Source organism: Poeciliopsis prolifica, unplaced genomic scaffold (assembly GCF_027474105.1).
Source record: "Poeciliopsis prolifica strain line A6 unplaced genomic scaffold, Auburn_PproV2 SCAFFOLD005, whole genome shotgun sequence".
NCBI lineage: Eukaryota > Metazoa > Chordata > Actinopteri > Cyprinodontiformes > Poeciliidae > Poeciliopsis > Poeciliopsis prolifica.
The window spans coordinates 14135066-14411968 of NW_026562380.1; the positions used below are offsets into that span (position 1 = coordinate 14135066).

Genomic DNA, 276903 nt, shown 5'->3' on the forward strand with positions numbered 1-276903 from the left:
GACAGATGTCGGTTCTAGATCTTGGAAGGTCCTACATGAGACAATGTTTAGGACATGGAGCAACTTCAATTTCTATGAACCACAAATCTGGAACAAACTTCCAGAAAACTGCAAAACTGCTGAAACACTTAGTGCCTTTAAATCTAGACTAAAAATTCACCTGTTTAGAGCTGCCTTTGAAGCATAATCGATTAAGAATTTAACCATCGCATTTGGCTAAATGTAATGTTTTGATTGTTGATTCTGTGTTGCATGAATGTTTTTTTGTGTGTGTTTATATGATGTCAAGCACTTTGAAATGCCTTGTTACTGAAATGTGCTATACAAATAAAATTTGACTGATTGATTGATTCTCCAAGCCTAGTGGAAATACTCACTACTCAGGAAATCTATCTGATGTTTATTTCTTCTGCACCATTTTGATATATTTCATTCAATATTAATGAATTGATAAAAACCTCATGCCATCTACAGCTGAACCAAACTAAGAAGGAAGTTAACTCAAAATAAATCAAAAGGTATATATATTCTCATCTTCATTAATTTTCAATGAATAAACATTTCTACTATCAAGCTGCTATTTTCAATGGCTTGAAATGGACTTAACAGAGGAAGAAACACTATTGTCTTCATTTGATGTTATGAATTATGAATTGTATTTGTCCTTTGAAATACTTGTGAATCTTGATGTGAATTTTGAAGACTTTTAGGTTTAAACAGTGTTGGTGGCAGAGTAAATAAGTGTTTGTCTTATTTGTCTTCAGAGCAGAGAAAAGGGTAAATATGGACTATCCTGATATACATAAGGGGTTGTGGGTGGTACAGCTCAGGAAAAAAAGTCAAGTGTTTCAACTATTTTGAGATGCCAGGGCCCAATAGATCAAGAGAGAATAACTAAAAAAAATATTTCAGAAAATTACAGATGAAGGCAGATAAAAGTATGATCAAACAAATTGGTCAAATTCAATTATCCAGCAAAAATTATTGGTTTCTCCATGTGGTAAAAACACTTAAAGCATGAAGTTTGGGAAACTGTCTTGATATTGTTTTAATGCCAAATACCCATCAATTTCCAATTTACTGATTAGGTGAAGTAAAAAAATCAATATGTCTTTTCAAATGTGGCATTTAAACTTATTACATTTTTTTTTTTGCTAATCAGAATAGTTATGAATTCGATAAACATACAAAGGGCAAAATGTGTTTTTCATTTGTGCTGGTAGGTAATAAAATAAACCTCAAAGTACGGCTTGTTCTGGTAAATGAAAGCAGAATAAAACTGATAAAGAAAACTGCTTTGTCACTCCTGTCACTTCAAACACATTTCCTGGATTAATTAAAGCATAAATGCCATCAAACTGCGGGTAAGTATTGACTGAAAGATTTCAATGCTGAAAATGTTTAACCTAAGATTAATACATGAATGTTACAAGCCTCCTCAAGAATTTTTATTTTTTTTACTGATTTTACTATCAGCATGCTGCATCTAAGTGCTTTAACTGCTGCATAAACCAGTTAGCAGACTTTCCATGTTTTCATTTTTAATGAATGGAACTTAAATTAAATATTGTGAGTAACTAACCATGACACAAAACAAGGGTGCATACCATCTGTATAGTCCCTGCTGTTACACTGCACATAAAATTGCCTTGGGAAGAAATAAACCCTGTCATGCATAGTGCAACCCCATTTAAGGCAAAGTCTGACTTTGCTGTTAGAGTAATTTGATGCTACCTAAAATTCATGTCCAATCGTCCTTTTATAGATTTGTACAAACTCCTTTACGTAAGCATGTAATAGAGTGTAATTTTCTTTATGTTGCACTCTAATTTCTATGTACTTTTATTATCTGGCTCGTACATTAGCAGAAAACACACAAAAAAACAGACTGTCCTGCATGAAAAAGTGAAGCATTTGGGCCTTTGAGTTTGCTTTGCATATCCCGGTGAACATAAAAATTGAGCGTGCACCATACAATACAAGATAACGCTCTTGACGCGCCTCTCTGAAAATATAGCAGTAGATATAAATAGGCCCACCATGTGGGACGCCTTGGCATTATTCAACTGCAGAAAGAAAATACAAGAGCAGGAAGGAGATAGAAGAGGACGTCTGGCAGGAAGCAAAGGACATCCATCTTGTCCACAGTATCGTTTGATCCACCAAATGTGGCAATTAGGTTTTGAACCCTCTGTATATTATATTTGGGTTTGTTTCGGGAGACATGAGGTCCCCTGCTTCAAAAGCAGATGTCTGAGAAAATCGACTTGGTGGTAGGCTACTTCCAAAACTGTGTCTTGTTTCACCAGGGGAACTGGAAAAAGGGGTCTGATTTCTGTGGGTTCGATGTTATGACGGCATGATTGATTTTTATGTTCATAAGAACAGGCTACATTTCAGTGTACAGTATGCTTGTGATTAGAGGTTGCCTACTTTTCCTCACCCTCCAGTCTAAAGGTTGATTAGGCTGTAAATCAATTCTGTAGACTGTGTAGAATGCCCTGTTAGCTTTTGTCTTCACAAGTGTATGAACACTAGTGTTTGTTTGTTTGTTTTTTTTTTAGTTTGAGTTCATTGGTTTGTTTGGAACATAAGTAACAAAAAACAAAACAAACAAACAAAAAAAAAAACAGGAGCAAAACTTGTCAGACATGTAAAACAAATTGAAAAGGAGACCTTTTCACTTCTATCATACTTTAGATTGGATCACTTCCATAAAATATTTACATGCCAAATAAAAGGAAAACATGACCAAACTGTATTTACAATTTAAAGATGTAAGTAAAGACGTTCAATAATAACTCATGTTTGAATCAAATGTGACAAAAACCTCCAAAAATTATCAGCTTATCGGGGATTTCCCCAGGAGGCCGATGGGTTCATTTATATTTTATTAACATTTTGGATTTGTTTCTAGAAACAGATGAAGATTTTAAACGAAATATGTATTTCTAATTTGAGTCTCAATGTCATTGTCTTCAAAAAGGTTTCCAATGTTAACGTTTGTAAATCAGTTCTCTAAGCAATCAGTGTTTTCTGATCAATTCCTCCCAGAGACAATGTTTCTGACCACATGGATCTTTCACATCTTTGAGATCTTTGTACATTGATGAACAGTTTCACTCTTTATATCATCAAATCTGCCAAGGACACTGAAAGGTAACATGTCCAGTCACATTATCTGTCTTAGCTGCCAGGATAGTGCACAAAAAACACAAGCAAAACCAATACAAGCTTTTAACCAAAAATAAATTTTTACCAAAAGCTATTTTGAGTTTAGTTTGCAAACAGGGACTTATGGTCATGAATGTTAAAGTCCAATCCTCGGTTTCTCTCCACTGACTCCTACAAACTGTGCAACATCCCACATCATTTGCACCATTTATTTGTATCTTACTTTTTTTTATATCATTATATTTATTGCTCTATTTTAGATGCTTGCACTGAAACTGGAGATTTGAATCTCGTTGTATATGTATATAGTGACAATAAAAACATTGTATTCTACCCCCCAAAAAAAACTATTCTACAGAATGTCTTCATAAAACACTGTAAATAAAAACAGGTAAATTACAAGTTGGTCTTACATCTCCTATTTTAAAATTTATTCTGAAAAATCTCAGATGGGTCTTTTTTGATTTTTAGATGTGAAGGTGAAAACTCATTTGTGTTATTAATCCGGTCGCAAGTTAGTTACAAAGGGTTCTGGTTGTAAATTATGTAGCTGAAAATAAGAAAAAAAAAACGTTCTTTTGTTTTTTCTCAGCTCATTTCCTGGTCAGTCTTTGAATGATTGTCGCAGGTATACATTTACAAGCATCAGATATCAGTATGCGTAGTGTTGCAGGCTCAGTGTTTGACACTTGCATAATGAGGACAGAGTTTGCGGGTGGCCCTCCTGCGGCTGTCATCCTGCTGTTGAACTCAATGTGTTTCAACTATTTAAGAAAACCTGTAAGACAATTTTAGTCAATAGGTTACACCCATGAAATCCACACATCTTGTTTTTTTGGGGGGAGGGGGGGGTTTCTGGTCATTAGAGAAATCCATCCATCTCATCAGTAAGGCTGGTAATCTATTTCCACGACAGAGCTTTGACCTGAGCCATGAGACATCTGACAGCAACCGACAATGTAGCTGGTAATAAGATGGGAAAATAGGTGAATCTGAAGGATGAAGAGAGCGCAGGAGGGAAAAGGCAGGAAGGATTAGAAGTGATCACAGGAGGAGTGGACCGACCCTGAAGAGACAGGAGAGGGACTTTCACAACAGCTTAGATTAAAAACAGTAAAAGCCAGGAGGGAAATTGTTTATCTGTGGATGCCCCACAGAGGGAGTGGTTACCAAACCGTGAGACAAAACAATTTATTCAGAAAACAAGCCAGAAATTATTGACCAGGCCATGAATTTGGAATGCTAGTCTCGCCTGTGTGAAATAACGAGTCCAGAAACATCACTCTGAACACATCTGGAGACATAAACATCTGAAATGAGTAGGTTCTGACCCACAAGACTCGCCAAACCAAAATCACATTATTTTAGAACAGAACATCAACAAGCAGTTGTCATTCTTTTGATTCAGAGTCATTTATTCAATGTCAGATCAGACTACCGTTTGTTTGGGGAAAAATAAATCACTGCAAAAACTAATATCAGATGAACATAAACACGCAAATTTAAGGTAATTTACTGAGTCAAAAGGCAACAAGCAATGTGGCTCCCGTGCAATAATACTATGTTGGGAGGCTTTTGACCTCTTGGATGTTCTGTCAGCCGAGTTGATCCTCATACTGCTTACGGAAACAGTCTCCCACAGGAAAGAATTCCCAGCAACGCTCCTGGTACATTTTCCAAACGTAGGATTCCTGAAAAAGTCAACAGAGTCGTCACTTATCACAGAGCTCCATCTTGGTGATATAAGTTCACTGGATCAAGAACACATTCAGATCAAGAAGAGTTTACACTGAAAAAAACAAATGGAACTGAGATTTCCCTTCTTTATGTTGAGTGAAGAAACATTTATAAGAACACAACATATTTTGAAACGACCGAGGTGACTGGAGCTGCAGTTTGTGAGCATGATGTTTGGATGCTAGAAGAGGCTTACGTTGCATTGGTTTTTATTGCTTCTGTCTAAAAGTTAAATCTACAACCTCTCTCTGAAAACGATGCTGATACATGTTTAGCTACGATAATCATCTTCAGTGGCAGCTCTTTTTTTTTTCCTCATTGCCTGAAGCAAATGAAAGGGAAACTGTTTGACTATGGCTGCCATCTAATTCTTTATTAGTATTTCTTTTCATCTATCATTCGTAGCATCAGTTCAAAGTCAGCTTTTAGGGTCAAACATAATCTTGTGCAGAAACTATTTTACTGATGTTTAGGTAGCGTGACAGAATAAATTATTGCTAATTTCATAGCTGCAATTCAGTTAAACATGAGCTGAATTTGCAGAAAAAAAAGTGATGTACACAACCACTTAATGAGACACAGAAAGAAAGAAGGTTTTTTCTGGCAACAAAGTTGTTGGGAGGACCATGCTGATATACTCAAATCAGAGTAACAACGCAGGTCAAAAATAGAACAGAAATTACATTCAATCTCAATGCTGAAAGGATTTTGTAGATCACAGTTAAAAGTGACAGTTCATAAGCAGACATTTGCCACTAGAGTGCTTTTAAATCCCTCTCTAGGGTGTCGGTATGCTATGTTTTCAAGCTGCTGCTTAGACATTTCTCCTGATTTCCTTCTTTGGACTGGATAAATAATCATATATGTCTTCAGTTTATGAACTCAAGTTTAAACTGAAGACTTTGCTATCACTAGTTGTGATGAGAGTGAAAATTTTTTATACAATGAGGCCTATAATAAGCATTTCAAATGCAATATCAACACCATCATAAATTTATGCTTATTTAAGATATTTCCTTTTTTTTTATTGATTTACAATGCACTAGACACCTGAACACAACTAGAAAGCAAAAGTACAAGAGGCTGCAAGACTGTAAAGGAATGTTACAATATTTTTGCTCTGTTTTTTTCACACAATTGATGTCACACAAATCACATACAGATGCATTATCACAGAAAAGATAATGCATGCCCTTTAAATATACCACCAGAGAAGATTAGACCCCTGAATAAGTGTCAACCCTCATTTCAATTTGGAAATATCACCCAAATGTAAAACTGCTTTACTATATATATATATATATATATATATATATATATATATATATATATATATATATATATATAGTTTTTGATAGATTGCACACCAGCATATAGTAGGTGCTCTACGGCAAAATTAGAATTATAAAGTGAGAAAAAAAAAGAGGAATGATTTAATACTCGTTCCCTGAGAAGACGAGGAAGTTCTTATCTCTTCTGATGCACAATCTTTTCATAGATAAAGACCCAACCAGTGACAGAAATATTGAAGCTCTATTAAAGGAAGTGGAAGAAAAATGAAGCATGTTCTGTTGCTCTGTGCAACAGGCCATTTACTGTATATGCTACAAAAACATAGCGTTACCGAAATTACATCTTCAGTAAAATAATAACAGGCTTAAAATGCAATGTTCCACCTTTAGAGTAGAAATTTAATGCAAAATGATATTAGTCAGAAAAAAAAGCTGTAAATTATGGGGAACTTGCCTGGCATGGAATGAATTATCACTATGAACTGTGCACACCTAGGATGATACAGTGGCTTTAGAGAGATTGCATGAATGCAAATTCATCCTTACTCAAAAAGGTTACACTACAGATTGTCATTATTGTAGCAAATGCTGGAATTAATAGGTTACTGAGACCTGGGGGCTGAGTGTTGGCGATGAATAAATTAAAAGAGACATGCTCTTTCAATGACAGTTAAACTGCCTGGATGCCTATAAAGTGGCCACCTAATTCCATCTTCAGTAGCACTATAAAACAGGAAATAATGATCATACCTGTCCCGTATGTTCAGTTTCATCCTTGTTAATAAGATACATCAGGAAAAATCTGCAAGGGCACAAATGATGGGAAAAGTGTTACAGTTTTCTAAAATTTTATGCAAAGAAGGTATTTCTGTAGAAATATATTTTGTTGGGCCGTGCTGATTATGAATATAATTTGAATCCATTTTCAAGAACAAAATACAAATGGAAGGGTAAATATTTATATTAATGCTTGCAAATATTAAATTAGTGAATTTGTTAGTGCATCTCACAATGCTGAAAACAACGGATCACTCAGTTTATCCAAGTCATTTTGTTGTTTTTTTCAAGTGTGACAAAATGTCACAGGAAGAACTGCCACATATGAATAATGATGAGTAGGAAACGTCAGTCAGTCAACGGCTGCAACAGCATTTCAGGAATTTCATCATAATTGAACTCAGTTGGCTCTGGGCAGTCGCAATTAGTGAAGAAGGAACATGCAAAATACCCCTAGCCTCTCCCCAATCTGGGGCAGAGACACGTTTTCCCTCCGTTTTTTTTGTTTGTAGAATGCCAACATGTTTTAACCGGGACGATCCTGCATTTACCAGAAGAAATCTATTTAACTGTGAAAACATTTTTTTTAATAAATTTGGTGACTAAGTCCCCAACTAAACTCTTCTAAACATCTAGTTTTTGTATAGTGCGTGCGTGTGTGTGGCTATATCATGTGACAATAAATTTAAGAGAGAGAATAAAATTGCTGCTGCAGCTCCTACTGTCTGTCATGTAGGGCTACCTGAAACGCTAATGATGCATGAGAGCAACGTTTTATGTAGGTTGTGTTCCCACATGCCTGGGACCACATTGAAATATTGCTTATATAAACTGCTCAGCATGGAAACATCAGGCGCAGAAGTAAGACAAAGTTTTCTCGTGTCGAGGCTGTCCTGCAGAAGTTCTTGTCGGGACAAAATACAATTTGCTTTTACAGAAAATGTAGTGCCTTGAGGGCTATTGGAAAATAAGTTGGAAACAATCACAATACCAATCTATATTTTCCCCTCTGCAATTTAGGTTTAATGGGCAACTTTCAATTTGACAGTAGATTTGAGACTTTCAGCTAGTGTGTCATTTTTGTTTGCATTGAAGAGATGACTTGTAATGCAGCTGTGAGCTATGTCAGAAAATAAAAAGTAGAATTTGTTTTATTGAAGAAGCTCGATGTCAGAGCTTGTCTCAGAGACACAGTGCATTAAAAAATTTAAACCTAATGTCTTATAAACCGAGTAGAAGTCAATAATATATTTCTTCTACATGCAGCACCTCTGCACATTACTGAAACTACTATCCTTGTAATCATTCATGTTCTTAATCAGCAGGTCCAGATCGATCCATTAGAAAATTTAAATACAGAAAAGCGCTAAAAAAATTAAGACAAGATTCAATTACAACCTTTAAAATGACATGAGAAATAAATATAACAATGTCAATTTAAATTTTTTGTTTTGTTCAACTAGCTGTTTTGAAAGTACTCACAATTTAGACAGCTGAACCGTGTGATTTTTGATCAGAAACTTAAATGCTTCTAAAATGATTTATCCATTTTAGGATTTAGAAGTAGCCAGCGGAAAACTCACAGATAGTTGGCCAAGTTGTGCTCCTGCAGAGTGTGAGTCTCAAAGCCGTGAGGAATCTTGTCAAAGTACTCGCTTCCTATTCCACATATGAAACATTTGGTCTGCGGAGGGAAGAAGTAAGAACTCATGACTCATTCAACACATAAAAAAAGAGAATAAAATAAAGAACATCAAAAAGAATTCTTACATCGAAGCCCTAAGACCAGAGGCATTGTGCTCTGTGACAAAAAAATCCTGGATTTAGTTTTCTAGCAATAAACATTTAATGTTGTAATTTATTCTTCCTGTCCCCACACAGGAATTTTTTTGGCTGAAACATGGTGACAGAAAAACAACAATGGTAAAATGTTTGTTTTGGGGCTTAATGCAATATGTGTGTTGGGTCACTCATACTAACAACAAATAATTATGCGAGGCTGAAAGTAGCAGCTGAACCACATTTATTATTACTGAGTGCTGCAAAAATGTAGCAACTGGGGAAAAGGTGTAAAATCATAATAACTGCCAAAGAGACTGAGAACTGGAACTACATGACAAAACAAATTCATTATTTATCCCATAAAAACATTGACAACACTGAGCCATATGTTAACATAATTTAGTCATGCTTGTAACATTTCAAGGCCTCTGCTTGGTTTTGTTCGCTTCAGTCAGCAGTCTAGAAAAGATTTTTCTGCTGCTTGAATTCCTCTTGAATTTTTTTTTTTTTTTTTTTTTTGGTGCTTTCTCCAATTTTGTTTACTTTGTGAACGCTGCGATCCATATGATGACTGCAGTGAGACCAATGAACATCAGTGGCCAGAACCGTCCAATGACAAAACAATTCTTTATGCTTGGTGGTTTTTCAGTACAGATCTTCAATTTGCTTCCTAGGTGTAGTAATGAAAGCTGTGCTCAGTGACTTGCTTCTCGTTTTTGTTGGACCGTTTCCATCATAAACCGTAGCTGATGTTGAGAGTCAGCCTGCCTCTCCCTTTCAACTATGCTGTTCTTCTTTGCTGCGTCTGGCTGGGGATGGCTGTCTAGTCCACAGACTCCATTGGAATACTTTTTGCATACAAATGTTGGCTCAACAACTGCAAGTAATGAGATTTTGTAGACTGAACTTGACAATAGTTGAAAACATATCGCTTCCAGAATGCTCAGGCCTTTTTATGTTTAAATAAAAATGTTCACAGGGGACTTAAGGGGACAAGTACGAGTGCAGTGGAACCTGGAAGAACCACAGGATGATAGAAATGAAGGACAGGCAAACAGACAAATTGTCAAATGAGTGGATGTGTACGCTATCGGATGGATGGAATAACCAATGGACTTTTTAGATAACGAGCTACTTTATTTTTCTTTTTACATTTATTCCAAAACCTATATTTCAAACTTCAAGTTTCACACTTTCCAGACTGCACAGCAGCTACCCTGATATATTTAGAACAACTGTCAGTGCAACTTGTGATTTTGCTTATGAACATTTGTGCACAGTGTCAGCTCCAACTTCAACAGAACTTATCAAATGAAGCTGATGTCAAAGGTCATGTCAGGAGATAAGATGGATCGGCCGAATGTTGATGTCATATTGTAAGACGACCACAGTCTGTGTGGTTCAAGGAACATCTCTCTTTAATAATTCATAACCTCGACAAGATTGACTTAGGTTTTTGTTTTGTGTAGATATTGAAATCATATCTTGATCTTCTTATCGACCCGTACCTCCATGTCCTCCTTCACCTGCTCCTGCTGATCTCGAAGCTCACCAAAGGCATCAATTATTAAGCCTAAGAGAGGGACAAAACTGTGTAAATGTGCACTGAAAACTGTCATTTCATGAGAATAGCACCTGCCACTGAGAGATGAAGAGATACATGGCCGACTTTTCACTCCCACATGAAAAATTCATGACATGATTCACTCAGTTCGAATAAAAGCTATCTCTATGAGTTGCAGGCATGCCGCGGCTAACAACCTGCAAACTGCAGCGGTTTGTTTGCACACATGCGAGAACAATATTTCCAACGTTGGACTTACCCTGGATAATGGCGAGCAGGATGACAATGACAAAAAAGAAAAACGTAATATCAAAGACCATCCGTTCGATTTCGAACTCGTCTCCAGCAGGATCCTCGATCTCGTCACCAATCCCGCCACCCGCTCGCACTCCCACATACATGTGGAACATGTAACACTAAGGAGAAAATTAAAGAAAAGCATATTGTTGGTTGTGGTATGGTTTGCCTACTATTCAAGGAAAGTACACTTTTTTTTGCCAGACATTACCAATGAATGTGTTTTTTAATTGGGATTTTTACTCCATTTGTTTCTTGAAAGTGGTGTGATGTAACAAGAGGTTATTTTCAGCAAAGATCACACTGCATGGTGAAAATTCATGCTGGTAAGAACAATAACACATCGAAGGCACTTTCATATTTGTTTGCTGCTTTTTGAAAGCAGGCAGGATTCTTGCAAAAATTCAAAATGTGAACTCAAGGAAGAGTTCACATTTTGTAATCAATATTCTTCACCTCTGACAGTAGAATGGGGATAATTAACCTTTTACATAGTCCGGAAAGGTCTCTAAAGTGTTGAAGTCCAGATCATCAAAAAAAAAAAAACTTGTACAAAATCCCCAGTCTTAAAAATGTTGTGGCATTTATCTGTGTTAGTTGCAAAAGGATTTCAGATTACTGTTATTAAAGCGCAAGACAAACAGAGACACAGTGGATGTGGCTGATGATTCAGTGTAATATCCCCTGCCTGCCTGACATAATAGCAGGGTTTATTCAAATGCTATGGCTAGCCATTTGTCTGCATATGTGACTGACAGTGGAGTCCACATTAGAATAGATCAGGCGTTTGGGTGTTAACGTCGTCTGCGGGCAAACAAAGAGGGAATCTAAGGCCTCCTGACTGCTTTTTTCCCAACGTCTCTATCATATTTTGGAGGCATGAGCACAAAAGGTTTGTTTTTTGCTTCAGAAATGGAGATCACTGTCAGTCGATGCCTTTGGTTTCCTCAAACTAGGACTTAAGTCAGTGCCCATTGCTGGAAAGAAACAGAGGTTTTGATAATACATGTGCATCTCAATACAGTAGAATCTATTCATCCATCCATCCATAATCTAACACACTTATCCTTGGCAGGCTGCTGGTGCCCTACTCCAGCTGTCAACATGCAGAGGATCTATTAAAAAAATTAATTATTTAATTGATTCAATACAGAGTGCCAAACGTAAAGTGTCTTTTTTATTGTTAATTTTGATGACAAATTCTGAAAGCTAATAAAAAACACAATTCAAGTTTGTATAAAATGATTTTGCAAGACTAATAAAAAAGGATTCTTAATTTAAAAAAATGTCACCTTACCGGCTGAAATAATAAGAAGTTAAATTGGATGATTTAACTTCTTATTACTTGTATAAATATGTAATGATCAACAAAATTGAGCTTTTTTTTAGATATAAATGTGAACTTATGAAACCCTTTTCAAGTCACACTGATCACTCAAAGCACTTTTGCACCAGAGCCACATTCACAAATGCATACACATTTATGCACCAACATTCAGATAGACTGATATCTGAAAGGAATCAGAAATTAAAACTACAATCTTCCGATTCCAATATGACTGCTCTACCCACTGAGCCACAGTCAACCCCTTTAAGCGACAGTTACCAAAATTTGCAGAAATAATGACTTAATATGTGTAGAAACTCACAGTAAGCATATCATTGCATTTCATATCTTCAGCTTCCTTGCTGCGGCTGTGGTTGTAAAACTTTCTGAAGAAATTGAAGGCTATGACGGTGTAGAGATACACCACGACTGCCAACAAACCCACAGTCAGCACCAGCTGAAGAGGCAATCATATTTGCAAGGGGAGAAAGAGATAGGGACAGATTATGTCATCTTGAAAATGCTCCAATTTAAGTGCTACACTTTGAAGGAATGCACTATAGAGCATCACATCCTTGAAACACAGCCACACACCTGTTTTCCATTGTGTGTCACGGAGGAAAGGATGGTACGGAGAGTCTTAAAGCCCATGGCGATGTCCAAAAGGTGGGCAGCAAAGAAGAAGTTGTTATAATGACCCAAAACTGACATGGTCATGTACCACGCCAAGTACAAGAAGGACTAAAGCACACAAACACACACAGACAGACGCACATAAGTTGACATAAAAACATCAACTATTAGATTACAAGAACAGAAAGACAAATGTGTTTTAGATAAGCGGGATGACAGGATATTGCCATCACATTTGAAACATGTATCAGACTAAATCTTGATTTAATCATCAAGTATTAAACACTTTTACACATAACATTGAGCCCTTTCTTATTATTAGGTTGCAAAAATACCACAAAGTGACACATTTATCATTGTTGAGAATGCAAAAACAAATCCATTGACAGCCACAAGTCACCTCATGCAACCGAGCTTACGTTGTCAGTGAACACCACTCCTAGCTTCCAGACCTGGTACTTTGCATCAAAGGAGTTAAATCTGGAACAAACAGCAGTACTGCAACAACACATGAAAAACACAAGTAACAAGGAAAAGAAGTCAAAATGTCCAGGGGTAAAATCATCCCCTTTGAGCTACATTGTGTCCTTTATGAGTGTTTGTCATGCGACGACTCCTCAGAATGTCCTGTTCTTCCTCAAGTACAAGATAATGCTTTGGGATCTCCTGTTGTTGGACTACGCATTATGCAATGTGCAGATATGTTTTTTTTTCTTTGCAAACGGTTATTGATAAAAACATGAATACACAAGTAAGTGGTTTAGAAGTGGAACTGTCGCCCCATACAGAATCATCAGAGCTCCACGCAGCCATCCAGGGTTTGATTCCCGACTCTGGGACTTTGGTGAATGTCTTATCACCTTCTCTTTCTACCTGTTTCCTACCTGATATGCTGCAAGTAAAAACCACTAGTGGAAAAAAAATGTAAAGGGTAAAACAAATGACCCAAAAATATACAGTGGTCTGAAATGGTAATTGATATTACTAAAACGCACACAAAGGAGCTGAATAAAAGCATAAAGAAGACCAAAGTGCTCATGCATAATAACATAAGGCAATTTGGTGCTACAGAGGAATGCACAACAGAAAGGGTAGTATTGATTTAATTATTTGGATAATGTTATATATATATATTATATATATATATATATATATATATATATATATATATATATATATATATATCAATACCAAGGGTCTGGATGCTAGCTCATTGTGCAAACAATAGTGCAAGCTAGCAAACCACTTTTGTTTCCATTTTTCATTTAGGACAAATGTGAATATGCTATCCTGACGTATGATTCCTGATTAGATGGAAAAGTCTGTGCTTTGTTCTTCAGTATGTGAAAACCTCCATCGTTTCGCCTGCAACCATAAAGGCTACTGAACGAATGCAAGGCCAGATGACTGTAGTTTGATCTGTATCTTTCTTAGAGGACAGAACTGCAAAGACCTGGACATTTTAAATATTTTCTCTTTACTCACAGGCCACTCCAGGCACTGTCTCTTCTGAGCCTCTTCTGTTCTTTTCTCTTGGTGCTGAAGTCTAAAGCAGCTTGGTCCAGACCTAACAGTTCACTGATCTTCTTGCGGCCATAAAAGTCTCCATACTTATCCATCACCTGACAAGAAAGGGGAAAAAGAGACAGGTTGAAACAATAGCTTCTTTACTGTGTCTTGGTTTGAGTACGGCATGACAAGAGATAGTGGAGGATAATTAGCCACATTGTCTCCACTGTCTGAATCATAATGAGATGGCAGCTTAGTTCTGCTGACAAGTTGATGGTGCCGCTTCTGCAGAAGTGATGAGCGAACATAAAAGGTTTTTGACATCCGCCCTGAAAATGGTACAGCTTGTGGTATTACAGTACAGAGCTTGTAAAATTATGTATATACCCCTTAAGCTTATTTTTGTTTGGATTTTGTCAGCATGCAACTACAAAATCTTGTCTTTCAGTCAAGTTAAAGAGAGTATATTGTGAAGTGGAAGTAACATGATGCATTTTTTTATTAGTTGCACTAGTAAAAAGATGATCCTATTCAGATCCATTTACTCTGATACCATTAAATACAACAGAGTCCCACACATTGTCATCAGAAGTACCCTAATTAGTGAATAGAGCTGTTCAATGAAGGCCTCAGGGTTTGTCAAGGAACATTAGCAAGCAAACAGCATCAGAAAGACTTGCTGCTGTAATTACAGCAAAAGCTGCTGCAAAAAAGCACTGACTTATGATGGCTGAATACAAATATCTTCCATAATTTTAAGATTTTTATTCATAAATAATTTTGAAAGCCAATTGTCACTTTTTTTTTTTTTCCCATATCACAATTACGTTCCATTTAGTTTTGGTTTATTACATAAAATCAATATAAAATACATTACAACATTTAAGAAATAACAGGAAGATCTTTAATAAGTGCAAAAGCCTTTACAAAGCAATTTTCTTTTTCTGTTATCCAACAAGACTATATCATGCATATATCTAGAAACAATTTTCTTACTTTTACTTGCAGTCAGATGCATAGAATTTTATTGAGCGGTCCCAACTCTATTAAACTGGAAATGTCTTAAATAAAAAATGCAAAGTGAAGCCAGCCAAAGTTCAACTTTGATGTGCTACTTCACACCAAATGCAAAATGTAGGAGAATATAAATGAAAAGCAGAGATCAATCATTAAAAAAAGAGATAAAATATTAAGATATTTAATTTATACAGGGCTTTTACAGTGATGCAGCAGAAGGTATAAATGTGGAAATGGGATAACCATATTTTATGTACTAACTGTGAAAGAAAGAGGCACAAGTCCAAATAGCTTTAACATCAACTTAATTAAAAATTAACGCCCAGGTACTACTTTCAGAGATGATTTGCCAACTATATGCCTCAACTCCATGGAATACTGGCTGTTTCTATAATGAAAAGAAAAAGTTCCATTAAAACAAATTACGCCTTACAGGATTACAGCTCCAGGCCTTGTTAACCAGCTCCAGAGTCCCTCCACAGTCAGCTGCCTTTTGTCTAAATTTACTTCATAAAGAAATTCAATAGCATATTTCTGAGCAATAAATGACTATATTGGTCCATAAGCTGTGAAATACAGCATTTAGATCGATTTTAGAAAATATCTTGTATGTAATTTAATCAAAACCCTGTTTAACAGCGGCACAGAACAACATTCAGGAATTATAACTCAGTGTGAAGTAGATGTCAAAGGCCATATTTTTGTAACTCAGAAAAAAAACAAGTTTTTTTTTTCTGGCAGTATTGTATTGATATCCTGCAAACCATGTTTTACACATGCATAAACACCAATTTAGTGCAAGAAGTACAGTTGAAATAAAAACAAGCTTTTTCTCACTGACATAAAATCAGGCCAAACATTTCTTATTTTATGTCACTTAGGCTAATTAAAATTATTTCCATTTTCTAAACCAAATTCTTCAAATTCATAAGTTTCACACATTTCTTTAATGTAAAAGCTTCTTTGTCCCACTCCTGCTTGCAGGACTGCAGTACGGATTGGGTAAGGAGTCAGGTTAATGCCAATATTTGGTTTCAATTGAACTGGTCTGACTTACAGTTGCAGATATAATTTTAAATCTTTATTCGGCTTTTAAAAAGTTTGATCCATGATCTTCAAAGAAAGACTAGGATTGCTAACCATCCATTAGCGAAAATAACAAAGCTTTATTTATTTTTTTGTTTTCTTATTTTTTTTATATTTTGCATGGTGAACTTTTAAAATAATTTAGGTATGGCCACAGATGGCTGCCACTTTGGGATATTGAAAACATATTTGGGATTTTACAAGTTATAGAAAATTGCTTTCTGATTTATTTCAAGAGATCCAATTGTCTGTTTTTCTACATTAAATTACAAAGGATTAAAAATATATTTATGAAGTCAGTTAACGAGACAAAAGAGCAAAAAATACTTTTATAGAAAAATCTGAAAACAGTTGAACAATTCTCTCTACAGCACAAGCAGTAATCTAAAATGAGAGGTTCAAAGTATTTAACTGTCTCTGAAGATGACAAAATTATATGTATTTGACAGTGGAATAATTACAGCTGCCATTAAATCTTTCATCACAGATAAGTTGATGCCTTAATGCACCATCACTGCATGAAATCTACATATAATTACACACATGCTTGGACACTTTTAGATTAAAAATCTAATTTGATTGTCAGTACCGAAAGAATCCACTTGGAAGATCTTACCTTCCTTTTCACAAATTTATCCCAATAATTACTGGGAAACGATCTGAAAAGAAACAGAAATAGTTTTGACATATTAAGATGTTGTATGATGAATTCTTGATTGATTAATCAAATATATTTTTTATCAGACAATATCAGACGTTAATCTGCCATTATTAAATGAAGACATGAACTTGCAGTGTATTGATGAGCAGGCGGTCCCATTGCCCTTTAATGTCTTCCTCAGGAGGCTGCTGTGTCACATACAGTCCATCAAACTCCAGTCTTCTGGCAACCTCCTTTTCACGTTTGAAGATCACCAGCGGCACCTTTCAATGAAATCAACTGGTTTGAGTTTGTCAGAAATATTCACATTTTAGCCTGTATGAAACAGATTTTCTGCAAATAATTAATCAAAACTGCAAACGATATAAAGACTAAACAAACTAATGTGGGTTTCTTTGTACAACACAGAAGAACAAAGAAAGAATAAATGATATTCTTGGAGGACAGATTGACAAATAGCTACAGGCCTTACATTCTCTAATAAATAAATATTAATTTGCTATACTGATGCTTGGATATTGGGTCATACCACTTCGAGCTATTTTTTCATGCTATCTTTTTTATATGCTGCCATAAGCAAATAAAATATTTTTTTTAGTATATTTGCACTTCCCAGTTTTACAAGTATTGGATCACCCATCTCATTGGCGGAATGTAGGTGTGTTTTACTTTATAAAATTCAGCACCTAGGCATGCAGGCTGGTTCTAGAAAAGCTTATTAAAAAATGAATCTCACTCAGAACACTCACACGATATCAGGATTTACAGCCTGATATCGTGAGACGAGGTGACCTGTGCAGCAAGTTGTGAAATAACTTGCTAAAAATAAAGTCAACAAAGTTTGATTTACTGATTCTAAATCCAACAGTGAGATCTATTTTTATAGAGTAGAGCTTTTTTCCAAGAGTTTGGCTTAACCAAGGTAATAACTCAAACTTTACAGAGCCCTTTTGAGATGAATTATAACAGAGAAAATGAGCCAAGCTGTCGCATCACAACAACATATTCAAGTATTTTCTTTGAAAAGGAACAGACATCATTAAAGGTTGTGTGTGCAAAAGCAAGTGGCCAAATATGTTTTGCAGAATAGCTGTGTGGTGTTGAATTTATTGTTATTGTAAGACATGTAGATAAAACCTCAGCAACTTTGCCATCAGTTCTCAAATGAAATCAATTTTCAGAAGTAAAATAATACTTCTGATTTTATATCTTTATTTGTGAACAGAAAGAAAGTCGTGCTGGTTTATGTCTCACACAAGATCTGGCATGTTTCTTTCTCACAAGCCGAGATCCACTTCCTGCTCTCTTGCATTGAAACAAATTCCTTCAATCTCTAGTCAGTCTACAATTTTAAAATGCGCCTAATGTCCACTTGTACATGCCAAAAGGAAGATGTCTTTAAAAAGTGAAAACAGTTCATTAAGCAGAAGTGGGAGAACATTACTGAACAGGTATACCTTGAGGCAGTAGTAACCAATAATGCAGCAGAATGAGATGACTGTGTGTGCGATGGAAAGGAAATGGAGGCACAGCTCCATGTACCCACTGCTTTCTCCAAGAACAAAATAAACTCTGCCATTGCTGGTGTTTGTCACAGCAGAGATCAGTTCTTTTCCATATGACGATGTAGTGGCCTGTTCTTCTTTGGAGGAAGGTAAAAATGCTACCTGGAAAGTTTAATTATAGAAATAAATGAAAATCATCCCCAGTTTGTCATATACTGTAAAATTATCTCTAACGTGCAATATCTGAGAAAGAAATAGCCTCCATAGGGTCGCCCTCACCTTATAGAACAGAAGGATGAAGTTGATTGCAAAAGCAACAAACAATGCCAGCAGACGCATGTTGTAAAAATTTCTTGCAAAGTAGTTCTAGAGGAAAAGGACAGGGAAAAAGACTGACATATTTTGCCTTAATATGTTTGCTTTTCTTGAGAAACTGGACTGGATGCTGATAGCAAAATTTGTAAGCATGCGTTGCTGTACTTGCACATTACCAGAAGACTCTTGCTATGTGAGCTTATCGTCTCCCAGAGAGCAGAATGTTGTCTCTGTGGTTCCTTTGACCTATTAGAGCCTCCCTTGGCTCCGTGTTTTGACTCTTCTTTTGCATTCCTATGTACCTTTTCAGTTTTCTTCCATCTGAAAATATTCCAAACATAAAGAACACAACCAAAAGTATATTATTTTATTAGTTTTCTTTTATTCATTATGAAATTATGATTGTGTGTGCGATGGAAAGGAAATGGTTAAAAAGGTTAAATGCATAAGTTAAAATCCCAATATTTCTGTATTGGGATTTTACAGAAATAGTAGAATTACATCAATAACAATTTGCAAGTTTTTTTGTTTTGTTTTGGTTTTTATGGAAAGTCTTGCCACGGATTCGTAATTGGATTCAGGATTGGACATTTATTGGGGCGTCCAAGCTCATGAAGAGATCCAAACTGTTATTTATAGTTTGTTAGGTGTGAACAGACTACGAGAGTCTCCTTAATTATTTTGACATTTCACTTCTTTTAGTTCTTTTTAAATAGAAATAGGTGCTACTCGAAAAAAATAGAGACAGTGTCTGCCTTTGTGAAAATGATTAGAAAGAATAACATGAAGCTTTTCACCTCATAAAAATGTGTAATAAGCTTCTGAAATAACTATGTATAAAAGACAATTTTTTTCACAGAGAGGAGAGATACTCACTCGTCTTCCTGTAAGTTCTCCTTTTTCTCATCTTCTGTTTTCTCTTTGTCCAAGTGGTCTGTTAACTGCTGTCAGGGAAATTTATATTTGAATAAAACATTTATTCTAATTCTCCAAATTCCAAAGCAGTGAGAGTAATTAGGCTAAAAACATTTTTTAGAAAACCAAAGTGATCATGCAAAAGCTCAATAAGCATGACAAAGAGCAAATCATTCCTACCAAAGTGTGGTGCTCCTCAGAAACATCCGTGTCGATTATTGTTCCAGAAGTTGAACTGAACAGATCAGTCAGGCTGTCAGAGAGATCTTGCGTTACAAGTCTGTACTGATCTCCCTCCTTCTTCAGTTTGAGACCAAATATGTCTGACAATAAGTCCACCTCCTTGGGAAAGGTCAATGAAGCCATCTGCCTGATCTCCCTCAATTCTTTCTGGGAAGAGAAACTAACAGAGTACTTTCTCAGTTGATCCGCACTGCTAGACACCTCCATGACCTCATCAAGGGTTGGCTCAAGAATACCCCCAAGCAAGTCTGACACTGTCATTCTTTTTGCTGCCTCTATGAATCCACTGTTGACAAATGTGATGTACAGCAAATACATGAAGCGACGGATGACTGCAGATATGCAGTGGATCTGAAGCCCGCAAATGAATCTAATGAATCGAACTGCTGCTAAGAGGAACTCCTTTGGCGTCATCTTCATCAGTGTTCTGAGGTTTTTCACAGAAAGGGCACAAGTCAACATCACCCACCAATAGTAGATGAAAGTCCACCTCTTGTAATCTGGGGATGTATATTCTTCAAGCTCACTCTTTTCCAACTCTGTTTTCCCGTTGCACTTCTCTCCAGAATTAGTTCCGGATATCTGAGCTGCAAGTTGCATCTCAAAAATGGTGTCCTCACAGAAGTTGACAAACATCTCCATTTTCTCTTTGTCTCCTCCCTTATTGACCACATCAAAAATGAACTGCCTCTTGGACTCCTTCACCTGTGGCTTCTCCCACTGCGTGCGACTGTATTCACTGATCTCAAAGTAAACCCGTTCAAAGCGCTTCCCGCTGCCAAGAATTTCAATGCGTCCAAGACTGGGCTGAAAGTAAGTCAGGACGCATTCTGCAAGCTCCATGAACGCCTTCAGCCTGGACTCTTTGGGCATGTGCTCTGACAAATTGGTGAGGAGAACTGCAATACTGAAGCCGATGTCTTTCGCCGGCTCATGGAAGCGATCCACAAACGTTTTGTATTCCAAGATTTCTCCATCATTTGTTTCAATGCAAGAGAGCAGGAAGTGGATCTCGGCTTGTGAGAAGTATTTGCAGTTTTCCATGGCTTTCAGGAAGTCCTTCCTGCATATGCTGCCCTTACAGTCAGAATCATACTCTCTGAAGCCCTCAGATGAAGTCAGGTCTTTTAGTTTGAGGAACATGTCGAAAAACTTAAGAACCATTTCCACATTGCCTGATGATTCCACCAACATATCCACCATCTGCTTCCCAATTGTTCCATTGATAACATTGCCTGCAACAAAGAAAAATACAAGTAGATTATCTGATGAAGGTTGCAGAGTGTAAGACCTTCTGCAAATGTTTCTTTTTTTTCCAACTTCCTTTTTTCCAGCAATCTTCCTTGCAGAACTATTTCATTGTTTTGATATGAAAGGCTGCAGACACTTGAGCTACATCAACACAAGTTAATACCACTGTAGTATAACTGTGAACTGCAAGGACAAATACAAACAGCTTATTTTTAAACTGTGACATGTGGTCATCTGTCTTTACTCTGATCCTATCAAATACCAATACCTATTAAAAGTGTATTATATATTTTTTCACTATAAATAGTTGTTTTATAAAGGCCTCAGAGAACATTATTGAACAAAAAAGAAAAGAAAGAAGCACTCCTTCAAGCTTATTCTCACTTGACTGTCCACCTAAATGGACAGACCAAAGAGACTGTTAGTCAGAGGAGTAACTAAGTATTCAATTGGTAACTCTGAAGCAGCTGCAGACATCCCTATCTCAAGTGGGAGAATGTATCAATATGATAGCCATTAGTCATGCATTCCACAAATCTGGCCTTTATGGAAGAGGAGCAACAAGAAATCCAGAAGGATTTATCTTTGCCACAAGCCATATAGGTGACACACAAAGTATTTGGACGAAGAAGACCAAAATTGGACGTTTTCAATAGCATACATAATGTGACCTATGGAGAAAAAAACACTACACATCGTCCAGTATCCACACTGTGAAATTAAAAGTTGCGGCAGCTTTATGCCATGGGAATTATTTTCTTCAATAGGAACAAGAAAGCTAATCAGAGTTAAAGAGAAGATAAAGTTAAACGCAGGGTAAAATTGGAAAAAAAAAAGAGAATTTAAAAAACTCTGGAAAGAGTTCAATTATAGTTCTCTCTACATCCAACTTGACTAATGCAAACCAATCAAACATATTCATGTGTCGATGTACAACGTTGGAGACACAAATGCAAATGCGTCGGTCTATCACACAAAATTAAATAATGTTAAACTTGGAGTTGCAATGTGACAATATGTTAAAAAGAAAGTTTAATAAATACAAAAGTTTTTTTTGTGAATGAGTTCTTTTCATTCATAAAAAAAATATAAAAGCCTCATTATACAAAGGCTCTTACATTGGTATGACAAAAAACAAAACTTAATTATTCAAAGAATCACTTTTTTACTCAAATTCTGTCTATTCATTTGTTGCAAATAACTGCAAAGCCTTGCCAATTATTTACCTTCCAACATGGAAAGGAGGAACACAACCATGTCCTTCAGTAAGTCCATGAGTTCTTTTAGGAGTCTTATCTGCCTTGAATCCTGCACAAAAACATATTATGTTTGCAAGAAGTTTGCATAATATCTTCTAAAAGTTGGTAGACGTGTTTTCCCGACATATAGCTGAGTAAGGCCACAGAATCCAAGAAGTATTTAATCTTGTATGTTTTTCTCAAGATACAGTAACTACTGAAATGAAACTGTAACGCTGCCATACCTGAGATAGTTTCATCTGCATGTGAGCAAAGACATGGAGGAATCCCACGACAGCATCCCACAGACGACTGTGAGCCAGACTCTGCTGATTCCCAATACATGGACCCTGGATGAACATAATAGTGTGCAGACAGTACAAATATTGCAGAAGGCAGAAATAAAGGCATAAAGTTGCAAAACTAGAAATAACATCTCCCAAATTTAAAATGTTTCATTTTATTTCCATGTGCATTCTTATTTATAGCTGATCCCAAACTGATTTAATAAATCACAACTATATCAACTCAAGATTTACATGAGGCAAAGAGCGTAGATAGTGAAAAACATTAGGTACCCCTTAATAACTAATTCCTCACATTACAGAGTCCATCTGGCATTAAGGATTTCCAGTTGTTTCTTTCACACTCACTTGTTCAAATATAAATGAGAAATAAATAAATGGCATCTCTAAATAATTCATCAGCTACCTGGTGAAACATGTTGTGCAGTTGTTTTGCCACAAAGCTGAAGAAACTGTTTTGGCTAATTAATTTAATACATTCACAATCGAAAGCAGGCTGAGAGGACCAACCTGTATATATTCGGTGAGTGTGTTGAAGACCTGTTTGGCAACTTCAATGGCCTTGGAGAAGTTGTGTTGACCCAGGGGATCAATAACGTCTTTCACTGAGTAGTACCAGTAGAAATCACTGATCGATTCCTGTAAAAATATGTTTTTTCTAAGATAAGAATCAGCTGAAATTAAAGAGGGGTCAAACGACACATAGTTTGTTAATATGTAGGCCTACTTTGGGTTTAAGACCATAACCGATTCATGCTGCAGTTGATTAGTAAAGAGGCAAACAGATTACCAATACAAAATTGCGACACCTGGATTTGATGATTTGAACTGACACACTTCTTTTGACAATACTGGACATCAATTTCTATATATTCCTGAAGTGGTTTGATTTAATTAATCAAAATTACATGAGAGAAGTCATGACAGTGGACTCACTTGTACCCTTAGTAGATAGTCGACCGTTGATATGACAATGTTGACGGTGGTGTTGTTCCCAGCTTGTGTTCTTAAATAGTTCTGGAAATCTAAGGCATACAAAAATTTGCATAATAATTAGTATGGGGAAAAAGGTATTTTCATTTTCTCTTCCTTTATCTATGCTTCATGTTCCTCGGTTTGCATTATTGACAAGCATACATGAGAGTTTGACAATGTTTTATCGGATAATGATTAAGAAGATGTTACCAGAATTGTGTCCTTCGCAGAGCAGCTGCAGGAAACGAAATAGGTCACAAGTCAAGTCCTTGTCAGGCATCACCTTCTCTCCTTTGAATGAAAAGATAGCAGCAGAAAAATCTGAAATACTGAACACTTGGAAGATGAATGTAAAAAATAGTAAATCAGAAAAGCATGGCCTTTTCGAACAATAGATGTTGATAACACTGAAAGGTGAAAAATATTTTGTAAAGTGGACACTTTAACAGATATTTCAGCTGACCCCTCCACCATGACGGGGATTAACAGTAATGGATTATTTTTTGTATTCCCGTTTAAATACAGTACCTGAGTTATCATCTGTGGTCGTGCCTAATCCCTCTGCTTTGTTCTGCCTCTCAAATGCATTCAAATCCAGAACACTGGGTGACAGAAAATCACACATGCAAAAAGGGGGTTAGGTAAAGCCTTTCAACTTTAACCTTTATATCAAACTGTTGATATATCACCATTTTCTGATTTTAAACACTTTTCTCTTCTGTTACTCACCTGCATGACCGCATGAGTCCAGCCATGCTCTGAAAAAAGCCAACATTGCGCTTCTCTCTTAGATAATCCAGCATTTTCTGTTAAAGCATAGCCAACAAAAACGGGATCTAATTAAGCAGAAGTAATTAGAGTAATATTAGGCTCATCAGTGGTCAAGTGATGGATCATGCTCTCTCAGGAAAATGAGATTTGTCTCAAGCCATGATATAAAGTTGAAGTCAGCGTGTAAACGACAGGTGCATTAAATGAAGCTTCTATTATGAACTCTGGATGTGAAAGTGAAGGCTTTAAAAATATATAATCATCCAAGTATCCAAAGTAGTAAGGAAACATATTCTGAGTTCCCAAAAAAGCATTTAATTTACCTGCTGAACTGTTGCGTTCCCTCCATTAAGAAGAGCAATACCTAGTTTCAGAGTTGGACCAATCATGAATCCCATGGTGCCTGAAGCGACCCAGAAACAGAGTATTCATTCATTCAGTAGCTTTGCATCTTTTCTACCATCTAATCAACTTATCTCAAAGAGGAAGTATTAATAAGCTAAATATTTACAGTCGATTGTATTTTGTTGTTCATAATGCCCTACCATTACTGGCGCTAATAGCTTGCAGGACCATTTCAGGGGCTCCACGACAATGCAGCCTGGTCTGTTGGTACAACAGCTTCTGCTTTTCCATCTCCTTCTCCTGTTCACATTATTATTAAGAAAAAAAAATCATACTTCCAAGCTTTGATATATCAAAGTATTGCAAGGATATTTTAAAAAAAGTAAGAGCCAGTTTACTCACTTCAAAGCTTTCTACTTCCTGCTCTGCATCATCTTGGCTCTCTCTGCAGCAGCTCTGGGAAAAACCAAACCGATAAAGTGGACGATGATGTAAAACCAGATCGAAAAGACAATACGTCAACAATAAATTATTTACCAATGCACTGGACCTCTTCTCTGACAGGTGCTTTAGCTACATACTTTATGGGACATGCACAAAGACATCAAAGTAAAACTTAAAGCCCATTAAAAATATGATGCAACAGTTGGATGCATCTGTGCCTGTGCTGAGAAAACCCTCCAGTCTGAATGAATTAAAGCAGCAATACAATATGATTTGTGTCCTTATTAGGCAACCTAGCATACTAATTACAGGAAAGAAACTAGCCTTTAGAGAAATGCATACACATCTTTATTTTATTTTTGTCATGTTTAATATCATCCTGTTTAATTTACACTGCATATTAAATTGCATGTTTTTAAATATAAGACTTTTGTAAAATTTTAAGAGTTAAGTGATATAATTCATTCACATGTGTCAAACACTTTGATAATAAAACATGATTTGCTGTTACCTTGGCCATAATAGCAGTATAATCTTTGTATAGGTTGTCATTATCAAGTTTGCTGAAAAACAGGGGAAAAAAACTGTTTATGTCAGAGTGAGGCAAAATGTAGGAGTTTTGAAGGTCAAGTCATATTATATGTCACAATCAGAAACATTATTTTTAAAAGCCAAAATTATTACAAGATGTTAAGAAAATGTGTGTGCAGAGCTATGGAAGCATTAGCACTAGGCAGTTCATACCGCATCTGATCTTTTATAACGAACAGACACACCTGCTTTCCGTCAGCACACTTCGACTGAAGAGCATAATGAGCTGAAGGAGAGGATCGATTGCCTTGGCGCCTTCTTCCACCTCGTTTACTTCCCCTTTCTCACCTTCCCACGGTTTTGTCACTCGCCCCTTCTACAGTCCAAGGAGGGAGGGCAAAGTAATTAGGGTGTGCTCTTAAATTATATCACACTGCTCATTGCAGCAAACTAGAAAATAAACATACCAGATTTCTTCCTTTTCAGATATGCACAGTAATGAATAGTATTGTTCGCTTGTACAATAATAAAGGCAAATTATAAATGTAGGACATCGGCTTATTTCAAACCTGCTGCCTGTGCTTAAATCACATGGCTCCCACGATTCAAAGCAAAGTCCCAAGTTAATGAAGCACGAGAGCAATAGTAACAACTGAATTTTCAATTCAATTCAAAGCGGAGAGGAAAACTGATAGAATAAACTGGAAACAGTGCTATAAATGAAAACATTTCAACAGGAACAAGACAGGAGATGAAATAAGACCTACTTTGGACGAATGTGTTAAATCCGACTTGTACTTGTTTAAAAGTCAAAACCATTCCTAACTGGATGAAGTTAAATGAGACTAAACTTTTCAGATTTTATGTCATTTAACTTCATCCAGTTAGGAAATCAATCATACAAAATAATTTCTATTTGCCAAAAACTTCCTTCAAATTAAGAACGTTTTTTTTTTTTCCTTTTAAACTGCTGGCTGAATCTGGTAAGAAAGAGAAGTCAATCATTACTGCCAAAGCAACATTCAAAGCCAGATAAGATTTTTGCAATCTCATCTCTTTCTCTTGTTAAATTGAGTGAATAAACTCAATGAAACTGAAAGTGCACTCAGAGCGCAGAGTGAAATATCTTAACTATTATATTGTTGCGTGATAATTTACTGCATATGGCCAGTGTTCTGAATGAAATATCAGGTCAGGGATCACCATCAGCAAATGTCTTTTCTGAGGTTGCTCCGGCCAGTATCATGGACCAGAAAAATCCAGCTGAAGATATTCCTGGTGCTCATCTTGTTTAAAAACACAATTGTTTAATTATTACAATTTTAAAAAGTTTGCACAGCTTCTCTTGCACTCACAGCTAAATCCTCCACCAGCATTTCCACCAAGTCGTTTCCCTCTGTTGATATCCAAAATCTGTCGTAACCTTGCAGGAAAAGGTTGACAGCTCGGTGCCTGAAGGAACAAAAAAACAGAGTGAAAAACTGTTGGTAGAAAGAGAAAAAAGCATTGGTTGTCAAGTTTTTGTTTTTATCTGCACTTGTTTATTATCTTGTCTGTATTTGTACACAAAACAAAATATATGAAACAACGGTAAAGCTTTATCAAACAACTTATTTGGCCTGGGTCTTACAGTGGCAAATTGTAGAGGGGAGTCATCCTCAGGCAAGCCACCACCGCACGTTTCCTTTGTTTGGATAAAATTTTGTTCCAAGCAGGTTTTTTGCTTTTCTGTGGATGCTCTACCTAGAAAAAGAAAATAAAACAACAACAACAACAAAATGCATTTTAATATAAAATAAAATAAAAAGAAAAATAAAAAAAATGTCCCTTTGGCTCCCTTACAGACTTTTTATGCATTTGCTTTCTTGTCCTACTGTCAGCACTTGTTACCATTTAAAATCATTAAACACATTTTTGTAATCAGAAGAAGTCAAACACAAAATGTCGTTTTTATGCAGGGTTGGTTTTGTCTTTATGTGAAATTCTTCTCAATAGTTAAAACTGTTTGTGCCTCCCTTGACAGCAACAGCTGACATTAAGCATTTGTTAGAATTGAAAATAAGGTATTTTAAATCACTATGAAGGAAATTTTGCACAACTTTCATTTATAGAACTGTTTACATTTTTTCCTGTTGTAGGATTGGAAGCCAAGTGTGCAGAATCTTCTGCCAGAGAGAAAGAATCACAGCCACAAACACAACACCTGCCATATATGACATTTTTATGGTCTTGTATTGTTCTACTGTTTTCAGTAATATTTTTCCAATAGTGTTGGAGTTTGTGCCACATCCTACAGGATCCACTCCTTTCAAAAACACTTTGTTCCTTTGTTGGCCATTATCAAAATTCATTTTACTAACTGGTAGAGGGGTCTTTCTGTTCTCTTTGGTCAGCAGTGGTCCAGGCCATGGCATTCTCAGAAGGCTGCCATTTTTTTTTTTTTTTTGCTTTTTCACTATTGTTGAATCATAGTGACTTAGAATAATAATGCCCACAATGTTCATTTATAACCTGTTGGATGCTGGGTAATTCTGTTAGGTCATTTTTTTAGATAATGGCATTAACTGTGGTTCACCAGAGACTCAAAACCTTGAGAATGGCTTTGTAAGCATATGTATCTTAATTACTTTGCTCTTGAACTTTTTTTTTTGTTGATGTGTTGCTTTTTAAAATCTACATGTATCTCAGTACTTAATTTTTTGCCAAAAAATGTTGCTGACTACAGTGAATTTCTAATACGCGTTACAACTAGATTTAAGAAGGTCAAGCTGGTTTTTGCATAACATTTCTTCTAAAGGAAATCATTTGAAAACTGCTTTTTTTCTGGCAAAAGTATAAATGTTTACAAGGACAAAGATAAATGAAGACTTGACTGATAGAAGAACAACTAAAGTTACACAATCTTAAAGCAACAACGTAAGCTGGTAAGAAGAAGAAAAAACAAAAACTACTGGAATCTACATGTTGGCAACTTACAGAAATGCAGCCAATTAAAACGTGTAAACTTACAAAATTTCAAGCATTTAATGCATGAGTAAATAAAATGAGGAGGAAGACAGGCCCAGAGGGAAAAAAGCAACATAGTTTTTTTCTTTTTTTTTTTTGCTCCAACTCACTGCAAAACTCTGTTCAAGTCAGAGCAATTTTGCTGTGAATTAGTAGCTAGAAAAGAGATCCGTTAACTTTAAAATCTGTGTCGTCTGAAAAACTATTTCAAGCTAATATCTTAAAGATTACACAAAGTAAAATCTGGTAATTATCCCTGTGCTTTGTCAAGTGTAATCATCTTGTCTGAGTCGAATGATGAGGTAAACAGCTCAAAAATATTTTCACCTCCCTTCATCTCACCTTACTCCACTTCACTGAACAAACACAATTGTATGTGCAGAGTTTAATAATGGAGAAGAGTGGATGTGTTCAATGTCACTGTATTTACAGAGGCCAAGGAGGCAAAGGAAGAATGCTCTGCTCAGAGTGATGAATCATTTTTTTTTTTTTAGAATCTAAAAGCTCACCTGATCCAGGTAATAAAGCACCCGGGCTATTTCTAGAACCCTGTCCACAGTCCTTTGTGTGTCAGCTGGGGCCTCAAGCTGTGCTGGGAGATCAGCAGACAGAATCCCATGGCTGACTCTGTTTGATGTCTGCGAAGCGAAACAAGCTCGATTCATTTAAGTCTTTTGTTCCACATAGAAAGCTTCTGTTTATGGATTTATTCAAATTTAATATTGAATTAGCATGCACTTTTTCCTAAGAAACAACCACAAAAAAAAACAAAAAAAAAACAAATGAGATGTTTGGTGGACTAAAAACAAAAGACGAAACACGATTCAAAACAACAGCCTGATTTATGGAGTGAAAATGTGCAATTCTCAATATTCCCGGCAGAAAAGATGTGTTCACTCAACCAACAAACTATATAAACCAAGAAAAACACAAAATATATTCACTATGTTTCAGCTCAAAAGAGTTTGGAAATCAAAATCAGAATGCATATTTTTCATTGCTGGTTTATGAATAAACATGTTTATTACTGACTTGTAGATGCGGAAACAATGTCTTTGTATATTGAACAGACTCATGAGCTCATTATGTTCATGTCTCTGCCACGCAATGATTCACTGGTAGAGATTATTAAAAAGATGCCTTTGGATATTAAAATTATGAGAGAGTTTTTCTGTTTCATATGACACAAACCTGTTACAAAAATTAAGTTGAAAATTTTGTAACATACTGATTTATTAATGCTGTCTAAACATTGCACATTGTGCTAAGGGACATACAGAGTCATATTGTAATGCACACAAATGCATTAATTATTCTGAAACTGGAAATAGAAATTGGATCTACAGGAAAAATTGACATTGGAATTTCAACTATTTATAACTTTGCCAGGATAAAAGTTTAACTGATTTTGCTCATTTATTTAATTCCTTATTTGGAAAAATAAGACTATTTGGATTGTATTGTCCCTTGAGATTGAAATCTGTTTTTAAGAGAGCTATGGTCAAGAAAGCACATTGTTAGTCATGCAGGATATTTAGTATACACAAATAGTTACAATAAATAGTCATTACCTGACCAAAATAATGCTTGAGGTAACTCAAAATATGCTCCTGAATCTCATTTTCAAGGTTATTCTGTAAAGAAAAATGTTAAACATTTTATGCTTAGCCACATGCTAAAGAATTACGTCTGAAGAAAAACCATTTCTAACACACAAAAATTTGCAGAAACTCTGTACTTATAATTTACCTGAGAATAGCAGTTCTTCACCAACATGATAAGGTTCTGGTCACATGGGAAACAAACTCTGAGTCCCACAGGAACCAGCTTCTTTATGGTAGCCACTATGAGAGAAGTGTGTGCAGAGTAACGCTCCCCCTTCCTCTTCATGCCTTTGTTTTTATGGTCAAACTTAACGTCATGCAAAGAGAACAGAAATGCCCACAGTTTTGCACTAAAGTCACTCAACTGGTATAAGACAGGTGGACAAATTCTGGTTTTGCATAAAAGTGCATGCGTAATCAAACAGTCTTTTTGTGAACACAGCTGACCTCCAGTATATTGTCACCGGAGAGCAAAAAAGCCAAATTGTTGATTTGGTTGTGGACCACATAACTCTGCTCTTCCCATTTGAAATGCTGTTGCAGAAAAAACATAGATGACGACGAATAAGCACTATTTATGAGGTACAGTATTTACACGTAAATTTCTGACATGGCAGAATAAAAAACTAAAAAATTTAAATTAAAAAAAACATGCTGTGTGTCTTTCCTACATGAGATTTGGCCCAGAATACAAAGACCTCTGCCACCATGCTGAACAGCTGCTCAGCCTCGGGGATCGTCTCTTTCAGCCATCTGGCTCTAGAACGAGACCGGCAAAACGTATTAACATCACAGAAGTTATTCCTGCAAAGCTGAACATGGCCTGAGATAACAATTTGTACAGTGGCCTAAGGCATTATGTCTCTTTATATATTCAACATAAGCAATTCAAGTAAAAATTCAGCCTTTTATTAAAAATAAAAAGTATATAACCTAATGGGAAATAATTTGGAAGAGTTTTTTTGCCAAATGCATGACACCATAACACCACATAAATAATTTTTATTTTTAAACTGTAATTTATTTTTAAACACACAAACAAATGTGTAAATACATCAGGTTTTTAAGATAATATTTGACTCCAAAAACGTCTGTAGTTTATCCCTTACCGATTAAAATCAACAAACTGGATGAGAAGAGGAAAAAAGGCATAGAGATCTTGGACCAGAACTCTGTACTTCTCCTGTATCTGCAGCTCTGCTTCAGAACTACAGCAGTCTTCCGCTTTCATCACTTCCTCTTCTAACTGAACACACTCTGCCCGCTTCCTCAGCTTCTCCATCAGGGGGAGAAAGTGACTTCTCAACAGTCCGCTGTCAGCTTTGCATATGATCGGCTGCGAAAAAACTAAAACACCAGACAGCTGTCAACAGCAGGAGCCGGTGATTTGGCCACAGTTATCACACGGCATCAATATACCTGCAAGCTGTTTCATCCAGTCACCCTGGCAAGCACCCACATGGTTGTGGATGATATGAAGGATGTGGCCAATCAGGTTGCTCGCATGCTGAGGAACAACAGAGCTGAGGACTGGGCCCTCTGGGTGGCCCTCTGGGCCCCAGCCACACCAATGTGAAATATAGCTGCACAACATGGGCAAAGTGACCTCTGCCACATGGATGTACTGCATCTGATGAGCTACAGAACCAGCACCAGCCAGCTCCTCCACTTTCTGCAGTGCCTCTCCGAGGGAAGGAAGAGGGCGACACATGTCCTCCATCCGGTCCGGCAGTCCCTGATCTGATGGGAGGAATGGGATTCTTAATGGAGCTGAAGATTAAGCAAAGAGCTCTGAAGAAAAAGGATCACAGTTTACCTTCAATCTCAGTGGGACTCATGACATTGTAGATAGAATGTGGATTGTTGTGGTCTAGAGTTGGCTCCAGGAAGCATACAGGAAAAGCTCCAGTCAGAGCTGCTACACATGCGCCTGTTGCTGACCGCTGCCTACACAGCAAAGGCAACATACAGGAAATATTAATTATATTCCCACAAACGACAAAAGTTTTTTTATAGCCCCTTTTTCTTTCATTTAGTCACAACAAACATATAAACTTCAATTTTTGCACTGCAATTGTTGCCATTCTTCTTTGCACAATAGCTGACAGATTGAATGAAGAGCATCTGTGAATGGCAATTTTAACATTTGCCACCTTGGTAGGCAGCTGGTTGCACACGATTATTTTTTTCAGAATAAATGCATTCCACACTTTTCCATTTTATTCCTAAAATTTTGAAACACGTAAACTTCACAAAATGCAAAAGCTTTGTGTTTCACGATCACATTAAATCCCCCAAGCAATACATTAGAATTTGTGGGTGCAAAATGTTCAAGGTATGCAGAAGTATTTGCAAGATACTTTATGTGAAAAATAATATTCAGGGAATAACACAAAATATATAAACAAAAATAAATATTACCCCTCCATGTAGATGCTTTTACTGGTCCCCAGAGAGTAGAGGCTGCTTAAAATCTTGTAACATGACACCTGGATACCACCGACTGGGAAGACAACATGATGCTTACAACTGAGAAGCTTCTTCTCAAAAACAACCAGGAACAGTAAACTAATGTAGTGTCATGTTTCAGATGATGAACGATTTGTGAGTGTTTAGTGTTTTAGAGAAGAGAAAATATGTCCCCAATGCCCTGTGAATGTAACTAAAAACATAAAAAGATACATAGACTGTAGATGTTATTTAGCTGAGAAACAGAACAGGGTTAAGGCGTAACGACTACTAATGTGTGTTTAAACTAGATTTGGCAGAGAGTGTTTTTGACTAAACATTTTATTTACTAAATGTATATGCAAAAGAAACACTTTATCATCAAGACCAATTCTTACCCAGAACATCCACTCCATAGTTTTGATTGGCAAGATGATGGAAGAGGGAGGTAAGTGTTGGCATTAGGATGGACGTAGTGTAGTTTAAAGTGTTGACAACTCCTTTAGACAGTTGACCTCTGCTGTGAGGCAAGGTCTCCGCTATTTTCCCCACAGTCATCTCCAAATCTGCTGCAGCTGCTTCAAAAAATGAATGCAAAGGCATCTGTATGGACTCTGAAGATGCTGTCGTCAATATTCTAGAGAAAAAAAAAATATGACAGGCAGACATATCAAAATGGTACATTTTGTGTGTTGGGTTTTTTAAATCTTTAGACAAATACTGCTGCAGATCACTTCGTTGAAATTCCTTTGGAAAGGCACTTTATTCAAGTAAAAGAGCAAACTTTTAATATATTGACTCATTTCATGCAGAAAAGTGTTTTAGGCTTTTACATTTAAAAGTTTTATTATTATTATTATTATTATTATTATTATTATTGCGGCTCAGAGCTAACAACAAACCAAAATGTGTGGGCTTTTACTTGACGTTACATTTCAGCAGACCATGATTTCTGTGCTAAAGAAGTTTTTCATTGGTCTAACAAAATATTGTGATTTTCTAAAATGGAAATACACACCTAAAATGCATCATGCTGTGTGCAATGACTCTATATAATGTGAGTTTCACCTTTGAAAGTTACAGTGATTAGCATTTTAATCTGAGATTCCACATGCTTGTAAAATGAAAATACTAAAAGAGCTGCAAAATCTATTCATCAGCATTAATGACATCAATCTGAGACGAGCAGAAATTGTTCCATCATGCTACTGACTCTTTTTCTGCAGACAATAACAGTGATATATACCACAATTAGATAGCATCAGTGTATCTGCGGCTCAATTACACCAGACATCCTATCCTCAGACATGGTGGTGCAACACTAATAAAGACTGAAGGCGAAACGAGAAGATCAATTTGAGGCAGTGTGACAGTAGTGCCATCTACCTTGCATCAAGCGCCTGAGCCAGAATGCGGAGGCAGCTTGAAACAGCAGACGCTTCGTCTCCTGGTGGGACACACAGGTAGGACAATACTGTTGCATTCAAATTGTGTCACAATATGGCAGTTTATGGACATAAAAGCAGAAACAAAAACATCTGTAGCTACAGAATCCATACAAAAGTCCAATTGCTCTACCCGATCCAAGCTTCAGGAAGGAAGAACATATAAAGCACACAAAAACAGACAACATATAACAAGCGAATGTCTCAACAACTATCGCTTCTTACCAATTAGTGAGATTCTGTGTCTTACCAAAGCAGCAAGCTTGCAGAAGAGACTGGATGTGAGAAAAAAAAAAAATGACAAGCTACAAGAGATAAAATATGTTGGGCAAATTGTAGGTATAAATAGTGTTTTATAAAAGATGTTCACAGAATAATGAACACATGATTTTGTTTTTAGAGCTCCATACCACAGAACCATCTCCTTTTCCCTTTTGGAGGCATGACTTCTGTTTTCACTTGAGTTCAGAGAAGAGGACAAAAAATACAGACGATGGCTTTTTACATACTGCTCCAATAGTGGAAGAACGACCTGTGGAAATACAGAGCAACAAAAAAATACTTACTTCATCATTCACTATATGTCATGCAAACAAAATAAATAAATAACAAAATTTGGTTTGTTGTGCACTGGAAAACAATTTGGCAAGCCATACAACATTGGCACATTTTCAACAATTTTTTTAATTCATTGTAGAATTTTTATAATTAAAACAGAGTCTAAAATACAAACAGGCCCCAAGCAAGCTGAAAAAGCCCCCACATGCATTTAGTTGCAATAAAAAATCTCAATCACAGTTCTGGCTGGATATTTGACCACTTGTCTTAGCAAACCTTGAGATTTTCTGACATAAACCCAACCCTGAGATATAAATCACAGATATAAATCAGATAAAATTCAAAATACTTACAATTAAACTATAAAACCAGCAAGGAAATACATAAAGTAGTGATTTATTTAATCCATGTGGATTCATAAAGTAACTCTCACTTCATTGACTCACAGGTTGTCCCCTTTTTTGCAGTAATGTGCTTGAAGTGCTGAAAATTTCTCCACAGACAGCCTGCTCGCATTAGACTTTCCTGTCGATCGCCCTGCATGCTTGTGACAGATTGGTATGGTTGGAGGATCGGCGTACAGATGAGAAGCGTGACCGTTCACAGTCTTGGCTGACTTGATCTGACTCATGGGGTCTCAACAATGAAAAATAAACCCATTTTACTGATGCCTCCTTGGAGGCAGAGCAGTGTGGGAGGCTTTAGTCTATGTCCTGATGGCAATCAAAACGCCCACATGGATTTCCAAAATGGTTAAATAAATTACACAGCCACAAAGGGTTTGACTCACAGGGGTTGCCCATGGCGACCATCTAACAAAACTAATTAGATGTCATACGTGAAATGAGAAAAAAAAAGGCTAATAAGGACAAACAAAAGGCCGGTGGAAAAATGTAATTGGAAGTGGGCTAATTCAACATCAGAGGTTTCCTATGGGCAAAAATCAGTAGTGTTAAGATATGTAATTGAGATAAGGCAAACCTTCTGAAAAAAAATAATTGGCTGCTGATTTTGAGCCCTTTCTCCTTTAGGCATCTGTCCTCTGGCTTGAATCACCTCTGGAAATAAACATTAGGATAAATTAGTCCACAAACAAACTAAAATATATTGATTATGGAAGTAAATACAGCATAGTGCAGAACGTTTGAGTCATTCCTAACTTATGTACACTTCAATTTGCTTTCCAGGATTCCAGACGTTTTTATAATCATTTCAAATGGTTTGGATCAATACTTCTCCAGATCAGGCAGCATCACACCTCTGCTATTGGATTGGTTTATTTAATAAATTAATAACCGCTCTTTTCAAACATTCCTCCTACAAGTTTTCCTATAATTGCTAGCAGGACCCACTTGAGTCAGAGTTCCATGAATAAAAGAGTGCTTCACTGTCGCTGTGTATGTTTGTGTAGCAGTATTTTAAATTTCTTCCAATTCACCATGCTTAAACACGATAGTACTTTTTAATTATGTGTTTGTATGAAAACTAAATGTGATTGTGACACTGTATTGATATCTACACTTACTGTAATTTATATACTCGCAAGTTTAACATGCAAATAATAGTGAGACTTTTAACTACCTCTCTTCACCATTGCTGTGTTTTATATAACCAAAACATGGCTTCCCAGTGGATTCTCCTTTCAAAATTTTTTGGTGAAATATAAAAACAAAATTGATAATATTTAACATATTTTGGATAACTTTTTTTTTTCTTCTAATTGGTTGTTAACCAGTGTGTAGAAGTTTTTAATTCCCCAGATAGAGTGCAGGAATACAAATATATGATGTAACAAACACAATCTGACTTGCACAAATCAAGAATAGCCTGAAGCAAATTTGCCTAGAATGTTGTTAGGGGTCTATACCCTGAGTGTTCATAAATGATTTAGGGTTCACTTAAAAGATGCAGCGATACAGCTTACTCAAAATTACATGGAACCAAACAGGATGGCCACAAGATGCAACATTTTTAACATTTTATGTTTTAAAATAAATTTTTAGTCAGTATAATAATATGAAATGTCACATTACCGAGCTTTAGCATGTTCTCCTGAGTCTCCTCGGTATAATACACCATCCGTTGGAGAAAAATATGTCCAAAGCAGTTTGCAGAAGCAGTAAAGTCAATTTCCATGGATTTTCGATCCCTGTAGGGGATTTGCCACACAACAATATTATAATTAATACAATTTCCTTTCATACTTAGATATTTTGATTCTTTGTTCATTGCTTAATTTTTATACAGAAGGTTTTACTGGGAGAAGAAAGAGTTGAGACATTTGTGAACTATGCAAGCTAGGTCACATAAATCACACTCTTCCCCATCATTAAATGACAAGCTGGTACCTACCTCCACACAGTGTAGCCGTGGAGCAAAAGAAACTTCAGAATCTCCTGAGCTTTTTCTCTGAGCTTTGTCTTCTCCTTGGCAGTCAGAGTATCATATGGAACCAGCATCGAATGACCTCCCCCTTTTGACAATGGAAATGTATTCAAAGAATTGAAACTTTGAAAAAGATATAGACAATTTACACCTGTGGTTACTTACCTCTGCTCTCAAGTTCTGACTTCTTAGTCTTGGCCCAGGTATTATGATAGTTTTCAGCCAACTGTTCGGCCATTGCCTGAAGGCAACAAGATTTTTGTAGTTTATCAGAAAGGCTGTTTCTTGCAAAGTCATTCAAATCTGTTGTACTATTTGAAATTGTGTCTAATTACGTCTAGAAACCTCAAAGTGTTTTAGGGAGGACTTTATACAACACACCAACACAAAATAGTGAAAAGCTGTAAAGTGGAAGAAAAATGAGACAATAGTTTCTGAAAACTTTTACAAAGAATGAAAAAAAAATATCTGAAAAGTATGACACACTCAACCATTAAGCCCCTTTTAACATGATAAACTTAAACAATTACCAGGGCACCGAGAAGCTTTATGTGTCGATAGAGCTCACCGGTTTGTAATTTAATCTCACTATATATAAAGCCGTTTTGTGCAGATATAGGGCTTTTGATGGAGGACCTTGGTGGAGGAAAAGCAAGGAAACACAACAAAAAGGTTTAGGATAAACTTGTTAATAGGTGTGCAGGACTGTCTGGTTGTGCAACAAAATCTCAAGTTTTGCTATGACAAACTGGTCAGTGCTCTAGGTATACAGGAAAACCCAAGATGCAGATGCACCTTTCAGTGGGACAGTGACTCTACACTTGAAACACACATTTCATTTGTAAAAAGCACTTTGTCTATCACAAAGTCCTCCAAAAACACACTAGAGTTTGTAGTTGTCCTAGACAGGAAATGAAAATACTCAAATACTTCACAAGTACAAAGCGTTTTAAGTATTTCTCACATTTTAAACATTTTAAGTGAACTTGTTGTTCATGCAAACTTCTAATTTTGGTGGTCCAACAGGGCAAATAATATAATTAGGACTTACACACTGTTCCCAAGATAAGGTGATGCTGCTCATGTCCAAAGGTTTAGGGCTAAAGGTGGATGCTCCTTCAAATGAGAGCTAATAAAGACAGGAAATGATTGGCTGATGTTCACTGAGGGACTTTAAAAGCTAATATATCAATATCAGCGGTGAGGAGACACACCTGACCGGCCTGAGAAATCCTGTGAGCACAGGCGTGAATGCCAAATGCATCTCCTTCTTTGGTACGTTCTATGGTCCATCCAAAGGCCAACATGCTCTTTATTGTCTCTTTGATGGCCCAGCGATATGACTCCTTCTCCTGTTTATGAAATGACAAATGAACATTTTGGAAACCCTTTTGTTAGTGTTCACAATCCTACTGCTACAGAGCAAAACACTACTATTGTAACTACTATTGTAACATTTAAGTCAATAAACTGAAACAACCTTTGATGCTCAAATGGCATGTTTTGAGGTAAATGCAGGGGTAATTTGAATACAGTGAAGCAGATCAGTTTAATATTTTATATTACACAACACACATTCTGTGCAGGTCCCTTTCGAATGGTTCATTTAACTGCTTTCAATGTAGAAGTACAACTGCTTATAATGTAGAAGTAGAATCTACCTTCTCAGCCAGAGCCCTGTATGGCTTCAGGAGAGGGTGGACCTTGGTGTTTTCACACAGCTGATCACCATGTACCCAACCACTGGCAAACTATTGGGAATAAAACACATGTAATAATCATCCCAAACATCAGGTTTGTTGCCTCATCAGCACCCTAACTCTTATTATTATTTTTTTTTCATCAAGTTATGCAGATCTAAGCATCAGTCATTGGGATATTACCTTTTCTAGAGACCACTTCTCGTGAGTGTGCTCTGCATACTTGTTAACTACAAAGTCCAGTTGCTCAGGCACAGAGACACTAATGCAAGGAGAGAAATAGCACACAATCTAATCAGTTTGGCTTATCCTCAAAGCAAATGAAAATCGGCTGGATGATTTTTGTCACTGAAGGATGACTATGTCTGTGAAGTTTCATACTTTGATGTATCTACAGGTTGCGGGTCAAAATATCCATCCGTGTCCACCGAGGTTATTCTGTCCACTTGAGACAAACAGCCAGGCTCCACATAATCAGGAGGCAAGGCTTTGGCAACTGCAACAAGACACTCCACACACAAACTAAGCAGCTGAGGAATGAAGGACTTCGGAGTTGGAAAAGAGAGGGAGGAGAGGGAAGTAAGACACAGCATATGTCATAAATTAGATTGGTCAACTGAAAAACATTTTATTTGCAATTATTACAAATATATTTTCTTCACAAGTCTTGTTCCAAAACGAGACTGGACTACTTTAAAAGTAAGTTATCAGTGAGGAGATCAGGTTAATTTATCATGGCTGCAGTTGCCCAGTGACAAAACAGTACACGACACAAGTCAGTTATCAGATTTCTTTCAACAATTAAAAGCTCTGTTCAAAGTTTAGTGTTTTGTTGCAATATCAAGCCCAATTAAATGGAAAGCACTTCTGCAATTATACATCTTTTTTTGTTTCTACTGTGGTGCCATTTATCAGTCTACATTTTGTGGCTTTTCAAGGAAACCTGTTTATTTGACTCATATTAAGTGACCAACTAATTTTAGAAACTTCCATAGATTTTTTTTTTCTATTTTCTACAATCCAACCTCTCAAAATGAATAAATGGACCTACATTATATGTGGTCAGAATCCATTTTTAGAACCTACAACCGAGTAAATGAGGAATGACTTTACAAAGGCTCATCATCCTTTAATAAACTTATTATTACCTGAGGGAAAGATGTCTAAAACCCTTAAACACATTTTTCTTCTATTGGAGCAGCAGGATTTTAGGCCTTTAGTTTTAATACATTTATTCAATGAGGGCATAAAACTACAAAAGAAAATATCATATTTCACTATTTTCAACATTCCTAAAAGTTTCAATAAAATAAATGATGCAAAAGCAGTTATTACTTTATACTTTTTGACTGATCAGTATCTAAGAATGTTTAATTGATAATACAAAACATCTTGTTTCCATGAGAAAAAAATACAATAGGACATAGGTAGGTCTGTTTCTCTTAAAGCAAGTATAATTGGCATTGAAATTTAATTTAAATATATATACACCCATATATGCACATTTGGGTAAAGTTAGACTCAGCATTACCCAGATGTCTAACATGCAATACAAAAACCCAGGGCAGCTAAAATGCATAGTACCTAACCTACAATAGATAGTTTCACAGGAAAATGCTTTCTTCATTTAATTATTCCTCTGATATTTTTCGGGCTCAGAATGACTAAGAAAAATAGTTCAGCATGAGCTTGCAGCAGATTGAGAGATTATCTGTTTGTTTCATTTACGGGTTGCGTCTCTTTCAAGTCTCCAGAAAGTCTGCACAAGTTTTGGGAGGTTTCATACAAGGATATGAATAATTAACGATTAAACTCCAGCGTGCTCCTTCTACTTTCTCTAAAATTCTCTGACTATGCACCAAAGGAAGACATCCGAAATGCATTTCGCCTTTTCTCCTAAAATAGACAGAGGATTGGTAAAGGATAGGTCTGGAAAGATAAAAAATTGAAAGATGACACCATGCCCTTCCTGCAGCTGAACAGTGATTTGTGAAAAACATTTTTTTTTAATTTGTCGTTAGGTTAAGGGAAATTTACTGCTCACTGCTTACCTTTTTTGTCAAAGCCTTAAAGACACCCCAGAATAACTTCTTAGACAGTTGAAGTTCCCCTTCAGAGGCCAACTTTTGTTTATCCTGACTTCCTGTGTAAGAGTAATACTTCCACATCTGCTCATAATGACTGGTCAACATCTATGAATGATAAATTTAAAAAAATAATATTATATGTCTTTTCACATTATGTGTGATTACGATTAACTTATGTACTTACTTTCAGGGGCAATTTGCTGTGATCTGAGAGATGCAGAACATCAAACACAAGCCTTTGAAGGAGAGGCTGCATCATAGATGGCCGTAGTTTCCTGAGAAGAGCAATGTGGGAACAACTAATTCATATGCATATACACAAACTGTCCCACTGCACCTTGATCTTTTGTCTCAGAGGAGTGACTAATGTAATTTAAATGGCTAAGAAGTTAATTAATTTTTACAAGTCGCTTTAATTTGTTAAATTGAGAAAGAAGTGGGAAAAACAGACTTCATAGTCGCTAATTAAAAATAATGGGTAATTTTATGGTCGAGTGAGCGGATATGGGAAATCTTTAGAAGGATTAATCTAATGACACAAATCCAGTAAGATTCCTTGAAATGTCTAATATCTAATGAACTTAAGTATATTGACATGAAATATATATTTTTAATGTTGTGTCTGATTTTGTAAATGTAATGCCGCATCACGATGACAGGGGAGGCCATGCCGAATTATGAAGGGCTCCACCCATCTTCCACACAGACTGTTGCAGCCCCTCCCTTCAGGAGGCTGAGGAGCATCCAGAGCAAGAATTTTGTTCCACAAACAAGCAAATGCAATAAAAGAAATCCTTCAATCCTGGCATGTCATGTTTCAGACATACTTTGGAATTCATTTAGTGATAATATGTTGGTTTCAAAAGCACTCATACATTTATGTTTGATAAAAGAAAATGAAAAAATTGGGGGGGTTTGGCAGTAATGACTCAATTGTAGGAATAGCTTCTTGTTCCATTGATTTAACATAACATTGATTTTCTCGGATTGGGATTTTTTTTTTTTCTTTTCAAAAAGAAAAAGAAATGTTGAAAGAATTATAATGAGAACAAAATTTACAATTGCATAAACATCCTGAAGAGGATTAAAACCTTCTTTTTCATCCATTTACTTTCAAAAACAACTATATTTTATTCTCTTGTGGCACTCAACTATAACACTGTTTTCATCTGCCAGCAAGCTTTAGACCTTACTTGCACAAAGCCAGCAAACAATCCTCTGTGGTGTCTCTCTGAGCCCTGGTCAAGCTTAGAGCCTTTGAGAGGCGGTAGATTGCCTGGATGAGAGAATCCACCAGCAGGGCATGATCCTCTAAATCGTGAAAGAGGGCTGAACATTTGGTGAGCAGGGGAAGGACAGCTGTGCACAAATATCTATTGAGGGCAAGAGCCATGTCAGTAGATCCCAGGTCAGTCTGCAATGAAAAAGAGGGGCTGTTTTCTGATGGAGTCCAATGAAGAAAAACCAGAATTAACTTAATAATAACTGAATATAAATTCATATGCATTTTAATTACACAAAAACGTCAGAAACTAGCTGTAACTGTATAGTTACTATACAATTAAAAATTTGAACGCTTACCGAATTAGTTTGTAATTCACCAGTCACTTCCAATATGTCTTAAATTCAATATGTCAACTGGGTCAAAACAGCAAGAAAAAACTCACGGTGTCAAGAGAAACAGCTGCGTGAAGATCAGGCAGAAAGCCAACTTCCAGAAGGTGCAGAAGAAAACTTTGACTCTCCACACCATAAACGCGATCCAGAAATAAAACCATAGCTGCCTTGTGGTCAGGACAGAAAACTGTGGACAGGTCAGGCTCCACCAACACACCATCTAGACCATGAGAACCATGACTCAATTCAGCTCAGTATTCAATTCAAAATGATCATTAAATCCAAAAGGAAAATTTTATTCAACAAAATAAATGAAGTACAAGTGAAAAGGGTAACTCAAAAAAACAAAAACAAAAAGGCAGCACTATCAAATGTAATATTTCCAGCTTAAAAATCAGTAAAACAAATGTTAAAAAGATCAAGTCAGTAGTTAAGATTTTTTCAATAAGTCTTTGTAGTGTATTGTTGCACACTTGGCTAATAGTAATGTAATTTATGTTTGACCCATCAGCCCAAGATGAAAATTGTACTATTTTATACTCAAGCTTTAATCTCCTAAAACAGTAAAGCAAGGCAACTCTGCCAAAAGTGATGGTCTAATTCAGCGTGTTTAACCTTCTGACACGGATGGGAGTTGAAAGCAGATGCTGATGACTCCTTCAAGATCCTGAAGTGGGATGAGAGATCTCAGGATGGCCCTGATACGAATGGCTTCTCCTTTGCCGCCATGAATTAACTGATCAACAGTTCAAAAAGGAGAACATCTGGTAAGTCGCAGTCAGGATATTCACCAACATAAAATCAACCTATAGCAGTTTTGAGCGCATATACTTCTGTACATGTAGTATACATGAATTAAATTATTAAAGTGCACGTTTAGTTGTTTTTTTATTTATGTCAAATAACAATAATTGTGATCACTGTTTTGCAAGATTTCAAATTAATTAAATCTCACAAAAGTCTAAAAGCAATTCATGATCATCCTTAAATTACTGTTATTTTTTTTTATTCTAATTTTTTGTAGTGTTCTGTACTACAAGCAATTATTAAGAAGAAATATACGTTTAATATACACAACAATTTTATTATTTTTTTTCAAGCACTACCCATTATCTAAAAAAGCACACTAGACAGGATGTAGCCAGACAAAAGCAAATGAAGCCTCATTTAGTTTTACAAAACCTTTCACAATTTATTGGCAAATCGGATAAAAGCACATTGTCACATTCCTACAATAATGTCCCAACTCATTTTTTGCCAAAAATAATTTTCTTTAAAAAAAAAAAGTCAACAAAAAAAACTCTTTCCAAAAAATGTTTAGGCACAAAAAAAAACAACAAAAAACACTTCAGGCAAAAATACTAATTAAGCCATTAGAATTATTTTTTGAGTTTATCTGTTAGCCATCAGCAAATAATCATATTAGGAGTTTTTTTGCAGCATGCCTTTAAGTGTATTTCCTGTGCTTTGTGGTATAAGAATTGGCATTTCCCAAATAAAACAAAAAAAAATAATTTTACAGCTTTTTGTGTTTTTTTCTTCTTTTCTATGGCAGAAAAACTAAAACTACTTACATGCATCTCTGGAGCACAGCGTCCCAGTAAGTCAATAAGTGCCGAGTAGAAGGTCATGATGGCGTGCCCCATGTGAATAAGGTCATCCTCATTGCTGTGGACTGCATCCCTATAGCAGGAATCGATCACAAAAGCCAGAACATTTCTCAATGTCACTCAGACATCATAAAAAAACCCAAAAGATTTTGGTTTTATAGACAGACTTTTTTTCTGTGGTGCTGTTGAATGCATGACACATTATTTGAATTTTAGATTATCGGTTACGTGTCTGCATATATGTGACACAGACGTTGTTGTGCTGGAGTGCTGACTGGGAAAAGGTCCATCCATAGATGGGTCCTGAGAGATGCTGATGGCGTCCTTCATGGCGGCTAGCAGCCCGTCTCCCCCGTCTCCTCTCAGCGCAGGGCCAAAGCACTCGGGTCGACGGATCAGCAACCTCAAAACCACATATGCATTCTCCTCTACACTCTCGCCTGGGGGGAAGGAGAGCACACAAGGTGAAAGGAAAATGTAAACAATGATATTTTGAATTGTGGTAAAACACTTCAGCCTGTCTATATGGTTAATGTTTATTCTCTGACGTCTAGTTCTACTATCAGAATGTGTTCATTATATTCATTTGACAAAAAAACTGGTAAACAGAAGCAGAAAGACAATCACAGCATAATCATATTCTATTAATAGAGCACAAACTGAAGACTTTAGATAAGAGGTGAAACCATAAATTACAGAGAGACAAGCCAAACAGAAAGCCATTTGGCTGAATGGTAAACAACCTCAAGGACAATTTGTAGAGATGACTTTTAGGCACTGGTTCAGAAAAAGATAATCAATAGCAGAATGAATTACCTCTGTTCCAAATGTCGAAGATAATGGGGAACATGAAATGAAGCAGCTATTTGTGGCTTTCAGGCTTTGTGTTTTGCTCTTTGCACAGAAGCAAAATTCTTTAGGTTCTATGAGCAATTATTATGCCACGCATTGTATGCATTAAAAGCATTAATAAATGCTCCAAAAACACAAGTAAATGTACTTGATAATTAAAGTTGTTGTTCGGAGTAGAAGCAGTATGCATTACTTTTGTTTTCCATTTTCAGGTTTTATTTTCTTCATTCAAATTCTGATGGCTGATGTTTATTTTGTTGGCTGGGTTTATGCTGTTGGGAGGGAAGTGTGTAGTTTTACTATTCAAAAAGTAGTTTTACTGCCTCCTGAGTAGTATTACTTTTTGTATATTACAATATTCACACTCTGACCAAAGAACTGTTCACCAAGTGAACATAGATTTGTATTTATTTTCATGTTTTTGCAGTTGTACATATTGAGGAGGAGCACAAGGAAGTCTTAAGCCACAAGATCTCAGGATATCAAAATGGTGAAACTGTTCTTCTCAAAGGTATACCCCTCATAAAATATTCACTAGTTCCTGTTTCAGTTCATTCTATTATTTTGAGCCTTAGACGTGAAGGTGATTCATGAATTAAGATAATTCCTTGTGCCGATTATTGTGACTCTTATTTTTAAGTGAGACAGTGACCCGAGTAGTTTTAAAATGTAGGAACATAAGTTGCTCATCTTTGGGAAAAAAATGAAAAGATTGTGTTGAAGCATGGCAATTGCATGTAATTACTGGTCACTAATTGCTGGAGGAAGATACCAGTTCTACAAGGATTCAGTTGGTATAAAAGATGGATGAATTTGTCGTTTATTTTATCCAACCCAAATATTAGATATGGTTCTCTTAGAACCATGTTTTGGAATGAAAATTATTACCAGTCTTCTTGATTTACACAAGCAATTCTTTGTGTACTGTGACTGTGTCCTCAAAATTTTTTGATTAACATCCTTGACGATTAACAAATATTAGATTACAACTGAGAGAAGTTTTTTTTAACGCTCTAATCACGCAAATGTACCATTGCAGAACACAGCAAACCGTAGAAAATCCACATAGCGTTCTCCCTCCACAGGGTTCCATCCAATATCAGTGTAGCCTTTAGCCAGTAGCAGCGAACAGCTCTGGAGACCACAACCAGCAAGGTACTGAACAATCTGGACAGCAGATTATATTAGAGTATTAAAAGTTGTTTGTGAATTGTTTATTCAATCTCATCTACTCATCTTTAAGATTCCTACTAAATTGTAGTTTCAGACCTTCTCTAGGTCAGCTTCCTTCAGTGATAAAGCCAGCTCGTTATTATCCATAACAGAGGCTGCTGCCACATCGAGAGGAGTGGAGCCACGCATGGACGGTGAAGCTGAGGAGACAAAATGTTTTAACAATTTAAACTCAAACTAAAATCGTAACCCAGCCACGTGGATAAGTCTGTCTTGAAACACACCTAGCCCAACTCTGCTGTTTTCCAGTAAGTATGTGAGGCGGTCGAACAGCGCTCCCTGATTGTGACGACTGATCCGACAAAAGTAACAGAGGAATCGACAGCAACTGGCTACCATCTTGGGAAAGGTAATCTCCTGAAACAGAGAAATTTAGGCAGCGTAAGGAGGATCAATTGACCTTTTACTTCAGAATACGTAAAAAGAGAAACAGTATTAACAGCTACTTTTCACTGTCGATCTCACCTTAAACTCCCCTTCTCCCAGAACATTGACCATCACCTCCATCACTGTCTCATGCATGCCCAAAGCTCTCATTAAATTGGGATGTTGGTAGAAAACTTTATTATTCATAATATCTCTGCAACATATACAAAAAAAAAGAGTTATTACAGAGTACACGATAAGAATTATGGCTCACTAGAGACAACAATACTATACCCTAGTTTTCTGATCATCAGCTTCTCTTCTTCTTTCCCCATGCGGACACTCAGAAGAGAACGAATTTGGCCCAGAGAGGCCAGGAGTCCCATGGTGTCCTCCATGGAAGACTGGCTGATAGCGTATGCCTTTGAGAGTGACCCTTCCATTTGGCCCTCCAGGCCCTGATACTGGCGGTATAGCAAGGTGAAGATAGCCCTGACCAGCGCAGGGTCTTCTATCTCTCTCTCCTGAGCCCAGCACACCATCGTCTCAGAAATCAGCCTTCTGAGGGACTCTGCAGACATGTCAGGAAATGAGGAGTGTTGATAAAAGCTGGGGATGAGGAACCCTAAGGCACTTAAAAAGAAAATGCTTAATAACTAGTACTTTAGAATCATTCAGTTTCCCAAAACAATAGTTTTTTTTTTTCTTTTTTTTTTGCCTGATAAACATGATGGATAACTGGGACACAGAAGATCAAATCTTTGATTCAGTTAAAAAAATAATAATAAAAAAAATAAAACAAGGAAAGTCTTTTATATTTCAAAATGTTTCAAAATAAGGAACACTTACTGAGACTGGGTGATTTATATTTTTCCACTTCAGTAGGTTTCTTTTTAAGTCCAACTGCTTTTGCTGCTCGGCTGAATAGCCGATCTTTCAAAGACATCTTGGTATCATCTTCCTCCTCAGAGTCTGGGACCGTTTCGGTGCCTGGATAAGACAGCAAATAAAAGGAAATTGGTGTGATTTGTGAGGCAATCACAGTAAGTGTCCTCTATGAGGTTTTCATTGTCCCATGACTTAATATGTGAAAGACGAGCACTGTGAGTACCACAGTGTGTGTTGAGGAGGTGATGAAAGTCACGCAGGAGCTGCTGGAGTTCGACCGGACACGGACAGTTCTCCTGTTGCTCATCTTCTCTGAAGCTCAGCAGCAAATTGATCTTTTCACAATGAGAAATTTTGTGAAAAATATGAACAACAATACTATGAACTACAAGGATTCAGCATGTCTTGTTTAAAGGGATAGTTCAGAAATATGGAATGCGACAGTACATATCTTTCTTCACCTTTTCATTTAGTATAAATCCAACTTGAAGCTGATGGCTTTTCTAGTAGACAGAGCGAGTAAAAGCATTTTACAATAGTCAGAATCAGTCAGGCAGATAAGAATGATGACGACTGCAATCACAAATCTCAGAAATCTTAGGACTTTGTGCGTGTGTTTTTTATCAACTTTTAATCTACATTATGATTTTGAATGGATGGTAATTTAATGAAATAGAGGCAGTAAGTGCCTTTCATCTTAGAAACTGAAAATAGAAAGCATTCCTGGTCAGAATCAACAGAAAAATAAGGAGAAAAGTCAATAAAATATTGCTAGAATATTGATAGCTTGGATCACCGCAATACGTTTTCTTTGTACACTACCTTTACATTTACCTGACAGTTTGCAACAACTAGAAATGCTCCAAGTGTTGTTCTTGGCACACCTTTCACACAGACTGATCAGTTCTTGTGTAAATAAGCACCTAATGCAAATGTCGCAATGATTCAAAAGTTCACATAAACAACCATGATGATTTTGAGGTTTGAGTTGTTTTAAGGTGATTGAAGTTCATACTGGTCCCTGTCAGATTAGCTGTCACCTCCATAACTAGCCAGTTTGGATTTATGCTAATTGAAGACCCCAAAATTATTAGTCCTTTTATCTTATTATCTCCTAACAAGACCTCATTTTAAAAATTCTGAAAAAAGAAAAACAGGAAGAATTTTTATTAATTCTTTGCAGTCCAGTAATTCATCCAGAACTGTTTAGGTCTATTTAACCTGCTCTTGCGGAGGAAGTCGGAACTCCTTGGTTTTGCGAGCGGTCAGTGCTGCAGACATGTTGAGGGCCTGCATGACCTCAGTGTAGCGAAATCGCTGGTTCTCCTGCAGCTGATGCACAAAGTTACCAGAGAATGCAGTCACTGCTTCGACCCTGTGTCGCACCTGGCAGTCACACAGGTAGGACAGCAGATGACAGAGCTAAAAAGAGAAAATGTGAGAATGTTTCTTCAGAGTTATAGTACTTTCAGAACTTATTGTACCTGTTTAACTTTTTACATGGTGTAATGCACAAACTTTAATATGTTGTCTTGGTATTTTATGTTATAGACCAACACAGTTTACATAACGGTGAATTTTGTGGATAATACAATTCTAAAAATATGGCCTTATAATCACCTTCATTTACTCTAATACTCCTAAATCAAATTCAAAGCAGTAAGTGTCTTCAGAAGTCACTTAATTAGTTAATAGAGAGCATCTGGACATAATTTAATGTACAATTTTTGTAACTGTCAAAGTATTATTGCTATGGGAAGTTTGAAAACCGCTGGTTCAATTCCATGTCTTAAAATGGTTCAAAGTTCAGACCTAAGTCCAGTTGAGAATCTCAAGCTAAACTTGAAGTGAAATGATGTTATTTTCTTTAAACTTTATTTATTTTCTGGTTTGATCTGAAACTTAAAATTATAATAAAATGTGTTATAATTTTTAGCTGTAATGTCACAAAATGTTAAAGTTTTTAAGTGGCATGACTACATGTGCATGCCACTTGTCGTGCATGCCACTACCTTTGAGTAGGTCTACCTGCTCAAAGCAACTTAGTATCACAATGTTACAACAAAATTATATTTATGAGAAAGAAAAATGGTAATATTTAACCACCTCTAATTGGACAGGTTCTGGAAGCTCCATTTGAAGAAGTCCTTGTTTAATGGCATCATCTTCTTTTATGTTGATGCTTTTTCCTCTTTGTTTTCCATCCTTGGCTTCCTCGACAGTTTTGACATTCTTGGAGAAGACATTTGGTTCAATTAGCCTGAGCACCTTCACCAGGTCTTCATCCTCAAACACCCCCATGACCAGAAGGTTGTTCAGCAATCTTAAAAGGGGTACGAGCAACAGTTCAACACTGCTTCCCGCAGGATCCCTCATTGCTTGACCGACAGCCACAACCCCGGCAGTCAGCATGTCCACTGTCAAATTCCTCAGTGTGTCCAGAGGGATTTCTGGGCTGTCTGGGCAGGCTATTTCAACCTCACCTTCTGCTTCCCTCCCATCACCCCTGACAAAACAAGGAGATGAAAAACGCATCTGTGGTTTAAGGCATGTGCTTCTACAAGTGCCCTCTGGTGTTTGACCATTCCCTCCATCTGTTACGCCATTGAGAGGGCTAAGATAAAATGAGGCTTCTCCGGTCTGGTTCGTCATTGGGATGATGTATTCATGGTTCATCATGAGGCATGCTCTGGTGTGACTGCTTAGATAAACCTAGAGGAAATAAATTTAAAAGCTAATGAATACATTGTTGTAGGTCTACCATTTGTTTTTAATCCACACGGCTGGCACCTGAATAAACAGCTGATAATATGCCATACGGAGCGGTCCCGGGAGGTGAGGATTCTGAATAGCATAAAGGATCTGTGACTGGTCAACGTGACTGCAGAGAGCGTGGCAAACTCTGGTGTTACCCAGGGCACAGAGCGAGCAGTAGAGCAGGAGGATATTTTGATGAAAAGCGAGGAGGTCGTTGAGCTCAGACAGCTCCAAAATGTCAACACATCTGCGAGAATGCCATGAAAAAGTAAAAGACAATTTCAGAAGGGGGGTGTCTAAAGGACGAGTGATTTGAAAATATTTTATGCAATAATGCAACACTAATAAAGTAGAAAAAGTATACATAAAATATCACAGAAATGTTTATCTGTTAACACAAGTATAAAGTGTTTTTTTGTTGTTTTTGTTTATTTTTTTTACCTGTTTTCATCAGGAATCTGAAGGGTCATCACTTGTTGGGGTTCAAAGCATTGGATTCTCCAGCCATGATGTTCGTCAGGCCAATCAACAAACACCTTTAATGTACTGTCTGGGACTCTTGTCCAAGTGACTGGTTTCAGATACTGAACCTGAAACCTTGGAGGGCACTGAGGACTCGAATTCCTTCTCTGACTGCGAAGCAAAGCTGATGACAAAGGCATGGCATTCTAGAGAAAGACAAAAAGTATATCACCAAATTTAATTTTAACATTACACGTTTTACATGAACAACCATCCAAAACTTTACATTTATGATTGATAAAGCTGTGTCACCTTGATGCTTTCCAGTTCGAACTGGAACATGTTGCTGGTGGTGGGCTTGACAAATACAGCAGGAAACAGCTTGGTTCCAGCCTCCAGCTGATCAGAGGGAAATGGCGTGTTCTTTGTGTTAAATAATGTAAACCTTGAACATTTGGGAAAACTGTTTGAATTTTCTGATTTCCAATGCATATGTTTGCCCACTAAAATATAGAGTATGTTACAAACAAAAAATATATAGTTTCCTGGAAAAATACCCATTGCCTTTTCATGATTTTTTTATGCTATGACCACAAACTTAGTACTGTTCTTATCATCTGTACAAAATAGAGCTTAATTATGAGTGAAGTAAAAGTGCATATGCTTTTCAATTGCTTTTTTACAGAATGATGTGTAAACATATTTATATCAACAAATATCTTGTGCAATTATATTTTACACAATAATACTGAGATTATTAGTTAATACTCTGATAATTTCAACATTGGCAGAGCTGTTCAACAAAAATATAAAACGTTTCTGGCTGAGCTTGAACTATTTTGTGAAAAAGACTGAGCAAACAATGTATTCTGCATCTGCAAAGCCAATAGAAACATAAAAATGATCTGTTGAGGAAGGAACTATAATAGGAGATAAAATCATGACCTCACACTGAAGAGCCTTTCTTTATTGGAAGGCTCTTTAGAGTGATTTCTTGATGTGTGCTTAGATCAGATTACTGCAATTATCAAGTTATGCATTGTTAGATAAGATGTCTGTGACACATTATGCCCAAAAGTCTTGTAAAACTTGACTCAACTTGAAATGTGACATAGAAATGATCTGTGACTTCACCAAGTTGCTTGTTTTTAGGCCTCATATTCATAAGTATGTGTTATGTAACCAGAGAGAAAAAACACAAAAAATATAGTTGAATTTTCTATAATTCATTGTGTTTGAAGACACATGCTTTCAAGATTGGTGTGTCTCTTCAACATGCTGACTGGTTTTAGCAGAGCAGGAAGATACCCCACTCCCACCAATCCCAGAATGCAATGCGGTGTGACCTCCCTTTTGCTCCAAAAGGTGGCTTTGCAAAGTATTGCCACTAAGGCTGAATACATACAGTAGGTTCACCACAATTTAACTCAACTTTATTTGACATACTTGGAAGAAAGTCGACATCTCAATGCCATTAGAAGTGAAAGTGAGCAGTCCGGACGCTGTGTCGATCAAGCAGCCAATTTCCAACCCTGCACTCCGACGACTCTGAGACAAGCCCGTAGCTTCTCCAGCACAAACCATGAAACAGTTGCTTCGCTTCACACTGCAAGGATTCAACAACATTCAACTAGCAGCCTGGCTGCAACATGTCTAATTCAGATAGAACATTAAAACTAAGCAGCCAAGCGAATGTTAACCTGAGAAGAACAAGTAGACAAAAAAATATGTAACTGTCTTTGTGCATATTAACCTTTCTTGAACTTTGCCACTGTCGTCGCCAAGGGTGACAGTTACTGTGCCAACGTTGTCCGTGTCAAACGTTGAGCCATGCTGATGAAAGTCAGAGGTCACCCAGCCTATCCACACATTGAACGGCTCCTGGCCAGGAAGAATCCTCACTGCAAAATAATACTGAAACAAAGAGGTCATTGAGTGTCTCAGTTTGACATTCAAATCATGTTTTGTTATTATGTGGCTGGTAATTAGAGAAGAACCACGGCACACTGCAAGTGCACAAGCTTTGTGTAACAATCTGTTTGATTTTTTTCCCACTCTAGAATAGAAGATTGACAATGCAATCTTGTCAGAAATTGCAGAAATAAATAATTTAAAAAAAAACATTTAATTAGCACCAGCAATGAAGTGGTTGTGATGAAATGAGATAATGAGAAAGTCTTACTCTGAAGCTCTGGATGAGGTGATCGTAGTTATCCTTTTCAACAATAACGTCTTCTAGAAGCCGTGCAGAGGAGTTGCTGCTGACTAAGCCTGGTTTACTCCTTTTCATCATGAACCTTTCAGATAACAGAACGTGAACAGGGTTATGCAGGGTCTGTTTTCTACCATTGTTTCTTCCAATGCATTCAAGTTTTCTCATTTTTCCCTCCTATTCAATCTGAAAATCTATTATATCAGGTTACTATTATTGTAATCACACAAGAGACACAGTAATAGTTTAAAAGCATAACAACATTATTATTCAGCCTAAATCAATATTTATGCCATGCGTATTGTGCATACATTTATAGCTTACAAGTAGAGTGATTTTGGTTTTCCTGAACTCTTAGTTATAAGATTAAGCTACAGAACCTTCTAATGACTTTTTCTTTTCTACTGTTGCTCTCCAATTATACATCATTATCTGCTTTTAACTTTGTTCTCTGTATTATTTCTACAGAGCAGACACCTTTTCATGTTTAATTATGTAGATTTCCTGTATGGAATATTTGACAGAGCTACTGCTAGATTTAGATAGTTGTTCTGTGTAGAACTAAGCCCTGAACCCATGCTTCTTACCTAGGTTTGCTCCTACTTTCTCATGGTTCCTTGCTGAATAGAGTTATTGCTGCCATTGAGTGTATGCACCATTTTATAGAAAGTTGTTCTGGCCAAGTTTTTTTTTCTTTCTTAAGATACTCACTGGGGTATTGCTCTTAATATCTCTGCATACTCTTAGTTTTTCTTTCCCACCAAAGGTTTTTTTTTAAGCGTTTCCTTTCTGTCCTCATAACCTCCTGCCAGTCACAGAAAATGGTGATGCATACTCAGTTGAGTGCTTGAGGAAGTTGTTGTCCTATTAAAAGTAAATTGTTCTTTTCTTTGCTCATCACACATTTGCTCTGGATAAGCACAGCTGCAAAAGCAATGACCTGATCCAAACAGGTGAAGTTCCTTCAAGCAGTGTTTACCAATAAAGTGCAATCAGCTCAACTTCATTCTATTAGAACTTGGGTTTAATTGGGCTGCTTGCACAAATTTAACTAACTACAATAAGAACTTAATGAATTGGAGCGATATGTCCTGTGAGAGAAAATTTGCAATAAATTGTTGTAATATAAATTAACTGAATTGAAATTGAGAGTATTTTTCCAAATTTCACAATGAGTTTCCTGTTTTTTTTTTTTTTTTTTTTTTTTTTTTTTTTTTTTTTTTTTTTTTTTTTTTTTTTATACTCTCAATCACCTACCTCTGTTTCAGTTTTGATGTTTTGTCATGACTGTGATCCTTGTAGTCGAGCTCATCTCTTGAGCTGGCAAAGCTGCGTGCTGACTTCATCAGAACTTCAAAGTCAGAGTCTGTGTCCTCCAGCTCCTTCCTCACTGAAAGACAACAGGCGTTAATTACAGCGTGGCCCTGGGGAGCTTAACCAGAACAATCCATGAAGGTCATGAAAGAATATCACCGATCTGGACAGGGGGGGATAAATCTGGATAATTGCAGCTGAATCCCATACACAGGTTGCAATATTTCACTCAATGGGTCACTGGTTTTCATTTGTTGCAGTAGACACATTGTTATCTGTGGGAGTCCTCTCTGCAAGCAATGCCTCCAAACCTGAACTTGGAGTTAGAGAGCTGGAGGGGACTTGAAGCCCCCCCTCTGCAGGGCTTCTGAGTGTGGCAGCACATTGGATGGGCATGCTGAGCCGGTAAAAGCCCATCTCACTTCCTCCACCATGTTGCACCAACGGCCGCTGAGAGACCCTCAGGCTAGATAAGGAATCCATTGAGCCCCTATGTCGAGTAACCTTGAATGAGATTTGCACATTGTTTTTGAGATCAAGGTTGTGCATCAAAACATCAACAGAACAACATGTAATGCTAGGCCCCAGAGATGGCGATGTATTAACAATCACACAATTACTCTATGATGTTGGGTGCTTCAAAAGATGTGGTAAAAAATGCCCTGACTATTGCACTGACCTGTAAGCTGTCATCATCAGGCAGAACTGAAGTAAACTGGGGCAGTTTCCAACTCATCCACAGAGGTGGGTCTCTGGTCATATTAAAAGCAAAGGGTTTATATCCCTCTTGCTGCCCACACACGTCAAAGTACTGCAGAGACTCCACCAGGCGGCCCAGGTTCATCCTCCCCACCTGGTTAACCCCAACACTGACCACAGGCAACAGGCCTAACAGAATAAAATGAAAGAGAAAACTAAAAAAAAAAACTCTCACAAGGTTATTTTAAAGTCAAAGCAAAAAAAAACATTTAAAATTCTGTGAGAGTGTTTACCCTCTTACTGATTTATTTTATTCTTCGTCACAAGTGATTTCAGTTTTATGAAGTCTTTATCTACCAGTGGAAAAGGTGATCCAAAGCAACTTATCCCTTTAAAAAAATTACTCTCCTGTGCTAAATTCTAAGTTATCTGGGAGAAACAACTTTGAGTTCAGCTTAACTGGCTACACCCAAGTCTCAACACTGCCAGAAAAAACATCCACAAGAGAAGACGAAAACCACAAAAAAGCACAAAGTCTAAGCCTCACATTAGAAAAATCTCAACAGTCTATGACGATTTTCTGTGGAGCAATTTTAATACCAGTGCTCCATAAGACTTAGTTCCTAATGTCACCAGCTGTAGTCTCTACTATCTCTGTGCCTTCAGCCTGTCTTCTCTCCAATATATCACCCGGATTCCCATAAATGATGGAAGCCTGAGTTCTGCTCTCTACCACAAAAACTTGAAGGAGAATTACAGGTGGCCTTATGTGGTTATGCAGCTTGACAATGGTTAAAAACAAACCCACCAACAATTTGACTCCAAAGCCCTCTTAAGTAAGATGATGGTGTGGTTTTCTCATAGTATTGAATTTAAATCTAATCAAGCTATGACCTAAAAGTATTAGTACTTGAAATCCTTCCACTGTAGATCAAACATTTCTACAACGGCAAAAAGTTAATGATGTAAATGATTAATTTCCAGTACCTGTAGACACTTAATTCACCAGTTGCGAAAAATGGGGGCACAACCAGTTATTAGGCTCAGGAGACAATTAATCTTTTACATGGGTCATCGTGACAAAATAAGATGCTTTTTCTCCCCTTAAAAATTCTGAAAGTGCATTTGCACAGGTTATGTTGAAATTTACTTGATGGTGAGAAATACTAAACGGTATCAAAAAAGCAAAAACAGAAGAAATATGTAAAGGGTCAAATACTTTTTACCAGCAATGTATAGCGGTATGTTTTCTTCCCCTCAAAGTTTCATGCATAAGATCAATGTATGTAGATGTCAGCGTATGTAGATCGGGATGCAAATTTCAGCAAAAGGATTTTCCCACACCGTCTCTGATATCCAAATCCTTGGCAGCCAGCTCTGATCCTCTGTCATTAAACAGCAGCTCTCCATTGAGCGTGACCATCATGGTGCCTTCGAACATGTCCACCAAGCAACCCACCACATCGCCTCTGAGCCAGCGCCGTCCCAGCGGCTCACCACCCTGATGGCACCACTGAGCCTGAAACCAACAGCATCTTTTTACTTGACATTCAGAAAAACAACATCAAGGTACCAGAAATGGCTTATGAGAATCTACATACACAGACTCAGTATTGAGTTCATGAAAACCTTAAATGGCATAAACACTTGAAAATCTGTTATTTTGTTTGTTTCTAAAATGCTGTTATGGAAAGAGGTTGTTTTTGACCCATATTCAGGGGTAAGGACAGGAGGAGAACGATAAGATACTAATGATAAGGAACAGAAGATTCATAGTAATTGAATCAATATATTCAATTACTGTTCAATTACCTGTGTATCACTTTAGTTACTGATACACAGTAACTAAAATGCAAATATTTAGCAAGGATCAGGTAAATTGCTTGCTGATGTCTTACAAGTTATTTAAAAAGTGAGAAAAATATAAACCTAGAGCATTTTATAAAATTTATTTTGAATTCAAAAAAGAAAATGTCTGAGATTGTTTCATTTTATTTTTCTGAATGATATGGCCTACTTTTTGTCTCAAAATGAAAACTTTCTAACATCACAGTCAGAGTATCTTAAAAAAAAAAAAAAAGAAAGAAATTTGAACTGACTGAGATTTTGATTCCCACAGCAGCAAGAATCTTTGGAAATATCAGAAGTTGTAAAATTGGAATGCCTCACCTCAAACCCATCAAAGACATAAGCCTGGTCATCTGAGCCAAGCTCTTTATCTGGAGTACAGCCCGGTCGGGCCCAGCCCACTCTCATATTCCCGGCTGTCAGTACTTCAAATTCAAAATACCACTTCCCCATGGTCACCGCATAGGATTTATCTGGTCTGAACACTCTGCTCTTCTCCACAGAAAAGAGGCATGGCTTTGATAAAGGAGCTGTCAGTCAAAGAAATAGTGCAAATATGGTTATCTCGGAAAATAAAAATTTCATTTGCAGCCAAAACATGTTAAAAAGTTCATCATTGCAATACAGACAGATGTCACAGCAATAAACCATAATTTAAAAATAATAACTTGGGAGTTTTCATTTAGTTTTACATTCTAGCCATTCCTTGACGTTACCTACAGTGTGTATGAGATCTGTAATAGGTAGCAGTGTGATACATTTAATTTGGGCTTTGGTTCATACTCTGTTCCTGGCTTAGGGACTCCAGGCTGTAGCCAAATGCCAGCAGGAGACGGACGGCCTCTCTCACGCTCTCCATGCCTGCTTTCCTAATCCTTTCATCAACAAGGCTGTATGGCACGAGATGAGGACTCCGCTTCCCCTTTATATTCTAAAAAAATAAAATACACGATTGGTAAAGAGCAAAACAGGAAACAAATTATGCCTGAAAAACATTCAACGATGTTAGCCTTGATACAACGGATCACTTTCTTTGCACAGACTTGGTGGAATTATTTTTAATTGTACTGTTCTGAATTTACCGTAATTAAAACATGTTAAACTTTGAATTGTACATGTATTGCTGCAGGACAGTTGGGTGTAAAATTGAAAATACATTTATCTTAGTAATTTAATTCAAAAAATAATATCAACTCACAAGATCATGTGTTCCAAGGATTCATTTCAATGGTTAAAGATGATGAAAACCCAGACTTGTCTCAGAAAAAGTACTAAAGACTAAAGGAGTTCTGTTTAGTTACATTTATGCTTTGATTGACTTCAGGTTAGCTTCATTGTTATGCCTGTAGATATTTATTGGTACCATTTATTGTTAAGCACTGTTTATTTATTGTTGTTTTTCAAATATTTATTTATTAACCCTTCTCTTGGTATGTCCAGTGAAACTGTTCAGTGTATAAAAGCCAGCTGTTTTCTTTTACTGTATAATGGTATTTGGTGCAAATCTGACCATCTGTTCTTCGATAAATCCACCTCAGCTTCAGTTTGTTGTCATGCCTCCTTCTAAACATTAAACCTCAGCCAGTCAAAGTGACAAGATTTTGAGGTTGTGTAGGATGACAATAGTCCAAGTTCAATGAGGTTCAGTGTGACATTTCTACAGGCAGTGAATGATATGAAATGTCTCATTGTTTACTAATCTTGGTACCATCTACAAGTTTTATAAAATATAATGATTACATTTTTCAACAGGTCTTGGTACCTGAACAAACTGGGTAAATGATCAATTCCTGATTTAATATCAGTGCTTGACCGACAAACAAACTGGCCTGATCTAAACCAACTCAATATCCTCTGACAAATGTGACTCCAACTTGTGTGTGGTTTGAAGCATCTGAGTGGTGTCCAAAGTACACAACTCCTTTGGATGTTATACAAATCATCTAATTGGTTCAAAAGCATTACAATGTTAGCCAGATGAGTCATTTAACATAAATGAATGAGTGTCAGAGTGGAAAATCCCTTTGTCTACTCGTGCTTGTAACATTTCTCTGTTAATATTCTTTTCATTGACGTAATGTGATTTATTAGAAAAATAAATTCTGGTTTTTGTTAGCTCTTAGTGTTAATTATTGAAATCAGCTGAAATGAATACCCAACAATTTCACTCTTTGTGTAATGATTACACTTGCTTTGAATTTGACTATTTGAGTAAAATTAGTGAAATAAATCAACTTTAATGGCATTCTAATGTGCTGAGTTGCACCTGTGTACAACCACTACAAAAAGATAACAAAAAATAGCACCTGCTCAGGTCCATAGGTCCATCCCTGTTTGATGCACTCTTTGGCCCAGATATTATGACGGTTTTCTGCCAACAGGGTAACCACATCCTTGTCAGCTGGACTGAGAGTAATTTGTCTTAAATCTATTGGTGCAGGCCTGTAGCCGCAGGGCAACTCATACCTGAAACAGATGACAGAGGACAAACCTTAGCATCAAGCATTTAGCTCTCTCAAAAATCAAACTTGACTGTTATGACACCAGGATATAGCATTCTGAATGCAAAATTAAAATAATGACTTTTTGTGTATTCTCTTGTATTTGATGCGTTCCTCAGGGTGGTCATCTGCCAAACCAATGTGGAAACCCAGGGCAAGCACCGTCCTCCAATGGAAGAAGAGAAGAAGTAACAGAGAAGGCAGTTCTTAAGATTTAAACTGTTTAAAGTACAGCGAGATTTTGATTTGAATTAGTTTTTAATTTTATGTTTTGAAGTATTGGAGCTCACTTAAGAATGTCCTCAGCCATTTGAAGGTTCTGGTTTCTCTCCTGCTCTGGAAGCTTGGAGAACTCTATGAGACAAGGGTCGTGTTGTTTACCTTCGTCTTTCACCTGTTTGACAAAAAATGTTAGCTATTTCATACCAAAAGCAGAACTGAAGCACAGGAGTTAGTTCAACTTTTTTTTAAAAAAAACATATTTTCTTACTGGTCCATTTGTCCATCCGAGGTCAATTCTGTCCTTCACCCAGAGTTCATGAAAGTTTTCTGCCATTTTTTCTCGAATGTCTTCAAGTTGTGGAGGTAACATAACCTAAAACAGGTCAATCTCTGTTAATGCACTACTACAACTTAATTCAGGCCAGAGGTTATCAAGCTGGCAGATGCTGGGAGACCAAAGTCACTCCGCAGTGAATTGCCAGTTTAACTTCAAATCAGATTAAGACGCACATCCTACAGACATAGCCCGCATGATTTGTGGAGAAGAATGTTCGAGTCAAAGTATTGTGCCCAGTGAACAGCATACCAACTTCAAATTGGGTGAGAATATTTGTTTAGTGTGACATTTTTACTAAATCTGGCTTTCTTTAGATGGAAAATATGCTTGTGTGTGCTGGATGTTACCTTGCTGATGTCTACTGGTGTAGGGGTGAAGGTAACTGGAGTGACTGGCACCGAGGGGCCAATGAGCTCTTTTTTTCCCTCTTCACAGTCCGAGATGTATTTCTGACATGGCTCTACCCTCAGTTTGACTTTGGGGAGCAAAGCCTCAGAGCATGAAGCGTAGCCTGGTGGGGGCAGGAAGCGAAACTCTCCATGTCCCCCGCCAAACAGAAAACGAACCCTGATGTTCAGGAAAAGGACAAAAAAAAAGGCAGTAATGGTTTTCGACAAGCAAAAAACTAATTCTTATTACAGTACATTTACATTTATTTGTTATTAATATAAAATAATTGAAAAAACAGAACATTAACTCGAACTGAATGGAAGAGAGAGAGATCAGTTTAAAGATTTTAACACTGCTGACCTGACTCCAGCTGAGAAGCTGACCACAGGATACAGAAGTCCATTAGCACTGAAGTTCTCCAGCATGCCCTGCACCGGCAGACCGTTAACCCGGAAGGAGATGCATGGAACCGTGAGGTCGAGACAGCAGCTAACCACATCATTATCTTTCAGCAGATGCGAGAAGGCGGAACTGACTTTACGCCCCACACAACCTGCAATTCAGGTCAGGCAGGAACAGGTCACTGGAAAAGTGATTACTGTACAAAACGTTTAATCTGTATTAATATGTAGCACTGCTCTCAGCCTGACTAAATAAGCAATAAAGTTTAATGCAGCAATGTGTATTAAAAATGTTTTGTCCTCAATGTGCCATTTTCTTTCATAGAAATTTCACTTCTTAATAAACTTTACACTTCCACTGAGAATCCTAATTTACTCCAAACACTTCTGATTTCTCACAGTGATACATTCACGTTTTAAAATTTATATTACATACCTTACATCTGCACAGTGATTTGTTTCATCTTTTTATTTAGGTGATATTGGCTTCCAAGAAAATATACATCTTAAAATTTGAACATTGCATAGGATGAATAAAAATGGATTTTCATCAGATATTTTTTGTCACAAGTCTGTTTTGGGAACAAACAGACTTGCAGTAGATTTGCACAACTTTCAAAAGTTGTGCAAATCTACTGTGATGTGAATGTAATAAATTGATATGAATATATATTCTGACAATATTACTAACGACAATAAACGTGGAATACAAAACCACACTGAAGTTATGCAGTTTCCCAAAACGTACACCATAAGCACTTCCTCTTATTCACCTGACCATAGGTGTTGCCCATCAAAGCCAAATGAATAGAGGTCATCTCCAACTCCATTGCCCCCCCAGCCCTCTCCTCCTGTTGGCCTGGGCAGGTAGCCTTTGGTGAAGGCCCAGCCAACACGCAGGTGTGTCGGTTCAGCTGTGAGAAATGGGTCAGCATGATCAACGACCAACTCATAGTACCATCTCCGATGCTGAGTTGAGGCCTCTCCCATGGCCAGGAAGATGTTTGCTCTCATGCTGCAGTGAGGGTGTTGAAGAAGGAAAGAAAAGGCAAAGAAAACAAAAAAATAGGGAATAGTATTATTGTGAAATTTAGCAGTATAGAGGTATTTGTCCAAATGTGACAGAAGTCTATAGTTAGACTTTGTTCAGTGAATGCATGTTGAAAGAATAGAGGAAACTAATAGTGACACAGAGCATTTGGGAAACAAATTTCTGATCACTGTATCAAACCAAGGCGGTGCTTGCTTTTTAGGAGTAAGTCAACTTCATAAAATAAGTAGCACCATATCAAAAAAAATTGTTCAGGCTCAAAATTTCATCAATGTCTGTTCTTGAATAAATTCAATCACGTTTGTGGAAAATATTAATGTAATTACTATGTAAATACATGTTCTGTAGATTGCTACACTCTAGTTTCTGTTTGTTCCTTTTCTTGTCTAAATAAATGACCTAAAACCATGTTCTGAGAAGTTACTTCCACTCTGCAAACTGGGGGTAAACTAGCACATCCATTTTGTAAAACAGAGCATCTTTTCACTTAAAAAATTATGAGAATTTAGTAAAAAAAATAAAAATTAAAAGATAACACATCTGCAGAAAATTAAGCAGTTTAAATTAATTTAACTGAGAGTCCCAGAGGAAAACAAAATTAGAATTTCAGAAAACATGATTTAATGTTTTTTTCTCTGTTGACGTCTTTTTATAACATGATTGGTGAGAAGTCAACGTTATCTTCTTCACAAAATTATCAGCACAAACACAAAGCCATCCTTCATACAAAGTTAATGTGTTTTTGCCATATGTGTGCTCTCACTTGATTGCTTAAGAAATGTAGACTATTTTAACCAGTTAAAATGTTTCTATTTATACTCCATTAATCAAGCAGAATATTAAGTTTGACTTGGAAGAATTGTATAAGATGAGTCCAAATATTCTTTTACCTGAGTGAAAAGGTATAAGAACACCTTCTTCATGCTACAATAGCTTGAAGAAGAAAGGAAGGAAAATGCACTTCTGCGGTGCATGCATGATTAAACAGAGATAGATGTACACTCGGAGAGAGAAAAAAAAAAGAACAAAAAAAAGAAGCAATTTTGATAGTTTTGAAGGAAGTACAGTACAAGAAAGATTCTTTCTTGAAAGCTTGTCTTTCAAAAAAGAAAAGCTAAAACATCATAAAATCCCAAAGGAAAACAGGCAAAAAGGAAACTGCCTTTTAAGATCAGATTGGCACAGTGGGGCAAAAATTCAAAGGAAGAAGAAGAAGAACATGAAAGATGATGAAACTGATTAAAAAGTGTCCACGGATTAACTGAGATGGCTCATATCCCCTCAGGCAACAAATATCTACACCAATGTCCAACTGGAAAGGTTAGCATTTACACCTGCAACTCGAACGATATGGAGCTACTTGATTATAAAGCAAAAATCACCACAGTCACAACAGTTAAACGCAATTATTCAATTAACTTGGATTGATTTATACATCCTACAATAAGAACAAAATAATAGCACACTTTCAGAATGGGACGTTTTTGGATCTAGTTTTTGTAAAGAGTTGGAGCCAAAATTAAAACTAAAGTCATATTTTAATAAGTGCCTGAGTGTGATCTGTTTAGAAAAAGAAATGGAAAATAAACTCAATAAAATGAAAACAATTAACTGAAATGAAAAGACATTTTCGGCAAAGGCCAAGAGATACAAAGGATAAGACAATAAATTTACATGTCACAGAGAAAAACAAGGAAAGATTGAAGATTACAACGTATTATTAACAAGTTTCTTAAACTCTATTTTTATCTGAGAAATTACAGCAAACTACCTTTGTTTTGTGATTTTTACAAGTTGTGAACGACACAAACTGACAAAACTTTGGATGCAGTAAAATTCAGAGTAAATGAAAAAGGACACACTGACAGAAGGAGGACTCAGAGACAAATAACACTCTTAAATAAATTAATAAATCAAGTCTCATTTGAAGGAAAACCTTATGGAGTACCTGGTGACCTGATTAGTCAGTCGCGTCTGAAGTAGCAAATCTCTGTCTGGCAGCAAGCTGTCGCAGATGAGGTTCTGATTGGAGCGCACCGCCACACCATGGCACACACACAGAGAGCACAGAACCTCCAGCACCTGCAACACAACCAGTCAGCACTTCACACCTCAATAAGTTCAAGTGATTCAAGCTAAAGATCGCCAGTTTCTCTTAAAGCTGCTTTCAACTTTCTCTTATGTCATCTGGTATACTTTTAGAAATATGTTCAACAGCTAAAAACCAACCATTCTTTTTTTTTTATACCTCATGTTTACCTGTTCTGCTCCAGGTAATACATATAGTACTGTCTACAATTATTGGCCTGGTAAATCGTCTCAAAATAAATAAAAATAAATAAAATATTTTAAGCCAGCAGTACTATGCCATAGAAGCATTTTAGAAAGCTTTAATTTCAGAAAATGTACTTACGGCAAAAAAATAAATAAATAAAAACATTTGACATTAGTACATAATTTTTTTTTACTAATATCAGAATTTTTGTTGGCCATGCTTTTGTAAAACTCCACCCCTCCACCCCCCCAGATGAACAGCTTTCCAATTGTTGGACCTGAAAGAGAGAAGTTTTTATGTAGAAGTCAGCATTATTTCAAATCTCCAAGTTCATAATTAGACCAAGTTCTCATGGCTTTTTCAAGAGAAACAAGGAACCAGGACACCATTACTACAACACTTTCCAGATGCATGAGATGCTTTTTACATGTCCTTTATTTTTACACCAAACCCACCCTGATATGTTGGCTTACAAAAAGCTCAATTTTAGCTCTTAGCTGAGTAAAGCACACCTTTTATGGCAAAAAGTTTTAGAGGAGTTTCATAAACTCCCCTAAAGTTTTTTATTTTTTTTCTGTGCTCTGTGTGGTAAGAGAACAGAAGAGGATTTTTTTTTCTGGTATCACTTCCACACTGTGGAATGACCACTCTTTGTTATTGATTTCTTTAAGTCTGACTTAAGTAAAGTGTCATTTTAAAAATGTCTCAAAGTATTTCATTTTCAGCACTTTATTTTTCAAAGACTATTAGAAAACATTCATGGTTGCTCAAGATTTAAATCCAAAGCAATGAAAAAAGTTTTCTACCTTGTTGTTGTGTCCATGCTTTTCCAGAAATGAGATAATAGATTCAATGTGTTCATCTTTTATGACATTAATTGCCTCAGGACTCTCTACAAGAACACAGTGCAGAACTTCCAAGACTCCTGGGAATGGTAAGAAACATTACAATATAACAGAAACACTGTTTTAACATCTATAACTTTAAGAAAAAAATTCATAGATTGCAAGTGTAGCAACTGGGTTGAAAAAAAATGTCCAAATCAAGCCAACCAGAAGATGCTTCTAGATGGTCCAGTCTGCCTATGAGCCAGTCCACAGAGCTTGAGAAATGAGCACAGTTTACACGGTTCCCACGGATCAAAGCAGCTAAAAAAGAAAAAGACAGTCAGGTAACCTGAATTAATTATTCACATACAAGTACACAGGAAGCAAAAAAATGAGAGCCAGGTGGTTGACTTTAATAAGTTAACGTTGGACCAGGATGAGTATTATTATTAATATTATTATTAACATTCTTACCAAGTAACTCATAGAACAAGTAGACGACGGCCTCCCACTGAGTAGCATCGGTTATACAAGAATCACTGCTGTAGTGGTGCAGATGATCAATGCAATCTACCACCAGATCTATCACACCCTAAGAAGAACAAAGGCAGTGTGTTTGGTTACTCTGAGAAAAATAAAACAAAAAATTATATCTGTATGCTATTTCTACCTCTTCTTTAAACATATTCTGGCGCCTCCTTAGAGCAGCCATCTTTTTCTGTTTATCTTCATGGCTTTGCCCATCAAGTGGAGACTGGAAGTACTTGATGAGATCCTGGAGGCTGCAGGTTACCGTTTTCATTGGCAGACAGAGTGAGGACAGGCTTCCTTCATGACTAAATCCGTCGAGTTTCCTAATGGAGATGCAGATTGTCTTACAATTGTCTAGCAAAAAATTGTTTTTAAATATTTAACAGAAATGAGAAAGGACAATACAGTTTGGGCCACGAGTGTTTCACTGTACTAAAGACAGTTTTGAGGGCATTAAATTTTTTGCATTGTTGTCGCATATTTAAATGTTTCAGATCATCAAACAAACAAATCTGAGGCCTATGTGAAAAACTAATGCGCCAATTTTCTTGTCCAAACAAACACTTTCAGTACTGAAACTGTAAATCACAATGTAAACTCTGACTCTACGGACAGGTCTGTCTTTCCTCTATTCTCAAACTACAGAATGACCGTGAATCAAGAACCTGATAAAGTGAGTAAACAAAGAGACAGTGCTCCGGATGAGTCCTGCAGTGTGAGATTCTTCTCTCTGAGAGCGAGATAATGTCAGTCCATCATCCATGTGACCCTCACTGTGTAAAATGGCCTGAGAAAAGAAAAAATCCAGATCCATTCAAATCCTGCTGTAGTCAAAAAGCAGACTTATGTTTTGGGTTCATGAAGAGCCACCGTCTACACCAAAAATAAAAGAAAAAAAATAATAAAGTTGTACCTTGCGCAGATTTCCACCCAGCCGGCATTTGGCGTCTGTAGCTTGATAGGTTAGCCACAGTCCTGAGTACAGATGCTGGAGGTAACACATCGAGTCTCCATATTTGATTTCTGGGATTCCCATGCAATCAGTATCTGTGTTTTTGCCAGCATCGCATTTCTCCTGCCAGAAAATATTTTAATGAAAAAAAAAATTCAAACATGTAAATTCTTCTTCCTCAATATAATTTTTAATCATACACTGCATTGCATCATTTTGTAAGACACTTTGCATCTAATTTAAAAGTTTTAAAAATATCCAGTGTGTTTCTAATTATTGAATTGACCTTTGATGATCGGAAGCAGAAGGAAGTTGTCTTGATGTCAGCCTTGTCCCGATCCACTAGGTGCAATCCTTTTTCCTCCATCAGACCCAGGTACCTCCCCGTTGTTACGTGGCACAGGCGAAAAGGCTCGCCCCAACATGTGTGCCTCCCACTCCACCTAGGAAATGTCAGTACAGAAATAACAATTTCCTCATGGCATATCCAAAAAAGCAAAATGTATATTTCAAGAGTGACAGAATTATTCTAAAATCTTTAATTTACATACGCAACACGCAGAATTTCCAGCCTCCAAAGGGACCGCCCATGACCAGACACTGACCCAATCTCATAATGCATCACCCTAGAATAGGAAAGCAGCTGCAGTCAGAGAGGCGAGCAATGTTTTTATTTATTTATTTATTCTCAAACTAATATGAAAAGAAGTGTGTTTTGAAGGACCTTTGAAGCTCCTCTCCCTGCTCTGAACAAGGAACAGTCAGACAAGCATCACTATAGCTGTGGAGCAGACGCAATGTTTCTCCCCCCTTTAGATAGCCTGGAAAAAAGCAAAACAATATTTTACATCATCAGGTTATTGGGAATGGCTGTCTATGCCAAAAGAAATTGTAAATACAGTCCTGACTGAGCACAAGTCATTCTTTCATCATTTTCAGTTTAGACTTTGAGTTTATAAGAACATCCCATGGTAGAAATAAGGCAGATGACATACATCTGGAAAGTTTTTTTGTGCTTTACAAGTTTGAGAATGTCATCATATTTTTATTTTATCTTATTGAGAAAAATAGGACACTAATTCTTGAGCAAGTGAGATAAGAAAAAAAAGTTCAAATTGAAGGATTTTGCAGAGGCTTTGTTTAGTTTGTAAAAGTAACTTTTATAGAAAAAAAATGTTTTTGCATTTTTATTAAAGCTGCCATGTCCTAAAACTGTAACATGAGTTGTCAGCTTTTATAAAAAAAAAATCTCATCTCAATGCCAATGTATGCAACACTGTCATCAAAAAAGACAGCTTAGATGCAATATTTGGTAAGTTATTATTTTAAATGATTATGCATTAGTGATTTGCATATAAATTATTTATTTGACCGGTTTGACTCACTCAAACACAAAACAAGAAAATGTGTTAGCTGGAAATCCTGTTATCACAATATTGAACAAGATTATTCACAGATTAACAGATTTTCCTGATATGGTGCAGCCCTAACTAAGATTTAATAAACACTGCATTCCTAAATTAGCCAACTCCTCTGTTAAAAAGATTGACAGAATAAATCATTTCAGATCACATAAAATTGACAAGTGGTTTTTATTTCAAATAGATCACATTAATAAAATGTTTTCTTTATTGTTGCAGTAAAAAAAAGACCAAAAAAAAAAACAACCAGACAGCTGCAACTCATTTAAAATCTGGATACCAGATGTCTGACCAATACCAGAAATTGAATCATGTTACACCAGTCGTTAAATTACTTCACTGGCTTCCCTGTGAGTAACGGGAGAGATTTGCAAATCCTGCTAACGGTGTGGAAAAAAAACTCAATTGTCTTTGGCCTGAACACGATTGCAGCATCTATGCCATTAAGTCATAAGAGAAGCATTCCCTCGATGTTTTCAGAACCCGGTAAAAACAAGGAGAGAGATTTAGTCTCCCTGTTCCTCAGCTCTGGAGGAAATGCCCTAAAAACAGGGTATTCTGGGTATGTTGGCTGGTTTAAATGCAGTGAAGAAAATACTGTTTCCTACTAGAAGAAAATGAAAAAATAAAATGTATTTTTATTTTGTCCTAACTATGTTGTGGTTTTTATTGAGTATAATAATGTGTGTTTAATTAAAGATTAGTTAATTAAATTTGTATAATTATTTCTTCCGTTTCAATTGTGGTTCTTTTATTTTCTATGTGGGTGAATGCTGTACAGAGACTTGCCTCGCAAAAAGGCAAAGCACTTGAGCTCGTTGAAAAAAAAAACAACTGCATTCCTTAAACACAACACACTCAGCTGGACTTTTTTTCACATACAAAAAAGAATAAATGTTTTGTTTATCAACATGCTTAGAGAGCAAAAAGAAAAGAAACTTGCCTTGAGCAATGGCACCTCCGGAGCAGATGGGAGCAACACTCCAAAGAGTCTGCTGGAAGGAGGCACTGACAATCAGACTGTCGCTCAGGCTTTTGTTGTCAGATACAGTGCCAAAGGACAGATGCTGGGGAATAAAAAAAAAGAAAAAAGAAAATATGAGAAATGGGCTCATCAGAAATAAACACAACTTCTGATTTTTCTGCCACAATAACTGTTATCATAAGCAATTATGCAAAACACCTCATTCGCAAAACAGTGAGGCATCATCTTCTGATTGAAATAAATGGAAATTTTGTAGATTGTCGTTTCTGATAGTGAAAGACTATAAGTGAGAAAAAAATCTAGTAATAAAAGCACAAGAAGAAAAAGAAAAATCATTACATTTTAAATTGTATTATTCCCTTAACTGGATTACACTTCTGTAACAAATATTTTTATTTTTTTTTCCATTTCCATCAGTGTGACTTTGGTCTACTTTAAGATAAAAACAATTTTTCTTCCTTTACTCACCAGATATCTCTCAGAGGAGACACTGACCAGTATGAGGTCATCTCCGACACGCACCTTCTCGCCCTCTGACCTCTGCCTGGAAGCCGGATGGACAGTCCACCAGCATGCCTCTCCTGAGCCAGGGGCAGAATTTAGATGAGTGGAAGCTTGCAGGCTAAAACTTAAAGTGTGGAGCCACAAAAAGGATCACGATACATTAAAGGAAAATGTTATGAGAACAGGTACATTTTAAATTATACCTGCTTTATCCTCTTGTAGACCCACATCAAACGCCAGCTTGTCAGGCGAAGTCTGAGACGAAGACAAGCAACTAAGATACTTGAAGGGAAATTAAAATAAATAAATAAATCAGTATATTTAAGATGTATAAAAAATCCTTATTTTAAAGTGGGAGGTATTTTTGAAAATAGAAAAAACTTGGCAATCCTTACTGATCTAAAGTAAGAAAACTTCAGTCTAGAGTCAGACTGTATATTAATGGTGGTGTCTCTTTCTACAGCATGTAAATATCTGAATATCTCAAACTCACCATGCCACTGAAGGAGTGTGTGAACATCACTGCCTGGCCGTACAGCAGAGTGCGATGGGCAACTCCAGTTTTTGCCTGTAAATCACCATCAGTCGGTTTATAATTGTTAAAATATATGTATTTGTTTAATTTCAAGACACTAAGAAGTAGAGAAAATATCAAGTAAAAAAATAAAAATAACAATCAGCCCACAATGTCTTTCAAAATGCATCTTGTTATTTTAATGTTACTAAAATAAAACCAAGGACAGTGTCACTATAAAATCAGCCTCCGTCTACAGTTTTGAAGCCTTGGATCTTTTTGTTTTCTATATTTTGAAGCTGCTGTGTCTTAAAAAAAAAAGAAAAGTTTTAGACACTTTTGCAAGAAATCTAGACATCCAGATGTGTAAAACGGCCTATGTATGTATTTTCCATTGAATAGCACAATTAAGTAGATATGTCATCTTCAGTTGTTAGAAAAATGCTGTATATATCAAACATTTCTAAATAATTTCAAAATAATTTATAATCTCTACTACGCCTTTCAGGGTTTCTCCCAGTGTATTATAAGCCTGGCAGGCCACCAGGCTAAGCATTACTTATTTACTTACATATTTTTAAAATGTTTGCTTTTTTAAGACTTTATGGTGGGTGCCCAGGTATAAGTCTTTCAATAACACATAATTATTAAGTGATATTTTCAAATTTCCTGTCAACTTTAAACATATTTTAACTGAAAAACACAAAGGGCGGCTGGTTGAATGGTAGCACCCAACCACCGGGCTTTGCAAGTTTTCTGGGGGAAACCTTGACTTGATAAATTATGTTGTTTCCAAACATTCTTAGGAGTGTTTGACTTAGAAGTAGTTTGTTTAACCTCAGCAGTTCCATCAGGTGCAACTTCAATATTTTAACAAGTAATCTTTGACTTCCTGTTCTGGCAGAGTGTAGATATGCTGTGACACAAAAGTCGGTTTCCACTAACAGATCTCCAAGATGGGAAAGACAAGACAATAAGGAAGCTACACACTTATCTTCAGAAAAAGATAAATGTGTTTACATGTCAAAACCTGCCCAAAATTACAAGAAACAACAAATAAACAGTCCAAAACAATAAGAAATGTGACAAATTATTTCTAAGGAAAACATTGACTTAACTCTATTTTACAATAAACATTGACCGGATAATCTTAAATTAAGGTAAATCATGCCCCAAAATTACGCTGCCAGAACATGAGCCAGCAAATTCGTTCATTAAGGTTCACTGAGAGCAACAAGAAGGGAACAGATTCTCACCTCTGCTGCCAGTTGTTCGCTGTGGGCCAGCATCTCCTGCAGGGCTCGAACAGAGAGACACTGAACCAGGACGAAGCCACAGACAGACAAGTCTGGAGGAACATTCTGGCAGGAAATAAAAGAACACAAAAACTTTCTAAACTACTTTCATGTGAGCCTGTTTCCTTTCCAGACCAATGATATAATAAGCAACAACAAATCAAATACAAATTGACATATGCAAGCCAAAAGATTGATTAATCTATAATTTAAAGAGTGCATATGCTTGATTTACCTGCCAATGATCACATAGAAAAACCTTTCCACATCTTTCCATGTTAAAAACCTACATTTTGAAAGCATTTTTATTAGATTTTATGCAATTGAACAGCACTAAATATTTTAAATATACAGATTCTCCATCGGTTTAATTTTGGCCATTTTAGCAAATGAAAATGTTTCGATCAAAATTATTGTACACTGTGCTTTTTTTTTTTTTTTTTTAAACATACTACATGTAATTAATTAGCAAAAATGAAAGTACAAGAAACAGTTGTAAAATAAAATAATTTTTCAAAATTATAAATAAATGACAAATAATTTTATATTATTTCATAGAAAATTCAACAGCTCAAAAAAAGAAAAATGACACTATTTGAGGCATCGCTCCCATTGGTGTCAAAAAGGAGGACAAAGAGCAGTGAGGAGGAACAGCGAAATCACCATGGTGGAGCTTTGTACCTTGCAGTTTGAAGTGGGTTCAAGCCTGCAAAGCCTGCTCCCAAATCCTTCAGCAGCAAGACAGAGTTTCAAATGTTCGCTATTAGAGGTGAAGGTGCTCTGCAAAACCACCTCATCTCCCTAAGGAAGGGAAAGAAAAACCACAAACACACACAGAGATGACAACAAGATAGTGTGTGCAAAACAACTTTAGATTCTGAAAGAAAATATTTCAGAAATGAGCACTGATATGGATGATGCATTTTATTTCTATTGAAACTGTATGTACAGTAGATCTGGACATACACATCTACTTATCTTATCCCCATTCAAAAACCACATGCATCACGCCAACCCAATTAGACATCTCTATCTATTTAAAGAAGTGCAAGAAAAGAATCACAGATGACCAGGAATGCCAACACCTCTCGGTGCTCTCGGTACACTGCCATATCTGGAAGGCACTTCTCTGTCTGACCCCCTGATTCGACCGTCTTTCCACTCCTCATATCAGCAGGAGCATTGCAATCAGTCGAACACACTGCCCAGAGCTCAGGTTGCCCATTCTGATGGGCTTGAGGACAGCTGTGCATCCAACATGTGAAAATTCACCATGGAACAATGGAATGGCGAATGGAAAAAGTTTTTGAAAGTGGACAATTATTTTTCTCAAATTTTGGCACAGGGAAGAAATTACAAAGTCTGGTCTACACATCTTAGAAAAGGTTATTATACAGGCACCTTGTATGTAAAGCAATTCAATTCTGATAAAAAAAAAAATAAGGCAGGAAAAAAACAAAATACATTTCTTCTGAACAGCAAAATTTCAAAAATAACTTGATCAAGTAATCTATTTCATAGATTGGAGTGCTAGCATAGATTTCTATTGCCATCTACCAACTAACCATGAGATTTGTCAAGAATAAAAAACACCATGTATGGCAGCAAAAGTATGGATCAATTAAACACAATTATCCGCATGTGCGTTTGTCTTGCCTCCACTGTGACATGCTACTATCAGAAGGTAAAGATTACAAAGTTTAAGAGGACAACCAAGAAGAAAAACATCTTGTAGTGAGAACAAGAAAAAAAACAGTTTTTATTGTTTCTTTTTTGCCACAATAACTACAAAAAATAAAGGTTAGAGAACCAGTAGGAGGTGTAAGGCAGCAGGTATTTAAATTCATTTGGGATTTTTCTTTTTCTTTTTTTTTTTTTTTTGCTAATTTAATACAAAAAAGAAAATGAAGATTTTCAACTGATATCCTTAGAAATAAAATACAACACTATATCTTGACCTTAAATAAATTTTGTGTTACCTGGAGGTTAATATCTCAAAACACAGAAATACTAGTTCTGTTTTGTTTTTCTATTAGAAGGTCTTTTGGAAATAATTAGACTTTTAACAGTTAACATCTAGTTTGACTTTGTGACTCACCGTCCGTAAAAACTGTCCCTCGTCTTCACCCTCTCCTGTGGCCCTCATTTCCTAAACTAAAATAGGTCACATCTGAGGAGACCTCAAGAGGCTCAGGAAGTTTGGAGTTGACAGAAAGAATAAAAACAGAAAACAGGGAGCAGGGCCTTCAGCTTGTGGGCGGTGTCACTGTAATCGACCAATTACCTCACAACGCCATTTTTACCAGCTGCTGCGTTCAGGGAAAGTGAAGAAACAATCAACTTTGTCTCTGGTGAGCCATTGTGGTGAATGTGTGCCAAATTATGACTTATGGCAGTAAATATCTCATTATCTCCATCACTGTCTTGCATCTTTGGAAGGGAGGCATGGCCACTGTCAGGTAGAGAGTAGTACTGGCGTTAAAGCTGTAACTTTTTTGGAAAGAATATTTTTTTACACATTTGTAAAACCGGCACCATGTCTTCACAACATGTTATGAGACAGATAATCTGTGAAAAGATCAATTTCCTCTGCCTCCTCAATGATATTATTGCCACCTGAAGAAATGCAACGCTCTAATCAGAGCCAGGAGGAAGTTTTTAATGCTGTAACCAACTTGCAATTACAGGAAAAAAACAAAAAAACATTTTGTCCATCGTCATCGGTGGCTATGCTAACAAATCCCATACCCCCTTCCATGGAGAGACGTGTAGGAGTGGAGATCATGATTGACAGCTCTAAGACCCGCCTCCAGGCTCTGATTGGATGTTTTTAGTTAACACTGGGAGAACGGAGAAGAGCTCGTTTTTTTCCCCAGATTGTGTCACCTACCATATTGGCACGACCAGTAATGTAACGTTAATATAAAAAAATACAGAAAGTATTAGTTTAATGTTTATATGCCATTTAATTTAGTCAATGATTAACTTAAATCCAAAAGACAGCAAGGTTATTGGCAAAGCTTTTTTTTTTCTCATTAGAAGGGAAGCTTTACATTTAGAGACCTATGCAATTACTTTCTTAATTCAAGCAGAAAACTCAGTGACGGTGTAAAAGAATGGGAATATGTTTAATCTTTTTCTTTCTGTTCACACAAATAATGACACTAGAAACCTAGAAATGCATGTTTTCCCCCAGAAAACATGCATTTTTCATGTGGAGTCCAGCAAGAGCATAATGAGGTTGAACAGCTCAACAGTCTTCAGTTTTATGCCCTTCAGGTGCTGAAAAGCAAACATAATCAACTGATTTACTGATTTTTTTTTCAGAAATATATTAATTCAAGCCTGACTGTGACTTTATAAGTGATATTGCAATTTCAGAAATATAAGTATCATCAGGTGCTTCAAACCATGTTATTTGAAAGAAATATTAATTGCCAAAGATGTTTACCCACTTGTAACAAACTGAGTTGATTCATGTGCATCCTTGGAAAAAAAAAAAGAAAACCTTCAACTATACATTTCATATTTTAATTTGACACAGGAGCTTTCATTCGTTGACATATTTACATCTCATATAAACATTAACAAGTCAAATTATAAATACAGTTCAAGCAATAATCCACCAGACTCAAAGAAAGAATTAATTTGGCAACAATACTTTATTGAAGTTATTTATTAATTGATGTACAACTGGAAAAAGGTTCATGGTCACAGGGCCAAATGATTTTTATTTCATGTGAATTGACAATTTTCAACATGAAGGTGGAATTTAATACAATTTTGATTACATTTACTTAATTACATTATTAAAATAGTAATAAAGCCAAATGAAAAACAGACAAACTTTAATGCTGCAGACCTACATATGCTTATTCCGTAAATGCAATCCAATATGAAAACTACAAGAGGATACATATTTTGTGTTGCCGTTCAGGGTGTAGGGAGTTCCACTAATATATGCTTCAAAACAAAGGAAAAGACAAAATTCTCATTATGTATCTTTTCTAAATGTGCAAAAGTGTACTTTCATTTGCTTTATGCTTTGCTGCTCAGCAGTTATTTTGTATTTCTATGTGGAGGAATCAGCATGTTGCTGCCAAATACTATTTCACCTTACGTCACTTCCAAAATGAATATTACATATTTAATATTTTGTGTTTTTCCACTTAAGGAGCATTAAAATCACTGTAAATATTTACTTTTGCATTCATGTGGTTCCCCCTTTTTTCTGTTTAGTGATGTATATTTCTGGCCTGTTGGGAACTTACTGTTTATTGATGGATGGCAGTGGGTCTGAAATAGCATTTTCCAAACCATAATTCATTCTAAACACTTAAAAGTGGCATATCGGAAAGGGGTATTGTCAAAACAAAGCCACTGTGAGGAAAAATGAAAACATTACACTGCGTTTCAAACAAATCGGGGCCAAACCATGTCATGGATTTTCTGCTAAACACCATGAACTTGAACTTCTAAGGAACTTGGGTTTGTAATTTTGATGTCCTCTAAAGTATTCTCACAATATATTTTAAAATACCACAAATTTTCTGGACTGAAATTCCCAGGTTTATCTGTTAATTTGTGGGTTAATCTGATATCTCAGAACAAGCTTTTTTTTTTTTGATCGTCTAATACAGACAGATGATAAGAAGCTGCCACGTTTTAATTTAATTATTGCTCCTGATCTCAAGTTTCAGGTCTTTAATTCGGCTTGGTGTTTATTTTATGAAACTCCCAAAAATTCAACTGATCTATAAAAATGTAAGCTTCAGAGCAGAGCTATCTTGTGTTTTTCATTTTACCAGGATAAAACAAAAATCCATTGAGATTTAAAACCTCTTTTACAAGGGATTAAAGGGATGCATACAGAACGTGCAAACAATGTGAACCTATAGCATGGTCTTAAACATCGCAAGGATGAGAAGGTGTTTAGCAACATGCGCTAAATCTATGTCTATCTGCACATTACATTTCATAAATATAGAAGGCATTCTGAGGAATTTAGTTTTCTTCCAGCACTAAAACTAAACTCAGGAACAATGCTGAATCCTTTTTTTCTCAATTATTTGGATTTTTCATAGTAATGTCTAATGCATTTATGGTTTTTCACGAAAAAAAAAAAAAAGGCTAAGGTTTTTTTTTGGTGCTTTGAAGAAAGCATTGTATTCATTCAACACGTGTGGAGTCACTATGCAGTATGCCTTTTAGTTATTTTAATTAAAAGATACGGAGTGGGAAGAAAATGGCCCGACGAAAGGTCTTCACAAACTAAAGGTCACTCTCTCCGTAGAGGGCGGTGGAGAAGGCGGTGTAGTCCAGCGCTCCCGGTGGAGCTCCAGGCCCTTTGTAAGGAGGCATCCTCATGATGCAATACTCCGCCTGTTCAGGAGGAAGCTCCCGCCTGAGTTCATCCACAAGGATGTAAGGCTACGGGGGAGAAAACAAAATTGAGTTTAGGAGAGATGCTGCTGGCCACATTTGTCTCCATTCCTGCTAAAGGTATGTGAAAGTTATTTGAAATAAATTCACCCTTCATTGTGGTTTCAAGTTTTTGTTTGAGTATATTTATTCGATGGAGGGTGTGAATTGTTGAAACACGGCAGATATATATATTTTTTTCAACAAACTCACCAGGGGGGCAGTGAGAGACTGTCGGCATCAATTTGAAAAATTGGCTATATATATTTTTTCCATTAAAACTGGCTCTGTCTGCACACACTTTCATTCTTCATGTTGAGGTGAACAGGCAAAGGCAGAAAAGATATATACAAATTGGCAACAATATGTGGAAGGAAATTAAGTCCGTTTGTAAAATCTGACTCCTGAAAAGAACTATGAAAGGATAGTTTTTAAAATAAAAATAGAATACATCATGGTGAATGAAATAAAGTTTCAGGATTTCTGCAAACTAAATCCTAGAAGAATACTGGTTTTGTACCACTGGACTGTTTCTGTACAGATTTGGCGACATTTACTCAAGATTATCTTGGTGGTAGACCCAGTAACAACCCACTGTAATTTCCCCAAGAGGTCACCAGATTGTTATTTAAATCTTATAGTATTCAAAAGCTTTATGATTTCATGAACACTAATGAGGTTCTCAGAGCTTTTGGCATAAAATCAGGCCCCTAGCATCAAAAATTCAGTTTCCAAGCAGAGCCTTTGAAAATATTCATACTTTGTTCTCACTAAATCCACATGAAGTGCTTGTTGTGGAAAAACTCAAGTTGGGGTTGAAGGTGTGGTAGAATTTAACAAGCTTTACATTTTTACATTTGTGATTTTAGGAGAGATAAACCTTCAGACCAAAACAACCAGTTGTCATAGAGATATAGATGGCAACCAGTGACCTCAAGTTGCCGCTTTTTGCTGTTTGGAGATATATTTTACTTCCCTTAGTATTTTGTCATTCTCAGAAGAGAAAGATAAATATGGGTTCTTGCCGCTCTGAAAGGACTGGGCCTCTGTATCATTTGTATCTCAGAAAACAAAGTCAGAATTAGAGATGTTTAAAAAAAAACTCCAATAAAGTTAAAAAGAAAAATACAGATGAAAATGCTTCAGTTACATTTAATTTAAATGGATTAAGCCACATGTAATTTTATTTAAAACAAATATTTTTTAACTTGAAATCTCTGAAAAAATTAAAAATAAGGGGAAAAAAGTTAAAGCTTGAATTTCTCTGAATTGCTTCGCATGATATGCAGATGCAAGAAAAGACAAATTCACATTAAAACTTTTCACATATTGTTAACGGGCGTATGAGAAATTTGTGAGGGTGGACAAAAGTGACTCTGGTACTGGATGTTGAGATCATGAGCACAATATTAGATGCTAAGCAGGGCGACGGCATGGAAACGATGACTGGAAAAGAAAAGCTTAAAATATCTGTTCCGGTGCCAGCCAGCCACCGCAGCTCAAACCCACACACCTTATCAGCTGCCAAGATCCGGAAGGATGCCACGACCTGCTCGGCAGTGTCCGTATCAGCCGTCTCTCTGGTCATGAAGTCGATAAAAGACTGGAAAGAGACGATCCCTGTTGCATTTGGATCCACCAGCATCATGATGCGTGCAAACTCCACCTCTCCCTGAAGCAGATATTATTTCAGAGTGAGCATGCGAGCTTTCGCGTACAGTGGACAAGAATGGAAACAGCTGATAATGGAAGATGTGCAATACCAAGTCATAACCCATTGAGATGAGGCAAGCTCGGAAGTCATCCGTTTCCATCGCTCCGTTCTTCTTCTGCAGTCAGACGAGCCAAATGTAAAGGGAGCAGAGAAGTCAGATAATATTAAAGAACTTCATGTGCTACATTGAATGGATCATCCAGTGTCTGGCAGCAACACAATGAAGCAGAGCCTGTGTGTCAAAAAATCTTGCAGCATCAACTGTTGTAATGTCAGTGAATTTGGCTTTAAAGCGCTGAACGGTTGTAGCTACCATGCTAAAATCAGTTATCTGAAACAGAATGTCATGCCAATGTGAAAAATACTGAAACCTTATTGATTACTAATATCAGAAATTAATAGTAAGATGGTGCAGAATATCACTAAAGGCTAGAAATAAATGGAAAATTCAAGTCACAGCAGCATGCTATGCTAAGATAAGCATACTCCCTGAAGCTGTTTAAGATTAAAAAAGAAAAAAAACTCAAGAGGAATATCTTGGGTGGTGTTGCCCTCAGGTACAAGGATTCCTCTGGAAACTGGAGTAAGTCGCTACCTCCTCCTGTATTGTTGCCGCTGCTTTTTATAATCAACTCAAGACAGCTAGAAAATGACCCATGGAGTATGAATGGTATAAGGTTGTACCCTGTCAAAGTGATTGAAAGAAGATCTGAACTCATTCATCTGCTGCTGGCTGATGCCCTTGGCATCCCGGGTGAGGATCTGGGTCTCAATCTCATTAATGGTTCGGGCGATGGTGGTGAGAAGCAGCTCCCATCCCACACGGATGTGCTGTAAATATGGTGGCAGAGCAGATATGTTAATAGGAGGAGAGCATATCTGAAAATACTGGATGGTTGTGTTTTTTTCAAACACTGCAGTGCCTAAGAAAATGTTACATAGCTTACGCTTCTTAAGATCTGTCTAATGTTACAACCACAAACATCAACATATTTTAATGTAATGTTACGTTACCAACACAACCCAGAAGTTTTTCAAAAAGCTGTTCATATAGTATTACAGATAACCATCTACAAAATATGACTATCATTAATATGCAAGTAATTCCAGTGGTCGCAGGGTTTTAGGCAGGTTGCCAAGCCATCCCAGGCCAAAACAGAGATAAATGGGATGCATAAACATGCACACAAATAATCATACCAAAGGGCACTTTGGAGTAATCAATTAACCTAACACTTATGTTAATAGGATGTGCTAGGAAGCCAGAGCACTTGGAAAGAACCCAAAAATAAATAGGAAAACTCAATGCAGAAAGACCCCATGGCAGGAGTCAATAACTAGAGGCCAAACAAGAGTCCCAGAGTAATTATGATGGAGCTGCAGCTCACATGAGAGAGTATGTTGTCAGTACATTTATAAGTCCTGTACTCCTTATATTGTGGCAAGTAGAAAGTCATTGTGACAGGAAATCTAGTTTGCCACCATCTAGGGGTCACGGCAAACATGTGGAAGCAGTTGATTAAAGTTGGTCAAGAGAAACTGAAATTGACCGTCTGAGAAACATCACAACCAATGACAGCACCATGTATGTCTTCTGCGGACATAGAAACTGGTCAGAGCTTATAGAAAAAGCCAAAAGGGTTGGAAAAAATACTCAGCAATAGCAGTAGGCCAGAAATGCAACTTCCTGTAGAACAACAAACCTAAACATAGAACCAGGTCAGCAACACATTGGTTTGAATTAAAGCATATCCAAGTGTTGGAACATGCACAGCCTTGAAAGCTCGTGTTCAGATACGTTTAATTAAAGCAATATAATCTTTAGCAAAGAATAAAGAGGGAAAAAAAAGTCTGTCTTGATTTGCAAAACTGGTTAAACATATCCCAAATCAGAACTGATGAATAGCAATGCATGCCACACTTTTCAGATTTCAAATTAATTTAGAAAATCTTGTAAAATGTTCTTACTTCACAATTACTATAAGTACTAATTTGAATTGGCCAACCCTCAAAAAAGCTTTATAAAAATAGTGAGGTTTGTGGTTGTAGTGTGAAAAATTATGAAACTTTCAGCAGTAATGACACTTTGGCAAATAACCTAGACACACACATACTGGTAAATATGTTAAAAAATTTACTTTAACACATGCAATTAAAGCATTCTATTCATGATTTTATTTATATATTCAGAACTAATCCACCCAATCCTGTACCTCCATGGTGTAATTGGTGTGTTTGTTATCAAAAACCAGTGACTCTTGGATTAGCTGGTGGTCTCCTTCCAACTTGTCAATGTTGGGCTTGTATGCAATGATCACATGCTCCATTTGCTTCAGCTGGGTCATCTGGTCCTCCAGTGTGCCACCAATCTCCAGAGAGCAACGCCCAATTTCCTGTCCAGAAAAAAAAAATAAATAAATAAATCACAGTGTGCAACAGGGGCAATTTAATTTTAAATTCACAGTTTTCTCAAAGATACCACAAGCCACTAAAAAAAATCTGAGTATGAAAGAATTGATAAAGTTTTGTAGGCACGATGTTAAAAAAAAAAGAAAGAGAAAAAAAAGAGTGCTTAATTAAGCTATTTAATTATCAGCTAAAATCCAAGAAGAACCTTGCATCTGAATGGTATAGCATTTAAAATATATATTTTTTTCATATTAAAGTTTTGGAAACCTCCATCCTGGCCTGAATCCAGGGTCCAATCAGATTGGCCTGGGCAGCAAATTGACGTCTCAGCCTTTCGTGGGCATGCTGGCGTGCCATCTCTTCCTGGAGGGAACCATCTCTCTGAGGAACCAGCTTCTTTACCTATGAAACACATATGAAACACTTTTTACTAATGATGAAAGCTGAGAAATTTCTCCCTAAGAAGAGATTAATTTTAAGTACAAGATATTACACATTATACAATTACAAATGGATTTCATCTCCTAATTACTGCGTTTAAACACCAACATCTATGCACCTCTTCTCATAATTAATCCTTTCAAACAAGGAAATAACCAGCAGCTGAATGCCAACAACTGAAGATAATGCATGCATGCATGCATGTGCAGGTTTTAAAACTGAACTTACCTTCTCCCACTTATTAAGAAGCTCCTCCGTCATTATGGTGCTGTAAGGGTTGATAATGTTGGCCTTAATCCCGTAGCTTTGTGAAATTCTTTGCACCTCATTGTGGATTCCTAAAATGGCTTGTCTCTCTGTGTCTGCCTCAGGCATAGTGGCTTTGAACTGCTCATGAGCAGCAATTAGACTCTGGAGAAGATATACTGATGTTGGTCTTGCTTGGGTCGTTATCAATGAGAGGGCCATACAAATGTGGGGAGTGCCGAAGTCCTACCTGGACCTCCTCAATGGTGTGAACTATGAACATGTCCTGCAGATCCTCCATGGCTCCTTCCATCCAGTTGTTGAAGGGAGCTGACCTCTTTGCAAACTCTAGGAACAACTGGTCAATAGTTTCCAGCAACTTCTCTGCGCGCTGAGAGGATTACAAGATATATATTTTCAGAATCAAAACATGGCTTATGGAATGCTACACAGGTCAAAAATGTATACACACCACTTGAATTTCTTGCTGTGTTTTTCACATTAAATCTACGACACATTTGTAGGGGATTTTATGTTGTAGATACAAGGATCTCTATGGTTTTAAAGTACAAGAATTTTGCTATGTGATTTAGACACTTAAAATAAAAATCTAGCAGGTATTTTTATTCAGCCCTCGGTACTCATATCTAAATAAGATGACTCCAGTTAAATTAATTACAATGAAGCAGCTAGAGATCTAACGCCAAGTGAGAATCTGTCGCAGGACTTTAAACTGATCTCTATCTGAAATGATCTAAACTATTTTACATTTTGTAAATAATTTTCAAAATCATTTCAGCAGTAGCAAAAGACTCCAAGACATATTGTAGCAAATTAAAAAGATGCTAAATTCTCAAACTCAGCACTATTTTATAGTTGATTTGCCATGTAGAGCCCAAGTTTGTATTTGTAATGTGGCAATTTGAACAACCTCACAGAGGAAGGCACATCTAAAATCCAAACATCCTCTCACCGGTTTTGCTCAAAGCAAAAGGTGGGAGGAGAGGGTGAGGGAGTCTTATGCCATTTTGGCCACGCTAATCCCCACCACCCACTAAACTCTGGCTCAGTCGTTAGTGACGAAGCCTCTTCCCCACAGGCATGAATATGATGTGGAGCAGGGGCTTGGACAGAAAAATGACCCCTGTCACTGTCATTCAGATCTAATCCTTGGCACTTCTCCCAGGTCTTCACACATTTGCAGGTCTGGAATGACCAGCTTGGATCAGAGGAAGTGACTAGTGAGACATGAGCCAAATTTTCAGTAGAAATACATTTGTACTCTACAACTAAAATTTTGAAGGTATTTACACTCTTCAGGTTATCAGAACCCTGGGTGGGTTCTACATAGACGTGCAAATGTGTTTCTTAAACATCAGCACCCTCTGGTGGAGATTTGGCATGTTTTCAGGAATGGAAAGCCTTAAATTACACCTCATCACAAGTAAGTAAAGGTTTTGTCTCACCTCTAGTGCTTCTCTCCTCTTCTGAGTCAGAGTTCCCAATTTATCCCACAAGTCACAGATGCTTTGGCAACGCTGGTTTACAGAGGCAATGTCATGGTAATCCAGCTCACTAAAATGCATGGTTAAAAAAATAAAATAAATGAATGTTTTTGGCCAGAGTCACCTACAAAATAGTTTACATTAAATAACCAAAGCCACTTACAAATATTGGATCCAAATTTACAGTTCTTAAATGGACAAACACTTTTAGACAACATTGAAGCACTTTCAAGAACCACACAAACATTCAAAGTTGCTTTTTCCCCTCTTTATTGTAAGTTTTAAACCACTTCAAGTCAAGACCATGGGTGTAAACTGCAGAAATTACTATAGCTGCCTTTAACCCTCAATTGTCTAATTCTGGACTTGATAATCAGCTTTTCAGTAAGCCAACACCTGCTAGCTAGAAACCTTAGCTTGGCTGTCAATACCAGGGCCTTCAGTTGCAGGGAAAGGCTATTCTTCATAGCCAACTTGAGTTGTATAGTCTCCGCCAGCCTCGTAGTTTGCCTGCATGTCTGACACAGTACCATGAGGAAGCCACCCAGTCAAGTAGTAACACATGTTCGGCACAACCTGGTTCAGGTATGGCAGTGGCATAACTCCAATTGGCATCCCTCCTGCACTGTAAAGGTACATTGGGACGACATAATCTTCCATTTCATGCTCCAAGTCACCCTGCTCGTAGAGGGAGTTGTAGGGGCTTAACTCACCACCATGATAAGAGGATTCTTGATATGCAAGGGGCTCAGTTTCACCCTCTGATACTTCTTGCTCTGGGCCTCCTTTCAAAGGAGAAGGGTCTTCTGGCACAACAGGTGGAAGGCTGGGGTCAGGTGTGAGTGGAAGATAAGAGGCAAAGCTTTCTAGAGGCATTTCACCGAGTTGTGCAACAGCAGCTCTGAATGGGTCGCTTTCATGCTCGTTAGTGGTCAACCCCAAAGGATCCGTACTTTCTGGACTTTGAAGAGGCGACTTCCTTTTGGGAGGCTGAGCCATCCATCTTACAGGATCATCCTCTGAGGTTAGTGGATGAGCAACCATTTCCTTTGTTGGGGTATCAGTGTGGGTTTGAGCCTTTATCAAATGATCAGCCAACCAGTTACCTGTAGATCCTCCTAGAACTGGAGGAGGAGGGGGGAACATTTTAAAATGGCCAACTTTCCAGGGCACCAGAGGCATTTCAGGATTGGAAGGAAAAGGAAGTTTCTTTGCAGGGTCAACCAGCCACGAGACTTCAGGACTTTCTGGATTTGAAGGTGATAAAGGAAGACTTTCAGGAGGGTCAACAATTGAAACTGGAGACTCTTTGAGATTTTGAGGAGGAGGAGTAATTTCTTGAATCTCAAAAGGATTTTGTAGTTTTGGATGGGGTGAAAGCTCTGTCAGAGATGCAACTGGCAGCGACACCACAGAGCCTTCAGGATCAGAAGCAGGGAGGGGAAGCTTCTTTGACACATCTGTTGACCACATACTAGCAAGTCCTTCTGGCTTCAGAGCAGGAAGGAGTTTGGAAGGTTCAGGCACGAGAGAGACCACAGGTCGTGTTTGATTGGAGGGTTGCAAAAATAAACTTTGGTGTTGGGGTCTAACAACCATCCATGATACAGAAGTACCAGCTGGATGAGAAGACATTGGATGGAAGTCTTCAGTCTTAGCATTTTGGGGTCCAGGATTCACCTTCCCAGTTGTCTTGAGAGACTGTCCCCAGTCTGTTGAGAGAAAATAAGTTAGAATACAAAAAAAAAAAAAAAAAAAAAAAAAAAACAAAAGGGGCAAAGAAATTGTGGAAAGAAATAAAAGTAGCAAAACCCACCATTTTGAACAGGAACAGTGTGGACACTCCAGCTGAATAGAACAACCAGGAACAACTGGCTAGAAAAAGTAAAATGCACTGTCAAAATTTTAAAACATAGAAAGTTTGACTTGAAGAAAAAAAATTGCCATCAAACCAGTCCACATACCTTGCACAAACCCAGGAGGCCATTTAGCTTGTCAGTTGAACCTTCTCTTGCCTTTGTCTCAACGCTGCTTAAATAATCACCAGAAACACTCGGGAGCCAACTTCAGACTGAAAGCTTAACAACACACAGGTGCCTGCCATGCACTGCTGATTGAAATCCCAACAGGCTCTAAGAAAAGCCTTTTGTTCCTACTGCTTGGATAAAATTCAGTGACAAAATATGTTCTAAGAACAGCATCAATAACAATTAGTTTATATTTTGAAAGATAAGATTTTTAATTATTTTTTTTAATTGTTGTTTATGCTGAAACAAAAGCAAGCCTGCAGCAAACAATTTTAGAGTTTCACCACTACCTTTGTATTTTAGAATCTGCAGCATGTTTATTGTCTGAGAAATTAGAGTTAAAGCTGAAGCACAAAATACAACTCTCACTTTCACTGCAGCTTTCATGAAGACCTGTGGGTGGCTCAAAATGAAGATTTTTCAAAAAGCAAATATATTTTTATCTTACTCCCATTTTTACTTAAAAGTAACTAATTATGTCTCATTTTGTTGTACATACCTGTTTAAGTATTTGTGCATTTGAACTGATACTTAAATTTTGTTTTGCATGTGCTTTACTTGATTAAACGTTTTATTATTGTGCTTACTGATGATTGTTTTCATGCTTTTTATATCCTGAGGACACATTAAAATCATTTTGAATTTGATAGATTTTTTTTTCTTTTAAACTGGTCATTTGATTTTTCTTTTTTAATAATATTGCCGAGCTTAAAAAAATGAACATGGCTCGAGATTTAAAGATGATTAGCCCAGAAACATTTTAAATGTAGAGTTACAGAAACACTTTACAATTACCGGTTAATTGTTATTCATCGTCTGAACCTTGTAGGCTAAGTGTAGACTGTTGCCAAATTGCAATTTATATAATATTTATAAGACAGAACCTTAGTATTGTCCTCTCTCTGATTCAGAGTGACAGATGAGTGCACACATCTGGTACAAGGACCACATACTTTAGTTCCTGTGCAATGGCAGCAATCTGCTCCACTCTGTCCTGGTGGGCTGCCAGATCACTCTCGAAGGCCTCATGTTTTCGAAGAAAAGCTCGAACTTCTGTCAAAGTGGCCGACTCATAGTCCTTCTGGATGAGGATCAGCTCTTTCCCTGAAGAAACCAATAAGTGAAGGTGTCTGACATAAACAGAAGCCAAAAACATCTAAAATGAGAGCGTGATCTGAACTTTGTTCAGGAGTTAATGATTTACTTTTTTTTTGTACAAAAATCCAGTTTCCTTCAGTTCTCTTACAAACATTTATGTGTTCACTGATCTTTTTTTTCAGTGCATGAGTTTTTGTTCACTTTTTTGCCTGCATGTTTCTTCTTTGCAATTTCCCAGGTTTGCATTTTTCTGCTCCAAATTCAATTGGGTAGATTGTAAAGTTCTGCAGGGGGATCTTTCAAATGTAGACCGATTTCCATAATTAATTTTTATGGTTTTAAAGAGACAAAATCTTCAGTTGGTAAATGGAATAGTTTTGTGCCGCATTTGTAAAAATGACTCTTAAACCAAAATAACTTTGACTCAATATTTCATACTTTTTTCAAGTGTTGCATCAACGTTTCAAAAAAATATCAAATATCAAACTGAAACCCAGTTTGGGAAAAACTAAGTAGATACTAACCGCTGGCCCAGTTCTCGTGATTGGTGGCTTTTTGACGAAATTTTTCAGCCAGGTGATCCAGCCTCTCAAGTCTGCGGATTTCAGTCAGAAGCCACTCCTCGAAGCCTTTCTCTGCCTGCTCCAGGCCCTGCCAGGCACTGGTTATATCCTGAGAACACATTAAAAGTGCATCATAGATTTCTGTTTTTTAATTGTTATAGGCAAGAGTTCAAATCAATCTTGTTTGGTGCTCTGCATGCTCCATTTCCCAAATACAAAGTAACTTAAGCTAAAAAAAAAAAATACAAAAATAAAAAATAACTTATTTTCTAATAATAATGAGGAGAAAAGAAGCTTACGACTTACAGAAACCATCTTCCCTTCTGAGGGCATAAAAGCAGGACGGTTGCTGATGCGTAGCTTGGTCTGTAGGGTGTTAAAGTTAATCTCCAGCTGGCATTTCTCCTGAACTTTCGGGGGTTTGTGTTGGCGTCTGTAGTCCCTGAAGTCCTCCAGCTTCCGCTGCATCTCCGCCATGGTTTTTTCCGCAGTCCGGTTCTCCAGCCAGGGAGTGGTGCGACGGATCCACTCCAGCAGCTGGAGACAAAATGTAGCTAACTTGGAGGCCGGGAAAGCTTCTTAAGAAAATCTATGATGAATAATTAATTTCTCCTCCAGGGGCCCTCAGTATTATGGAATATAATGTAGAAAGAACTGAGATGTCTTTTTTTTTTTTTTTTCTTTGAGCTACGTTTATGGATCCAAAAAAGAAAGACAAGAAACTTTACCTCACTGGCCAGTCTCTCATACTCCTCCATCAGTTTCTCATTCTCTTGATTAACACCAAGCACCTTGCAGATCCTGTTGGCCGCCGTCTCTGCCTAAGGGAACAGAGCATGACAATAATGTATTTAAATCTGCAGAATGAAGCAGCAAGGCTTGTCCAACGATATGTCATTATAAATACATAAAATAAACCATTTTGCTCACAGCCTTTTGGCTGATCAGCAACCCACGTCCAAATCTAACTGACAGCTTATTTCTGCACCCTGCCATGTTCTTGGAAAGCCTTTGCGAGAATAAAATAAAAAAAAGTGTGGTAACAGGACGGATTCCCAACCGATACCTGCTCGGCTCCAGCAAAAGCATGGTAAAAGCAGGAGACGTAGGTCATGATGGCTCTCTCATCTGGCTTGGGAGTGTTGATGATATCTGAGCCATACAAGCGGAGCAGAAAGAGAGAAACAAACAGAAGAACAGCAATAAAAAGAAGACTTATGTAGAAATTGCATAAATAAAACAATAAGAGAGCAAAGGAAAGACTCAAAACTTTAGAATTTCCCATGTTAGTGGGGTGTTTCTTGGGGAAGTATTTAAAATTAACATTTGTTAAAGCCAAGACACGCTGGTTGCTACTCTGAAACCCTTTATCAGATGATAACATAATCTAATAAATGCATGAGAGAAACATTCTTAAGTTTTACTCCTGTAATTATTCAACCTCCATCTGTAATGGAATATGTTTGATCTGGAAATACTGATGCCTTAGAGGAAATATCAGTTTTAATAACCTCTTTAGATATTGAAAGCTTAAAGCATTCTAGAAAAAATGGGCAAAAGTAGATTATCACAGGATGTTTTGAATTGTTTCTATACGTAAAATAAGCAAAAATGTCCTGGGGACTGAGGTTTGGGTCAAAGGGAGTGTTTCTCAAGCTTTAAATCACTAGTAATACCTCAGCATGTGCTACTCTGCCTACGGACATTTCAGTGATGCTACAATCAGTTGTGGCTGTTGGTTTATGATGAACAAACCATTGTTTGGCTAACTCTCTATCACAGTTAATTAATCCAAATTCACTTTTATAAAAAAGCTGAATATCCCAATTTTCTCTGAATGCCACTAACGGCAGCTTAAGTACACTAGTGACGCTTGTGTCACAGTTTGACAACCAAGAATATTTAAAGTTGTAGCTATTTTTTACCACAACCATTTTGTCTTTGCTTCTGCTCTCTGACACTGTGTAATATTGCTTCTGAAACCAAATGCATGTAAATAATTAATTGCCGTTCACAGCAATTCACACTGTAGTTCTCAGAGATAAAATCTGAACGGGGGAAAATTTAAATTAGCAGGTCAAAATGTTATGAATACAGATGGTCAGAAATGAGCCACAAAACCTTGATCATTCCATCTCTAGTAAAAAATGGATGGCAGGATTTTATTTTTGGGACTTCCAGAGAACAATACCTTCTGCGTCCAGCATTTTAGGAATGTCCAGGTGTTTTTCAGCTATGTCGAAAGCCAGGTTCAGGTTCCCCAGAGGATCATCCTAAAAATAGTAAACAAATTTCTGCATAGTTACACTCAAGGATAAGGGTTAAGGACACACAGGGAGCAATGTTGGCTCATCTAATGCCTCCCATGCAGCTTTAAAGATTATCTCAAGCTTTTTAACGAAGAAAACTGTGAAATGTCAGTGTGTCGAGATGTGAGATGTAGAAGTTGTCTGACTTCTAATTTCTATAGGTTTATTTCTGCTGAAAAAGGCACACTTGGTACTGTTAATGGTTTTAGTTTGTGATGTCACAAGAGATTATAATGGACAAGTTCGGAGAACCTTAAGACTCTGAACTCTTTAAAGTATTAATAGAAATACTGCTACTTTGAATGCAAATATGTATAGAAGCTAAAGCTGGTTTAAAGTTAATTCAGTCAACTGCATGTGACTGAATTAACTCTTTACAGCATGTAACTTTACCGTATTAAAAGCCGACCTCTTTTTCTCACTGTTTCTATTTTAAGTCAGTGAGGATTACCAAAATTATTTCTGCTAATTAAATGCAAGAATCATCAGAAAGATTTATTTCTCAAATTCAAAAGTTAGCCATTATTTAACGAATACTCTGTGGAATTGCTTACTTAAACCGTATGACTTGGGTTAAACATGTAAGGTCTCCTTCCACAAGTTTCTCACAATATTTAATCATTTTTGGCCCATTCTTCATGATAGAACTGCCATAATAGGGTCAAGTTTGTAGACCTCATTACTGATTTATTTAAGGTCTGAAAGCACTGCATCTATTTTTTAATCATTTTGACCACTTCTCATTTTCTGCAAATAAATACTAAATTTTACTTGGAATTTCAGAGACATGTTGTCAATACTTTATTTTACTGAAATATGTACTCAAAAAAGCCAAATCAGATAAACTGATCATTTAGTGTTGATATATAAATAGATTTTTTTTTCCCAGAGCTGTAAATTTTACTCCGAATCAGCGTTAGGACTGAACAGTTTTCAGGTAAATCATCCAATTGTAAAACTAAGCTTGTAGTGACATCACACCCTTTTGCTGGTAAGTGGGCCATCAGGGAGAGAGGAGTGCGGTAAAGAGATCATGCCATCATCCTGCTGCTATTGTCCCTGTGAGAGTGTTTTAAAAAGGTAACAGGTGGCCTGCGCTACATTACATGACAGGGCCAGCTGCTCACACATCCAAGTGTAGACCAGATAGATGCATGGAAGGATGAGTGGCAGACTGGTGGGATGGACAGACAGATGAACGGACAAAAGGCTATACCCTGAGCTTGTTGTTTGTGTGCGAGAGTCTGACAAGGGTTGTATCAGTAAGCTGAAGTGAGCTTAATGAACATGTTTCCACAGAGCCAGATTCAACAGCTGAACGGCTCACAATGTAACTGTCTCCTGGCAGCATGAGCGCAACTGACAGGCGGAAATGTGACAGAGTGTATTAAAATGTACAATAAATGGCAGAAACAAAGTGGCAAAATGGCAGAAACAAACACTGTTTTGCGGAATTGCCAGCGATTTCACTAACAATTACCAAGACAATAATTCTGCAAACGTCTTACTGACATTTGTGGACTGGCACCCTGGAACAAGAGAGCGTGGCATGACGACATGGGCAATACCAAAGGTAAGTCTCGGTTTGATCTCTCCAAATACCGAGGCTCATGTTTCTGGGAACGCTGAGGGTCGACTCCGTGTCAGCGCCAATGAGCCCTGTGCTGAAAACCAAGTGCATCCGTTTCCAAAACAAACGAAAATGTCACTCTTCGTTTCCAGGGCTGGTGTTCCCCTGCTCTGCATTTACACCATGAGGATACTCTCGGTCTGGGTAAAGTGAATGTTGCTATTTGTGATTGGGTATGCAAGCTTTCCTTAGCCACAAGATCTAATGCGTTTTCAGACCTTGAGAATTTAATCTGGACTTTTGTACTTGTGGAAGCTGTTTCACCTGTCATCCAAAAAGCTTGTCCAGTGTTCAAAATTGTATAAAACATCTTAAAAAAAAAAGAAAAAGAAAAATAGGAATTCCATTTTTGTGCTCTCATATGACACACATAAATTAAAAGACTGAGCATTTACTCTGGTTTAATCAATCTAACATTCAATAATCTTTTACAAGCTGCAGTGGCATTTGTAGCCTTTGGACTTTTCGCATTTTCGCTTAATAATTACAAACATAATAATGTTGTTTCCATTTCATAATTTGTGTTACTATGCATTGCTCATATAATCCCAATAAAATGTTGAAACATTTTGGTTAAAACATACAAAATTGAGAATAGTTCAAGGGGCATGAATACTTTCGCCAGGTAGTGTAAGTTTATATGAGCTTTAAAGAAAGCCATTGTATTATGAGACTTGAAGTAGAATACTACCATCCAACATAATGCTAATGCAAGCATCTCCTCTTAGCCTGGTGAAAATGTTAAAGCTTCTTCTAAGCGTAAATATAATTTCTCGATGGACTGGTCAAGACCCTTTCCAGTAAATGCTCAACCGCTCACGGTTATGGCCATTAAATCTCATCTCAAGGTGAATACAATTGGCTGCACAGAGACAAACAGTTTTTCTTTATGCTACTCAGAGAGGAAGTGTGCGGCAACAAATCAGCTATGGCTGAGGCTAATGAAGCATGAGGTGAGACTAAACGAATGCACTTAGGATAAAAATGTGCTATGTTAGGCTGAAAATTAGGATATCAATAAAACCATTAGCCAAACAACATGCATAATGTGAAAATTACTTAAATAGTAGCAAATAAACTTGTTTTAGGTTTAGGCCACAGGTGAATACCTGGAATTACCTCTGAAACTAAACTTTAAATAGCACAGGAAAAACACAATCCAGCAGGCAGGAAGGTGTATTTAAGAAAGAAGGATTGTACAACTCAAATCCTAATCATTAAAAGAAAATAAATAAATATCATTGTTATTTTTCGTCAGCTCACACAATGTTAAACGTGTTAATATTACTTAAATCTGCGCGTTAGTTGGAATGAACCAAACACGCAGAACCTTGTTGAGCTTAGAGAAGTCGAGGAGGTCGGGTCTGTGTCTGTGTATCAGGGCGCAGAAAGCTAGGCCATCCTTCCAGCTTCAGCAGCCAACAGGCAGAGAAAAACCAACAAGTCAGGTGAGACGTGAGATTTTTGCAGCTGAATTTCAGCAGTAAGCAGGGACAATGGAAGCTCCACTTGGCTACTTCTCATCGATGCTACACTCAAGTTTTTAAGTTCTTGAGAGAATATTTTTTGCTCTCTCTCTGTTGAAGAGATGCTATACTGCTTGAGTACGAGGACATACACAAGCTATGAATAACATGAACTAACACTGCAACAAAAGAATAAAAAAGATTCACCCGGGAGGTTTTATTGCTGAAACTCACCTGACATGAAAGTTTTGGACATTAACATTCCTGTAGGGAGCTGTCTTTCTTTGACACCATAGGAGAAGTCCTTCCTTAGCAGATGTTTCTAACAAAGCAAGCAATTTAAAAATTGAAAAGGAAGTTTTTTATCTTAACATGCAAAACTAATCAATTATTTAAATAAGGGCATTGAGGTACAAAAGTCTTAGAAATATTGATCTGATGCTGTCTTTATTTAAACAAACTATTTTTCACATTTGTAAAAATTAAATCTGAATCAGTAATATTCAGATATGGCTCCAATTTAATGCACAAAATTATATACTCATTTTCTATAAACAAAATGTTGTCTTTACACTGATAGCAAGACTCAACTGGGCCATTTGGTCCCAAATTATATGTTCCGATTCACATAATAACAGGGACAGAGACTACAAACAAATATCACTGTTAAGACATTTATGGAAAAATATATTGTACAATTGTGGGGAAATTCACCAATAGTTGTTTTATAATTGTTTCTGAAACCCATCCCTGAACCAATTATCGGACTCTCAAATAACAAAAGCATGGCATTCTAGTCCCAGGTAATTCTTAGCTGTGAGTTCTGATGTGCATCTGATCAGAAAATTGGGGAAAGATCTTGTTCTATAAATTAACTTTTTTTTTCTTGTCAGTTTTCACTCTGTTAAGATCAGTTTTGCTTCAAATGTCCTCAATGTCCAACTACCCATAATCGTACCTTCCACAGATATGTCCTGAATGGCAAACCGGAGGATGATGGTCCAAATCATTCCAAGAGTCATCTTAACATTCCCATCAACAATCTCTGTAATCCAATAGCAAAACAGTTACAATTCTTTTGCAGGAGAGAGACAGATACACAAGACTTCATAAACAATAGTTTGGTGCACATATGCTTTGTCTTTGTTTGACTTTTAAGTAAATAATGCTCCAGCAATGCTCCACTGTCTTACATATGACGTAGTTTTATCTCCATCGGTCAAGCTGCTCACTTTTTGTATGTGATCGGCATGATGAGCTCCACAATTTAAAAATATAATATGTAGGGTATAGAGGCGGCACTGCTACCTTCATTCTATGCTTTGCAGACACTGATTGAATGCACTCACTTCGGTATGCTAAGTGCTTGATGTTTCTCCAATAGGAAGCCAGTTGAACCAATTTTTATTGTTATTATTATTATTTCATTTAATAGCTGTTTAACCACTTGGAGGCACTCATGGGATTGGTTTAAACATCAAACTTACAACACAACAGGATCAGGAGATCATTGAAAAAAACTGAAAATGAGATGACGATCTAAAAAGTATTCAAAAAGTGTTATGCATGATGTACTTTTTATACTATACACTATACAAAACAGGGTCCATCATAGTCTACACACACACCTTATAGTAAAGATAGAACCTAAAACAAATTGAACTTCATTTCTTCACATTTGGACCTGCAATAAAATCATGCATATGGTAACATTGCTCAAGCTACATGACAGTAGCTTTAGCAATAGAGAGATGTACGATGATTTGTGTGACTGTACCTTCTGCTCCGATGGAGACCAGTTTGACCCCTTTACTTGTGATGAAGTCCAGCGCTTTGTTGACATTAGCGATCTTATGAAACCGCATCTTCCCTCTGTCGGGTTTAGGTAACCTCTCTCCTACAGGCAAAATGTGATGAAGCAAAAATGTCAGATTGGGAAGAATCACTTGCACTTACAGGAAAAGGATGTTTCCTGAGGGACTCAAACCTGAGATGACTTCCAGGAGCAGCATGAGCTTTAATCCATTTCTGAAGTCTTCCTCAATGTTTTCAATCTGGGTCCCAGCCTTCCTCAGGTGAGAATTGCACCATGCTGTGAAGGTCTAATAAGAAAGGGTCACACAAGTCAGCTAAAACAAGTTTTTGAATGAATTTCATTTAATAGAAAGCTTTTTCTCACCTCTGTTAGACTTAGTTTGTAAGATGAACTTCCCAAAGTTTGAAATAAATGAAGTTCAAGAAGTCCAATCGTAAGTTTTATGCTTTAGACATATTGAACACAAACAGACAGTGAGAGCACCTTAAGTCAAAGCAACACTATAAACAGGCCATCCTTCAGTGACACTCTAATTTCCAGTCTGAACTTTCCCTGCAATAGTTCCTCTGCAAAGACCTTTTAAACTACATGTGCTGTATGCAGAGGCCTAAAATGCTGTAAACCATTCTAAAACAAGATCATTGTCTTCCTCGTATTTTTATAAAGTCTCTCCATGAACAGGCAGCAAGTTCTCAGCACTGAGCAGATGAAAGCCAGGGAACCGGCCAGAGCGCATTCCAGTTGATATAAGGCCTTAAATTTAGACCTCTCTGCTATAGCTCACGATAAGAAATGGAAAAGGGAAAAAATAAACTCTAAATATCTCTATCAACATCAAGGAAAATATTCCTCTTTGACTTTTTGTTGCCATTTTACCACTAATCATACAACATGTGATCATATCTGAAGATAGCACCTATTTCAGAATTCAGGTCAAATTTCAGGAGGTAGAAGAAGAAGGAGGAAACTTTAAAACTATAACAAATATTACTTAAAATCAATTCTTAAACTTTATTCTACATCGTGAAAAAATGTAGAATAAATGAAAATGTTGGTGTCTTGCAAATAACAACAATGCTATCGCTTTTGGACAGCAAAATAATAAAATTGCATTAAATGTTTTAGATCAATAAACACATTTTAATGTCACATGATAATTTACAATAATTGACAAAGAAAAAAAATCAAACACACTTGACCCTATGCAAAAATTTTGTGGCCACATTAAATCACAAATTACCAGGATTCACCATATTTGTAGTTAATTTGTATTAGTGACACTGAGACCTGATTACTGCCAGTCCTGCAGAAACAGTGTGTCTGCAAAAAGTATGAAAAAAATCATCTTAAAATCATCTTATGCACCACCATAAAGAAATTCAGTAACAAGTGAAAAATAAGGTCACATCCATTATATGTGAAAGAGTTTAAACTGCATTTCTGAAGTTCTGGAAGTCCACAAAGCCACAGTCAGAACCATGATACCCAAAGAAAGAAACATGTAACAGCAGTGAACTTTACCAAAAGTAGCAGGACAACTAAAATTACTGAAAGAGTGCATGAATGACTGATTCTAGAAAGCCCTGTAAGGCCTCACTGCCAGAGTAAAGTTCCTAATAAAACAAGCAAAAAAACAACAACAACAATAAGAAGAAGAAGAAAAACAGCAAATGTTCACAATCATTTCTAGCCAGTCTGATGAAAAAGAGCAAAATGTCATCAGACAGTATCCAACAAACATCTCAAAGAGATCTACAAATTTTGGAAAAATACTCAGCAGATTGATAAGACAAAAGAGAAACATGGTGGCACAACCAGTTAATAGCACAACATTTGGTTTGGAGAGCTTATTTTCCTGATAAATTTAAAAATTTGAAACTTTTCACATTCTCTGAAAACTGAGAATGCAAAAATTTCCAATTTTCACATTCTCAGATAAATTATTTAATCAGATACTTTATCTGTGAGGGAGCATATACTTTCCACAGCGTTTAGTGTGTGGTTTTTAAGTCATTTTGGTTTAACAGCTGGTGTGATTCTTGTATATAATGCCTTTGGATTATACCTCCAGGGAGATTGCTTTTATTGCAGCCTATCTGTGGACCTGGAATCAAGACCCAGATTGAGTTAAACTTTCTGAATCTTAATGAAAACAGATAAAAGGTTCTTTAGTTTGCAGAGTGAAAATCCCTTATAAGCCCAGTTCATGTGTCTGGTATCTTATCTCTTTACAGTTACTTTGTTGTGAAGAAATTGAGTGGACTTAGAAGCTTTTCTAGCAGAGGATGAAAATATTCCTACTGTTATGAAAACCAGCGTTTAAATAACTAAGCAATAACTTAGAGTTATTGCCTTAGTGGAGCTTTACCTTCCTTTCAAAGAGACAATTCTTCTTCCTTGTAGATGAAACATTCTTACATTTCCTACCTGTCAAGAATGTCTTTAAAAGGGCAATGAAAATAATTAGCACATAATTTTTATTAGAAATGGATCAATAAATGATTTGCAGTTTGTTCTTAAGCTGTTCTAATAGATGACAGCTATTACTTTATTTATTTTACATAAATAAGATAAATAGAAAAACAACAACCACATTTTATATTTGCTTTACTCATTTACAAACTAAATGTATTACAAATAAAACTACATCCATTTTGAGCCTAATGATTAAGGGCATATGCATAAATGTGGGTGGTTTTGTAGTCTGTTGGATTAAATCTACTTGTTTTGTTAAATAACCTGTGACAGTTTAGTTTATGCATTTTGATTTATTGAAAATAGATCTGAATCAGTAGGTCTAACCTAAAAATAATACAAACATTAGCATGTGAAGTGTTAGCTGTGGTGAGCAGTAAAACGTCCTTCAGGAAAGACTTGAACTCATTTAGTTTGAATTTACCAATCTTTTTTTTTCTACATGCACTGAATGAGACGTTTTACATTCCTGGTCCCAGTAGGACCGCATTTGCATGTCCATCCAGTCACTCAAGCTTCTCCCTTGGGTGCCGGTGCAAAAACAGAATATTACAGGCTTACAGAGTGAAGGGCATCACATTCCACACTGAGTGAACCCTCCCCGGGGTGTATGTGACATTGGGCGGCTGTCCTACTTGTTTAGAAAAAAAAAAAAAAAAAAAAAACGTTGCCTGCTTCTCCTCTAAATTGAACGCAGTCGCAGCTGCAGAACTTTCCTAGCCGCCCTCCTCATCCTCTCCCAAACCATTGCCTAGTGACGATTGGAGCTAAAAATATTGGTGAGATACATCCAATGAGTGACTAGTGTCTCTGTGTACTCATGGGGTCAGAGAGGCTAGAAAAAAAATCCTCACTCATATTTTTCCTGATTTATCACATCATTACTTAAATCCACAAGTCAATGTTCTTCTTCTCTGTTTGACCATGGTGATGGGACTGACACTTTACAAAAGGTTCCACTTTTGTCTGGTCAGTCCACAGAATATTTTGCTAAAAGTCTTGGGGATCCTAGCTGGACTGGCCTTTGTGTTCTGTTTTAGTCAGTTCTGGAAGGAAAATTAGGCTTACAGTGTTTTAAAAGCTGTTCTGAGCTCTTTTGTGACCTCCAGGATGCCTAGTGATTACTCTCTTGGAGTAATTCAGGCAGCCTGCCCAATCGTGGGAAGATTCGCCGCTGTCACTGTCATCTTAATTTATGTTGTCAGATAATTCATGTTGTCCTGTTTACATTATTTCTTGATTCTGCAGGCCTGGCAGAAATCAGACCTGGTTGTGCCAAGAAAAAAAATAATCTCGACTGTCCTAGAAATGTGGTTAATTACTGCTTACCCCTGTGTGACAGCGACTCAATCACTTTTGCATATTGTCAAGTTCTCATATTGTTCAAAGATCACAAATAAATATGTCACAAAAAGACCCAAGTACAAAAGTGTGGAACAAGGTGAATCGCTTTACAGAGCCATGTATGATATTAGATGTTTTTATTGTAGCTTAAATGCAGTGATGCTGCTGTGTAGTCACAGTTGTCACACAATGAGAATTTCATGCTTACTCTGAGCTGAGCACAAGACAACTTTATGGTTGCTGAAAAATAGGAAAAAGAATAAGAAACGAAACTATCGTTTAGCTTATTCCTAAAAATACACATTTTGTCAGTGAGGGGGTTATAAAGGACACTGCGGTGTTGGAGGTGCAGTTTTGAGGCCCAAGCCAACTCTTAAAGCTCAGAAAAACCAGGATTGGCGGCGTGGGAGGCCGAGGCTATATCGGGTTGAGCTGGTGCTGGTAAACTCCAACACATTTCTGTCTCTGTCTCTATAAACAAAAGAATTCCCCAACCCAAGGACGCTGGATTAACCCCACTATAATGCCTTTTGGTCCCCGGTTTAAAATTAGACGCAGCGTCCATTCTGATCCGGAGAGCGTCACCATGTGCTGGAAGCATCTGTTGACAGCTCCGCATTCCGGGCGTATCAGTGGAGAGGCGGCGGTCCGCGGAGCCGCTGGAGCGGCTATTGTTAGACAGTTTGGTACCCGCCGCATCCGTCCGTCAAAGCCGCCCTCGCTGGACTCCGGCAAGCTGACGTCACTCAAGGAGAACGGCGCCCGGAAATTGTGAGGGCCGCCCTTCAAAATAAACCCTTTGACGAACGCGTTCTGCTTCAATAAATGACATTCACGCGTCACTTCTGCGTTTTGTGTGAAATATTGTTTTAGTTGACTAATGCATATTATATCTAATTAGTCGTGTTCATTTTTGCATCACTTATAATTGTTTAAGTTGATCATAGGTCCTTTGTGAATACTATGGTATTTTGTTTTTTTTATTTATTTATTTTTATTTGCAAAACACATTTGCATTTATTATTTGATCGCTAATTTCAGTCACCTTTCTACCTCAAATTGATTATTAGCTCTTCACCTCGCTGGCCTTGATTGTCCCTGTTACATTGGTATAATTTCATTGCAATGAATAACTGGCATTTTATTAATACATCAAACTTCCTATGTTGCCTAAATAAAGCACTGCAGTCTAAGATTTTTTTCTATATTCCCTTTCAGGGTCTACATGATTTTGGACAATTAGAAGTCTTCTTACAACTTCTAATCGGGGGAAAGAGTGAATATTTCAGTAATCAGAAGTGTTTTAGACATTTAGGGACAAAGAAGAAAGCATCACTAGATTTGTGTTCCTGTTGCTGTTTTAAATTATATTTTTTTACTGGTATTTTTCAGTAATTTGGATGAATTTCAGTGTTTATGGGTTATTTTAACACATTCTACATCTGTTTAAAACTGGTTGCTCTTGAGAATAAGAGCTCATGTCTCAGTGACATTGACCTGTGTAAATAAAGGTGAAATCCTTCGCAGCAGGAAATACTTCAAACTGTCACTGTATCTTATCAAATAGACTGACTGGCTAACATCCCAGTAAGTCCACTTAAGGAAATGTATCTGGAGGAGAGTAGTGACTTTGGAGGTTCAGGCTGTTAGTCAGCCTCAACTTCAAACAATATGAAACCATGAAACAATGCAATGTAGAGTGGAACGGTTTTTGTAGGGCATATATTTATCAACATATTATTTGAATCAGTCAATTGTTAATGTGTATTTTTCCCAATTTAAATGAATATTAATAAATTCTTATAATTGTTGACACTTATGGAGCACCTTAGGATGGATTATTCCATCGGGTGTTTTATTTTGAAAATATGTTAACCGGAAAATTTATCGTTTTTTCCAAAGTTGTACAGTTAAGGCGACTGCTTGATGTTTGGCAATGGCTTATTTATTTAATTTTTAAGGAAAACTAAAATTGATTCAGATTTTTAAAAAAATTAAAATTATAATATATAGTCACTATTCTCCTCCAGATACATTTCCTTAATAAATGTTATTATGACAAAACCTCTGTTCGCTGTTTATTTATTTATTTTTCTTAAAAGTAAGCAACGTAAGCGAAACCAGTTTCACAATTAAGGAAACAGACATACTTTCCTCTGCTGTTGCTCCCAGGCGGGGTCCAGCAGCATGTCCCTGTCCCATTCTTCTTCCTGCAGCATGTATTCATCCTCGTACCCGTTATCATAGTGCACCGTTGTCTCTATTTGGGTCATCATCGTGCACCGGTGTTTTTCTTCTCTCGAAGATTTTAGGTGAATTAATCCTGTCGATGCTGATTTAAGGTAAATCTCTCTCTGTTGCCTCTCTCCTCTCTGTGCCTTCCTCTCGGCCTTGTCCTTCCGACCTCACAGAAGGCTGGATGAGCCAATGACTGTGATTAGTCCTGAACCAGTGGCGTTCTTCAATGAATGACACCGCGGGCGAGCCCCTCCTCGTGAGGCCCCATGCACGCTCTGATAAGCCTGCTGGGAATAATAAAAAGTATTTATTGTTTGATAATGCTGCTTATCAGAAGAGGTTGACCTAATAATTGAAGTAGTTCTTTTTTTCTTCCCAAAATAAATTCTCAATTTTGAAAAGAAAAAAAAAATGGAATAAAGTAAATAAATCTAAATATACAAGCAATCAATTTTTTTAGCTGAGATGTATTTGTGATTTTCCTTTTAAATTGAAATATTGATTTATATATTTATGCAGAATATGGATATGCATAAAAAAATACCTTGTTCACATTTCAACTGACATTTATTTTTTGTTTTTTTTTTGTTCATTGTTCCCTCAATGTCCTAGGAAAAATATGAAAATCAGAAACTGCATTTATACTGAATGTTATGTCATGCTGCTCTACCATCCCTTAAACATAAGGGAAAGTAGATCCAACCCTCAGTTCCAGAAAGAAGAGACAGATAAACAATTTATTTTTTTGTCAGTAAAAGGTCTTTATTATAGAAAAGATATTTAAAAGTTGACTTGGGACATATAAATAAAAAGCATCTCTGGAAAATCCAAATATTTTCATTCTTACAGACATACCACAATCAATAAAAAAAAACAGAGATTTTAAGGCTGTGATGGCTAGTGTTTGTTCCCTTGCTCTTATTTAATTAAAAACAGCTGACAATTATTAATTTTGCATCAAACATTATGCAGGATAACTAGACACCTACTTGAACTCATGAAACAGTACAGCAGACTACATTGGAATGTATGCAGATGGGATTTTGCATGACTTTATAAACACGCCTTGTTTATGCACCACCTCATCCATAACTTTTAGTGTGAAGTCACAGTGTAAACACTGGGGGAAAAGTCAGGCAAATAGCATAATGTGTGACATGCAAAAAAGTGCTGCATAGATTTAGCAAAAGATGAAAACTTTGCTCTGAATGCTCCTTGTACCAGTGATACATGTTGATTTTTGTTTGTTCATGCACCATCTAAGGTTTTTTTAATTAAATACCGTCTGAAGTTTAAAAATGTTTGAGATTTAAAAGTGAAAATTCAGTGAACCTACTACAGTTTTACACTTTACAACTGTTGCGTTTTTTTTTTTTTTTTACTGTTTAAAACATCACAGTTTCCAAAAACTCTATGGGTTCAGGGTCACATCAGTCAAACAAGATAATTCAAATAGGCCACATTCAAATGCAAAAAAGAAGAACAAAAAAATAAATCCTATGCCATTCAATTTAAAGAGAGGGAAACTGGCCCCTGCAGTCACAAACTGAAGGATAACCTCACCACAGAGAGCTGGAGTTCATTCAGAGTGCAAAGGACTCATGGGAATGAACAAAGCTCGAGCGTTTCACAAAACCAATCTGACGACTCTAAGAACATACTATCTGTCACGGCGACGCGGACGCTGTCCAGGGGGCTCGATGTTATCAAAACAATCTCCGGCCTCACAGACAGAAAACGGGTGAGGACCAGAACCGACTGTTTGTTGACAGTAAGACAGGGAGGGAGGAAAGGATCCATTTGGACCCCATGGATCACCTGTGATGTGTTGTAGTGTTCTCTCTTTGGAAGAATGAGGCGAGGGGTAAGGGATTCATTAGGAAGGGTTGTGTTTTTCTTTAAAAAAAAACGTTATTCAGTTTCATTCAGGCCGCAGGGTCGCCGCCACTCCTGACCTCGTTCGTGGATCCACTTGTTCGATACTGGAAGACAGATAAACATCATCTTGAGAATATTCCAGTTAGTTAGTTGCTTTAGTCTTGCAAATGTTTACATACTCTTTGATGTTTTTCTCATTAGCTTATGTACTACACAAAAGTTTCAACCCATTGTGTTAGGATTTTACATGAAAGAAGGTGCAAAAAAAGAGGGTGAAGTGAAAAGCTAGCACTGAAATTTAATATGAACACATCATTCCCACTGTGAAACATAGTGGTAACAGCATGATGCTATGGGGAAACAAGACCCTATTGGTAGAAAACCACTTCTAGAAGGACAGCAATCTTAAATATAATGCCAGAACTTCAGTGGAATAGTTTATAAAAAAAATATATTCATATGGTCGAATGGCCTAGTCAAAGCTCAGACCTAAATCCAACTGGCAGTTTCTTGCAAAAGTAAAACTGATATTTACAGGTTCTAATAAACCAACTGGACTGAAGTATTTAACAAAAACAAAGAGGCACTCCCCCAAATGATTGCATTTTTTACTGTAGTACACCTGGTAAGATTTTAATTTTTAACACAAATTCTTTCAGGTTTATTATAATCCACTACCTTTTTTCAATTGCTCTCATAAAATCCCAACAAAACACATTAAAACTAAAAGCAATGAAGTGATAAAATGTGGAAAAGTTAAAGCGGTGCAACTACTTCAGCAAAGCACCAACCCATATGTTCATTTACAATTCATACATATGCAATTAATACAATGCTAAGGACCCAAATGAAGAAGCAGAAAATCCTAGCATGAAGTCTGAAGTTATCCACTGAGACTAATCCTGTGTGTCATAACGCAGAGCCAAGGTTGAACTCCGAAAGAGGAACTCACCCCATTTGTTGCCCACTAACACCGGACAGGCTGCATGCCGGGTGCTATAGTCTCCTTCCCCGCTGGGAAAAAGATTGTACCAGAACACAGCAGTACCCTGCAATCAATGGTAGATGTTAGCGGCAACTCTCCATCTGCATAAATCTGACTTAGCATAGTTTCATTTCACACATCAACTCCCAATAAAAAAAAAAAACACTATTATCTACATAATTTAGAAAGAACCATCTTATAGATCAATGCATGTTACCAAACTCAAAGCCATTTAGTGTTTATTACATCTGAATGTCTAAAATTGAATTATGTGGTATTTTATAATGCAGCTAAATTGATCATGTTACAAGTAAATAAAGTGGTAGTGTGCTGTTACCTTTTTAGGCCAAACAGCTGCACCTACATCTGGGAATACTGTGGCGCCCCCTGCAGTCACATCGCTCATCTGCAACAGATACAGCAAAGAAAAAGTAAGCTGCCGACAGGTTTGTTGGTCCAACATCATTCTCTGCTCCCACTGGGTGATCCGGAGGTGCTCCTGCATCAGAGCAGTCAAAGCTATTTTTATTTATGAATTACACATGTGGACTTAAGGACAGTACTATTATTATTTTATCTATTTAATATTTGAGAAATTATTTATAAACTACAGTTAACTACTAATGCTAGTGACTAAATTTAGCAATCAAGATTGTTGCCAGATATTTGCTATTGAAAAATGAAAAAATGAAATAACATAAGTCACATAGTCACTTACCAGATGTTTTTCAGATTTGCTCGACATAAATATATTTTCTTACTGTCAGGCTCATTAGACTTTTTACATTTTGAGAGACAAATGGTGTGTTCCAATTAAAAATGTATCTAAGTCCTATAGAAAATCCATTAAATTTAAGTTCATTGAAAAAGAAAAACAGCCAATATTCCAACAGTGACCTACCAATTTAATATTTAGAAATGCTTCTCTAATACATATCTGAATTGCACCACTAAATATTCTCATGTAAATTATTGTATTGTCCATTAATTAATTATTTCAGTCACCTAAAAAATATTAGGTGACTGTCAACATATCATCTGTGCAAGCATGCATTTTCAGGGTGTGCAACTCTCATTTTAGTGAGAACAAATAATTTATTTCACATCACATTTTAGCACTATAAGGCTTCTAAACAAGCATCATAATAATAAAAAAATAAACGTACATCACATTGCTGGCACATTATTCATAGAAGTGAAAAAAAAACCACGTCAACATGGCAACAGGAGTTTTTAACAAAAGCCACCAATTAACTTAAAGCCAGCTCTGATCTTTGTATGTGTTTACTTACATAAAAAAGCCATGTTGCAATGCGATTTCCAGTTCCAAGTTCTTTGAACGCATCTGGCTCATCTTTCTGTGGAATTGTCGCACACCAGATTTAATGTCATGTTATGTCAAAGCTCAAAAACAGAACGTAAACTTGCAACAATTAAAAAGCTTACCCTTCCGAAGTCAAAGTGAGGTTCATACTGCCCTCCAACACCGTAATTTGCAACCTATAAAGTCAAAGAAAAATAAAAAGTGATTTGAATTGTACGAATGCAGAAATAAGCCAATAATTATGTGGAAAGAAAATCAAGAAGCCTTTTTAAACGTCCACTTATTATTTTCTTTTTTTATTCGTAAATGTCAATGCTTGTTTTTATTTAGGGTTTTACCTGGAGTTCTTCTGCCGTGTCCATTTCCAGACCTGTGATGTCCTCAATTCTCTCATTGATCCTTTCAATCACAGGATCCTCGTAGCCTGTGAGCCAAGCACTGCAATAATGGAGGCAAAGCAAGTTAGATTGTGGACGTTTTTTTGTTTATTTTTTGGCGTATGGTACACATTTGCCCACTAGATGGCAGTAGAAAATTCTTCAGTAAACCAACAAATTCATGCCATGCTTAAAAACATGCAGGGGGGAAGGGAGACACGTGTGAATAAACTGGGAACATGGAAAAAGCCCAAGGATCTCCAGTCAGCTCAGGGTGCAGGTTTGTGCACTTTGGTGGTTGACCACCACCGAGAACATTTTTTTTTTTAGGATTACACTATTTAAAAAAGAAAAAAGCGTACTAAGATTATGTTCACCATCTTAAGTGAAAATTTTAAATTGTTCTTTTTTTTTGTATGGAATAAGCAATAAAATCCCATAATATCCACATCAAACCAGCCAGGCTTGTGACAATGGAGTTTCCACAGCAATAAATTCCAACTCCTAAAATAAAGATTTACTTTCATACATAAGGCATTCCTGTTTGGAAAGGAATTAATTTAAACAAGTCACGTCTGGAAAAAAAAAAAAAAAGCCTTCCATCCGTTCCTCCAGTTCATCGCTCACCGAATCTACGACGACGTGCTGACTCACACGTAACGCGCAGAAAAACCATCAAAGTGACACCACACCCTCACATCCATGTGTTCTGACATTAACTACCAGGAGCAGTAAAACCAAAGTGATGTGGGGGTTTGAGTTGGCTGCTGGGCCTGCTATATTTAGTTATGAATACAAATTTCAGAAAACATCGCTAAAATAGTTTAGACGCGATAACTAGCACTTAGATTTGGAATTGGGAATTTCATGTCATCCAATCCATGGCCTTGAAAAACTACTTCACCTCTGCTGACATCATTTAATAATGAAAAAAAAACAACACAAAACTGCACAGCTGCACCACAGCAGCCTTGATGGCACGCTATGACCTCCTTTCCTGTGCGGGAAAAGGCTATAAGGCAGGGAATAAGAGTTCATTGAATCATCCACAGGTTTTAATTATCTTGGCTTCAACAAATTGTTTGCACCAATAACAACTAAAACCCTTTTATTGTTAGTTTTCCATCCAAATATTTTCATTTTCCCTGCGCAAGGTCAAACAAAGCCAGCCATTAGACAATGACAAAGCGGGAGCTGCTGACCTGTGACCCCTTACCTCTTGGAGACTCTGTATTGGGCTGTGGTAAGTTTCCCCGTTTCAGGGTCATGCACCGTGGCTCGCCTTAGCTATGGCAGTTCCAGAGGACACAAAAGGAGTAGAGGAAATAAAAACGGGAGGAAGAAGAAAAAAAAGAGGACAGAGCAAGATGGATGAAATGGAAAAGAGAGAGAGAGAAGAAAAGCAGATGGAGTCACTGGTTGTTGACGTTATTAAAAAGAAAAAGCAGCAGAGCAATACTGGACTTCTAGATGTTATTTATAATAATCAAGTTGCTCATTTATTCATCGACTGTCTGTGATGAACCTCATGTGGGACAAAGCAACTATGTTAATACAAACTAGCAGAAACGGTAACACATTTTCCTCTCCTTTCAGCATGTTGTGTTACCTTTCTGAAGCAGACCTCCAAACTGGAAAGCCCCCATAGTTTAAAATAAACTATGGGGGCTTTCTTTGGTTTTTTTGGTTTTTCACAAACCAAAGTAAGCTAGCAACATTGATACAACTTGATACAATTTCTTTGTCAATCAGTAATAGTCCACTGATACGTTTGAGGTGCCTTGCAAAAAGTATTGAAACCTCTTGAACTTTCCCAGTTTTGTGACACGTTGCAATTGTAAACCTTTGTGTGTTTCATTGGGATTTTATGTAGCAAACCAACACAAACTATAGCATATTTGAGAGGTGAAAGGAAAAGGATTCAAGGTTTAAAACTTTAACACAAGCAAAATTCTGAGAACTGATGTATGCCTCATATTTCTCCCCTTCAACTGAACCCCTAAATTAAATTGTGTAAAGGCAGTGCAAACACATGCCTTCTAGGGTCATCGAAGTGGTAAACTGCAGTTTAATCTAAATTCAATTAAGAACTTGTGACCTTTCAGACTCTCTCAATTCAACTCGATTCTTAATATATATATAAAAAAAGGACAAAACAGATAACTACAGCTGGTGAAGACACATCCCATAAGGCTGGTTTTTTTTAAAAAGAATCGAAAGTCCTGAATTATTTTTGTTCCATTCAGCAATTTTATGCTCCTTTATGTTGGTCTAGCACTTAATAACCCAATAAAATACTCTGAAGTTCAGGGTTATGATGACAAATAAAAAGGGACAAGAAATCCTTTTACAAGGCACTGCATAAACCGTATAAATGTTGTCTCACTCCGCATTCAGCTCAAGAGTCTTTGACCTTTGATGAGGCAGCAAAGTGGAGCTCTGAATAGACCAAAGAAGAAATCGGATGTGTTTTTGAGGGAAAGAAAAGCTCCCCCAAAGCTCTCTCTTACGACCTTCCGTCTTACCTTTTGCTGATCCTGTAATGAGCTGTCTCCAGAACTCCAGTGACGGGGTTGGAGATGGTTGCCCTGCGCAGCTGTGAAGCCAGGGACATGATTTAACCCCCAACACAGAGGCCCGGATGCTTGTCTAACCCATCAAACCGGCCTCGTGAGTTTAACCTGCCATCTCTCAACATCTAAAATCACAACACGCCGCTGAACAAAACACTCCTCTGCTCAGAGAGTTACTTACTCGTGGTTTTGCCAGTTGCTTGACTTTCTCAATTTCTGCATCGGAGATGATGTCGAGGTAGCGAACGATGTAGGGGCGGTCCCACTCATCTTGCTGTTTGACTGGCGCGAGCACATACCTGGGGTGGCGATTGTTGTCGTAGTATCGACAGAACAGCCGGCTCTGTCTGCGTGGGGTCTAGTGGTGAGATTGAAAATTAAACCAGAGTGGCAGATAAAAGTGAGACTCCGTCTCGTTATTTCTGCTGCTTTTCTTCCTCACCATCTTGAGACCCTCCCCTCGACAAAGCATCTCATACTTCTTCCTCTCTGGAATCAGAGAGAAAGAATTCTTTTGCTTCTTTTTCTTGTTCTTTTCGCTCGTGTCTCTCTTTCCACGCTCCTCTTGCGTCCGAGCCGTTTCCTCTGCAGCTTTTCTCTGCTTTTCCAGTTGGAACTCGAAGTACTTCACGTTCCCCTTGGCACGCTGGTGCTCTGGGTCTGAAATTGTGGCAGAAAATTGGAGCAATGATGACGCTGTCACTGTAAACAGCTGACTGGATTTAATTCAATTCCCCAATACCATTGATGGCAGCTCACCCAGTTTGAGCAGCCTCAAGGTGTACTCCAGCGCTCGCTCTATCTCCCCCTGCTGGTAGATGGCATAACTCAGGTAGTCCAGAACTGTCACCTTGTCTATGGTGGATTCCTCTCCCTCGTCGAGCTGTTTCAGGGCCTGTGCCATCCACAGCTCCGTGTGGTAATAATCGGCGTCCGAGTAGGCTATTTTACCCAGCTCATAACAGTCCTCCACTGTCATCTGACTCTTGTGCTTCACACCTGGTGGGCAAATAAAAGGACAACAATGACAATGGAGGGTGAAAAAAAAAAAAACATTGGGTGCTGTTAAGACAACAAATAAACTAGAAAGAAAAAGAAAAACTTTGAGCCCGGTGCTAAGTGTGACTATTTACTGAGGTAACAATTTTTACCAGGAAGGTCTCCTGTGGAAATGGTGTTGGCGTCGAGCTTGTAGGTGTCTTGTAACCGAAGAAGAGCTTTAGCCGCTCCAGTCTGGTCCTCCTCTGTGGGGAAGTACTGCCTCTGGATGGTCAGGTTGGAGATAAATCCTGCAAGAATTGCACACATCAAGTATTTTAGAGGCGTATGAATCCATTAACGACAGCACTAAATCCTGCTAGGGGCAGCTTTTTATATTTAAGAAGAGAATTGTAGTTGCTGAATGCCAGATACATGATGAATGGAATTGGGGGAAAAAAAACACACACGCACGTATACACAACAAAAAAGGTGTTACACAGAATCAGCTTTATATATGACTTTGCCACAGTGTTATGTATGGGATATCAAGAAGCCAGGGTACAAACGTGAACCACAATGTATTTACCAATTCTACATTTATTGGCACCGGTTTTAAAGATGTGTAAAAACCCTTGGTTGTTATGGAGTTTGCTGAGCTTTCCTCATTGAGCAAACAGTGCAACCTCTAAAACCTCTGATTTAGTCTTTCCCATTTTGAAGAAAAGTCAAATGTCTTAAAACCTGATAAATCTGGAATCAACTGAAACAAGTAAGATACAAATGACCACAAATGTTCATCTTTAAGAGTTTCTAGAGATTATAAATGTGTCAATAATTGTGGAATTTGTTCTAATGTGTCATTTTAATAATGACTGAATCTAAAAGGTGGATTTTTCTTATTTTTCCGCAGTAAGAACATGCAACGGAAACAACAAGTACATTTTGTTTGACAGATCTTTCAAGTAAATTTCAATAAATTTGAACTTTTCACACTAGAATTTGTCAATTCTAATGTTAATGTGAGAGCTAACTGTGAATGCCAAAACTTCTCAGTTGTCCATACCATCAGTGGTGTCACTAAGTACAAGACTCTCCAGGTCCCCCCACTCTGTGTTCAGCCTCTTCATCAGTTTGAAGGCATTGACGGGATGACCCAAAAACCCTTCTGGATCTTGTGTGGCTGTTGCTGTCAAGGAGTCCAACTTGTCGGCCCACCTGCCATGAAAACGACAACACAGATCAAGAGTACTGATCGGAAATGATGGGATTTTGCACCGGAGCTGCTCAAAAAATGCAAAACTGTTTCTGAAATTAGCAATAAAAGCAACATAGAGTTCAATGCAACACATGACAGAGCAAATATTCCTCAAAATTAGTGTTAGGCTTTAGTTTATAAAACTGATCTTTTCGTAGTGACTTTTGTTTTCAAGAGATTCATTGGAATCTTCTTATTCAGTCAGAAAAGTTTAATTTTTGGATGCAAAGTAAAGCTCTTGCTCATCTCATAGCATCTAATCCTCTTTGATTTTAGAAAATGTGTCTTTGTCGTTGAAATTTTGCACCTAAGAGTCCTGGTTTGATATGCAACAAAACAAACCATACGAAGCAAACTGGCATTGAAAGTAATTTCTCAAAGGATGATTTAAAGCTATCTGTAAATATCTGGTGACAATGGAGACTTTGTGCCTGTCATTTGAATCTTTTTCTGTTTTTAAAAGTTACGGAATGCCATCATTCGTATGACGCGATGGTGACCCACAAAAAGCAGTACTGTACAGATTGAACTTTTCGATTCGATTCTCACCGCTTAACCCGCTCCAGTTTGTTCTCCTCCGCTCTGATGTAATCCTTCAGAGACGTGACGAGGTCTTTTTCAGTGTACAGCAGATCTGTCATCTGGCCTGAGTGGCAACAAATCAGAAGAAACATGTATGGGTTACACAATGCATCACTGATATGTTACTGATATTGTCTGTGCACAATTTGAAAGGTTTAGCAATGCTTCACTATTTGCTTCTGGACTCGGTTAAATTGAATGATCACTGGGATTACAGGAAGGTGTGTGCTACCTATGGAGGTGAAGAAATCATTGTGGGCTGAGAGTGACTGCAGGCAGCTCAGCAGCAAGAAACACCAACATGGCAGCTCCATTCTGAAAGAGAACAGGATAAGTCCTTTTGATGAATTCATCTGAATGTGCTCGTTCATCTGATGTCATAGGATGTGTGTCTTTTACATCAGAAAAACAACATATCAATTTCCTTGAAAATTTTATGTCATAGATTTTATTACTTTATTTATTATTCTATTTATTTATCTGATTAATATTTATTTATTCGATTTTGCATTTGCACTTTTATTTGCACTTTTTATTGTTTTTCTTTCTGTGTTTTAGAGTAAACACAGTTTAAGTTCCTACTTGTTGTTTTTTTTGTTTTTCAGTGGGAATGAGCTGAATATTAAAATGAGAATGACAAAATATTAAACTCAAATTTTGATACACAAAACAGTTAAACAGTTAAACCAGAAATGCTTCTGTTTCATCCTAAAACAGAAACATTTGGTCAACCCCACAACCATGTCAGAGACACAAAAATAAGTCTGTGGTTGGTGTCAACACGTCTGGTTTGGGACAAGGTTTCAATCCAAGAAGTCACTGTGCCTGTAAAGGATGCAGCTGTATTTTCTCTTTAAAAATGCACATTTAACAGAAAAGGAACACATAAAAGATTGGAGGGAAGAATTACAATTTTACCCAATAAAATCAACACATGTGACGAATGGTTAGATACTGTGCTCATTGCAGATCTAAACTTAAACCCAGATAGAGACTGCATTCTGTTTTACATGTGCATAGTCCTTTAGATAGATAGTCCTTTAGTTTCAGTCAAGTAAAAAGTAAGGTTACCCGTCTAATGAGAGGGCAAAATGTAACACACAACACACACACTCACACCTATGGGCTATTTGTGAGGGCAAATGAGTGAAGGAGAAGGCACAGAGGCATGTGAAATGCTTAGAACAACACAGACAGTCTGCACAGTTGAAGTTTGCATTGGTGTCCTCCTAACTCAGGTCCAATGACACTGACAACTGTTGTGCCAGCTACCTTGAAGATATAGCGAGATCATTTCTGAGTAAGCTCTGTTGAGAATCGAAGTAGACTGCAGGTTCAGGCAGGCTCCGACTTTGCCCTCATTTGAAAAAAAACAAATGAATTGTGGGATTTTAATTTCAGTCAGCAGAATGCTACAACGACAAACTAAAAATCTAATCAAACAACTCCCACGTAATCAAAACATGGAAACATGCATGGAAAAAAGTGTTACTGAAAATTAATGTGTGTTACTAACCCCAAAACACAAAAAATGAAGTGTCTGATAAAAGTATTGGATTAAAAGTAAATTAAACATGTACATTTGGGTGAATCTTTTTGTAACTTTGGGAAGTTACGTAAAGACTCTCTGACACAGCACATTTATTTTCCGGCCACTTTTTCTCTTCTTTCTAGCACATTCTCTGCTTCTGCTTTTGAAAGAAAAACACAGCAACATCAGGTTGCAACCAACAGTTCTTTGTTTGCATTATTTTGTCATTTTGTGAAATGCAACATCAGATTAATTCAAAGAAACTATCACTCATTTTATGGTGTGACTAATAAAAAATTAACACTGATGAGCACAAGACGAGCACTTCAAGTTACTTTCTGTATTTTTTGCCAACAATATGCATAACAAATCTACTAGAGTGAAAAACATATATCATACAGTTCACTATCAGCCTTAGATTTTGACCTATAATACTGTATTTTATTAGTCATAAAATTATTGCAGAGTACTTGAAAATATAGGAAACTGGCATTTATTTAAAGATTGTTTAAATAAAAAAAAAACATTTTGTTTTCAGTTCTGCTCCAATAATCTGGAACTAACCAACTAACCAAATTATTCATTCAGAAAAATATTTTTTTAAATTCTAACAATGGATGTCTCTCCAAATATAACTGACCATGCCTAAATTTAAAAAAATCTGTATATTTCAACACATAAACAAGCAAATCTAATCTAAAGTTGGAAAAAAAATCATATTAATCATTCCATTCATTGAATCTTTCACCCAGCTGTTATATAAAATCACAATATTCCACATTAGAAACTGCATAGTATACAATAAATAATATATAGTATTTATTGTAAATGTATTGTAAATACTACATTAATTTATTGTAAATACAATACCATTCTTATTTGTATTTAAATAAATAAATATTATTTACCATACATTATACATTATTATTTAATTGGCATACTTTTAAATTGCCAATTGTTGATTGGCAATTTAATTTTCAATCAATAAAATTCAACAAACACTTTTTTTCGTACCTCACTGCAGTTTACAAACTAAATACTGATCAGAGTAGTCTTTTAGCTGTGTGCATATGTTTCGTTTTAATCCAAGTTGTTTTTAGTCGTGGAAGAGAAACTTATTTTCAAATGTCTGGTTTTACTTCTAAAAGTCATTGCTGTAAAAAAAAAAAAGAAAGAAAGAAAAGGATGTGGATGGAAAAGGATAGGACTGCCACGTCTTCGCCCCTCCCCTCCGTGGAAACTCGTGTGCGGACTGAAATCCCTCCGATGGAGTCTAACCTGCTCAAAGCCAAAGTGAAACCTACACACTAACAAGAATCGTTGGTTGACGGTCAATTTGTGCTGTACAGATTAATTGATGTATTAAAGCAAGATGCTTCACTTCTTATATTTTTGTTGTTGTTAAATATTTTACATTCTGACAGCAGCAATAATACTTCCACTCTCATTTGCCGGGTTGTAGAAAATGTGTTTAGACTATTTTTTTGTTGTTGTTTTAATTCAAATGAAACAATGCACAGTGAAGGCAGCAGTAGCATCCCACGCTACATTGCATAGGAATGCCACAACTACGCCAGCGACGTGTGGGCACAGATACGCGTGCTTTTCTTTTGTCTCCTGTTTGCCAGGTTGTTATTTTGTATCTATTTTAGGCTATTGTTGCAAATCTCTAGCGGACTTAGCTTTCAGTTAAACATTTAATGCCCCGTGCTAACACTAGTCTGGGTACAACACGCAGCCTTTAACTCAGCCAGAGAATAACCGTGTAATGTGCGCACAGGCCTTTTTTTTAATGGTCCGTCTCTTATCTGATTCAGGAGGCTGTATTTACCTCGTCCAGAGCATCCCGTAGCAAGCAGGAGAACCGTGTCCGTAGCCGCCGTGTCCTCTGAAGTAAATCTCACTTCCTCGGGAAGGACTCGCTGAATTAACTGGGGGGGATAGGTCCTCCTCTTTGTGATGTTTCGGTGAACTGTTGGCTCTCTGGACGCCGGGGCTGGATCTCTGGGAGTCTCGGCCTGAATGCTACGTGCAGGCTCACATGCGTACAGTTTTTGGGGGTGTGGGGGGTGAAACAGGAGGTGTCCTGTGTGAATGATGGGGGAAGTTGTAGGATTTTTTAGCTTAAACCCACAGTGACACGACCGTAAAGGGTTTTGTTGAGCGCAGTCTCCTAAGTAACGGCACGCTTCTGCCACGTATTGAAAACGTCCAGGGAGGCAGGAAGGAACATGGAAGTGCAGTTTCCACACCTAAAACCGGATTTAAGATGAAGCATTCTACTCATTACATTTTTATGGAGGTTTTGTTAAGTTTGGAATATGAAACTTTGGCAAACTTTCACCCTATTTCCACCTGCAGTCTCTGCTTCTCACATACTAGAACATTCCTTCCTTCCAGTGTCTGGAATGCTGCTTGAATTCTGCAGGGTGGAGCCAAGAGCAGCTGTGTGTGATGAACTGATTACTCTCATTTCTTAGTGCACTGTGTATTAGTCATAGGCCTAATACACTCCACCGGCATGCAAGTGTTTACTAACCATAATTTATAGTCACCGTTTTTGCTTGAATGGGGACCTGGGGAAGATTCTCGTTTTAAAGTCGGTCACAGAAGAGTAGACCTTATCTTAAAACGGTGTGTTATGCTTTATTCAAACAGAATCTCAGCTTAGGGTCGTTCTTCGTGGAGCTGTGCATGTTACGCCAGTCCAGAAATAAAACTTTGCTGCCCTGTGATGGACTGGAGACCTGTCCAGGCTGAACCCTTCGTCTTACCCAGTGACACCAGCCCCAAGAAGCAACTCTGCAAGGATCAGCAGCTACAGACAAAGATGAATGGACAGTTGGACTGTGGTGATTGTTGAGATGAAAAATTAACAAAAAACAGTGGTCTTAAAATGCACTTAAACTCACCTTAGCTTATCTTTAACCATCAGCCTGGAATCTGTCTGCTTGGAACTAGTAGTGGGTTAGGCTGATTTGTATGGCTGCAACAAAAAAATCAGCCCTGATTTCCTTAAGTTTGGGGGATCGGTGATCAGTCGATACTTACATAAGAAAGCAATGTTAACCACCAATCTGATTTACCTCAGAAAAGGCGGTAAATAAGGATATGCACCCTAAAAACCTGTTAGTTAGAACGTCTCCCTGTGTTTTGTTTTGGGGTAGTCAGTTTAGTTCAGAAAGATTTTAATTTTGCATTCCCTGAGTCAAGCTCTTAAGAAAGAGTGGAGAGAACCAGAATCCACGTTAAAGTCAGTGATAGGTTCCCCCTTTACGCAAACCACCTTGTTGACTGCACTGGTGGACAGAGAGTCATATTGCATCAATGAAAAAATTATACATTTTAGGCACTATGAAAACAGAAATCTATACAATAATATTTGGTGTTGAAGTCCAGAACCAAAAGGGACTCATGTGTAATTCTTTTCATTCTCTCTTTCAAAATTATTCAGTGTCAATTTGAATATTTAATTTTATAGAAAGATTGCACAGCTGATTAAAAATAAATAAATAAATACAACTAAAAACCTTTCAGTGTTTTTCCTACGGCTGCCACTAGATGTCATCCACAAAGAGCTGCTGGCAGGTTAGACTTCTGTGTTTCTGTAGCAAGGATCCACCAGGATCTCCTATTGCTGAGGTACACCCTTTAAAAGAAACATCAAGGTTTCATGATGCACTCAATAATCAGTTAACATAGATTATTAACTTTATAGATTATTAACTGCATTTTAAAGGCTTTGGATCAGAGCTTTGTTGTGTGTGTGTTTCCCAGAGTGTTTTCTTTTGTGTGGAGTTTATTGATAAATGACTTCATGTATGAATTGTGCTAATCAAACAAACTTAACATAGAGATTCTTCCAGGATTTATGTCAATGAGGGTGTGCCACTCGGGGCTTTTTTTAACCACTCGGGTTTAAGTGGAAAGGTTTTGAGAGTTCACCCACCATGATGTCAAGTCTGTGGACTGAAATGTGCTCACCACATCAAGGCAGAACAGAGAGAGTGAGAAGAGTACATGCAACATAATTAATGCTAGTTAAGTTGCTGGTTCAGTTTTAAATGTTTAAGTTGGCAGTCCTATAAGCAGGTAAAGCAAGCCATGTTTGCTCTGCACCTGCTTTGTTAGAATGTAGGTTATGTTGACATATGTTTGGTTTGGTTTCATGCCAAGTTGAACATGATTACATTTTCATTCCCGAGACTTGTCTGCACTGTATCTGTTACAAATGCTGTTCATTGTTGAAGGGAGCCACTACATGAAGTGAGATTGACAAAAAAAAAAAATAAAAAATCATAAAGGCTTTGAGGTGGAGGTCCCATTCTACTGTCCTTTATTATTACTCTCTTTTCCCCGCCTCTGATCTGCCAAACTGCTTGCGCCTTACATCTAAGATTTACTGGAAGACCCCCACAAGATTCATTTGTTGTCTGAAGCTCGGTTTTTGATCTTTTTTCAAGCCTGTGCATTACTATGTCTGCTAGATGGATTGAATTGAACTTGTTCCAGGTGGTAATCTTCCTTTTACTGACATTGCCTTGTGGCACAAAGACTGTACATCAAACGCCTTATGTTTGTTCTGTTAATAAATAACTATATTGCTTGTGGTGCTTATGTTTCTAATTATTTCTCAATCACTAATTAATGTTGCTTTGAATTTTATGACTGAAATGGTCAAAGTCACTCACTGCAGCCACTGTTTGCCCAAACAATGATAATGTGGAGTTTAAATTGGATATTATGTGTGTAAACAGATAAAATCACTTCTATTAATCCAGTACTGACAATATACACTTCCATCCAAGTGTTGATAAAGAAAAAAAAAATGTTGGTCAACAAAAAAAGAAAGAGTTTGTTGCTATGCACGATTATAAAACTGGACATAAACAACATGCATAATGACTGAAAGGGTCCATTTTAGAGCTGCTAAACATTACCGAAACTAATTCAGAGTTAGTTATATGTTTATTTAGTTCTGCTTTTATTAACATGTTATTGCTCTTATCAATTAATGGCTTAACAAGACAAAGGGCATAAAGAAAGGGAAAGGGCAGTAAATGGCCTGGGGTTGGATATTTGACTTGGGACTCCTTTGTCAAGGACTGGCCCCCATTTATAGTGTGACTATTCAATCACTGAGCCATTTAACTTCTGTGTACTCTGTGTTTAACAGTTTAAAGTCGTTTTCTATTTTCTGCTCTGATTGTCTTGTGCTTGCTATTACTTTATATTTCACAACGGATGCTTTATTTTTTTTTTCCCGTGTTTACTATTTAAGGTTTATTTTTTGTGTGTCTGGTGTTTTTCTCATTAAGTGACTTTGCCGCTTTTATTCTTTTCATTTTGTCATGTGTCCGTTCCCCACAGTCCCTTTAAGAAAAACTGCACAAAAATCGACTGATTAATATCACGTTGCTTTTTTTTTCAACAGTATTTCTACAAGGTTTATTTCTTTCTAGTTATTTATATTATCTTAATAATTTATCACCATTCTAGACCTTTTGTTTTTGGTTTACCTCCTTTTTGCATGTTCTGTCCCCATTCATTTTTTAAAGTCTTTTCAAGACTTAAAACCAGATGTAAAAATACTAATAAAAGCACTTGTACATTTAAAAAAATATACAATATCAATCTATTGAAAAAAGAAAAGAAAAGAAAACAAAAAATAAGAATAACTTAAATGAGGCTAAAGAACAGAACTGCAAAAATGAAAACAAATTCAATTTTGATCAAAAATAGCCAGTGGGTTTTATTACTTAGCTGTTATAGTCAGAGGGTCAACATTCAGTCTTTAATTTAGCAGTTTTCTTCAGAAAACATGAGATCAGGCTTCATTATCAAGGTGGTATAATTGCTGTATGGGTAGGCTGGTCATTTTAAGAAATTAATATGATTAATTGCAACCTGTTACTTGTTTAAACCTCAAACAACCAAGCATAATGGATTCCCTTTTTTACTTCTGTGGATGCTTTCTCAGTGCTTTTTGCGTTTTGGTGGCTGTTCAAATCAAGTACGACTGCCCCCTGCTGAGAAAACTAAATATATAATAATACATGTCCCCATATTAATTTAAATAGAGACCCATGACCAGCCTCATTTATTTACTAAATCAATGCGCATGATTGATGCCTCTCCGCATCCGGTTGATATGGCAATTTGGATGAATGCGGGAGCCCCTCACCGACTGATGTGTTTGCCTGAGCTTTAGGGTGCTGTCCTTCCCATGTAATTACTGCGTGTTTACCTAAGCAGACCTGACCTATCTAGACAGACACATTTGACTCTTTTTTTTTTTTTTTCAAACTGGTTCTAAGCCTTAGAAATAAAGCATTTTTGATTAATTGGCCTATTCTAGTAGGGTACTTGGTGCTAAATATGTTTATAAAACATTAGATATAGATCTATAATCGCTGATAACACCATAAATCTCACAACTATCCCCCAGAGCGAAACACTGCAGGTCAGCATTATAATAGCAAGGAAGTCTTAATAAATGCTTGACAGTTTATGTGGGTGTGCCAGGATACAAATATTTCTGCTGGATCCCAAAACGGTTATCTGTTCCGACGACAGCCAACTTTTGACTCCTGCCCAGCGAAATGGCCCCTTTAATTACACTGACACAAACAGAGCGGGGGCAAAGTTCAGCTGAGCTCACCGTAAAAACGGACGAGGTGAACAGCCGGAGCTCGGAAAGCAGCCTGACGTATCACTAGAGGACACTGAGCCAGGAGGATGCGGAAGGCTGGAAACATTTGCGGAGATTAAATTATTACAGTCCTCACCTCCCCGTTATATCGCTCGGAACATTTGGCGCAACTCGTTTGCTTCACAATGAGTTTATGAGGAGTTACAAATGGTGAGTAAGACGCGTTTCTCTTGCCTATGTTTGTTTTGCTGTTTTAAAATATGTTTTGAAGTTGGTACTATTTAGCTCAGTCTGAATTTAGTGGTATTTTGCGACGTGAAACGATGTCGTTACACAAATTAAACATGTAAGATGATTTTTTTTTTTTTTAGTTGCTTTGGTTTGAACTTCATGTATGCTCTAATGTATGATCGATGGACCAACATTGATTAGCTGCAGTACACTCAGAAACACCCAGCTTGACCTCATGATTACCTGAGAGTTGTTTTTTGTTGTTGGCTGTTCTTTGGAGACTGTATTGCTTTCTGATGCAAATTCCTCATTGATCCACTATACCTTTACACAACAGATACTTGCAAGAAACCTCTGCACAGAATGACAAGATGTCTGTTAGGTAAAAGGTAAAGACCCCGTTTTCTTCTACAACCACATATCAAACCAGCTCTTTGCAAAAGGCACATAACTTTTTCCTCAGTCTGACATTAATCAAGACTAAACTGCGGCTGTTTTAGGTGAGTCAGGATTACCAAAAGCATTTCTTACATTCCCTAAGGATGAGATAAGTAGGATGATTTTATCACTTTGTACATCCCTAGTTGGGTAATTCGTAGCATTTGAGTTAAATAAATGCCCCTCTCATTATATTTTAAGGCAACACGTCACACACTGCTTATTTGTAAGGCATGATGAGCAAAATCAGAATAAATCAGGCGAGATATAAATGTCTTGTTGACTAATAAAATTCAATGTCAATGTCTGGCTGACTTTGTACATTTAGCGAACAAAGAGGGCAGATTAAAAACACCTTCCCAAATGTAAAACGCAAAGGTGTTGGTGCTTTGATGAGAAAAGTACTACAAGAAAATTAGTAACTGAAAGATGTATCAAAATGGTCTACAAACCTGAACCGTCCTGTCAGGAGGAATTGGCTAATATTCCACTGAAATGTTTACAGAATCTTAAGGAAGAATATCCAAAATATCTGAAACAAGACATAGAGTTTGAAGTGCAAAAGAAGCAAAAATGTAAGCAAAATCCTGGGTTTGAAGAAAGTTGTTTAAAACAAAAACAAAAAACAACAACGTCTGCATTCAAAATGTTGGCTTTTAGTCATTTTTGGTAAAACAAAACCTGACAATAAAACAGGTAATGTTTAGCCTGATTGAATGTTGAAAATGAAAGGTTATGTGCCTTTTAGGCACATAACCTTAGGATAATTGTATGCAAGGATAACAACTGTGTGCTTGCACATAAAAGACTGTCTGTAAAACTTCCTGCTTGCAGCTTAGGGAGATGGAGGACTGGATGGTATGTCTCAGCACTGAAGAATCTTTCATCAGTTCATGCTCTGAAGCCGCTCATTCCCACCTTCTGCTTTGTGGTAGTGATCGCATATGGCCAGGCCGACAAACTCCGGAACTTTGTCGCTGGCATCTTTATCCCACAGTACCATTACCCATTCCCTGTTGCTCTCTGCTTCACCCAGGTTAGTAAATGTAGCGTTGCTTTCAAATCAGTCATCCCTTCATGACCAGGAGAATGTGCCTGCGAGGAGTGGTGCACAAAATGCAGGATCATTTGCATACTGGTCTATTTCTGAAGAGTAATTTCTGTTCTGACATCACTATATTTGCATGTGTTGAACTAACATTTATTGGATTTCCATTTTCAAACATATCAGCAAGCAGTACATTAAATAATTAGTTCTACCTCTTAATTGATGGATTTGTTTTAGCCATGCTACCATCACAAATATTTTATTGGGATTTTATGTGATGAAACAAAGAAGAATATTAGATAGATTGGACCCGTGGGCATATTTTTTTAAGTTCTGACACTAAATTTCATTTGCATTTAGATCTGGACTTTGACTGGACCTTTCTAACACATAAATATGCATCCAGCAAAACTATTTAATTTTATTGCTATTTGTATGTTTTGGACTGTTGTCCTGCTGAATATCTCTTGCAGCATTTAACAAACTTTTTGTTGTGTCACATTCTTTCCATTTTTAAACAACATATTAAACTGTCATTATGTTTGCCTTCTGATGTTCTCAAAACACACTGCTTCGCACTGAGATTAAATTACAGCATAATTTATTTTTTGGTAGGCAACATATTAAGAGAACATTGGACTTTAATTGAAGAGTTTCAAGTAGTGCACTACTTTGTTGGTCTTTTGTATAAAATTTTAACAAAATCTTAAAGCTAGCACACTAAACACACTATTGCCTCTGTGTGCCGGTTTGAAGGACAGAGCAGAAGTAATGATAAGGCAAAAGTGCTTAGTGTTGATTAACGCATGCATGTGATGTTTAACCAATTTATCATGCAACGGACTGACATGACCTTGTTCAAAGGTTAGCCATGAAAGACCGCCTGGAACGACAGTCCAGAAAAGTCCACGGATAGGCCTCAAGAGTGTTTTTGCAGCAAGATTTGGAATTAAATAGGATTGCCAACAACAAAAGTAGACTTGCTGATATAACACTTTCCACCTGTCATTAAAAAATAAAAATATGTCAACCTGCAGTCGAGTAAGCCCTTTCAATGTGGAGTTAGTTCTTAGTAATTCAGCTCTTAGTATTTTCCATTTCCACCTTGCCAAGCCCACAGTATCTTTGTTTATGACTGGTTATCAAATATTACCATGGTGCCTCCAAGTAATTGTGAGGTCAAAATATTAGAAGTGTGTTAAAAAAAAGGGAGCTATGCTCAAACTCAAGCACGTCACATTCTATAACAAAACAAAACTTGAAGAAATAAAGATGATAAAAATCTGGGGCAATCTGCAGAAAGAGAAGCAAAAAAAGAAGGGTAATATTTGGTTAGTTAAAAAGGGAAGTTTTTGTAATTTACTATACAAGCTCAAACATTTACTGTGTAAACTTATAAACTTTGAGCTTTCCTGTGAATCGATAGACCAATATTAAATTGGATGACCAATGTTCCTTAGAATTATTACGCGACTGTGTTCCAAGGAATTTACTAACCTGTCAGCCTTAGGCGGTTAGATTACACTTCAAAGTCCATCTGGGTTCCGTCGTCTTGGCTCAGAAATAGCATGATCAATGTCACTCTTGTAGTTTTCTATTAGATTAAAGACCAGAAATTGGGCAGACCACCACAAAATGTTAATCTTGTTATTCTGAAACCAAGATACTGCTTTCTGTTTTAGTGTCCCTGTGGCTGTTTCCTTATTATTTGAACTGTTTTCCTTTCCAACATAAGGCAAAGCTATCTCTATAAGTATTTTGATAAGTTAGAAGAGATCTGTGAGCCATAATCTCTGGTATGTGCAGGATGGGTCAATAATCATAAGTAATGTTCCCATCCCATAATGTCTGAGTCACGAATGTCTCACAGTTTAAAATTAATTATTTGTTTACACTTAGTCAGCCTCATGCATGCCATGACTGGTGGCTCCCATGACTTCATTATACCTACTTTATAAATTATTTGCTTTATTAATGTTTCTATTTTTTAACCTGACAGGTATTGTTGGACTGCTGTGTTTTGAACTCAACTTTATATTAAAAAATGTCACAAAAATACGACTTAAGATCACGATTATGATTTAACACAAAAATAGCAATTCTATTTTCGTCTCATAACTATATTTTCATTGATGATAGTTCTCCTGGTTTGCTTTCTTTTGTTCCCGAAATAATTAACTATTAATTGAAATGGAAAGTTTGTGACTATGTGTGTTGACCTCACATTTTTGAAACATAAGGCCAAAAATAATTTAAAGAAAGGATTTGTCAAAGAGAATTTACTGGTTGTGAAGTTCGCTGTAATTTATTCGTGGACTGTAAGTCACCGGCTACTTCTATTTCTGCTTTTCTTTGAATTGGCTTTCCCCTTACAATGTTTGCATTTCCTCCCCAGGTTCTGGTTTCTCTTGTCTTCATAAATCTCCTCCATGCCTTGAGATTGGTACATCTCAGACCGTACTCCAGATCATTGGGAGAGAGGCTGCTGCTGCCCGCCATCTGTAACAGCGTTCACGCCGTGCTCATGACTTGGGCCAAAGCAAGCAGCCCATACGCAAATCTCTTCCTCTTCACTGTTCCTCTGCTGCCTCTGCTCACCCTCGGATTCAGTTTTGCGCTGAAGGTGGCGTCTCTGCCATCTCACCACTTGTCAGTGTTGATTTCTATCCTGAGTGGGATGTTTGTTGTCATCACAGGTAAATATTAACACACGAAAAAAAGCGATCACAACCTTTGAACCTTTTTTGTTATATTACAACCACCTCAATGTGTTTATTGGGTGTTTGCAATTTTGTCAAGAGCAATAAAGAGGTTCGTCAGACCAAACAAACAAACCAAAAATATTCTATTGACGTATTGTGAAAACATGTATATGTAAAAAATATGTAATTGTTAATTCCCTCTCTCCACTGGGATTTGTCACATGCAATCCCTATAAAACACATTGAATTTGGAGGATAATGAGAAAGTGAGAAGGTTCAGTTGGTACGAATATTTTTCGTAAGCAATTGTGCAAGATTTAGAGAGGTTATATAATTAGAGGCTATATAATTTTTTTATCAATGTGTTTTCCCCTGCACAGCATCCAATGGCATTCCTGTTGTTGAGTCTCTGGAGTATCTCTACGCGCCTCTCGCTTTGATTCTCCACAGCCTTTCCCTGATCAGCTTAGCAAAGGTGTCCGAGTCTGTGCGCCAGCAGCCCTATGACGTCCAACCCTCTGTTTTTGACATCTACTACGCTCAACTGGTCAACCAGAGTGGAGTGTTGGCCCTCCTGTGGCTTCTACACCCAGACAAACCCTGGCTGGTGTTGAAAATGAGCAGCTGGCGCAATCTGCTCTTCCACGGATACCTGCTCGCCATTGTCCTGCTTGGAATGGTACTCAACTTCCTGGTCTGCACTTCTGCTCTCTGCATCTCACCAGTCGCGGCTGCCTTGCTATACTCGGCAAGGTCCATGGTGCAGCCATTTTTTCATCTTCTGTAGTTCCTCTGTATGGTACAGAATTCTTGTCTGTCTATAAGCTATTACCAATATCAAAGATTGAAGTAGCACTTCTAAAAAATAAAAATAAAAAAAATCACACAAAAATGTGAAAAGATTTCAGTCAGGTCAAACGTTTAACATTAATCCGGTTAGAATTGGTTTGATGTATATTTGATAAGCGTTGAAAGTAAGAGACATGTTTCCTGTCATGACATTATTTGTTCTAATTTTGAAATTAGACAAACTTAACATGTTAAATGTCTCTTTTCTATTAGATGTAACTAGCTGCACTAATTTTTCTTTTAAATCCCTGCGTCATAATCAGATTAATTTTGCTGGTTGTCGCTAGTGAAAATGTGTTCACATATAACGTGTTCTTCAAGAACCTCAAGAAAATAGGAAGTAAAATATTTCCGATATTGTGGTAATAAGTAAAGTAACATAGGGTATAACAGCATATCTAAACCATTCGGAAACTGCTTGAAATTTCTCTTCTTCATTTAGTTATGCACGTTGTGCGCCTTTTCTACATCTATTGATGAATGCTACCTGTACAGATTATCGTAAATCTTTGGTAAAAAAGCAACACACTTTCTTTTTTGTGCAAAGCTGGATATGGATTTTTCTTAATTAGAACAAATTATTTTAATATTATCGTTTGTAATTGCAACTCTTAAGCAAATATTTTCTTTTTCTTTTTTTTTTGTGCACCTGTGACATATTTGAGCAGTATTTAAGGGATTAAAGTCCCACAAATCTAACCGGATTTCTGCTGAGGTTTTCTGTGAATGAATCTGAGAAGCACTTTTTTTTTTCAGAGGAAACAGGATAAAGATGATCAGGGTTGTTTTTTATTTCGTTTTTTTCACATTTTTACATGACACATAAAAACACATTTTCAATCAGTGTTAAAAAAATATTTAACTTCAGACCTTTCGCTGAATGAATCTCAAACCAGACTTTGGTTTATCTTGTCCCTGAATGATTCTGTGAGCTCGGATGAAAGGGCACGGCACCTGATAGGCAGTTATGATGCCTCTTATTAAAGTCTGACGTAATTTAATATATTGTGTTTTTACTAATGTAAATTTAAATATGTATTTTTATATAATTTTATCAATTTGCAAGCTTTTTTTTAAGTAGCTATTTCTGTTCTGTAAAAATGTGCTGTGCATGTTTAATAAAACTGAAAGAAGTGAATTGACTGTGAAAACGTTGTGTCAATGCTGAAAGCTGATGAGTTTAAATCAGCTGAAAAAGTTGAAGTTCCAATACGTGAATCCTATGGGGTTGCATGGTAGCTCAGTTGGTAGCATTGTTTCCATGCAGTGAGAATAGCAAAAATTGTAATATGAACTATTTTTAGATGCCTTTAAGCAGGCATTTGTTTAGAAATAGAACTGTCTATAAGTTAATAATTCTTAAATCCTGTTACCAAAAAGCCACAAATTTGTTCAGCATCATCAAAAAGTTTTTACATCCTTTAATTAATTTTTAATTTTTTTTTTTGAAAGTTAGCATACAAGTTTATTCTAAAGAAAATTTGAGGGTTTCTTTTCCTCAAGTGTTCTCTGACAACATGGATATTAAAATTGAGCTTCATGGGAGAAATGCTATATCTGCTATTTATAGAAGTGTGTGCAAAAAAAGAGAAAAGAGTGCGACTCACTTGGAAGTAGCCGTTCTTTTCTAGACTTTCCAAATGATAATGTGGAAAACACCTTTTTGGATTGCAGAAGTTTACCCGTGGATTGATATTAGTCAAGTGTATTTTATAGCAAATGTCAACTGAAAAGCAGTTCAAAGTACTTTACATCATAAAAACATTCCACAGTCACCAACTGTGACACAAGCAATAAACATTTAACATTTGGTTGAAGCACCTTTAGCAGCAGTCACAATCCAAGGTCCTCTTGGTTAAGGTCCAAAACATTTGGAATATCTATTTAAAGGTAGTTTCTTCCATTATCTGACACATCCCTATCAGGTCTTTGAGTAAAGAATTTGGTAACACCTACATCAACATGGAACTGGAACTGTTGTCATGAAATGTCATTCAGTAAATAATGACACTAACAAGGCAAAGTTGACTCTTTTACTTCATTGTTATTGTAAGTTTTCATAAAACTTTGAATGAAAATGCTAAATAGGGCATTTTTTTATTACAGCCAATGCAGATTTGCTTTAAAAGTGTCATTGCACCAAAAGACACTTCACAACAGTCGTAAACATTGTCCATGACGATGTAATGTCAGTCTTCCAATAAAGTGTTACCAAGATTTTTATGTTTTTTTAAAGATCTTCAATTGAACTTGAGACCCACGTTCTCTACTGTGTGGCCAGGTAAGGAGTAGTGCCTGTTTTGCTTCCCCATACGTGCTGCTTGGATTTCAGGTCAAAATGTTTGGTTTTGGATAGTCTGGGAATCTCTAAGGCACAGGTGTCAAACTCTAGTCCTGGACGGACTCTGCTGCACTACAACTGAATAAAATAATTAGGTCATTAGCATGCATCTGCACAAGAGGAAGTAATTAAGCAATTTCAGTCCAGTGTGTTGCATCTGTGGCACATCTAAAAACTGCAGGACAGTGGCCCTTGAGGACTGGAGTTTGACACCCTGCTTCAAGATGTACATTTACAAAATGAAAGTGGGCTTCCCAGTCCTTTATCATGATGAGTGGCAACTTATGGCCTTAATGGTAGAGTCCTTTAGTAGTGATTGACTTCCTTGACCATGCCTCTATCTCCATAAAGAGATAAAGATATCTCCTGACTTTACTGATAAGGCCCCTGTTTTGATATGCGCTTTCAACTGCGAGACTGGTGTTTGATTTCTGGTCATGTACGATCAACTTAATTTACCCCAGGTGGACTCCTGTGGCATTGCAGAAACATCACAAGGAAGCATTCACACAATGAAAGAAGGAGTAAATAAAAAACAACTTGAAAACATGTTTATTATGTATGACATGTAAAAAAATTACAAAACTTGCATCCAATCACAGTACTATACAAAGATATGTGTATTAACAGTTCATGATATAATAGGCTATTTCCCATTTTCAATGATTTAAAATAAACTTGAGTTTTGCATCTTCTAGACTCTATTGAAAATCCAACTTGTGTTAATCCTTAAATGAGAGGTTTTTCTGTCACAACACATGACGGGAAAATCATCACAATTTGCACAGTCTATCTATATTTTGTGGTGGAAAAATAGACATATATATCTGAGGTCATCAGTGAAATGTAAAAAAAAAAAAGAAACAAAGAAAATTATTTGACATAAAGACGCCAAACTTTGTCCTGTGTTCGTTCATCACCTCTATGTCAATAAGTTCCAGACTCATAATTTCAGTCCTCTTCCTTCTCTATGAAGGATCCGAGTTTGGTGGTAGTTGAATTCCCAGACTCTGCAGCAGGTTAGAAGCAGGTCCTGCCAGACCAGCCTGGCTGCTCAGAGACTCCAGGAGATTTGCGACCAAATTGACATCGATGTCTAAAGGCTGGATCTCCTCCTCAGCCTCGTCGACTCCTCCCTCCTCCGTCGAAAGCCCGTCTCCCGTTGGGGAACGAGACGGGTCATTGTTCACGCAGGTCTTGTAGTTCTGTAGAAATCACACATTCACAATGGCCTGGGTGCATTTTAAACCTGTTACACTTTGTATAAAAACTAGCATTTACCGTTTGACTGAAGCTTTTCCCAACATTAGTGCTCTGCAGCTCCTGATCCATTTGGTCCATGTAACTTTTGAGGCTGTCCAGAGTTTCGGCTGCGCTCATCCCTGCAGGACCAGATGAGCCTTCCTCTGTCTCGTTCACCACCTCTTCCTCTTCTTCCTCCTCCTCCTCATCATCATTGTAATCATCGTCCAGATCATCTGAGTCTAGCTCTTCTTCTTTGCCTCCTGAAATATTTAAAATAATTAAATACAACAGAGAACAGAGAATGAATAAACCATTGCTTTTATGTACCTAATAGCCTATCTAGTGCATTGGCCATCAAGCCTGGGTCAAAACTGAAAGGCTGCGTCTGAAGACTCCTGGAAAACATTTAAACAAAATGGAAACTTATCAAACCAGCGGTAGAAAAATATATTTAAAAAAAAAGAATGACTCCAAGTAACTTATCTCACCAGGGTGCTTCAGCCCCCTCATGAGACGACATGGCATTGAGGAAGTCCTTCATCCCTTGACTAACAGCTACAAGACTGTAACCTGCTTCTTGCTCTTTGGTATCCTCCTCATCCTCCTTCCCTGCAGCCTCCTCGACAGGCCGCTTCTGCTTGGCAGAGCTCAAGCCTTCACTGTCGACATCAGCGACCCTGCCGCTTCTCTCCTGCAGCAACTGCTCTAAATCCTGAGCTGTGATTTCCAACCAGCTGTCGTCTTTAGATTAGCAAAAAGGAAGAAAAAAAAAACAAAGATATCATTGGAAATTGCAAATGAGCAGTGGAAGGAAGATATAGGCAATAAGCACACATTTGTTTTGAGCTCTTTTACTGAGATGTAGCAGAACGTGCCAAAGTGACAAAATGTGAGAAATGAAGTGTCGTCCCACCCCCACGTGTTGCTGCTCAGTGGTTGTCAGTTGCGTGAAAGAGTGGTAGGTTTTTTGCTGAAATCTTCAAAATGTGTGACACATTTTTCTTTCCTATCAAGTCTTCAATCTGATTATTTTATAGATACTTTCATAGCAAGAAAAGGATCTATTCTGTTGCTGTTAAGCTGTTCACTCACTGTCCTCCGGGGGGAGCTGTGACTCCAGTTTCTTGAACTCTTCCAGGTTGAGCGGACTGCTGTGAAGCAGCTGGAGAATCTCCTCGCCCGCAGAAATGGAGCTGAAAAAACATTCACAGCAGGAATATTGAGGGGGAAAAAAGACAAGTGTGTTTCTTTTTGTCAGTTTAATTAACATGACATTTATCAGTCCCAACTTAAACCACCAATTCAAAATTAAATTTGTAGGACGTAATACAGCGATCTTCGTGGAAATCATGAATCCTGGTGTCTACATTCATCATTTGCCAGGCTGATCTCTCCACTTGAAAGCACATGTTTGAATCCTCACCTTGACTTTGAGGCAACCGACTGTTTGAAGAAGATCTGTGCAGATTTTAAGAGTTCTTTGTAAAACGCCGAACCTTCCAGCTGGCCCTGCTTTTGACAACATGGACATTAAAATCGAGCATCCTAGGAGAAATGCTACATCTGCTGTTTATAGAAAAGTATGGACAAAAAAAGAAAAGAGTGCGACTCACTCTGAAGTAGCCGTTCTTTTCTAGACTTTCCAAGAAGTTTTTCCACTGAGGATTGCAGCTCACAGGAGCGTTGGCGTCTGATGATGGCAGCCTGCTCTTAGAGCACAGGATCTCAAAGCCATGAGCCTGAGAATAAGGTGAAAACAGATTCATATTTCCACCTTCATCTGCACCTTCTTCCTCGTGATAAAAGAAACCCCCAAACCATGCCTCACCAGTTTCATCCCAAGTTCATGAGCCTTGTACTGTGGATGAGAGCGAGGCGGCAGGTCGAAGCCGCTCCTCCTATCTGGGGTGAACTGCTGCTGCTGCAGCTGGGCGTACAAGCAGCGGGTGAATGTTACCTGGAAATTCACGCAGGAGAAGGACGCCGTTTCATGAAAGCTGAACAACCAGCACAAACAAATCCTGCACATTTTGCATGCGTCTACCGAGGCGAGGACTCTCGTGTCAGGAGGAAATGTCCTGAAGCTACGACAGGCCTGCAAGTCCACTGGATCCCGCAGATAGAAGGCCGAGACCGCAGGAGCAACCAAGTCTGGACGCTGTGCCAGAACAGAGGCAACGCTGGCAGGGATGAAGCAGTGGGCCTGGTGGAGATTAGCTTTAATCTTCTCTGGGTACCTACATAAATGTGAAATGACATCTTTTTTTTTTTTTTTATTCTAACCATTTACAGAGACGTCCTCAGCAGGTTGTTCCATTTGCATTTTCCATGTAATTTACAATAGAAAAATCAAAGAAAATTGGGATTGTGTGAAAGCTCACCCTTGCAGCCTTTTGTTTAGAGTTGAACGGATTTTGGGGCTGGCCAGACAAGCTTCTGGGTGAGCAGAAAGCAGCGTTAGAGCTTGTGCCAAACTGGGGACCACATCAAGAGAAAAGCCAATTGAACTGGACTTGGATGGGCAGGGGAGGATGTGCAACTCTCCCCTGTAGATGAAGACCTGCAAAAGAAAGAAAAAAAAAAACAGCTGCTTTGTTTCACTCTCCACTAAAAAAAAAAAAAAAAATCACACATCCTTACAACCAGTCACTGATTTATTCCTTTTAAACATGTACATTAAGATGTGTTTTTGGTTAATCACTGACTATTTTGGTGCAGACAGGCAATGTTTTTCTTTACTATAAATATTGATATAGTGTTTGCTCCAAAATATAACTAACAGGGATTTTTATGTTGCTATTGCGCAAGATTGTCAAATTAAAAATGAGCAATGTGAATGTCTGGAAGACTCACTCTGTTTTCACTTGTGTCTGGGTTCAGCCACTTGGGAAGATGATCCGCTGCTTCAATAAGAAGAAAATCCCCGTCATTGTCCTCAACTCTGCACACACAAACAGTACTTTCAGCTTATACAAAGCAAGTAAATATTAGTTATATATATCAGTATCTCGTCTTACCTGACTGCAAGTTCTGGGAATAACTCTGTGAGATGCAGCAGGAGGTAAACAATAAACCACTCATCCTCAATGTTATCTCCATACTGAGTGCTGCCTCCGATGTGAGCAGGAACATCTCCTGTCAGCGAACAGGAAAGTTACATTATTCAGATCCGCAGCCATGCTTTATTACAGTGAGCATCCGTTAATGCATGAGGTAATGTTAATGATTTTTAAGGCGTCTTCGCCAGGAATTTCGTCAAACGTGTCTACAGCTGCATATTTAGAATAAACTCATCTGCGTTGTAAAGCAAAACCAGAACATATTACCTTCCTCGGGATGGAATTTGAGGTTGAATGGTTGATCGTGCCAGATGTACTGGACCAGAAGCTGAGCAACCTTAGCCAACATTTCCTCCGTTAGGTGTTTGAGCCGTTCTCCGGTCTGCTGGGAGGTCATGTCTGTCTGGACCAGAAAGAGTTTGTACTGGACCGTATCTTCTGGAATCGACCTTCTCTGCAGGGGATCCATTGTGATTTTCTTGAGAGAAACGACTGATAAAACAACGATAAACCAGACTCCAGAAGTCTTTGTTAAACCCAAAAGAAGAAACTGTTGATGAGAGTCAACCTGTCTAGTTATCTTCAAAATGTGACAGTTGATGTCAGTCCAGGGCACAAGCGTGTTTAGATTTGGAAAAAACACACTCTAGTTTGGGTTATGTTGTAATCACGCCATCTGTCAGTGTTTAGGTCCTTCCCTAATTTCTAGCCGTCTTCACCCTAAGACGTTTGTCAGAGAGTTCCGGTTTGATAAATGTGCTAATTAAAAAGTGTCTAGTGACAAAATGATCAATTTATAAATTTAATAAACAGCTTTTAAATATATATATATATTGAGATTTGTTACGGATAAAAGCAAATTTATTTAAAAAAAAGTGACGTTGTAGACGGGTCGGAATCGGAACATTTGACAAACGTAATCACGTCACTGCGATGAACTATGGGAACTGTAGGAAAATACAGTTTTCGAAAAGCTTTATTTGTATTTGCAATTTACAAAAGCATTTTAAGTATCATCGTACCATACGAAAAAAACGAAAATACACAATAATTAACAACAACAAAACTATTTATTTGTGGAAAATAAATATAAAATCAATTAAAACGGAAGACTAATAAAATAGAAGTATACAGAATAAACATGCTATTAATCGACGAGGACATTATGCGACTTAATTATAAAGTTAAAAAAAAAAATCTAAAATGAAGCTTCAGTGTCTGGATACAAATGATTTGTGCATTGCACGTGTATGGGAAAATAACAATATACAACGCAATACAAAAATACAAATAATTAAAAGCAGTACATGTTTTTTTCTACTTTTCACAGCGTGATACAATTTTTTTTTACTAAACATACGTTGCAATATTGTTACTGTTTTTTTTATATAACTGTATGCGATTTTTCCTCTTTTTGCCACTTTTTCTCCATGAGTCTATATTTTTCCCAAAACAAGTCAAGCAAAATACTTATTTTATTATGCACATGACCCGTATTATTTTCAGACAGCAGAAATACATTTCCCAGGTAACCGTGCAGCTGTGAAGTCGCGTCTCCATGACAGCCGCGCTATTGTTGTCGTCGTTGGTGCTAGTTAGCATCGCAAATTCTCAAATAGTTTAGACTCTAAGAAAGACAGACAGGTGAATATTTGACCACATTCGACAGCTGTTTGGTGTAGCCAGACTAAACCGACGATGAGTCAAATTATACAAGTGCTCCGGCACCACCTTCCTCTCATAGTGCGTCTGTGTCACCGTTCATGCAACGCTAGTTAGCTCATTTTCAAGCGTAGCCTCCCCCTCCAGCGTTAGCCGCAGCCCCGTCCGATATTCCAGATCCAGGCTTTTACCTGGTGGGTACCTACAGGGCGACTGGAGGAGATGTTGGAGCTCCCTCTATGCTGTTTGCAGAGAGTCGAGCGAGAGGAGGCGGGGATGAGAGACGTGGTCTCGAGCCCTTGAACCGGAGAGAAAAGAGGATGATTTCACGGTACAACAGGAGACCAGTATCGCATAAACTTGAGATGTGAGTACCAAACAGTTTTTGTTTTCCCCACTGTGCTCTCTAAAGTAGTTGGAGATCTTAATATGAATTGCTCCAGTTTAATCATTCTCTATTTGTTATGAGTTTAATTATCGTCATGTAGCCATTTGCTATGTCATCAGTGTCAATATTAGTGGTAGACGAGAAGATTATGTTTTAATTGCCTGCTATAGGTACAGGCCAGTATGAGATTCTAATGGTATGATAACCTTGAGTGAAGTATCACCGTTTCAATGTATCTGTTAAAGAAGAAAGTATTTAACATGATCCAAGTGGTTTCTTTAAAACAGAGAAGTGACAGTTGTAAAAATAATCCACTGTATGGATTATCAGTAAAAATAATGAGATAAAATTGATGTTTTTACACAACCATAGCAAGGAGATATTAACTGCTAAATGCAAATAGCTGAGGGTCCATTCATTTTTTATTTTTCACACTGGAAATATTTCCAAATAGTCACACTTCTTTCATTCAGCTGACATAATGTGCAGCAGCAGGATAAGGAGATGAAATGCTGTTCTCTCTGCTCTATAGTTTAGCGAACTGGTTAGTCTGGCTGTTTTTTTATGGATCTTATTATAAAGGTCTGTAAACTACAGAGAAGGTATGAAGAAATATTTTTTTGTTAACCTTTTGAAACTTTGATGTACTTCAGTAATGGTAATCAGGTTATTCGCCATATTTTTGTTACAAGTGGTTTGTGGTACTATCTAAAGTGGTGCGAAAGCTTAGGTTAAGTACAATTATACAATAGATTTTGAGCTTTTGCTTTCATAGTGGAAGTGTTTAATGTCATTTACACGTTTTAGTAGTTCCCAGAGAGATGGTATTGTTTCAGTCCACCCAGTCCCACCTTTTTTCATGATTTTATGTTGTTTCAGTAGAAGAGAAACACAGCATCTCTCTTATGTCATCATGAAGACAAGCTGTGAGGTTTCATCCTCAAGTGCTACGTTGCCGATCATTTCTCAATGTTCCTTCTGCGCAGTCGTGGTTTGTCTCGAAGCAGCCTCGATCACCACCCTCTCCCTGAAGAAGCAGACGATATCAAAACCTCTCCGCATTACCTCCATGACCTGCAGGAAGCCGTCTCTGCACACAACAGGTGACCAAGTGCCTGCAGCCTTGAGTTTCCCCCCTTTAATGTTTAAACCTTTGCACGTCCAGAGCAAGACCGAGGTGTAGAACAAGTGTTTGCACAAAGTACGCAAATACAGACACTCTGGATATTTTGTAACTGTACACCGTCTTGAGCAGACAGCCAATTCTCTGAGCTCTCGCCATGTGACACCCAGAAGCAGCGGATTAATTAATATCACATTGCCTCCTTCAGATGTGCAGTCAAAAGGATGAATAATTAGGCAGGCTGTTAGAATATTCTATTAAGTTGACATTTGCTCCTTATTTCCACTTTGATTATATCTCCGTAGCCCCATTAAAGAGATTTATTTGGCATTTAAATTTATATTATTAGACTAGTTTTGTTTATTCATGTGAAACATAGAACCAAATAGGTTTGGCTTAAAAAGTCTTTGAGCATTATCATAGATTTTGAACCCTATGCACATTTCTTACAGGAGATTCAGTGCCTTGCTTAATATTTCTGCTTCTTGAATGTTAGTGTTACACTATTTCACATTTTATCCTCAAACTTCAATGCGTTTCACTAGGATTGTGTTTGATAGACTTACAAAGAGGAGAAGTGGAACGTTAATGGTACTTTTTACAACTAAACATAGAAGTCTTATGGGCATGGTTTCCATATGTCCAAGCCATCAGCTTCGCACATTTAGAGACTCAAAAAGTCAAAGTAGTTCGACCTCCATCAGATTAGTTAGACAACATCCGTAAAAAATAAATTTTGATAGCTGTTAAATTTAAGTCTCGACTTTGGCTGATTGAAATAAAAGATTAGTGTGTTTTCCATTCAGCTCGCAGACATCTGCTGCCTCGGACCACTCTGACTGCCCAACCGTCATCTCTGTTTCACCCAGCCAGTCCTGGTCCGGTATTCACAGCTCCACAGGAACCGGCATCTCCACAGAGAGGAGCTCCGTTTTCTCTTGGGGCTATGATGTAAGTCTGCTCTTCTTCAGAAAGAAATCTTGGCATGAAATTAAACCCGCCCCCAACCTCCGTCCGACCCTGTGAGTTGTAAAAGACGTTCCTTTTTTTGTGTTGAATGCCTTCTCTACAGTTTGTTCTGCTTCTACACAAGCATGCTGCCACATTTTAATTAAGTCTAACCAGCATTTATCACCTTTTGGAAAAATGTGTGGGAAACAGAAACAGTATCCATGTAATATACCAGATGGCTAATTTGTATGCGAGACCTCATTCTTGTTGCTTTGCTTTCCTGTTCTTTCTACATTAAACCTATTTTCAACTCTTACTGCTTTTAAGACAAATAATAACTCATAGTTCTACTCTTTTTCTTCCTCTGGCCTTCCAATTTTTCTATTTGAAATGATGGCTTCATCTGCGACAATCCATAGGAGGTTATTTTCTTAATAAACTCTGCAGAATCCTTGCAGATGGGACCAGAATGCAAAGCAGCTTTCAACAGTAGATTTAGCATACCAGAACAGAGGGATAAATATCTTCCCCGACTGTGTTTTTGTTTCTGCGTCCCGCAGGAGTTTGACAAGGCGGCATCGCGGCAGGTGCAGCAGATGTTTGATGAGATCGACAAGGAGCTGTATGAAGGGAGAGGCTGTGGGGGGGGGATACTCCAGGGACTACAGGACGAATGCCAGCAGTGGACCACATGCTTTCCACATCTTCGGTAACTTATCTGTTGTTTATCCTTCAGCTCGTAGCTTTTGTTTTGTTTTTAAAGTTTACTTTTTCATTTTCTCTGTGTTTGCATGTGTTTGTGTGTCCCTCAGGATCCTGGGGACTCAGCTTTTGTGTCCCACCGACGAGGGCTTCCAGTGGTACGCCACTCCAGGGACAGTCAGTGGTGCCAGCAGCCCATCAACAGACAGAAAAACTACTGTAAAGAGCCAAGGCAAAGAGAAGGGGGCTGCAGAGTAAGTTTTGAAAACACAGACCCACTGGTTTACTGACTGATTGAAGAATTTCAGGCACTTCATCATCTCAGAGGTAGTTTTCTTTTGCTGGTGGTCACATCGAGTTCTTTTTAGCAAATCGAAAATGTTTCGTCTTCTTCATCAGTTCATTCAATCTTCATTCACTACGGCTAAATAGATTTGCTGAGACAAGGTTGACAAGGTTTCTCTGCAAATTTGTTATTTTAAAGCTGTTATAAATAAGTCCTGACTGACTCTAGCTCTGTGACCTAAATACTCTGCCTGGTTTATTAAATATTTGGGCCAATGTCATGTTGGATATTTAAAATATACAGATGAGACTCCAGAGTAGTCTGCACAAGGCTGCAACACTATCTGACTAGAACGCTTATTGACTGGGTTGGTGTGATCAGATCAAGTTGGATGTGCATATGCATGATGTACTGCAAAAAGCCCACTTCTTGTCAAGTATTTTTGTCTAGTTTTTAGCGCAAGCATGTTTAAAATAGGAAAAAATAACTTTCAAGTAACTTTTTAGCAAGAAGTACGAGTTAATTTTAAGTCAGTAATTCAAGTGTACTAAAATAGTTGCTATGGAAACTAGACCAAAAACACTTGGTAAGTTTAGATGTGTTTGCATTGTGTCTTTTCTGCATCTCAAGATGTGTATTAAGACTTATTTGCTTTCTTCAATGTTTTTATGACCGTATTGAGAATCCTGCAAAAATAATTAGAATAATGTTTTCCTTTTTTGGAAAAAAAATAGATTGAATATTCAAGGCAGGAAAGCTGCGCTGATCAAAGAGTTTGATGGGCCTCCTAACAGCGAGCCCAGCATCTACGACCAGCCGAGAGTGATTGAGGTGGAGGGTGTAATGGAGGAATATCTGGCTTTTGATAGCCAGGACTTGTGAGTTGTCCACATTCATAAATTACATAAATCCCAAAAGGTGAGCAAGTGCTTTTCTCTTTGCAGAACGAGTAAAACGAGTATTTTCTTTCTCCAAAAGGAATGAGGAGTGTCATGAGGAATGCCCGGAGTCTGTTCGAAGGAATCACTGCCTGCCCCCGGTCTCACCGTACCGCTGCCGCCGGCAGGCTGTTCTCGACCTGCTGTTTGATGATGTCTGGCGGGAGCTGGTTGGTTGGATGAAAGAGCTGGTTCAACGTCACTGGGAGTGCTGCACCTCCCGTAATGCTAAACGTTTCTACTTTTATAATAAAGTTGAACTTTTACGCACACAGAGTTCTTTCATAGTGTAGAAAAATAATGGAATTTGATTGCAGTCATATCAGGATGTGTGTAGAAGAAGAACCTGAGTGTATGGGAGAATATTTCTGTTTCCAGAACTATTCTTCCTTTCTTCTAACCTTCCTTGTGTCATTCCTCTCTTTAGTTCCTTTATTGTGTTATCCCTCTTTCCTTCTTTCCAGTTTTTTTTAAATATATTTTTCAAAAATATTTGCCATGAATTTGAGGAATATGGGAAACTTTTGTATTTACTATTTTCATACGACAAAGTTGCAAAGTTAAGTGTGAAAAACAAGGACATTTTTAAAAGTAGAATGTGTTGAAGCTCCATACATTAATAGCATTAATATATGTTATTGAGTATTAATGTTGATATGTTATTGGCAGATGACGAAACTCTATCCGGGAGCCTGAGCCCTGTGCAGCCAGATGCTCTGAATCCTGTCATGCTGCTCTCCTCGCTGCCCTCCGCGCTTCCAAAACTCGGTCAGAGCCGAGTGCCACCGCTCATGTCTGGACAGCAGCTCCAGGTCAGTGGCTTAAGAAGGTTTAGACATGAGAGGCTGCTTATTTCATAAATGTCGGTCTAACTTTTTCTCAGTCTACTTCATTGAAAACAATTTGACATCGACAACCTGGTAAAAACCCCTATTTGAGCCCTGATAAAGGAGACGAAAGGCTTTGTTTTCTTTAAGCAGCACATAATCACAGACATTTTTATTCATTTATTTATGATTTGATTTTGATTGTTTATTATTTGGAGGGGAAAAATATCTTCTGTTAGAAGAAAGTTGTTTTCAACAAAACAATCTTTACTACTGAATAAAATGTAGCTACATTGCAGGTTAGATTTTTTTGAAACTATTCTGCATCAGCTTATGATCCTACCACAAAATATGGATTTATTTTAAGACTATCTGAACGTCTTTACGGCAGGCGGTGCCAATCAGTTCGGAGAGGTCTGTGACTGAGGCAGTAAGTAAAGCGTTTTCAATCGGGACGTCTTGTATTCCCCAGAGTTTTAATTCCTGCCAGTTATTCTTTTCTTTCTCAGTCAGTCTGTTTCAGTCCCTTTATTCTAAAGTATTTTTGGACTTGCTGTTTTTGTATATTTTGCCTTCTTAACTTTGTATCACTCTACTTTCCCCATATCTGCTGTCTTTCTTCAAACATTGCAATCCTCCCTCCCCCATCCCTCTTTTCTAAAGAACACAAAGTCAAGGGGCTCAAAGCACAAGTCCAGATGGAAATCCAAAAATCAGAAAAGGCCTTCAGCTGTATGTAACTCTCCTGCTTCAAGCCAGAGCAGTAGTGGGATGTGTGCACGCCATCTGTAGAAGCTCATTATCCTGAATATCTGTGCTTGTGCCTGTTGATTAACACCAAAGCATCCCCACTGTTCATCTCTTTAATCATCTTCAACGCATTTGTGAGATGCCCAACTTTTTTTTATTCTGATGTTTTTCCATTTGAATCTTTTTGAATGTTTACTGAAATTATCCGTTTGGTGATTTCGCTGCATGACGGCTGTATTTGGAAGTAGCTAGCTGGGATTCTCCAGGGATTCCTCCCTTTGTTTTTGTATCCCGCTTCATCGTCTCTGTCCTTAAACCACGCTTCTCAAAATTTTGCATGTTCCTTCTATCTTGTTATTGCCGCTCAGTCCTGTTTTTCCTATGCTCAGGCTGGCAGGACGCCTACAGGGGCAGCGGCAACGCAGCACAACCTGAACGACCTCATCGTGATTCACAGCATCCCCCTGCAGCAGAGAAACCTGGCTGTGCTGGAGAGAAGCCAGTAAGAAGACATTTCACCCTTAGCAGAATCCCATTTTGCAGTAGAAGAGTTGCGAACGCGTCTCGTTTCTGTTTTAGAGCAGTCAGTCAACCATGCGTCTCTGTTCAAACACAGGGATATGGAGGAGCGCCCGTCTCACAGGCCAGTCTCTAGCGCCATCCCATCCAGCAGACCTCGTCCTCGCAGAGCCCTGGAGCAGAGCTCTTCCTCTTTGTCCCGCCAACTGCCGTCAGCTCGCCGCAGAAACGCTCCTCCTCGAAATTTGCTGCCGCTTGTTCCGAGTTTGAGTCAGGCCGGGTCAGGAGGATACCTGGATGAGGTTATCCGTGGGACACGACTGTGAGTTGAAGCTTCGCAGTAACCCTGCTGCACACCCGGTCACTTTTTTGTTGGTTTAATGTAAACAAATGTCATTCAGAGTCATGCCTCTGAGTTATCTTAACCCGTAAATATGAGGCGAATTTTGGATAAAACAAATTTTGATCTAATTTTCCATCCGTAGCAGTTAAAATCTTAATGAGAGAATTAGGATACGTTTGATCTTTAAAGTCGACTCTAACTGTTCATAAAATGTCAGCGTCACAGAACCACAGCTGTCATTCTTTCAGCGGGAAACAATTGAACTTTTCAAAAAAATTGAAAGTGGTCCACCTCTCTCCACCAGAACCACACCCAGTGACCGATTAACATCTCCGCTGGTGGCCCTGAGCCGCAACACTCCCCTGCCCCCCATCGGAACCGGAGACACTGAGTCGTCGCATCCAGGGCTGCTTTCAAAGCTCACACAGGTACAGATGTCAGCACCACAAATATGGCTGGTGTTATTCATCCCCGACATGTCATACACTGTGTGGAGCTGTGCAAAAATAGTCATGCCTCCTACACGTTTTCACTTCTTGTCACTTCATAACATCGAACTTTAATGGATTAAGCATTGCTCTGTGAAATGCTTAAAGCTTAAGATATTACTACATAGCTGTTAATTTTGCACCAGGATAGTATGCGTTTGATATTTTAATCCCTGCAGCGTCAGAAAGGCCCTTCCAGCCGCGCCCACAGCGCTATAATCGATGAAGCTCAAAGTTCCATACCAAGGGATCGTCACCACATACTAGACGCCTTCTCTCGTCCCAACACAACACACACATACAGGGTGAGAGATTTATTTTTTTTTGTTTTTTTTGGATTCCCCAAAGACTGAAACATTGCTTCTATGTTTTACTGCAGCCTTTAATGTGTTATTTGCATGTTCCAATTGAAGGCTGTTGTGATGAACCTCTGATTTTGTCTTTCAGTCAGACACTCCATACCGGAGTTCCTTCACTGTGCTGGACAACATTGGGCAGGGTCGGCCAGGAAGAGCCTCTGTAGCCACAGGTCAGAAACACAGTTGTTCATAACCTGGAAGATTAAACACATCATCTACTTTAGTTGCTCATAACCTCTTACGCTCCATTATACTGAGCAGTTCAGCTCATTTTAAATCACGCATCTTATGGTTGAACTGCAGCTGCAGTCAGGGCTAGTTTATGCTGCATGAATGCAGCGTCAACTTTTCTTCTCGCATTTACACACTTTTTCCTTCCACTCAACCTTCAGTTGTAAGCTTCTTTATAACCGTGTGAGCAGCTTGCTTCTTTAGCAAATTACTTTTGAGATTTACTGTTCTATTAAGTGACCACTCTTCCAAAAGCTACAATTTCTGTATCAAATTGTAATTGTCTTTGTTAAATTTCTGAGTCTGAAATTTAGGTTTGGGTTGGCTATGAGCCAATCACCAAAATTAACAAAAACACAAATATTTCACTCTTTAACATTTACTTTTGAATTGTATTGTTGAAAGAAATGTGTAATTATTGGCATTTCTCAGTTAGTTAGAAACTCACTTCACACTGGAGTGTTTTTAATAGCTTTACTTTCTATTAGGACTGTGTTTAATGACTTCCATATTAATTTTAATGTTTTTCTTCAGACTCTCTGGGAATCGGTGTGACCGGTGTCAGTCTTGGCATCAGCAGCTCGTCTTTCTTGGACTCGTATCCTCACCCCCTGCTGGGGCCCTCGCCCATCAAAGACGAAGAAGAGCCCGAGGCACAGAGTCCTGTCGCAGGTCAGTACAGTAACTCGACTGAACTCAAGTCGGGTCATCTTCTGTCTGAATCATTACATTTATAAACAGCTCAAGTTTATCGTCGGATGTTCCTCCGTTTTCCAGCAGCTGCTCCCGTTCCATCTCGCTCCTACACTTGCGGTGGCGTCTCATCCAGATCCAGCAGGCCTGGCTTGTAGTTTCCCCCCCCCCTTGATCTCAACGACCTCCCTGCTATCCATCTTTACCTGCACCATCTCTGCCCTCTGTCTTGTTTCAAAGTGGTTTGTTTTTGTTGATTAAATTCAAGGCCTATTTTTCTTTTTTGTATTTCAGAAATCACCTTGTGGGCCTGCCAAACATAAAAAACGACCAGTCTTTGTACAGTATGGGTCATACGTGTCAGTGAATGTTTGATGAGAATGACTATTTACGGAAATATGCTGTATAAAATGGCCTCCTATGTGTTGCTGTAAATGTTAATGACTATGCAGGGAAACCTATAAATCGTATCTGCTCATAGGACATAAAAAAGCACCTTTTCCTTCCCGCTCTGATGTCAGGGAGCTTCATACTGTATCAAAATCCAACCGTCCCTCATAAAAACAGCGCCGTCTCAATGGCTCTCCATAATCAAGGTGCTTTTGCTGGAATTATTCTACAATGTAGGAATCTTATAATATACAGATTTGTAAATAACAAAAGGAATTTATTCATGGTGTCTGAACAAAGTGGTGTATTTAATATTATTTACTTGCTCTTTGTTTGAGCAAAGCCAACTGGTTGTACTTTGACGAGTAACATCAGGGGTTAGTGAATAGTTTCTTTACTATCTTTACAAAGGGATAACCTTTTTTTTCTCCTCCTCAGTCCTATAATTTGTTTTGTAATGAAAATAAAGTGTATAAATTATGTAAACACATGCATTTATTAATAGAACTTTTACAACACATTACAAGAAATAAGAGGATTTACATGTTTGTGTAGGCTGAAACAGTTGCAATCAGTTATTCTTAAAACATTTCTATTTTTGTCTGAACTAGAATAACAACATAAAAAACTTTTTTTTTTTCCCCTCCTCAGATTTATTTTTTGGCTTTTTTTCCTTTTTGTGTTTTTTTGCCTTTTTGTGAGTATTTTGCTTCCAGATCTGACAACAAACTGTTGAAGTTCCTCTCTCTGGACTGCTGGTTTTTCTGCAAAATTGTGGAAGAGATTAAAGTCAGGCCAACTGAGCAGAATCCATCGCATTTCTTGTAGATTGATGCACGTAGGGATGCGATACCTTTAGCATCATGACAAGGCTCTCCTCATCCTCACCAAGTCCCATTTCTTTCTGCATTTCCTCTGCTTCTTCTCGCTCCCGGTCAGCCTGAAAGATCAGTTACAACCAACGCTGTTAGCAAAGTGAAAAGATAACAGAAGTTCACCTCTGAAACGATTCAGTTCTCACCCTCTTTCTCCGGGCTCTCTTCTTTGCCTGACTCTCCTTCGTAAAAGCTCGGAAGGCTTCTACTTCTCCGCTCTCGATGGCAGCCTGGATGATGCAGCACAGCCTGGGCTCGTCCTCCTGAGAGCTGCAGAGAGCCGACGCCGTGATGGCATCCATATCCCCCTGGTGCTGCACGTACAGCCTGATCACGTCCTCCCGCTCTTCATCGGACCCCTTGTACTTCTTCTCAAATTCGAGGATGTCCTGCACTGTGATCTAGGAGAAGAACAGAAAGCCGGATCATCATGACAGGTAGCATAGTGGTACAAGTCTTGGAGGAGGATTGAGTAGACGTTAGCATAATATATGCAACCTCTCTCTTTTTTTGACAGAATTTACAGGTCTATTTTAGACTGAGTTGTTTCTTATTTTGAGAGAGGTTCACAAGTTTTCCATGGGTTTAGGACCAGAGCCTTTATACAAGCCTGCTTTATCAATTCTATTTGGTCCTTGCTGATTAAAACTAGGACACATTTTAATGGTCAGAACAAAAACATCCAAAGTGTCACTCTTCTTTTGGAATGGATAAAGTGGGTTAACACCAAGCTTCTAGGATAACGCCAACCAATGTCAATAGAACTCTATTCCATTTCTGATAAGAATAGTTGCAGATCCAAAAAGAATCACACCACAAAACGTGTTGATGCAATTATGTGCTTGTGCTTGTCCTGCAAATTGTTTACTGAGATGTATCCAAATATTAGTGGGCAAGTATGAATATTTTGGATAGAAAAAAAATTGAGTGACAACTACTTCTAGCCTTTCCTTTCAGTATCATTCAAAATATTTTTTGTTATGGTTACTGCAACAATAAAGAAACACTTTAATCCACATAATAACTGAAATTATGTTATCGGTGTATATGATTGATAAAAGTAAGCTGATAAGGTTTGGGATTAATAAATACACATATCTGTATTAAAACAGCTTTGAGACATGTCCATCGGTTGTTTCTGTGAATGCGCTGCTTTTGACCACTGTTGTACTTTAGTACCTTGGGGAAAAGCAGTCTCCAGTATTCTTCCCAGCAGCGGTCCTGACTGAGCACGTCCGACTCTTCGTCCACCAGCCCCTGCTCATCATACACGGCCCTCTGCTCCTTGTCGCTCAGCACCGCATAAAGCTTCCCGAGGACCTACGGGTACATTTTTACACTTAATCTGTACCCGTGAATTTAGAAACATTTCTTGTCAGCATTGGAACTCGATTATTAAACGTGTCGGTGCCGCCGCACTGACGGAAAACCCGCAATACAGATGATACTGTAGAGCTACAGTTGGGTTTTTACATTAGTTGTGGCAAATATACAAGTTAGCTTCAGTTTGCTAAGCTAGTTCCTAGCTTGCCAGTTTTGAAAGCTGACCTGAAACTTCTCTGTGGCTTGCGGGTCGTCTGGAGCCCTGTCTGGATGGACCTTCAGCGACACTTTGTAGTAATTCTTTCGGATGTCTGCCTCACTCGCCTCTTTGTTTATACCCAGAACCTCGTACAGGTTGGAGGTGTTGAACAGCTCCCGACACCGCTCGAGCAAACCCATCGTAAAAGAAAGAGTTCTGGTTTAACCGGGTAAGTTGGCACAGAGTCTAGTCGGTCACACGATCTAAATAGATTATTTGACGCCAATACTTAGATAATTGCTCAAGTATTCTGCGGGTCCTGAGCTGTTAATGTCAGTTTGGCGCGCTGGCCTATCCTTTACATCGGTACGTGCAGAGACGTGCTTACGTAACACTGTACGCGTTCTTTCATTGGTTGTACTCAGAGAGTGCCCTTTTTTACGTAGCATTTTTTTCCTGTTTCACCCATCTGCCCTCCATTATTACACTTTATGGATTAATTAAACTGCTAGGTAAAGACATTATTAATTAGTAAAATATGGAAAAAAAGTATGAAATGAATCTAACAATCTCTGAGGTTCAAACAATGTAAAGAAGAAAAAAGAAAAAAAAAAATCTAGACTTACCCCTCATGTCTTTATCCTGACCCAAATATGACCCATTTCAGATTTTCTCAGAGTCCAGCAAAATTTTAAGTAACATATTTTGCTATTAAAAAGTTTTATGATGCCATCAGACCATCCAAGGTTTTTTAGAAGAGAAACTTGTCCCACAGCATCCACATGTGAATTCCTATCATGTTGCTGCAACATGGTTAAAGACCTTTGTTTCTTTTTGACACCACAAATAGAAAATATGAAAAAAGAAAAGTAATAAGTTTGCATATAGGGAGAAAGGTATTAAGAAATCCAGAAAACAATAAATAAAAAAATAAAATGAACATATAAATGAATAAACTCAGATTTCCCTAAGTTACATATTGAAGTACTGAAGCAAAGAGTGGAATGTCTTGATGCAATTTGCCACCCAGGAATACACAGATACCTTAGTATTTATTGATGACTTTGAAGCAGCACAAGAATACATCAAAGACAATGAGGCAAGCCACTAGAAATTTCACACTGCTTCATGTGAATTTCAGGATGCATGCCATACTAAAAAGGCCTTTTCTGTCCTAACATCACAAACATAACCATTTAAAATTTTGCTGGGCAACATATGGTGTAGATGAATTTTGCATGGAACAAGGGATAAATACTGAGTGTGGTAAAGCAGTAATGCCCACTTTTAAGTACGGTGGAGGATCTGTGATGATGTAGCTCTGTTTCTATTCCAAAAGGCATGAAACATAATCATCATGGCATTTAGTCTTTCAACCACATAATACTGTGTTGCTAAATCGACACAGAATTAATTTATAAGACACACATTTAGTTTTCTTCCAGCAATTAGTGGTCACCATTCTCCCCAAGCCTATATACAAATAGAAAAAATAGAGACATGGTGTAAAGGTGAATATTTCTCTCTATTTGTGTTCCAACTTATCCTGTTGGGATAATGGAGGGGGGGCTGTTCAAGTTATTAACAGCAGGGTTATAAATAATTGTGCCAGCAGTTATTTTGTTCAAATTTTGTATTTTAATACATGGTCTTTTCTCCTTTGATCAATTATGTTTCAGTCAAAAGGGAAGATTTGTCTGAAACTTTCAGTGTGAGACTGCAACTGCAATAAAACCTCAATTTATTTTAAGGCTTTTGATACGTCTTTATTGGGGCTGATCAAAAATGCATCCGGTACTGCACACTTATCATACATTGTCAGAAAATTTACACTGTAAAATACACTCTTTCAGTGCATTTGTTATCACCAGTTCCAGTCAATGCAAATTTCTCTGGCCAGAACAGACAAGCTAAAAGTTAAAAGCTTACTTGAACTGTTTGATGGAATATTTTATACTTTAGGCTTCATACAATATAATCCATCACCCAGGAATACACAGAAACCTTAGTATTTATTGATGACTTTGAAGCAGCACAAGAATACATCAAAGACAATGAGGCAAGCCACTAGAAATTTCACACTGCTTCATGCGAAAGCAGAACACAAAGACAAACACAGACTTTGAATTTAGCATCTTCAGATTATTTCCACCTGTGTTTATTAGTTTGTACAATATGCAGCTCTGCAGATGCATGCTGCGAATCCCTACGTCTCAGATCTTCTCTCATTATTGCCCCATCTGCTTCTGTTGCATCTTTGGCACAGTCTCCTTTGTTGTTTCTATAATGACTTTCTGTCATCTCAAACTTTGCCCATCCATTGTAACTGGGCACAGGCAAAAAAAAAAAAAAAAAAAAAAACATCTGCATGACTGGCATGTTGTTGTGATGATCTGCAACGAGGAACAAAATGACAAGAGCACAAAAGTTGTTTTATAAATGTCATGAACTTTTGCTGGTGTGTACATCCTTTCCTAATTCTTGCCATACAAAGTGGAGTTTGCATGTGACCACTTTTTTTCTTCAAGAGAACATTTCCTCTTTTTTTTTTTTTTTGTTGCAAAATGCCTCCTGACAACAATCAAATGGCTTGAGCTCTTGGTCTCTTTACAGCATGTCTGGGGCTGATGCACGTTCCCATAAACAGGGACAACTTGTGAGGCTCCTCTAGGGGGCAGCAGCTCAGCATTCCTTTCTGGTCTTCACCATCTTGCTGGCATACTTGATAGGGATCCCCCAGCGTCTCATTAGATACACATCAAACACATAGGCCACTCCTGGCTCCAGACCCCCGATCACAGCTGTAGTCACGGCCCGTCGAGGATTCAACTCTTGGAAATACTTGCAGAGAACCCTTTCGGTGTCAGAGCGAGACTCTGGACCCAGACAGGGTGCGGTCAGAGCTGATGTTCCCCCAGTTTCTGCATCAAAGCTACTGAGCTTTCTGCGGTATACACAGTACAGACTTCTTTCCTCTGTTCCCATCCAGGCCAGGGTGACGCTGTTGCAACCTCGCAGCCGGTTGAAAGATTTTATCTGCAAGGTGGACGGTAGAGATGGGACCCCTCTGCGATGGTAGGCGGATGAAACTTGCATTTTAACCGAAGCTTTCAGAGCTGAGTCTTCAACAGAAGTTACTTTGCTAGTTGCAGTTCCTTCTTGTTGCAAGTGGATAAGATAGGAAGGACTTCCTTGGAGCCAAATGTGAATTAACTCTGCTTCCACACCCTGAGTGGCCAAAACCCGTCCCTTACTGGAGACAGTTACCTTCATCTTTTCACCCCCACCACAGCTCTGCAAGGTGAGGAGGCCACTCTGCTGCCATCCCCGTGGACGGAAACTGAACAACTGCTGCGAGTCGGAGCCTCCGTCCTGAAAGGTTACCCACCTTAGCTCTCCTTCCCTCAGCGGCACGACTGCAGCTCGAGCTTCCTCATGTGTCCGCGCAAAAGCCCCCTTGTACGCTGCGCTGGTCCCATTCACCTTATCTAACACAAAAACGTCAAAGTAGTATGAGGTGTCAGGCAGGAGCTCAGAGACCGTGCAAACGTTCTCCGTCCCCTGACACACGCACTGAAGATTATCAAAATCATCAGCAAGTGAAGATGGCGAACTCTGGGACTCGGGATAGCTCTCCCACTGCTCCCACCACCACTCTTTTAAGATTGGCCATGGTGTTGCTTGTCTCTTTTTCTCCTTCTTGCCTTGACTCTGATCTTTCTCCCCTCTCTCCCTCTTTTGAGCAGCACAGAGGCTGTGGTAGTTTTGCAGAGAGTTAACAAGGACGCAATAATCGTAACTGTTTTTCGCCTTTGGGAGGCTTGTTATGGAGGAACTGGGCTGCCAGCTGAGGGTAACACTGGTCATACCAACTCCTAACGTGTGAACTCGTGGGTCAGCTGGTAGTCGAGGGAATATGCCTGAAGGCCCTTGGCCTTCGTGGAGGAAAACTGTAGCTCTAGTGCTTTGCTGTTTCGAACGCAGCCTCACGACATAGACAGAAGCACTGAGATGTGAAGTGCCGTTGTAAGTGTCCACTGTATCACCGGTGAAGCTGTGGATTTTCTCTTCTGTGCCAGGCCCTCGCCACCACACCTCAGGCGTGCTTTTCTTGGTGCTCCCTGGAAGGAAAGAACATGAGTATTTGATTCTACATTGAAGTCAAACTCATCTCGAAAACAGATTTGCTTGTTTTGAACCAAATTATCGCTTTAACTTTCTTAACTATGCACATCAACACTAAATAATTAAGATTGGTGAGAACTTCAAGGAAAGAAAATTACATTGAGCTGAACTTGCGCTACCCATCCTTGACAATTTCTGGAAATATTAACGAGCCTTTAACTTTTCAACACATACTTTTTGCAACATTACCTCCACAAATCTTAAAAATACAAACCAGCTCTCCCTACAGTGGTTTGTAAAAGTATGTATACTGTACTCTTTAATATAATTATATTTTACTATATTACAACCACATATATGTCTTATTATGATTTTATGGGAGAGGTTGTAACAAGGGCATAACTGTGAAGCAGAAAGCAAGGAAAATGTGGGTTTAATCATTTTTTTATGAAGGTAATACTGTATAAACAAAAGTTTATTTTTCTACTAGGTTTGCCCATCAAGGGTCTGACATCTTTGCCAATTCTATGCAAAATATCTTTTTACACATCAGTTTTCAAGTGTTGCCATAGATTGGAATTGACTGGGACGTTCCAACATGTGATTAAACTTTCATTGAAGTTGTTCCATTGTAGCTCCAGCTGTATGTTTTAGATTGTTGTCTTTGCTAGAGTTAAATCTCTAGCCAAGTCACTGTAAAGATTTTACAGTGTTTCTGCCCAGCTTTGGCCTCTTTACCTTGTTCCCATTAATTCTAAGTAACTTCCCTATCACTGCACAAGCAAAGCGCACAGAACAGTGTTGTTGTCCATATTTAGAAGTGAGAGACTTTTGATTCTTCCACTTTAGCTGTAGATATTAGGCTGCTTGTCCAGTGTAACCATGATCCACTTGGCTGCTTGTAGTGGTTATTGAAGTGAGGTTGGCTGAGTACAAATACATTCTCATCCTTTTCACTTAAACAGCAAGTGTTTAGTCATAAGAATTTGCATTTAGCTGATGATACTCATATTTTTATCGACAAAATGACTTGTTGCATTAGCATTAGCAACTGCCTACGGGAGTAAATCTGACATATTCCTAATGAATTGTGCGGAAAGCAACCCTGGTCGATGATTTTTTATTTTTATTTATTTATTTTAGCTAGCATGTGTATTAGCATCCTATTGTGTGAACATTTATACTTTGTTTCTCTCCAGTCTAAAGATTTTGGCAAACTTATGTTTTATAGATGATTGTAACCTGAAATCTCCCTAAAAATATCTGTCTGTCTGTCTGTCTGTCTATCTCTCTCTCTCTCATTATAGGCTGGAGAAGCTTGTTTACCATGACAACAATCAATTTTCTGTTGTTGCTGAATTGCCTTTTATAAAAACCCTTTTATCTATTATGTTTGTTGTGTTTGTATCCAAAGGTAGATAAAGGAAATACAATAGCTGAATACTAAAAATAGCTTGGAATTCAGTCAAACAATCAAACACTGCACATATCCAAATAATACCTACTTATGTTATGAAACCAAAGGCCAAACCCTCTTCAAATTGCACACAACTCATGACCGAGATGCATGAAACTCCTCTGCACCTAATTAATGAACAGCCGCATAAAATGTCGAATGCCACTTCAGACATTACTGCCTTTCATTCAAACAAATTTGATTTTGTTGTGAACTATGCAAGCTCCTCATCTGAAAGATGCAATGGACGAACGCACACACAACAAAAGAAAAACACCAACACTTGTTTTCTCAGTTCATGTCTCCTGGAGCTGAAAAATCCCTCCTCAGTCGAGACTAAATGTTACAGAATCAAAGTGAATAATTCACACTAGCGATGGAGACTCACAAGCTCAGAGTCTGAATGATTTATGTGTCATTTTAGAACTTCATAATGTAATCTTTTTATGTGGGGAAGCTGGCTCATGTAACCTTTGCAGGTTACCAGACACACTCGCACAAAACAAAATCAAACATGTTTTTTGCCTGTTCATTACCAAAGGGCGATTTATTCTTGGTTTATTTTGAATTCATTCCTTGATTGCGGATCGAATCCAATGTGGAATTCTGTTGCGAGTTTATTCAACATGTTTGTTTCCAGGATCTTGCAGGACTGGAGATCCTAGTGGTATGTCCTTGCTCTAGAAGGATTTAAATTAAACAGAGTGCAGTGTATGTTTTATGATACTTCAAACTCGGAGTCAAGAATATACAACAGATATGACTGGCCCTGTCTGATTTTGAAAGAATGCATAGCACTTTAATATATGTGTATCTTTACTCCTGTTTTCAACTTGAACACCTGGGTGAAGTTTACTAATAGGAGCCTAAGATGTTTTTTTACATATCAAAACCACATAAAGTAGTTGTGACATGTAGTGGTAAACATAAGTAGATGTGAAATGGGTGGCATTATGTAGGTTGCAGGGTCATACTTCCTTTTTATAGTGTAATCAAGTAACTATGTAACCTCTTTGTGACAAAAATGAGGGTATCTCAAACACAAATTAAAAGAAATTTGAATGTAATGCCTTGACATGGGGCTTCTGTGTCTTTAAGAAGCTCCTACTCTTGCTGACTGTCCGCCTTCAGCACGTCATTGCAACAAGCTTCTCATGACGGCATTTACAACCCATCTACTCCGCAGCGATGGGTTGAGGAGTAGATCCTATAGTAAGCTAACCAGATGCGCAATTCCATCAGGTGTTTGCTAATTGCTGCTGCCACTAGTCTGGTGGAGCTGAATGGGGGAAGGTGCTCAGAAAAGCTGATTTTACACAATATCCACTACCCCTTTAAACAGTTCAAAAACAGTAATGCTGCTTATGAATTCTCTTTCCCAAAGTCACCTCTCTTTTACAATCACAGCCAAAGGTAAGATTAGCCATGCTGTTCCCCCCAATTAACCCAGAGAGGGTCATGATAATATCTAATTGATCATCTGAGCTTAGCAAGATTTGGTGATTAACTTCAGGATTTAGGAAGGCGAAGTTTGTTTACTCACATTGCAGGTTTTTGAGCGGTTTGTCCTTCAGAGTGCGAGCGGCCAGGCTCCATTCAATGGGGAGGCTGCAGGGACTCACAGTCACCGACATCGCAGAGGTCTTCTTCTTCAGCGTGAAATATAACCTGCGAACAGGGAGGGAGAGATAGCCACAGGACCTGGGTTCATTCTTCATGGGACACGTCAAAAGAGATAACATCTTATTTCAATTCAGCTGCAGAGGCGAGATATTACCCAGTGGCGTTTGTGTTCTTTCATTTTGGTGGATGTCGGTTTTAGAGAAGTTAGGCTGGTTTCTTCTAAATTAATTGACCAAAGCTTGATTTGATGCTGGAAACTTTTCAAGATTTTCTACTTGCATTGTTTCCCCTTTCTTACATCCAAATTAGTCATTATTTTTGCAGGAGGTCTAGACTGAGAATCAGATGTAGCCATAGCAGCAAGTAATTAAATTCACAATCAACCAGAATGCTGTGTATGTTGATGCCACGTTAAAACAGAGCAATGCTTCATTATAATTTATGTTCAGTTAGTTTTACTTAATGAGAATTCATAACTGCGTCAGTGCGTCCTAATAAATATTTGTTATCCTTAAGCAGAAACACAATCATTTATGATCTTGGCCAGATGCCGGCTATTTGCAAACAGATGTGCGACAATGTCATTTTCAAGGGCACTTAGTTGCTTGTTTAACAGTGATTAATTTCCTGAATCAGTGTTTCTCTCCATTATTTGCCATGCGGTTCAGCATGACTGCACCGGTGGACAGACTGGAGCACACGGGGAGACGTATTTTTCAGCTCCCGCCTTTCAGAAAGCAAAGCGGGAGATCTGTGATGAGATGTTCGGGCCAAACGAGCTGCGAGCTGTGTTTTCTCTTTCACAAAGATGGATGGTTGTCGACATGTGACTGAAGGACGGAATTTGTGAGCCCTTTTCTTTAATAAAACAACAACCAAAGGCATATCTAAGTGTGAGAAAGCTAGAAGAGATCTCGTTAAGCTTGTTTTGTTGTTGAGAAATAAGAAGTACTATTTTTTATTTTTTTTTGTACTACGAATTAAGTAGTTTGGGGCTTGAGGATGATGTTCTAGCAAAACAAATTCAAAGACCCAAACTTTTTTCCTACATTATATAATCTGGAAAGCCTCGTTGCAAGTGTTAAAAAGTTAATTTTATTTAGAAATTTAGAAATAGGTTAATTATACACAGATTGATGTTTTTATAGCTTTATAAAAACATTAATTATTATGATTTTCTACCTACAGTTAAGACATTTTATTAGATCTGACAAACAACCAAACAAAAACACATTTTTAATACAGAAATGTGCTTTTAATGAAAAGTATATCTGCTTGAAACTTTTTGTATTCAACGGGTACTTCTACTCTGACAAACATGACACATGGAAAATCACACTCAGGTTTATGAAATTTGACTTTACGTGTACATATTTTTAAATTATCACAGCAGTTTTCTGGCTTTTACTGATCTGCCATGTTTCAAATAAATAAGGATTTACAAGATTCTATTTTTATAGAGAAAGCTGCACAATCTATTCTGGCAGTGTGGTATTGCGTCTCTAGAGGCTGAGTGTTATGTTCCTCTCTCATAATTTGTGTAAAACAGTGAGTGACTTTATGTAAATGAGAAGCTTTCTGTGAGAGCGTCCCAGTGCTCTAAACTGAAAACAAAACCAGGCAGTTGTTGGTTTTATTTTAAAGACCGACTCCACTGCCACGTAGCTTATTTCCAGCACCAAGAGATTCCTGACTTGCATTTTGTTTAACAATTTTCATGGTGCAAAAAAACAAAAACAAAAAACAAAAAAAACTGGAGATGTCTTGAAATGTTTTATTTATCCAATAGTTGTGTTTATCTGCTGCCTCGTGAAAGACCGCCACATTTTTATTATTCTTTGGCACTTTCACTTCTGATAATGAAACCTCCAGTCAGAAGACACTGCTGTGAACACAAACTGCATGTTGAAAGAGGTTTCTGACTTTAGGGGGCAAATTTTGTGATTCCACATCGAATCTATAAGTCATTGTTTGATGTTTAGGGAGTTTGCATGTTCTTCCATTATTATAAATTAGGAGTTTATGTAACATTTGAGTTCTGCCTTGTTTCATTTATTTTGGTTTTCAAAGTAGAGGTCACTGACCTGTTGACTTATCACATATCACATATTTCCTAAATAAGTTTCAGGCTTCTAGTTATTTTTGGCCATATTTAGTTATGTGTATAGGCTTGGATTTTTTGTTCTTTTAAACTTTCTTCTAAAGCAGCAATTTTGGTTTGATTGCAACTGGAGGGAGTAAACAAGCTCTCAAATTAACGCACAAAACTTTTCAACGTTTACCAGACGAAACTTAAAATAACCCAACAATGACATCTCACTTTCTGTTTGTTACATGTTAGCTTTTGTTACCACTGGTGGCTGTTTATCGACATAGGCAATATTGGCTGTTTCCCAGGGCTGCATTGGAAGGGCGGCACATAAGCACCTATCTAAGTCTCATTTAACAATCCAGAATGAGTTTTCTATTGCATTTGTTGCATGTGCAGGATTTGGTGCCTCCTTGTGTTGAATAGTTTCTGGCAGAGCAATTCTTAACTTTCTTATTGTTCTTTGTTAGTTGTTAGTTAATTTGTTATTTCATTTTGTTTTGATATTTGACTCCATGTTTTTTGTCTATGAGTAGTTTGGTTGTCATTGTGTGTTAAAAGTTAAAGCTGCAGTCTATATTTAAATATGTTGCCAATTATTTTAAAGAAAGATTCAACAGGAAGGCATCAGCTATTTTTTTCCCCCCTGTAATTTGCTGTTCTCATTGGATGTTGTTTTTCCAAACTCAATAATAGTGGTTTGAATAATTGTGATTCCCATGATTAAGCAGCCCTAGACGCAACTTCTCAGTCTCCTACAAGGCTGCCAAGAGTGTGGTAAATAGCATCAATTTTACAACAGGTTGTACTAAATGGCCACTTTGATAAAAGTGTTTCACATGGCCAAACCAAAACCCCCCTCTTAGTTTTGAACGCTGAACAAATATTTACCGACAAGTTTAAATCAAGTCCGGATTCCATTGTCCTTGTCAATTTTGTTACCTTCGAGTTCGTCCTTTTGGAAGAGTTACTGTCATGATCTTTCCCTCTGGTAACCATGTGGTTGAGCGAAGAGGAACCTCGTTCTCCGGTGCGAGTGCCGGGTGAACCTGGGGCGTCAAAGATCCCCAAACCAGCATCAAAGTTGCAAAGGGACACCAGGATAACGCCATCACTGATTCTGCTTCTCCTTCTCCTCTTTTGACCCTTCTTTATTTTCTCGCTGCCTGCACCGCGGCTGTATCTCCCAGGCTCTGAAAATGTGCAATGGAAAGGTCAGGAGCATCAATCAGAGCCCATCACTAACAAACACACACACACACACACACACACACACACACACACACACACACACACAGCAATGCACTTATTTAAACTTCACCCGTAGACCCTAAAAGAGCTGCACTGGCTGATACTTCGCTGATATGAAGAAACATCCCATCCTGTTCACACAGAATTATTTATGTTGGGGATCAGAATTGCTCTGCTTTATTACTCTGGGATATGTGTGTAGCACAGCTTGACACTCGGTGTAAAAAAAAAAAAGAAGAGATCATCGCACCACTTTTCAAAGTGTGAAGTGTGTAGCTAATACGGCTCAGAAGTTGATGCCTTTATAGCTCTATTTCTATTTTTAGTCGGTGGTTTTAAATCAGGTCTACTCTCAAAACATCTTTGATTGCAGGCATTGCGAGGGATACGCAAACACCACCAGGGGGTGCTTTAATGACTTTAACTGTGTTTTCTTTGCTATACCAACATTCTATTAGCTTCTTTTTTTATCTGTACTGACATGTGGATGTGTGGTTCAGTGACAGTATGTAATTGCAGTCCTCTGTGCGTTTCTTTTTTTTCTCTGGAAAAGCGCATTTGTTCAAAGTCACGCAGTTTTCACAAAAACACCATCCCTGACTTCACCTAACAAGGTATATTATGTCACACACACACTCACACACACACACACCCATAGATCAGAAGACAATCGCTGTGGAATCACGAAGGCAGCTACAGACGGCACATCAGAGGCTCCTGGGCCCCGGGACGCTACGACATTCAAACTCACAAAACAGTCGCTCAGCTACAAAGTCGCTCAGAAGCGCCTCGCTCATTATTTCACAGAGAAGAAGGCAGTGAACGACCCATAAAGCTTTAACGGAAAGAGATGCAGAGGGGGGACAGATTGAGAGGACGAGGAGGCAGAGAGAGGGAGGGATTGTGGAAATGGAGAACAAGTAGAGGATGCTGGATGTTATTACAGGGGAAGAAAGACAGAGATGGTCACAGTAGAGAAAAGTGACACTGAAAAATCATAGAGTCCTGATAGCCAACCAGTGTAGTAGACATATAAAGGCCACTGGTGTATTCTTCTTCTTTAGCCCTCGTGCCAAATGTCCAGAGCGCCACACATCACCAGACGGCTTCACAACCTCACAGCCCCCCTCTGTCCCTCTCTCTCTCTCACACACACTCCCCCTCATTCAATCTTGATAAAGATGAAGATGCAGAGAAGGCTCTGCCGAGGCCCGTTTCTTCAAAACGCGCCCGCTGATAAAATATGCATATGGCTTCTCGGCAAATTATGGCCAGCTGAATTTTCATAAGGCTGGGGGGGAGAGAAAAAAAAAAGTCTGGGTCTTTTTGCTTTAAGAGAAGGAGCTTCGTGAACTTAACTACCGCCCTCTATAAATAAATACATACTCCACTTTAAACACAGGCGCTCCTGATGGTGCTTTGATGGTCCTGTTCACTCACAGCTCAGCTCTTTTTTCTTCTTTATTTTTTTTCACTTCCCTTCTCTCCATTATGTTTATAACAGACTCTCAAATGACTGCTTTTATTCTGGATACTGTTTGGGTTTTAATTAACTCTCACGCTGCTTTGTTTAACCCACAACTCCCAAGAACCAGTGGCTTTTTCTCTCCTCTTGTTTATTTGGAAGTTGATGCAGTCTCTGTTTCAGAAGGAAAAGGTTTATCTGTCTGCACTGTGTATTAGTGATCTTCTGTCTTCCTGGACTCCAGCGGGACCATCTGCCTTCTGTTATCTGTGAGCAGGGACAGATTAAATGGCATGGGGTGGTCCCTTCAGTATCCGTTGTCCCCTCTACACACACGCACACACATCCACGCCCACACCACCTCAGCAAAACTACAACAGGCAAAAAGAGCTGGTCTTTGATTCACTATGGGGGTTGATGCGATGATGGCTAGGAAACGAGCAATGACAATGGAACTTGATTGGATTTCACGGCTAATTTTCTGCCTCACTGCAAGCATGTTTGAATAAATGAATCCTGTTTCTTGTTGTCCACACTTTTTTTTCCACATATATATACTTGCACATCTTATCCTCCCTGTTACTTTTCCAAAACTTTTTGCTCACCATAGACACCGTTTCTTGATGATATCTGCAGAAAGACAGACTAAAGCAACACCTAAACGTCTCCACACTGTGAATAGATCCGGATGACCAGAATCTTGGCAGATAGTTAAAGAACTGTGTGCATCTTTTTAGTGCTTTTCAGCATCATAAAAAAAATCACAGACACTCCTTTTTCTCTCTTTTTTTCTTTCCCCTTTCCAACGCAACAACAAATGGCTGAAAGAGACAAGTTCCTGAACAACTTGCCCGGTGGAAATCTGAGAAGCTGAGGCACGTAAACACACACATTCTGCAAGGACAATGTACACGCATGCATCCCCCTTACCTTGCTCTCAGCTACAGCTCTCCCTCTGTGGTGCAGGGAATGAGGGATGGGATCAAATGAGAGACGGAGAGAGGATGGAGGAGGAGGAAGGAGAGGTGGAGAAGGGTGGGGATGAGAGCTGGTTGCGAGGAGAGGAGGAGCAACAAGCAGGTTGTTGTCGGGGGAGTTCCACTGACTCCTTCTCCCATGAGGAAACCCGGTCCTGTAGTTCAGAAGGTGTCTCTTCCCAGCTCTTTTCGTGGGACAGCTCGGGTGTCCCTTCAGGGCTGTCCCACGCATCCTCCTCTGTCCCTCCTCACTCTTTCTCTCCTTCACACACGGAGGCTCGTCCCACTAAACGCCGTGTGAATGTCACCCGGTCGGCAAGGCCTCCATCCTCCTCCCTCCCCTCCTGTTGTTTTCCCACTTGTTCCCCACCTCCTCCCTGTTTGCGAGCACGGCGGCGGCTCACTTGCAATTCAAATGGGGCTCCATGTGCGACCGTGTGTGCGTTTTTGTGGATCTGAAAACGTGCAACGGGGATGAGTTTGTGGGGGCTGTGAGGATTATGGTTGGGAGAGAGGAGAGGAAATATTATCAGGAGAGGCATTAAGGAAGAGACAGCTGATGTGAACGTGAGGCGGTCACTCAATGGCCCGCCACTGATGGTTGGGTTAGGGTTAGGGAAAGCTTGTGAAAGATTCTCGTTGAGCCAAACAGGCGACAGGTGTGTCGAAATAAAAGAGAGACAGAGAGAGAAAACAGAAACAGCCCAGACTCAAACTTAAGGGAAATTTAGAGAGGGGAGTTACCTGGACATCTGCAGTGGATGAAGGAAACCAGAGTACATGGGAACTCCAGAGTACATGGGAACTCCTCACAGAAACGTCCTGGATGAGATCTGAGTCCAAGTCCTTCTGCAACATCTTCTTCACCAGGCAGTCAGGACTTGAGTTCAATGGTAAAAAACAAAAACAAACAAACAAAAAGTGGTATTAACATGTATGTATATGGAGGATTTGCAGATATATTTCACTCACCCTATTCAACCTAAAATGTATTCATCATTTTATTGAAAACCCTGACAGTTTAAATTTATTCAATTAAATAAATTTAATTTGTTTTTAAGCAAGAAGTAATAATAATAATAAATAATAATGTAAAGCAATCCGAAAGTTTTCATTTAAATTTTACTAAATAGAACGTTCGAAATTATTGCCGTCCTGCACAATAATCTTTATTTACTGACAAACTTTTTGAATGTTTCCATTGGTATTTTTGGAAAGCCCTCTCCACCTTTGCCCAAACAAAGGTGGAGAGTTTTAGCTCAGTTCCCAGGTTCTCTAGAGTTAAGTCTGATTGAGCCACTTCAAAAAGTTAATATTAACTCCGGTCAGAAGAAACAGGTTAGTGAAATGAAAAGAAAAGATTGCTTTCAACCTAAATCTGCAAAAGACATGAAAACGTTTGGATTTAAAAGCAGCAGCTCTTTATCCTCTGAAGTCTTCTTTGCAAACATTTTATGAGACATAAAGACCTTCAGGGACCATTGTTCTTTAAATACAACAGGGCGCCCACTCGCACCTGACTACCGTCCAAGTAATTAAAACCCATAACTATAATTAAACGAGGTGTTTATTTCATCAGCTTCCAGCGTTTTTGTTTGCAGCAGATCTCCTCTCTGGTTGTGTTTAAGATGCTGAAAATGTTGGAAATCACAAAAGCACATCTTTGAAAATAACTTAGGTTTGATATTGTTCCAAGCACATTTTATACAATTTTCTAATATATTTAAGCTAAAACCCCCCCCCCAAAAAAAAATCCCCAGTGATTTCTGTGTTTTGGGGTTTTTTCCACTATGAAATTGTCATGGATAAAGGTCCATATATATTAAGATTTCAGATTGCAATAATAATAATGCACAGGTCCGCAAAAACATTTCTGTGAAATCTGTATCAGGAATAGTTCACGTTTTGAGTGATTTCAGTGAGGTTGTGATAAAAGGCAGAACCAACATAATGTGTCGATCAGAAGTACTGAGTTTGAATCTTAGTTATTAATCCAGATTAGTTGTTTTCAGAGGTTGAAAGTAATGGCTGAGAGAATTTCAAAGACCAAAGCAGTGCGTCTTAAAACAACTTAAATTGCACACATATTATGTAGAGGTCAGGATTTTCACTCACTATTTTATGAATCTTTCAATTCAGTCATTTTTATGTTTGTACAAGGTGGGTATCAGAGACAACAATATTTATTTACATGAGAAATAAAGGCAGTAAGTGATATGCCACCAATGTGTACCATAAATAAATCTTTTGGGGGGGGGAAGACTTATCCCATTATTTTAGGAAGATGAAGACTTGCAAATAAGCTGTGAAAACAACTGTTCTTGTGGAAAGAACTATGTTCTTATTCTCCCCACTTCCAATAAACTCATTTCCCCATCCTTGTGATGTCTTTGTTTGCCTTAAGACTCCAAACACCAGATCATTCCATGATGTGGCATTTTATTTAGTAGCCTTTTTTGTCCTGTCTCTACTTCTCTCTTGTCAAAATGCCACAAAAACTATTAAGGTGAGAAATGTATCTCAGTCGCATTCTGACACCTGAAGTATGTCTGAGACTTTATGTGGCTCTGGATCCAGTATGCCCTGTTTTTCTTTATCTGTGCTGATTTTTGTTTTATCTAGATTTCTCCTCCTGTCACACCTGGTCTGGGTTACTAATTACCACACCTGCTCTTCTGTTGGTCATTTTTTCTCTCAGTTCACACATTCCCCTGCCTTCCCTCATTATGCCAGTGGGAAATTTAAAGTCAGAGTAGCATAAGTGCTTAGACAGTCCGGCTTTCTGTTTTCGGATATCCTTCTTCAGCAGAGCATTTAGATTCTTAAAATAAAAGTTTATTTTGGTCAACAGTCTGTCACCTGCTTCCACCTTCTTCACTGCTGTCATTCTATGTGCTTTAACTGCAGACAGTTAAGAAAAAAAATAATATATATATACTGTAGAAAAGTAATAATTGCTTAGCAGTACTTTTAAATCAATGGAAAAGTAAGACTCCAAAATGCAATATTTGGTTTTAGTAATGTTGCAAAGTGTTTTGTCTCTTTTTAAAAAAGAATACATTTATCTTGGCGACAAAGGGTTTTATTCAGAAAAGATAAGGACAAATTAGTTTTGTCTGCAATGAAAGTAAGAGCCATCTTGTTAGCTTGATGTTCACATGAAGTAGAAAATCCAAAAGATAAAGGGCTGAAAAAATGCAACGCTTTTCTAATTGGTGATGAAAACATAATAATTTTAAGTTAAAGTTTCAATTAGCTATTGCTGAAAGTTCAGGACCTGTTTTGCTGACGTAGTTAGCTATCTCCTGGTGCTAGCGTCACACTAACTAAAATAACCATATTAAAACCACATTAATACCAGTTATTTTAAATGCATGTATTATTTATTTTCCCAAATAATAATAATAATACCAACATCTAGTTTGGTTTGTACTTGGAGCACACGGTTTTCTTTTGTTTTTTTTTCTGAATATTATTCTAATCAGATAGTTTTTCCTCCAATAGCTGGATTTCAAAATACATTCTCAAATTCTGTGTAGCTGAAATTAACACCATGCTTTCTTCAATCTAATTTGTGCATAATGTAATAGTAACCTTCACAGCTGAGACATTTAAAGTCTGTAAACAGAGTAGCCACATGGAAAGCTTCTGGTCCTCAACCTGCAGGTCAAGTGGAAACCTTGGAGGACTTGAAACATTCCTAACAGTGGCTCTCCAACCCTGCCCAGCCCTCTCATCTTCACACAATGGCGGGCCTCATGTGTTCAGATCTTTCTCCTAAGCTCTTTAATCAATATCATCAAGAAGAGAGAAAAAAAACTGTGAGCTAACTCCCCCTTTTCCATTTTCCGATGGGGCCTTTTCTCACTCTTTCACTTTGCACTTCACTGTAGGGCTATTGAGGTCACTGTGAATGGGACCCACTCCACCCAGAGGGAATATTGTCTGACCGCAGAATCTGAGAGACCTCCTCTCTCTCCCACTTTCTCTCTTCCTCTCTCTCTCACTCTCTCTGTTTTACTTATTCTGTCTCTCCCTCTGCCCGCTCCACCACTTCAAAGGGGAAAAAAAAAAGTGGCACATGAGCACTATTAATAAATGTATCGCTTCAGCTGCCTTTTTTCGGGTGAGGACCCATTGCTGCTGCAAAGCCACTGGTCTTTCTCGGTTTTTGTGCCCTACTTTTTCAGTCTAAGAAGTTTTGAAAGTTGGTTCCGTCTGGCTGTGCACGATATGACAGCTGCTTTTGAAGGCTTGTTGGTGATTGGTGTTGGCGGGGTTTATAACGCAGCGTGCTGGTCATTTTCCCCTTTCATCATTTTTTTTCTTTATTTTTTTTGCTTTTGCGGTTTTGGTTGTTCTGTAATTTTAGGGACCTGTTTTTCACTGGAGATTTTGTAGCAGCTATCCATCAATTTCTACTCACACTGGTCACATTTAATGTCTGGTTTGACAACCAGTGATTAGATGTACTTTCCTGGGCTTTTTTATAATCTACTCGTGCTCTATGAGGAAATGCTATGCTACTCGCGATTTAAAACAATAAGCTGAAATGGGGTGTCATAAAGTTTTCTGAAAAATATTCTCACTATGCGCTTTACCAGGTAGACCTGCTCAAGCGAGTTTAAATGTGACACAACTTCTCTGTAGCAGTTGTGTGGACCAAAAAATACTTCAACCCAACAGTAGCTCAAAGAAGCTACTATCGTCTGCATATAATCAATGTATGCAGAGGACCGCCTTGGAATGTCCAATCTTGAAGCAGATTGACTTTAGGAACATAGCAGTGAACCTACAATTCACACTGGCTCATCAAAACTGGACAAACTGTTGACTGGTTTGATGAGTCTTGATTTTAACTTTGACGTTCATATCAAAGGATCCAAATTTGACAATAACATCTGTTTTAGACGGGTGGGCCCTTTCGTGCTAAATAGCAGCCTATGCGACATTTTGCATGTATTCATTTATGACAGCAGTTCTTCCAGCAGGATAAACCACCGTGTCCCAACTCAAACAGTTTTTTTTAAGGATGACAATGATGTTATCTACTGGCCTCCACAGCCACTTGATCTCAATTCAAGTGCGCTCCTTTGGGATGTGGTGGGATGGCTGTTTTCTTTTCTCCTTTTTATGGAGGGGCACACGACAGATTTGTGGAAACTGTGCTTTCTTGCAGACAATGCAAATTTGTTGAATTTGTACTTTGAAAAATTAAGGCAGTTCCAACGGTAAGAAAGGGTAATTGCAGTGTGTATTGTACAAAGTGACAACTTTGTGTATCAACACAATTAAATGTGATCTTCTGGTATTTTCCAACCAAGAGAAAAAAAATGGTATGCACAGTTAAGAAGTGGTTTGTATTTTTGAGAGCAAAATGGAAAAAAGGAATGGACAAAATGGCACTGCGTGGGGACAGTGAGGGTACGAATTGAGGAAGGGAGGAACTTATCTGGAGCTCATTACACTAACCACTAAAATCTACACCTTGCATTCAGGCAAAGTTGTGAATCACATCAGTTTTTCCTTTGCAGCCTGCAGACATTTGCAGGCTCCATCTCTCAGACCGAGATCGGCATCCCTTCCGTTTCATCATGGCGGGCCAGAATATTTCCTTTGATCCAGCCGCCTCCGCTGTGTTGTCTGTAAATAATTTAGCAATCAACACTGAATGAAACAATTTTGAAAAATGACAGAGAGAGAATGTAAAAATTTAATTTGGCGTAATTTACAAGAAATTAAAGAACCCAGCTAAACCGACTTCTTTATCTATTATTGATTCATTCTTACCAGCCAGGCATAATACAGAGCTCTGTAGGTCGGAAAAGACTTGTATTAAATAACATGTAGGGGGTGGAGGGTTGGGGTTCTTGGGCTGCAAGCTTTAAGTGGTATGGTTAGTTGATTTGGTAGTGTCTGAGTGAGAGCCTCCACGGGTAGAGTTGCAGACTAAATGCACTGGTGGTGTGAGAAGATGATGGGAAGAGATTGACAGGAAGAGATGAGATGAGGTGAGGGGACACGAGGGAAAGGAGTGGGGGTGGGGGGAACGCTAGCTGACAACGGGTTAACAGGAATCTTTATTTTTAACAACATGTCATCACTAGCCGCCCATCTGCTCCTGTGCTGTCACAGTCCCTTGGGAGCATGAATATGTGTGTGTGTGTGTGTAATAATGTGTTGGTGTGTGCGTGTGCATGTGTGTGAAAGGAAGAGATGTGTGCAATCCCATCATAGATCGCAACAGTGATGAGCACCCAAACGAGGAGCAAGGGAGAGGACAAGGTTAGAGAGGTGGGTGGCACACGGGATATCGGGCTCATCTAATATCCAAGGTGAGCTGCTGTGTGTCTGTGACTTATTGAGATTAGTTGGGTCGATCTGCTACTGCCCTTTCCGTGTTTGTATGGGGGATGGAAGGAGGTGGAGAAGGTGGATGAGAGGTAATGAGAGAGAATCTGTTAGCACTGAGAAGGGCGTGTGGAGGGGGTTATGAGGAGACACAAAGAGAGAAATTTGATGGTGGAGCTCCAGGAGTGGCCCCAATAACTCATTTTATTTATTTCTGTCTGGGTTAAAATGAGTCCCTGCAGAAGGTGGGAGTGATGGCGGAGAGACATTCACTAGTGGGAATAATCTGGGGAGGAACAAACAGCTTTTTTACTTACAGAGGTTTTTACATAGGCTTTAAAAGTCTGGAGAGGTCTGGACTAATTTTACCATATCTGGTCGGATAAGTACAAGGGCAGAAATTATGTGGCCCTTTAAGGAGAAAAATAATTAGTTTCGAAATCTGTCATAATTCTGTCTGAAGGAGGAATTCTTCATTTATCCCCAGAAATCTAAAGAAGCAGAGGCTCTAGATATTTACCAAAACTGTGATTTATTTAGTCAGTTAAAATGAACAATAATTATTTTATTATTAATCCCACTAAGGACTATTTCTGATTGATATGCTGAAGTAAAATTAGCACAAGCAAAGAAACACAAATATACTAACACTAATTCTACTCACTACTAAAAGTAAGAGGAAAAAGGGTTTCGAATAGCAAAATAAAAATTGAAAATATGTTCTATGCTGTAAAAAGGAAAGAAAGGACTTTTGGCCTACTTTTGTGTGCCAATGTTTGACATTAATTTGAATTTGCGAGAAGACATAAAACAAGACGGGATTCAGTATTTCTGAGACCTTGAGACTATTTCTCAGCTCAGAATTACCTGAAGAGGAATCTAACAAGAAATACTCTAAAAAGTTGCTTAGTGATGCTTAGCACATTCAGATTTAAAGGAGAACAAAACACCTTGAAGTAACTTCCCAAGAAATCTTGACAAAGGTAACAAAAAGTGCTGCAGTGCAATGCACAAAGACAGTTACTGCATCCAAAATCTGACAAGTCAAGCTGAACCTGCAGCTGCATTTCCATTAACCAGAGCACTACTTTTCAGTACCTCCTGCTGATGTCAAAAAATGTAGGTGTATTCATATTTCAGGCATTAGCACTCATTATCAGTCACCAGAGGAGACATCAGTGTGTTGGAGTGATGAACCCCGCATATTTAGGAGAGGCCACGTTTGGCGTTTTGGGAAAATTGTAGTCCATAATTTTACAGAAGTCATATGATTCAACACATTGGAATGACACAGAACTTTTCATGAATTGTGCAAAGCTGTGAGACGTCTGGTGAGCCAGGCGCACACTGTCCAAACAATAAAATGTAAAAACAAACCGTCACCCTCCTGTTGTCTTCGTTCTTTGTCTTTTTCTCCTGTAGTAAAATCCAGCTGTTGATCAAGTGGTGCAAAAAAAAAAAAAAAAAAAAAAAAAAAAAAAAACATGTTTCCCTTGCAGTTTTGCAAAATACATAAATTTCAATATGGCTGAAAGAAAAAAAACTAGTTCATCTTAGCACAAAAACTTTTTACCTAATAACCTGAGTGTTTTCAATATTTGCGTGTTTCCATTGAACAAACTTATTTTTGTATTTTCAATTTGTGCAATTCTAGGTTCTATGGAAAAACTTTTAAAGGGAAGTTGAGTTTAGTAAGTTACATTGTGGCACTGTGATAGAGTGCCACCTGTGCAATGAGTAAATGTACATGTTTAAATGTGTTAACAGCCTGAAATCATTGGTTATTATCCCTGTTCTTCTCATTAAGCTACCACCTCATGATTATCCTGCCTGTGTTTTGCTCCTACGGCCCTTTAACCCAGGAAACTTTTTAATTTGTGTTCTAAAACAAATTTGATCTCTCCAGTGGTTCACACTACATTTGAGGGAAAAAAAAATCTTAAAACAATCTGACTAAAAAGAAAACATCTAGAGTTTGATCTTAAACAGTTTGAAAAAAAAACCCCACACATTTCTAGTGAGCAGTTCTTAATCATCATTAGCCTTAAGTCTGGGCAGAAGCTGCATCTCATACTGAGTCCAGAAACCGCTCCTCTTTCCGATTTCTCTTTTTATTCCCCTCTTCCTGCAGGCTGGGCATATTTGAAGGCTAATTAGTCCAGGGAAGTCAGTCACACTGAGGAGTCCACTGCAGGCCAGACATTTCCTCCAACAGTTCTGCCTCACAGAAATGTACCCTTGAAGCTTTAACAAAGTTGCAACAAGAGTTTTTAGAGCACCGTGTTTTATATTTCATGGGATATTTCTTCTTCTTTTCTCTCTCGCATTTTGTCTCCCTCTCTCTGAGTTACCGCCACCTCTCTCTCTTTCTCTCTGTTCTCCCGTCTTTCCTTCATTTCTGATCCATTTTTTATGCATTACTCCATTACTAGCACTCCCATTTACAGTGCATTACCTCTTCCCATCTTTCACAAACACATTTTCTCTTTTCCTTATCTTCACATCTTTCCTCCCTCGGCTTCTGCGGATGCCCCATGACACTTTTCAGTACTGCTTTGGTTAACCTCCTTTTATTATCTCTTTGCCTTCTCTCTGGTCACGTCACTTTGTACGTAGGATTTCTCCTACACATATCTTTGTCTTCGATCTTGCTTCTTGTGTCTTTCTGTGAAGTCTGCTGCAGCTGCCTTTCCCTCTAATTGGTTATTCAAAGCATGCCGTGTTCATTTGGTTTCAGTATTGCCCATTGTCCTGGATGCTTTACAACACAATTGTAGAAATGTCACCAAAAGTAATTAGCAGTAAACGTAATTGGCAGAGGAGGTCTAGTTCGGGCATTTAGGGCGTCCGCACAATGTAGACAGCAAATGATGTGAGTATGATGAATCGCCATGATACAAGCAGTGAAACAGAAAAGTTCACAGTGTTTGCGGAGAAACTGTTATTTTTTATTATTTATTTCATCAGGTTGCTGTACTGATGCAAGTTCAAAAGAGATGCAGGAGTTCTTGTTTGACAGAAGGACACAGCTGGTGAGAGCCCATTTTCATTGCTGCGGACAAATACAAGAAAAAAATCATCAGTGTGGATAGTGAAAAACAAAGAAAACAAATCATCCTTCATTTTTCAGCTAAAAGCTCGTAGAGAAAAATGGTTAAAAGTGATCTTATTAAAGACTACTAAAGGAAGGCACAATATGTGATGAAGCCACTCACAGATATTTGAACAAACTCATACTGCCCCCTTTCAATGGTGGTTCTTGCAAGAATATTAAAGAAATTGCTTCCCTCCCTTCTTCTTACTAAGTACAACAAAAATAAACACAAAATGTTTGCTAATTTTTTTTAATAGCACAAGTCCTGAAATGTTTTTGCTTTAATTACAACGTTCATAGTTTTGTACTTGAACTGTTAAAGCCACTGTATTCTTTAGGCCATCAGTGACGACTACCTACAGTACAAAAGAGGCATCTGATACAACCGATACAACCGGAGTTATGGCTTTCACTCTCTTGAAAAGCGATGTTTTTAAGGGCTGAACTTTATCAAATAAAGGAAGGTACGTTAACCAGTAAAGTCTAGGAATATCTACTCTTCATTTAGTTTTCACATCTGTTCCTAAGAAAACTTGACCAATTCCTTTTTAGGGTTTGCTGGCTCAAATATATGTGCTGAATCAGACGTTCAGTGAATGTTCATTTGGAAAGAATTAACTGATGAATCATTTACTGAATCAAGGCAGCCTTCACTTTTCAGATCATCTTTCAATTTAACCCACTTCCAACAAGACTTTACTGAAATGAAATACAAACAGACAACAAATAAGGTAATGGAAATTTATAAGGATCCTTGTAAGAAAATAATTAAAGAGCGGAAAAGGCAAAATAATCTAGTCATCAGCACAAATTCTTGTTAAAATATGTTATATCTATGTCTCTCTTGATTTATTTAATTATTTATTTTATTTTATTTTTTTGTAATAATTATCATAAACTTGGAAAACAAAAGTTGGAACTGACACATGAAATGATAAAACCAGGCCTCGGAACGATCCACCAGACAAGCTGTCCACTCTTTCACAGTGACTTTCTTGTTCTTGTCGCGATCACAAGACCTGCAAGCACAGCACAATATGGCGACTTCATAACGTGGCACATCCGACGAATTCTGGCAATGCATATACAGATGCTTTAGATTTCAAACACAGGGCTAGAGATTTGCTACGTGGAGACAGGAAGGGAATGCTTTAAGGAAGCATCATGGCAAAGCAGACTGAGATTGGGAAAACACAGCTGTCATTGTCTTTGAGTTCGCCGTGCGGCGTTATCTCTGAAGGGTGCTCCTTCAATTTGTGTTAATCCATGAGCGGCAGGGGACACAATGGGCAATAAACATTATCATTGCTGGGAATGGCTTGACATTGACACAGACAGCCCCACTGCCACAAAACCTGTCACTGAAGACTGGCAGAGAGAGCTGGCGGGTTGTGTGTGTGTGTATGTGTGTGTGTGGGGCGGCGGGTGGGTGAATGGACAAGTGGATTGTAGAGAAAAATAGCACTCGGAATGATGGCAGGAGAGATAAAACGAAGGACAGGCTGACATAGGAAGGGTATAAACGTGTGAGCTAAAAGTGAAACAGACGGTATGTAAAGAGGAGGGAGAGGGGAGAGAAAATGGTAAAGAAAGAGAAAGTTAATGGAGAAATTGTGTGGTCATATGAGATCAGCAGGAAGGATGAGGAAGGAAGCACTGCCCAGCATGGAGGATGGATGGATGGCGTGCAGAGAGAACAGCATGGTGGGAGGCGCAACTTGATCAGAGTGGGGGGAGAAAAAAAAAACTGCCCTGTGATACAGTTCAACCTCGTCGCAATGGCGATTAGCTGCAAGCTAACATATTGCAAGAGACAGAAGGTTTCCACCATGAACCTCTGTGTGACACGAGGTCACGTCAACATGAACATATGAGCAAAGTTAAACGACGACATGTTGCTTAATAACAAAACAGAACTAAACTGGAGATATGTTACAATCATCTTAAAAAATAAGTAAAATAGTTATATGTAGAAAAGGAATGTGTTTATCTTTTGTGTTTGTAAAAGGGTGCAGATGGGACTAACAGGAAGAATGGTGAAGCACAGCTCTCCAAAGGCATCTTCTTGTAATATAGCTTCTTCAGATCTCTCCTGCTCAACTTTCCATCTTTGTTCTTGTCCAGTAAAGTAAAGCTTTCCTAAAAACAAGAGAGAGATATGTGGAAATAAGAAGATTATTGCGCTTTACTGCATTTTAATAATGCATTAATAATGCACTATTAAAGGTCAAGCTCAGTTTATTAAAAGTAATAATTTATAAAGAGTGAGATTAAATTGTGGTGCACCTCAAGGCGCCATTCTCAGCCTAGTGTTGTTTTTAATTTACATAATGTTTCCTTTTTATGATGATCATATTTAAAAAGAAAATCATTGAAATACTGGTGCCAGGAGACGAAGTAACGCCGATCTTTCAATCAGATTTTTGATTAAGCCTAACTAAAGAATAACAGTTGGTAGTACTGCTGCCTTGCTGCAAGAAGGTTGTGGATTCGATTTCCGCCCCGGCGTCTTTCTGCATGGACTTTGCATGTTCTCTGTGTGGATGTATGGATTCTCTCTGGGTACTCTGACTTCCTCCCACAGTCCAAAAACAAGACTGTCAGGTAAATTGGTTTCTCTAAATTCTCCCTGGGTGTGAATGTGTGGTCAGTCTGTCTCTGTGTTGCCCTGTGACAGACTAACGACATGTACCCTGCCTCTTGGCCAAAATGTTTGCTAGCGATAAGCATCAGCACTGTTGATGTGTTTGGATTTCCTACGATTAAAACCTGAAAAGTGTAGCACAAAGACATCCATTCCCCTTTCAAGTGCTATCAATAAAAACAGTGCGAAATGCATAATTTCCTACCTTGTAAATAGAGTTACTATATCAACCCTAAACCCTAACCCTACCAAGAGATTAAGTTGGGTTAATATTATAACCCAACTTCTTAAAACAGAGTTTCAAGAATCTCTGAAAACTCTATCTCACGTTTCACTCTCTTCTCAAGTACGTGCTATTTTATGTGGGTCTAGCACATAAAATGCACTTTGGGTGACGTAACAAAATTTGGAAAAGAGGCACAAATGCTATCACACTATATAATTTAAAAATAATTATTCGATGTTACCTCTAAGTAAGTTAAACTGCAACCTTTATAATTTTTGAAAAGCTTCTACTCTTTTACATCATTTATCACTTCCCGTATACTGAAAATAATGCACAGGTTTTCATTTAATTTATGTGAGACTGTGGGGATCAAGGGTTGCTGGAGAGAGGTTGTTAAGTTACCCCTCTTTCATCTTATTGAATAATTCAGTGGATATTGACCAAACCCCTGTTTATGCATTGTGTTCCTGAGAGCCCCTATCTCAGTTTGTGGGCAACCAGGCCACAAGCAACAGAAGAACTCGCCACTTCCAGTTGGTTGTTAGCATCGATCAGACAAGACAAGTGCACAAAGGGCAACAGCATAGCGGTGATGTCTGTTGTAAATAATAATAAAAAAAGAAAAGTGTTTGGAGTAATGTTACACTGGGAGCAAAAACGATCTCTTAGCATGTCGTTTTTCCAGTGTTAGTTTCTTAAGTAATTCAATTCGCGGCTGATATTGATTCGCATTGTGTCATCGCTGGCTGATGTTATCGTAGACGATAAATCAACTTTATTGCGTTAGAAAGGTCTCCTGGTCTTCTGTGAGTCTACTGCTTTTTGGTCACTTTCAACCACAAAGTTTGACCTTTGCCAGCTGCGCCCTCTCGGCGTGGCTGAGGCAGGTTTGTGGCAGAGCTGCAGGTGTGTACGATTCCTTCATTCGCCTCAGGAGAAGAAACCAGTCCAGAAGACGATATGGAAACTGGCCCAGCTCTTCCTTGGTGCATTCGCTCTTGACGACTGATAAAAGGGAATAAGAGAGCTGATTTAGAGAGCTGGAGAGAACTGCAGAAATTCATATTGAATGTGGTGCGTGTTTACCCAAACAGGGTCCTGAGTGAGCCACTCCAATGCGGCGCCTCTTCCTGCAGGCTTCTTTGTGAAGCAAACACTCGTTCCCATAGGTCTTTCCCAGAACACTGCACACTGGCGCCCTCTGCCTGGTGGAACAAGTCAGCGCCCACACAGATCACAAAGTGTGCACTTCAAACTTGGTTTACAGAGAGCAGTGAATAATCTCAGGTGAGCAAAAAAGAATGTATGTTCTTTTTTTTTTATTTCAAGGTAAAATCTGGAAGTTGTGACATACATTTGTATTTATCAACCCTTTAATTTAAAATTTCTAATTTTTTATTCAGTCTATAGACTTGCCTTCTGACTATATATGAGCAAAATAACAAAAGATACAGCCAAAATTAAGCTTGAACACAAACATCACTTTAAATACACGATCCACACAGTGAAACATGGCGGTGGCAGAATAATGCTGTGGGGATGCTTTTTTTTAGTGAGAACAAGAAAAGAGGTCAGAGTTTATTGCACGATTCATGGAGCTAAATACTGTTCAGTCTTGGGAGAAAGTCTACAATAACCTGACAAATCAGTGGAGATTCATCTTCCAGCAGTGTTGTGACCCTAAATATACAACCCTAGCAGCAGAAGAATGGCATAGATCTAAAAGTGTTCAAGAGCTATAAAATCATAGTCAATGACTAGACCAAACAAAAAAGTCAGTGTTTGTGAACACTATTGCACGTATCTCTTCATGAGGGAGCTTGACAAATGTAAAGTCATTGAAATGATTTGCTTGCAAACGACACCAAATATTAAAGAAGTGCACTGCAGGGTGTTTTACCGTGGGCATGACTGTGGACACACACACTTGGGTGTGAGAATTTCCTTTTCCTGAACTACTTGGCACCAAGATCCAATAGGACTGTGGCATCTGAGCAGCTCACAAAGCTTTTCTGAAATAGTAAACAAGGTATATATTATTATTTACACACATTGTTTTCATTTTAAATATGTCAAACATATATATTTTTTGTAAAATACAAAACAGCTTAGGTTTAAAAGCTGGGATCTTGAGGTGATCCCCTCTTGATCGAAGATTTGTGTAAACTCTGTTGAGATTGTGTTTTTTCTAAACAACAAAACACACCAAAAATTACCAACACTTTTCTAAACAGTAGTTTGTGCTGATAACCAGGCTGAAAATGATCCAATTGTAAGTAAGCATGAGCTTAAGTACAAAACTTGGAGATATCCTTTAAACTTTTATCATTACATGCACTAAGAAAGGGTATTTGTGTAACCCTAACCCCACTTATTTCTTTTCTTTATGTTTTGTTGCACACACGGTAAATGTTTCAGAACACCAGAAAAAATGAACACTTCTTGAGTAGATACAAAAAGCAAAAATGATAATTGTCTTTCTTAAAGGAAAACGTTATCCACACAATGCCTTGTTTGGCTCAATAACCTTTTTATCATTTTAGCAAGACAATAACTTTGACTATAGGTATTTTTTATGTCTGCTTGTCATTTTTTTTTTCTTTTTCAGTATTTCACTTTTTTTGCTGTCCTCTTTATGGGATAAGTGAAGTGGTTATCTTTTTCTGATTCTACATGTTTATTACATAAATAGCGGGAAAAAATATACTTTGCTTATTCTTAGCCTTAGATGACCCTTTTATCATCTTTTTCAGACACACATGGCTTTGTTTTGCTGTTGGATCTTACCGGGGTCCACTCTACCAATGTATGGTGTCAACCTCTCTTCAGCTTCTCTCTGTTTGCGCAGAGCTCTGCCTCCCTGCACCAAAATGACACGCGTATTCTGATAGTCATCTGCCATGCTCAACAGAGAAAGCTAAACCACCGTGGGTGTTCATTTTATTTTCAGAGGCGAATTACCGTTTTGATCCAAAATTAGAATCTAAGTCACTTACAAGTTTGCGAACATCTAAAAAATATATATTCAAAACAACAGTGAAAATAATATTCTATCTCCATGAGATGAATTTCAAGACTCTTTGTAGTCGACGCCAGCTCCACATCTGCCCCCCAAAAGTTTCCCAGATCACATGCAGGTGGCCAAGTGCTTGAGCCAGGCTCCCATAACTCGTATTTTTATTTTAAAACTTATAACCAGACAATCTGATAGCTACAGCAACAAATAGATGACCTGAAGAATATTCTACCTGTAACTGGGTATGGAATCAGAGGTGACAAAAGCAACATACCATTTATTTTTAACTATGATGTGTAGCAAAGTGAATGTTTCCAAATTGTATGAGAAAATCAGTCTTTTGGTAGATAATCATTTTTAGAAAAACTTACCAGGGCTGCATATGGGTAAAGAAGGAGAAAGAAGGCAAGTATCGAGTTCAGCTTCATGACTGAGACATCCACTGCAATAAAAAGTGACAAATAAAAAAGTTTGGTGAGGTTAATGGGAGATGTTTTCTCTTTTCTTCTGCTGTGGTTTATTTACTATTAATTCAATCTGATAACACAGTAGAGAACAAAGACACACTCAGGATCCAGAAGACCACCAAAAGTGATTTTAAGGAGGGCATTGCTACACATTTAGAGAACTCTTGACTTTTAGTTGTGGAAGATTATTTTAATAATAAAATAGTTGAATTTCTTTCTTATTACACTACTTTGATAATAGAGAAATAGAAAAACTTACCAGGACCCCCTATTTCACCTTTCCTTTGCTATTCTTCTTCACCTTGTCTCCAGATATTTCTCTTCTGTCTGTGTCTCACCTCCTCCTTTCAGGCTGTGTTGAAACTTTTTGTCTTTCTTCTGTTTGATCCATCAACATATAGACATTTTCACATCTTTGCTCTATATAATTTTTTTTCTGCTTTGACGTGTGTTTGCTCTCTTTCCAGAGAGTGAGGAGAAGTGTTTTGTGAGAGGTAGATGGTATTTATTGCAATTGGGACTGGTCCACATTGTGATTTATGAACACACTTCTTTTTGCTATATTTTCTTTCTTTCTCTCTCTCTCTTTTTTTCTCTCTTTTTTTTTTTTACATTTAAACCTTTAATGTATCCCAGACTGTCAGAAGCATGAAACATGGTACTAAAAGGAAGGAATGTGAGCAGGATACTGAGAATCTGAGCTATGGCTGGCAAAATAACTACAATACTGCCCTCTAGTGGTTCTATTTATGAACGACAGCTAAGCAGGAGAAATCTAAAGTCAACATTTGTCTGTAGTTTTACTTTCATTCTGTTCTCTGAGTTATTTTGGCGGCTGGCTTTTAGACCCATATTGCTTTTAGAATATTTTATAAAATATTTTGGAGACATAGTAAACTTGGTTTGTGCACAGAAAGCTCTGAATATTAAATTAGAGACACAACACAAGCCGTTTTTCACATCAACATTCTTATGATTTCTGATAATGAAATAGAAATAACAAGAAATTGACACATTTAGTGTCATATCCCCAAAATATTTTTCTTTTCCTTTGTTTTTTAATAAAGTTAGTCAGTTCTGTTACTTTAAACTGGAACTAAATAAAAATAAATTTGATGAAATAAATACAGAAATAAATATTAATTCGAAGACAGAATTCTTTTAGTTTTTTGTTGGCTGCAAAACAAAATGAAAGAGAATCTGACAAAAACAAATCACAACTTTGCTGTTTACTTTGGAGTAAAAATAAAAATCGGAACAAATATTATCTATGCATGAATAAGTACAGAAGTTCAATGAAATACTTGATTAATAATAAACAATAATAATAATAATAATACATTTATTACAAATTGGAACGAACTCATTCGTGAGGTTGATTTTGCAGCAACAATGTAAAAAAAAATGTAATAAAACAAAACAAATCAAGATTAAAAAGTAGGCTATGTCCAAAACATGATGCGTTTACTTTTGGTCCAAATAAATGTGATATTTATTTGGACCTAAAAAGCCTTTCAAGAAAAAAAAAAAAAAAAAAAAAAAAAAACTAAAAACAAACAATCAAAAATAAATAAATAAATAACATAAAACTGTGGCGTCACAGTCCCATTAGTCCCGTCAGCTGTCAGATTAGCGCGCCCGGGCAGACAGCTCCAAGCTCCGCCCAGCAGAGCGAAGAGGAGGGCGGATGTCGGAATGAGAAACTGCCGCTGCTGCTTGGGGGAGCCCCGGCGCTGCTGTACAGCGTTTGCTGGGATAACACAGCGCTGTTATTTCGTCTGAGTTTACAACTCTTGCTTTTACCACCAGTCTCTCCTCTTTCGCTCTACTTACCTCCACTGTAGGTCCATTTAGCGGCTGTCAGCTGACAACCAGAGGATCGCGAATCTGTCGCCGCGTCGTGTTTTTGAAATCATTTGAGGGGAACTTTTGATTTAAAAAAAAAAAATCCCACAAGCTGCTTCACAAGAGTAAGCGTTATAACAACCATACTTTCTTTACGACTTCAATGTGGTTGGGTTGATTTGATTGATAGTGATTGCTTTAACTTCTGCAGGCCAGCAACTTCATCACTGCATCACAGCACGTCTTTAGTGAAGTCAGAGAGTAACTTCCGCTGCAGATTTGTATTTTAATTGTTTTTTCACCTCATGCTTTTTACAAGAAAACATCCGGACTGCTTACTCGCAGTTAGATGGGGAGCCATGCTGGAGGTATAATTAAGGTAAGTCTCCAGACACACTGTAGATCTGATCTGTACCAGTCAAAAAATATGTTCTGGTAATGATAGCTCGATACAAAGTTTATCACTGTGTTCATCCACCTGGTTGTCCAATGAGGCTGATGGGTTTTCTTGCATCGTCAACCCACCCTCCCCCCCTACAGTCATAGCATTAAGTCATTGTTTCATGAATGAGGTCGGCTAAGCCTTTAGAAGCGTGAGAAATAATAATTTGTTTCTGCAAATCTGAAATGGGAGGAATGTTAAAGACTTTGTCTGTTTCAAGGAAACTTCTATTCAGAGCAGCTGTATTTGTATACTGACCTAAATCACACACTTAGACTACTAATTAGAGTTTAATGGCAGTTTTTTTTTTGTGTTATCAGAGTAAATGGGGCGAATGCACCTGCTCAGATTAATATTTGTATACGCGTCTAAAATTATGCTCTACCTTGTGTCAGGCTTTGATTTTTCAGGGCTTTGTAAATGCTGCCGGGCATATGTCACAGGACTCAAGGGCGAGTGATGATGACTCACGCAGTCATAAAGTTTCAGCAGACAGACGTTAAATTTTAGCCAGGGTTTTTAATACCACATGATCATATTTTTACACCACAGCTGAAGTTGTTGTCAGTCAAGCCTGTGCCATGTAGCGTCTGAGCGTGCATGTGTGCTCCATTTAAAGCGGCAACATGTACAGACCAGACAGTGCAAAGCGCCACGGGCTTTCAGTACAGTGCAACTAAGTGAGATGGACACCTGTGGTTTCTCCCAGATTAGGGCAGCTGCACATGCTCCTACATGCAAACCCATGTGTGTTTTCCACAGGCACCTGTTGGCAATACCCACCTAAGGCTGAGCGTGTGTTTACAGGCTAATTGCATCAGCAGCAGCTGACCATCCACAATGTCTTAAAACGACCACCCAAATTCAGAATGCGTGCATAACTTTTCTTTTCTGTGTGTTTCACGCACTGTTGCCCTCTCACAGTCCTCATATCTGCTATGTGACCACGTGTGAAATCACACACATCTCATTACTCTGTGCATTGCAGTCATTCCAAGACAGCATGGTGCCCAGGAGGGGCTCCCCTCAGGCTGATAGGAGGTCTAAATGTGCTTTCATCATGCTCAGAGGGGCCTTTTTACAGCAGGGAGATGTGTGAAGTCATTTGTTTTGACAGTGCTAGAAGTTCAAAAGAGGCTTAGACTCACCACATAGCAAGGTTGAGGTTAAGCAGCATCCCAGACAATTGGCTACATGCAAACATCCTGTTGTTGAAATTTTATTTTTACTTGCTCCATGCAAATTCATGGCTCCCTAATCTTAATTAATTATATGCTCAATCTTGACAAATGGGACATGTGATGGCATAGAAGACATCCCTCTCTGCATGTTTGGCCATTTTGTTACTTTTCATCTGCTGCGACATTGTGGACTTGAGCCACTTGACTTTGACTTTTCTTTTATCCTCCTTGCCCTCCACAGCCACTGCATGTGGCCCATCATTAGAGCTATACTTAGCCACGCTTATCAGCGATGTCTTTCACTCGGTAAGCCCACAGATGTTTAAAGCCTTGGAATAACTCCCTACACGCAGAGTGAAACACAGACACAAGGTCTGAAACTGACAGACATTTGAAACAAATGCATTCTGCAAAGATTAGGAAATTCCCTTCTATTAATAATTATTAAAAAAAAATCCATGTAACAAATGGCCAATATTCTATACTGAAACTGTTGCTTGACAAAGTGAAGCGAGGGTTTAGATTTTATATTTACAGTCATCCCTGAAGAATAAGTTTTCTTGAGGTAATACATGGTTTTAGACTCAAACATGCTCTGTAGGTTAATTCAATGTAAATATGTGTCATTCTGTTACATACTTATGACCTTTATTATTATGTCCAACATTTCCTCCTCTTGCTGTTCTCTTTTAATCAAGCATGAGAAGCTCTCTTTTGTTTCTTTAAGTTGGAGGGGAACCCATAGAGGTTTATATCTTTACGTCTTATTGTATAATCCTTGACAGCTTTGCGTCACGTGATATGGACTTTACATCCACTGGGTCACAAATTGAACAAAACAAAAGATTGTGGGTTCTGTTATGATAGAAAGACGGCTAAAAGACTGTAGTTTTATGAGAGTTATGAGTTATCTGAACCCTGCAGAGTCATTCAAAGTCAAAATTTGAATGACCCCATTTGAATGGGGATTTGCTGTCATGTGAAGCATCAGTCAGAAATATCAGTGTTCTGATCTGATATGTTATTGAGCGACTCTAGTTCCCTGCCATAAACTACTGCTCTTATTTTACATAATATCTTTGCGCTGAGAATGTATCTCTTTATTTCTATCAGTATTTGTAGAATGCATGTGTTGATTATAATATATTTGAACCATTTATGACTGTGCTGCCACAGTTTTGAAGGTATTGCTTGGCTGTGATTTTAAAGCACACTATGTGCAGCAACATTTGATAACATTTCTGTTGACAAGGGCAAAAACAAAGTTCCTCCCAAATCTTTTCAGCCACGAGCCCCTGTGTCATTTTGATATTCAAATAATGTATTTGCATGTAAAATGAACTACAACTTCAACTTCCAGTGGCGCCTAATGGATTTTAAGATTCTTTTTTAATTGTACTTTAAACGACTAATAGAAGCTACATCAAAAAATGCTACACTTTTTGGTACCATCCATTCCTTTTTAATAATCTCTGACATAGTAGTTTTGATGATAAAATAACTACCGTAAATAAAAACGTATTAGTGGGATGGGTCTTGATGTCACGCTCCCTCTCCTTCAGCCAGAAACTGTTGGCATCCAAAGAAAAATGGTTGCAGCTGTGAAACGTGTTTGGTCTGAAATGTCATCCGTAGATTTAGTGGAAAACAAGGAGCCACAGGAAAATGGAACCAAAAGGAAGTTGGCCTAATTGTATTGTATTCCATTTACTCACACAGGATATGTCTGCTATGGACCTCACACAGAGTACTACTCAGACTGTTATTATTTTTATTGACTTTGCTAATCTGGTTTTATTGGAAACACTGCGTCTTGTAAATATGGGAGACAGGATAAGGTAGGATCAAAAAAAAGGAACACACAACAAGCAAGAGAACGGTCATTTTTCCTGTGGCACTTGAAGGAGAACGTTCTTTTGACAGATTCTGGCGTTTTGCATCCTGTTAAGATATGAAATGAAGTACTTTTAAAATATTGGAGTTATGAGTTATGAAACAAAAGCCTACAAAAGGTTTCACACTACACAACTGCAAAAGCAGATTCATTTAAAGTGCTATGAAAAATTACTACTGCCTCATTTCCTCACATTTTGAACCCTGGGGATTAAGAATTTGTGATGTAAAACACACCTTAAAAAGTTAAAAAAGTTAAATATTTCCTACCAGTCATCTCAGAAACTCATATGCTGTATTATGTGTCACATAGTGACATATTCCAATCCTTTGCCTTTTTGTAATTTTGATGATTATGGCTAGGAGATAACAAAAACACCAAATTAAATGTCTCAGAGAAATAGAATGCTGTGAAAAAGATAATTATTGGAAACTCATTATGTGACACCCTAATCAGCTAAGAAGTGTGGTGTGAAAAGATGAGATGAGGCAAAGATAAGAAAGCACCATCATGTTTAAATTCAGAATGGAATTGGTAAATCACTCCATGTACTTATGAGAACATTGATTTAAAAGGTTAGGACAAAGGAAAGGAAACACATTAAGTACATTAAACTGTTCCTGAGAACCATATAGAATTTCTGAAAGGAGTTGATTGAACATAAAGTTGCTCTTAGTCTCAAGCTTCAGACAAAAAGCTCTACATTAGCTCCATAGAAAAAAAAGTAAAATTACAGAGAATAATCCCTTTGATTATTTAAATCACGTATTTTACATTTTTTCATTTCTGAGTCCCGTGCATTTTCCTCATACCATGTAGATCTTGATGTTTTACCGGCGAATGGCCAGGTCACAGTAGACATCGGCTGCCCAGTAAACTGTCTGTCTCTTTCACACCTTAACGCGAGGAGCGGAACTAATGGTGACATTGGCAGTCTCACGGTGATGGCGTTGGGGGAGACTTGACATCTGCGCTGCTAATTAGATTTGCAGAAGGTCTGCCAAGACTTTCAGTTCTCATCATCACACCTTGGGAAGAGCTCAGGGGAGGACATTTAAGGGATGAGTCAGGGCTGATTATGAAAACTCCTGAACTGCAGTGTGACTCATACCTATGACCAGGTATACCTGGAGCTTAACATTTTAAGGCAAAAGTCATCCAACGTATACAAAAAAGCAGCAACTTTGCAGTGCCACTATAGTCATGCAGATTTAAAACAGCTGATCTCCACTGAGTTAAAAGAAACTGTCAAGTAGAATCTGTCACTTTCAAACCTTTTTTTTTTCTTTTTTACCTTTATTTTGTGACAGATATAGAATGCTGCTTCAGACTCCTTGCTGTGATTTATGAAGGTAACCAACATCGCAGGCACAACTGAACACCTTGAAAAGCTGACACCACTCAAACGACTTCACTGCCTTGGCAGAAAATAGTTGACTGAGCAAAGCCACTAAGCTGTCAACCATGAAATGATGAGGGGGGAAATTAAATTTACTCTGAATCTCTGTGAGAAGCACGATAAATAGTCTGTATTTTTTTGCTCAGTTGAGAGCTCGGCAGGATATGTCTCCTTTATCACCCCCTTTAGTGGTCTCATTATATCACAAAAAAATGCTGTGAATGTTTCCATTTGCTTGGGGTAATGCACTCGTTCTCGGCTTTCTTAAATTTCAGTCTGCAAATAATCAGTTTCGCGTTCTGAATTATTTTGATGACTATTTACTCCGAGACGTTCCCATCTTGTTGCCTGCCAGGGAGGGCTTCTCAAAGACGCCCTCATCAAATATTAATGCGCTCATGAAAGCTCGGCGCTCTCCGCCCACTCGCTCACCCCTCCGTCACGAGCTTCACAGCTGACGTTACGTTTGTACACATGTGGGGATTGAGGCTGGCAGCAGACAGCTCAGTATCTGAAGTCTCTTCCTTTTTCCTGTGCTCTACTTTTTCGGCTTGGTGCAGCATTAGTTTCTAGTTTAGATGCTGAGTGATTAGCTTCCTGTTGAATTTTGTCACAACATGATTGGACAGGTCATCAGAAGTCCACTGACTCAAGGTAACATCGTCAAACTGCAATTTCTGGGATATGTTGGGGTATTTAGAAAAGTGAAATGGTGTTTTGTTGTTTTGTTTTGTTTTTTTCCACAAGGTGTTGTTTTACTCTTTGCACAGCTCCATGATAATGGAACCCTGTAATATATCCCTGACGGAGCAGGTTGCCACACCTTAGCGCTTTCTCTCCTCCTCTCTGTTCATTGTGTCCACTGTGGGCTCTCTGTCATTTGATCTACCACTCTCTGAATACAACATTACAGAAGCATTTATGCTGTCTCGTTGGGTTTGCATCAGGGCGGCTCCATTCAACTCTGCTTTACTTAGTGCACATTTGTCTAGCATCTTCCCTGTCTCATTCTATTAGCCTGCTCTAATGGCACCCTGATAATCTCCTCCAGGAGAGAGCCATGTCTCACCACTGCCCTGCCCAGACTGGCCTAGTTTTTGCCTTACTCATTTGGCCTCCTGACAACATGAGGTTGAATTTCAGTTTGGTTTGGTTTTGATATAAAGTAATTTATGTTGTGTTATATTTACTATAAATTGTCCTCAGTGTCATAATAGAGTCTTTGGAATAAAAAGGCACTTCATTTCCCTGTTTTTATCTTTAAGGTCCCTCTACTGTGGCTTGCTAATACACTCGGGACATTACTTTTTGAAGAAACTAAATTGACAGTCATACACGTTCTTAATGCATAAGGGTTTTAACCTTTGGTCTTTTCTGTTGTTCTCCACTTATCTTTGTATTTTACTCACCCATCACACTATTTTTGATTATTTAGGGGATAAAATTAGTCACCTTTTTAATTTTTGTGGTTATTCATTTTCAAACCTTGTTTATAGTGTTTAAGGAAGTAATGCTGTGAGTGTGACTGTAAGCTGCAACCTGCTTTACACAGGAAATGACCACGTCAAAGCTGCCACAATGGGGGGAAAAAAATCCCACTGTTCAGGCTTTCGATAAGATTAAGGAATTGTTCAGATTTCTTAAACAGTAATCTGTATAGATTGTTGCTGCTTTTGATAACTTTGTTTGAACTGTAGCTCAAATTAAAACTGTAAGTCATAAAAATAAAAATCTTATTTCAGTTTCATTGTCCATTTAACTACAATTGAAATGGGCTCTTTTCTTGACAGGAAACATCTTATATTCTAAATACTGGCCTTTTCAGGAAAGTGGAGGACATTTACTTACTGCTTCCACTAACTTATATTTGCTGGAGCAAAACAATTAAATGTTTGATTGTGCTTTTCTGTTTTCTTTTGCATTTGTGGGTACTGTATAGCTCCTAAGGAACAGCCTAAACTCAAATGTATTTTAAATTACTTACTGTTGTCTACAACCAGCCAAATTATGAAATTTGAAATGATTAAAAAAATAATAAAAAATTACGCCTCTGATGGAAAAGTATTTGCGCCTTTGCAGATGTCTTCTTTGTCACCCAATGATTTGCAGACAAAACATTGGGTGACGATGTGAGTGTCACCCAATGACAAATCCAAAATGATCAAGTTGTGAAGCAGTGAAACGTCCCCTGATAATTGTTGCACCCCCACGATGTTTAACTACCATCGCTCAGTGACTCCCTGTAGTTTGCTGGAGTCACAGAGGCTTGGAAGTGGCTTAATAACTTTTTCCACACTGAGATGTCAGAGGCTTTGTTTTTCATTTGTTCTCATTTTGTCATTTTTAGCTGACAGCATGCTGTGTTGCTTTTTAACTGGCTTTGAGTTGTTCAACAGGTTCTGTATAAGTGAATCCTTGATTCTGTAGGTCGGGCAGTAATCAGACCCGTGTCTTGCCTCTGAAACTTCTGAAAAAGAAGTGGTTAATTACAGCTTAATGACTTAACAGGAAAAGGGATAATTCTTTTTTCTATAGGCCAGGTTGTTTTAAGTTGCTTTTTTCTCTTAATAGATAATTGTCAAACTCCTCTTTGTATTTCTTCAGATTATCTTTGCCTGGCAGTTAAATGTGTTTGTTGATCTGAAACATTAAAATTTCTGATCAAAATCAAAAATTGAAGATCTGTGAGGAGGAAATACTTTTTGACATCACTTCAAGTTTAGTTAAAATTCTTCAGCTTTTCTAAGTTTGACCTTATGCAGTAGTTTTAAGGCGTGCTTCTACTGGCCTTATATTCATTGCAATGTTCTTCTAATTTGTGGCCGACTGCTAACAGAACAATTCAAGTGATTGAGTCACTGCATTTATGATCAATAAACAATGTGTTTTAAAAGTAAGATGTTAATTGTTTTTCGCTGCCAAATATTTATAATTCTGTTCTACTGCTAGTTATTACCTCGACAATGTAGAAATCTTCATTTGGATTTCGATTAACGGACACTAAAATAAATGTACACATGGTTTTATCAACACTGAGATTCACACAACAACCAGCTTAATGATTTTAACCATAGCATTTGATTGTTCTACAGTGTGCTGCTTGTTCTATTAATGAAGATAAAATGGCAACATCTGCGCACATCTGACAAGTGAGATGTGGACACGGTCCAGAAAATTCATTGATATATTTTTTAAATAAAAAAAATACAAGAAAGATGTTTGTGTGCATACCGCTCATCTGAAACTTCACATGGAGCTTGCAGCCGCATGTAGAGATGAATTGACTATCTGGAGGGAGAGACAGCAAGAATAGGGATTTGCTGTGTCTCATGAAGCACCTTCACTCATGCGCAGCTCCAATGACCCAATAAATCATGACCCTCAGGCCTTTGCATCCCATCTGCATCCATCCTGAGCGTCCACGGCTTGCGAGAATGTGCAGATCAATTGTGAAAGTGCTCCCTAAAGGGAAGTACGCCACTATGCTGTTGCAGGTCTGAGTTTCTGGCTTTTCTACTTTTTTGACGGGTATCTTGGGTGCCAGCTGTCTGCTGAGTAGAAAAATTAAACGAGGCCAAAATCCTTGCTGTCAGACAAAAATAAAGCTGCTTTCCTGGTATAGCTGCGAGTAAGAAGAGATGTCATCTCACCTTACGGTTCATTTCACGAACTGTGCTCGCTGCTGAGATGCTGAGCTTCAGGTCTTACAGGAGACCTCTCTGAGGGAATCGACAGTCCAGAGACTTGTCTCTCTGCTTCTCACTAGCACTCCACTTTAAAATGTATTTTTGTCCATACCTTCTTTTTCTTTTGGTGAATGTCTTTCTAGCTATTTTGAATGGCAAGCTCTGTTAAAAGAATATAAGAAATGCAAGTTTTGTGTTGCCGTTGATCTTTACCCACATCACTGCCAAATTCTTTAAGAATGTTATTTTCCATTTATATGGTTTTCTGCATGGGATTGCATTTTTTTTTCCTGATATGAAAGGGAACTGTATCTCATAAGGTTTTTTCGTACCATCCTTGCATCAGTTCCAGCTCGTCTATCTGAACTACCATCTACACAACTGAGGTGCAAAATAAACTGACCCAGATCTTGTAATGTGCTTTACTTTTAAAATGTATTATAGACATAATCTTTGCTGTTGTGGCAATGCTTTTTCCTTGCATTTTCTGAATTGATGTCGTAAACATGGGTGTTAGGCAGGCAAAGTAGTAGGTTTTAGTAAACCTCTTGGATGTTTTCATTCAGGGGGAGGGGCAAAAGGGCAGAGAGCTTTGCTCAGGGTATGAGGGTTAGACAGATGGGCTGTTCTGTTTACTCTTTTATATTTCAGTCAGTTATGATCTTGTTTATTTGGTTGCCTGAGGACACTGATGACATATTTGTGTCACTTTTGGAATAGGACATATCTTATCAAAGCACATAAAAATAAGGGAATAAGGGGGGAGTTATAACTTAGGAGGAGTCTGAGAGAGTTTGGAGTTGTTTTTGTTCAGAACCTTTGGATACTGATAGAAGTCAACTTGCTTTGCTAAAATTCAGTTTTATAAACATTATTGTTAATAGTCTGCCTTTGGAAATTTGAAGTGTTGTTTTTTTAGGCTGAAATTCTTATGGTATATTAACTTCAAATGAAAATACCACAGTTTCAAAGTGTTGAAATATTCACACAAACCTTTTGAAGTGGCTTTAATTTTATAACAAGTACACAACAATCATTCCCATATTTTCTAAAACATTCTATCTGATTGATTGTAACAACTCTTATCTATATCAATTTGTTTGCTTTGATGCAGAGACTTGAGCAAAAATATAGAATGAACACCTGCAGAAAATAGCAGTAAATGGAAGTGGCTATTGCACAGAATAATATCCAGAAATGCACATTGTCTAGACGACTGCTTTTCTATTCTAGGTCAGTGATTATCACTTAAATAAAACTACACTGTGACTTAGAACAAAGCTGCTGTACGAATATTTGAAAAAGGTTAAAGTATGACCTACAAGCACTAAATAAAAGCACCGGCACTATAATATTTATTTCAGTATGATTATTATTTTTGTGGGTGGAAGTAGCGATGACCCTGATAAAGGAGTGTTTACCACAGCAAAGTGTGCAACTGTGCTTTGCCGCTCTGGATCTGAATGAAACTTGAAAGGTTCTGGGGCCACTGATTGTTGTGAAAGCCCCCAATCTTCCCATTAAACTCAAACCTAGTCACTAACCTCTCCTCAGGGCAAAGAGGCTTTAGTAACCCAGTTTATCCATGTTGACCTGATTTGGTTTGTGTAAGTGTGTGTTTTTGTGTTTATACCCCGTGAGTGTGTGCATGAAACAGATTAGGATGGTGGGTGAGTGGGTCTCTTTGGCTGCTGACACGTGTGTCTCTCAGTGAAGATGTAGGGCACTGGGAGTTATGTTTAGTTTCTTTTTTTTTCCAGACTAAGAGACCCACAATGCTCTGCACATCCATCCCCCATCCCCCAACGTTTTAAAAATCTGATTGAGTCATTTCTTCAACTACTGAAGTTTTTTCCAAGAGATTTCCTCCGAAAGGATTAACTGCTTGCCTCTCTGTGGCTTCCAACATTTATATTTTCTGGTGTAGACAAACAGCTCTTGGTGCATAGTTTACAGTCACTGCTCTGGCCAGTCATGCAGATTGTTTACTTTCTGCTAACCAAAGCAGCCATCTGGAGATGAGCAACTTTTTCATTCACAATATTCCAGGCCTGGCCAGATGGATGGAACATGCAGGTGCACAGTGAACACATGTACACTTGTCACATGGTTGATTGGAAATGAACGAGTCTAAATGAGTTTGAGGAAACAGCCTTGTGTTTTCCTTTCGTTGGCTTCACATAATGCAGCTCCTCCATTCGCTATTCACAGCATCCTGGCCGTCATCCCAGCATCCCCTTGTCTCTGAGGGACGCTGTATCTGTTTCCCCCAATTTGTTACTTAGCCAGGTGTTATAGCTGCAAATGTGCCAAAGACCTAGGTACAACTACAGGTTGCATCAGTCTGAAATAGCAATATTCATAATACTAATCCTAATAATCATCATAATGAAAAGGAAAAGTAAATCATTTATTGTCTGTTCCTGCATTAACTGGAGTACCAAGTCATTTGTCAACTTGGCAGTAATTAGATGAGACACAATTTGTTTGCCCATCTGCTCTAAATACTGTTGATTTGTATTCATAATGCTATTTATAGTGTCATTAGATTTACGTATTTGTTATTAGGAGACAACAGAAAAGTAAAAGATTAATGGTGTGGTTTTTTTTATGATTTTCTGTTGAAGATAATGAAATGAGAATGGATCAACAAATCTTCAAATTAAAAAAAAAAATCTGCTCATATATTTGAAGTGTATTTTTCTTCACCAATTATGATATTGCAATGCATATTTTGCTATTTACAACTTCAATGTTTTTTGGTGTGTAATGTTCTCTCCATTGTAAAAATAGTTAAAAATTGACCAGCAGCAACAGCAAAACACTGAATCTGATGAAATGCCCTCAGCATCTGGCCCTCAATATCTGATTGGACAATAAACAGAGGGTTTCTATACTGATTGAAATGATTTGATTTCTTCTAAAAGAAAAAAAAAACAAGAAACAAAAAAACTGCTTATCAGTATACTGTGTCACTCAAGTTTTTTTTCTGCTCTCTTCATAGGTATGCATATTCACAAATCCTTAAGTGCCTTCTTCAAACTCTAATGGAAGAAAAAGCATTAGCTGGGCCTGCCATGGTGTCCAGATTGCCAAAGTTTGGTGGACGCCCCACAGCTGGTGGGAATAGTACTGTGTGCAATGGTTCCACACAGTCACCTGCATCTATACAGGATGGCAAGACTAATTCACATGGATCACGCTCAAATGGTCTGATCCGGCCTGCTCCACCATACCTGAAATTGAAGAAAGACGATGTTATGAACTTTTCTAGCCCCAGCACACTTATGATTCCATGGGATGGAAATGAAGAGAAGCCACAATTCCATGTGCCCTCATTACCTGAGGTGAAAAGTAGCTCTCAATCAACACCTAAGATGCGTAGGTCAGGTACTTTAATGGTGGCTACCTCCAGCCCAAAGACTGTTCCCAAGCAACTGACAAAGATGAACCCCAAAGTGACAAAAGTTGGTCAAAACCAACTGAATGGGCTTTCTAAAATAACCTATTGTACTTCTGGCATTCCTGCTCGAACTGGGTCGGAGTCGCGCCTTGTGCGGCCAATATTAGGCACCAGCTCTCCAAGAAGCATTTCTCAGGATAGCTTATCACAATCCAGAGACAACCGAAAGATCTTGACGTTGGACCACATGGTGCGTTCAAACAGCTTCACTCACTTCAAACAAATTCCCTCCCCCAACTGTGAGCCGATGACACGGTCCTTCTCCTTTAATCGGGCTGTGGAGTTAGCCAAACCCCTGGTCAACACCCAACTTCGGCCGCCTCGCAGTAGTTTCCTAAAGCCACCTCGCGTCAGCAATGGAAGATTGTGTTTAGGACTAAGCAGTAATCTTGGAGATTCAGGTTTTCAGTACAGCAAAAGCCTTCCAACTGACTCCTCCTTGCCCAACGCATCTTACCCTGCCATGCCCAGCACTCCACAAGGTTTGAGGAAACCTCAGCTTCCTAATTCTGTTCTGACAAAGTCGCTGACAAACAGTGTGGGATCTTTAGGTTACAGATCGGGTTCAACCGCACAGGGTAAACAACAGGCATCTCTGTTTCCAGATCAGCCCAAAGAGGGTGTTAGATCTTCTGTCTTATCTGACTCTGGTGGACTTCTGAGGATATCTAAAGGGTCTGAGCCAACCGATGAAGATGGGAAAGCGGATTCATCCAGCAACAGTGGTGGAAGCTCTGGAGTTGAAAATGGCACTCATGACCAGAACTATGTCCAGATGGCAACCGAGACCCTGGAGGACATGTCGTTATCTTCTGCCTCATCTCTGGAAAGAGGTGACACCAGTGAAGATATTCTAGATGATTGTGACTCTGCAGGAGATGTTTTTAGTGATGGAGACATTCCTGCCAGCACTACTCAAGCCGTCTTGCAGAGATCTTCCAATGACAACACAGGCTGGGAGCCTGTAGATCTGACAGGTACAATACAAACCAAGAAAATTATTTTGTTTTCTTTTTATTTGAGATTCGACATGACGTATTGCCTACATTTATTTGTTTTTTATAGAAAATAAAGAGAAAAGCCCGACAGAGAAATCGCAAGAATCTATGGAGGATTCATTGGTGTTGTCTCCTGCGCAGAGAGATGCTCCTCAGGGTTCATCAGTGGAGCTGTCTCCCTCCAATAGCTCTGGTGGGACCTATATGTGGGATGAAGAGGGTCTCGAGCCTCTTGGGGACCTCAAGTCTCCACTAGCAAGTTATGAGGATTCGGAGATCAACAGCATGGTGAGGCCCACAATTCCAATTGTATTGATTCTAATATCGTGTAGGCTTTTTTAATCTTTAATGATTAATCTTGAATCTTATGTCATAATATTCATAAATAGGTATTTACAAAAACATAAATTGATTTCCTTTCCACAAGCAAATAGAGTTCCTGAGGACAAAATATATTTTTTTACAAAAGCTGTTTATGGTGTACATGTGTGGACTAGAAGTCTTCATGTGATCAACTTTGCCTCTCTGTGTTAGAAACATCAACAGTGGATTGGCTTTTATGGCTTTTTCCAACATCTGTCTCCTTTCGACCGGACTCTGTTTTCATTAAACTTCAAATGTGCGCTTCACAAGAGGAAAAGACGAACGTTGTCTAAGAATGCCCAAGCAAAACATATTTGGGGAGAATTAGAATCATTGCAGTGCTTTAGAAAATGTATGGTCTGCTATTTAACTAATGTCAGCTTATTAACACTTACTTGTACTGGTACATGTTAGGACAAAGTACTTTCAGTGAAAATATATATTGCTTACAGCATGTTCTTTTGACCACCAAGTGGCACAACAAATAACGATGGAATAACAAAGCTTGTTTACAAAAAATACATTTTGGTTAAAACATGTTTGGTTATCATCCACGGAAGTTACTAGAAGTGGGGAGAGTAGCCAGAAATTGTAAAAATAAATATCACTCGAGTAGTAGTGAATTTGTATGGCGCAGTAGAACTACTCCAAGAAATAGTAGCTCCAGTAAATGTAACTAGTTACACCCTTACAATGGTGTTCTTTTTGTTTTTTGTTTTACTCTAGAAAAGAAAGCTAAATGAAATTTTAAGTTTGTATCATTTAGTTTAATCTTTTGTGCACTAAAATTAAAAGGACTAGAATGAAAAACCTGATAGGATACGAGTTTACTTTAAAATGTGTTTCACTTAAAACATAACTAAAACGCTCTGTAAACTTACGTAAATACCATAGTTTCCATGGCCAAGTATTTAAATTAATCCATAATCTTGAATTTCCAAGGCATGTTGGGTAATTTTTCAATTCAGCATGAAAGTTTGGTTTTCATTAGTCAATTATGCATTAATTATGTTTATGCATTTATATTTCACATCTTAAACCTTTTTCAGTAATACCATTTTACTGTGCAGAAGTCCATTAATCCATTTAGAGGTAATTTACATCAATTATGTAAAAAGTATTGGGGCAAAAAATAGTGAAGAAGAGCAAATTGGCATGATTCTCTGCTGCAGGTTTTCACTGGTGTTTTGATGCCAAGGCCTCTCGCTCTCTTGGAAGCAAACGCTAATCTGCTTTTCTGGTCTTACGTTTTCTCTTTGTATCCTCGTACCAGGGTATCTGATCTTGGTAATGAATAAAGAGCTTTAAAAATAAGCTGGAATTTAAATTATTTAATAGGCTTCGGGGGGTTAAATATGTTCATATTACGATTTTGGAAGAACTCCTCTGGACAAATAGTGGAGTTTATCTCAAAACAATAAACTTAAAGTAACTGGTCAAACCACAAGGGTACGATGTGTTTGAAACATTTTCAAGGACTGTCAGTTTTTACTTAATTGCGTCATTAGTGAAAGCACACATGGGTTTGGCATGTGTTTACAATTAAGCAGTTACGCAGCAGGCCATAAGAAATCGGTGTGTTCTTCTGTGGTAATCTGTTGAAGTGCGCTCATAGCCTGGAGTGAAACAAAGAGCTTGTTTGCGTCCAAGCATAATGAAGAGAGTTTCTAAGACAACAAGTGCTGTATTTTGCCGTCTTGAACCCTAAACTAATTTAATCTCTCCAGATAAAACTATACAGCACAAATGTTTTCATAATGTCACAATTAAGGCATTAGTAGGCACTTAGTAGAGGGCTTTAATTGGTCTATAAAAAGCACATTATTCTGATTACATCACTCAGAAGAACTGCAGCGTTGGAAAAGAACTGTATGTCTAAATGTCAGCAAACAAATGCTGGAAACCAGATATTTACATACACTGTACAAAAACAACATTTTCCTCAACTTGTCTTTCTTCCCATTTCTCTTATGTTTCCAGTATAAATGACCACAATAAAATATTAAGAAAAAAATATTTATATTTTCCAAATGCACACTCCTCATGAAACAAGTGATATAATTGGGAGAGGTTTGTATAACCGCTTTAGCTCTGACTTGACTTTGGTAAAACATTGACTATGTTTTTCTTAAAACAGTTGGTGAAGTGCACCAGTCCCTCATGCAGCAAAGATGAAACATGATGCTGCTACCTTCATACTTCACATTAGGGGAGGCTATTTTAGCTTTTTTCCTCTTAGTGAAACAATGGTAATGATTGTTGAAACACTTAAATATGAGGGTTTTTTTAAACACATTTTGCGTAAACATCTAGTTTCAGACATAATTGAAACAGATTCAGTTGTGAATCGGCTCAATGTGAGACAATAAGACAATAAGTCTCACATTGAGCTGACTATACAGGCCATTTCTACATCAGTGGTAATGTTCATTTTCCACCCTTTGGTGGAGCCATGTGATCGAACATCCAATAAATCAGTGGAGAACTCATTTACAGCACTAATGTACTTTTTGTAGCTTCCTTCCCTTTTGAGTGAAGAAGGCACACAGTCCTCACTGTGGGGTAGAGATGGTCTGATGAGTGAGTGGAAGCTTAGAGGTGAAAAAGAAGTAAAGAGAAAAAAAGAAAAAGGGGCAGAAGCAGAAAGAGAGCAGATGTAGTGGCTGATTGCTGATGTGTGAAGATTGGCTCTATGGGGAATCTGCCTGTGAGATATTTAACCAAGCTATTTGATTAGAGGAAATTAATCCACTTACTGTAATTGGATGCACTGAGCTCCTCTTATCCCCACCCTTTTTGCCATTTCCTCTCCATCTGTTTGAATCTAACCCCTCATCATTCCCTTGTTCTCTTGAGTAAATAGTTGCTTGCAATGAGCTAAAGAAAGCAGCAAATGTAACTCTGTACCAAACCAGTATTTGTGTCACAAACAAGCCTTTGTTCTCGAAGATTCAAGAAACATGACATTATAATTTCATAACTTGTTTGAATACATTTTCTAAGGCATCTTTTAGCAGATTTTTTGCGTCATACTTATAACTCAGAAAAGATTTTGGTAAAAGGAGGAGCAGGTTGAAGTATATAAATAATATTTATATATTTGAAAATTTGTCTAGCTTATTTCTTGCAACACAGAGTGAGTCAGAGGTATACCTCCTCATGTTTGCTGCAGTCACGTCGCCAAACTGCAGTGGCCTGCTGCGCCCACGTGGAGGCACTGTGCATCCTTAAAACAAAATATGAGCGCGCTTCAAAGCTTTTCTGTTTTCTGGCTTGTCTGCCATCCCTTTTTTGTGTTGATTTGTAGCCTTTCATATAGCTTTTTGAAAAATTAAAGAGTGGGCTACCAGAGCTCATAATGAGATTCCCATGATGTGCCATGCACAGGAGCACAATACTAACCTTGCAAAGTAGAAGCAGAAATGGAAAGCTACATCTCATAATTTCTGTAGGTCTTATTTTGTTTTCTTTTTTCAACCCTCAGCTCAACACTCAATGCCTGGGCAGGTATTAAAGTTAAGCTTCTAAGATATATTTTAATGTAACGATATTTCTAGTTTTTATTTGAAATATGTCAGAGGTAAACAAGGCAAGCACAAAAATGTGATATACCAGTAGATATGTTCAAAAGATGCCTTGAACAATTCAGCTTTTACTGGCTAATGCAGATTTTCTGTTTTCTTTGAGATCTGACCTGCTGATTCAGATTTTTTCAAACTAATAAAAAAAAAAAAAAACATCAAATAATAAATAAAAGAGCTGCAGGTTCTTTATCAGAGAGAGCAGCTTTGAATTACAACTGGAATTACAAGATTATCCCAGTTTATGCATCTTTACATGTGTCCGTCACATCCATTATTTTTACCACCATTTTTTTGTCAGCTACCAAAAGAGTGCACAACAATATATTCGTTTACTTGATCCCTTTAAAGACTGAAAATACAGAGAGTTTTATGTTTGGTGAATTCAACATAAACTGGAAAAAAAAAAAAACCCTATCCAACTTGCAGATTAACAATCAGATCCCATTTAAAGAAAAATATTTGAATATTTTGGTGCATTTAAAATATTTTGTGCTCTTTATTTACATCTGGCTTCAAAGTTAGTGAGTTCCCTATTTTGTCGTAATACATTGTAATATTCGTATTTGTATTTTAAGATTTCACCCATTTTCTAGCATTCTGCCACCATCTTAACTTTTTTTTAATACATTTTGTTTGCCTGGGAATTTCTTTTCTCTGTCTCTTTCATCTTTCTACCCTTCAGCTGGCTAGAAAAACAAAACAAAGCAAAAGACATACTTTGGTTGTGTAATAGTCTAGCTTCCTTCTATGCCTTTTCTCAAAGCTTCAGAAATGCTTTAGCTTTGTCTTATGCCTATTTTGTTTTTCCTAATGTTAGGCTTTTGTAGCCCCAGGTTGAGACATGTTAAGTCATTAGTGTTTAAATGAATTAAGTTCTTAAGTCTTTTTGTCCACAGAATGCTCAATTCTTTATTGAACCTGCTTCCTGAGCGCGAGCTTCACCATTTTATTGATGAGGCTTGGAGCTCGTCTGCCTCTGTTTGTTTTGTTAAATGACAGAAGCAGCTATTTAAGAGAAACGTTGGTGTTTTTATGTTCCTCCACCGGTCATCACCAACACAATGTTCCTTTAAATGGCCATTTCTCTGCCTAATGCTAGGAAGCGGAATGGCAATAATAACAGATTGCAAATGAGAACACAAAGCCACTTTTCACCATCAAAACCAAGTGGTTTAAATTAAAACAATATATATTGCCTGTAAATTTCACTGTCATTGCTGTGACTGGCCATGGTGTTTTCCAGTTTCCAGTATAAGAGTGCTGACAGTGTTCGCTCAAGCTTTACCTTGCTGCAACATATTGTTTTGGGAAAAATAAACGTAACATGATTACTTTTGATCATGTTACGTTTTGTATTTGATGATGGATGCACACCAACCAGCTGCAGTCATCGATGTATAACAGCGAATAGGTGTTGCCATATTGTTCCAGTGTCATGGTCACTCAAATCAGTTGCACAAGTAACTCAATGAATTAATTTGATTTGAAACACACATTAATAAGCATTGATTATTAAATGGTCATTTGTTTAAGAAATTTGATTCTGAATGTGAAAGATATAATAATTTATTCCAAGTGAATATATTTGTTTTACTTCTGTTGACAACTTAATTCAACTTCTATAAATATCAGAGAAATATACTATACCCTCCACATTAATGGACAAGACTGTTGACTTCCAGCACAGTTGTTGGAACTCTCCACAAATAGTGTAATCCACAGAAGGTCAATGCTTGCCAAATCCAGGCATATATTGAAAAGTTGGATGGAAGGAAAACATGTGGCAATAAACCATTCATAAGCTGTGAGGTTAACTGAAATCTTGAGAGAGATTTAGGAATGTTTTTCTTTTTTTTATATGAGATTCACATGTGTGGACTGTGGCTGGAGTCTGTGTTTAAGAGCCACAACACCTTGTGATGACCTCAGAGATCTGGCCCCTTTTCTAGATACAATTAAGTTTTGCATTTCTTTTTTCAATTCAAGCCTTCAGCACCTGGAGGATAAGCTCAGAAGTATGGAAATTAAGTTGGGTGAAGTTTCCATAGGCAGTGATCATTGGTGCTTTGTTGTATTAAGGTTCACACAGACAAAAGTACAAATCCCCTCTTTAATCCTCATAGCAAAATGACCAGCAAATTATTAACCATGGGAAGGAAAATTAACAAAAAGCAAATAAATTATAGCACTATTGGCATGTTTTCACTTTTATAATTGAAATACTGAAGTAAAATTACATCAGCATAATATTCTAGTAAACTGAGATGGACCTCTACACGAGAAACTTTCACACTTTACCGCCCGCTGACTTAATGTCTTTTCTTTAAATCTGTTTGCAAAGAAGCGAAAGCTACAAATAACGTGCCTATATTTGAAATTACACTCTATAGCAAGAGATGTACTTTAATACACTGTTTTGATGCATACAGAATGGGAGCTGTGAGAAAAAAAAAATGGAAGCCTATACAAGCATTTTCACATAGCATAGCTATTACTGAAATTGTAACCATTTGGGCACATCATTACGCCGTATTTCTTTCTCCCTTCTATCTTATTCAACATGCAGAAGTCTCATTACATTTCATGCCTGCTATTCTTCTGTATGTAGTACTTCCAGCATCGTTGTCCCTTTTTGTCAGTGTTGCTGATTTTTAGCAAGGCTTGTGTGCCTGACGTCAACTTGAATACACGTTAAGATCACTTTCAGATTACAGCCAAATATAACCTGATTGGGAGATGAAAACATGGATTTATTTACTACATCTAAATTTCTGTAATTTGTCATCAAATTTTAAAGTGTTCTTGTTCCATATATTATACATGAATAAAACTGCACTCTGTTTTCCATGGGTTGCATACATGTTGGACAACAACTATCACAAATAAAGTCATCTTGTAAACAACGTGTAAACAGCTCAGACACCTCAATTGTTTGCTGTGCCTCTTAACAGCTTCCCGTTCTGGCACATTTCATTTTGTTATCTAAAGGTCAGTCTGTTCCTGACTAAAATTGTGTTTTTATCACAGCAGTACATATGTGGCGGTTCAGTACACAACACAACGTATATGCAGTGTTTTCACTGTGCCACAATAGTGTCTTGTTATTCTGTCAGCAAAACAAAAGAAAATGTGAAAGATAGATAAATCATGGAAAAAACACACAGCTGAATCAATGGTTTTCTAACTCTATTTTATTCCTTGCTGCAGCTGCCATCATTCATTTAACAGTTTGGCTCAGTGTGCTTCCTCTGCATTGCCTGTGTCTGTCGCTGAATGTTTGCCTGTGTGCTGCGGAAAGAAAAAGCATTTAACCAAAAGAAATGTGATTTAAAAAAAAAAAGCAAAAACAAAAACTCCAATATCCAAATGCTGGATCCAATATCCAGATTATTATACAAGTGTCTGATATTCTTTATGTTTGTACTTGCCTGAGCCTTATTTTTTTTCAACTCGAGAGTCAAACTCATGCATTGCCAGTGATCAGCAATTCAGGCAACATATTTAAATTGCTTAGATAAGTAACAGTAACTATTACATCTATTAAAATAAATACAATATATTGAGCTGCAGTTTTCCCTCCTATAATGAACAGCCATTGTTTTATTGTTTATAACCCCCCAGGCCTCAAGGGTCAGTGTCCTGTAACTTTTAGATGTGCCTCTGCTTCAACGCACCTCAGTCAAATAACAAGGTTATTAGCAGGACTCTGGAGAACTTGACTGCCGTCTGAGGAGGAGATTCAGCCATTCGCATCAGGTGTGTTGGACCAGGAACTTATCAAAAAGTTGCAGTGAACCAGCCCCTGAGGCCTGGATCTGAGGACCTCTGGTCTATAATATCAATTCTTTGTCTCTGAAAACTTTTTTTTGATCTTTGCTTTGTACTATTGCTGCTCTCGTTCTTGTGCAATTTGGACAAAATGTGCTAATCGGAGAAAAATGTCTAGCTTCTAGTGTTGCTAATAATGTTTTGCGACTTTTACATCATTATGGATTAGGGTGAGGATATGTCACACCCATAATTGATTTATTTTTTATTTTTTCTGCCACATTTCTGGAAGAAGTAATCACTTCAAATATGCTTGAACAACAGCTGAGTGTTATTAATGTTTAAGTTTCACAAATAATAAAGGGAACCTGATGCTGACATGAGGTTCTGATTTCCAAAATTTAATTAGTTTAAAAGCTTTTACTTTTGGACTTGTCAAATAAGGATTTGGTTATTTTCATCTCCTCCTCTTCTAAAATAATAGTGTTAGAACTATGCACATCTGAGTGGAATGTTCATAGTTTCAGGTGTGCTAAAAAATAGTTTGAGAATCTGTGCTTCTCTGTGAGGTACAGTCTGGTCATGGACACAAACACAGAGAGGTATGCCAAGACTTTAAATCAAGTGCGATGGAGCAGGAAAATATCTTTTGCATTAAAGTAAATGGATCTGGAGGACCAGCTAAGAGAAACAGCTCGACATAGTTTTCATGCATGATAAAGTATTGGAAAATGTTCATGGTCTGCTTGTTATTTATAGCCTTCAGTAGGAAATTTCTCAAACAACCAGTGAGCATAGCAGATATGAAAACATTGCTGCTTATCTATCCACAAAATTTGACTGGATGTCTTTGATTGAAACGGTCCATCTCAGTGTTGCTACAGCAGTGTTTTTATAATCATGAAATAGCTGTTTTGTTCTGCATAATTGGTTTGGTAAGTGGCTTACAGGGACATGCGGAAAGGACTGGGTCAGATAATGCTCTCCTCACAAAGGCCACCAATGACTCCAGAGAAAGAAAAAAAAAGTTTTATACTTGTATGTAAGAAGGACAGCTACCACATAAAGTAAGATATACATCATCTATGCTTTATTTTGACCATTATTATGCCCACTAAGAATAGTGAGTATTTATATTGCAAGAATTTTGAATGCATGTCTGAGACTTCTTCAGAAAGTAATCTGTAATTAATTGTGAAATAGGCCTTTTCAGTGGGGGACCATAGAAAACAAGATTGAAATGTCTGAGAAACACTGAGTCAATATTTCTTTTTTGTGTGTATTGATTAATAGACACATAATCTCAGTTTAACTTTGCTTTTTGGATGGGTTGAGAACGGAATCCTTTTGTTTCCATTGTTATGTTCCCTGAAATCTACTTTAGCCTGTAGGGATGAAAAGCTTCTCCTGGACATCCTCGGGTTTTACAGTTCTGCAGCGGCTGAGGTTGCAGTTCGATTTTTAAGCATTCAGTGCAGATCTTTGAACGGGATCTCACCCAGTGGATCAGAAGGTTCGTTTACATGGCCAAAAACCATATTTTACAAGATAAACGTGATCATTACTAAAGGTGAAATTCAAACTGCACAAAATATTAACTTGATGAAATTTCAGTTGGGATAGTATTTAAAAAAAAAAAAATTCCCACTTCAATACTTTCACTATCATCAATATAAATAGTGCTTGGTCTGTATGTACGTAGATTTTTAGAGGAATCTTTAACGAAAGAACTTATCCATTTTGTTTATTTACTGGGCTTTCTGCACAAACTGTACCATCCTTTGTGCTTCATGTCTGGAAATTTGACTTATTTTAATTTACAGTGTGCTTTGTACTACATTGCTCACTGTGAAAATCAAAGGCCTGCACTACAAAGTAGAAATAGTACCTTTCTGATGTATCTTAAAGTTCCACTGTGGATTTTTAGTGTCACTAAACTGGTTCAGAGCGATGTTGGATGATTAATTTAAAGTCTGTTGTCACTGAAGATTTGAAACGTTTGTTCATTTAATATTTTTGTTCAAAACCATGAAATATTTCCTTGGCATTTTATCACATGAGCCCACAGCAAACAGCTTGACAAACTGCCTGTAATTACACTCACCTGTATTTCTGTGGATATCTTCTAGCAAATACTGAAATAATTCAAATGTTCCCTTGCATTTTTTTGAGGTTCTTAACATTTGCATGAAAGGAACTTGAATATAAATCTCTTTAACATAAAAAAACAAACTGTTAATTTTTATGTATATTTATTAGAAAATAATATTATACATATATCACCAAGATCTGGCAAAAACACACTTAATTGCATCTCAAAAAAACACCTTGAACACATTCAGTTGAAAATAAAATAAAATGTGCAATCTGTGAAGGTATCCATTGATAATGAGACAGTAAGGCTTTAATAATTTTGGTAGCTTTGTGTCCAAATAATTTAGTTTTAGCCTTCTGTCAGAAGAAAATTATTCAGGCAGTCTTGGTTTTTGTCGAGGTCCAATCAGCTGTTCATGGTATTTTTCGTGAGGAAAGGTTGCGTATTTCCCATGTTAGCTCTTTCTGATTGTACAGGCATGCACTTTTAAAATCAGCAGCAGCAAAAGCCTGTGGCAGGTCACTTGATTACATTTCACTAGAACTCCTTTCGGCATCTTGGGTTCTGCTTTTTGGAAAAAACCTACTTGGGCAGCCAGATCTGGATGTGTTGTCAGTTTTTTTTTTTTTTTTTTTTTTTAGTGTCCTCCACTAGTAAGCCACATTATGTACAATTTATTGTCATATTCGACTCTTGTAACACCTCTACAAATCCCTTACCAAGCTCAAAAACTGCTGCGTCATTCTCCTTAGTCAGCTTTTTCAATCTCATGACCAAATCAAACTGAGCGTCAGAAATTTTAACAGGACAATACTCTTAAAACATTTAAAATGAAGAGGAATTATATCCTTATGGTTAGCACCTGATGTTATGCTAATTTAAATGGAGGAAAAATATAATTTGACCTGAAATTGAGGTTTTATCTCAAAGGCAGGAGCAAAACTGGTCATAGCAACATAATTAAGGTAAAGGGGACATGGAATAAGAAGGAAAGAAATTGAAACAGTGGAGTCATCTTTTTTCATCATAAAGTCTGAAAACTCAACACCAGTCATTTATTGTGACACACAAGAAATTCAATTTTGCAGTTGTGTGTTCTTGTTAAAGTCGGAGCTGTTTAATTTCAAAGAGCAAAAAATGTCATGAAAAAAAACAATGAAGCTTTGAACTATTGATTCTTTTCTCTGCCTTTGAGATGCTTTACTTTGAGAGCTAGTCAGACTGCTGCATAATTTGAAACTGATATGAAAAGTATTTTTGTTGGCTCTTCAAAGCCAAGTGCATTATCATTCATAATTAGGAGATTTATTTTGAAAAATCTCTCCTGTCATAAATATCTTGATATTCGGAAAGCCATATGCGAGAATGCTATCTAAAAAAAAGAAAGGAGAGTCTTGAAAACACGTATGAATTTTTGCTAATTAGCTAAATAGTTGTAGTTGTGGAAAGACATTTGGTTGTGTTCAAATAACTATATATATTCATTCATAATGTTAACCACACCCAACCTACTTTGAAAAAAAAAAAAAGCATTTCATAGACCTTCAATTTAAATGTAACTACTTATCATCTGTTTAATTTCCTGTTAACCCAAATGATTAATCAGGAATCAAGTGGCTACATCTAAATCTGGTTGAGTTGAGGTCACATTCAAACTGAGCATCAGAATTAGGAGCAAAGAGAATTGAAGTACTTTGAACATGTCATGGTTGATGGACCCTAAAATGGCAGTCTAAGACTTTCAGAAACTGCTGGTCCTCTGGGATTTTTCTGCACAGCCATATCTGAGGTTTACAGAAAATGGTCCAGAAACAGAGTAGATATCCTTGAGTGGCTGGTGTACGTCAGTTGTCAAAGCACGTTTGGCAGAATGGTTGGAATCGACCATTTGTTAAAACCATTTGTGCAGAATACCTTCTCTGAACCAATCAGAGACGAAGACCCCACCGGTTAGCAGTTCTGTCACCTACAACCTGAAATCTTCGGAAACAAATCTCACAAGCTCCCAAAATATAAAAATGCAACATGATCGGATTTCTCTAAATTTGATCTGCTCTGTATGATTGCACATTTTATTTTATTTTCAACTGAATGTGTTCAAGGTGTTTTTTTAGATGCAATTAAGTGTGTTTTTGCCAGATCTTGGTGTGAACATGAAATCATTGATTCATCTTGCCTGCATCAACAGTTCATTGATAGTGAAATGGCTACTGGGGATATTTTATTGGCACAGTTTTGGACTAATTGAGCATTTTTAAACTCCTCAATCTTCCTGAGTGTTGTTATTCAGCATGTATATCCCTTTCACTCTACTCCAATGGCCTTTATAGCCATAAGATTTTAATTCAATTCAGCGCCTTTGGGATGTGGCAGAACAAAAGACTTGGATCATAGTTGTCTGGTCAAAATCCCTGAGGACTGTGAGCGGTACATTCTTGAAAGGCTTTAATAATTGCACCCCAAAATTATGTATTTTGTCTGCCATTTGTCACTTTACCTTTGCTGTAGCTTCCTTTTGCAGAATAGTTGAATGAATGTAGTGCACTCACAATGTCTCTGCTGTGTTGCGGAATAATGTATTGAAGTATTACCTAGAATTTTGTGATTCACAGGACATCTTGAACAACCTGGACCCTCTGGGAACTGGAGATTTGGACGATAATGATCTCATGCTGGATGTGGACCTCCCAGAGGATAGCTTGCATGGTCAGCACACTCACACATACACGCACACACACAAATACTCTTCCCGGTGTTATTTTGTTTACGCCACATAAGGCCATGATGAATACTTAAGTTTCTGTTGCTGGAGGTTGTCCATTATTTTTGTATAAGCGCAAACCTCCAGCAAACTGTCTTATCATAAATGTAAATTAATGCACTACCAAGCCCTGTGCTTTCCATTTCCAGTAGTTCTTCTGTGGGATATAATGGTTTGAATAAATTGAATCCTGCTTTGCCTTGGGTGCATACTTGCCATTGCAACATCCATTAAAGAAGTTTAATAGATGCCTTGTTGTGTATTTCGTCCTATTACTCTTTAAATATTTGTCCTTTTTTTTATAGAATTGTTAAATGACAAGTCCAGACTTTGACTGGATGCTCCTCCGCTAACTTGGAACAGTTTTTCTACCCAGCTGTCTGCCTTTGTTTTATGAACAGATGCACACAGATGTGCATGATTGACAATTTCTGTTGCGTGAGAACCAGAGTGCGCGCATATAGAAGCGGCTCAAACATATGTTTCCCCTGACGGCAGCGGTTCGATGTTAGCGTGATTGCTTTAATAGCTTAATATCCGCACCTCACATCACCAGCTTCCACTTTGATATCGCATCTGTCAAAGTGTCCTAAGTTTTCCTATTTTCACTCGTCAAATACAAACACATAGACAGCAATCTCATTAAGACAGAATAAATGTTGTTTTTGTGGGTGGTAAAGGTAATCAGGTCATAGTATTACTACATAATAACAGTGCTGACATCATTATGCCCCTTTCAGGTTGTGTTGCATTATGTTATTTTGGTAGCGTGAAAAGAAGGGTCGAGGATTGACCTTTTCCCGTCATGAAATATAATGAATTCTTGGAAATGAATTTTCCCTTGTCATTCTTGAAGCCAGGCAATTCATTTCTAATGGGTTTAATGCAATAGTTCGCCGTGAATGCACTCACTAGGCTCGGTTTGTTCAAACAAGGCTCCCTTTAGGCGCTATGAAATTTAATCTGTTTGCATGGATGTCTGTTTGCTGTCGTGTGCGTATGAGCGTGTAACGGGGCATCTGGACACCAATGGCTGCTTATTACAAAAACTAAGGAAATAATGAGGTGGAGCATTGTGTTTTAAAGCCGGTTTTTATCATGTCACGAAAAAAGGTGACATGCAGGTTTTATTGCTTTTTGTATGCATTTCGTTTTGTTGAGATTTTCTTATTGCGTCAGGAAACTTTCTATTTTCTCTTTACTTTTTAGAAGATTCCATAGACCTGAAATTCTCCAAATCTTGTCACATTACAGTTACAGATTTCTGTGAATTTGCTGGTATGTTATGTGATAGACCAACACAAGATAGTTTCTAATTGTAATATGGCAGGAAAGGTAAAAATTAAAAATGGCAATGAACAGCCCAGACACCCACAGTGAGGCATGGTGTTGGTAGCATCATTCTGTGGTGCTGGTAAAGAGATATCACCAAAAAGGCCATTCTTTTAAAGTGATTCTATCCAGTGACTGCAGGAATGAATGCAAATGCAAGACATACTTTGTATTATATTTTTTATGTTAATATTTTTTACTACTTTGGGCTTTCCGTTTAAAAAAATACCATTAAAATACAGTGAAAGTAATTTTTATTACGGGACAAAATGTTGAAAGTTCAAGGGAAATGAGTAATTCTTTGTGTACACTTAAAACATTTTAGAACCTGGAAAAAATACACACCTTGACACCAAATAAACTGGCTCACTTACTTTGTATTTATTTTGACAGTGTATATATTTTTTGCCATATTAAAGTTAAAATGCTAAAAACTGCAATTCATCCTTTGCTATATAACAACAGCAAGGCTATTTTTTCCTTTGGTTCCAACAGCAGCTATAACAAGACAAGTATTAGTGTTAACCAAAAATGAGCATGAAGTGAACTGAGCTAGCTTTTCAAATGGCTTCAACAGAAACCTGGAAAACAACTAGCAAACTTTCAGTCGGATGTGGAGTATGTAAGCAGTCATCTCCCTGTTTTTGAGAGCAGGAGGTGGTGAGAGGGAAGGGAATGTTCACACTGTAGGAATGTAAATTGGAGCGTCATCCCTTCCTACTCCTTTGCGGGCAGCAGCCATATTTATAGCTCTTACGTGTCACGGGTAGAGTTTGTGTCACGAGAGGCGAGGCAACGGAAGCGCACGCTGAGGAGTTCAGTTAACTCCAGCCCGTGCGGGGCAGGCCGTGCGATGTGGCATGGGGAAGGGAGTTTCTTCTAAAGACCCTGACACATAACAGGAAAAGGAAAAGTAGAAAGGGAAAAGAAGAGAACTTGTGTAATGTCCTCATCCAGCTGTCAGGATCCTTGAAAGGAGAGAGGCCACAGCTTTGCTCTCTCCCAGCTGGCGACTTCCTTCGCTTGGACACAAACCAGTCACCTCCCCTGCTCTCCCCAGCACCACCACAGCTGACTCTCTCTCCTCTACCAGCTCCAGTTCCTAGGGAGTTCCCAGAAAAACAAGGCCATCAACAAAGACGGGGGTCAGACAGCCCAGGAGCCGGGCTGACTTTTTCCCCCCGGCCTTTTGACAAATCATCAGCTAACTGGGTTGTTGATTTGAGAATCGCAGGATTTCGATTCTCTCCAGTCTGTTCCTGACTTTGTCTACGTTCATGGATTTTTTTTTCTTTTATTCAGTTTATATTTCTTCCTGAAGGTATTTATTTGAGCTGTAAGGAATCATTGGAGGCTCCTTAGTTCCTAGGAATGTGACGGCTGCATATCAGACCGGCTGTCTGCTTCTGCGCTATGTGGTGACACTCTGGGTAAAGTATGCGGAACATGGCTGCTGAATTTCTTTGAATGAGGTTTGCTGTCTTTATTTTCTTTGAGCGTTTTGCGCATAAAAGCCGAAGGTCATTTTGGTTTGCTGGGAAGCATGCTTTCTCAGTTGACATCTTTATTGACATAGCTTAAGATATGATTATGTAAGTGTTGCTGAATACGGAGTCGTTTGGAGTTTCTTTTCAAAGAAGAGAAAGGAGAAGTACTTTCTTAAACTTGAATTCAGCTTTTTCCCCAAGTATAACTGCATCACACTTTTTTTTCCCTCTCTCTTGTCTCTTTGGCACATTACTGATGTCTCACCCATGCTCCACATTCTTTCTCTACAGACTTTGACAGCATGTCTCTCACAGAGGGCTCAGACAGAGGTAGCCGACAGGGGCAGCGACGCAAGCAGCACCGCTGGAGTGGCCCCGATCACTTCTTCCATGACAGCAGGTTGGTCAGGCTTCCAAAAAAAGAGAGAAGTGAACAATAAAATCAAAGTAACCTAACAAATAACACAGCAAAGCGAATAACGTGACTTTTTTCCCCTCTTTCTTTCAGGCTTCATTTCTTTAGTAATTATGACAATCACAAGACTTCCCGGTTTCCTTCTCGTCCCATCCAGTCTGATGGCAAGCAGCCAGTCTATAAACCAGTGTTGGATGAACTCGCAATGAAGCACATGACACAGGACTGCAGCGTGCTGAGGACTCAACTTCTCAGGCTCAAAACGTTGCTTCAGGTTAGACCCACATTTGCCGACCACCTTAAAAACGTACCTGTTTAGCAACTGAAAGATCTCCGTTTGCTTATGTTGTCGTTCTGTAGAAAGAAAATAGTTCTAAGTCAGTTATTTTAGCCACAGTCGCACAAACATCGATTTGTGACACACTGATCAGAATCCTGGTGTTGGTCTTCGTTTTTCTAGACTTAATTTCGTCACATTCAGATTTGTTTTCAAAATATAACAGGGCATATAAAATGCTTTAACATAAACATCACAGAAAGTAAGGGATTTTATCTTTGGACAATTATTTTTTCAGTGTCGTGAGATTGGTTCTTAGCATTGACATCTCAAGACAATAAAATCTGTTCTAAGAATGAAGATTTGAGGTGAAATGGTTGCAGAATCCTGTCACAATATCTGCCTGCTTTGAGATTGCCTTTATTTATGATTTCTAGTGAGAGAGATGCCATCTTACCACCTCCACAAAAACACAAAGAAGCCAAACAAACATTTCCTTACTTTTTGTGCTAATTATAAATGTATTTTCTTGCTCTTTCCTGCTGTTAGCACTCATTAGTTTTTAGTATTAGTAGCAGGGGTGATGTGTATGACAGATAAGGAGCTGTGAAAAAAGGTTTTTCTATTATTTATAGCAAAAACAAGATTATTACAGAGTTGATATGTTTTTGCTTCGTTTAGTATCGTATACAAATACAGTCATTGGTATTCATAACACTGCTATTTGTGTATTCTTATGTTAACAGTGGTACTTTTTAATGGCTGCCAACATTTTCCCTGATGGAGGTTTTTATCAAAAAGATAAAACAGACCGACGTCATTATAATTATTTTAGCCTTCTCGTTATCTGTGTCACGGCTCACTCTCTCTTGCTCTCTTGCAACCCGAATTAACTGCAGACATGTCATCGTTCCTTGGTGATGCTGGTGAAGAGATACATCGCAAAAAAACTTTAATCCTGAGGTGGTTCCACCCAAAGGCAATTTTGGAGGGATGAACAAAAATGCAAGATACGCCTGAAAAACTTTATACAATGTCGTTTTATGTCAAAAACTTTGGGTTTTGCCCTTTAAAAATAACATTTAAAAACAGTGAGATTAGTTTTAGATATATTTTTTTATGTGACACAATGTTGAAAAGTTCAAGGGACACGAATAACTAATTTAATGACAAAAGCCCTAGAGTGTGGTTGGAAGCTTTTTTTTTTAATACAACTGAATTATTTAAGAATCTGGTACAAATCAGATGATATGCACTTTTAAACCATAAAACTGTACAAAACAGTACATTTTTTGGACCATATTTGAGTCAAAAACTGTAATTCTTCCTTTCGTACATGACATAAACAAGGCAATATTTTTTCTCGGGTACCAACAGCAGCTAAATCAGACAAGGTAAAATTTTAGAGCTGACCAAAAAATGAGCATGGAAAGAAATTAACTATTTTTCTAAATGGCTTCAACAAATTAACTACAGACATGTCTCAACATATTACAAGAAAAACTTTCTAAATAACTTCTTATATCTCTACACTTATTTTGACTTCAGTTTTAAACACTCCAGTCCAAATAGCAATAGTAGTTGTTGACTTGGAGGTGCTTGCTGGTGCTTTCACTTATCAGAAAAAAGTTTTGACTTTTGAGATTTCCCAGTTCATCTAAAACATTGATATTTACATTTGCTTTTAATATCTGTTTGCTGTGTTTCCTTTATCTCACTGCAGAGAAAGTCAAACCCTTCGATTGCATTGCCTCAGGTGCAAAAATGTTTCCTTCACCATTAACAAACTCTCATCATGTTTTTTTTATTCTCTCTTTCTTTTCCTACTTCTTTGAGCTCAAGGCATACACTGTGCAGCAAGCCTCCTCTTGCTGAATCTAAATTTATCTTTTGCACATTGCTCTGAAATTCAGTTATTTCAGCTTTGCCGTGATTTAGCTGCACAATTCCAGCGTAACGTTAATGAGCGCCAGACTTAACTTGCTCTCCCAGCTGAGTGACAGAACGATAAAGATCGAACACCTTTTGTGACAGAATTAGATATGGCATTTGACTCCTTACATTTCCACTTTGAATAACTGTAACTGACATTTTGTCTTAAATTTTTGACAAGCTTTTTTTTTTTTTACATTTTGACAACAAGCGACGACTATTACTGGAGCATGAACCTCTCAAACAAGCAAACAAAAAATGTGTTCGGAGTTGTCAGCAGAAACATCCTCAAAATCTGCTGCTAAGCTTGCTGAGGCGAGGACAGCTTCTGGATTCGATAAAATAAATATGTTGAATATTCGATCCCGTACTGTGCCTTTGGTTTGTTGCACCTGTGGCTGGCAGATCAGGGTCAGAGGAGAATCTGTGCGGAAGAATGAGGTTCTTTCACAGCTCTGAAATATTGCTTTTGAGGCATGCCTGAGGCAATTGATTCAGCTCACTTTGTTCTCCGCATTTGTTTGTTTGCCCCCCTCTGTGTGTGCGTGTTTCTTCTGTTTCAAGCTTGAAGACACAGGGTCTCCAGCAGATGTATGTGAGCAGACTGAAGACAATACCACTGGTGAGGTAAAGAAATTTGAGGTTTTGCAATGTTTCTGCACCAAATACAAATCAATGCACAACGTTTTCCCCTATTTAATGTTGTCTGCTAGTAGTACAGCGTGCTGTATATGTTTGTGCTTTCAGATGGAGGCCCTGATTAAGGAAGTGCAGGTGCTCAGGGAGGAGCTGAGGGGTAGAGACAAGACTATAGCTCTGCTCACTCTGCAGTGCCAACAACTACAACACCATCAGCAGCAGCAGCGCGATCAAATGGTGAGCGGATCACAATTCCAGAGGAATGTCTATTGATACAAGTGAAAAGTCACAATGTGCTAAATTGTTAAAATACTCATGATGTAGTGGATAGGTGTTGTTGTTCTGCTTTATGCTATACACTCAAATAAAAAAAGAAAATCTTATTTTTAGGCTGGAATAATGTCTAAAACTAAATAGCCAGAATGTTTGAGGAAATTGTACACAGCTTCCTAATCCAATAAAAAATCGAAGGTGTGATGGACTTCATCTTTCAGTAGTTAAGATGGAGAGAAGAGCATGGGAACAAAGTGCAACAATCTTTATCAAAAATTGTGGAAAATCTGGAGAGATATTTGACATGACGACTATTATTATGAAATTGTTTACAGAATCAATTATGAATATAGCAGTTTGGCAGTTTTGTCTCATTTTCTGCCACATGACCCCGTCACCGTGTTTCGCATCAGTATATGTTCGAGGCAGTAAGATTTCTGTGTGTTGGCAGAAAAGCTGTTTGGTTTGCTATGCTAACTATCTTCTGGGAAATTTCTTGAGACTTTTGTTTAACAATGGTTTTCTTGTTACGCCGCCATTCAGAAAATATTTGCAGAAAGCAGTTTTTTGTCAGACCTCCAAAGTTACAATAAGCCTTCTGTCTGCTTCCTCTTGTCTGCCCTGTCAATTTATGTGAATACCATGCTTTGCTAAGTGTGTTAAGTGTGCACACAATTCAATTTTCTGTCAATTTTTTTGATAATTGACAGAGAATTGCTTTATGAGATATTCAAAGCTTGGCATATTGATTTATAACCTCACCCTGCTTTAAACTTCACAAATTGTTGACTAATGTCCTCTAGAAAACATCTGAGGCCTTTACAGAACAGCTGGATTTCACTGAGGTCAAATCACACAAAAATAGACTCTGTTTCCAGATTAAGTCATGTGTGAAAGAAAGTTAGCATCAGAACGCTGCTTATTTTTTAAAGATATTGGAGTTAGGATGTGGGAAAGCAAATGGCTTTCACATTTTTCAAAATTTTGTTTGTAAAAAATAATTTTAAAAAGTAAAACCCATTTTCTTTTCTTGTTATGGTTTACTTGACTCTGCCGTTTGCATTGGCCTACCACATAAAATGCATAAAGTTTTTTGGCTGAATGTAAAGAAGGTGAAACTAATCATTTTGATAGATATTCCGATATTTCTTTTTCAGTGATCTATTAACAGTTATAAAAATATCACCCCTTCCTTCTGATTTGTGAAAATAATTAGCTGTAAAATGACCTGTAATTGACTGTGTTTTTTGTGCAAATCAACATTTATAAACATTATACATTACCTCTGTATGACTGACTATTTTATTTTTATGGGAAGTGGAAAAAAAAGATTTTGAAAACATATGTGCTTTTAATGTCATTAGAACACAAATACTGTAGTTCACGTGCTGCAAGCACTTAGTTCCTCTTTCAGCTGTTCAATTCCTTCCTATTAGTGTGTCTTTGAGATCTGTGTCAATGAAATGCTCCTCGTCAGCACAGTTTATGCTGCTTGGTTTGTGCAGAAGGAGCATATTACAGACAATACTTTGGGAACACCATCCAGAATGACAGCACTGCTGCTAAGCTGCCAAATGGATAGAGAAGTCACGCAGTGACAGTATTCATTGTCTGTGTGGGGAATTAAATTGATGGCTATTTTGCTCTAGCCCTACATGCACTGTTGCTCAAGCCTTCAAACAACATCTCTTCTGTTTGATTTTGACTGGCTTCATTTCCACTCTAACATTCATTAGTGTTCTCTCGTTAGCCAAAAAAAAAAAAAAAAACAGAAAAGAAAAATCATCATATGCATGGCTGGCATTATTCAAATCACTGCCACAGTGAGAAATACCAAAATGTCAAAGCAGGACCTATCCACCAGCTTATCTGTGACATGCTGTCTGGCCAATTAGGATTAACAACCACCCAAAGCTCTTCAGTCTGCACAATATTGTTACACCCTTAACTTCCAACAATCAAAGAGACAAATGAACACTTTTTTTTTGCTCTCTGGCTGGCTTTAATGAGTTTAAAAGTTGTGAGAGTGAAAGTGTGTGTTCAAAGGAGAAAACAAAGGAAAATTCACTTTACTAACTCACTCTTGAAGCTTCTTTTCCTGAGGGAATCAAAACTTGGGAGAAAAATCAGATGATGAGGTGTGTGTGTTTTTTTTTTTTTTTTTTTTTTTTCTACTCTGATTTCTTTACATGTAGAGACAGACTTCTGAACAGAAGGGCAAAAAGAACCAATCAACAGGGTGAAAGAGTTTTAGGGTCCAGGCCGAGTGAGAGAAACTAGCAATTCCAGCAGGATTGTTTTTGAGTCCATGAAGGCTGCTGGTTCAACTTGAATTAGTGAGTCAATGTCTGAGTGTTTGTTCCTGAAATTGGTGTGCTGTTTGAAACTGTTAAGAGGCTGAAGCTGGTAACAGCTGACTGAATGCAACATAATGGAGAAAGAAAAGAAAAAAAAATGGAGGTGTGCATTACAGCAAGATGTCTTTTTTTTCCATGTGTGTACTTGGAGGGCTGAGATTGAAAATGTGAGAGAAAAGCAAAGCTATTAGAAACTGAAAAATGCTATTAAAGTCCCACTTGACCGAAAGGAGCCTCGGGTTTAGCCAGTGGTTCCCCCAATCTTTTAGTTATTATATCTAAATTATCATGTAATCGGTTTTCTCTGAACCTGGGATGGCTCACGTTAAATTTCCAATCCTGTCCTTAAATTTCTATCAAAGCTTAAATAATCTGCTGACTCCTGGTTTTCTTCTACAGTAAGCTGATTCTGTATCTGAAGTCTGAAATAGTATCTCATAACTCCATAAATGTATTCTGATGCATGTTAGAAAAATATATCAATCAAATTAAATCAATGCATTTTTATTCTAGTGTGTGATAGGGTGTAATGAAATGAAGCCTGTTTCTGGGATCAATTACAGTTTGGTGCGATAAAACATATGATTTATGTAAAATATAAATGCAAAAAAATAGACAAATTTCTAAAATGAATATCATTATGTAACATACATAATCTTAGCAGTAGTTTGTTATTATACATTGATGGAAAGGTTGTCATGGGTCTCTGACAAATGTTAATGTTCGAAAGCGATCATCTGTTGTATTGTTATACTTTTTATCTTTGAAATACACGCTTTAAAAAGCTATTATCAACCAAAGAAAATGTATTAATATCTCAACTGAGTGTAAATAATGGCTCACTTTGGTTTGAAATGAGCTTAAGCAACATTTATCTCCAGCCAGTGTTCATTTTTCATCTACATCGTTACTTGATAAACAACTACACTTGCTGTTTCTCGGCATATATCAATGTTTCATGGTGTGCTTGCTATTTATATTGCCTGCTGGAAGCTTGCATAGTTGGATCATCTGCTTATGTTAATTTTGGGCTTTTAAATGATGCAATTTAACAGTTCTTTCTCTAGAAATAATACTTCAAATCAATTTGAAGTATTATTCAAATTTATTGAATAAGGCACAAGCTTGAGTTCAATACAGTTTTTAGCTAACCCATGCAGGTTTACAATGGGGTCAAATAAAAACATACACACCCAACCTTTCTGCATTGGTCATGGCATAATTCTGGCTGGATATTCAACTCTTACACGTATTAGAAGTGTTTCGTTTTAAGTGGTTAGCCTCCAGGCATTGACCAGCTTTTTAAGAACCGTTCATAAAATTTAAATTGTATTAAAATCAGGGTGTTTATTTGAGAAGCCTTTGTGTTTGAGATTATTGTTCTATTGAAAAACCTGGCAAACTTTTAACTATCTGACCCAAACCATTACACTCGGCTGAAAAGAAATAAATGATGAGAAGCAACTCAAAGCTCACTGTGGCTCAGCTCATCAGGAGCTTGAAGATGCTGGAACAAAAACCACTCTCCACTGCGAAGGGAGCCATTAGCGAATTATGACATAGACGGGGACCCAATCGTCACCTTCAAACATGTCTGAAATCGGCAGCTATCCTTTGTGGACAAGCTGAAGGCCTTTATGGTCTGATGAGACAAAGATGGAGGGGCATTTTCAAAAGTTTTTTTGAAGTATTCAATGTGAGGTTTTCAAACCTAAGGAAACTGTACCAACACTCAGGCATGGAAATGGCAGCAGCAAGATCAGGAAATTCAATATTTTTCAACTCAAAGCAACTGCTAGATTGATCAAAATTGGACACAGCAGAGTTTTTCAACAAGACGATAACCTAAGAAATAGTTTTAAGATAAAGATGTGTGGAATATCCTTGATGCCAGACTTTATGTTTTGATAGTAGACGGATGTTGAAAAATTGAACCAGAATCATGCCAGTACACACTTATAACTACAAAGCATGTACCTTCAGTGCCACTTGCCACATGACATTGACATGCATTTATACATTTCAGTCTGAATGCATACTTTAGAACCTTTGTATATTAGTATAAACCAAAGTGTATCATGTTTCTAGTCTTTTACAATTTGAGCACAACTTTCTTTATTTTCCTCCCTGCGTTTTAGCCCAATGAAGGTCAGCAAGTTAGATGTCAGTGCCGCCATCGGAGGACGTCCACTTCATTACAACACAACGAAAGACAGACGGACACACGGATGCAGCAGTACAACAAAGCTACCCAGACGTATTGGAGAACGCCGAGCCAATCTGTAAGTCCAACTATTGTTCAGTTTAATTCTTCATCGCGGAAAGTTGAATTTGAAACAAAATTAAGTCGCTTCGTGTGGATAAAGGCTCAATAAATGCTATTTTAGCAAGTATTTGAAAACACTGCTGCAATTATTATCAACAAATTATTATGTAAAAAAAAAAAAAAAAGAAAAAGCATCTCCCCTCCAATTTACAGTGGTAAGCAAACTGGTGACTGACTGCAACCATGCAGCGCGTTAATCAGTTGAGTGCCTCTCCAGTCACCCACCACTGGAAAGAGCTGCCAGGGAGGTAAATCACTGTGCTGGGTCTCCCCTCCCCTGTTTATTAAACTGTCTGTTTGTTTGGCACAGTGTCTCTTACTGTAAAGACATCCAGATCCAGTTCAACTTGAGGTGCAATGTTAATGTTTGAGTGATAAACAAAGACAGCGGGGAACATTGGAATGGCATTAGAGGGAAACCAGAAAAAAATGTTTATGTACGTGTTTTCCGTTTGCAGTGTTTCGCTCAGCGGCTCACGGGGTTTCAGCCAGTTATTGATTTTGCAGCATGAGAGCCACATGCAGCATGATTAGCAAACAGTACACAGCTAACACAGAACCATGTTATGTTTACATTTTATATTTAAGGACAATAATGATTTAAAAGGGAAAATTACCTTATTTGTTTTTTTCATTGCAATGCACTATTAGAGCTATTCTCTGAGGTGGGAAAATCTATGTCTTGATTTACTACATGTAGACACAAGCTATATAACCATCTACATTACAAAGTAATCTTGATAGCAATAGAGGATTATGGCTTAAAAGTTTCCATGGCAACTATTAAAGCAGGGCTCTATGCTCAATGATAATCATCTCTGTCGTGAGAGCATTTGTGTCTGACCTGCGCGACTCAATAAAACACAAAACGTATTCAACATGTTCTTTGCCAAAGCTTACTACTGCTTTGAAAAGAAAAACCTTTTGGAATGTTGCAGCAAGTAAAAAGAAAAGAGACTACTGACTAAAAACAAGCAGTAATAGGTGATCTGTACCAGGTCTCTGCATTTCACAAATATCAGAATCAATATTGGCTTCGGTATTCCTCCCAGAACTGAACTCGTTTTGATATTATTTAACAACTTTTTTTTTTTTTACTTTGCAAAACCAAATTTTTTTTTGGCTTCTCGTTTTGCTTTTGTACGATGTTGAATGCCATGTTAAAAAAAAAAAAAGAGGAAATAAAAGACCAGTATCTTGTTTATGCATTTGCACTTTAATCATAGACCTAAAACTAAAATTATTTTTCTATCAGGCATAATCTCACAGTGCAGCATTAAGGAAAAAAATTAAACTCTCAATGGGAGTTAAATGAAGAAGTGAAAAAAAGAATTGAACAAAAACACTTGAGGTGGAATTATGTGTTCGCTTAGCATTCCCTTTAAAAATAAATGCACCTCATGTGTATTTTATTTAAACTGACATTTCATAATTAGTCACAATTCCTACAAAGTACTGCTTTTGTAACTGGGTAATTTTCAGTTACCCTTTAATTTGAAAATGGTGTGAAACAAATCTCATTTAACGTTCAGTACAGACATCAAGCAGGATGATAAACAAAATATGAAGAGTCTGTCATTTTTGAAAATTGCCACAGAGTCCAGTTGCTTGGGAGGAATTAATATATATATAAAAAAAAAACAATTTTCTGCTCATATGTAGCAAGATTAAACCAGTAAGGACTGTTTAATGCTACTGAGACTTTAAAAAATTATAGAAAAAAGTTATGAAGTTATGAATCATGTTCTTCAGTCAAGCAAAACTAAGATTGACCAACAGTGCCAATAAATTTGCCAGTAAAGATTTTGGTGTAATACAGAAAAATTAGGTTACTTTTTTTTTTTCAACATTTTTTGAAAGTGAGAGTATATTATTCCAATTAAATGTGGTGTTATTTTGTACCTTTATTTACCCATAGAGTTGTCAGCTGTGTTGTACATGTCTGTATCTGTCCTATCAGTGTTGAGAGGTTCAAATGCACACTGAGATTTCTGGAATCCCTGAATTCAACTGGCATCTTTGCAGTAAATCCTTTTGCCTCTGTATCTTGTGTCATGGGGTCTCTGTAAATTGCGCTCCCTTTCCATTGATATTATCTGGGCCCGATGGATATCTGGAGAATTTAGAGGCTTGGTGCACCTCAGGCTCTTTGTTGACTCTTCCTAAACGGTTTTTCACAGCCTCCACTGCTCTCCTGGAGAGAGAGGTGTTTGGTTCTGCAGGAGAAATGGTAATTTGGTGGCAGGGAAACATACATGTAAATACATTACAAGCAGATGCCTTCGAATGGTCTTGACAACAAGACAGGTCACCTGTATGTTTTAATATGTTAGCTGATATTTCCACATAGTTCAGTTCATTTCCATGAAAGTAACATGTCAAGTGTTTAGCCAGAATTGTAATTTCTAACAGAACTGCATACTTTTATGCAGCAGCAGGTTTTTTATTTATTTATTTTTTCAAAACACACAAATGTCCCAGGACTGACAGAATGCCACAGAGGCAGACAAGGAGAGGTGTTTAATTTCTATTTAAAATAGAGTAGTCATTAAATTTGTCTAGCGAGACGACAATAGAACTCAAAAGCCCTGTATCTTGGTGTTATTTGTGCGCCTTGAATTATGCAGTTGTACAGCTCATCTTTAAGAGACCATGTGTGAGTAATTAAGTGTTTCTGGGTTTTTGTCCAGCTCACTCTGCTGTATAGAATATTCTTGTCAATATCAGCTGAAACAGGCTTTTATTTAGGCTTCTAATACATTTCTGAAATCTTGCAGAGAAAGCTGTCGAAGCAAGTACATACCAATTTAAACTTAGAAGACTCATAGCCATTTAGACATTGTTTACATGCCTTTTCAACAATATAACAAGCACACTGGAAGCACTATAAGCTAACATAGCCCATAACATGAAGACCTCGCACTAGACCTCAAGCTGCTTGGATTCGTTGGCTTCTTCACTTTTCCTCCAGACTCTGGATTACCTTTTTCTAAAAGGAGGAACAATAGTCAAGTCCTTTTTTCTCCTCAATCCAGATGGCACTCGTGAGTTTTTCAGAAGTCTTTTATTTAGGAGCGGGTTAACTCTGTGAAAGTTGTTGAGTCATTTCTCTGACAACCGTCCAAGACTTGTGAATATCCCCCAAAAGTCTTGAATGGGCTTTGTTTCGCAGTCGGCTGTGGCTGTCCCTTCGGCTTGAGTAATTTATTTATGTACTTCCCATTCGCAGGTTTGAACATAGCCCTCTTCTTTAGCATTCATTTGTTGTGGCTTTCCCTCTTTTTGGATAGTCTCGATTACAGTCAGGTGGAGAACTGTCAAGTTGATGAAAGCACGGGGTTCACAGATGACACCATGGCAAAAGCAAACGAGACAGAAGCTCACAGCCATGTTGAAAAGTGGAACAAAAGTGGAAAATGCTTAAAGATACATATTTATAACTAGATGAGCCAGACAAATCTCATTGTTGTCTGCACACCTCTCCAGTATTCATTGATGGTCAGTGCAGGGTGCACCTCAGGCAATAATATTGCAAATTACTGTACATCAGCGGCCTTTGTTAACACCCCCGAGTCACTCATCGGGTGGAACTTTGAGGCCTGTTTTCTCATTAATCTAATTTTCAAAGTGCCAAAATTCAAACGGCCACATTTTTTCCTCTAGGTGGTTGAAATCATTACAAAGCTTAGACTTCACACTTTCAGAATCTGTAAAGGTCTCTAAACGTCCGTGGGGAGTCTTACATAAAATTAAAATTTTCTGAGAAACTGAATTTTGGGTATTCATAAATTCTAAGTTGCAATAAAAATTAACATAAGTCAATTCCTACACTACTTCAGTTTGCATCAAAGGAATCCATATAGTATGAGTTTCATGTTTTGAATCAAGTTAGAGAAATGGATTACTTTCTGGTTTTATATTCTATTTGAGGGACTGGCCACAGATGTTAGGAAACATGCAATGCAGCATTTTATGATCATCTGCATGCAATTTAAGTTGCTTTCTTGCAAGAAATACTGGGAGAAAAGAAAAGATACTAACATGGAAAGAGTTGTATGTCAATGTACAAGATGCGCACAATATTAGTCAAGCTTGTTGGAGCTCATGCGTCACATTAGAAACCACTTATATGTCTCTTGGAGAGCAATAATCTGTGCAAGCAGCTCCCTGGAGGAATCACAGCAGCACAAAAAATAAAACATAAAAAATACTTTCCCTCCTGTCTCTTTCTTCTGCAGCGACTAAAACCTGGGTGGGTATCATTTTTAGTCATTGCCACAATGGAAAGGCCACACAGCTTTGTGTTTGTCTGCCCACGTTTCTTTGGCCTGTGTGTAAGTACAAGAGCAGGATGTGGCACACACACACACACGCACGCGTCTCTTGTGCTTGAGTGGGGAGCACGCCCGGTGAATGTGACTGAACAATGAGTTCAGCTGAATGAGAACTGGAGATACGACCTTGCTTATAACCCAGATAAACAAAGATGCAGATGAGCAGCCACAATGAAACAAAAGGCAGCAGAATAAGCAGTGTTACATCAGTGGCAGACAGAGAGGATAATTACAGCCACCCTCCTACTCCCTCTTTGCTTCTCAAACATCCTCCTCTCTTCTCAGAGCTTCCCCACTGTCGTCTTTTTGTCACTTATGCTCCCTCTCTCTGTGGCTCGCTTGCTTCAGTGATTTCTCCTCTTGTCTGTGCGTCTCCCCATTTTTGCCTGAGATTGTTTCCCCTCTCGAATTCTTAACTTTCGCCGTAATTGGATCAATTTTTGTTCGTCACCGGCACTGAGAAAAGTGTGGAAAATGATCAGTGTTTAGCTATAGGTGGAAGGTTCTCCCCTTCCGGATCCTGTTGTTATTTCTGCTCTCGCATTTGCAGACAGACGGCCACAAATGCACCCTGCCTTGTGCGTGCTCGCCGTTTGATAGGTGAGGATTTAATTGCTCAAGTCAGTGAAGTGAGTCACTGTGGTCAGACCTAAGTATTAATAATAGCCTGATGAGTAAAGCTCGGTGGATTAGAGGAGCCAAACAAGCAGAATAAGGCTGTTGGAGACAGTGTGCTGTCAAGGAAGTAGGTATATGATAGACAACGAATGGGAACTTTAACTTGGCTTTTTAATTCCTGTCCTACTTTCACACTATCCGCTTAAGGAACACAAGAGGCTGACTAACACATCTTAAAAGTGAGAGTAAGGGACGTAAAACACCAAGACAACAATCTGCTGCAGACATAGATTAAACACTGGAGGTGGCAGCTGGAGGCTGTCTTTGTGCTGTTTTTCTTTTTCTTTTCCCTTTTTTTTTGTCAAGTGTAATCCTTATATAAGGGGAAACTGAACAGGTGGGCTGGTTCTGTAAAACATTTCACATGTTGTTTCACCTGTTGTGTTATGTCTTCATGGACTTTGCATGGGTTGAGATTATCAATTAAAGCTATCAGTGTAATATTCAACTGCATGGAGACATTTACATGTATTGATTTAAGTTGCCGACAATTTTTAAGTGGCAAGTTATGTGTTGCACAGATTACAGTACTTTACTGCAGAAATTGAACGATATTGTTGCAAAACCATGTTTGGAACATTAAAACTGGTAATCTTTTAGCTTTCTACTGGTCACTTGCCAAAGTGTGAATATGTGTTCAACTTTTTCACATTTGTCAGCTTACAACAAAAAAATTCACAATAGCTCATATTTTTAGAAATTAATGTCACCGCAGTTTAGCGTCTAGACATGAACCGTCATTTTAACACATTTTGTCATTTTAACACATTATTGTGCTTCGATCTGAATCAAATTATTGTAGCTCTGCCTGCTTGGATCATAGTCCACTGCAGGTCTTGTTTCTGTTAGGCTTTAAGTTTTTCTTGTGAGTTTGTATTTGGCTCCATGCATCAACTTTACCCACCTTCTGTAAAAGCCTCCCTGCACCATGATGCTGCCAACACTATGTTTCAGAGTGGAAAAGCTTCATTGAGGGTGACTAACACAAATAGTTTTCAGCCACATAGAGTTTTGTATATATGCTACATAGCTTACCACTACTTCGTGAAAGCTGGAAAGTACACAGCTAGTAGTGTGGAGTTCCCATGGACTTTTTAATGTTTGATTTTTTTAAATTAAATACTTTGTTGGCTCTACTGGCCTTTATCTGAGAGTGGTCAGACAGGAAAGTGGGTAATGAGAGAGGAGGAGATGACATGCAGCACAGATTCATCAGGTAAGGGACCAAATCTGCAAAGGCCGCGTCCAGGACTAAGACCTCCTTATGTGGGTTGCGCTCGATGCCTGCGTCACCACAGCACCCTGGGTCCTTTAACTTCTTCTCTGATGAAAGCTATCCCTGCTGGTCAGTGTTGGTGGACATCTGTGTTTTGTTACATTTGCAGTTATCTCACATTCTTTCCGTCCTCACGAACCGTCTTGAAATTTTCTTTTATAGCCTGACCCTCCTTATTGTATCTTCAGAATCATCCCTGACCTTTGTGCTGTGTCCTTTGATCTTTATGCTGTTTGATCATTTATTAATGAAAATGTTGGAAAAACAAGCATTATTTTTCCTTATTTTGCTTACTTCACAGTTGATGGATTGCAGTTTGTTTTTGTAATGTTACAAAAAAAATGGGGTTAGAATACATTTGCGGGACAATCTTTGAATTTTGACAGCCAAATTCAACTATACAGTAGGTGTTCTGGCACTAAGTTAAGGAAGGTGGAAAGCCGGATTTATTAAGGTTGCCCCCTTTGTGCCAATGCCAGTTCAACTGTGCTGTCAAGGCTCAGCCACACAAAGGTCTGATGCATTTTACTAATGGCATATCAAAAGAATAACTTCAATGTTCCCATTTTGTCACTCTAATCTTGCAATGCTCTCTCAGCCCTTCATCGGGAAGCATTTATAATGATGGGAAATGTAAAAAAAGAAAAAGTAACAGCTGGCTGAGCTGCCGCACAGTTCTGTAAAATGTGCTCGATGCTGTCAGTATTTGTTCATAAGCCCTCAAACTTACTCTTTTGTTCTCATTGCCTGGTCTTCTGCAAATGAAGCCTTGAAGTGAAGTTCCTGCCAGGACCTCCTGCTGAAGCTGTTGTTGGTGTTTAATAAAAGCCTGGGACAGAAACATTCTCCTCCTACAATAGTCACACTGGGAGGCCTCCGTAATGGTGTCGACTGTACCTGCAAGGAAGATGACAACTTTTTTTTTTTTTTTACCCATTTTTGTGTTGATGTGTCAAACATATAGTTTGTGTCTTACAACATTATTTTAAGAGGTGGCTCTCTGCATAGAAGAGAAGAAAGCAAGAAGCCAGTAATTTGTTTTCAAATCTGCCCAACATGAATTCAGAAAAAAGCTTTGAAACTACATTGCTGGAAGCATGCAGGTGGTAGCATGATGGTCAATATTCTCAAAACTTTGAAACATATCATGTATGTGGAGTTTACTTTACCTACCAAAGCCTGATAACAGAGCATTTACACCATAGAAATGTTATTGCTATGATTAAAGACAGGTTTAAGTAGTTAAACATGTCTGAGCTGTTGACTTGGCCTTTAAATGTCCAACATTATAACCCAATGGCATAGTTGTGTGATGTGCTGGACAATCATGTTGTTCCACTGGCTACAGCTTTATTTCTGCTGATAACATTTTGCCAGAATCAGCATTTTCAGGACTCTCGTAAAGTCCAGACCTCAATGGTTAGGGTTGTTTTGACATCAAGAGAGAGAAAAACACACTATTTGGCAAGTGGTCATGATGTTAAGCCCGATTTTGGTAGGCTTTTGTATAGTCAGACAATGGTTCTAGTTACTAAGATTTAATTTGACATGTATCCAAGTGTTTGCCATACATTTGTTGCTTGGTTCTTCATGAAGGTTTCCCTTTCATCTCATTTCCTTTTTGCAAGTTGGAAAAGTGTTTGAATATGGAGAAAAATAAAGATTTTTTTTGCATTGGTGAGATGTGCTGCTCAGGTCTCCGATCCATGTTGGCCCCACCTCGGCTTACTGGACTTAAATAATATGCGGCTCATATCTTGGTGCAAGATACCACAGGACACTTTTGAGGGATCTACTGAAGTACATTCTTCAATAGGTCAGGGCCGTTTTAACATAAAAAGATGGCCATTATGTTATTGCTGTAGACTTCATTTCTTCAGTAATTAGACAGGATGGTATTCTGTCCCTTTATGAGATGATCACCTCAATTTGGAGGATCTATCAAAAAAAAGGCTTCAGATAAGTTATGTGCAAACAGTGAAAACATGACTGATTCAACAACACTCCTTGTGCATCTCACTGAAAGGCTCAGTTTAGTTTCTGTCTCTTTACAGCCCTGTTCTGAGTACACTGCAAACATTTTCAAACACAGGGGATGCATATGCACTTTGAAGTGAAGCCTGGCTGAGATCTTATGCGATCTCGACTCTTGAGAGAACATTTTTTTCCCCCCACTATATCATTGAATAAATGAATTTATTTCTCGTTGAATATTATCCCAACACCTCTCTTGGATCCAAAAAGCAAAGTCGATCTCAACATAAAAAAATATACAACTCTCTGATTTAAGCAGAGAAGCCTAAACTTTAGGGATCAGCAACCATGCGTGCCAGTAAAGCCCAGTCAGACTGGACTGATTTGTGTCGTTACAGAAAACCTTTCTAGTCGATACAGCCAGAGATTAACAGCCTCCATGACTGGACTGTCCCTTCTGCTGCTGCTGTGCTTATTACCGCACGCATAGCTTCAGCGCTATGCATCACATCATGCATTATGCAGAGTCAGGGCTCCACTGTCACATCATTTCTAATGCACCTATTTTTGGTGGTGTGCCACAATTGCTATAGCTCAATAGGTAAGATGCAAATATGTTACGCTACGATAAGAGGAATAGTGAAGAAACAAAATCCCTGCATTACTAAGAAGGATATGCAAGGTGATCAGGATGCAAGGTGTCATTGAGAGGGTGAAAAGCTATTATTGGTCTTTTTTTTTATTCTTGGACATACAGCCCATATAGAATAATGCAGAGAAATTGTTTTATTAAATATACTCTTCCTGTACTTGAACATGTCCTACATAAATATTTGTGTGTGTGTGTGTGTTAGTGATTCCCTGCAAAGAAAAACAAAAGGTCAAATAACATATTATTATGCTAAGAAATTAAATTTTAAAGTGGCCTCGTTTTTTACATGGCAGAATGAAGATTTGCATGTCGCTTTGTTTTTGTGTTTCACCATCGACCTTTTACAACTATGTCCCCAAATCTCATTGTGGGCCATGACAGATGTCAGAAGTGAAGTTTTCCCAAGTTGTTTTTGCCATTGTAGCCATGAGTTCTATCAGTTCATGTCAAAATAATTAGTCTGTGGATGTAGCGCATCTGGGTGGGGTTCACAGACAATAGTATTTCCAAGTGTTGGAAACCGACTCATAGCTTCTCGTAGTCTGTTGATTTGAGCAAATAAGCGACTTTTCTTTTTCTGAAATCAGGCCACATTTATATGTCCTAAAAAGCATTTCTCCTTACAACAGAAAAAATAAAATAAAATCACACAAAAGTGTGATGGGGCATTTTTCTCAATGATAAAACACGCGTACCTTCTCTAAATTGCAATATTTGCATCTCACTAATCTATCTTTCTTATGAATTATATGTTAATCTTTTTACCTTGTAAAAGGTGTTCGGTGCAAATCCTCATATACACCCAAGACTGCGCAGCACCCTGTGACAATTTTCAAATCAACTAAATAAAGGTGATTTCAGGCTATCATCTGTTTTTTGACTAATTTTACAGGAATTCATTCACACACAGGTTGTATTGGTGATTGTAAAAGCAGAGTGGGCAGCTTTCTGAAGTGCATGATGTCTTGCGCAAAGGGTCAATTACTTCTTTGAGCAGGACTTGGGGTGTGCGTGTGTGTGCGCGTGTGCTTGGGTATGTCATACCTTTTGTCCTTTGTGTCTTTGCTCTGCACAGGGTGTGCTGCCCAACCCCTTGCTGTCCCCTTGGCATGCACAGCAGCAGGGCTTGATCCGTACCAGCATGCCCCAGCGCAGACACAGTGAGTTACTAACATTCTTTGCTGACGCTTCTCTAACATTCTATAACAAATATGTGTTAAAAAAAATCAATCAGATTTTCAGCATATTTGCATATTTATTGTGTTCGTAAGGGATGTGTTTCACAGCTACAGGCAAATTTTGCTCAAACCAGATTACATGATTTAAAAACAGGAAAAAATGATGCACATATAAAAGAATAAGCAGGTAACTAAACAAATAAATGCGAAAGATGCATAGTGTATATTAAGGGAACAATTTTTTTTTTTGTTTTTGTTGTTTTTATTTTGCTTTGTGAAAACTGTGATCTTCAGTGTGGCCACTGTTGTTGCTGAGTGAAGAAGAATCAACCAAGCTATTTTTGGTACAGATGAGGTGTTCAAAAATAAGATCGGAGGAAAAACGTGAGAATATTTTTCAAAGAGAACTCTAGACCTCTCGGGTTGTGAGAGCGAGAGACAGCTAAACGTAGCAGACCAAAATTACTCACTTTTTTTCCTTCTGAGCTTTTAAACTCTGTCATGGAACAAGCTAGGTTTGTGGAAGGAGTATTCACATTCTTGAGGGATTATCAACAGACTGATGTTTTTCAGCACTAAACAATTTATCTGATAAATATGCTAAACTTTGATTGTTCTCCTTTGTCTCTGTTCTCTGTTTTAAAACAATAGAACCTTCAGAAATGCAACTAAATATTTTGAATCGTTTTTAAAGTCTAGATCTCGAACAAATCAGTCAACAACTGAACACTTTACTGGAGATGAGAAGTAAGATCCAAATTGGTGCATCTCTGCTTTTGATTTTTTTTCTTTTGTCTTTTTGTCAACGTTCAACTCACGTAGTTATTAATTTAGTGATAATACGTCTACTCCAGATTGCAGCACATAGTTTCAATATGTGATGTCCATGAATAAAATCCCAGCTCATCATCAGGCAATGTATATTCAGCCCTTGAAGAGCAAAACACACAACATACTCTTTGCTATAAACATAAACCTGAAAGTAAACCTGTAGGACTTTATTAGAAATGACAAGACTGAAGAAACGTTGAGATTGTTGTCACAACCAAAAGCTTTCATGAGCATAACAACAAAGTTTTTCTGAGTGTAGTGGAGATGTGTTAGTGGATAGACAAGGTAGGCAAAGAACAATAAGAATAGGTGAATAGCCGTCTGAAAATGCACATATGTGACTGAAAAACACAAAGAAAGATGCGAATAAAGCAATCCACGCTGCTTTCTTTTTATGTCTCCCCAGGACTCAGCCTTCTATTGATAAGGAATATGGAAAAAAATGTAGCCAAGATAGATTTATTTCAGCACAATTAAGTTATGTCAATTTTTTACATACATAAATATAGCAGTGTTCAATGAAGGTGCCTTTAGCTGCCAGTCTAATAGCAGTGAGAAAAAAAAAAAAAAAACAACAGGATATTTTGCCACTGGAGGTTTTTATTTTCAGATTAAAGAATTAGACATCGAAGTTAATTAGGCAAATCCTAACTATACTTGACATTGCAAGACTGTCTTTTTCACCTAACATATGACCTTGCTTTGAATTGTTGTTTTACTTTTGGGAAAAACATGTCCAGCACAGTAAAAAAAAAAAAAAAATCAAACTAAATAAATAAAATAAGTACGTACTTCTTTCTCTTTAACCTGCAGCTATTTTTATCCACGCTGCCTGTCTTCAAAACCCCATCCTCCTCTCAAGTCTACACTTTCTCTCTCTCAAAAAATCTGAATGTGATTGAACCTCTCATTCGTTCTCCTCTGCCTTTGCCTCCTCATTGCATAACGCCTTGGGCTAGGAGTGGAACATCTAGTGCACTACTTCACTGACACAGCGTGGTACAGTAACCCTTTATTTAATGTGAAGATGCTGCTCCCTCAGACCAACACACCGCACTGGAGTTTGGCGTCAGAGGGCACGACAGAAGCATGTCCTTGTACAGCTGTTGGCATGATTTGTTTTTGGTTTTTCAGCTTTCACTTTGCATAAATTCTCCATTGATTTTGTAGATGATAATAAAGAGTGCTACAGTGTCTTGCAAAACCTTTGTTATTCATATTTTGCCACAAACACAAACTTTGACGGATTTTTCTGGGGTTGAGGTTTGTGATATGCCAACATAAAGTAATGCATACGCATGGGAGAAAATGATAAATGCTTAAAAAGCCTTTTTGCAAAAATGTAATAAGAAACAAAACCTGCATTACGCAATGTCTTGGAGTAGGCTAAATCTAAATCTAATTGCAAGACTTTTTAACTTCTTTACAAAGAAGTACAGTAGATGAGGAAAGCTGCTCGAGACAGACCCCATAAGACCTGTAGCTGCATCAAGGACTCTGAAGTATTGACGAAGGATGAAAACATGCAACGCGTTTGAAAGCCATATTTTTTTCCTTCCGCTTCAAAAAGTCTCGCGCTATTATTTTAACCAAACCCAATGAAATCCTCAAAAATCTTTAAAGTTTGTGTTGAGACTAAAATATGAAAAGGTCAAGCATGAGTATGAAAATGTTTGTGATACACACCAGATGTGAGTTGTGGGTTTCAAAAAAACTTTTCAACTTTGATTTGTCTTGTTCATTTATTCCATCACTTTAAGTCTTGTGCATGCTTTTTTTTTTTTTTTTTTTTCCAGCTTTACCATTTGAGGTGTTAATGGGTGCAGATGCATTTCATACCTGGAGTCCTCTGTGTAAAGCATGAAACAACTTCTCTGTTCTTTTAACTCTGATCCAGCCTTCGGCGTGGTACATCACAATATTGACGTACCATGAGACCATCCAGGCTTTTGCTACAATCATGTCCTTCAGCAAACTCTCACAATTTCTCACTCCATATATTCCCCTTCCTACATGCTGTTTTCCAGTCACTCGCTTACTCCTCGTGGTGATTGAAGCTGCAGACGAGAAAATCGCAGTTGGCCACGACATCTTCCAGGTGCCGCAAATTGGCACTTGGGTGAATTTCTGTTAATGCGATAGCTATCATTAGAAGCTGAGATATTTACCTGCATGACAGTGCATCAGAAAGCTCAGAGTGACTGCTGCAAATTATTAGTATCTGAAGCAGACACCTGTAGATGCAAATAATTACTGGCTGCAAGCCTGTAGGCATGTCATGTCGCCATCACACACCTCTCCCCCCTCCAGGAGGAGGTATAAATACGCAGTGCAGTGTGGGCTAATGACATGCCATTAAAGGTGCCAGGTTACTGACGTGCTTCCATTAATAGACTTTTCAGACCGGATTTGTTATGAACTCCAGATGAAACGTAGAATAAAGTCGGTTTTTAAAGTTTCTCAGCGTGAGTGCAGACGAGATCAAAACATGAAATGGGATAAAAGTTGTGTTGATTATGGTCATGTCGCTTATTAACAAAGTGCATGGTGACATCTCCTGCTAATTGTGATTCGTCTTTTGAATTATTAGAGCCATAATTCTTCCCCTCTGACACTGAATATGGAAAAACAAACTAGTAACATAGTGGAATGGCAAAGATAAAAGCCCTTCTGCAAGAAGCACCACAAACATTTATTCTTGAGACAATTTGAGTTGCAAGTCTTTGAGAAGAAAACAATAGTTTCACTTGGCAGAATTGGTCCAAAAATAAGCTGCAGTGTGGCAAGGGACCAGGAGATGGAGCTGTGGTGCCTAAGATTGTACCCCAGCCCACAGCAGAAAATGACCACAGCAAACCTGACCAGTGCAGATATATATATCCTCTTACCGTCTACTCAGAGGAGCATAGTTGTGCTAAGATGGGATTCAGGCTCATTAGTAGCTATTCATGGTTTCAATTGGGTTGAATACTGCAAGATCCTGCCAAGGCACAGAGGTCCCAAAAGACCAGATGCTCAGATATCCAGCGGTAAAATCTGACGACCACTGAGTTAACAGATGTATGTGAAACTCAACGGCTCATGTTAGAAACAGCATCAGGTGTCTGTATTGATGTTTCGCGCTACTTAGTATAAGAACACAAATCGACTTTTTCTGGAATAAATCTGAAATGGAAATGATGAAAAGTTGAAGTTGGTTTGCTTTGTTATACAGCCCCTTGAATTTAATTGTTTTGTGGAATTACAACTGCACATTTGGAAGTTAAAGCAGAATTTAAAGTGATAAAATAATATCTGTCTGTACTATTGTATCTTCATAAAAGGTAGATATGTAGAACCACAATATTTGTTGCAATAAATGTGTGCGATAATTGGAAAAAACAGTATGATTTCAGTATTTGGTTGGCTTTTGTAGTTTATTTTCTTGAGTAGGGGTTAATTGCAGTAGATTCCAGTATTAAAGAATAAGATCGCAAGTTTGTGTTTTTTCTAAGTCGAAATCTGAAAAGTGTGGCAAGAATTTTCTGGGATAGTCCCATCTCAACACTAGATTCATCCTTCATTGCAACTGTTAGCCTACATTGCTATCAGCATAGCACATTTTTAGCCACCCTTAATTGCAAAATATCTCAGTCAAGGGAGAACTGAAAGCATTTCTAAACTATGCTTTTCAAGACTTATCGATTTTGTTTTTTAGTTTTTTTTTTTTAGGTTTTGACTTGGCCATCCTTACACATAAAAATGCTGCTTTGACCTATAAAAAAATCAAGCTGATCTTGCAGCTATTGTATGTTTATGTACTTTTTTTCTCTAAATCAAGTAATTGAACAAGAGCAATAAAGGTTATGCTAATAATCTGCCACTCAACTTACACTATTTGTACCTATATGTTTTTTTTTATTCATTTTATGGGTTTGATGTCATCCTGGAAGGAGAAACCCCACCACAGGTTGATCAGTTATTTTAACATCTTACAACTTTCCTTTAGATGGGGCAGCTTACCTGACTCAACTAAAAAAGAGGGACCCCACAGCATGATGCTGCCACCACAAGGTTTTAAAATGCAGACGGAGTGTTTACGTTTGATGTTCATTATTTTCCACCACATATTGCTTTTTGCATGTTTAAGGTGTTACTTTATGTTGGTATGTGATATGTTGAGATTTGTTACTGTAAAATGGATAATTCTATAAGTTCTGAACAATGTGGAAAAACCACTGTATTGTTTTTTAAAAACCATTCTTTTAAGACTAGTATGTGAAGAAGAAAGAAGAAATCATATGGACCAAAACTGGTCCTGGTTTAGACAGTTAGCTTCAGTTTAAAACTGTAAGCTTCTAAAGGGAAATATGGCCATTTATTATGAATTTGTTGTCTCTAAGATATCTCTGGTTTAATTGTGTGGTGGTTCAACAACCCCACACGGAAAATGGCTCAACAGAACCCAAAACTAAAGAGTACAACATGAAAAACTTCTTCCTCGCTTGTTTTTAAATTGTCCTGCGTGTCGTTGCTGTTCCCCATTTTGGGAACAGTTAAGGGCCGTTCAAAGAAAACAGCCTTTATTTTGAAGAGTAAACAAACAAGTGGGGAAAAAGGCATAATGCTTGTATCCTTTCTGATTTGAAAATTCACTCACAGCTGCAAAATACTCAGCAGTGTGGTTACCATGGGGATCACAAATGCACCAGCTCTGAAACAATGACTATTTGCTGTTTTCTCTCTTTTTGTATTTATTTATTTATTCTTTTTCCCTTTTCTCCCGCAGCCTCGAACGCTACAGCCTTTCAACCCCTATCTCAACGAGCAGCCGCACCAGGAAAGACTAATAAAAACTCCCCCCACCGAGGGCCACAGTAAGCTCACGCGGAGCAGATCAGAGGAAGCGACTTGCAAAGATAATGACCGTCCTCTTGAAGCCATTGAAGTAGATGTGTCAGGGGCGGGTGGCTCTGACAAGCTGAGTCATCTGCCCAGGACCAACCTGCGCTGCCCCCGCTTCTGTGCTCCACGGGGAATAACTGGCACAGACGGTCCAGCGTCAGCACCTCCGTCCGCTTCGCAGCTTGGGCGGAGAGCTCCCACTGCGCCAGCACAGAACTCTGACACGCCGAGATCAGCTCGCCCTCGCACGCTGCAGCCTCCTCGCGTCCACAAGCCGACGTCTTCACTCACGTCGGATTCAGTTGGTGTTGGCGGCTCGGCCAATCTGAAATCTGGCCGTTCTTCGGGGCCTGCGGCTCACCAGACAAAGCAGCTGCCGCCTCCGACGAGAGGCCTTCCTTGCTTTAACGCCGAACCCCGGGGGCAGACTCCAAAGCTGAGTCAATCTTCACTTCTTCAGCCTCTCAGAACTTCGGAGCCTCGCTGAAATTCGCAGGGAAAGTTGGGGAAGGTGTCATTCAAAGTCTTTGGGGCAGCCAGGATGCCTTTGAGTCACTCCTGCCTCCCAAAGCCAAATAATACCCCAAGGAAGCAAATGACATTGTCAGTGAAATTGAACCTCTTCTCCCCAGGCCATATTAGTTTTAGATTTTTTTTTTCCTTTTCCTTTGACTTATCTCGATAATTAGGGGTTGACTGTAGTTTTGTTCCGTGACTGCTAATGGTGCAATTTTTACATTGGCTGCCAAAACTACATCGTAGGATGTGTCTTTCAGAATAGATTTTATATTACAAGTCAATTTCATTAGCTTTGCACATGTCAATGAATACTGAAGGAAACAAGTTTCACACTTTGCACTTGACATTTTATTTTTTTTTTGGCGTTTTTCTTTGCAACAGCCTCTGGCTAATGTCCCATTTAAAATTCCAGAACCTGTTAACTTTAGACAGCTTTGCCCTTTGACACACAGGTGCATTTGGTTTTTAAACACAGAGTCGATGTGATTGTGACCTCTGCCGTACCTTAGAAGGCCCAGGGGGAAACTAGAGCGAAAACAAGAAGTGAGACTTGAGTCTGAAAAAAATAAGCAAATAAATGAAAAGGGGAGGAAGGAGAAAGAAAAAGTGAAAAGCACAGCAGCAGACTGAAAAGCTAATTTGTCAAAGCCCTCTGAAGCTTGTCACTTCCGGACAGAGAATATGTGCATGTGTAAACGTGTTTGTTTGTGTGCAGGGCTTTGAAGAGCAAAGGAAAACAGCTCCCCCACCACAGATGTGTGCATCATTGTAGCTCAGTTCACTGTATTGCGCTTATATTTTTGGGTAAACATTACAAACTCTGCACATATTAGCAAAAGGGGTCGTTGAGGGGTCGTTGAACCCTCCATTGAAATGCTTTATGATGTAAATATAGGAGCAGAGCAAAACAATACGCCTCTGTTAGTGAAGCTGTGTCAATAAAGGTGTGCCGGTCAAAGTAACAGAACACATCAGTATAATTACGCTTAAAGGCATGAGAGTGAGCATAAATAGAAAAAACTAAGAAGAAAATAAGTTTCATTGGAATAGAGTCACTTTGAGAAAGTTTTTTTTTTTTTTTTTATATCCAAAATTAGTTCTACAAGGCAAAAACAGAACCAAATCTGTTGATATTGCAATGTAATGAATAAAGTTTATAACGGTGTGTCCCAGTGTAACCCCTAAATATTGGAAGCTGCAAGCAATTTGTTCCCATTATTCAAAGGCTGAATCAAATTTGGTTTTCTTTAGTAGCACAGCAAAAGATTCAAAACGAATGTAATCTTCAGTGACTTAAAACAAGTAGATTTGGTTTATATACAGAAATATAAAAGTTTAAAAAAGTGTCTTTAAAATTATTTAATTTAACAACCTATGCTGCATAAACAGAGAACACTTTGTAGTTATTTTTATGACCATGTTTTTCAGACACAACTTGTGTCTCATATCGATCATTCATCACTTACTACCTGGATAGGGTGCATTCTGTACCGGCTGTGGCAACTGAGTAATTTTCTATACTTTAGTCATAGTCTTCTATAAAGTATTGCAGTTATGTGCCTCCAATAAATATCTCTCAGGAAGAGAGAGTTCATGTGATGTGGGGTTATAATCTGGCAGCAAAGTAGCCAGGAATTAGGATTTAAATGAAAATGAACGAAGAATGAACTACAAATGAGAGTTAAATGCGATTCGCAGAAATGCTTAACTCCAATAAAAAATACCACTCATCCGGTATGGTTTTAAGTAAACCAAACCACAGGGCATCATCGCAGAACTCATTATTTTGGTATGCAGTTTGCACTTCTTCAGCTTTTACTACCTTGTAAAGTGAACTCTTATTGACTTAATTGCAACTGCTAATGGAGAGAAAAACAACGGCAACAAACAAACAAATGTGCCTTGAGTTGTTTACCAAGGAAGGGTACTTTTGAATTTTAGCGATCTACTTGTAAAGGTACACTGAATGCAGATTGTTTGGTTAGCATTTAGTTTTGCTCTAAGCTGCATGAGTTTGCCATCTGAGTGGTAACCTCTCCATCAATGTTCAAAATCCGGAGGATCAAGACTTCCTTTTGAAATGAAATTGGGCATAATTATTATCTTTTTATTTGTGATTAAAAAAAATGTTTTAATATATTTTGATAATGATATATATATATATATATATATATATATATATATATATATATATATATATATATATATATATATATTTCCTTCCGTGATACGTTAACAAAATGTATGTATTTAGTTGAAAACTATGCAAAAAGTCGTTTTGTTTTTATTAGAGCTGTACATTATTTTGAATTCCAGTCATATGTGCACAATGGCAAAAGGCTTCTTGGATTTAGCTGGTTAATTAGCATATTATAATTAACCAGAAAACTTAAGCCTGCACCCGTTGTTTTGAAAGAGCAGAGTAAATACAATGCTGCTAATAAGTTCAGTTAGTGTCCAATATTCAACAATAAAATAACATTGACATGTTTTTCCAATATTTTGAGGTCCTTGTTGTATTTAAAATGCATTTCTTGTTTCTCAAAGAAAACAAATTGACATTTTTCAGAAAAAAACAAAACAAAACAAAACAACAAAAAAAAAACACTCACCTTAATACTGTTTATTTGTCACAACTAGGGTGAGGGCTGCACCTGATCAAAACCTGCTCCCTGGTCAGAGCAGACTTGTTGACAGCTGCTCAATGTTTCACATGCTGAAACAGGGTCAGTGGTGTTGCAAAACCAAAACAAACAAACATGATTCTAAATAATAATGATAAAAAAGCAATATTTTCATTCAGGGCCCCACGATATGGTGGCATGATATCAAAACATATTTCTGCCAACCCTAATCCTGCACAGCAGTTTAACAGGAATTAATAAAAAAAAGTAAAGTAAAGCTGCTGTCTTACTCTATCTTTACATCCTTTGGAGGATCCAAGCAGTTATTTGTCCTCCTTTTTCCTCTTCGCACATCTCTTTGGATGGATCAAAGGTATTCGCGGTGTGTGTTCAGGTAGCCAGCCTCTGGGGCTTCTGCGGTCTCTCTGCGGGTGTTTTTGGAGAGCTGTGTTTATCATCCCTTCGCAGAGTCCTTTCCGCAGTCAAACGCTCGTGAAGTGTCCCCGAATGGAGCGCAGCAGTGTGTTAAAAAGGCCTTCTGACAGCGACGCTGCTCTCTTCTCTGTCACGCCGCGTGACCGCTCGCTGTACGCCTCTGGCGGTGTCCGGTCGACTGCGTCCAATAATGCACCCCGCGCAGACGAAGTGAGACAGGCCCACGCGCGCGCGCGCACACAGCGTTGTTAAGCGAGATGCAGAGACGCACGTGTACAGGAAGTGTTGTTTGCTAAACTCAAGGAGAGAGAGAGAGGACAGTCGGAGGAAACGCACGCATCTTTTCTCACGACTACCACACGGTGCACGTGCACCCTTGGAACGTCTTCACATTTTGTGGCGCCGTCTTTAATATTCTTAGTGGGAGTTCATGTGAGAGACGCGCTGAGTTTTGTAGAATCAACTAGTAGCTGCAATTAGCAAACAAGATTTTTGACGTCTTCTTTTTATATATATATATAATATATATATACATATATATATATATATATATATATATATATATATATATATATATATATATATATATATATATATATATATATATATATATTTTTTTTTTTTTTTTTTTAAGGCCAAACTTGTGGAGGGCACACGTAATAAATTCAAGTCTGCAGCTCCTCCAGAGTAACTGTGGGCTTCTCGGGAACATCTGCCTGTCATTTTAAGTGGACAGAATGTTCTGTGTCCTGACAAAGTCTTGGAAAAGTTCAAGCGGAGCGAATACTTTTGGCAAGAGACATAAATGAGTTCATTTAGTTCAAACTGCTCCTGCTGCAGATCAGATGAAATATTTATTTATGGGTGTGAGTGACAGTGAGAATTTGTACAGCAAACAAAGCATGTTTACCTGTTGGAAGGCTCGACATTGTGCCAAACCAGCCAAGCGGTCGACAGGGCTCTTTGAAGCCAAGAAAAACATCTTTTTTTTTTCCAAATGAAATCGGAAACAGAGATGGAGAACAAAAAAAAAAAAGGAAAATAAGACGCACAGCGTGAAACAACAAAAAGGAAAGGGATGAGATGCTGTGATGGATGATGTTGATGGGCTAAATGTTGTGGGCAGGTAAACAAAATGCTCAGGATATTAACTGCATTGGGGTAAGAGAGTAGCCTGATCCCCTCAGCTGGGTCGCCCAGCGATGCCAAATAGGAGATCAGTGCAGCTTGTTATGTTTACTCAAGTTTGTATATATGCATCTCCAGACACTTCTGGCTGCCAGCATTTGCATGTGTCCATAACAGAAAGAGAGAGAGAGGAAGAGAGGATGTGTTTTCCAAGGCTTACCCATGCCAAGTGAAATGGGCTTGTGTCGTTCTGTTGTCCCAATCTCCAAATCAATGACTGTGCTCAATTCAGCAATCAGGCCAATCAGTCTCGCTAGCTACGCTGCAGCAAAACCTCAACAACCAGAAAGCTGCAGCACCAAATTTGATTAATTAGAATATGAGATGTGGTTTTAAGGCCAACAAATTACAAGGCTACCGAGCAAAAAAACAAGCAAAAAGAAAAGGTTCTGCAATATTACACTTAATGACAAAAGAGTGCACTGCTAATTATTTTTATTGTGGGCTTTTACGCGTCTCTAAAGATCCTTTTGTTTTTTTTTTGTTTTTGTCATGCAACAACAAACAGCAATAAGGAGACATCTCAGAACTTGGAAATGGCAAATTTGTTGATGTTTCAGGATAACACCGAAGCAACGCAAACAATACAAAGTGGTATGATATGTTTGGTGTCTTTACTGCATGAAAAAGATGGATATATAAAGTCTGGACATAAAATTAGGTACTTGCACTCGCTGCACTTAATTTAATTTAGTACCATTGAGCTTTTTACTTTGATTTCATAGCCAATTATGCAATTAACATTTCAAATATAAAAAAAAAAAAAAACAGGACTTTATCCAAATGAAACTAGAAATTTCTTATAGAAATAAAGAGATTCTTTTTAATGTTTGATTTGAAGGATGTTATAAAAACTATCAACCACGAGGCTTGCAGTTTTTTTTTTTACTACCCCCTCATCCGCTCAGGACCAGGAGGGAAAGATTAAATGGCTCTTCTGATTTTAAGAGGCAGTTATTCGATTGCCACCTGAACAGCACTTGATCATCTTTACTATCCTGCTGTGTGTTTTTTAAATTACTAACCAACAATATAATTACAATTAAAAACCACAGCTGGGTAATGAAGCAAGGGTTTCTTACTTTTAATAAAAGAATCATGAGGGGGGGAAAATCAGCAAATTCTGCTTGTTATGTCGATAATTTCATAAAAGTCACATTTGGGAGAACTCACGGATGTCTGGTTACTTTTTACATAATTGATTTGAGGTGTGAGGCATTTAAATGTTATTTGCGTTACTAAGGGTGCGTTCCATGCTTTACCTGACTTAAGCAGCGATGGCTACCGCTTTAGGTCACAAAGTGAAAGCAAATGGCAACGACAATTATTGCCAGATACATTTCAGTTTTTCTGATTGGTTAATAGTAAAATCTGATCATTCCAGTCTGCTCTGGTCGTCTTCACAAACCACTTCCGTGCGCTTTATTGTTGGCAAATGTAACCAACTCTTGCAGTGTTCTGAAACATTTTGCTGTGGTTGTAAACTTCTCTCAAAAAGCAAAAAACAATCTTGCTATAAGTCAAAGGGGAAAACCGCAAAAAGCAATACAAACACATGTACACTGATCTTTTCCTTTATGCCTTACGGGATGTCATCAGACATATGTACAAATGGGGGGTTGTTTTTGCAAAGGTATATTTTATTCGAATTAAGTAATGCTTTACAAATCCAAAAAAACGAAGAAAAAATGACCGTGGCATTTTGTTCTTTCGGTAAAATGAGAGATTGATTTCACAGAACATACTGGCTCACAGGATTAAGACAAAACTCAAAGTTTGATAGTGAAAGTATGAATGTGCTCATCCTACTGCTCTTGCAGCAATAATGATTTGCATAATGTGTTATTGCTCATACATCGTGAAATTCATCAGACAAATGCTCGTCTTATCAAAATCTTCAGAGCTGAATCACCAAATAGACGTTTTGCAGTGTTTACAGATAATGTTCAACAGTGGAGTGATCTGTATTTTCTCCCATATTATGCAAGGTTGTTGTGCATTATCTACTATATCAGCTGCTCTCAGCTGTTACAGCTGCAATTCAGTGCAGAGTGCAATACTACAAAAAAAAAGGCAGAATGTTGCACTTAATCTTTAGCATCAGTTTATGCAAATAGAAAAAAAATAGCATATTATGCTTCTACAAATATATATACCTGAAGCACTTTATGTTACACTAGTTGTACATGGAAAGTAGGCAAAATTTGTCATTTATTTCAGTCGGATTTTTTTCAGTTTTGATTTTGTATGAGATAAAAGCAATGACCTAGTTATAAATAAATAAAAAAAAATTGAAAAGGGTTGTTTTGTTTTTTTTCTCCATATTTTATGTCTGGTTCGGTAAAATGCTATTTTGACGTGAGCAGCTTGTCTTAGATGGATGAAGAAGTGTGAGTAAAAAAGAAATGTGATGCTGCGGGATCGGCGAGACGCCACAGGTGAACGCACACAAGTCATTAAACTCAAAGAAAAATTAACCTGCCGATTTCAAGAAACCACTGTCTCAATTTATTCTGTGTTTTTTACTCTGCTGCTGGTATTTCTTTCTGAATAAAGTTTGATTCTGTAACAGATGTGTTGTGAGATAATTTCTTTGTCAGTTTATTTCTGTATTAGTTCACAGAAACTCATCTAATGGCAGAAGTGGTGGAAAAAAACCCAACTTCAATGAATTAATGGAAATAACCTAAAGTGTGTACAATACCATAATATATTACTTCCCTCATTAGAAATGTATTCTATTATATCTATATATTTTTTGTCGGATTAAAAATGTGACATACCTTAACATTTTTCACACATCCATCCATGTTTTTTTTAGATGAAATTAGATTTTGTTATAGATCATGTAAAATACCTGCATTCGTCATGTTTTTTTTATATTGATTGTTCCATACAATTATCTTTAAAAAGCTCATTCTTGAGTTCTTAGCCCATTTTTTCTCATTCAGTCCTTCATCTTGACTCCTCAGACCCTCGTTTCCCTCTGTGATCCAAAATGAAGGTGTATGCACCCGAGTAAATTTCCAACTGCAATCTGGCAAATGTTATATCTTAACATCTTGCAGTGAGAAAAAAATATATATTAAAGACCCAAATTTATACTCCATATGGAAGTATACTATGAATGCCCACACAGATGCCCAAAGATGACCTGAACGTCTCTCCGCTCTTGTGACCACCGTGAATAAATTCATCCTGGTAGACATTTCCAGCCATGATTTGTAATCACAAATAAGATCTGGTTGCTTCACGTTTCAAAAATTAAACCACAATTTAAAGATACCATGAAGCTGGGAATGACAGGAAGGCTTGGCAATAACTATGTTACTGTTTTTTCTTTTATGTTGACAGTTCAAATTAAAGTAAGTAGCATGACTCATCCTTTTTCATTACTGTCCCTGCAGCCTCTTTACACCTTGCATGTGGTGCATTTAATAATGAAGTTCTCTCTTCAACTACAATGGCTGGGTAACAATTTGCTGCCCAGCTCAAGGAGCAGAGTGACACTGTCATTAAAAAAATAGGAGATTACGGGAAAAAGGGCTTCCTTTCAAAGGGGAAGGGAAGTCTTTTTCATATGCGGTCAAAAGTGCTGAAAACGTCTTCAGCTGTAATTTCTGCGTTAGTATGGCAATTTGAGAAACGAATAGTAAGAGGATGGCAGGCACTGAGGGACTTTTATTTCACATATATATAACTCAAAGTAGAATTATATATTGTATATATGTAAATATATATTTTCTGACAGTTGACAACCAAATTTCAAAGAAAGATATTACCATCTTTTTCAAGTACAAATCCTTGTTTTACTTTTTTGCTGTCTGGTAAAAATAATAACTGCTCTAAAACATAAATTCATTTGTGCGTTTCTTATTTTCTTTAAGGAAACGCATTGCAGCTCTCTGCAGGGAAGCACAGGTGCAAAAAGCAATAGTGATGTACCAGTCCTCTTGGGACCAGAATTCATCCTGTGTTCACATCTGCCATAGTCCTCCTGTAAAACGAGAAGCATAATTTACCATGAAAGGAACTAAAACTTCAAACTAATTCCAGAAAGGGTTGTTGAAAAGATCCCGCATATGCGTTTAAAAAAAATAGCATCAGGTAAATCCAAATAAGAATTCAATTTTATCATTTATGCATGAAATTATTTTTGCCTGAGAGTCAAGAACTCTTCGTATCTGTCCATGAATAATTTCTAGGCGGCTTCATTACCTGAGGTTGAATCGGTGAAAAGCGGCTCAGTAGACATTGAAATTGTGTGTCCTAATAGGAATGTAATACTTTCCTAAGCTTATCTGCTCTGGCTTTTTTAAGAGGTCATTTTGGAATACTGTGCTATGCAAAATATTTCCCTCATGTTTTGCTATTGTGCCAAATGTCCTGAAATGGCAATATTATAACATTTCACATAGTTGTTGTCAGCCTCAAATCTAAACAGTTATTTATCTAAAATGTTCTGCCTTCTTTGACTGATGTTTATTTGTATTGTATAATAAACAGATTCTGTCCTGTTTATTATACAGGACAGAATCTTGGTTTGTTTGAAAAACAACCTCACCAGGTTGTTTTTGGTCCTTTTTATCACCTTCGGTTACAAAACAGTCCAATGATTATGTTATACACGTGAGTTTAGGCAACACTTGAATTGCTGAACTGACATGTAACATGCACCTGATACACATTATAAAAATATGCATGTTGGCAGTCTTTTTCAAAATCTTCTGATTTGGAAATTATAACCATCAGATAACCTGGTTGTTGGAAACAATATTATCTACGCTTAAAAATAATTATGCATATATTTGGGCTGAAGAAGCTGATCCGGAGTGAAGTGAGGGCTGGAAACTTTGGTGTGCGGCGTTAGCTTTAACTGATAAGTGCAAATATTTACAAGCCACCATCTTCTTAATTCAGAATCACTTGGTAATTCATAAAAATGTAAAATCCCATTATATATGGAAGTCAGCAATATTCATGGTATTGCTTTATTTGCTTCTGACATATGACTTTTTTTCCTAGCTGTCATGGTAATTCAAAACGGAAGCAAGAAAGCCTCATTTCGCTCGTGCAAATGTGACATCAGTGCTGTGGGTGCAAAGAGTCATTGGCGCCAACCACGACAAAGAAGAGGACAGGGAGTAGTTGGAGGATCATGACGCACAATTTTCTCCATGACTTATCACTGAACAAACTTTGAACGAATTTTAATGAAAATACAACAACTGCAAAATTATGTTTTTCATAAAAAAATAACAATTTGGCTGTTGGGTAAAGCTATACAACAAAACAGAAAAACAGTCCTAGTAAATTTTGTGCATATTTGCAGAGAAAACTGAGCTAGTATATACAAGTGTAGAGAAACAAGGGTAACTTTCAGACAGTCGACCTCCTGTAGTGCATGCCAGCTCTGCTGTCCTTCTGTGAGTCATTAATTATGTTATTAATTGCCTCTGTCTCTGTTACTGGAACAAAAGCAAATGTGGCTGCAAAGGTCTAGTTACCTGGGAAACACACCAAACAACCCGTTAATTATCCAGCCAACCAGTTGGGAGGGAAGGTGATAGGTCGGTGTGTGGGAGCATTAAGCCTAAACTTTCACTTCTCTGTAAGGTGGCTGCAGCTCAACAGTTTGTTTAGCTGAATTCATGAAACTATTCCGAGCACATTTGTCACAGATATCGATGACTTTGGCGCCAACATGAAGCACCAGGGGAGTCGGTTAGATGAATTATGATATTTGAGAGCGCCTCTCTTAGTTGGAGTCTAATTGAAGCAGCTGCGGCCTCTAACTTCACATCAAGCTGGAAGCAGAGTTTCCTTTTTGGCAGCTGGGACCAAAATATGAAACGATAGCTTCTCTTTATCAAGGTGAGTTTCTGCTAAAATGGTAAATGGACTGAACTTATATAGCGCTTGTCCAGACATTTTGACCTCTCAAAGCGCTTTACACTAGAGTCACATTTACCCATGCACAGACCGGTAGGCAATTTAGGGTTAAGTGCCTTGCCCAGAGGCACATCGACATATGACAGGAGGAAGCTGGAATCGAACCTACAACCTTCCGATTGCAAGACGACAACTCTGCCACACAGCCACAGCCGCTACTTTGTATTAGTTACTTATGCTCTGTGTTAATAATTCTTCATCCATGTAACATGTTTATGCTGATCCAGACTCGATTAATCCACATTCTCAACTGGTTTTGGAGCCGTCCCCTTTGGGATGATAGCTTTTTTTTGTGATCTTGGTTTTATGGCTAAACTCAGTATGGCTCGGGGAGCTGAAACAACAGCTCTACTCATATCATCAGGTTTAATGTTACGGCGCGCTTTGCTGTTCCTCATCTTGTAATTTCTCGTGTGGAACTGCTGATCACTGTTTACAGCTGTTGCATTCGTCAATTCAGCCTTGAGGTCAATCTGTCTGCTGCGCCGCGGGTTCATAATTCCCGGCCTGTTACTGTTTGCACAAAGCTGGGAGATCATATGTATGCATCTTTTTTTTTTTTTTACATTGTGGCTAGAGTCTGTGCTGCATGTCCTGCGCATGCAACAAAGCGACAGCTACTGCATTCTGTGTCAAGTTGCTGAACCAGGAACAATATCAGAGCGGAAGTGACTGGACTGTTATGCAGTGGTCCAAAATTCTTTCTTTCTTTTTTTTTTTTAAATGAGGAGCTGAGTAAGCAGAACCCTAAATGCCTGAGGTCGAGATTAATATTTCCACAGTCATTGATTTGGGGATCAATGTCATCTGCTGTTTTTTTGTCTGTTTTAAAAGTCTAAAGTCAGCCTGGCTGTCTGTAAGGAAATTTTTAGGATACTTAATACTTAACTCCACTGAGAAGCATTATGGAGATGCTGATTTCATTTTTCACTATGAAATCTGCCCACACTGCCAGATGTTGGCCACAATTTACTTTAATGACTGAGGCATCACTGTACTCAACTGGCAGATTCTCTGTAGGGGTATGCATGAAATTTTTTTATTTTCTGAAAAACATATGGGTTATTGTTTGCTGTAAGCCTTAATCACCAAAAAATGACATGAACTCTTGAAATATCTTGCACTGTATACAATGAATCTGTATAATGAGTTTCTCTTTTGCAAATGTAATTATCAAATGTAGCTTTTCAACTTTTATTGGGTTCCCTCTACATGGTGCCTGACAGGCTATGAAATGTTTTCCACATGGCCACAAAACAGATGCATCTGTCATTATATTTTGTATATTTTGTTACTCATATGGGCAGGTAGAGGCGGTCTGGTCACTTCTTGCTAAGCTCGTGGAAGACGCAAGCTCAGGATTGTGTAAAATTTTGTGAAACACATCACAGAGCTCAACAAGTAGGAAATAAATGCAGGAGCAGTAATTAACTATACTGAGTTTTGTTTTGTTTTTCTTTTTTAAGGAAATATCAAGTCGATTATAACGTGATTGATATTTCATTAAACCAAAAAATATTCTTGTTTAAGCAAGAACGGCTGTAACAGGAAAACAGCAACACCTTGTTTGGATGTTTATGTGTGATCTGGAAGAAAGAGCATAAGAAGCCAGAGAGTCAGAGGGTTCCCTTTTATGACTTTTAAACTGTCAGGGGAACATTATTTTACATCTCACAATAACAAAGTTTCTTGTTATAACAAGTTACTGCCTCTAAATGTATTTCCCAGTCGAGGCAGTTAAACACCTCAGTAGTGGGTCACAGCACTTCTGTGGCCACAATTCAGTTTAGTGGAGCTTTGTGGGTTGTTGTGACATACTGTCTTGTGGCCAGTAGACGGAGAGCATTTTATTTTCAGGCAGACAGAATACCATGTGGACAACCTCCGTCACTTTTCTCTTCCATTTCAATGCAAGAGCATTTGTTTTGTTTCTTACTTTTTTTTTTTGTATTTTCTTGTATGGGATGGTCAGCTTTTACTGACGAATGGATTTCTGCTTGCCAGTGGAAGTCAAGCTACTCCTGTGTGGAGTCCACACACACCGGAGTAGAAATCTCTGACGTATAGCAAACTCAGAGTTCAGCACATATCACGTTCAATGTGCTAGCGCCATTAGTCTGCACTTCACTTGGGTGCCAACTCAGCAATCCACTTGGAACACAAACAGACAACACCCCAGTATTTATTTAAAAATGGAAATAAATTTTTAAAATCAGAGTTGTAAATTTGAATTTTAGGACCAGTTAAAAATAACAATTAGAAGAGGAACACAGTGATACGATTTTCATGGTTCATTTGGACTTGTCACTTGTTTATCATGAAATGGTTACAATAGTTTCCCTCATTTTCAGGGCTGCCAAGACACATTTTAGAATAAATATTTGGACTAAAATTGCCCCTGTAATGTAGGTGGACGAGTTGTCAACACTGATTAAATTTATTTTTTTCAGTTTTATGTCAAGCCTGACATGTAATCATATTTTGAGCTTAGCTGTTTAATCAATCAATGGTGATTTACTTTTGAGACAAGTGATGCCGTGTATCTCGGTCCACCAGGTAGACCTGTCCACCAGGTAATTTACTGATAAGCTGCTCACCTTCATGGGGCAGGCTGGAAAGTCGTGTCAGCAATCTTTTCCAAATGCTGGGATTTATGATTTATATATGCAAAATGTTGGACAAATCATTGATAAGTAGCGGTTGGAAATAATCTCCGTAACATTCACATATGAGGGGTCATGCTATTCACAATTAACGCAGCGCAGTGTAAATGATAAACGCTGATGCTAAACTAAGAGATGGCTATTTTTAAAAGCATCGGCTTGTGTTAGGCAGAGCATGTGGTGAGTGGTGCATAAAAGGTAAACGGGGCACTGTTAATGGTGTTTAGGACAGAACGTAATTTTAATCCCAGGCGTGCTGTAACATGGTTAATGTAGAGAATAGTGTTGGCTAAATGAGTTGTTTCATAATGTACTTGATCATTTTGCAGGATGCCTTTGCTAAAGCAGACAGCTGGTATTCTGGATTTTGGGTAATTCAGAAAGGATTATGATAACGATGCTGAATAATCATTACATCATTATGCAGTGACACCAGTCATCCTTTATCCATCTTGATTACAAATATGAAATGCCATTAAATGACTGAAGCAAGAGCCCAAATCACAATACATCTACAATTAACCTCTGAGTTGTGGAGTATTTTGTTTCTTTTTCTTTAGAATTGCAAATATTAAAATTGTTAATCCATTAGCTAGTTGTCAACTTTTGTTTTCTAATAAAATATAATTTTATACAAATTGAAAATCCCTGTTTCTAAAATTAAGAGATTTTATTTTTTTGTTTTCCTTCTTCGTCACCTACGGTACATCTCAAAAATTTGAGTATCATGAAAAAGTTCAATGTTTTTCTTTCTCATTTCAGAACGTAGACACTCAGATTCAGTACACATAAGGTGAAATATGTTGAGCCTTTATTTCTTGTAAATTTGACAGCTTAGATAGTAAAGACCTGAAATGTCTCAGAAAATTAGAATGTTGTGAAAAATGTTAATCTTGGAACTCATTGTATCACACCGTAATCAGTTAATTATCTCAAAACACCTGCAGCGGTTTCTTCAGTCTCTAAATGGTCTCTGCCTGGATGAGTAGGTTGCACAATCATGGGTAAAGCTGCTGACTTAACAGATATTCAGAAGACAGACATTCTCAGGGTAAGCCACAAAATACCACTACCGGTTGCTTTGTCCAAGTATGTTCACAGAAAGTTGAGTGGAAGGCAACTCTTTTTTGCAGGAAAGGACTTACATTTGGGGGAGCATCACAATGAATAGGCCCAGGTTGGAGTTTAGCATGTTAATTAATTAATTAATTAATTTGTTCAGGAAGATTTGGTAAGTTCAACCAAAATAAGAGCTTGAAATATTTCCCTTCTATGTAGTAAATCTTCATAATAGAGCAAAATATGTTGACGGTTTCGATGATAGTAATTTTTCTAGATGTACGTGTAACTTTTTGACCAGCTGTACCAAGCAGATGAAAGGTTCCTAAAGACTGTAGAAGTTGCAGAAGCACAGGAAGCCTCTTTACTTTTATTCAATGTTTTCAGGCAGAGACTGTGACACTGTCGGACCGCTCCTGAAGGAGAAATGCCAACCTCGCTCTTTTCCTGGGGCAATACTTTCAAATATTCACAAACGCTAGAGGCACCACGGCTTAACTTGAATATTGTCAGAAGGTAGATTGTGAATTGGCGTCTGGGGGGCTGAGGTGGTGTTGGTACAACATTTGGGTGTTTGGGAGAGAAACGCGTCTATAATTGGATCCCCTGACAGCTGTTTGACTTGTGTCTTCTACCTTACAACAGTCGAGCTCAAATGCTTTAATTCACGCTGGCATCTAATTGCTAGGTGTAGCTGCCCCACTTAGTTTGAAACATATTGTGTGAATCACCTTTAATGAGCTTTATATCACCTTTTTTCCAAGGGGATTGCAAATCTGAAAAACAAATTACCTCCCTCTGTTGGTTAAGCTTTTTATGTCAGAAATGTCATGCTTTTTTGTTTTTGTGACCAACTAAACATTGTTTTTTTTTTTCATTGTACAATGCCAACGAAAGGGACATTGTACAGTTTGATCAGTGTTTGCATGTTTTATTATTTACATCATAAGTAGGGGAAATCATTCAATCAATTATGTACAAGTTTGCACTCAACAAATCGAATGCTTAAGAGTTAATGATGAACTGAAAAATATTAAATTCTTAAACTAAGAATGGAAGACTTACAGTATATTCAGCATTTTGATAACAGAAGGTAGCATAGTCACTTTATGGTGTCATTTTATGGCACAATATGGCCGGAAAATATTGCCGCCTTTTAAAGCATATAGATTTTCTGAATCACTTTTCATTTGTGGGTAATTGATTTTAAGAGTATGGTACAACTAAAAACACGACCTTCCACCTAAACTGTCCGACTGAGAAAGAAGAATATTATTTTGCAGTCGGAGGCCATGGTATCCATATAGGAAATGCACTTATCAATAGGTTAGATGGGAGGATGTGTCAAGTGGGCAAGTACTGGACATGAACTGAAAAAGAATCTGCAGCAAAGAAAAAAAGCCATTATTCACATAATTATTTGCCAATGAAGGGAAAAGCAATTAGCTGCAGACAGATGAGATCAAAATAAAACTGTTTGGCCAAAGGTTTAGCACAGAGTTGCAGTAAAAATCTTCAGCTCCACTCACCAAGAAACTGTCCTTGTACTTTGAAAAGCTTTCCTCCTTCTGTTGATCAGCTGAATCAATAGATAGCAATGTATTTTAAAGAATGATTGAATGCAATTTTGTGCTGTTCAATGGGACAATTGCATTACCAATGTAGCTGAGGAAATGAAAGGTAAACTACTTGATGATAGATGCATCTTTAGCAATATTATTGCAGAGTTGTGCCTACATAGAGTGACATAGTTGAAGCCCTACTGCTACTAAATAGTGTATTTTTTAACATTGAGTTAAATAACACAAAATATATGTCATTATGTCCATGCTGTTCTTCCCCATAGTCCAGGTTTGGAAGGTTAACAAAGGAAGTAGTTCTAAGATCTTGACATTCCTCTCATCTGTCAAAGTGAGTCACCTCAACCTCATCGACATGCACGCACAAGTATTACTCTATTTTTAGTTCCTCTGAACCACAGTTTAAAAAAAAGGCAGTTTTTTACTATAGCCTCACAGAGCAAGATAATTCACTGGTTTAGGAGACACACTGCAAGGAAAGCTTGAACTCATTTCAAACCAGAATATCTGCACAGTTTTGTGTTCTTTGAGAGTATTATGACCACTTTTGGATGCACAAATATCTAGGAAGGTAGCTGCCCAAGTGGGCAGGTACAAATTATGAGATTTATGCCACACTCTTTGGAACTTATAGTTTTGATGAGGCCCAAGACTTCCTTTAATATTAAAACAAGACTTAGTTTTCTACTTTTCAACGTCTCGTAAAACTGTTTGGTTGAACCGAAGTTAGGTTCAATTGTGCATTTAAGTATTTTTTATTTACGCTTAGTAACTGATTTCAGACTTTTTGTTGACCAAACTTAGCTTGACCAAACTTAGCTTACATTTATATCTTATTTATTTTACATTTTCTTTAGCACACTAAAAGTATTATGAATTTTCTATACATTTATATACAATTACATTTTTATTCTGGAAGTAACAAAAAATAAATAAACCTATTTTAATTTTACATATTTGCTTGGCCAAATCTAACACACACACACACGTACACACACCCCCACACACCTAATATCTGCAACTCTAATGCTGCTGTCCAGTACTGTTTGTGTGCACTGGCCAAAAGTGCGGTGTGATTTCTGTTGCTTTGTGAAAGACTGTTTACTTGGATTCAGCTGAAAATGTATACAGTATCTTGCTGAAATCAACATAAATGTAATTTTGCTCCAATTTTGAGACAGTTATTGCTCAGACCAACAATAAGTCAGTTATTACAATCAATGCTTTTTTCAAAGCTGAGGGAGAAAAAAAAAAAAAAACCATAAAGCAACAGAAAATTAAAGCTTCAGGTGTCCTGTCCGTAACTCAGACCACACCTGAGTCACTTTCAATTCAGGAGAACATGCAACACTGCATGTTATTGTGGAAAAAAATCTATTTACAAGCACTGCTCAGGTAAAATTACTCAATCAGGTTTAATCATGCATTGTGCGCAATACAGAGAGCTCATAAGACAATCAATAATCAAGCAAGTCAGGATGCAAAGCTTGTAAATCTCTGCCAGGCATAGACACCAGGTAATTTTTTATACAATGATAAGGAATGAAAACAGTCTGGTGAGACAGTCTGGTTCCCATGCAACTTTAGGAAACAAACTTCCAGCCTCTTATATGTAACCCAAATAGTTATTTTGGTAAGAGTTCACAAACATTTCATATGACATGACTAGCAGATGTTACCTTATTGTAATCTTTTCTATCACAATGTACAGACCACCTTCACTGAACTCATAAAGCACTGAAATAAATAGGCTCTAGAAGTAGATGACTACACCTTGATGTTACTTATGTTAGTTGAAATTAGATAACTGAGGCTACAATTCACAGAAGCTAAATATGAAGCATTATATGTTAATAACAGGAAACAGGATGGTCAAAAAAATGAAACAGTGTTGCTTTTGCAAAAAAAAGAAAAAAAAAGCATACAAATAGGGTGAAGTTCCATTTCATAACACAAAGTTTGATCTTACCAACCTCATCTCAATATACTTTGTTAGACTTGTTGAAGGGGATGTCAGTAAGTCGTTCTACTGACGGCGTCACTGGATGAAATGGTTTTATCTGTCAACTGTAGAGGATTTTCCCATATGAGTCGGTTAAAAAAGTTTTTCTTTTTAAAAAAAGAAAAACTGTTGGTTTAATCCATCAACTTTAACACGATTGGACGTTCCATTTCCACTAGACTTGTCTCTTACTTTTTGTTTCCAATTTGAGGCAGTCCTTTCCGATGCAATGAGTCGCAGGAAGAGCTTCACTCAGCCAGTGGCAGAACAGATGGAAAAATCCTGGTTGATCAAACTGAAAAACAAAATAACACAAAACTTCCCACAGGGAATATGGCCCTGCTAGTCTCCGGCCATCACTGATGGTCATCACTGTTCGGCTGTTAATGTTTCCTCACTGCCTGACCTATTAAACTGATCTGGAATGGAGCATACGTGCAGCTTCCTGCATTAAATGTAGAGATAGGAAATCTGGAAGGCTGAGCACAGAGCTGTGTGGAAGCTATGAAAATGAAAACTTTCCTTAATTTAATTTTTTCTAATTATTTGTTCTCTTTATATGTTTGCCTTCCACTCATGATACAAAACATGGTGCTTAATAATAATGAATACTAGATGAGAATTTCAAACCTACCTAATTCTGGAGCAGATTTATTAATTTTTTTCTGTTGTCCCTAGACATGCGAAGAGTGACACGCCATATGAAGTTGCGTAACGCATTATAATAAGGTCTGAATGAAATGCTTCACTAATGTGCTCCCTTTTTTAAAAGCCTTTCAATAGAAGCTGTTTGTTACAGATTCTATCCCTTTGGGTTTTTCTCCAATTATCCAACAAAAAGTCAGCGCGACCTTGAAACTTTGGATGAAGCATTGTACGATTGGCTTTTCTTAATTCTGTGTACTTCATGTATCTCCTGTTCGGTTTTTCTCACCTCGTCTGCTCAGGCTCAGCTGGAGGGACCTGGAGGAGATTCATGTCCCAGGGAGAGTATTTGTCAGTAACGGATCAGCCGGTGCCGCAGCGGTGGCAGGTATCTCCATCACCTCAGTGGTGCCTTTCCTCCCTTCCATTGATCAACTCTCTGTGGCTGGCTAAGTGGGGTCTGGAGACACATCTGCTGCCCACAAGAGACCCTTTAACGAATGGGGATCTCTGTAAAGATCTATACTTAAAGCTCTGTGGAGGCTGTGCAGAATGCTCAGATTGAGTGTGGGTGCTTTATTTTCTGCTTGTTCTGAAACTGAGAACACCACGAATAAGCCTCGGGTATTTGAGACCTTTTTAATGTGTGTGTTACAAGAAAAACTTAATACATTTGTCTACCACTTTTCGCTGAGCTCAATATGTCACCATATTTTTAGTAGCTATTAGGGTGACTACAAAAATGTGAAACAAAGATTATTTTTGGGTGGGAGAACATGGTACTTGTTTAAATGTATGCAAATAGATAGACTCTGCTGAATACTCCTGTAGAAACACTTTTGGCATCAATTGCAGGCACAAGTCTTGATGAATATGATACCATATGCTTAGCACACCTTCATTTGGACAGGTTTACCCATTACTCGTTTGAGAGCTTCACAAACTCAATCAGGTATATTAGTACATTTTTGTTCAACCTGTTTATAGACGACTCCAGAGATGTTCATTTGGATTCAGATCAGGGTTCTGGCCAGGTTACTCGAGGACATTCAGGGTTGTCCTGAAGCCAACTACTTTGGGATCTTGGCTTTGTGCTTGAGGTTATTGTCCTGGTGAAAGATGAACTGTTGCCCCAGTGTGAGGTGAAGGTTTTCATCCTGTATTTTTTTTTTGAGGGAAAGTTAGAATGGAGGGAAAGATGTCCCTTCTGGGGATGAGCAGTTCCTGTTGTCCTCCAACTGGGATTTCTGACTTAAATTTTATCAGAAGACTTATGGTTTGAGAATTGTTCATGTGCCATTTGGCAGACTCCAGATGGGCTGTAATATGCTTTGTAACTAAGGAGTGCTTTCCGTCTCGAGTCATTCTCTTTTATTGCAATATCTTTAAATACTCCTACATGATGCACTGCTCCATGTAAACCAACAAAACAGGCCCTACCTGGGTTAAAATCCACCATTTTACATTTCAAAAAATATGATTTCAATGTGCATTTTGTGTGATGATGTAGCAACAAAACAATCTATACATGCAATTTCTATTTACCTTTAAACATTATCTCATCATGTGCACATAGTTTGACACACATCTGTGGAAATTCAGTCATTTTAAGTAGAAATACAGTAGTGTGCTGCTTTTTTTTTCAAAGCACTAAATGTCATGCACTCAGGTACTTTGACCACATGCTGAAATATCCTCAGCATAACTTTTTTTTTTTTCTTTTGTAAAAAATCAGACTACCACTCTCTTGCACAGACTGAGGTAAACCTGGCATATTTGATGGTATGGAGTATAGATTTTATAATGTTTCAAGTCATTTGCGAATGAGTTTGCTGTTGTTGGAACTGACTGTTAAAATATTTTTGACTATACTTATTCAAAAATAATCTTTAAATGGACCCATTTTTGAAGGATAAAGTGCTGTTGCTGGAGTTCCTACACATGGTGAACCATGAGTGCACAAACCCTTACTATTCAAACTGCTTGCCTCCTTTGACATTCACTAACAGCATCAGCTACATTCTTGTGTAATTATGCTCTTTAACAGTGAGCTCCTGATGTCGTGTGAAAAAGCAAGTGCTCAAGAGATCTTGCAGCTTACAGCACAGAGTGTTTATTGTGTAAGTGAGAAGTGGAGCACCTGTCATATGTGCTCTACACCACCTGTTCCTCTTCGCAGGAGGGAAATTCTCCAGATCAGAAAACCTCTCTTGTAAAAAGCAGATCTACTCTTTTTCACAGATGTATCTATGATGGTTGATCTGTAGGTTGTTTTATGCCAACTTGTGCATGAGTGTCTAAGCTACTGCAGCCTGACAGTGGATTTCTTGAATCAACTTTCAAAGTGGCCTAAGGTTATCAGGTTTTTCTGTAAAATAACAGTAATATATGTGAAACATTACTTACACTGTTGACATTTTCTTAATTTCTGTAGGCAGCCTGCTGGGGCCTGCCTGTATAGTCTTTGTTTGTGCTAAGGGGACTTATTTCTGATGCTTAAAAGACTTACTACTTGGGAATGTAAAGGTAAATGTTACATTTTGTGTGCATGGTTCAGTAATCTTTGAAAACTTGAATTAACATATCTTGTTTTCCTAATTCTTGAAAAATGTTTTAACTTAAAACATTTAAATCCCTTAAAAAAACAAACAAAAAAAAAAAACAGTCATGAGTTTGAAAAAAGTGATGTGCTTCCCTCATTATCTGCTGGGTTTAAACAGTGTGCACTACAATGTCTGCAATCCTCCATGCAGAAGAAAGGACTGTGATCAACCCAGGCCAGATAGATCGATGCAAGTCATTCCAAACATGCTAAACTGGGCTTTGGCGGTAATGAAACTCTGCCTCCCTGGAGACCAACACATAACGCAGTGAGATGGAGAGAGTCCAAATGATTCTCTGCATGAGCCAACAAAGAAAATAACACTCACTCCAATGGGTATAAGTGCAATTTTGAGAATCTAACAGTTCATACATCCTTGCAAAGGACCTCATCTTTTTTCAGGCATGTAAGAATCATAAGTGTTTTTGTAGCAAAGTAGAGAGATTTTACTCCCTCCTCGATCGTTGTTTTCAGTGCTGCCTTCCAACAGAAAGATACTATTATAGTAATGAACCTTGTCAGTGCTTTTTAAAATAAATGAAAAAAAAAAGCCATGGAAACAAAGCAATGTACAACTGAAGTATCTGTGATATATTTTTTTAAGCTATTAAGGGGAAAGTAAACATTTGTAAGAACCTTATCATGTTTGAATTCGAGGCAAACCAATAGAAACAATATTGCCCTTTAAAAGGAGATATTGTTAATAACACCTAGCCAAAATTACAATAATGGGTCACAGTAAGTAAATGCATGGCTCAATGTGATAACTCAAAATGCATACATCAAATCAAAATGTTTTCTGAACTAAAAAGTAAACTTTTGATTGCAGGCCAAAGTTAAGCAGACAATTATGAGACGTAAACCTGTTTATGGAGTAAAGGTGTAACAGTTGCTGAAAAATACTATTGTACTGCATCATTTACTCCAAAAAGGAAATTGATCAATTGATCAGTTTTTTACTTTTAAAATTACACCTAGAGCACTTCCCATTTTGCCGTTAATACACAGTTTGCTGCTTTAATATTGAAGCACTAAACTTGGAAGTACTTTTGGGTCTGAAGTTTGTTTGGGACCCAAATGTGACTTTCTGACTATTTGACATGCTAAGCTTTCCATAGGAGTCTGCAGGGAATCATGTGAAACTAGAATCAAAAGAGCTCAAATGGCATTGCACCTACCGTATATTTATTTACAGTTTTCTAGAATGTAAAAGCGGTGTCTTTAAAAAAGGAAATTTTCTACATTTTATGTACAAAGCAGCAATGCTGTCAGCTGTTATGCATATTTCTTGTGCTTAAATCCACAATTTTATTGAACTTCTTAGTGAGTGAGTTAAAAAAAAAGGAATAAAAAAATTATGAGGCTCTGATCCAGAAAGAACAATGGGAAGAGCTTTGTGTTTTCCATTGACCGGCTGCTTTCTGCTTGTCCAGCAGCCAAAAACAGCCAGGCCAAGAAACATCGGGTGAGAACAGTAGCAACTTGCAATGAGTGATTGAGCTGGAGATGAAAGTATGCAGGGAGGGTGTTCACTAGAATGAAAAACATGTATTCTGATGACAGAGTGAGGCCAAGTGAGGGACGAGAGCAGATGGAGGCAGTGTTGAGAGGAGCCCAGAAATGACAAAACTGAACAAAATGTGTTATGACACATCTTGAGAATGTTCAAAATGTACAACGACAAATCTTAAACAGGAAGGACAAGTAAATGGAACATGGCCTGTTTACTGGTGAAAGGAACCAGACTGTCAAAGGAAAGATAAACAAAGACTTAAAGATAGAAAGTGTAAATAAGGACTAAAAACTAAACGGAAATGAAAACTGATGCTTAACTTTTGAGGACAGAATAAAGTTACAAAAAGAACACCAAATTCTTAGCTTTTGACAGTTACCTTAAGAGGAACGGATGTACCTCCTGACCCTTTTTACTGATTAGAAATATTTAAGAATAAAAATGTAGTGGTTTAGAAGTGAAGTAAATGGACTGTCACCTTATCACAGCTGGCTGTGAGTGGCACTCAGTAGGCGAAGAGCTGCCTGCATTGCTCTGTGCTTCATACTGTTGAAAAAAACGATAGTCACACTGGCACTTGATTTATGATTATAGCAGTAACCAGCCAATGCACATGCAGTAAATGGTTTCAGAGTAAATTATCTAAAGACGTTAGGATTGCTGCACCTTCTGATACTGAGTTGCTCTTCTGTTTTTAGTCTGGACAACCTGTGTAATGTCTGTCGGTTTTTTCGTAAATGTCACTTTTGACTTACCGTGTTTTTGTCGGTTGCCCAGCAATGGTGTGGGACACATTAGAAAGGTTTGAAAGGAGACCTTTCTGGCTAAAGTGGAATACACTGATGTTGACTGACTCTCGCCTTAAAGCGCCTTTACAGAAATGGCACAGTGATGGGAAAAGCGTCAACTCCACCGGCCTGCAGGATGAATTCTCTCTCAATTTAGTTTAAGAAATGTCTACATCTTCCGTGTCTGCATGTAATTTGATAGACGGCTTACTTAACCATTGCGTCTCTGCAATCTGACTTCTGCCAACCTGACTCGTCTCTCTCTTCTTGCTCTCTTTTCATCTTTTTTTATTCAATTTAATCTTTATACTGCTGTTTATGACCAGTAAATGTTTTTGTGTACAGACAAACAAAATTCAAATCCTTAATTTTTTTTCTGAAAGTTAAATGGGCTCTGTTGATAATCAGTATACTTTGAAAACTTTATGCAAAATGGAAAATTCTGCATGCATCTCCAGCTCTTAAAAGGAATAAATGTCCACGTCTGCCTGAGTAACACATTTGATTTTTATTGTTCATTCTATAACTTTGACAGCTTCCTATGATTGTATCTGACTACTTTAACCAAAAAAATCCCTCAAATAATGGAGTAATTGCCAATGTGCATGCTCTTCTAGGGGCTCCCACTCTTTTCCTATTCACAAAGAAGCAAGTTTATAATAGTAGCTGCACTGATTCTTTTCAGCTGTTCTCATGCTTGCACGTCGGTGTGCCATGAGTGATTAGTTCAGTTTACCATCTTATGTAAATATTCTGACAATAGAATATTGGGATTACTTGTCAGCCATAATCAAGGAAATGAAACAAAATATAAGCTTGAAATATGACATGCTTTTTTGTAAGTTTCATGTTTTTAATTTGATGCCTGAAATAACGCACGTTTTTAAATGAAAATGTAATCAATTGAGCTAATGTTCACGTTTGTCTTGCTTGTCCAAAGTAAGTATGCCGGGAAACTTGACTGCTCCTGATTTTATAGGTGCAAGGTATTGAAGCCTGCAACAAATATGTGGAGCTGAGAGGAAAAATTCTGTTTATTCTGCCGACATATGCTTTGACAATTGAAATGAATGTTTCTTTGACACCAAATCAATTGAAGGTGCACAGACTGCTTATCATGTACCCTGATGCTGATGATGCACAAGCCTGTCGATCTATTGTTAAGGATATTTCATGTTTGGGAAAGTAGAAAGCAATGTCCTCTCGTGTGATGTTGGAAATCAATGTGTAGAGCAGCGTGCACTAAGCCCCTTGAACATTATCTGTTGTGCACATTGCTATAGCTTCTTGTGACAGTTTTATAACTCTGTATCTCAGTTTACTCATGAGGATTCAAGTGATGTATCTGTTTGTTGGCCTCTTTATAAAGATTGTCGCTGGGAGCTGCCGTTCGGTTCAGAAATGCATAGGTCTATGTTTTTAATCTATGTTCTGCTGCATTTTTCCCCCCACTAGTTTCCATTTTAAGCCAAGGATGCAATTTTTCTCTTCACCATACTGTAACAGAAACAAACTTGGAGTCTTCTTTTTTAGTAACGCAAACCACTCTAAACAACCGCATTAATAAAAAAAATATTATATTAAATCTAGTTTAAAAAAATGCTCTTATCATTTGGTTTGTTTTTCAAAATAGGTTTTGTCAATATGCTGAATAAAAATTGGGGGTGAAAGAGTATGTATTCAGCTCTTAAAACCCTTTATAACTTTTTAAGACCAAGTAGAATCAACTTTAGAGATTTAAAATTGGCCACGTAATTCTGATGGGTGCATCTCCATATTAAGCCTTAATTTTTATGTAGTCACAGGTTTGATTATCTATTCAAACGTTAAAAATGAAGGTAAATATGGCAAGTAAAATATAAAATGTTCAGAAAAATGTATTTTGATTTTCTATTTGTTGGCTATTAGAAGAGGGACTGAAGCGTATTTTTGCTGGTATGTCATGATAGCCATTTAGTGCTTAATGTTCACTGACTGAAAATTGCCAGATTCCATCTAACTATTTTGAGACATCTTGACTTGCAAGTAATATAAATCTTCTTAGGTAGACTGGTTGTGATCTGTGCGAAATTAGAGCCGGCGCTAAACATTTTAGCAAATCTTTATTTGCTGATCTTTTGAGCAAGGTCAGACTTCCACCCAAGCACATGCTCTATAATTTTAAAGAAGTATGAAAAGTGCAGACTTTCCAAAAGTCTTTTGCATTTGATTTGGCATTTCTTCAATTTTAAGAAATGCCAAATCATTTTGTGCAGAAAGGGTTTGATTTTCATACAGACACTTGTATTAAACCTGAACTCTGCACTTCTTTTCTGACACAGAAGATTTAGAGGGATTGTTTAAAAACTGTAATATTTAGATTTTTTCTTCTTTTTGTTAAAAAAATAAAAACAAAAATTGCATACTGCCACAAATTTGTTGGCATTTAACTTCACCACTGAATAGCACCGAGTTTGTTGTCAATGTTGCTTTAGCTTCTGGTCCGTCAAAACTCTTCATTCTTCTTACCTAAATGACCGTTCTCTCTGATGACACAATTGATTAATTCTTTAATTGTTTGTTTAGCTTCTCCTCATCAAGTCTCGCCTCAGGCTCCGGCTGGAACTCTGATTCAAAAGCGGCAGCAGCTGGTGTAGCAGCAGTGGGCCAGAGTAAAAGGTTACCTGTCGACTGCAGCCTTTTAATACAACTTGTTTGCCTATTTGTGTCTGCGCTGTATGTGTGTGTGTGTGTGTGTGTGAAAGACAGAGAGAGTGAGAGAGAGGGAGAAACTGTGGTGTGTGAATTGATGCAGTGAGATGAGGCAAACTTCTTCAACTGAAAAATTTATCAGGTCTAGGAACAAGTTTCTACCTTTCATGCTGCCCTTGTCCTGCAGAGCTGCAAGCTACCTCATGTGGATTAAATATCTCTGGATCTGTCAACATTTTATTTCTGGCTTTTCTCTCAGAGATAGTTGATCTAAAATAGTCAAAGGATATAAGGCAGAAAAAGTGTGTTTGATTTACTGAGCAAGCATTTGTAAAACATAATTTTTAAATTAATTTTATTCTAAGACTTTTAAATAAACATACCACCATGAAAGAAAGAGTCAGATAGATTTTTTCTGTCTACAAGGTTCTCATTAATTTGAATGAAATATGAAGCGAATAGCTACCAAGGCCAACAGCCTCAGAAAAATAAAATAAAATCTTTAATATTAACATATAAGATACATTTTACCAGAACTGACCATATAAATTTCTTTCGGAAAGTAATGTTGTGACATGCATAAACAAAACCTTGAAGATTTGTTTGTAATTTACACAGCACCAAAATTGTAGACTTGGACTCAAAACTGTGCATGCTCAGACGAGTCGTTTTGACAAATTATTCTGAGCATCAGCACAGTAATATTCTGAAATTGGTTTTTGTAGACAAAACGTGAAACTAAAGACTTATCTTTAACAGAAACTAAATGGAAACATTTGCATATAAAGAGCATCTTACTACTAATAATTTTTAGAAATTAAAATATTTAGCAAAACCTGCTTCAGATGAAAAGAATTAGGAATACAATTTTGTATTGTTATACATGTAAAAAAATCACTAAGGTGTTACAAACACAAATATCTAATTTATTATTTAAAAACTCTAAATGACCAAAAACAAAACTGCTGCACAAGGTAGTTGCAATATATTTTTATTTTTTTCCCCAGGTACTGCACTGCAAGACCATTGCAAACATAACCAAAAGGCAGAATTTCAGATATTGGCATAAAACGGACCTCTGAAATTATAATGGCTAATAAACAACGTGTTTACTGTAAATAATACTACATCCTATCACTGTAACTCATCTTAATAAATGACTGAATTAAATCCTTTTAGTTGTCATTGAAAAAGGGTGGCTTAAAACTACTGGACAAATTATGTGAAACACTCCCACGCAGTGAGATACGCCTATCTATTAATTAATAGGAAACATGAAGCTGCTCTCATAGAAGCTGCCCGTGGCTTGTTTGTGGCTTGTGAGTGTGCAGCTGCAGTGAAGCTGGCCTTTTTGTTTTCTTGCCGTTTAAATAAAGCAATGAACTTCAAATCACAGCGTCCAGGTTTAAAGCATTTTTATTTTACAGGTGCTTTAAAATTTAACTAGGTACCAGAGCTAATGATGGCTTGTTTTAGTGAACCAGCATTGAAAGAAGGGTGAGAACTAGCTGGAAACCAATTTACTCCAGCTTTGCCAGTCCCATAGGGACCACAAAACTGGCCATTGTCGGGCGCCCAGTCTTACAGATTTTAGGCAGGGAACCCTTGAGCGGTAATTCTAACATAATGATGTGTGAAAACGGGAATGGAAGAAAGGACAAGACTGTGTGAGGCGACATGAGATTGCTGTCAGGGGACATAAAGAGCAGCCGCTTCATGTGCAGCTGTTGCAGCATTTACTATCAAGGTTTAATTTGTCACCAAATTGGGCTTGGAACAAGTGTCCTTGCTGCTTTTGTGGAAAAACTTTCACCAAACACTTGTGTTGCGTGTGCGCTTCAAATTATAACGAAGCAATGAGATTTCAGTTTTGGATAAATCGTGTCCGAGTGTGTGGTTGAAGGTGGGGCATAGGTACATATGTGGTCTTACTCAGTAGAAAGATTTATATGTAGCGCTTTCCATAAAGCTGCTACAGAAGAATGAGTCAGCGTCTGTGGACTGTAAATCCCACAAGTCATCCCTTCCACAGCTTGTCAGGAAAAAGGTTCAATCTTCAATTTATTTTTCTGCTTCGACAGCCATCTCTAAACTAGCACCAGACCTATGCATCAACATGTAGCTATTAATTGTTTACCTAAGTTGAATACATTTAGGTAAACAGGTAATTAATTTTATTTTTTTAAATGACTACTAAAATCTTGTTTTCTATAATTACTTATTTATAGCATTGAAATGCACTGATCAGATGTGTTATGGTCAAGTTCTAAACTATATATATATATATATATATATATATATATATATATATATATATATATATATATATATATATATATATATATATATATATATATATATATATCCATTTTCTAGAAATGTAGCCTTTTTGATAACTGCAGCTTTGGGTGAGACACTGTGACTCTTTTAAACTCTGCTTTGTCGGGTAGCATTTCAACAAGCCTGGCACCCTTTTCATCCAACTTTGTGGATTATCAGTGTGTAGACTGACAGAGTTTTTGGCAGAAGTTATTTCAAGATAACTCTTCAAACCATCCACGCTACTGAGAGAGGAAAAAGGAAAGTGTTGCTGACTGGTTTACGGATTTGCAAAGATACATTTCTTAGGTGTCCCATTGTAAAAAAGAAGATGGGTGTAAATGAGGATGAAGCGGCTCATTTTGAGTCATTTCCTGTATTGATCACACACACACACTGGGTTTAGACCACAAGAGGTGCAGCAGCATCCATTTTCTGTTGGACTTGAGCAAGGAGCTGCTTACCTTAGTTTAGTGAAAAACTGGTCACACCTTATTTTAAAGTGGTTTTATTAAAATGGTCACCATAGTGACAATTCAATGTGATGTCATAGTCATACATGGTTTTTACATTTCCTATTTTCAGTTTTCCCCACAGTTTTTAATTTCTGCATTTTAATTCAATGTGCTTTGTTCAGTTTAAGATTTATAACTAAGAAGCATTGTATTTATTTTGACTTTTCATATTTTGAATTGTGTAAATTCTTATTTTTCCTGTATGAGTTCTTAACTTCTATAAAAAAAATAAAAAAAAATCCCCATGCACATTTTGTTCTGCTTTTTAATTACATTTTAAATGACACATTAGCAATCCAGTACTGAACTGTCGAGAAACTTATTCAAATCTGAAGATCATTGTACTTTAGGGATATTCATTTGCATTTCTTCTAGGATTGTGTTTCTCATGGTGGCAGAGCGCTGAAGTAGCTTTTCCTAAAACGTTTTTCTTTTTGTGACTAGTTCATTTGTGGGTTTTTTTGGTTGATACATTGCATGTTTGAAGAATGATTCTCTCTGGTTTTGGATGCTGTGCAACTGGATTTTTGCACCTTTTTTTCTCCTTTTTTTTTTTTGAACTCAGACAATTTGCCTGATGTGTAAGCATAGCATATTGTTTTTACAATTTGGAGCAGATGAATGCAGGACCAAAGAGCAGAGAGAGGGAAGGAATATGTTCATATTTAAAGCAGATCTTTCATTGGTCACAGTGGACATCATAACCCTGATTCCAGCGTCCCACTACTTGTCTTTCTATCCAAATGACCAGAGAATGATATAAGGAAGAGGTGGATTTGCTGTGCTTGCAAACAACTGATGCTGTCATCCAGGACATGTTACTCTGGAATAAAATATCCACTGCCTTGGTGTTGAGCTGTTGGCATATCATGATAGTTATGACTGTCATACAACAATAGTCTTCAATCAAGGGCTTCTTCAGGTTTGCATCAGCTACTGGACATCCTTCCTGCCCACAGTATCACAATCCACAACAACTCTTTGAAGACACTTGGATGATATGAGTTGCAACAACATTTAATTTCCCATTGGGATAAATAAAGTGTTATTACGTTGAATTCACAGTACATATTTTGTATTGCATCTGCTTTTGTCTGTGGATGTATTTGTTTTTCCCATGTGGTATAAGATGATTCCTTTTTAATTGGAAGAAGTAAATAAGGACTGTAATAATAAGAATGGCGAGTTTTATTTTTTATTTTTCTAGTAACCAAGAAGAAAGTACTTTGAGTTTATGTTTCATTACAACTCTCGTCGTTTTAAGTTTTGGTGAGCTGAAGCGTAAAAACAAATACTTGATATGATTAAATTAAATGATGCACTAATGTCTGTTGATATTTTTTTGTAATGCTATAATCACATTTGTACTTGTTTCTTTTTATGAGGATCTCATTCTTTTTATATGGAAGTGAAATACTTTCAACACTTTTCTTTCCTCGTACCCCTCATCAGCAAAAATAAATAGACTAAATTTCAACAAACAAGGACATTTTGTGTAAGCATGTAAATTGCTGCCTTTCATCTTAATCTACTTCAGTTTTGAAAGACCGTGGGGCTTTTTGAATTCTAAATTATTTCAGACTGGAGGTATTACATTTTTCAATTATCTAAAGCTGACAGTTGTTACAATTCCCTGACATTTTGTTAAATGTCACAAATGGCAAACTGAACATACTAACAATTGAATACAAAATTAACTAGAAAACTTACTTTACTGGTGGCTGCTTAACATTTTTTTCTAGCTATTTAATTTCTAAATCTGGTGTCTGTACTGGGCTAATTTTCAACTGTGTAACTGAATAGAGGCTGTTTTTGTGCTATGTAGTATTAGATTGTCTTCTTGTCATAATTTCTGAGACTTTCTACTCTAGGGACATAAATAGGGTACAAATTAATTACTGATGCTGGAAACTTCTGGCTTTCAGGTGGCACTGGGTTCAAAATAAGCCTGACTCATGCGTAGAAATCTCTGCATGTGTGCAAAATATTTTGAAAAATCCTTTGCCATGAACAAAGGACTGTTCCGCTCTGAAACGTGAGTTGAGGCGCTCTCATGTGAAGGACATGTTGGTGAGGACAGCAGGTGATTGGGACCGTGGCGCAGTGATGGCTTTCTTTGGGTCAAGGACTTGAAGTGGACTCAAGTAGGGAAAAGAATGGTTTTCTGATGAGATTAACAATGCATCAAGTTTGTGATCCTATTTGGTACTCGAGTCTGAAAACACATGCTTCAGAACAGATCCAACATTTTTTTTTCCAATATGAGCTTGCATATTGCAAAGCTGGAACTTTGGATATAACAAAAAGGCTAATTCTATTAATGGCTCCGATGTCAAATCGATGTTCATGGAAACTGCACCCCAAACTTTTGCAATGGGCTATGGGTGTACGGCAAGAGCTTGAAGGTCCATCAGCAAACGTTATTTTGTAGAAAGTTTTTAATGTGTTCAAAGGATTCCAACAAGGATCTCTGACAGGATGTCTTAAGTTTAAACACTTGCAATATTGACATGGTGCAGAATCAATCAATCATAGCTCTGCCCAGTTTCTTTTGAATTGAAGAACTCCAGCTTATAACATTTCTTGTTAAAATAGTGTATACACTACGATTTTTCATGCTACCCTGTTCTGCTTGTTGATCAGAAGTCCTAATGCACAAAATGCAATCTGTTTTCTTGCTGACAATGCAAGTCAGATTCTGCAATATCACCCTAAAGAGAATATTCTATGTGCTGATCTTATTGAACCTGCTGAAAATATCTTTCCCTCTGGCCAGTCTGCTTGACACCACTCTAAATGCGAACTGCTGCAAGAGAGTGCATGTAGTGCATATAAAACATAGCTTTAGCACCCAGGAGACTGCATATATTTTCAGGTAATTGGGTAATAGGAAGTGCCTACGAGGTAGGGAATGTAAGTTGTCGACCTTGTCAGAAGAAAAAAATAGATTCTTTGTAATGTAGCACCTGCGTGAGAAAAGAGAGGGGTAGTGCAGCTAGATGTCATCCAAACGGTAGAGAAGAAGAGTTTGGATGTTTGCCACAGAAATTATTTTGTACCCACAATTGTAATAATGGCCCTTTGAGGTTAGAATTAACCTTTTAATCAGTCATCACATTACAAAAACCAACTCTGGAGAAATTGTCACAAAAAACACTACCATAGCTACCAAATTGGGTTTTTAATTTTTTTCTGTAAACTAATTTTTTGGGCTGGGAAAACTCAGATATAAATGGAACCAATTCCATCAGTATTTCAGTAAATACTTTATTTTTTATTTTTTATTAAAGTTCCTAAATATTAAGTGTGTCACCAACTGCAGTTCAGGGGCTGGCAAAAAGAGCAAAGTTACAAACCTTACTAGAAAAAGCCCACTTTTACAATGTGTCATATTTGTAAAAGTAGCTTTAGACTGTTGGAGTTGATCTTGAAAGACTCCAAATAAGGAGTGCTAAATTGCTTGTGCAAAAATTAATAAAGAAAAAAAAAAGAATTGCATGTGCAGTTAGTGGATGTGTTGTGCTCAATCTACAAATATTGTGCATGCAATTAATTGGAACATATGTGTAGACTTTCATATTTAAATTATGATTTTGCATGTTCTGCTGGCTGTCATGATGGAGTGTAGAGTGGCCATTAAAGCAGTAGAATGCTGTATTTTGCAATCAAGTAATCATACTGCCTTTACCTATAAAATGCTGTCTACATCAAGCATGACTTCAAAGACATTTAACTTCAGAATTTAACTGTGTTGGTCTCCTGGTCTCTGTTGGCTGTTAATAGTTTCTTTAAAACAGCGTCACAATATTTATGTTCAGTCACGGTGTTTTGTTGTTGTTGTTTTGCTTTTGTTTCATCAAAATTGTCAGCAGTCTGGCTCTTTTCCCGCACAGTTTGTGGAATATCCAACTCAAACTGAAAACTTTTTTTTGGCTCAAGATCTTGGCTTTGGATTTGAAGGGATGGGACCACATCATCTGCAAGAAAGCAGAGAAGTGATGCTAAGACCACCAAAATGTATTCCCTCTACCCTTTAGCTCTATCTGGAAATTCTGTCAAAAGTTATGAACTGAATCAGCGACAAAAGGAAACCTTGGTGGAGTTCAACTCTAACTGGAAAGAGTGTTTTTTGGGATCAAAAATCATATTTTATATCGGTTTGAACAAATGACACACCAAAAAGAAAATTCCTGGCAAGAAATTTCCCGCACCATTGCAGCTTTTTCTTTTGTTTAACAAAAGAAAAAGCTGATGGCCACTGTTGCTAATTTAATGCATAATCTCGATAAGAACTGTCTTGACACGAACTTGTTCATTTCTAAATTCAAAGCATAGTTTTACCAATTGCTTGCAAGCTTTGAAGCTACAGGCAAAGAAACACTAACAGGATTTTTATTCTCTACCTTTAATGTTTTTTGTTTTATCTGATCTGTGGTTGGTGACTTTTTCTTCATACCTCTGTGCTCTTGATGATTTCTACTGATTATGTTGATGAACGTATATGACAACTGTGGCTTCTGGGATTAATACTTCAATCACAAAAATGTCACATAAAGGTATTAAAGACAGATTTTCCATATTTTCTAGTTGCCATCATAAGTACTGTTTTAGCATGTGGTGTAGTGCCTGCCATTGAGGCTTGTGCAACACTAATCAATAGAATGCATGTGCTAATTCTGCACTGTTGCTTCCGGTTCATTATGGAGATGAATGAAACACACTCCTCGAATAAACTTTTGGCTTGCCTATTAAGTGATAACAAGGCAAAAGAATACATTATACCAAGATATCAGCCACCATTGCTGTCTTCTCCTCTCTTCGCCTGTGAGTTGCCTTGACATTTCTTTGCTTTCAAAAAGCCGTTTTGTCTTCGGCTGATAGGATCAGTGAGCTATTTCCAGTTTGGAAATAAATAAAACCTGTTTGGAGCATTTTTATACTTGGGGAAGCCACACAAGTTACCAAATTAACTCTGTGATTTGTTCCAAATGTATTGCAAAAGTCATCCTCAGGTTCCTTTGTAGAAAAGCAAATGAGCCCAAATCAATTCATTCTGCAATTTGAGTCTCCTTAGATTCAAATGCACTTACCAGGCAATTTAAGACAGCTCTCCACATTCCTGTTTAATTCAGTTGTTACCCAATTCAGTTTAACATAAATATGTAAATTGATTTATTATTGAATAATATGCTAAGCTAGAAGTAAATAATCATGTAAGTAAATAAAGGAATTTGATTGCTTTAAATTGTGATCTGAAGTAGCCTTGAAATTGAATAATCTGATTTATTTATTTATTTATTTATTTTTTACTGAACCTGTGACCTTAATTGTTTGAGGGTCAGATAATTAGAAAAGTTAATGAAAAGATTCAGCAATCTTTTTTCATTGCAAAACAAGATGTTCAAGATGCGCCTCAGTACATGGGTAAAGGAGTGGTCTGTGGCGCTACAATGGGGAATTCAGACCAAAACATTGCATTCTGTTTATTAGGACCCTGAGTGAATAATTTGATTTAGTTATTGAAAGCACCATATGAACATTTTAATGAACACCGAATGTGAAAATGTGAACAAACAGCTTATCAGAAATTATATGTGTTTTCAAGTATCAATGGAGCGGATCAGTAACACAGATTTGCAATTGGTCTATGTATCTCACTGCACAATTTCCCAATCACTTTTGTTGAATAATTTTTGCTTCTTCCAATCTGCCGTCATTCGTTTTTATAATTTTTAAATAAATAAATCATGCTTCTATTACCACAAAACAGTGCAAATGCTGAAAGCTGTGAGCTTTATTTTGCCCAGTGTCAAGCCAGACCTTAATGTTTTTTTTTTGTTTGTTTTGTTTTTATTTTTCTTTCTCCTCCCCCCATTTCCCATCTTCTGCTCTCTCACCTTCTCAAGATTTGAAGCAACAGAGATAAACAAGAGAAAATGAGGGAGAACATTGGATGTTGCCATGGCAATGCTGAGCAGTCAGTAGCCCTGTCTGCTCTTTTTGTTATCCCCATCCTTTTGAAAACTGATTGACTTGATGAGTCCCTGAACAGAATATTACAGACCTCCTGTCCTTTTTGACCATTGGTCATTTGCTCTGTATAATCAGTTTTTCATTATAATAATTAATCCAACTGATGTTATGCTTTTGTGTCATTGTTTTTTTTTTATTAAAGGAAAAGTCTTGAGTGTTTTTCAAGATGTTCTTGTGAAGGAATATCAAAATCTTTCACATTTCCGAACCAAGTATAAATCAGTTCTGGCACCAGCTTTATTGAAGTCTGGTGGGTGACAGCGAAACGGTGGAAAAAACCTTTTGATACCAAGTCACATTATTCAGATATAAATGGATTTTGTCACCAGGTACCAGCTTCTCTCATGAAAATGCATTGATTTTATTTTGTATGTGAATGGAAAGCTTGTTTTTTAATCCTTTTTTAGAAAAAGAAAGCCATTCAAACTGAGCTTGTCCTATATGGACAAATAAATTAATTATATTTTCAAATTGTGGCTAACAACAAAATATAATTACATTTTTCTAGGATTTAATATCTAAAATGTTATCCGGCTGGTAAAATTATTTGCTATATTAGTACAAATGTGGCGGAAGTGTTTTATCATACAGAGTAGCAAAGAAATACTAACAGTTCATGGTCTAACAACCATGAACTGAAATCACTAGCGAGGAGGACAAGAACCGTTGCTTTGTTTGCTATTTATGTCACCCAATTAACACTTGACATGGTTCATGGCATGAGCTAATGCAATTTTGAGGTACTATTCTTGTGATCAAAATCCATGGAAATTAATATGGGTCCTGGTTTTGAAAATAAAATAGCTTATTAGGAGTTGGCTCCTAATAAGCCATTATTTGAGATGTTGATTTTTCATAAATTAAGATCCAAATGCAGAGAAAGTACTTTGGTGAGTCCAGACATGGGGGGTCTATGGTCACAAGAATTATAATGTCAAGGTTGATGTATTTAATGATGCATTTTTATGTACTATTTTTTTAATAAGTATGTTATTGCAAATCTTCCCTTTATAGGTATCTAAATGCCATCTTCATCCAGCCACAATCCATGATAAAGCGTTAAGGTTTTTAGAGAGTTGGGTTTTATGCTTTAGCTGACTGCTCTATACTTAGCGACAGTCTTATTAAAATGCAACTAATCCCCCTGTGAAAGCACAACTTTATTTGAATTTCACCATATTTTAACATGACTTATGTGTCTGAAATATGACCTGTCTCGATAGAGAATGGATATGTCTTAAGTAAGGTTATCCAGACATAAAGTTTATTTAAAATCAGTTTTGCCATTATAGTGAAGTATTTAATAATGTGCCAGCATGGCTTCCTGTTGCTGTGCTCAGAGCCAGTCACTTATCTATCACATTATGGCTGTTCTCAGAGGGAATAAGGCTTGGCTGTGAAATCCTGATCTGTGCCATGTACTTTTTCTTTATGATATGCCGTCTTAAACATCTTCTGCTCAGAATGTGTTAAATGTGGTTTTGTTTGTATTTTGTGCTAATTCAAGATTGGGTTTATTTGTATTCTCTGTCAAGGTGATGGCTTGCACCTCAGTGTTCAAGCTGGAAGCAGAAACTGCTCTGTGTTTGAGTATCTGATTGCTACTGACAGTAACAGAACTGTGCAGTTCGTGCCAGGTCTCTTGGACTCGGAGTTTCTCCGGCGCCAATTCCAGGGAATTCCATCTGGGCAAAATTCAGTCAAAATCTGGACTGCTCAGTGCAGGACAAACACACAAAGACCTTTTGATATAAGAGCTCTTTAAATCACCTTTAAATGATGGATCAGAACCTAATATCTACTGTAATATAAAAAACAATAATTAGATATTGTAAAAAATATATTCTTCGCCACTTAAAGCTGCAGTATGTAACTTTTACAAAAACTTTTTTTGTTTGTTTTTTTACATATTTTTTAAACTTAACTAAACTTCAGACAGTTAATCTGTGAAGATCGAGCTTCAGCATTGAACACCAGTAACCCTAACTAACCCAAACCCACCACGTACTATTGCTCCTCTAAAAATCATTCTGTCTCATTCTGCGCCGGTGTGTTGGCTGTCGCAGTGCCTTGTTGTGCACCTTTGAATTTTTGTAATTTAATGCGGCACCTTTGCACTGGTATTTATATAGACCCTCTATGAAGCCTCATGTTATGAACATTTGGCTCCAACACATTAGCTATTTGTGCCATCAATCAATCAATCAAATTTTATTTGTATAGCACATTTCAGCAAGGCATTTCAAAGTGCTTTACATCAAAAACACAAGAACACAAAGTCACGCAACATATAATAGACAATACATTGTTACATATGACATTTCAAAAACAATTCTAAACAGGTGTGTTTTTAATTGCGATTTAAAAGAAGTCAGGGTTTCCGCTGTTTTACAGTTTTCTGGAAGTTTATTCCAAATTTTTGGTGCATAGATGCTGAAAAGGAGATTCCACCATCTTGGCTCTCGCACGCAAACTTTCAAAAGCGTGACTGTAACTCCGCCTTATGGCCACACTTAAGTTGCCCTCATTACTATCTGTCTTATATGCAGGTCTCTTAAAGTAAAGTTTTATGAATAGCATAAGGATTACTGTAGATAACTGAGTTGCATTCAATACTGTATTGTATCAGTGGCCACTTGTAAATTTGTTGTGGGACCCTCCTTTTATCCTTACTGTTGTACACCTAGCACTCATTATAAACTTCAAATATGTGGGAGTTACCTTACAGATGGGATTCCACTTAACACATACATAACAAATGGCGTCTCCAACTGTTTAAAAATTATGGATGATTTTTCCCTCTCTGTAAGAAATCTAGAAAAGGATACAGCCACAAATCTTTTTTGCAGCTTGCATCCTTGTGCAGTTCATTTTGTTCAATATGAAAACCTTTTGTTTCTGCAGTGCAGGTGTTGTTTTGCAAACAATTTCATAAGACAGGATGCATGTAAACACTGACAGCGCTTACAGTAATGCCAGAAGGATTTTAGTTTGAAAAAGGTCTCAACTTATTACAATGACTATTTTGTTTCTGAGCAAAAATACATGATTCCTCTCATGTTAAAAAAAAGGCAAGGTGTTGTTGGTTTTGCTGCTGAATCACCCTGTTCTGTTCTTCTCTTTTGAGATCTGTTATATAAGTAATCTCACTGAAGTGCAAAAGGATTCATTTTACATTCATCTTGATTCGAGAGGAGCCACTCGGTTCTCTTCATCCGTTCAGGTCTTTTGTACATATACATCAAAGTGGCACATCTGAAGCATTAATTGTCTGCTTGTTATTTATAACACGAGTGCTCCTGAACCAAAGCCTCCAGCATATGGTCCTGAAAAAACAAAGTATTTATCAAACTATTCAGCTTCCAAACTCATATTAGCTGAAAGTTTTGAAAGTGAATAATCTTGAATGTAAATGTGACATCTTGTAGCATGCTCATTAGGTGAAGTAGATTGCTTGTTGTCAAAGTACAAGCTAAAACAAGACACACAACTGACAGATATTTTTTGAGCAGGTGGCACTAAAGTAAGATTATCAATGACAGTTATTTTCCCAAAACTAAATGGATGCAAAATGCCCAATTTATGCTTCATACTCCTTCTAAAAATGAGGCTAATCACTTTTTCTTACAAATTTACCAGGATGAAGACAAATCATTTGGTCAAAATTTCACTTGTCCATATGTTGCATTTTGTTTAACCTTAAAAGTCGTGGTCCATTTACAAGCGATTGAAAGATTTTGCAAAATTATAAAATAACCATTTAGTTTAGCAATGGCAATAAGCTAAATTAACATTGTCTGGTCAGTGACATTCCAGTATTGTCATCATGCTGAAGAAATGGCTTGTAACTTTTGTCAGTGTATGTCACCATTTCTAAATTCTTTGAAGAAATCTATTTAAAAGGCTCCCACACAAAGTACTTTAAGAGTGGGGAAGTCATTTTTGTTTACTTCTTGCTAAATTTATCTTGACGTATTATTTCAACAGATTTTATATATTCGCTTATACAATATTGATGTAATAGAGAAAACCTCCAAGCTTGCAGTGAATGTCTTTCACATTGAAGAGGGGAACTACATGTACACAGTGTGTAGATTATATTTGGAATTTTATTTTATTTTTTTGCCCCACTACTTTAGACATAAAATGTGGACATAAAATGGAGAACAGCTACATTTCAGGCACCATGGTATATTATTGAATTGTCTAGTCGATTACAACAATGCAAGAAAAGATCATTTATGGTGCATTCACAGCAGTCCTGTTTAGTCCCCTTTAATGAAACTGTAGTCTGTTTGCGTAGAAAATCTGGTTTGTGTGGGGAGGAGTGAAAGTGCAATGAAACTAATTAAGACCCAAAAAATCAAACTCTGGGTTTCTTATAAAACTAAGTCTTGGGATGTTTTCACACCTGATGCTCCTGTAGACTCGGTTCTATTGGGGATCAAAATTGCAGCATTTTGTTACATTTTCAGGTGATGCGTTCTGCTTTCACACTGCTCTGAGTCAAACGATGGAAACTAATTGAAAGACTTGTTCCCCGCCCTCGACTGTGGTGGTGCTGCACTGTGTGTTGGGCATTTTCACGCCTGTGCTGTTCTTCACAGCTACGCTGGGAGTGTTCCTGAAATGTTTCACCGAGACCTGGTTTCAAAAAATGCCGGTGAAAGTGCTCATCACTAAAGAGCGGCTCGGTGTAAACTTAGTTGGTACATAATCCAAGTATTAGTAGTGCGCAGCATTGGTGGCCATTGTTGTGACACTTGTGTGTTTTTTTTTTTTTTTTTTGGGGTGGGGGCATTTTTGTGGGTGTGCAAATGTTTCCTTGTATCCACCATTTGAGACACAGTCTCAAATGGTCTCAAATCTCAAATCAATCTCCTTTAAACAGTATGCTCTTTAAGAAACCTCTGTGGGTTGCATTGCATAATGAAGACTACCACACATCCATGTCTCAGTCACAGACGAGGCTGATTTTCTGCGATGTTCTTTGACAGGAGGAGACAGGTTAGATTTTCATGGCACACTTGTGAAGGATAAAGGCAATTTGCACTGCCACAGCTGCATTTATGGGGAGGAAGGATTGATGTTCGGGTTTGATTGGACACAGCAGATAAAACATCTTATATGGATCAGTCACTTAGGACTCGGTGGGGAGGGAATGGCATCGTTTTCTTCGCTCACAAAGCCTCAGCTCAAGTTCCAAATAAGGGCACAATTCTGCTATTGTTTAAAAAAGTCTTAAAGTAACACTCAGGCTGCACTTAAAGATAAAATCTTACAGGCCCACAGCATGTGGGCCTGTAAGATACTTGTTGCTTTTGATCATCCAGGTGTCCTTTTTGCCTTTTTAGTGGCTCAGCATTCCCTGGTTGCTGACGACCTTGTGACCCTGACGAGACATGTCAAGTTGTTTCTATGGAAGCGACTATAATGGCTCTCTCGCGCCTCTCTTTTAACTTGGTGTTGAAATTGTTACCAGAATTAGCAGAAACTAATAAACATATTTAAGAAAAGTAAAAGACAAATCAGTCTTTCGCTGAATTGAAAAAATGATCAAATTTCTATCTCCTGGTTTTGCTTAGAATATTTGATTTGCTGAATTTACTGAATTCAACTTGACCAGCAACTGATAAACTGAACCTTGCTTCCACAAAAGATGACATTTTTTATCACGGTAGCGGAAATGTCTTGTCACTAAACCTTTGTTTTGAATGAGGATGAAAGCTGTGCAGCAGGATAAGCCTGCGGGCATTACATGATTTGGATACTAATTAACTGATGTTATAATTTCCTAATAAGATTTAAACCATGTCCTCTCCTTGGCTTTGCCCATATGACAGGGCATCTGCTCTGCCCAAGGCCCTGTGATAGACTCTTGGTGTACAATCCGGGTTTGTGCGTGAGAGAGAGAATATGCTGACCCTGACCTGCACCTGATTTCCCTTGTTTCTGTACCACTATTCTTAGCACTAAAGGTCAATAACCCTAAGAAGTTGCTGTGGCATTATAAAAGATTTCAAAATATGAGAAACCAAAGCGCCGACATTTGGCAGCTGGCCCTTGTGCATGTTTGTGTATGTGCGTTTTGCTCTGCAGGCTTTCTTATAAACTACGCGATTACTGAATTAGTTACCTCACTGAGTGTAACACAGTGCTCTGCCAGATCACCTTTCCTGGACCAAGATGAAACATATGAAACACCAAGGTCCAGCTGGTAGAAATAAACAGCCTTATTTGTTTATTTGTAATTTAAACCTGAGCAAGAAAGTAATAAATAATGAGACAACATTTACAGAGGCTGACAAAAGTATCTACACTTCAAAATTTGTTTCTAATTTTTTTTTCCAGATTGTAATCAAAAACATTGCCTTTTATAGGACCAAAAAAGTTTTGATTCGGGACACCTTATTTGAAATTGTTGCCTGTATTTAGAACTGTATTTCAAATTTCATAGTAATCCAAATACAAACACAAGTGTTAGGTTACCCTCCTGCAACTGGGCCATCTTGGGAGGACTTCTGAAGCTGCAGTCAGAAGCCAACTTCAGCCGTCGCTTCCTGCAAATGATGTAAAACTAGTTGGCCGGCCTCTGTTTCCATGAATGCATCAAACTGAAATACATGTTCTGTCAGAGCTTCCAAGCCAAACATGATAAAGTCTGGAGTTATAGCATTGATTTTAAATGAAGTTGCTACATATTTTAGCTCACTGATGACCTCTTTGTAGGTATCCATCTTGCTGTAACTGTGGCTGGAGAGATATAGATTTGAGCTGTGCGTTGTGTAATATGAATAGGCAAGTTGATGCCTCAAGCTTCTGCCCCTCCTCATTTGCATGATAAGGCTGGAGAGGAGACTTAAAAAGCCTTACCATCAAAGGGAAAAAACAAGATTTGAATGTGCCTATAAGGAAAAGAAAAAAAAAATCAAAAAAATCTAAAATGAGTTGGAAGAGAAGGCAAATGGACTTCTCTTGTCAGATGCTATTCTTTTATTTTAATTCCCTGTTGGGGTAGTTGGCAGTGACGATCCTAAAATGATCCCCAATGTCAAATGTGCACTGTTTTGGTCACAAGTCTCAAGAAAAACCTTTTTGCCCTCCAATTTATTCTACTGTAACAGACACTATTGACAAGATTTTCACTGTCATTTTAGTCTTTTTTTTTAATTTTGCAGAAATGTAGTTAAATAACTCCTAACATTCTTTGTTGAACTTGCAAAAGGCTCCAATGCAGAGCTGACAGAGAATCTGAAAGCTTTCTTTCCATTTTCTATTTGCACATGAGGAATGGAAAGATGAAAAATGCTTGTCATTTAAGACAGAGACTTAAACAAATGCTTAAGCTTGGTGTTGATCATTGAATCTCTACCATTTTGTACCTTTGCTAGTTTGATCATTTTGCACTGGACTATTTTGGGTAGTGCTGTCTATAGCAGGATGCTTCATACTGAGTGCCAGTCAGTTCAGCAACATAAAGAGAATATTTTCTACCCTCTGTGCAGGTAGAAAATAAATGAGTCAAACATTATTTTGACTTAAAATAATAATCTTTACTCTCCTCGCACTATACTAAAAGGGGTGTTTTAGGCAAAATCTACTTTTTTAAGCTTTAAATTGTTTTTTAATTTTTTAAATTTTTTTATTTTTTATTATTCCATTATCATCCTAACGTTAAAAGGCATGGTGGTGGGGGACCTGGCATCATCTGTACTCAACCTGCTGGTAGAAAACATTAAAAGCAGTAACCACCAGGATATATTCAGCAAATATTCAAATTAGCATAACCATTTGGAAGCAATTATCCCCTGTTTTAACACTTAATTCTCCTTAATACCACTTTTAATTCACTTGGCAGAGCAACCACTGAAGCTTACAGCTGTTTAGTTCTGCCCTGCTGAGAAAACTTGCATGCTGGTATGGAAATAAAACCACTTGGCAACACAGAGACACAAACGGATAGCACTTCAGATGACAGCTTTGTAGAGGACACAGATTTCCCAAACCGTCAGCATGTACCTTGAATATCATCAACTTGGATTTCAAATACTGACTTTAAAAATGTTCAGTTTTTTTATTTTTTTATTCCCATTTTCTCCATTGAGTAGACTGACCACATTCACCTCATTTGACATTGATATTCAAGCTACATGATAGCCTGCCTAACACCATTACTTATCTGCCATCTTTGTACAAGGGTTAGCTCTGCAAGGTCTAACAGGCTGCCGCAAGCATACCAATTATTTCTAGAACTCCTGTCTCTTAAACAGAAGTTCATCAGATTGAATATAGGCACTAAACGACAAATATGTTTGCTGACTTTAAGTAGTAAATGTTTTTGACTGTCAAACTGCTCTTAGCTGCTTTTTATTGCAGACACAGCAGAGCTTTGTGTTTTCTGCAGCAAGGCTATTGAAGACACCATCAGCCCAAAAGAAAGAGATTAGTTTGAAAAGGAACTGGGCAAGTAGATTTTTACAAAAGCAAACTGTTTGGCAGTTTTCTGTATGCACTTATTTCCTCTATTCTGGTAGTGGTTTAACTGGTGGGAAAGGAACCTTTCACTCCAGTGAATAATAGTAAACATAAGCCACACTCATTTCTTTTAACATTAGTGGAAGTCTTGCATTTTGTGAAAACGGTGGTCCTTATTGGTGGATTCTGATTAGCCACTGAAGGAAAAATAAAAATGAATACAAGAATAATTTCATAATACAAAGGTAAATGCTTTTTTATTTGTTACTACTTTAGCTGCCTGAATCTTCACCAAACCTGTACGTATGCTTCGTAAATATCGGTTCAGGTCTCTACACCCCTCTGACCTCCCTGCTGATGAAACGTCCGAGTTCAGACAGCAGTGTTGTTCCATCCAACAAACTTTCAAACATTTCCATCACTCAGGTATCTGTTAGTTTAAGCTGGTAAGGCCGCTCTTGCCGTATGGAGCAAAACATCCTTTACATCTCACAGTCTCATTACACAGAGATTATAGGTGCTCGCAAGATTGCATGTCATGTTCTTTACTGGCATCTATCAACAGCAATCATATTCTTATCTAGACTCGGGTTTGAACCCAAGCCTTTGAAGACGTGGGAGGGACTTCAATCTAACCAAGTCAAACACATATTTGTATTGCCTTCTTAGAAGCTGTTGGAGCTGGATCATTGAGATAATTGTCAGATTGATGCAAACTTTTACATTACTTTTTCCCCTCATACTGGTCTGCCCGAAACTATTTCACCTGATTTCTGTTTGTACTTACAGAGATCCTGGCACTTTACAAAACTACGGGCTAATTTCATATCTAACTATGTAGAAAGCGGTTCAATTTAAAGTCACATTTTCAAGACAAAATTGCTATGGTGTCTTGCTTTTTATCTCCAGGGTCATGTTGCTGAGTGAATTATTGGTTCAGTTTGCCAACAATAATTTCTGAACTCATTTAATAATGAAGTTGTCAAACTTAATTTTATGACTGATGATAATGATTTTGATAAATAAATTTACGCTGCAGCAGCTATGTTGTGGTCTGCTCTGTCAGACCAATGTGCTCTATCACACTTCCACCATTTTGTTTTTTAAATCACTGTTCTTTTTTACAGTACTCTCAGGTGCAGCACAAAACAATTTCTTGATTGATTGGCATACAAAAGAGAGAAGAGGTCCTGTGTTATTAAACCCAGAAAGCAGTCTAAGAGCCGAGAACTTCAAAGTGCATAAAAGCGCTGTTGATCTGCCTTATATATTCTACAGGCCCTGTATTTTGTAGAACATAGAGACTTGCTTCACAAATTAAAAACTCAGATCTTAGATAAACTGGATCATTTGGATTATGTAAACTAAGAATACTCTGCTATTTAATTTGTCAGAAGATGTGTACTACCCAATTAATTATTATCCTACTAATGTCTTCAGTTCTGCTGTGTTAGTGAAAATTTATTGAACAAAAGGTTGATCAAATATGTTCCATTTTCTATGGTGACTGTTCATTGTACACAACATATTTCTACTTCATATTATTTTGATACATGGTTTCAATATTTTAGAATATGCCTTTAGAATATGCCTGATGTTTAAGACATTCAAAGCCTCACTCTCAGCATACTGTGTTTGTATCGACACCTCTTGCAGTAGTTTGGTTGTTGGGTTGATCTTGGCTCCCTCAAGGTCTTGATCTCCACTAGGTCTCAAGTTAGGTAACCTTGACAGCAATTATCATTGAGGGGTCACATAGATGTTCAAACTTTTATCTATTAGAAAGTTCTTTTGTCAAGAAAACAACTATTTTCTGTTTACAAAAGCATGAAATCTGCTCTGCATATTCACAGGGGATTATCCAATATTTACATTGTGCTTGCTGCTTTTGAAGGGTGAAACTATAAAAGCAGTGTTTGTATGGTAAAAGAGTATTTGGAAAGTGCTTGTCTGCTTTGAACAATAGAAGGGCTGATTGGGATTTATGTTGTATATTTCTAAGTAGTGATTGTACTATTTTGGCATTTTGCACTGTTAATAATGCTGTTGAATAACTTGCATCGTGCAAAATTGAAGCACGATGCGTTTCAAAAATAATACAAAAATAAAAAAAAGAAAACACTTGAGACAAAGCAGTCTCAAGTGTTTCTGTATCGTAAATGGAAGAATTAATAGTAAAATAGATTGAAACTATGCAATACTTTTCTACTCATACTTACCACTCAAAGCTATTTAAAGTAGAGTCAGATTTGCCCAGTTGCACTCAAACACGCATAGATTTTTACACTAAAACACACATCGGAAGGCAGCTTGGGGTTAAGTGCTTTGCCCTGGGGCACATTGACATGAAGCAGGGAAGAAAGCCAGAATCGAAACCACAACTCCCATGGTGCCACATATACCCCAAAGTGAACTGCTGCATGCATGCAGTGTAATAAGAAACACATCAGGGTATTCTACATAAGTTGGGTTACGTTCGCACATCTTTTAAAAAGTAACCCAGAGGACCATTATAGACAGACATTGTGTTGTATTGCTGCACTTACAATCATAGTTTGAAGGAGGAATTTCACTGTGAATTTGTTTAGCTTGTTTCATAGTTTTGGAAGCTTTAGATACTGCATAAAGCAGCTATTGGTATTTGGTGGACCTGCCACCTAAATCACTGCTTTACATGAACTCTTTGACTTTATGATTCTCCATCTACTTACTGAACAGCTTTGTTGCAAATTATATTCACTGTAAAGAAAAGATCATCTGTTAATTTCTGGTGTGAATTTTGACATGCAGGTGCAGATGTTTTGAAGTTTTTTTATGTGGTTGTGGTTTTATGTGGTTGCATGATGAATATTTTGCCTCCATTGCATTCCATAGGAGAGGGATTACACTACTATATAATCGCTTTGCCATGTTGGCAAGACAACTGTTTTCATTATTTTATTTTTCCCTTGATATAATTTCACCTTATTCTACTGAAACAACAAAACATAAATTTATCGTCTCTCCGTTTAGTGATTTCTTAGTCACAACATTTTAGGTCCTGCCAACCAGATACAACTAAAAAAGATTTGATTAGATTAATGAGAGACTTGCTGATCCACAGAGGTAAAAAAAAAAAAAATGCATCTCCTTCTTGTGCCAGCTACAATAAGTTCAGGGTTCTCTATTATGCCTGCAAACAGTTTTGAAAGGTTTGCTTCTGCACAAATCTGATGAGGTTAATTTGCTCGAAGTGCTAGTGTGAAAACACCGGACCCTGGTTTGAGCCCAGGCCAGAACCGGTCTTGCAGTGCAATAGGCCCCTGATGATTCCAGCAACCATGGCTTCTGCTCCGTCATTTAAAAAGCTGTATGGTGAACCGATGTGTTTTGTTTTTAAAGAGATCACTTGTCCCCATGCTGTCACAGAATCACAGAGATCAGACTAGATAAAAACTGATATGTAAGATTATTTATAGCCATATAAAGTTTTAGCTGTTAATATTTTGCATTTTACTGAGTTGTAATGACCACCATCATCAGCAAGAATAGGAAAACATCCCAAGCCATTGCAGGCAGAGGCAATAACGTATAATTTACAATAACTTGACAACAACTTAATTATATTACGAAAATGATATTGGACCAGCCTTATGTGCAGTTCAATAATGAGAATGCTGTGGTCACATAATGATACTTGCTAATGGCAACCAGTGGAAAAACCAATAATGTTCCAGTGTGTTCATGGAAGAAGTTATTCAGCATGAAGATCTGAAGCAACACTGGCTTAAATGTCTTTTACTACAAATAGATTTTGTTCATTTTTTGGACATCCATTAGCTCTGCTTCCATTCTTACAGAAATGACATCTTCATTAACTTGGTTTGCAGGGGAAGAAGCAGTAACACTTGCAGTTTGGAGTGTGGTTGCACGGCAACATGGTTGTGTGCAGGGGATGAAGACGATGCATACAAACCCTGAACTGCAAAGCATCCTGAGTAAAAGATATTTGAAGAGGCAAAAATAGTGGTTCAAGGTAGGAGGGGTGGGGGTGTTTGGAAGAAACTGAGAAATACTGGGATTTTACCAGCTATTTCTGTTATTTAGCAGGAGAATGAGTCTCTGCAGAACAGTGCATAAAATTTTCATAGCTCTGTCGGGATGCTGTGTTTCAATTGGATTATTCATCAAATAGCGAGAAGTTGTTTATCACACAGCTAATACACTGTTGCACAGGTAGGAGCAAGGGAACTGTTTGGCCTCATAATTAATATTAATTTGTTTGTCAGCAGCTATAAGGCAGGAAAAAAAAATGGACGCACCACTCGTTTGACTTGGCCGTGGATTAAGACTCTGCACCCCGGCAGGGAGCCCTCCTCATTCTGTGCAGAGAAATCTGTCTGCAATTCAAATGCTTCAGAAATTATATTATGAACGGAAATTTTGCCAAACAGGAAAACGGTTTGTACACACATTTCAGGCAAAGAGAATGATGCACAGCTTCAAATGTAGCTGTCTGTGCCATGCAAAGAGGGAACATGCTTTATCTGTTGAGGCATTAACAATTTATTGCAAATTGATCGGATAAAGCTTCAAGACTTGTCCTGGCTCACAGTATTTATCTTGTCCATAGTAATACAATTAATTGCCGTGCATTGTGGTGTATAAATCATTGAGGGTAGAGTACCTAAACCCCCTGACATTACAGATGTACTTTGCAGTTGGCCTCAACATACGTCACAAGAAAAATATAACATATAATGTTGCATAAATATAACATCGCTGAAGTTTTACCTGCAGCTAACAACAAATATTTGGCCTTTTTGGCCTAATTTCATAGACTTAGCATTCACCATAAAGATAAATAACAAACACATCAATGGAAGCACTCAGATTACTGTGCTTTTATGTAGGGAAGAGTATAAATAATTTAACATTTCCATTTTAAAGCTGTAAACATAACCTTTTTTTTTCTTAAATGTACGTTCTTCCTTTTCATTTTTTGTGAGATTCCTTGATGATTTCTTTTCAGAAACGATCATCTTGATTGAATAAATCAAAACAATTTTAAATCCAACTCAGAGAAATTAATAATATTGGATTTAACTCTTCATCCAGTTTATTCAACCCTCCAAAAAATCTAAGTTACATAATTCTTCTTAGCAAAGCATATTTGACTGAAAGCTTGATGTTTTAAAGCAGTTTTACTGATGAAACAGTCCCTCATTTTTTCCCCTTCCTTTGACATGACAATTTATTCTTTGTTATGCAACCGTCTTCAAAATTTCTGTCATGAATACACATGGATGCTATGCCATTTGTGCTTAATATTAACAATCAATGACCAGTTATATTGGAATATCTAGAAAAACAATAAATGTGCGTTGTTCCCATATCTTATTTTTATAGGTCCTAATGAGAAATCTTAATTGACTACAACTGGTTACTCAATACTTTACAAAAACTAGAAATGAGAATTTGACCACAAAACGTTTCCCCACTAAAAATAGAGCAACTTGCCTGCTGACCTTCATTTTTATGTGGGTGTAACTTTACATTCAGGTGTACAGTGTCCAAGTGCGTCGCTAATTTATCTTTATTTTAGTTTACCAACACATTACCTTTAAAACATAACTGTGAACAAACTGCAGTTTCAGCAGAATAAAGATTTTCACCCAGGAAGCTGCAGGGTCTTCAACCTAATGCTTACAAAAACTAATTGTTTTCAAAGTTTAAATACATGTCGTCGAATGCAGAAGTATTTACTGTGAGGAGTCCAACAAATTGTTTAATAAGGCATGAATAATACATAATTTAACAGTAAAGCACTTAAGCAGCTTTACCAATATGAAATAACATTGTGTAACACCTGAGCTCTTACTGCAGAGGCCCTTTTGCTTCATGAAAAATTCATTGTTTTCTGTGCCGCAGTGTTTGTTATAATACAAAAAGATGAACTTCAGTTTTCTTTGCGTCTGCTGAAAGAAGTTTGGGTATCTCTCACTCTCGACAGTGTGCAATATAAAAGTTCTTTCGTCTTAACGTCGTGTGAAATGACGCTCAGTTTGCTGCTTTTTCGCAATGTTTTGTTTTTCTCCTCTTCAATAAACCTTTGTCTAATTTATTCTACTCATGAATGCAGCTGTGCAGTTTGTCGGTTCTCCACCCTCTGGCTCCATTGAGGCTCTCACAGTCTGACAGTCAATCGACTCTATTCTGAAAATGCTTCAACAGTCTTTGGAAGCTTGCAAAGATGTGCGGATAGGTAATTTGTTGTGATTGCTGCGTCTCAACGACTTGCCTTCGTTTCTTACGTCTTCTTTCCAGAAATTTGGATTTAGGTTTTTGGGTTTAAGTAAGATACCCTGATCAATCGTTGAGGATTTCAATAACTGAGGCTAGAACCAGTTCTTAACTCAGTTTTGCCAGTGTTGAAGTGAATGAATTTATGTTCATAGTTCATCACCAGAAATATTGTGAGCCAAGTTCAGAGCTCCAACATTAAATTGTCTCATTAATATCTCATATTTTCTCCATAATAAAGTTTCACTAAACTAAACAATTACGAAATTGATTACACATTTTACTTGTTTTCTTTGCTCACATAAATTGTATTTTTTAGTGGCCAGATTTATATTTCTAGTCTTCTCATTCAAAGACACGCTTTTTAAGAGAGCTCGTTCATTTATGCTACAGCTGCAGCTCAAAAAATTAGAACACTATTAAAAGAAAAAAAGTCCCATCATTTTTGTCACTCTTTTTAAAAAGTAGAACTTGAAAGTGAAACCAATGAGCTTGAATGCACCTATCAATATAACCTCTGCTTCCATTAAACCCCAACAGTGCCACAAGCTGACCGCCTCTGTGACGCAGTAATTCATGCCACAGCAGGTCCAATCAATCAACATACATTAGGAAGTTATAATCATCAAAATTATGAGAAATAAAGGACAGGCTTGAAATATTTCTTCCCATGTAATGAGTCCACACAATTCAAGTTTCACTTTGAGAAATGACTGAATATACATGAAGTAGTCAACTTTTTTAAAATAATATTTTGAGATTATTTACATTTACCTGTATAATTCTATTTTTTGTCAGTTTTAACAGACTGAGCATGGGAGGTGAAGGTGGGGTTTGCTAGAAGACTGACTGAGGGACCTATAAATCTATAAAAATTAAAGACATTTGTTATTTTAACCACCAACCTTCTCAGTAGTCCAAGAGAAAGATTAGAGGTGACAGAATGTATTAAGCTACAGATTCTCTGCTTGTTTCTGCTGGTGCTTTCCCCAGAACAATGAAGTGAAGATGAAAACCCTAATAGTTTGTGGTTTGCTTAACTTTTTATGTAACTTGGTTTGCTTTGCCTTGGACCGGCTCTGCTTACATACATCATTTTCTGTCCACAGTGAGCCGTCA

The 276903-nt window shown here is 37.7% G+C and overlaps 10 protein-coding genes across 17 annotated transcripts; 3 read left to right on the forward strand and 7 right to left on the reverse strand.

Moving 5' to 3' along the window:
- Positions 1-4529: 4529 nt before the first annotated feature.
- On the reverse strand, positions 4530-73177 carry ryr2b (ryanodine receptor 2b (cardiac)). Its single transcript, XM_055029509.1, has 104 exons — positions 73090-73177; positions 71673-71792; positions 70953-71057; positions 69676-69750; positions 69386-69464; positions 69147-69259; positions 68637-68760; positions 66997-67093; positions 66824-66898; positions 66559-66715; positions 66234-66395; positions 65986-66107; positions 65460-65643; positions 65264-65381; positions 65015-65110; positions 64769-64887; positions 63636-63769; positions 61410-61651; positions 60596-60788; positions 60193-60412; positions 59777-59881; positions 59577-59680; positions 59369-59452; positions 59092-59251; positions 57569-57716; positions 57107-57315; positions 56282-56456; positions 54918-55126; positions 54550-54742; positions 54182-54314; positions 52895-53009; positions 52466-52626; positions 52159-52318; positions 51025-51111; positions 50692-50918; positions 50284-50497; positions 49600-50205; positions 48715-48915; positions 47717-47828; positions 47455-47595; positions 46900-47176; positions 46705-46819; positions 46464-46596; positions 46276-46379; positions 46038-46173; positions 44408-44594; positions 44119-44227; positions 43160-43280; positions 42595-42764; positions 42121-42341; positions 41112-41202; positions 40892-41032; positions 39222-39385; positions 39024-39102; positions 38802-38891; positions 38355-38492; positions 38192-38269; positions 37306-37381; positions 37108-37228; positions 36789-36904; positions 35737-35813; positions 34608-34729; positions 34423-34472; positions 34139-34199; positions 33151-33389; positions 32726-32807; positions 32121-32251; positions 31724-32044; positions 31414-31651; positions 30976-31063; positions 30752-30838; positions 30450-30611; positions 30272-30334; positions 29210-29338; positions 27325-27437; positions 27050-27146; positions 25940-26070; positions 25675-25726; positions 25122-25175; positions 24920-25019; positions 24698-24777; positions 24333-24409; positions 24132-24205; positions 23814-23894; positions 23565-23653; positions 23139-23267; positions 22569-22673; positions 22312-22393; positions 19772-21069; positions 19553-19620; positions 18853-18997; positions 18641-18727; positions 18314-18523; positions 16989-17119; positions 16812-16854; positions 14069-14205; positions 13003-13081; positions 12545-12691; positions 12273-12407; positions 10586-10742; positions 10271-10335; positions 8564-8664; positions 6954-7005; positions 4530-4865 (listed from the first exon to the last, which is right to left on the reverse strand). The coding sequence occupies exons 1-104, from the start codon at positions 73135-73137 to the stop codon at positions 4770-4772; spliced, it is 14859 nt and encodes a 4952-aa protein (XP_054885484.1). The 5' UTR covers positions 73138-73177; the 3' UTR covers positions 4530-4769.
- A 1457-nt stretch (positions 73178-74634) lies between these two features.
- actn2b (actinin, alpha 2b) lies at positions 74635-99905 on the reverse strand. Of its 2 annotated transcripts, XM_055029706.1 has the most exons (21): positions 99606-99900; positions 93808-93922; positions 93598-93717; positions 92779-92865; positions 92055-92142; positions 91685-91763; positions 88607-88688; positions 87482-87567; positions 87144-87236; positions 86722-86952; positions 86377-86524; positions 85708-85858; positions 82689-82797; positions 81473-81613; positions 81205-81387; positions 80803-80937; positions 80340-80519; positions 78811-78957; positions 78176-78241; positions 77926-78084; positions 74635-76421 (listed from the first exon to the last, which is right to left on the reverse strand). In XM_055029706.1, exons 1-21 carry the CDS (start codon positions 99729-99731, stop codon positions 76263-76265), a joined length of 2685 nt encoding a protein of 894 aa, XP_054885681.1. In that variant the 5' UTR covers positions 99732-99900; the 3' UTR covers positions 74635-76262. The 2 variants fall into 2 exon arrangements, with proteins under 2 accessions (XP_054885681.1, XP_054885680.1); XM_055029705.1 differs by lacking the exons at positions 74635-76421; positions 77926-78084; positions 78176-78241; ... (4 more) ...; positions 81473-81613; positions 82689-82797 and adding exons at positions 82818-84439; positions 84544-84602 and having other exon boundaries at positions 99606-99905.
- Positions 99906-100433: 528 nt separating this feature from the next.
- Positions 100434-113316, reverse strand: p4ha1b (prolyl 4-hydroxylase, alpha polypeptide I b). 2 transcript variants are annotated; one of them, XM_055030003.1, is made up of 15 exons: positions 113011-113316; positions 109881-109963; positions 109616-109712; positions 108875-109026; positions 107982-108119; positions 107590-107829; positions 107273-107490; positions 107012-107188; positions 105474-105544; positions 104219-104318; positions 104003-104056; positions 103849-103914; positions 102894-102962; positions 102524-102620; positions 100434-101675 (listed from the first exon to the last, which is right to left on the reverse strand). In XM_055030003.1, the coding sequence occupies exons 1-15, from the start codon at positions 113022-113024 to the stop codon at positions 101605-101607; spliced, it is 1647 nt and encodes a 548-aa protein (XP_054885978.1). In that variant the 5' UTR covers positions 113025-113316; the 3' UTR covers positions 100434-101604. The 2 variants fall into 2 exon arrangements, with proteins under 2 accessions (XP_054885978.1, XP_054885977.1); XM_055030002.1 differs by lacking the exon at positions 105474-105544 and adding an exon at positions 106783-106853.
- Positions 113317-118446: 5130 nt separating this feature from the next.
- si:ch211-248a14.8 (uncharacterized) lies at positions 118447-124229 on the forward strand. Its single transcript, XM_055030021.1, has 4 exons — positions 118447-118451; positions 119436-119536; positions 121944-122244; positions 122631-124229. Exons 3-4 carry the CDS (start codon positions 122073-122075, stop codon positions 123035-123037), a joined length of 579 nt encoding a protein of 192 aa, XP_054885996.1. The 5' UTR covers positions 118447-118451; positions 119436-119536; positions 121944-122072; the 3' UTR covers positions 123038-124229.
- Positions 124230-125969: 1740 nt separating this feature from the next.
- On the reverse strand, positions 125970-130427 carry ecd (ecdysoneless homolog (Drosophila)). Of its 2 annotated transcripts, none has more exons than XM_055029124.1 (13): positions 130012-130427; positions 129703-129820; positions 129539-129626; positions 129067-129245; positions 128730-128922; positions 128514-128642; positions 128299-128424; positions 128109-128194; positions 127778-127878; positions 127174-127426; positions 127013-127080; positions 126722-126945; positions 125970-126645 (listed from the first exon to the last, which is right to left on the reverse strand). In XM_055029124.1, the coding sequence occupies exons 1-13, from the start codon at positions 130211-130213 to the stop codon at positions 126409-126411; spliced, it is 2004 nt and encodes a 667-aa protein (XP_054885099.1). In that variant the 5' UTR covers positions 130214-130427; the 3' UTR covers positions 125970-126408. The 2 variants fall into 2 exon arrangements, with proteins under 2 accessions (XP_054885099.1, XP_054885098.1); XM_055029123.1 differs by having other exon boundaries at positions 128109-128197.
- Positions 130428-131283: 856 nt separating this feature from the next.
- On the forward strand, positions 131284-140803 carry fam149b1 (family with sequence similarity 149 member B1). Of its 4 annotated transcripts, none has more exons than XM_055029911.1 (17): positions 131284-131773; positions 132781-132897; positions 133724-133868; positions 134429-134577; positions 134681-134824; positions 135591-135734; positions 135835-136016; positions 136464-136606; positions 137013-137051; positions 137285-137353; positions 137761-137873; positions 137988-138212; positions 138538-138661; positions 138901-139026; positions 139169-139250; positions 139846-139983; positions 140089-140803. In XM_055029911.1, exons 1-17 carry the CDS (start codon positions 131646-131648, stop codon positions 140160-140162), a joined length of 2142 nt encoding a protein of 713 aa, XP_054885886.1. In that variant the 5' UTR covers positions 131284-131645; the 3' UTR covers positions 140163-140803. The 4 variants fall into 4 exon arrangements, with proteins under 4 accessions (XP_054885886.1, XP_054885887.1, XP_054885889.1 ...); XM_055029912.1 differs by having other exon boundaries at positions 140092-140803; XM_055029914.1 differs by lacking the exon at positions 137285-137353.
- A 64-nt stretch (positions 140804-140867) lies between these two features.
- dnajc9 (DnaJ (Hsp40) homolog, subfamily C, member 9) lies at positions 140868-143166 on the reverse strand. Its single transcript, XM_055029916.1, has 5 exons — positions 142818-143166; positions 142449-142589; positions 141416-141670; positions 141248-141334; positions 140868-141158 (listed from the first exon to the last, which is right to left on the reverse strand). Exons 1-5 carry the CDS (start codon positions 142989-142991, stop codon positions 141048-141050), a joined length of 768 nt encoding a protein of 255 aa, XP_054885891.1. The 5' UTR covers positions 142992-143166; the 3' UTR covers positions 140868-141047.
- Positions 143167-144784: 1618 nt separating this feature from the next.
- Positions 144785-156034, reverse strand: ndnfl (neuron-derived neurotrophic factor, like). The gene is made up of 4 exons (XM_055029131.1): positions 155731-156034; positions 153027-153277; positions 149916-150040; positions 144785-146912 (listed from the first exon to the last, which is right to left on the reverse strand). Exons 2-4 carry the CDS (start codon positions 153194-153196, stop codon positions 145474-145476), a joined length of 1734 nt encoding a protein of 577 aa, XP_054885106.1. The 5' UTR covers positions 153197-153277; positions 155731-156034; the 3' UTR covers positions 144785-145473.
- A 9020-nt stretch (positions 156035-165054) lies between these two features.
- Positions 165055-172024, reverse strand: sparcl2 (SPARC-like 2). The gene is made up of 9 exons (XM_055029829.1): positions 171835-172024; positions 171480-171550; positions 170880-170952; positions 169993-170104; positions 169179-169297; positions 168943-169097; positions 167249-167361; positions 166147-166241; positions 165055-165180 (listed from the first exon to the last, which is right to left on the reverse strand). Exons 2-9 carry the CDS (start codon positions 171534-171536, stop codon positions 165116-165118), a joined length of 789 nt encoding a protein of 262 aa, XP_054885804.1. The 5' UTR covers positions 171537-171550; positions 171835-172024; the 3' UTR covers positions 165055-165115.
- Positions 172025-173316: 1292 nt separating this feature from the next.
- Positions 173317-227261, forward strand: ccser2a (coiled-coil serine-rich protein 2a). 2 transcript variants are annotated; one of them, XM_055029907.1, is made up of 11 exons: positions 173317-173799; positions 185027-186462; positions 186551-186771; positions 198906-198999; positions 202165-202273; positions 202382-202562; positions 205062-205124; positions 205245-205373; positions 209905-210048; positions 220082-220166; positions 225784-225978. In XM_055029907.1, exons 2-11 carry the CDS (start codon positions 185070-185072, stop codon positions 225873-225875), a joined length of 2511 nt encoding a protein of 836 aa, XP_054885882.1. In that variant the 5' UTR covers positions 173317-173799; positions 185027-185069; the 3' UTR covers positions 225876-225978. The 2 variants fall into 2 exon arrangements, with proteins under 2 accessions (XP_054885882.1, XP_054885881.1); XM_055029906.1 differs by lacking the exon at positions 220082-220166 and having other exon boundaries at positions 173318-173799; positions 225784-227261.
- The last annotated feature ends 49642 nt before the right edge of the window (positions 227262-276903 follow it).

Bases quoted from the DNA above. Each gene is read 5' to 3' on its own strand.
- ryr2b (XM_055029509.1), bottom strand. From the start codon at position 73,137: ATGAGGGCCACAGGAGAGGGTGAAGACGAGGGACAGTTTTTACGGACG. The intron at 41,203-42,120 runs GTAAGGTCTAAA...TGCTCTTCTCAG, and splicing joins TGTTTGCTGGCTTTGTGCAA to GAAACTACGGCCATCTATGA. The intron at 23,654-23,813 runs GTAACATCTTCT...TGTATGCCTTAG, and splicing joins CTGCGAAGGACACAATTCTG to ATTTCCAGAACTATTTAAGA.
- actn2b (XM_055029705.1), bottom strand. From the start codon at position 99,731: ATGATGACCCAAATAGAGACAACGGTGCACTATGATAACGGGTACGAG. The intron at 92,143-92,778 runs GTACGATTATGG...TTGCTTTGTTAG, and splicing joins TCAGGACATATCTGTGGAAG to AAACATCTGCTAAGGAAGGA. The intron at 84,440-84,543 runs GTGGGTTTTGCT...TTCTCTCAACAG, and splicing joins CACTGTTCCTGTTCAAAATG to ACTGGGGACAGTCTCTCAAG.
- p4ha1b (XM_055030003.1), bottom strand. The intron at 107,491-107,589 runs GTGAGCTGCCAT...CCACAATTTCAG, and splicing joins CTTGAGGCTGCTCAAACTGG to ACCCAGAGCACCAGCGTGCC. The intron at 102,963-103,848 runs GTAAGTAAACAC...TATCTGTTGCAG, and splicing joins TTGCAACATGGCTTTTTTAT to ATGAGCGATGTGACTGCAGG.
- si:ch211-248a14.8 (XM_055030021.1), top strand. From the start codon at position 122,073: ATGACTTGGGCCAAAGCAAGCAGCCCATACGCAAATCTCTTCCTCTTC. The intron at 122,245-122,630 runs GTAAATATTAAC...TCCCCTGCACAG, and splicing joins GATGTTTGTTGTCATCACAG to CATCCAATGGCATTCCTGTT.
- ecd (XM_055029123.1), bottom strand. From the start codon at position 130,213: ATGGATCCCCTGCAGAGAAGGTCGATTCCAGAAGATACGGTCCAGTAC. The intron at 129,627-129,702 runs GTAAGACGAGAT...TTGTGTGTGCAG, and splicing joins TTCCCAGAACTTGCAGTCAG to AGTTGAGGACAATGACGGGG. The intron at 127,427-127,777 runs GTGAGTGAACAG...GCTAATCTAAAG, and splicing joins ACAGCTCCCCCCGGAGGACA to ACGACAGCTGGTTGGAAATC.
- fam149b1 (XM_055029911.1), top strand. From the start codon at position 131,646: ATGCTGTTTGCAGAGAGTCGAGCGAGAGGAGGCGGGGATGAGAGACGT. The intron at 134,578-134,680 runs GTAACTTATCTG...TGTGTCCCTCAG, and splicing joins ACATGCTTTCCACATCTTCG to GATCCTGGGGACTCAGCTTT. The intron at 137,354-137,760 runs GTATGTAACTCT...TCCTATGCTCAG, and splicing joins ATCAGAAAAGGCCTTCAGCT to GCTGGCAGGACGCCTACAGG.
- dnajc9 (XM_055029916.1), bottom strand. From the start codon at position 142,991: ATGGGTTTGCTCGAGCGGTGTCGGGAGCTGTTCAACACCTCCAACCTG. The intron at 141,335-141,415 runs GTGAGAACTGAA...CTGATCTTTCAG, and splicing joins AGAGAGCCCGGAGAAAGAGG to GCTGACCGGGAGCGAGAAGA. The intron at 141,159-141,247 runs GTATCGCATCCC...ACAATTTTGCAG, and splicing joins GCCTTGTCATGATGCTAAAG to AAAAACCAGCAGTCCAGAGA.
- ndnfl (XM_055029131.1), bottom strand. From the start codon at position 153,196: ATGGCGTTATCCTGGTGTCCCTTTGCAACTTTGATGCTGGTTTGGGGA. The intron at 150,041-153,026 runs GTAACAAAATTG...CCCTGTTCGCAG, and splicing joins CCAAAAGGACGAACTCGAAG to GTTATATTTCACGCTGAAGA. The intron at 146,913-149,915 runs GTGAGTAAACAA...CTTTCCTTCCAG, and splicing joins ACCGCTCAAAAACCTGCAAT to GGAGCACCAAGAAAAGCACG.
- sparcl2 (XM_055029829.1), bottom strand. From the start codon at position 171,536: ATGAAGCTGAACTCGATACTTGCCTTCTTTCTCCTTCTTTACCCATAT. The intron at 170,953-171,479 runs GTAAGTTTTTCT...ATTTTGGTGCAG, and splicing joins TTTACCCATATGCAGCCCTG to GGAGGCAGAGCTCTGCGCAA. The intron at 169,298-169,992 runs GTAAAACACCCT...TTGTTCCACCAG, and splicing joins TGTCCACAGTCATGCCCACG to GCAGAGGGCGCCAGTGTGCA.
- ccser2a (XM_055029906.1), top strand. From the start codon at position 185,070: ATGGAAGAAAAAGCATTAGCTGGGCCTGCCATGGTGTCCAGATTGCCA. The intron at 202,563-205,061 runs GTTAGACCCACA...TTCTGTTTCAAG, and splicing joins GGCTCAAAACGTTGCTTCAG to CTTGAAGACACAGGGTCTCC. The intron at 205,374-209,904 runs GTGAGCGGATCA...CCTGCGTTTTAG, and splicing joins AGCAGCAGCGCGATCAAATG to CCCAATGAAGGTCAGCAAGT.